The sequence below is a fragment of the Solenopsis invicta genome, chromosome 8 (genome assembly GCF_016802725.1).
Source record: "Solenopsis invicta isolate M01_SB chromosome 8, UNIL_Sinv_3.0, whole genome shotgun sequence".
Classification (NCBI taxonomy): Eukaryota; Metazoa; Arthropoda; class Insecta; order Hymenoptera; family Formicidae; genus Solenopsis; species Solenopsis invicta.
The window spans coordinates 2,451,137-2,672,628 of record NC_052671.1 but is presented as its reverse complement, the minus strand read 5'-3'; the positions used below and the strand labels follow the sequence as shown (position 1 = coordinate 2,672,628).

Below are 221,492 nucleotides of genomic sequence, written 5' to 3'. Positions count from 1 at the left end.
ATTAAGCTTACATGGATCTGCCATGTCCGATGCTATTTTTCTCGAAAAACCTGCTTTAATTTAAAATTTGTAGTTATCACATTTTTCAGATATACTTTTTTTTCACATGAAAGTTCAACATCTCAGAAATGTGACTGCATAATTAGCATTGCCGAAAAATAATTTATTGTTAAGTTATAAAAGAAAAACCATTAAGCAAAAATTAGAAATTGTTCAAAAATCCACTTTTCCTTTAAAAAATAATATCTTCGCAACAAAAAACTTTTAAGGACTTTCAAATAACATTCTAAAGCTAAAAAATCATACTTAAAAAAAAATTATAATATTGTCATTCCTTTTAAAAAGTATAATTATATAACAAAGAGAAGTGAGGTATTTTTAGTTGTCTAAAAATCCACTTTTTTTTTAAATCATATCTTTGCAACAAAAAACTTTTAAAGACTTTACAATACGGCGTTTTAAAGCTAAAGAGTCATACTTTCAAAAAAAATTATGTCACGGCTATTTCTAAAATGGCTAAAATCTAAAAAAATATACTTACGTAAGAAGACGAATATGAGGTATTTTTCATAAACTCAAGATGTCTAAAATTGAAAATTGATGTGTTTCATAATATATTTCTGCAATTACCTTTCGCAAAAATCCTCTCTTTCACGGCACTATAGCATTTTAACTTTAGACAGAGTAACATACGCTGTCGGACCTGTTTGAACGTGTTTTGTCCAGTCTTTTTTAAATACGATTACTCACAAGAAAGGTTCACTCATACACTATATGGGCCGTATTGACCCCAACAAAACTTTGCTGCCGTGCCGTTCGAATTCTAATATCCTAACCAAAAAAATTGATCAATCATATCTATCAAAAGGAGATTTCGAACATTTTTTACGTCCTGGTCCGAACCTCCTATCTCATTCCATCATCACACATCAAGCGTTCGAAACTTCATATGAGGTCTCTCAGACACACTTATGTGTTTAAGGATTAAATTTTTTTTTTATGTACCTGCTTGAAATTTGCTTCTGTTACATTAAACTTTGTTGCGTATTTTTAACAGTGCACATATATAACTATACACTTAATAAAACTGCACATTTTCTACATATTTATATTTTTACAATTACAAATAAAACTGATTATAAATTTCTGTCACATCATAAAAACACAGTAACAGAGTAATTCGTAGTGTAACGTTCAACGTCTCCGACAACAATGAGGGTGTTTCGCGAGAAAACCGTAACCACGCTTGCGTCGAAGTGACAAAAAAGTGGGGGATATTATTTCACCCTTGCCTTGGAAAAGAAATATCAAACAAATATAACGTGTAATTTGGATAATTCAACTTTCTGTCATTTTCTTCGTTATGAAAACGTAAACGCGAGCAAAATCGATAATCTCCTAGCTTGGCGGTCCCTATAACGCCAATTACATAATTTTATAAAATCATCAGGAGAAAAAAAAATGTCATAATTCTTAAATTGTTGCAATACATTTCCTTCACTATGTTATTCGCTGATCAAGCGTTACAAAGAGTTTAACAAAAATTGACTGATGTATTAAATAAATATTACGAGGGAAATTGTACATATAGGAAAAAAATACAAACATCTGCCCTTTTAAATTTACTTTTGCCGACCCGCTTTTTATTTGCTTCGCAGTTATTGCAAGAATATACACATGTTCGACAATCAATATTGTAAATTTAATAAAACTCTTTTGAGGCTTCTTGGTTTATGGCCTTATGGAAGTACCAAGTGTGATCGTTTTCGTTCAATATTCTTTTATATGTTACTCCTTTCTCGGATGATTGCAGAGGTAATTTTATATTTTTCCGTTTTCATTCTCTAATAAGTTTAATACTAATAACAAGGTGTAATGAGTTTTATAATGTATGTACATTGCGATACATGAAAAATCATTTTTTTAATCCTAAAAGAATTATTGTTGCAACTGCATATTTATATTATAATAAGCGTCTTCTCTTTTTCTCTATTATTATATACAGCACATATTTATGTATACTCAAATAGGTGTATATAAAAACTGTCCCATTTTCTATAGTTTAATAACGGTTCAAAATTATAAAAAAATCGTGAAATACATGTTTAATTATAAATGTGGCAATTGTATGAACATAGCTCTCATTTTTGATATGAGCTAAGTGTTACTGCCTGTCATAAGCCAACGAATCAGAAACATTCTTGATTTATAAGTTCCAGGAGAACAAGCGGAATTTCTAAAACAACTTCTCTAATCTGGTATGGTGTTTATTTAAAGATGGAAGCTGCGTCCCCACATAAATATAATTGTTATAGCCAAAGACGCAATGTCCAGACACGTCAACATATGGAATGACTGTAGTATCACGAAAAAGACAGAATTTTGTCTTGTCCAAGCAGTGACATTCCTCATACTTCTGTATAAAATAAAAACCTAAACCAAATCAAAGCAAGGAAAAGACAAATAATTAAAGCATTCGAGATGTGATATTACAAGGATTATTCCCTCTCTAATCCCCTTAAAATAGTAATTCCCCGAAATATGAAACACGTATTTCGCGATTTTTCATTATTGTGAACCGTTTCCAAATTGTAAGAAATTAGACTTTACATCTCTAGTGTTAGAAAAAGCATCGCCAACATTGATATACCACTTAACTTTTGGATTGTATTCCTATTAAATAAGAAGTAAAAATAAAACTTTGAAAACATAAATATAAACTAGAAAGTGTCATTATCAGATAATGTGGCAATGTTTGAATAATGTAATATTTTTTTAAAAAAATAAGCAAAAATAAGCGTCTGACAAAATAAGCCTTAAAACCTTAATTGTGCAACGTTTTTCGCTTATTTTTTCTTTAACGTGTATGAACAAAACGTTTATAAATTAAAATATTAGCTTTTTACTTTAATGTAAACGTTTTTTGTCGATTTAAACAAATACAAATGTTGTACGAAAGTCGTAATAAATGCGACTATAATACACCAATATATAAAGATCAGATTAAGTTACTAACTTAATAAATAAAGGACCCCGCAGAATCCTTATGGAAAATGGCTTTCGACGAAATTTTCTGAAACTGTGCTATATGATAGTTCTTGATGTGTAGATCAAAAGTGTCAATGGGCACAAGGTCTGAAAAATGATAGTTTTTGAGTTACAGTCGTTCAAAGTTGGCGATTTTGCAGTATAAGGCTGCAGTAGTGATCACATAAAGTGATATATAAAGCTTTGTACATATATAATATACAGAATAGACAAACAAACCAATAAGTGAACATTAATATAAGATTCATCAACATAACGAAATGTAAAAAGATGTAAAAATAAATATACATGTAACATATAAATAAACATATGTATATATTATATATTATACATATAATTGCAAAAGTTTATAAATATGTACGTATGTAAGTAGGAAAATATATACAAGCATAATTATGTATGTACAAAGATTTATATACCACTTTATGTGATCACTACTGCAGCCTTATACTGCAAAATCGCCAACTTTGAACGACTGTAACTCAAAAACTATAATTTTTCAGACCTTGTGCCCATTGACACTTTTGATCTACACATCAAGAACTATCATATAGCACAGTTTCAGAAAATTCCGTCAAAAGCCATTTTCCATAAGGATTCTGCGGGGTCCTTTTCTAATTCTCTGTCTTTAATTCTATTGTGTATAATTTTTAAAACCGCTTTATCACAAAGAAAAGAAATAAATAAAACAAATTTACAACGCTACAAACATGTAAAATAATGTAAAATATACATACATAATAATTATATATACTTTACGACATTATCCAATATCAAACTGATTAAAAAAATTTTATTTCATAAAAACATGTAATACATTTAAACAATAAGAAATGTTGATAGACATGACTATACGGATAAAAGTAGATCATAGTGCTCAAAAGTTTTCCAGATAAATTTACAACATTCTTCAAATTGGACGGACATAAAACACAGCTTTTAAGAACACAAAAATGTTAAATCACGAAAATGAAAGTACTAATTATTTAATTAATTTAAGGCATTTCTACAATTGTCCCCTTATCGCAAAAACTGCAAAGAACTTAATGAAAATATTACTTCGTTTGAACCTGGAACTTCCTGCATTCGGTGCGGATCTTAGCCAGTTTGACCACCGAGGCATTTGGCAATGTTTATCGCAATAACTGATAAAGTTAAATGAACGTCAATATCAGCCAATGCAATAATGATGCTTAGAAATACAAGAGCTATTTTTTTTTAATTCCGTACGTCGACAATAGTTATTCAGTGTCAATGATGACGGGCAAATGCGCAATAGTGTTTAGTAATCTATCTGCTAATCCCTCCTAATCCGTGCAGCCATTACGGGTCGTAGTTTTAATGTGAGCGTTATTTTATCATGGCTACTGCAATCGAAGCTCCTGCCAAATGCAAGATTCGCTCTGTAATTCGTTTTCTCCAAGCTGAAGGCAGCAATGCAGCAGAATAGAACTTGAAAAAAAAATAGCCCTTGTATGAAAATTTATAACAATTTATTTTGTACATAAAATAAATAAAATATTGAGTAATAAATAAACAATCAATAGTCATATTGTTAAATGCAATTAACGTGGAGGTTTATGTTTTTATAGTTCTCGCAACTTCTTATAGCTGACTTTAATGCAAATGTCATTATCAAGATTTTATTGAATGCTTCTACGGCTTTTTTGCAATTTCTTGTCTTTCACACGGTTTTCTTCAATACTAAAAAAGTAAGTACAACTGTGAGTGTAATCAATATAATTAATTTTCAAAGATTTTTACAGTTGAGACTACGCCTAATTTAAATTTGTTTTAATGTAGCTGAAACAAGCACTGAACGAAGTTAATGATAATCGCCGGACTTTGACAGACTCGGAAGAAATTAAAATACTATATTATTACGCTCATCAAGGAGAAAAATTTATATTTATTTTGTTATGTAATATTATCGTTTTGTTCATGTAAAAGATGATGGCATAGTAGAAGCATAGGGTAAAGTCGCCTGTTATAGGATTATACCTTGTTTAAAAGCTTGTAAATTATTTAATTTGTAACATTAACTTTTATTTTTATGTCAAAATTATAGAAAATATATTTAAGTTTTATCACCAAAATTTAGCAACCGGTAATAACTATATTATGTTGTGTGTGAAATTTTTTATCAAAATTGCCAATTTTACTAAATCAAAAAAAGTTTTCCTAATACGAGACACAATGGTTTTCACAAGATGGACCATATTGATCCAAATTAGGCTTTGAATCAAAATCTAGTTGACCAATCAGAAAGTTCTTTCATATTCAAAAAGTTGTATTTATTTAACATTATCCTTCAAAACTTATTCGCTTTGAAATATTTTTGAGACTCAAAGCTACTGCTGAAGATTGTAACGTTCAAGCCTCATACGAGGTCTGGCTATTAAATAACAAGACTGCTTATGAAAAAGAGTTTTATTTTAAAAATTATTCTACAATCGAATGCTCCCCTTCAATGTACTCTCCTCCCCTCGCCACACACCGTTTCATTGGTTTTTTTTCATTGGTCAAAGTAATGCTGAAAGTCTTCTTTTGTAAGCATTTAGAAGCTCCGCCGATTTTCACTTCACCTTTTCCATCGACTCGAACCGGGTTCCTTTTAAGGCAGACTTAATCTTCGGAAACAGGAAATAGTCACAGGGTGCTAAATCAGGCGAGTACGGCGCGCTTTAGAGCACTGGAGTGCCTCTAGCGGCTAAATAACGCTTCCCAGACAGCGCGTTATGGGCAGGTGCGTTGTCCTGGTTCACGACTTGTTTTTTTACAACTCCAGCCGTTTCTTACAAACTCGCTCTCGCAGTATTGCCAAAATTTTCAAATAGTAAATTTGGTTTACAGTTTGACCCTCTGGAACCCACTCAGTCATCACAATGCCGTTGATGTCAAGTTGAAACAGAGACAGGTCGACCTAGACATTGGTCATCTTCGGTGTTCTCTCGGCCTTCAGAAAACCGTTTATACCAATCAAAAACACAGGCACGAGATAGAGAATTCTCACCATAAGCCTCTTTCAATAATTTATAGCACTCAGTCGGAGTTTTTTTTAATTTAACGAGAAATTTCACATTGATCCGTTACTCATATTTTTCGTCACACATTGTTATCGGCACAAGAAAAAAACACGTTCGTTTCTAACCTCTATAGAAAAAATACTACTACAGCGACAAAAACGTGTTTTCGTACTGGAATAGTAGACACTTCCAGCTATCCAACGCTGCATTCGTTTCCCACCCTATCTCTCTACCTTCTGCGCGTGCAATCTCGTTATTTAATAGCCAGACCTCATAATTCGGATAGTCAAAATCCCTCAATAAAAAACTTTGTTATAGCGTTTTGAAAAACTCTCAACGTTAGAATATGCAATGATAAATGGAGATTCTTGATCAGAACTTCTATTTTCCTATAACACGATTATTTATTATATCACAGCATGCAAAATTACCAAATATTTATTTGTTATATAATAAACAACGTTTAAAGACTCATCTCGATAAATTTTTACACAACATTCAATTTTACAAATCGTTACGGACTGCACGCATGATCTAATAATGAATTTTCCACTAAATGGATTTCATCCTAAAAGTAATAAATTCATACTGGAATCAACCGCATGCGCTTATTTTAGAAATAATTTTGCTACACCATGTTAAGAATCTATTCCATAATAGTACGACTTTACCCTATATTATTGAGTTATTTGTAATATAATAGAAAAGATGGTATTATGAACGGCGTAGATGTAGTGAGCACCCGTATTATCGGCGTTATTAAATGATAAATTGCTAGTAATATTTATGGAGTTATTTGTTTAATAACCTGCTGTACTAACGCTAATATGCCAATGCAGAATACCTGACAATTGTTACAAGACATTTTTTTTAAGTTTTTCAAAACTTTTCAAGATACATTTAATTACACATACTTTCTTATTGTTTCTAAATTTAAATATATTATCACAAAAATATACTCCAGTGTTTTTTATTATGTAACTTTTCATTTATCTATACACATATCGAGTTATGCAAAATAATTCAACACCATAGTATTTTGTTAATGCGGGTATAGAAGTGTAACGATAGAAGTGTAACATAAGTATTATCGAGATTTTCTTATTAAAATATTTCTTTGATAAATCGATTGTCATTATAGAAACCTGCGTTTAAAAACATTAATTATAAATATCATTTTGGCAATTTGTTTGTGGTGTATCTTCTAATTAAGGTAAATCAGCAATTTATCTTTACCTATTTTAAAACTTCGCGGTTATATTGTTGCCCTTTCTAACAACTTATTTTTTTAAAAATATATAATTTTGTAACAAAATATTATGTTTTTTAAATAAAACCATTTTTTAATTTATGTTTTTGTAGTGGCTCGTTATGATCTTCTTCAAATATTATGCAGTGTCATTACATTTTTAAATGTACTAAGAAATAAATATTAATATAGCTTTAAGTATGTAAAATTTATTAAACAGTATCTCGATAAATATAATCATTAAGTTGCAATATAAAATATTGATTATTACCAAAGTTAGAATAAAACATAAACGGTGCCCATAACACCATCTTCTCTAATAATTTCCTTAATATTTTTCTCTGATCACATTTTTCTCTGAGCACATGTAATTGCCTTTTGCGTGAAATGGAATAAAAATTATAATGCGTGTGTATAGCATATATTGTATAATTTACTACAACAGGGCTGGTAGTATTCATATCATTTACACTCTTCATAAGTGGACTGCTACCGGATATTTTCGACTTTCTTCTGCCATTAAACGAATCACGTCCACATAATTTACTAATCATGGCTGAGTATCAAATAAACGTTGGAATACAATATTACATTTTTTACTTATATTCTATGATTAGTACTATTACTGCTCTTTTTACAACAACAATCATCTTGTCAGCAATGGTATTTTTATATTTACACTGCTGCGCAATACTCAAAATTTGCAGGTAAAAACACGTGAAAGGTTTAACAGTACTACTGGTGAAAATTTTTTTCGGAATTTTTATACAAATTTTGTTTGGCCCTTCGGAAATATTGAAATAAATCATCTTTTGAGATAGTAATTAGATAAGATTACGTTTTATATAAACAATTCAAATGGACAAAAAAGTTAAACGGGTACAGTAGAATCTTAATTAAGCTAAAATAATATTATTGCGCTCGTAATTTCCGGCAGTCCGGTATTGCAGCTGATATAGACTGACGAGAGGCGCGACCTCAAAAGATTGCGCCTCGACATCGGCCAACGAATTCTCTTAATTCTGTCAATTGTGTTACAATTATATTTTTTTGTGTTTTATTCTACGATTAAACCAAAATTCTTTACAAAAGAGTCTCCTGCATTTCCGCCACTACCGCGTGCGTGTTCCTATGTTGCGTGGGCGCAACAATATTTTGTAAGCGACTAAATAAAAAGAAAGCGGAATTTGAATTTGGCATCCTTCCTTCCAAAAACTAGCACTCTCGCTACTACGCCGCTATCACACCACTGCTTTCAAAGTAATTTTGCTCGCATTTAAACATCTAAGAGCTTTATAACAATACTAAATTTCCTACAATTTTTTATGATTATTAAATACATTTTCTGATTCTTCGAACTGTGCACCATTCAAAGTTTCAAACATTTAAGCTATTAAATTGAATCAGAAAAATAATATTTTTGATTTAAATTGACAATCAATATAATAATACTGATGCTAAATAACATTTATAAGATCACTCCTCTTTCTCGGAAAAATTGAAAATCTGTCACAATTACGGACCTAATTACTGTTCTTAAATACACATTGATCACAATAACGTTTTTATTATATACATAAATACTGGTTATTGCGAGAGACGTTATCTTAGGAAAACTGTTAAAGAAGTCCGCACGTCACAATACACAGGCACACAAAGAAACATAATTGTCATGTCCGAAAGATTACACCTATGTATCCCTATGTATTTTGACGCCCTGAAACAGAATGTCCTCAGAATTGTGCTATCAGATCAGGATTTTTTTTTACCGGGCTGAATAGTGTAATTTTAAGGAATGTTTGGCAATTTTTTGAGTGTAAAAAAAAATCCTGACTTAATAGAGCAATTCTGAGGTTTCAGAAAGAGGCAATATTCGGTTTCAGAGCAAAATATAGTACATAGCGATACATAGGTGTAGTCTCTCGGACATGACACATTTGTTTTTTGTGCCTGTGTAATTATATAGCGTGTAATTATTATTAAAATATGTATATTTATATACGGTTATATTATAATTATATATAAAACATTTTTTCTGAGTTATAAGAAATATTTTCTAAAAATTTAGAAAAAATTTTCTAAAAATATATAAAAGTATTCAGAACTTCTACAAAAAATTTTGAAATTTACATAATACTAAAAAAAATGTATAAAACAGTCTCAGAAAGAATTTCAGGAGAATTGTAACATCGTTCTCAGAATGTTTCATATAATTTTTCAGAATATTTACGTATATTTTAGAATTTTTTACAATTTCTGTATAATTTTAAAACTTTCCTATAAGTTTTGAAAAAAAAATATAGATTTTCTCAGCATTTTTGAGAAGTGTGCCAATTCGTATAAAAGTTAGAGAAAAATTTTCATCAGAAATCTTCATAGAATAAGACAAAGTAAGAAAACGAATAATCGCTTTAATGGCGTCACTAATAAAAATTTATTCTTATCAGTTATCGAATAAAACAAATTGTGGGTAAAAATGTATTAGCGTACTATAACAAGACAAACATAATCATCGAAAAGATAATTAAAGTAGTGGAACTTCATCGAAAAATGAAGAAGTAAGTATCTAAAACTAAAACCATGCACTGTGTAACAAGATTACTACTTCTTTGTTTAATAAAAAATTCCATTTTTTTATTGTTTTCAAGGTTTCTAAAATTGATTACAACAAATTTTTCAACGTGTTATCTTATTGTGTACATAGTAGGTATATGTACCGTTGCTATGAGTTTATATACAGTAAGTAATTCTTTTTTTCGTAATATTAGAATCTACAGACAAGCGCAAAGTGCACATTATTTAGTATTTTATTTTTTACTTTTTAAAAATAAATTGCACTAAGAATCTTCTTTTAATGAATATTTCTACAAATTGGCATTTGCTAACTGCGCAGCAACAGCCGCTCGCGAAGGTAAAGCAGCAATTGATTAGCATCGCGAAAAAACAACATTTGGCAATGTAAAAGTAAAAAAGATATAAACGATAGGCAAAAAAAAACATATTTCTCAAGGTTTGAATAAGCTTCTCAAAGTTTGTTTAAATTTTAAGAAATATGTGTTGACTTACATGCTTATTTTAGAAGGAATAAAATAAACATATACGCTTTTCATACTATTATAATAATTAAACATAGTTTCATACAATAATTATATTTAAATTACGTTAAATTAATTAATGAATTATATCCTTGGTAAAAAGAGATTTTAAGAGACGTCAAATCAGCGACTTTAACACGCCAAATTTAAAATAGGATGTATCTTAAAATTTATACGCAATTAATATTTCATGTAAATTAACAGTTTCTATCCAGTATAAAATATGTGTACGTACATACATAGAATAAACAAAATTATTATATCGATAAAATATCCTGAATACAAGACGTTTAAAATTCAAACAAATTGTCTGAAGAGAGATTGTTTAAAGAAACCAAAAAGCAACAATGCTATCTAATTATAACCGTGTGTCACTTTAACAACACACTCGCACGCACGCACGCACGCACGCACACACACACACACTCTCACTCTCTCACTGAGACACGTTCTTAACATTCGCTCTCATTTACGGCTTTATATATACAATAAAGTATAATCTCTTAATTTAATCCTGGAATACAGTTACTTCCTAACCTAAAGGTCCCCGCTAATAGAGACAAATAATGCTAAAATTGAGTTGTGAAATAATAAATTTTTCAAGAATACATAAATTTTGAAGGACATTGCCTTTTTTAAGAATAGACTGTAATTCTTTCATATAATATGACCTCTGATTATTATGCATATAAAAAGTAATAAGCTGGAGCTATCAAAAAATTAATACATCATGAGATACATTTTATACTTTATTTTAGCACATTTTGACATAAATTGTAAAATATCCCGTAAAAAACTGTAAAAGCATAAAAAAATATTGATTTTTTCGGTAACTCCACCTTAAAGCTTTCATATGCAGTATAAATTACAGGAATCATCCTTAAAAAAAAACGTTTTAATAAATTGATTATTTCTATCAGGAACTACATCTATAACTGATGAAACATCATCATTTATTGTTATATTAATCAGTTTATTGAAACACTTTATCTTTTTTTCTTCAATGGCACATATATTATGTAAAAAAATGTATATAAACTAACGTCTTGTTTTTGGAAGAGGTAATTTAGTCCCATTTTGCTTATCCTGTGTTTGTGCGTATTTATTAAAATATACATAACACTTGCATGTCCAATTAAATTTTCATATTTAATAAAAATTACAAAATCATTCCCTTATTAATGTGTTAATAGTTGCTGAACGTAATAAATTACATGCATAATTTTGCTGAAGCTGTAATACCGACAAGTTATATGATAACATATCAGCTTTGTTTCTTCATGTTATCTTTTATGGCGCAATTAGTAATAAACCATTCTGAAGAATTATTTAACGCATTGTGAGTAGCAGTTCAAAAATACAAAATCATTAAATAACTCAAATAAATTTATAAAATCTGTACCTATTTTTTTAACCCGTAATGGTCACACTTACAAATAATAACATAACGGTTACGTGAGGACAACTGTACTTTCTGCACAAAATCAGTTGCTGTTTGCAAGCTTTTTGATATTTTGTTGCAAAAATTTTACTGGGCATACTTTGAGGTCTGTTCTGTATCATCACACAAAAAAATAAATTCTTTAAAAAATGCATAAATGCTTTAATCTAATATTATTTTATGCTTAGAATAGCGTCAAGAATAAATAATCTTTGATTAAGAATAAATTATTCTTAAAACAAAGCAAAAAGATATTTTAAATTGAAAATAAATTTACTCTATTCAAAGAATAGACAATAATAAATTTGTGCTTGCGGGTAACAGATCCGCTGCGGCAGATCCGTCGCGGCATATCTGCCTATGTGTGCAGGCAACTGGCGTTTCTCTATCACTGTGACAAATTCGGCCGTCTGTAAATTATGAATATAGGTTAGGTATAACGAGCTGAACATCTTACATATCTTTGAAAGTATGAATCACATTTTGGAGATATACTCTGTGAATATAATGTTTCACTTACAAAACTATTCTCACTTATCTCATAATCATTGAATCATCTGATACTAGGATTCACAACAGTGTGCCATGCACACTGTTGCATCTGTTGCCCGTGAACGCGAAATAAGTGTGAGCTCCGAGTATAAGTCGAGCGCATTTTCAAATATGTAGTTCTTAATTCAAGAATAAATAGCTTTCAAATAACGTGATTGAGCTCGTCGTGAGAACAATATGAGAACAATACTAGAACAATATTAGAAACAAGAATACGATCTTAAGAATAAAATATACTTTGCACAAATCTATTTATTATTGATAAAAGTAAACAGTTGTAATTGAATAAAACATTTCATACTTAAATGAAAACAAATAGCATTCAAGAATAAAAATATTCGTGAATTAAGAATTCATTTTTTTGTGTGATACTTTCAGATAAAAATTAGTTTCATAAAAGGTTGTTCGACTTTGAATCGTCTGTGTACCCTTAAAGTTAGCGTAGAGTCCAAAAGACCCCGAGTGACCAAGAAAAATCCCAATTGCGCATAGACTGAATCGCACACAGCGAGTTGAATATATCGCGAATTTTTGACTTATACACTTAGATTCGGATTGGGTTAGGTTAGGAATTTACTGGGATGCGGGAGTGTTTTGGGCTGCGGGAGTGCGATGGGATGGGAGAGTGCGATGGGATGCGGGAATGCGTTGGGGTGCGAGAGTGCGATCTTGGGATGCGGGAGTGCGAACCTAGGGCCTTCTTCCACGGGGGCCCGTCGCACTCCTGGCATCCCGGTTCGGGCGGCTAGGGCTCGATCTCGGTCGAACTCCGGAGGGTTCCTGTCTTCGGGCGGAGACCCGTTTGGGCTAGAACGAATGCATGCTTAATTCGATCCCGTGATCCGTCCCGAGCCCAGACACCAGAAAAAGTTGGGTTTAGTGAGTATGCCGGCCAAATCTAGGTCGGAGTCTCACATACCCCGCGTCTTGTCCTCACAAGACCGGGGACCCATAAAGGCGTTTCCTAACTGAAAAAAAACAGGGCGAATTTATGAGGGACGGGGGGAAGGGCGAAGGCTCTCCCCCTTCCAAACATTTACTTTTTCAAGTCGCTGTCTTACGTAAATTACATCGGTGTGATCCTAATCTCAATAACCGTCAACTTTAGTGTTTAATATTGCGGTTCGCGGGGCAGTCCGACACTTTTTTTCTGCCAGATTCATTCGTTTTGTGCGGAAACGCGTTAAAGAAGTCTAATTTCATCAAAATCGGAAGTGTTTAACTTGCTGTGTCCGATTTACTCTGTGCGCAACTGAGACTCACTTGGTGACCATTAAAAATTAAAAATGTTACACTGAGAAAAAAAATTGGTTAAAAAACTAAAATATTTAGTCCGATACGCACAACTAAACATTGGGTTAATTCAACAATTATTTAGTTGCACAAAGAAAGATGTTTATTTATATTAATCATTCCAATTTTTTAACTAAGAATTAATTAAATCAACTCAATATTTAGTCGTGCGTATCGGACTAAACATTTTAGTTTTTCAACCAATTTTTTTTCTCAGTGTATAGTTAATGTTTTTAATAAACATTACCTGTCCATGCAATGTTTTTACGTCTATTAAACTGGCACAGCTATTGCAATATAACACAAAACGTGGACATAATTTAATTATTTTCTGGCTAATTTGTTGCTTCACAATTTTATTATTTCAGTCAATTCGATATAAATAATAATGGCAATTTAAATGTAAATTAGCACAGACATAGTAACAAAGTTGTAACATTACAAACAAAAATATGATTTTGTAATGTTATTTTATTGCTTTTTATTAAATTATATTACTATTAGTTTCTCTGTTGCCAATTTAAACATAAAAAAATAGAAAAGTTCGTTTTCCTAACAATCGAGCACTAGTACCATATACACTGTTAACCCGTAATAATCACAAGGGGTCCGTTGGACTCCATGCGTCATTCTTCTAAATGTAAGGATACACCATTCAAAATTGAACAATCTTCTATAAAACTAATTTTTATCTGAAAGCATATTATCTTAAAAATACAACCCTAAATTTTTGTTGAATCTCAAAACTTAAAAAGTTTATGAATATTTTTGTAAAATAAGTCAAATTTTGCAGTTTTTTTTTATTTGAATTTATTCATTACGTTAAATTTATCTGAAAGTATACTACCTTGAAAATACAGTCCTAAATTATTGTTAAATTATCTCAAAAATTAAAAATTTGTTAAATTATCTCAAAAATTAAAAATTTTACGAATATTATTGTAAAAAAAGTCAAATTTTGTATTTTCTTTTTATTTTAATTTTTTCATTATGTTAAATTCTAATTTTAAAAAAATTATTGGATGATAAAGAACAAACCTCAAGGTATGTCCAGTAAAATTTTGCAACAAAAGCTTGCAAATAGCAACTGATTTTGTGCACGAAAGTACAATCGACTCCATGTGAACATTATGTTATTATTTGGAAGTGTCACCATTACAGGTTACAAAAAATTTTGTAAGATACTGTATATATAAATGTTTCTTTTTTCCAAAAATTTTGAATTATATTTAAAATATATTTCAAATATATAATTCTTTAGCAAATTAAATAAAAATTTTTTTTAGATACATGTCGTTATGGTACGAAACACTTATAACAATACAAAAATCATTACTGTTTATAATGATTATCTCTTCGAAAAGCTTAATAGTGAACCTTGGCGGTGTATATGTTGTAACAATGGAAACCTTCACATCGGTAAGCAAATGCAACGTAAATAAAAGAAAAATATTGAAATGATATCTATTCAACATCATCAGTTTCGATGAATTATTTCTAGATTTCGAAAACGTCAATGTCCATTCTGACGGTATTTCTTGCCATACAATAATTTCATGATCTAAAGCAGAACAAGTAACCGTTCGTATTGGTATACACATGATAAAAATTTTCTACAGTAAAATAGAAAAGTAAGATATAATTTAATTAAATAAGATAATAGTTTATGTGATATTTACTCATGAATAAATAAAAGAAAAAAGTCACAATATAAGCATATTACATTGTTTTTAAACATCATTTCATACATAAAAGCAAAAAATAATACTTTAAAAACATAAATTCAAATTAGAAAGTGTCTTCTCTCAGATAGTAATATATAACAATATTTGTAATACTATTTTGTAAGAATTAATGTTTTTGCTACATATAAGTCAAAAAAAGCGACTGAGAAATTAAATCCTAAAACATGCAGTACTGATAGAATTCAAACGACTCTGTATAAAGAGTTATATATAAAATAAATTAAATATAATAATAACATATATTTTTATCTGTTAAACAACAAAGTTTAAAAAACTGACCCTTTTTCTTTATATTGAGTTTTTTTTTACATCTTATTAATGATTACATGGATCTGCCATGTCCGATGCTTTTTTCCCGAAAAACCTTTAATTTATAATTTGTGGTTATCACATTTTTCAGATATACTTTTTCATGAATATCACGCTGTTAAAAATGTTATGAAATTCAATATATTTTTAAGTTACACATATACATTAATTTAATGTATTTATTACTGAAAACTATATGCATAATTTTATTGCACTTTTAATAACATTAACTCTTAAACACAGCGACTCCGTAAAATACGTAAACATATTTTCGGGTCTGGGAGACTTTTTCAGCTTTAAAAATTTATAACTTTGATTCCAATCAACATTTTTCAACAATCTTTTTTTTTCACATGAAAGTTCAGCATCTCAGAAATGTGACTGCGGATAAGTAAGTTAGAAAGCGGTAGTTTAGATGAAAGGAAAGAGAAGGTGTTAGTTAAATTCTGGAGGGAAAAGGAAAAGTACAAAAGTAGGATGGCAGAAGAGGAAAGGGAGAAGTAAGGGGAGGGTATATTGGTCGAGGTATATTGGATGTGTGCTATGTTTGTGACATGTTCTATGTATTTTATGTAATTATTATGTTATGTGTTTGTTATTTATTTGTTAGTTCAATATGTATTCTATGTTACCTGTTATTTTTGTTTTTGTGTACAGTATTCGAATGGAGAGGCGCGTATATATATAAGAGAATTTATATAAAGTAAACACATGCGAATGAAGAGACTTAATGTCTCTAGAAAATATGGCGGAAGAAATGAATGAAGTAGGGTAGAGGGAGAGTAAGGAAAGTGTGGAAAGATGAATGGAATTAAGGAATTTATGTAAACCAAGTCCCGCTTCTTGGCGAAAGCCGAATGGTACAATAAATATATATATATATATATATATATATATATATATATATATATATATATACAGGGTGTCCGTCCATAAATGTCCGAGCAAATATCTCGTAACTGGTTGAAGTTAGAAGAAAGTTTAATAAGGAAAATTTACATGGTTTTTAGTCGGCTACAAAATGCACGTAAAGAAATTTTTTTTACTCGTCACCTTTTTGAGTTATGAAGGTCAATGTAGGTTTTTTAAATGGGTACCTATAATTTTTTTGCATATTTACATAGTAGAGGTAATTTTCAATCAAAATTATATTAGGAAAAAAATTGCTACGACGCATCGTTTACGAGATAATCGGCATGCAAAGTATTAAAGTAATAATTTGGATCGAGTATTGTTGAACAAATTTGGAATATCAAATAGGTTGAGAAAATAAACATTGTTTTTTCATGAAATATTTATTAACAAATTAATTAAGAAATGGTTCGAAATTGTTACCATCATGATCGATACAGCATTCAACGCGTTTTATAATGTTTCTTATTGTTAACTGCAGCATTTCTGTTGTAATACTTTCAACAGCTCTAGTGATTTTATGTCGTAAATCTTCTTCATTTTCAGGAATAGTTGCATAAACAATATCCTTAATATACCCCCAACTTCTGTTGTAATACATCTCGAGCATATCACACTTTTCCGTAATTGTAAACATTGTTTTCACGCGCTCGTATGAAGTCTGTTATATCGAACAGGATCGCTGACCTTCAACTTTTCAAAATACACGACTGTTTGATTTGTAAATAAAGTATTTGTATAGCACGTAATATGAATTACAGGGTAGTATGAGTCTGTTAGTCAATCGTCTACATACGAGCGCGTGAGAACAATGTTTACAATTACGGAAAAGTGTGATATGCTCGAGATCTGGTATTTAAGAATGCGTAATGAAAATGAAGCACGATTACTTTATCAACAAAAATATCCAGAACGAAGAATACCAAATAATCGTACATTTCGACGAATTCAAGATCAATTGCGTCAAACAGGATCGCTAACAAGACAACGACGTACAATCAAAACAGATGAAGAAAAAGAGACAAGTGTGCTATTAAGTTTTATTGAAAACAGACGTACATCCATAAGAACAGTAGCACGTAATTTAGAATTATCGAAAAGTTACGTACACGCTGTACTAAAAAAATTCAAATTCAAACCGTTTCGTGATAATTTAGTACAAGCTACATGAAGGAGATGCAGATCGCCGATTAATGTTCTGCCACTGGCTTCGAGTTAATTATCGCACTGACTTTGGTTTTCTTAATAAAATATTATGGTCTGATGAATCTTGTTTTTCCAATTGTGGTATGGAAAATCGACATAACGTGCATACTTGGTCCGATGTGAATCCACATGCGAAAAGAGATAAAGGTTTCCAACGCAGATTTTCGGTGAACGTATGGTGCGGAATCATCGGAACAAAAATTATTGGACCTTTCTTTTTCCATGGTCATCTTAATGGTGACAAATACTTGGAATTCTTGCAAACAACTTTCTCAGATTATTTACGCGATCTTCCATTATCAGTTTTTCGAAATATTATTTTTCAACAAGATGGTGCTCCAGCACACAATACACGTGCTGTAATTAACTTTTTAAATAATAGATTTCCTAATTGTTGGATGGGTACTAATGGTCCTGTACGATGGCCACCGAGATCTCAGGACTTGACACCTTGCGATTTTTTCCTTTGGGGGTATATTAAGGATATTGTTTATGCAACTATTCCTGAAAATGAAGAAGATTTACGACATAAAATCACTAGAGCTGTTGAAAGTATTACAACAGAAATGCTGCAGTTAACAATAAGAAACATTATAAAACGCGTTGAATGCTGTATCGATCATGATGGTAACAATTTCGAACCATTTCTTAATTAATTTGTTAATAAATATTTCATGAAAAAACAATGTTTACTTTCTCAACCTATTTGATATTCCAAATTTGTTCAACAATACTCGATCCAAATTATTACTTTAATACTTTGCATGCCGATTATCTCGTAAACGATGCGTCGTAGCAATTTTTTTCCTAATATAATTTTGATTGAAAATTACCTCTATTATGTAAATATGCAAAAAAAATTATAAGTACCCATTTAAAAAACCTACATTGACCTTCATAACTCAAAAAGGTGAGGAGTAAAAAAAATTTCTTTACATGCATTTTATAGCCGACTAAAATCCATGTAAATTTTCCTTATTAAACTTTCTTCTAACTTCAACCAGTTACGAGATATTTACTCGGACATTTATGGACGGACACCCTGTATATATAGAAATGTGACTGCATAATTAGCATTGCCAAAAAACAATTTATTATTAAGTTATAAAAGAAAAATCATTAAGCAAAAATTAGAAATTGTTCAAAAATCCACTTTTCCTTTAAAAAATAATATCTTTGCAACAAAAAACTTTTAAGGACTTTCAAATAAAGCGTTCTAAAGCTAAAGAGTCATACTTTCAAAAAAAAAAAAAAAATTATAATATTGTCATTCTTTTTAAAAAGTTTAATTGTATAACAAGGAGAATATGAGTTATTTTTATGTCTGTTAAGTTAGCACCCCCACCACAAAAAACCGAAACGCCACCTATGCCAAAATTAAGTGTTTTTTATGTGCTAATTATGTACCCAATTTGAAATTTTTGTGCTCGAGCGATTTAGCAGGAAAATGAGATTGAAGGTGGGGGTGCCAGCTTAACGTTAAGCCAGCACCCACTCATATAAATAATTAATAAAATAAAAAAATAAATACACTAGAATTAAGTGCTTTTTATGTGCTTTTCAACGATATATAAATAAATGTTCGTACTCAATCTCTTCGACCAGAAAATCGTTCAGAAACTACAAATACATACTAATGGAACGGGAGTAAAGTACCAGAAAAAAAACAATTCTAAAATCGATTATAGACTTAAAATATTCTCCTATTTATGTGCTTTTAAAATATGCAAGACAAGATTTTTGTGCTCAACCCCTTGATCGAAAAACCGACCCTGAAGTGAGCACCCCACCGTTCAGCTACAAGAGTAAACTACCAGAAAGAAAGCAATTCTGAAATTGGTTGTAGGCTTAAAATATTCTTCTATTTATGTGCTTTCGCAATATGCAAGACAGGATTTTTGTGCTCAACCCCTTGATCGAAGAACCGACCCTGAAGTGAGCACCCCACCATTCAGCTACAAGAGTAAACTACCAGAAAGAAAGCAATTCTGAAATTGGTTGTAGGCTTAAAATATTCTTCTATTTATGTGCTTTCGCAATATGCAAGACAAGATTTTTATGCTCAACCCCTTGAGAATATAGAATTCAGGTGAATGAATCTGAAACTGTTAACTAGTGATGAAATAAAGAACTTGTTGAAAATGTAATGCCTGTAGCTTGTTCAATTCATAATTATGAAATTGAAGAGAGCTTAGCGAGATTCGCTTTTTCTGAAATCTTAATAAAATGACATGTAATATTAATTATACAGTCATTATTTTAATTATATGTTACAGATCAATGTAATCCACTGTTGAGCATCAGTTGGTAAGTCTATTTTTATAACCATTATAATTATTGTAAGTATTATGTATCCTTCATTTTTATCAACAAAAAATTACAAGAAGTACAATTTCTCCATGTTTATCTGTTGACGGTGTCGTGAATTGTTGAATCAAGAGAACACTCTTGATTCTATTACTTGGAGAAGAACTTTAATTCAAAGCTACTTTAATTTAACTCCATAAAATTACAAAGATCATATACTTCTTTGGAACTCTGTTTTAGCCATCAGAAAAAACTTCTTTTTGAATTTATTTTATCATGTATTATTATAAATACCAATTATAAATATGAATTATTATAAATACGAATTATAGAAGGCATCTTTTATCAGATAATGTAACAATTTCTATAATATCTTTTTATATTTTGTAATAATTGTGTTTTTTTATAAAAGAAACAGAAATGGTAAAAACAGACATAGTAGACTGTAATATATTTTTCTTTGCTGTTCCTTTAATAAAAGTCATCTGTTTAAAATATAATACTTATTAGTTAATATATATGATAGTTTCTAGAAGCTTTTTATTTCAATGTAAAATGTTTTTTTGCCGATTTAAACAAATATCTTCTGTTTTTCTGCAAAGTGCAACATGTAACATATAAGGTGCAATGCTGTAATATGTAAAGATTAGGTTATGTTACTAATTTGATAAATAGATCTAATGCTGTATCTTTTACTGTATTCTGTTTGAATTTTACTATCTTATAATCGGTCGGTTAACAAGTATTTACGTGATACCTCGATGTTTAAAATCTTATTATGAGAAAAATAAAGAAGAGAAAAATTACATAAAACAGGACAAATATATAAAGTGACCTAATGTTATCAAAAATATAGTCATTATAATTTAACTATGTAATTTACAAAAAAAATTTTAATCCTGTTTTTGAAGAATTCATTTTTAGCGAATTTAAAAAAAATGAAATTATGATTTTATGAATTATGAATTTTAATTTTTTTTAATTATTTAAACATATTTTGTTTTTTCTGTATTAATAAAACGCAATGTTTAATTTTTGAGAAATAAGGAAGTCTTGTTTTAAGATATCAATATTGGCGACTTTTCTCTATAATTTATAATAATCCAACGACTAAACAATCAGAATTTCAATATATCTTGTTTATATCCAGAGTCGCGTTTATAAAATTTGTGCCCAGGATGTGATCTTCGAACTTCGATCTAGATTTCTTCCCTCTATCTCCTAATGAATAAACAGTAAATAATTAACTTAAGTAATAATTAAATAAATTAAGATATTAAATTTTAATATCTATTAATTATTAAAACATGTTTAGAAATAAAGATATCGTTATTTACACCATTTGCCATTGAAATACGAGAGAATAATTTAATATACCTGATTGATAATTTGACGGTGAATTATTTGTGATGGATATCTGTGATTATGCATTTGTCTTGCTAGTTTTAATAATAAATTCGGATAGAGACGTCGGATTGCTATTACTGGTCCTGAATATTGATCCTTTATAGTACCTGCTTAACAATAGGTTCCATCCTATTTTACGCGAACTTGAGCCTGCGGACGTAACGGATGTGTGTGTTATTAGAGACAAGAAACGAAATATGCGAAACTGTAGAAGATTATTATTTATGTAAAGCACTGACCTATTGAATTTGTAACAGATCTGACAAATACATAAATAATTTAAAATTATGGGACGCAATTCTGTGTACGATGGTTTCTAAAGGAGTTTAATTTTAGTAACTGATTGATTTTTACTATGTAATTGGTAAAATAGATTTTTCTTTTCTGTACTGCTAACAATGCATATATTTTGGAACATTATTAATTGTATGTAGTTTTCTATTAGTCTTTAATTTAGCATCTTAGACCCAGTAATAGAATTAGCAAACGTTGACAAGTAAATAACACAAAGACTGTACACGAGATAATGTCTGATAAATATAGTTAAATTTCCTCTAGCTTAGTTTATTTATTATTCATTTATTTCAAAGTGTACTTATAAAACTTTAAAATATTTTTTCTGTTTCTTTACCATCTAATTAAAAAATTAATTGCACGTTTTTGAATGTTTTAAATGCAACATAAAGCAATTGAAACTTATGATCTATATTCTACGCGAGATTCTACGTATACATCCAGCATATGTTCAATTTATATTTCTTTTTTGCACACGCTTTATAGTATTTTTATAAATACATAAATCAAATGTATATGTAACAAATTAAGCAAATGATTTACAATTTTTCTTATTGTGCCATATCTGGTTTTCTTAAATTTATTTGTTTTGTACATGGCAATATTTTTTTATGTAGTAATGTACTATTTACTAAAAAATATAAACAATTACCAAAAATGAATAAAATAATAATGATGATGAGGAATGTTCTGATTTTCATATCCATTATTACTCGTTGCACTTCTGCCGAATTGTATTGATCAGTTAAAAACACAATGAAATCTCTGACACACACTTTGCTCATGCAAGATTTTATTATTACTTCAGCCTTACGCCTTACGATCTAGACACGTATGACTACCCCTCGAGTAATATTGAGATCTATATTTCTCTAGTTGTCTTTCTGTTGACAATATCAATTGAAACTAATCTTGAAAAGTGAAGCAATTTAATAGATGACTCTTAAGAGTCAATTTAATATTCATAACGTCACATATGTAACTGCGATTCAAGTGAGGAGGCTCGACAATACATATTTTGTAAGTCTTCTTCCATTGATCCTTTTTGCTTGTTTACAGTAGAATCATACTAGAATAGATCAAGCTGTAAAACATACATTTTCAATTCGACAAGTTTAATATTACATATTAATATTTTATTAGTATTTTATATTATTTCTTTATAAATTTTTATAATTTTTTTTCAACAACTGTAAAAGCTTTATATAATATAATCTAGAGTATTAATCAAAGAACATTTGCGAATGTTATGTTATTTAGATTCCTTGTGTTTTATGTTTTTTTTTGGTCTTTTTTTTTTTATCAATTGGAATCCTCAACAAAAACATTAAAAAAATTTTTTTTATTTTTTATAACAAAATGTTTTAACTTGATTTTCAAAATAAGCTCCTAATAAAAAAATAATTGAATATATATTTATATTAACTTTTATATTTAATAAAAAGAAAAATAGTAAGCACAATTATAAAGAAAACAAGTTTAAATATATCTAAAGTAGCATCTAAAAGCAATTCTTTTTTTTTTACAATGTATAATAATTTTGAAAAATTAAATATGCAATGCCGATAATATTTCATTGTATTGACATGATTGATCAAATTATGCTGAATTAATTAAAACTTACAAAAAAATATATACATATATTATATAGTATATATATACAGGCTGTCTCAGAGTTAACAGAATCAGAGGTTTTTTATATGGGCGAATTCTTCAAAATATTCTAATAATAAGTCGAAAATCCTAATACGAAAATGTCGAGGCTATAATACTTTTTAAATTATTAAATTTAAATTTAAGTTATTAATATAAATTATTAAATTTATCCAATTGTAAAGTAATAGAATTTGCGCGCTCAGGGATGGCACTTAGCCGTAGTAAAATATCAAATGAAGTATGTCGATGTACTTTATTTGATAGTTTTGATAGTTCGATTTATGTATAGCTTGAAATTTTGTAACATTACTTTAACATTAATCTTTTTGTATTAGGATTTTCGACTTAGAATATTCCAAAGAATTTGCTTATAAAGAAAACTTTTGCTACTTTTGGGACATCCAGTATAAAACAAATTGTTTACAACTATTATGTGTAATAGTTGTACTTAAATGGGTTTTAGTAACATTATCTTCTTCAGCGTAAGAAAGACGTGAATGAATTTATTTTTACAATACAAATTTATGTTTGACTTATAACTTTTAACAAGAATATAATCAGGTGCTATTAAGTTCGATGATAAGTTAATTTTGGAACAGTGTACGAGTCTTATAAAAATATCGAAGCTTACAAAATTTACAACAAATGGATAATCGAATATAATACCTGTGATGGAATTTTTGGAATTAGGAAAAAGGAGCACCAGGATACCTGAGGTTTATAATTATAATTATATTCCTTCCAATTTTATTATAATAAAGACAAAAATTTATAGATTCATGAGAAAGACAGAGATCACGTATAGTTTCTTTTTCACTAATATAAATTTGTACATATTTGATATATAAATGAATAGAAGCACGAAATTTGTCTTGAAATATTATGCTAGATAAATATATATATGTTAAACTATAAGCAATATATAAATATATATAAAAATTTTGTTCTCAATTTATTTTGACATAAGATTTGTTCAAACGTTCTTCTTAGGTGAATTTCTAATCTCACAATTTTTTTATAGAGATTGCCAAAAAAGGATTTTAATCCGGATTTCATGCAATAAAACCGGCAATCAAAATATCTTTGCCAAAGTAATTGAATCTGGTAGAAACGAGGTTGACATCCTTTCCACCCAATGAAATCGGACAAACGTCATTCGGACGTAGGTAGAAGCATACTGTGTAAAGAGCCATTTCCAACTCTGGTGAAAGACCGACAAGAAGAGTCGTGACCGCATGTTTCGTGTCTGGTACGTTGAACGCCGTACGTATCTTGATAGCTTCTCCTTTCTGCAAAGATAAAGAAATTTGTAATAAATGCACACAAAATAAATTATCAAGTACGTAAGCGTTGCGTATGCTTACGTCCGCTAGTTTGACATCCTTTAGGTATCCGCGATAGTTGAGATTCTTCTGCGCCTCCTGTTTGGCGAAGTAAATCCAGCTCTGCGGCCCGATCATGTAGGAGTCGAGTTTTTCCGCGAGGAACACCGCCTCGAAACCAGAACTGGACGGCTCCCCTTCCACTCGCTGGAACTGCGAGAACCAGATACGTTTCAGGGTGTCCTTAAACTCGTACTCGTCGTTCGGAATGAATCCCTTGTCGACCAGGAACTTCATCGCCGTTTTAAATACGTCGGTCTCTAAGAACTTGTCGAGCAGCTCCGTTTCCTCCTTACGCTCGTCAGGCGTGACGTTCTCCTTCACTTTAACGTCCATCTCGTAGTTATCGTGCAACGCCAATACGCTTTTAATCGTCGGAATTTCATATGCTTCCGGTTTGACGTCCAGTAGGCTGAAATTATACCAAGACGAGGTCAATAGAACTCTTAACGCGCGAAATTATTTTATCCAATTATATCATTCAAGATAAACATAGTATGAATTAGTCAAATTGACGATTCTAACTACTTACGGCAGAGGAGCATCATCCGCAGTACTATCTTCTTTCGTCTCACCCTGCAGATTCACGGTGATGTACTTGTACGCGTTGTTCTTATCCGCCTCGAAGAGATTCTCCGACAGCTTCTTCACTTCATCGTTCGAAATCGGATAGTTCGGTTGACTCGGATTGCTCTCCGGTTGTGGGTTAGGCGAGTTGGCATTGCTAGGCGCGCTAGCTTCGGCCTTTTTATCCGCTTCTGGTGGCGGTTGAACCGGCGCTGCCGCTGCGGCGGGCGCATTAGAGTTGGCAGGCACACCATTATTATTCGCAGGCACCGCGGGCGCTTCCCCATTAGTTGGATTTGATTGATTGTAATAGTAATTGTTGTACGTAATCTCGGTGTGGCTACCGCCGGCGCCGGCGCCGGCGCCGGCGCCGCCGTGGCTATTATCGTATCCCGGGCTTCTGCCGTAGATACCACCCGGTAGCAATCTGTTCACGGCCGCGCTCACGCCCGCGCTCACGCTCGAGTATACCAGCGCTTCCTTGGCCAGCTGGCCGATGCCAGGTCGGCTCGGTTGCAGGACGGTGAGCGCCGGCGCTTGCGAGATAGCCGGTTGAACGTAGGACGGTTGAGCGTAGGACGGTTGGCCGAATGACTGTTGTCCGCCGTAACCGCCGTAGGAGTGCCCGCCATAGGGTGGACTGTAAGCCGGCGGCGCGTTATGGTGCATAGACGGATTGTAAGCCTGACCGTACGGCGAGTGGCCACCGTAACCAGGGTATGAAGGATTCGTGTTGGGAGACGGGTAGCCCTGGTTGTAACCCGTGTTGCCGTAAGGATTATTGGCGGGCTGCCGAGGATATCCACCTAAGAATCGTCATCGGAAAGATTAGGATTAGAAACTCCATGAAAATTACAATTATAAGCCCGTAAAAATTAGAATCTATACCATCCCCAGTTGCATGAAGAGATTGTGAGATCTTAAAGAGAGACAGGAAGATGAGATATTAAATTTTAATTAGAGATTTTAAAGGAAACACAAAGAATTTAAGACATTGTTAATTTTTGATTAAGATTCTACAAGGTGCACAATATTGCAACCTCAATTTTAAAAAAATATTTTACAAAAAAATATTTTAGACATAATTTTAATAACTTTTATATCTCACGTTGCAATTGAAAAGTAACGATCTCACTCTCTCAAACGTTTGCATTAGGTTTTAAACTTGTTGATGTTACGTGATTTTTTTTTTTTAACAGAAGAATGATTAATGTACCCGATGGACTATATGGTGGAGGATTATTATTCGCTGACGGATATCCTGATTGCACATTCGTTGCGCTAGTCTTGGAAGCATGTTCGGACACTGGAGCCGATGGCTTGACATTGGTATTGGTACTCGGTGTTTTACTGTTACTGTTCGGTGGTACGTTCCATCCTATTCTACCTGAGTTTGAGCCTGTGAACATAATGAGATTCATGATGTTACAAACAAGCGAAATAACGCTGCGAAGTCGTATAAGGCTATTGTCTATGTGAAGCAGTGACTCATTGAATTTGTAAGAGATCTAATGCGCAGATACATAAATATTTGCAAACTGCAACGCAATTCCGTGTAAGATGATTATGAAAAGGAGATTGATTCTGATGATGTTTTACGATGTAATGGGAGATATGAAATTTTCTTTTCTTTATCTCCGCCAATATATTGTGCAACTTGATGCAATATATTGAAAGAACAGACGAATGCAATATTTTAAAAATACATATATAAATCATAATAGGGATATGTAGGGATAATATTATAATAATAGTAAGAAAAGTAAAAATAATAGGTAATAGAGAGTAATAGAGTAAAAATATTTAGTGATAACACATTTGTAAGTATAATATTACATACCCGTCTGTGAGGACCGTGGAGTTGTTTTCGACATTGACCGTCGAGATGAGGAAGATCCTCCATATCCTCCGCTTCTTCGTCCGCTGGTTTTACGACCATTTGCGTCTGCTGTAAGCACAATTTATCATTTGCAATAGTTTTTCAACATTTAGCTAACAATTGAAATATCTTTTATTGTAAATTTGCATATGTCTCAGTTAATGCAGCTATGCTTAATCATTATTATACGTACTTACTGCACGTAATTAAAAATGCCAATTTATTTGTCTTTTATATTCGTATTTAAATATCACGGATTAAAATTAAATCAAGACAGCATTTATGCTATTTCGCGAGCATTGAAAAGAATTGTAACTTATAGTATTGTAACTTCAGATAAGTGACAAAGCATTAACTGTAGGTACAGTTTGAGTCTAAGATCTATGCATACAGATGTGCAAAATTAATTTTTACTGAGGATAAAAATTCAAAATATTACTAATTTTCTTTTTTTCCATTATATGAAAATTAGGAATGTCTCAAATTTTTTATCAAAGGTAGGATTATATTAAAATGAATCGAGTGGTAGATTTCTGCGTCATAAAAATACATTGATTAAGTGGCTATCAAACTATCTATGTAACCTGGTGTCCTCTTTTATTTCTTGCGATTCGACACCGGTGCAAATTGCTAGACCTATTGTGTTCTTCAACACATTATTGTATAATGTAGCGACAATTGCTCGTTGGTTCAATATTATGTATTACGCTGAATAAAATTGTTCGCACTTACATTTTGTACGGGATATATATAAATATAGTTAAAATCAAGTCTACAATCATATATTTTAAATTTTCTGCATAATGAAAAAAGCAATTATTATTAGTAATTTTATTTATAATAACTATATATATATAAATTTAACTCTACAATTGTATATAATTTTTAAGAGATCTTAAAATATTTCTAAAAAAGCTACGAAAGTTCATGCAAATTTCTTCAATTATTTTGCACAACTTAAAATTTGACGAGTGCATCTTGAAGCAATTTTCATACATAACTTTCGATGAGAATCTCTAGTTTAGTATCATGAACGCAGTAATACAATTATGGTAAATGCTTTAAGTGAATAATACCATATGAGAAACGTACATTGATGGGATGACGTATGAGAACATGGAAGAGCAATTTATCCTGCTGATTTCACTTATTACGCAGTCTATATTTGTCAGTCAATTTTGAACGTTCCACGTAAAAAAACTTACGTAGTAGAATGAGTTAAAAAAATCTCCATCATTTTCTTACGATTCAATTAAACAGTTCATTGTATCTTACTTTTATGCATATAAAGAAAGTTTTGAAAGATCTTTAAATACAGCATAACCAGATAAACATTGTAAATTTTATAGGTTATAGAGATTCATATATGTTCCATTACGTCACTTTTCCATATATATGTATATGCACACGTCATAGTTTTTTTTACGAATATCATACAAGTCAAACGTATTTATTAATGTTAAATATCCTTTATCGTTTTCTTTTTGTTGATGCAATAACTGGTTTCTTTAAACTCATATCTGTGTTAAATGTGATTTTCTGACTAATCTAGAAACAATTTTCCCTCAATTGCCAGTAATTCGTGAACTATGAATTAGCTACAGTAATTCGTGGATTATAGATAGTTAAAAGTGAATGAGTTTCCGCGAATTGTGCTTCCGCGTTAACACGTAACACAAACTGGATTCCAAGGAAAGTTTATTTCAACAGAATTTTAATTTAAAGTCTAATATACATAGTTAAAATATCGAATTTTTAAAAAATTTTATCAAAATTTTTTTACTAAAAATCTATTCTCGATTAATTAAAGTATTATTTTAGTATTGAAGTGTTTTGTAAGTTTAAAATTCTAAAATATGCTTAAACAGATTTTCAAGTATTGGTAAGATAATTAACTTCAAATCTTTCTTAAAATTTCAATAAAAATTCTACAAGTTTTTTAGCAAATTAAATAATACATTTCACCATTAACGCACTTCGCATAAATTTAAGAACATCTTATGTAAATGTAATATTTCTCACGTTCAAAACTTTACCCATTTACTTTACAATGCTTATTAATTATAATCTATAATAATATAATATCTGCTTAGAAATATAACGTATGCAATTACCGAAAATAAATAAAATCACAATCACAGTGATCAAATGTGTCCTGATTCTCATATTTGTTGCAGCCCTCTTCGTTTTTGCGAAATTGTTGTCTCGATCGGTTAAATTAAAAAACTTGAAGAAATCTCTGACACGCACTGTTTGCTCACGCAGTCGATGTGCTACTACACCGTGCGACCTTATGCTGGACGGCCTAGACGTCGGTGGCCATCATCCGTAACATTGAATGATTCATGCTTTGTAGGCTTTCTCTTTCCGTTGATTCTCTGCGCCTACCGAACCTCAATTGGTCGAGTTATTCGAATATATGTATATGTAATTCAAAATTTGAAACGTTAAAGTAACAGAGTTTTAACAAAATGTTTAAACTGTTAAAACTTTTTAAAATCTGGAATACTTATTAATTAAAAAACATTTGCACGTGCGATATTTTCTAGATTTCTCGCGCTTTCTCTACAGATTTATGTCTATGAGAGTTCTTTATCAATTTCAGATCGATCTCTCCTTAATAAAAACATGCAACTAAACATCTCTTTTGCTCGTTCTTTTTTAAGATTGATTTATTCAATCTCTTTTTGTAATTGTAATATAAAATATCAAAATAATTTGCTTTTGAAATAAAATCTATTACATTTAATGTACTTGGAAAATATAATTATGTTGTAATATAAATTATATATTTTACTAGTATTATACAGAGTATCTGAGACCACTCATACATCCCTTTTAAATTGAGAGGAAATGGAATCAAAGGGACGGAAGTTTTTATCAAAACTCCCAAAAATGTAGATAAGTAAATCCGATACGCTCCATCAAACATGATATTTTCAACTTTCGGTTCTGATCGAAAATGAATTATCTAAACCAGATGTGGAATTTTTTAAATGTAATATAATACTTTTTGTTGTAATTAGAATTACATGCAAAACAATAAGAAACTTTTGTCTTGTTCTGTACCTATTAATTTTTAAATAATTTTAAATGTAAAAAAAGTAACTTTAATTAAAAAATTAATAGAAGTATTTTCAGAAAAAAATTTTTTAAGACAAAATTTTTTACTTTCTGGCGTAATATGATTCTGCAATAAAATTATGTTCTCTTTATTTAAAAGAAGCGTACAACTGGTCTCAAATAACTTGTGTTATAAATTTTAGAAAAAAATTGAAAAATTAATTTTGCATTTTGAAGAAGACATCTCTAAGGCAAAGGAAATAATTATATATTTCAATATAAAATTACAATTCTCATTCTTAAATGTAATAATGATTTAATAATAAAAATATATTTTTGTTATGTAAAAATATTATAAAATCGCAAAAATTTTACAAATAAATTACAACACATGTTTCTTATTAGCAGTAACGTAGTAACGGGAGTGGGACATCCATGCCATAAATTATCTCAGCTAATTAGATAAAAGACAAAAGAGATAAACAAAAAAAGAAGGATGTTAAGAAAAGACTTGTTTTTGCCGTACTCGAAAAATAAAACGAGCATTTCTTATAATTTTTGAGTCAAAGAATTCAAAAAAATTTGCAGTATGAGAATAAGAGTCAAAAAAAATTAATTTGTATATTACAATCGTTCTTACATTAATGTTTTTTTTTCTCTTAAAATTAAACTTACTTTGTACAGAATTAAAAAATGGGAAGCGCAAGATCTATCAGATCTCTCCCGTAATATCTAAACGAATGCGTGAAAATGTTAAACTTGCTTCCGCCAAGAGAAATGGGACATAGGTCATTGGGCCTAGTGTAAAAACATATTGTGTATAAGGACATCTCGAGTTCGGGAAGCGTGCCCACGAATATCGTTGCGTTTGGTCTAATAATACCATCCATTTGGAAGTTCAATTTCACCAACGAAGCTCTCTGCGAACAAAATGAAGCAAATTATATCCAAATAATGTTATATGTATAATATATTATTTTTATTGTATTATACATATATAACGTTAAGATACCACGATATATTTTACATCTACAGAATGTTCGACAACAAGTGGCAGAAAATTTAAAGAGTGATTCTAGATGATAAAATAAGACGAAATTCAAGAATAACAAAATTTTGATTAAAACTTTGTTTTTTAATTATAAATGTAATTATAAAAATGTTTGAATATCACGTGCTTCAGACACTTCTTACGTGAATGTTTAAATATGCAAAATTACAAAATCAAGAATAATAAAATTAGGTTTTTCTAATTATGTCTAAATATTCATGTGCTTTAGGCACTTTTTATGTGAATATATTTAAATATTCATAATTATAATATTTAAATATTAAAAAACAAAGCCTAATTATGTTATTCTTGATTTTGTCTCAGTTAATTTATCACCTAGAACTGTAAGGAGCAGTTTTCTCATCTGTTACCGAACAAGCCTGTGTATATTACTTCATATTATATAATATGACTCACATTGCCAAGCTTCATAGTATCAACGTATCCCATGTAATCAATACGACTCTTCGATTCTTGATAATTAAAGTAGATCCAATCCTGCACGCCCAGAAGCTCCGTATCATATCTCTCGGATGTGAATACTCGCTCGAATCCTGAGGTAGCACCGTCGAACGTGTTAAACCAGATATGCCGCAAAGTGTCCTTCCTCTCGAAATCATCGGGATCGATGAAACCTCGATCCGACAACCATCGCATAGTTTTGGCCATCACGTTTGTGCTCAGGAATATATCTAACAAAAGGTCTTCTTTCTTTCGCTTTTCCAATGTACGATTCTCTTTCACGGTAGAATTATGTTCGTATTTATCATAGAGCGCTCGAATAGCTAAAATCGTTGGATAATCATACGCTTCTTCTTGCACGTAAATTAATCTAGAAACAAAAAAATGTATAAATAAATTGAGAATAATTATTTGAACTTAAATTTTATTTAAATGCAAAACTTACGGTCCCTTAGCTGCATCTTGCGTTGCGTTCTCAGATTTGCTCTGTAGATGTAACGTCAAATACTTGGATATATTGATTTCTTGTTGCACGAATAATTCTTCGGTTAACATCAACAGATCATTGTCCGATACTTTATACTGCGGGGAATATATACTTGTTTCTTGATTGAACGTTCCTTGAGTATTCATTGTATTATCAGCTGGAAATCCATTAACAGGCACAACTGGAGGAATTTCGTTATTGTTTGCCGTAGCCATTGTATTTGCAGAACCACCAATTGGAGATGCTATACTATTGTTGCTGACAATTGTAGGGATTGATACACCTGGAGTAATAACCGGATTGTTCACTGGGTTTGGATTCGCAGGACTTGGATTTACTGGATATGGATTCATCGGACTTGGATTCGCAGGATTTGGATTGGCAGGATACGTATTTCCCTGAGGTATATTTGGTGAAGCCGAAGAAACACTGCCCGAAGGATCAGTGTTAAAGTAATGATTATTGTAAGTTATATGCGTTTCACTGGTGCTGGTACCACTAGTTGCTGGTCTATTATAATCATACACGTGATGATGAGGGTACGGGTTTAACAGCCTATTCACTCCAGCATTGACCGTTGAAAACACGAGTGCCTCCTTCACCATTTCGCCAAGGCCTCTACCGCTGTTTTGTTGACCAGGAACCATTATGACCGTTTGTCCAGGTATGTACGGTTGTGCTGCTGGCTGTGCCAGGACGTGTTGTTGAGGGTAATAGCTGTGTCCAGCTGCGCCGTACGTTCCGCCAACGGGATGCGTAGAATAGGGATTCCCGAATGTACCTGGGACTGGTGGTGGAATGTGCGCTGGGTAACTGGATGGATGTCCAAATGTTTGACTGGGAGCAGAATAACTGGGATTGTACGGAGGTTGATTCGAATGACCGAAGGAATGACCGGGATAAAGAGGAGGATGTGGATTGGAACCAGAAATAGGATAAGATGCGGAAGGAACGGGCATCGAATTGGGACGCAGATGATCTTTAAAGCCAATGTTAGTAGAAGTCGGACCTGGTGGATAAGAGTGGCTCGGATTGAAATGCGGATTGCTCCATGAAGGTTGACTAGGTGAGTTTCCTTGTACCGGCGCGTTTTGTTGGCCAAAAGAAGTTGGAGCTACAAAAATATTATATCTATATAATTTTTAATTACCTTTAAAATTTGCTACAAAACATTTATTCCTTTTAATTTATGTTAATTTTCTTATTATACAGATTAAAATAAAAAATTATAATCGACAATTATTATTTCAAAAATTTTTAAAATTTGATCAAGAATTAAAATATTAAGAATGATATTTTATAAAATGATATTCATAAAATCTATTGCTGAAAATGATAAAAGTTTATAGGATCAATGGCTCAATAATTACTGATAGTATCTCAAATACTCAGAAAATTCAATCTTATGTTTCTTTCAATATAAACTACATAATTATATATTTGTATTTTATTTTATTTGAATTCTTAAGGAATCTACTTATTATTATAACATTTTATTAAAAGTAAAACTTTAATATTGTAATTAAAATAGTATTTAGAATATTGTTAGTAATTAAGCCATTTACTCTATACTTACATACTTATAACATAAACTTATATTCACCATGATTTTGCGAAGATATAGTTGATTTCGGTAAAACACTGGTCGATGGATTATACGGATTGTATGGTGCTGATGGGTTGTATGGTGCTGATGGATTGTACGGTGCAGATGGATTATGCGGTGCAGATGGATTATATGGAGCTGATGGTTTATGCGGCGCAGATGGAGAGTTTTGTTTATTCTCTGTTGTAAAACCTGGCGTGCCATGACTCCCAGGATAAGTTCCTGATAGAAAAATGATATAAAAGAATATATTATTTGTTTTACAATAAAAAAAGATAAAGATGTATAAAAAACAGATGTAAAAGATAATAAAAGCATAATATCTAAATTACGTAACATTTGAAAATAACTCGTTAACATAATAATTTAATGAACTCTCGAAATTTAACAATAAGATAATTTAACAAGGTTAATGAAAGTACGACGCAATTGTATTGTATGCGCAAATTATAATGCAAATTAATACTTTCATACTTTATTAAACATAAACGAATAAAATTTATGGATCTCTGCTATGCGCTGAAGATGATTCCAAAAAAAGTTGAAACATTCGTTTTATATGATTAAAGTATCAAAGTCTTTATATTTTAATTAGCACGTTTATAACTGCGTCGTATTCTTATTAGCCTTGTTCAATTACCATATCTCGAAATATATAATTCTTTTTTCTTATAATATATTTTAATTATAAATAAGATAATCAATATTAATAATAATAATACCTGTATTGCCATATGGTGGCCGGACAGATTGTGCGGAATTCGTTTGAGCTTTGCACGAACAAAAAGCATTAAATTCATTCCAAAATATTAAATTCATAAAAAGTAAACGCTTTACAGTTGCTATTTACTATCGTTATACTTACAGGGCCGAGTAGCACCTCCTCCTTCAGCACGTAAGAGAGTCGTGGATGCATCTTTATTTTGCTGATGCGAAGTTTGACCTACAACAAGAGCAATACTTATAATTCTGCTATATATATGTATATATATAGGTGTAGAAACAATGAAACAAATAATATTATTCTCTTTTATTATCACATAATCATATACTATACTGACTCGAAGTTCCAACCGGGTTTGATCCTGTTGGACGTCCTCCTGGTGGACTCCCGTGTCCAAAAGGACTCGATCCCGTCGAGTGTCCTCCTGAGCCAAAAGGATTCGATCCTGTTGTGTGTCCGCCTGATGAACTTCCGGGTTTAAAAGGATTCGATCCTGTCGTGTGTCCGCCTGATGAACTTCCATAATTAGTCGAGCTCGAGCCTGTCGTGCGCCCACCCCATGAACTTCCTTGACTAGTCGAGCTCGAGCCTGTCGTGCGTCCACCCCATGAACTTCCTCGACTAGTCGAGCTCGAGCCTGTCGTGCGTCCAGAGCCCCAAGAACCTCGTGATGACGAGCCTCGTGATGACGAGCCTCGTGATCCTCCAAATTTTCCTGCATTTACATCATCTGAAAATAAAGAATTATGTCTAATAAATTCACACAATATTATTTTTTCTTATCGATACCTTAAAAAATAAATGTAAGATAAAACAAAAAGAGAGTTGTTAGAACATCAAAAATTAATCAAGATAATATGTAAAATTTAATTGATACGATCAAATAATTTACTTATAAGTCTATTTAATTTAGGAAACGTCAACACATACAAAGAAATAATTTATATATAATAATACATGAGTTATTTTTTATACAAAATTTTATTATGTATGTTTATACTTACCGGTTATAAGAAGTGTTAGAAGAAAAAGGAATAGCAAAATTCGGACGTTCATCTTCATTGTATGGAAACAACGTTAAATCTTACACTGATTTAAGGAAACTAGCGTGCTTGAACTATGAGATGATAAATATATATATGTTTTTTTTATGTTTATCAGTCTTTCTTCTTGGTATATTGCGTCTTTCTCAGTATACTGATATAGAAACATTGAAAGATTACGTTATTGACCTATTGACCACTCATGCTGCGTTCGGGAATACGCACCGAGTGCCTTAAAGTATCGTTTTATCTTTGTTGTTCACTGAATGCTAAACAAGGATAAAATGATACTTGGAAGCACTCGATGTTCCCGAACGCAGCTTCACTAATACAATTAAATATTTTTAATATAATTACACAACTGATAAACGTAGTTAGTATCGCGAAAATTGCTATTTCATCTTTAAGCGTCAGCAGCTTCTATTTCTATGAAAAAATTACAAAAAATCGGGTTTTCTGCTCATAGAAATTTCCAAATGGAAAACTTTAATGTAAAATTTTTGCATAATAAGATTTAGTTCAATTTTACGTTAAATATGAATATAAATACACGCAAGTATATAATAATTAATCTCATAATTTGGTACAAAAAATAAAGTTTATTTTTACAAAACAATGAGAACATATTTTATTTGCATATTTACATATTTTAATTTAGATATTTTGCATCTTGTATATTAACCTTGACACAATTAGTATTCCAACACCGTAAATCCATACTAATATCATTAAATTTCAAATAATACTTAAATAGTAAAATAAGTAATTTTTCACAGGTTATTTGTCGCTTCCTTTTCAATATATCTATTTAGAATTGCTTCGCTCGGATAATCTGGTACTGAAAGTTGTCTAAATCCTTCATCATCCACAAAACAGATCTCATGGCCATCCTAAAAAAACGGCCATATCATTATAATGAAATTTATAAAATACTATTACACAATAAGTGTTTTAAGTATCTTTCGCAAGTACTTACTGGATCAGCAAGAATGATAACTCTTACAGAAGCTTTTCCTGGTGTATCTAGAGTTATTAGATCAGTCAAGATTTTATTTCCACTTTCTTTAATAGCTTTTTGGATCGCCGGCTGCTCCGAAAACGGTACTGAGAAAGCAATACGTCCATATGCTTTTGCATGATTAACTTCAATGCCTGACAATACAAAATTCGTTAACAGCAAATCATACTTAAACAATAATTCATATATATATATATATATATATATATATATATATACTCACCAATATCTTCAAACTCAAGTTTGGCTTGATTTTTACTGTAGCCCATCAACACACTTTTATCTTTCCTATCAAATATTTGTAATCCCAAAATATCTTTCCAGTAGGCAATGGTACGTTCGAGATTAGAGCTAGATAAGGTAACTTTCTCTACTGGATCTGTTAAAAAAAAAACCCAAACCCCATTACAAAAATAATTTTGCAAAATATATATTACAATTGTTATTTTCCTTTTTATGACTACATTTTATAGCTTTGTCCTGTAAGTTATTGTTCGAATTTCTATATATGAACTAATTTGTATTATTACAATTTCACAATAAAATTATTAAAAGTATAGACTAATTCATTTTGCATTTACCACTGTTAGCATGTTGCTCATTAACAATGTGATATTTATATCCACCAGGTGCCTGCATCACAAATTTTCCATTTTCCTCATGCATCGGCCAGCCATTAGCGCGTGCTCTTTCAATCACGTCTTTTGAATGTATGGTGATGGCTTTAAAATCGTTTCCAGTCTCATATTCTTTAATCCCATAATTATATGTTAATTCAATCACAAAATGTGTGTCTTCAGGTCCATAACCGATCATTGTTTTGCTCCAACGATTTGCATATGGTCTATAAAATGAAAGAAACACATTTACAATGCAGCTTGATAACTTCAAATGTTTTCTACTATATACACAAACAATGAGATGCACCTGATGTCAATTTGTCAAACAAAAGAGGATAAATATAAAGCAAAATAAATGATCAATTTAAGTAGAAATAAGCTTTTATTCATTTGGATCTTTGTGCTTAATAATTATACTTCTGTGTGAACTTATATATAGATTTTTCAATATAATAAACTATATACTGAATACTTTTGGTCTTAAAATATAGTTTCTTAAACAGAAACAAAGACTACATAGCAAACTAAATTATATTGCAGATAATGTTATAAATGATGTTAAGTATTAATGTATCAATACAAGATATCAACAGATGCAAGCAGCCATTCGATATGGATATGCATTGTATAAGGAAAAACTTATGGCAAAGATATAATAGTAAAAATATAAAAATACAATAAATATATTGTTACATTTTATATTATATCAATAATCAATAAGGGACACAGAAATTATCCATTTGTGATTGTTATTGGGCACATAAAAAATAAATGATCATCGCATTCGTCACGCGAAATTATTGTTGCACCACAGTGACAAGTCACGGGCTATTACTCACCCATTGCACGCGGCCTCGCATCCATCCGAGAATTCCTCGTGCCTCAGTACCTGGAAAGGCACACAATCAAATACTCAACAGACCGAGTAGTTTGTCAAAGAGGAAAGAAATAAAGGAACAATATTTACCTTCATCCCGAGAATCTCTCGATAAAACTTCGCCGTTAACCCACGATCCGGTATTTTGAATACAAAATGCAACGCGCGTCCAGTAACCATTTTTTTCCTCGAAAGCTGTATTTCTTCGATGCAACCAGGAGGCAGGAGGATTACTTCTTCTTCTTCTTCTTCACTCAATTGAATTGGCTCAGGAGGATTACGATTGACTACAATTGACTAAGCGAACCGGAGCAGAAAAATGTGATTCCGAAGGCTGGAAAAGGGAAGGGGAATACACTTTCAGGGCCGGCTGTTCCGAATTGAACCAAACCTATCTGATCTTTAATTAGTCAATTCCTTTTTCCTGTTTCGGATAAAACTGTAACATTAGAATAAGGCAACAAAATTAGATCAACCTCGATCAACAATGCTGTATGATACTGTTGATTCACTCGAGCCTTTCAGAAACAATTAAGAACTTTCTGATGAAAATTTTCCTTAGAATTTCTATACGCATTGGAACACTTTCAGAAATACTGAAAGATACGTCTTTTTTTGAAGAAATGCAAACAATAAAAAAAAATCAGATATTTAGGAATTGGAATTTTAAAAATAAATTGAATTAATAAAAAAGAAAATTAATTTAGTTACGTTAAAAATTACATACGTTATAAAATTAATTCAAGTTAAAAAAGTTAATTTTAGATTAAATTAAGTTAAATTAAAAGTTAATTTTAAAAAGTATTATCTATTAAATTGAATTTAATATTTTATTTGTAAATTAGTTTATATAAAATCGGGACGCATATCCAGCAATCCCAGCATTATGGGCATAAGGATGAAGGCGAATTTTCATGACAATTCAGCACTGCATGCTTGACGAGCAGCAGACGACAAGGAAGACTCGGAGCGGTTGGACAAAAGCGTCAGAAAGTGTCAAAAAAAGAGGGATATATTTTCCAATCGCTACTGAAACGTAGTGAACAATTGAAGGAACGTAATTTGGAAATTGTTGTCTCTCAAAGATATGATAGAAAATCTCGCAGCGAAATTATGTTTGCTTCTGTCGGAAAACGCCAATGCAGGTAACTGTCAGAAGACTGTTAATTTGACAAATGGAAAATCTGCTATTAAAGTGCAACAAAGCTTATCTGTTTTTTGAGGGAGGGGGGGAAGCTTATCTGTATAAAAATATTTTGTACATCAGCGCGCATAATAGCACAACACAATTACGTAAGATATTTGTAACACAACAGATACGTAATTTTAAGTGAATCAACGAATTGCGATATTCAGCATGTTTATTAAGTGGAAAGATAACTTTTCCTTTGTTTCCTCAGCAGAACAATGGAAACTACTTGGGCAAGAGAAAGACGGCTCGATACTTATCGGATGGGTGGAGGAATCGGAGAAAAACGATGCATGCACTATAGTCGGCCGTTACGACCAGATTGACAACAAATTACAAGTAAGGACAAATAAAAGAATCCTCTGCCACACGGATATTTTTAATGAATGTTGCTGATTGAATTCAGGTACTGCATCGTTTTTCGGAAGTACTGAACATTGTTCAAGCTACGATCAATCAAAGTCACACTCTACTGGGATATGTGACAAAACAGAAGAATCATCTGGAGATGTCGGATACCACAGAGGATCATTATTCAGATCACGAGCACGAGTCCCATGGAGAATTCTATAGAGTATTCATTGTGGAGTTAACTACCGATGATACCAAAGTGCATAATCTAAAGATAGACAGGTCTAAACAAGTGAGGATACAATTTCTATACAGAGAAAAGGAGCAGCCAAGTGTGGACAAGTTTCTGGTGCTGATACATCATGAATGTGAGCAGAGTCTAATTGTAATTTTACTATTATTATAATTTTTCTGTTCATTTGTAAAGATAAAATTTTGAAGCATGAAATTTAAAATGTATATAGTTGAAGTATCTATTTTATTTTTAGTTATCTTTATAACTTTTGTGTTACTTTCAGGTATTTTAACATACACTGTTCATTTCGATACATCTGTAAGCCACTTGCGACCGATAAAGGAACTGAAATCTGAAACACTTGTAAAAACGTTCATATGGGCTCAATGGGACATGATTAATCAAGTTCTTTACCACATACATCATCGACGAATTCCCGCGAGCGTGGTCACTGAAAATGACGATGAGAATAATTCTAGGTCTTCGAAACCAACTCTCAGTGGTCTTCAATTTCACGATGACTTGCCTCATGAAACTGTGGTGAGCATTCGTTAATAAGACAAAAATATGTATTGTCTATGGAAACTATGAACCTACGTAGCTGTGATCGTTACTAACAATCTGTATAGAGCAGAACTAATTAATATACTAAATAATATTAGCATTTCTCACACGTACTTGCTAATTATACTTTGTTTGCATGGTGTTGTATTAGCATAAAACGTACTGTATCTTTTTAGCTGAATATCCCACTAAACTTACCGCTACTGTCGCCGTCCTCTAGTTGTGGAACTTACGAAGATGACGTGATACCCCTACGAGTCCACGATTGTTCCCTAGATCTCATAGTAGTGTCAGACACCAAGGGAATGGTCTGCGTTTGTCACTATTATCTTTACCGACCCGTACAGCCGCCGCAGCATGTACTTAACTCCCTGAACGAGTCCAACACGGTACATTTTGCGTATTCTGTAACATTACTGCACCACAGTTGCGTGATCCACTGCGTTATACCGGGTATAACGTGGTCACGCGCCAAGTTGATGAGGCCAACTTTCGCGATCTACGAGAGCCATCACATGATCGTGTTCGTGCCGGGATTGTTCGCGCATCTTCTCGAAATCGGCGTGAACCACGAGCCCTGCTGCCACATACTGTGCAGCCCACCACCGTCGATTCCATCTCGCGTCTCCTATCTGGTACCGTTACTCGACTTAGATAATGTTAATAAAGGAGCGAGAAAAAATTCTCATCACAACATCTCAGACAGCAAAAGTAGTAATTCGGAAGGAAATAATCTACTCGCAAATTCTAACACGAGTATACTGACAATAGATTTACCTACTTTGGATCTTGTGCAGTTGACGATTCCTCCGGATTTTCTCATCGAAGTTTTTCGCAAGGAAACCTCGGTAGAAGTTCGCTTGGGGATACTTCATTATTTTCTTTGTTATAAAAATGACATAGAAGTTATCGCGGAGTTAATGTCCATAATCGCCGAGAAACCGCGCTCATTGGATATTCCGCGGTTTATGCAGGAAATTCTAATAGGCAACTCTTATGCTTTAGTGCAAAAAAATCTCCTCGCGGATACCATTCCCTTGCTGTCCCTGTTACCTGTTACTACCGTAGGGGATTATATGACTTTCGATATAAAGATGAATGATTTGGATATCACATTGAGTCACGAGAAACTCTGGAACACATCAGTAATGTTACTTTCGCCGCAGCAAAGACTCGTTCCTTATCGTAGCGATTTATGGACTAGACTGTGGGATCAATTGAGTAAAAATGGTGACAAACTGAGATTCAGACCTAGTCATATTACAGAGAAACTGTTAGTTTCTTTAGCTTGTTATCAACCAGAAGCGTTGTCAAGATGCAGTACTCCAATGTCTCCAAGTGGAGGGTAATAACATTTCTTATGCTAATTTCGTGCTCAACTAATTGCATGCTAACGTGAAAGTAATGCAAGTGTCCTATTGTTTATGTCTTTTTCGTAAACAAAGAATCAAAAATACATATCTATTATTTGTATGTAATTTATACAGAGTATTCGGCAGGTGGAAGAAAATTTGAAGAATGCTTTTAGATGAGAGATAAAATAAGATAAAAATTAAAATTAATAAAATTACAATTTAAGCTTTATTTTTTAATTATAATGTTTAAATATTTATGTAAAAAATGCCTAAGGCACGTGAATATTTATACATTATAATTAAAAATTAAAAGTAAACGTTCTTAATAGCAAATGTTATTCTCGAAATTTTCATTTTATTATCTAGAGTTTCTCCTTAAATTTTCTTCCATGTATTATCGAACACTTTATATATGTTTATTACTTTTATGATGTTGCTCATAAAACTAGCCCAAATTTTTACAGAAATGTTTTTTTACAATAACTAGATAAGTGTGTTCAAACAATAAATGATGACATGTTACAGATTTGTTGCAATGCCGCTTGGAGACTTTATGGGCAATCGGAATATCAAGTTGGACTCGGGCTTACCGTTTAACGAAACGGAAAGTTGCACTGCTTCGAAACAAGAGCACATTGTATCTGTTAATTTGCGAGAACTTTCAATGTATCTTCTAAAGAACGGCACGCACACGTCGACTATGCACACACGTGGTTCTTGTACTCCGTTGCATGTTCATGCCATGGCCACAAGATACGTTGCTGCGCAATTGGAATCTTCGCGTATATTATGCCAAATACTTTGCAGAGCAGCCGGTGTTGATCCGAGAATTGAGCAGGAACGTGGCTTTAATCTCGTGTAAGCTGATCTCTAACACAATTTTACATATCGCATATATTAATTATGACTTAATAAATGAACGTATATTCATATAATTTATTTATTAGATGCCATTTTACATTATTAGTATATCAAAGTTGTATTGTATCTGAAACGAAACTTGAGCATTTACCTGTTTCATAATTGCATAGAATATTTTCATATTTTTTGCAGAGACCAATTAGATGAAGCTAGACGATGGTTGCTGTTTATGCTCTTACAGCGATATAGATACGCTACAGAGAGCATCGCTTATCCAGTACCACAGGGATTTGCATCGTTTTTTACTTATCTTGGCTACCGTACTCTCAAATACTCCATGTTTCTGCAATACATTGAACGCTCAGTATTTGAACTTCAAGTTGATGTCACCAAAGTTATTTTAGCTGGTACATATACAACAAACAATTATTGTATTTCTGCATGCTACAATTCTTTAATAATCTAGATACGGATATTCTAACATAAGCTGATAAATCTTCCATTTAGATATCAGTGATACAAAAGAAAATGTCGTTCAGAAATTAAAATTGTTGTCCTTATTGCCAAGATCTCGTGCGAAAAGACTCTTGAATCAATGGCTGCATCCAGTTAGTTTAATGTTGCGAGCCAGAGAACACGCCGCTAATATTCTGTGCGGTGAAGTATCCCAGAGTCGAATTGGCAGTCGGACTTTACAACATCGTAATCATCATAACAGTAAATACAGAACATACGAATAACATTTGAATAAATACAATTTTTATAATGATAATAAATATAAATTATTTTCAGGTTTGGCAGCATTTCCTTCGGCAGATCGTTTGTCGCCATTAGATACCTTTTTGGATTTACTTACTGCAAAAGGTAAAATTTACTTGAATGATGCTCTCAATACAATTAATTATTGTCTTAACTTTTAAAGTGTAATTTTTGTTTTGCAGCTAGTCTTACAGAATTAGATTTCGGGCTATTGATAGAAGCGACAGTAACGTCTACCGAAGACTTTCTCTAATGTAAATTAAGTAATAATCGAAAAATTTAAGTAAAAATTTAGTAATAATGAAAAAATGTCTTTTAAATGTGTCGATTGATTCAATGATTACTGAATCAATTAGATGGCAAATTTACTTACGATTTCTGTATTTGAGATTGCATCTACCTAAAACTTTTATAATTCTAAAATCTGTTATATGAAATTAGTTTTTTAATTAAGGAAGGATAATTGCAAGTACTTAAAATTATAAATTAAATTTTTTTTTGGCTCGTATTTTTAATTATACAAAATAGGTTAATCAACGAGCGAAGTGAGATGTTATTTTCTTAATAACTTTCTAACTATATATATAATTGTATATTAAAAATTACAGACCCTTTCGACTAAGTTCTCTTCAGCTGTTATAAACACATATTTTCTTAATTAAATAATCTTTTTAATTAACAAATTGACATAAATTGATGAGATATCACGTTTACAACTATTCGTACCAGTAATTTTATAATACTCATATAATAGGTAAGGCTCTAATAAGTTTACAATTTATAGCGGAAGTGTGTAACAAGTTTAAAATTTGGTCACCTATGTAAAATTTCATGTTTAATTTGTCGTTGCATTACGAGAATTTATTGACTCCAGTGATACATAAAATTATTTGGAAGAGTTACCAAGAAGTCAGTGTCAATGACTCATGCTATTCGTTAATAATTGTAGGTTACTTATTTGGTACAATTCAACTTAATTGTCGGATAGACATCGACCTTTTATCTCAACGGTTTCCAATATGCAAGTCTTACAATTATTAATAATTTTTATATTCAGAAGAATCTCTAAAGTAGCAAGTGCCATTGAAATTTAGTTACCATTAGTGATTATGACACTTAACGTTAATAAGTGAAAGTAACAGGAATCCAGTTACTTTGTAAGCTTAAGTACTGCATATTGCAGATGTTTATAATTACGTTTTAGAAGTTTTCGCCTTTTATGCGAATAATTTTTGTCTTAGCATGGATCGCTAGTTAAAAAATAAGAAATAATTATTATAAATACAATTTATTAGAAAGCATTTATGCTGTTGTTACTCTATGTTTTTTATATTTTTATCAGCACGTTTCTGCGCAAGCATCACAAGTGTGTGGGAGAAACTTACATTAGATAATTAAGTGAATCGTAATATTAAGTTTTGTTGGTGCACATCTTTTATATATGTGATTTGATATTGTCGATTTTTAGTATGTAAAAAACATGTGATATAATGAATTATAAATATGCGCAACTAGCGTGATATATCTATTATTGGTGTACATGAGTATTATATTGACATCAATACATATTATTATATATATTCATTGTTAAATTTAAAATTAATTATGTAATATAATATACGATCCCCCTAATTTTATGTGTCCACAAAGATCGTAAAATAAAATTCAAAAATACATGCTGAATACAGAATTTATCAATAAAAAGAAAACAGATTATAATAAAAACTGTTGGCATGCGTTTGTTTTACATTTTACTTACAATTAGAAATGTTATACACAAAGAAGAGACAATTTATTATTAAAATTATTTAAATCTTAAATTATATAATTTACGTATAATTTGTTATAAAATTTATGAAATAAAAAATGTATTAATTCTTTTCCATATTTTTTCCGATTTATTTTAAATTTGCAACATGAATTAATGAAGGCTCAATGAGCAAAGTGAAATATTAAAAATGATAAATCAACAAAAATGATAAATTAAATGTTTCAACACGCATTTTACAGCTTAATGTTTCTGCATACACTTTTAATATCGACTTTGAAAACATATCCTGATTTTTTAAGGAGCTATACGGATAAAAATAAAGATGCGGCAAAATTTATTACGAACTTTGCGAGTTTATTTTACGTGAATTAAGAATCGCACACAAATGCAGTTTACAGCATTCGAAAGCGTGAATTTTTATCTTTAATTTGCGTTTTTGTTGAGCGTTGTACGATTTTTATTTACTGAATTATTCAACATTGAAGCAAAAAGGGCCATTTTTGCTTCAGTGTTGCCTAACTTAGTGAAAAAAAATTGTAGAACGCTCAACAAAAACGTAAATTAGGTAAAGGTAAAAATTCACGCTTTCGAATGCTGTAAACCGCATTTGCGTGCAATTTTTATTTTGCGTCGTGTAGTTTTGCAAAATTTGTAAAAAATTTTGATATTTGACGCATCCCCATTTAAATCCGCGTAACTTCGTAAACAATCTGTAAATCGTTTAATGACTTATCAATTTCAATACTAGAGATTTCAAGCTTTAAAATGCTTTTTTTTAAAGTTTTTTACGATAATTTTTGACAAAGTTACGCTCTCTTGAATTACGCCTATTTTTCGGAGTTAGAATAGGTAATCCCTTAATTTTGCTCCCGAGTGTATATATGCATGTAAAATATCCTAAAGCGCGAATATTTAAATATTTACAATTAAAAAATGATAAATTATAATTTTGTTACTCTTAATTTTCGCCTTATTTTATTATTCAGAATTCTTAAATTTTCTTCCACTTTATTGCCTTCATAGAACTTATAACTTGTCTATAATTTTTTCCCTACTCCATTTTGAGTGCAGAAAGTACAATTACAAAAAGTAGACTCAGCGTCTATCCTTCAATCCTTCTTGCTTAGTCTGGCTCTGGTTCAGTCTTGCTAATAGGTCTGTTCTTTTTAGCTGAACTGACTGCACTAATTCACAGTTTATCTTCTTCCCTTCACGATGAAAGAAGAAAGATAAACTCTGAACTAATGCAGCTAGTTCAGCTAAAAAGAACAGGCCCAATGAAAATGATAAGTTGCTTGAGAAACATAACCTCTATTTACTATTTACAGCTCGTGTGAGATATTAAGCGATTTTCAGCGAATAATAAGAAGCTAAATCGAGCGAAAGTGTGAAATGTTTCTAATTGTAAGTTTTATTTTTGTTATTACAATAATTTTCTCATTTACGTCAATTATAATATTTTAATTATTTTAATCATTAATATTTTATTATGTTCGTTGCGCAAACCGCAGATTGGATAACCATGGCAGATATCACTTTGACAAGCGAACAAGCGAAGTTTGTAGAGGAATGCGAGGAGGAGTTCAAGAATCGTTACACGGAGAACGACAGTGACTTTATGAAGATTAAGGCACAGGAACCGAAGAAGCCGCCAATCGTGGATCCTTGGTACAACAAGCCACGTAGAAACGATTGGTCGCATCAGAACCAAAATCAAAATCACAATAGGCGTAATCACCATTGGGATCGTCGTAACAATGAGAGAAATGAGAAGTTGGAACGGCACGCGGGTAGACACTTCATGCATCACCGACAAAGGATGTATTAATCTATAGTAATACGGATACAAGTACAAGAACTTGAATAAGAACTTGAATGGGAATTTTCTCCAATTTGTGTATATTGTTTCATTCTTAGGTGTTACATATAAAAGATTTGTATGTATATGTAGCACTTGTTTATACATTTTTATTATATATAGAGTAATCATAGTATTCGCTTGCAATTATCAAATAATCATATTTGCTTTTTTTCATTAATAAGTGACATACATAAAGTGCTTATTTAGTCTATCAATGTTTTAATAATAAATAATAATTTTGCATTCACAAATTCTAATATTATATCAATGGAATCAATTATAATTTATTTTGTTTCTTACTGAAATTGTAAAATCACAAGAGCATATTTTACACAATAAAATTATGACATTTGTTTGTATATAAATGTATAAGATCAATGGAAAAGTTTCAAATCGTGCAACACACATTGATCTCACAATATAATAGAAAAGATTTTATTTATATTTACAAAATTAATGAGTTGAAGGACATGACAAATATCTGTTAACATGAGACACGACTTATCATGACAAGAAATATTAATTAAAATATTCAGAATAAATATGCAATTTTTAACATTTTTTGAAGATATTTATACTAGGGTTGACGATTATCCGTTTATCCGGATATTCGGATATCCGAGATAGAGATAGATCCGAGATTAAATATCCGATTGAAGCGGATATCCGGATCTTTCGGATCCAAATTTGAAGCCGTTCGGATCCAAACCATTAAATTGTTTGTTATTCAGATGATTCTTATAGAAAAAAGATCTCATTATAAAGATAAATTTTTATTTCTTGACATAGAACGAAAACATAATATATAGAACAAAAACATAATATATAGAAGTTTTATAATAATAACTTCATAACTTAATAATATTTTTTTAATTGGTCAATTAAACAAGTTAATTAAACAGATTCCAATTTTGGAACAGAAAGACAAGAACATCGACATTGGCAGGATCAAGGCAACATCTTTTTATAGTTACAGTGTTTCCACACGTGGAAAACACTCTTTCAGATCCAGCTGATGATGCGGGTATACTGAGATATTCAAGCTTGTCTGCGGAAGCCGTGCAATATTGCCATACCCAACTTCTCTTCTTTGACATAGTACACTTCTCAAACACTGATAAGTAGATTTTCGTTTTCTAAATGCCAATAACGCTGCCAGACAATGATAATTCAAAGCCGCGTGTTAGCGAGCTCAACCTTCGAACGGCGAGTGTGAGTGTCAACATAAACAGACACTGGCAATGTCAAGCTGGTACTTTTCGTTCTCTTTGTAACACAATTTTCAAATCCGAATCCGGATTTTTATACCAATTGTAAACTTTTTAGATAAGATGAAAAAAAATAATCCGGATTGATTCGGATATCCGGATCTTCATATTCTATCCGAAATATTCGGATATAGAATCCGGATAATATCACTATCCGGATACTCGGATATCCGGATATCCATAGATTCGGATGAAATCGTCAACCCTAATTTATACCTTTTTTTAGATATTTATACCTTTTGCTTTTTATATTCAGAAATAAAATAAATGATAGCTTAAAAAATTTTGCTAAAAAGGAGCTTTGAACAAACAGTATTAAATTCTGGGTTGGATAATAAATGAGTTTGGTTAAAAAGTTTGTTGCAAGTTAAATAATAAACATAACTCAAACAAGAATGCCTTCTACAGTCGCAGCTAGGTCTCCATGCTTGTATTGTTTGTGTGATTTTATATACTTTCCTCAAATTCAATGATATTTTTCACAATAAATTTCTTTACAGTTTTTTAGAAGGAGGGGGAGGGGGAGGGTTAATATTAATTTCAATCTTAATAATACGTGATATTAATCTTGTTCAATGTAGAGCTGTGTTATGATTCAACTGAAAAAATAATTCGGCACGCAGTTCATTGAATTTGAGAAAAGTATATACAATCACACAATACAAGCACAGAGATCTAGCTGCGACCGTAGAAGGCATTCTTGTTTGAGTAATATTTGTTACAGTAATGGTCGAATATCTTTCTACTTTAAATAATAAAGTTACAAAGTTAATAATTTTTAACTTGTTTTCATTAATTTTAAATAATTTAATTTTTGACTTTAACTAGTTATTTTTAAAACATATAAACTTTAATTTGCTTTTTTCCTATAATAAAAATGTATTTTTGTAAAAGAAAAAAATTATGAAAAAAAAACATTTCTATAAAAAACAATATTTTTTATTATTTCATATAAACTTTGCAAATAAAATATTAAATTTGTTTTATGGTCCATATTATAATTGTTTTGAATAATCTAACTTTAAAAACTTGCGAATTTTTAATTTAATACAAATACTTTTCAAAATTAACTTTTGATTTTTCATAACATAACTTTTAACTAGTTAATTTTTGTTCATTCAATTTTGAATGTAACTTAATTTTATAAGCTATTAACTTAATTTGGTTTAAAAAATATATTAACTTACCCAACTCTGCTATTCATTATTGTCTTCATTGTCATAAAATATAAAATTAATTAAATCATCGGTGATAATTGCATCTTCAAAATATGAAACAATTGAATGAATGACTAGCCCAAAAGTACATATGTGCAAAAAAAGAAACCAAAGCCAAGCAGACCACGCGTGTTTGCTATCAAACTTGTCAAGGAGAGGTGCGCTGAATATCAAGAAGATGAATAACATTATAAACCAGATAATGTTGATAGTATTAATAATTAAGTAGTGTAGAACTTTTTAGTATCAATTATTTAATATATTTTCTATTGAGATATTTTCTAGTAAGAGACACAAAACACATCGCAATACAGTGAATCATCATATTTTTTTTGTTTTTATTGTCTTGTATTTTCTTGTATTCGGAATATTCGGGTGTCGTAAGAATTTATCTTGTCCTTGATCTTTTTGATGTTTTTGACTATGGGCCACTTTCACCAATCTTTATCAATGCAAATCAACCTGTTAGTTTATTGGAATTGACCAATCGTGTTTGTCATTTCATATAACAAGCAATGCAATTGGTCAATTCCAATGGACTAAACGGTCGGTTTGCTTTAACAAATAGAGAGCCTCTTTCACCAATCTCGATTAAAGCTAACCGAGAAGTTAGGCTATTGGAATTGATTAATCGCATTTGATATTTCACACAAGGCAATGTGATTGGTCGATTCCAATGGACTAACCGATCGGTTAAGGCCGCGACTCAGGGCCAGTTTCACAACCTTCAGTTAACTTAATTGGTTGATTTTTCTATCGGAATTGACCAATCGCATTTGTCGTTAAGTAAAATTGACCAAAAATAACCAATCACGGTTGACATTTAACCGGTCAGTTAATTTAACCGGAGATTGTGAAAGTGACCCACAGGCTTTTGCATAGCTGCATAATCGTATGCATATTAATTGGTCCATTTCTTTATGCATATGCTAACGGATCAATCAACTTCCTTATGCATACAGTTGTGCAAGTATGCAAAAGCCCAGAGAACTATACAAAGCGAGAAACGACATTGATGTCCGAAGATCTGATTGGTAATCTGATTGTTACTTTGATTGGGTAAGTGAGCAGCCATGTTGACCACAGCTATTTGCAGAGTGACACTTAATGATTAGGTTAGGTTAGGTTATCCAAAATTGAAACTGAATGAGAAGAGAAACATGGTTAAAATATGTCATTTATGATTGTGTAACAGTTTGAAGTGTCAGAATGTTTCAAGTGACGGAATATGTTTATATTAAAAATGGTGTTTGATGAACATTAGAGCGGTCACAATATGGCGATGCTGGAGTGTTGGGTACGGTTAGTAGGATACTGGAGACTGTGGTGGGGGTTCGATGTCGCTTCTCTCTTTATATAGGACTCTATTAAAGAAGATTGGTGAAAGAAGCCCCAAATGAATAAAAAAGATAAAATAATACGCGGGGTGATGTTTTCCTTTTTTTTCACCTGAATTTCTTGCGCTGATTCAACTTTCTTCTTTTTCCTTTTACGTTGGAGAAAAAAGAGTGAACTATGCAAGTTCAGCTACATAGAACGGATCTAATATCGATGCATTTTGGAACTCCTCAAACAGACCACGTTTCAACCTGCTGATGAATAATAACATAGATACACATATATACACTATATATTCATTCAATATGTCGTTGATCTTTTTCACGATGTCAACTATTTAATACGTTCACCTTCGTGTTTTTTCGTCGACTCCAATAACAAAAATACGGTTCATTGAGAGAGAGCTTCTCTGGTTGATTCTAAACTGGAATTTTTATTATGAAGAGTAATAGCATCGAACTGCACGAGCTGTAAATAAAAGTTTGATCTTGCAACCATGTGGGCAGATACTATCCTGATTTTATTTATCAGTATATGCACGGCATTACTGGGCGAAGGTAAGAGCACTAAAATATTAATAAATTTGGAGGAAAAGGCGAAAAGGTATTTATTCCAATTTTCATGTATTTACGTGTATTTATCATCTTAATGTATCAATGTATTGTTTAGGATTAACATGGTTGATGGTGTACCGAACTGAGAAGTATCAAAAACTGAAAGCCGAAGTCGAAAAGCAGAGCAAAAAGCGTGAGTATTGCAATTTCTTTACTATATTTGGGGAAAAAATATCTAGAGACCGTACAATCGGAGTTTGGTGATTATGGCGATTAAGTCTCTTGAGAGAGAGAGAGAGAGAGAGAGAGAGAGAGAGAGAGAGAGAGAGAGAGAGATATGTAGTCATTTAATTCTTTCTCATCTCATTTTTTTTATTTCTTTCTCTCTCTCTCTCTCTCTCTCTCAGGAATATGGAATATGGCAACCTAATTAAAGGTAGCTGCCTTATAATCAGACTCTTAGTGATGCATTCAGCCAAAAAAGCAATTTTGTGATTGAAATAAAATTTTTTTATGGTTTTTATGGACTAATTATTGATAATTGATTCTTAATTCCAGACAGTCTTGAATAATGTTTTAAAATGCTAATACAGCTTTGTAATTGATTGACGACATCTTAAGACAGTACTTAAAACAGTTTTAAATAAATATTTTAGTAAAGTGGCTGAAATTTATAATTTTAAGACAATTTTATTTAAAACCTATTTTACACTGTCTATAATTTGTAACAAATTCTATTTATAATTTTATACAGAAAACATATGAACAAACAAGACCCATGAAGTATGTGTATTACAGTTTATAAATACATGTGAATTGAAAATGATATACTACAACTTAATTTACTATCATCTCTAATTATTTACATCTATGACAATGTTTTGGTCCTGGAGCAAGTTATTTGTTATTAACTGAACATAAGAAATATCCTTATATGTACTAAAGTCTTTCAATTATAAAAATCAATATATTCTTACAACAGAAAAGATTCTTTCTGAATTTAAATATTACTTAAATAAATTTTCAAATTGTTTTTTATTTAATCTTAAAAAATGTTTATATGCTATTGAATCTTCAACTAAAAGTTTGTTGTTAAATATACTTTGCTCTCTTCTGATATACTATAACTTATACTAATATATAACTAAATATTTCTGTTACATTTACGAAGTTTATTTCTACAAGTGAATATTGTAGACATTGAAACTGATATTATTATTAAAGAATTCTTCATGATATACTTTTATTTTATGTATATGTATGTATGTATGTATTTCTTAATAACTATGTCAAAGACATAATCCTATACATAATTTGATATAAAATTATAAATAGAATTCTGTCTTGAATTCACAAATTATAGATTGTGTAAAATGAGTTGATTTCTATAATCGAATCTTATTTTAAAACTTAAGTAATTTCTTACAATGGTTCTGTAATTAATTGATCTTAAATATAAGATTACCTTTGACCGAAGTCTTTATCCTAGTAATGCACAATAACTGTCTTGTGTTTCAAGTCTTAAATCACTAACAGAATCGCTTTTTAATTTAAGACCTAAGACACAAAACAATTATTGTGCATTACTTAAATCATACAGCATTGTTAAAAGATTATAAATAAACCATTCTACTAAGGATCCAAGAATTGATTATAAATACTGACCTGTCTGCATTCTATTTTTCAGTGGAGAAAAGAAAAGAAGCTCATGGCGATTCCTTAGACAGGCAACAGAAGAAGAAAATCGAACGGGAAGAGGAGAGGTTGAAGAACAATAATAGAGACTTGTCTCTCGTGAAGATGAAGTCGATGTTTGCAATCGGGTTTGCATTTACGGCGCTGCTAAGTATGTTCAACAATATATTCGACGGGCGAGTAGTTGCCAGATTGCCATTTGTCCCAATCAGCTGGATACAAGGTCTATCGCACAGAAATCTCCCAGGCGATGATTACACGGAGTGCTCGTTCATATTTTTGTATATATTGTGTACTATGAGCATCAGACAGGTAAGTGAATCTCGCTTGTCTCGTCTGCATCTCGGCAAGTTGGGCAAAATTTCGTTCATATGTTTTGTTTTTAGAACATCCAGAAAATGCTTGGCTTTGCGCCATCCAGAACTGCAAGCAAGCAGAGCGGCAGTATCTTCGGACCTCCGCCTCAACAATTTAAGTAAAATTTAACGAACTATTATTGTTTACAGAGTGGTGATTTACAAAGATTTGTACATCTTACTGTGTATAAAATTATGTTAAAATTATGTTCCAATTTTGATAACTCCTCATGCTACTTGGTAGGTCATTGAATTATATTTAAATGTCTTCGAATTTTCCTATATATTTCCTGTATGTTTGAATTTAAAATAATGTAATTATTATTAAGCTTATTGAAATATATGTTACAATCTTGTTTGTTAAATGACGAATTTAATAGAGTAAGAGAAATAGATGCAATCGATTGCATCTATCAAAGATGCATATGGAAGAACGATTTTATATGTCGGAACCCATCTTGAAGTATCAAGATTCTTAGTATCCCAGCCATTAATAATATTAATTATTTAATTTTAATATTCATTAATGTGTGAATCGGTACATGTCACTGACATAGATATAATAGCACCAAGTGGTTGAGGTCTACTAAGAATCTCAGTATTGCAGCTCGTGATACCTTCTGATATACAGAATCGTGCTTCTATAACCCAACACTAGTACAAAATATCTTGAGTATCTTACTATTTTTAAGTAATTATACGTAATAAAGGATATTTTATAATTTACAAAATTAATGGACAATTTTAAAAAATAATTATGACTGATGTATTTTCATTAAGCAACGCTTATACAACATGTTATATACAAACATAACGATCAACCATATACAAAAAAGTGTACTTAATCATCTTACTCGGTAAAAAACTTGCAACTACCATGACAGTTCAGATTACAAAGTATTGTTACATGATTTTGTACATCAAACTCGAGGAAATCAGTTCAAATAATATCAGATCGTTATAACCTCTATTTCAAAAGACATGTACATATGATTCTCATTAAATATTACCATTCTGGTCTTTTCATCGTTACGCAACTAAATCTAACAGTCTATCATTATATAGAGAATAATTTGTTTATATATTATGCAAACATATTTACAAAGAATCTACACAAATATTATGATAAAAATTATGAACTTGTCCTGCTTATCCTTTTTTTTTGTTAGACTTTTTAGACGCAGTACCATGTTTCAAAATATGAGCTTGTTATATTAAGACTCTACCTGTTCCATCAGAAGAATCTTATTGATCGATCGAATATTATTAATATCGAATTTCATTATTTTATTATTGTAAGTATAAAAAGCAATGGAAATATAAAGCATAATTCTCAGGAATACTAACTGTTACATCATGTATAATTCGATTTTCTTTGCAATTTTTTAAATCGCATTCTTTAGAAATATGTATAGAACCATAATTTCGGCCGTAGTCTCGTATAAACATAAATGAAAAATAATGAAAAGGGGAAGAAAAAATGTCTTGTACTTAAATATCCATGGTACATATATATAAGAGCGTAATATGAAAGAATTTAAATGGAATTGAAAAGAGGCATTACATTTGCAGTCTCGACATTTTGAGTCATCTGGAAAAAATGCTCTGCTGTCCAGCAGCCGATGTAAACCTGGCATGGATACAATTCAATTTTATATAATACGCTTATAATCGATCATACTGAATGCTGCGACAATTATATATATATAAATTTATATCGCATTCATTAAAATGTCATTATATTTACATAACTTTTGAACACATCGAGTATTATCAGGTAAAAATTCTACTCATGTAGTCATGCAAAAAAACAAAAAAAAATTGCACATTAAGAGTAATCACTTTGCATGCCACGCATTGTTCGCGTGTACACTTAAATCTGCTTTTTTCGCCAAGCAAATTGTCATCAGCACGATAGTCCTAAGGGAGGTCTTCAATACTAGGTATACAACTAAAACGCTGCCAATCGTAATCCCACTCTTCTTTTCGTCATTTTTTGGGCGATTCCTTCTTCAGTTGAAGACATTCTTTCAATATCATTCAATTAGCATTCAATCCCACTAGCATCCAATATAATCGATATCACTGTTTCAGTCCCACTCAGTTCAACAACTAAAACGGCGGACAGTTTACACCGGGATGAAGGTACTGACATTTGTCACCGACACGACAATAACCATTTTTCGAAAACTGTCTACATACCGGAGGTTGTTTACCACTTCCTCGCCATCCACCACCGACGCCTCTCCAACCGCCTCTAACAGGTCCTCGATATCCCCAGCCAGGACCACCTCTACCTCTGTTGTGCATATGGGCGCCTCTCGGACCTGGAAAGTTAGGCCCAGGACCGTACATCGGTCCGGGTGGGCCTTGAAAATTATTGTATCCCATGTCATCTGGACACATCATGCCGTAGTTCTCCTGATTGTACATGGGTGGTGGTCCCATCATTCCCGGTGGAACCATGGGCCCGCCCTCCATTCCCTGATTAAAACCACCCGACATATTTGCCATCGGGTTCATAGCAACGTCCGGTACAAGGACTTTGCCGTCACCCGTTCTCCAACCGCCACCACCGGCGGTTGGTATTGGTGCCGCTATCTCCTGAGACATAGGAGCCATGTGCGTGGGAGCCATCATTTGTTGGGGTATCTGCGGCATGGGACCCATTGTCGATTGAGGCCCCATAGTTGTTAGCATATTTTGTTGATTGTGCGGATACGTTGTTGGATAGTGGAACGTTGTTACAGTTGATGGTTGCGGAGGTTGTGGCTTAGGTTCTGGCCACGGGACTGCTGTAAAGTCCTTTTCGCTCTCTTTATTGCCCGTAAGATCATCTAATGGTATGATTTTGGGATCAGTCATTACATGATGCCGTTCTTCATCAGGTTCAGCCGCAGAGTCTGGAATCCTATAATACAAAAAAATATCAGAATTGAAAACTTCCAACTGATTGACTATAATTTGAATATGACAGTGTATTTTGCACAATAAAACGTTTTTATATTTGCAATGGGTTTATAAAAATTTGTACAATAGATATAGAGAAAATGTTTTATCTCTTCCTCCTATCCCTCTCTTCTTTTTTCCATTTCTCTTATATAAAACTTATCAATCGACTTTTGTGCAATATTTTTATAAATATAAAATAAAAATATATTTTATCTTGTTTTTGTGGAACGTATAAATAAATGTAACTAAAGTATAAAAAAAATAATTATTAAGTCAAGATATACATACATGCTTCGATTAAAGTAAAGAGCTTGAAGAATGCCTTTCTCGCGGGCATACTGAACATCCTTTTCTTTGCTGTCCTTGCCAGGTTCCACTAAAGGAGGTGGTAGATCAACCGGAATTAAAGGTTTCCATCTCGTTTTTTCTTCCATTAAATCTTCAGTATCTAATAATAGAAAAAAAACGTTTTATATATTATATTCAATAACCGACCCATATAGAGAATATAAATAAAAGGAATATAATATAGAATATAAATAATTAAAATAAAATAGTGCAAAATAATCTGCAAGTATACATGTGTGTCTGTGTTTTTATATAAGTAGATATTTAATTCTTTTGCTACAGTAGAGTTGTACTATTGTACACATATCTCAGCCGCGAAACACGATCAAACGAGGCTCAAAATGACATTAGCAGCGCGATCAATGTTTCGCTGCTTCATACTATGTAATTTATCATATATGTATTAATATAAAATAATAATTGATTAAATTATGTTTTTATTTATGTAAAACAAAAAATTAGATATTAATTAAAACAAAATTATTATCTGATAGGCTCCATTTTGAAAATTTTAATTACAAAAACAAATAGGCTTTAAGAGCCAAGCTGATTGTTATGCCGTTAATTAATAACCTTTCAAACCAAAATGTTTACAATTTAAAATTAACAATACATAGACATTTGTGTGTGTACGAAGAAATATCAAAATATAGAAGAGAATCACTAGTGGCGCATAGAATAGTTAAAGAGTTAATAATGTAATTGTAATAAAAAAATTATATTGTTATTTCGTGTGTACGTACTTAATTTTCTAGCCATCTGGAATGCTTCTCTCTCGTTTTGCTTTTCCATCTGCTTCATGTCAGTAAACGTCTTTGTCACGTTAACCCTTTCCGTTTCGTCCAATTCGAAGTAGCGTATAGATTCTAGATCTGTCTTCCATTTCAAAACCTTTTTCGGCCCTTTACGCTTTTGAAGTAGCAGTACACTCTTTAGCCCGTCTACATATCGTATTTCGGGGTAGCTGTCCTTTTTCCCTGAATCCGAAACTACCGAAGATGCATCTTCTGGTGATTCTACGTCTTTTATTTCTTCCACATCTTCTTCGGGCGTCGGTGCTATAAAACAAATATATATTAATTACTTTCTAAACAAAATTAATTTTACTTTAATATAATGATACAAGAGAAATATTTGTGGTATTAAAATACATTAATAGTAACAAATTAATGTATAAAAAATATTAACGCCTTATGTAAACGAAATAAAACGAACTTAATCTTATGATTGTAGTGTAATTTTTTAATAAACATGTTTTTAAAAAATAAAACTTCTGCTTTGTCTTTTTTGTTTAATAAATTAGGATGGTAATAAAATACTTACTATTACTTCTACTATCATCATCATCTCTATTGTCTTTTTCTTCATCAAGCATTTGATCCTTATCCCTCTTTGATTCATCTTCGATTTCTTTTTCTCTTTGATCTTTGTCTTCTTCTATTTCCAGCGTGTCTTGATAGAACTGTAAAAAAATATAAATTTAAGGCAATTTATTTATAATTAATAACGTTATATTCAATTCTCGACGTATTTACCTTAAAATTAGGTTTGATAGCGACCGGCGATTTCTCCTCGGTATTCGAAGGCGAAGCAGGTGGCGGCGTGCTCTCGCGATTATCGGCATTAGTAACTTCTTGTTTCTTAGCTTCCGAGGACCCCTCCTTCGTAATAGAAGCCCTCCGCTTGCGCTTCCTCGGTTCTTTGCTTTTGGTAGACGCGGTGAGAGCATCCATGAACATGTCGCTTTCTTGTAGCATCATTGCTAAAAATAAACAAAATTTGATTATTTAAAAGTTTGTGAATTATATCGCGCAAATAACATCCGAATTTATTTTGTCCATACACCTGAAAAGTTTTTCAGCTAATAAAACTCCAGCAAATATTTTGCAAAATTTAATCTCGACTTGACTGTCTCGGTATGCATCTGAAATTGAGAGCAATTGAAAAAATATAAAAGCCTCTAAAAATTAGTACAAAGAATATTAGATGTTAAGAATAAGAATTCGAATTTTAGATTTAGTTTCCTCAATGAACATTAAACGTAACACACAATAGATACGAACGAGACATAAATATGTCCACCAGATATGCAACATAACTTATTTATCTATATTATCAATTGAGAATATTGATTTTAAAATTCCAATTCTTATTCCTAATATCTAATATACCTCTATTGTGCACAGGATCTAAAAGTCCCTTTAAGTAAAAAGTACAAAATTCCTACAGAATCCTTGACGTTACACAAGTCAACAAGTCAAGTAATATATCTTTAATGTTTCAAGATTTTCTAAAAGTAATAACAGAGCTGGAGCACGTCCTGAAAATTTTACAAAAAATGACAATTTATGCATAAAATTCTGAAATTGAAAATAATTGTAAAAATATAAATCTTTTAAGTATATTAGTATCTTAAACATATAAAAAAGGTTATTTTCTTCATTGGAGAGTTTACGACATTGGATACGTCGAGTAATACATCTTTAAGATTCGTAGGTTTTCCAAAAGAAATAATAGAGCTGGAACGTCCTGAAAATTCTGCATAAAACGCCAATTCTGAAAAGCAGCAATAGGTTTCGTCGTAGAAAAATTTATAAACAGCATTTTTCCTAATATGGCACAACTCCGCAAAGTAATTTTTTGCACAATATAAGAAATGATGTGTTCTGTCTTGTTTCAAATTTTAATTATCATTATTTTTCTCATAAATCTTGTATGTTTTTGTATTTCAATAATTTCATTACTAATATGTTTCAAAAATACATTTGTATTGTAACTATTTTCGTCTAAATTTTGCTTATCTGTATTATTTTTATCATACTTGCTAAATTTATATTTAAAATTATGCCTAAACAACAGAGAAAATTTGTATGTAGTTTTTTGAATATTTATTAAATGTATATTCAGATTGTAATTTTATTTCAATGTTTCTATAAATGAGGATGACTTGTAAAAACTATTATGTAAAAATATGCCGACAGTTGCAAAGTTACGATAATTTATTCGTTGATTTAACAGGTATTCGGCATTCGATATCTGAAAAAAATAAGAATCGCATTTTTTTCAGCAGCACAAGTAAAGTGTTAATTCTTAAAAAACGTCAAACTCTTTCCACAATGGAAATTAACAATAATTTGTCCGTTGAAATGAACTTGTCTTCAATTTTGCATAATCCTGTAATAAAAAAGATATAAGATTTAAAGTAGTATATTTCAAGCATCTTATTTTATCATACATATATTATTTATATAAATAATACAAAAAATGATTAAGAAACAGTAAATTAGATAATGATAATGGTGTTATTTCTAGTTTACAAGTGTTATATAAGCCGTAACAAAATAAAATGTCGGTACAACATAAACATAAATCAGAATATAAGAATTTAAAACAAAAAGTAATTATGTATAATTATTATGTAGTCAATAATTAATATTTACTGAAAGCTCTTATTATTATTATTTTTTTAATAAACTGTTAGACCTGTTCTTTTTAACTGAACTTCTTGTACAGTTAATCTTTTTTCTTTTTTTCCATGAAAAGAAAAAGAAGATAAACTGTGTTTTGAGAAGTTCAGCTTGAAAGAACAGGTTTATTGAGTCAATATTATCTCGATATTTTATTATCTATTCAATATCTCTTTTTGAGAAGAAATGAACAACTGTTTCTTTAAGTAACTAATTTTATTTTATTAAACTAAATAAAATATATTCAAGATTGTTTTTATGTTGCACATAATACAGTAATAAAAAAAAATATTGGAAGTAAGATTACTAATTATGTGAACAAATAACTTCAATCAAACACGAATTAGCGATTTTCTCTTGTAAACGTCTCATAAATATATTTAAATTTTATAATAAATTTCTGTTGTTTAATATCACTACATAAAAAATTTTTTTAATTTTTTAAAGATTAAATGATTTAAACAAAAAAAAGACTTCCTTAAATAACATTATAATTCTAGCTGAAAAGCGCAAATGAAATATTAGGTATTACTTAAAATAATTACATTCCTTTATGAAATAAATTAATTTTTATATTTATTCTATATTATTGCATAAATATTATACAAAATAGATATAATAATTGTAATTATGTGTATTCATAATAAAAAGTTCACAAAAAGATGAAAATAATTTATAATAATTGTATATAAATTATAATTGTCTTTACAACATTTATTACGAAACATTCTATTTATTAGTCTATTTATTATGAAAACACAAAATTAGTTTGAAACTTGATTTTTACAAATTGTAGAAATAAAACTTTTGTATATATAAAAAAATCATTGAACACATAAATATTAACAATTAAAAAAATTGCTTATTTATCATTCTTTTTGAAATCGTAATTTAAGAAATAAGAATCAGAAATTTATTTTATTACAATGTACATACAAATTTATCATCATATATAAATATCTTTTTTTTGTCATATAAAATTTCTGCATCCTATTCTGCAAAGTACAGTACAAAAGCTTTAATTTATATCAAAATGAACAAAATAGGATTCGTAATAAAACTAGCAATTCTTCACGATTTCAAAAGAATACGTTATAGAGTAATGCTGTCAATATTTTAATACTTTTATTCAAATTTAAATACAAATTTGAAAAATGTTATTCCAAATTCGAATGATAGATGGTTATATCCTGAATAGAAAAACCTATTCAATAAATACTGACAGCACCAACATAAAAAGCACAAAAATTAACAGAAAAATTAAGGAAGAATATACGGGTTGCGTTATGCAAATTACTTTTTTATTTTCACATAGGAAGTCTATGATAAAAAAAAAACATTTATGTGACATTTGTGTTTTTTCGCGACTTCGAATATTGCTGTGCATCAAGCTGCTCTTGACGCAATCTTCAGTCTTTAAATATCGCATCGCGCCACATTAATCAGAAATTGTGCGACAATGCAACACGCAAAGTATAAATCTTTTAAAGAATTGAAATTCTGGATATAAATTGGATCATTAAAACACATTTGAAGCAATATGTTGACTTGTATATACGTATAGATATATACATATAAATAACAAAAATGTATCATTCCCTAATCTGTGAAATCTTCATATATACATACGTTGGAAATTTATACGTTAGAAATAAATTACAATTCTTATTACTCGTGTCTCGTCAATTAATACAAAAACATTGCAAGCAAACTTGTGTATTTATCTCTTGTTTTATTGTTTATTTCAATATCTTAATATCGTTTATCTTTCGCATTTTCTACTATAAATATATCAGGGTTGGGCGCATTTACGCGTAAAGTATAAATAATCTACAAACTTAAAAGTCACACTTTCGAAATTGTTAAACACCGTAACAATAATACAGAACTAATGAGAATTTAGATACGATTAGTAGGGCGCAGATTATTTTAATTTAGGAACCTTTATTTAAGTTGATTCGTTGAATTTCGGCAAATTACATCGCACGTCTCAGGATGATTCAATGATTGAACATTCTTTCGGTCTCACATTTTCCAAAAAATTGTGTCGTTAGTTACATGGTTAGTAATTTACTGAAATTTTACTGAAAATGACTCAAAGTGAGTCAAAACGTTCAACGAATCAAATAAAGATTCTTAAATAATTTGTGCCTATACTCTCATTAGCATTGTATCATTATGTTGTCAAATAATCTACATTACGTATATAAAATATGTAAAGTACGTTTTACGTGTCATTTACGGATCATACGAGATTCAGAAAGAATGAAAAAATTAACCGTTCTTAATTGTTAATATTGTATATTTTTATCTTATCAAATATACTAGCAATCTTATAAATTACTTTTTTTATATTGTATTATAAAATTTATAATAATTTACATTGCTCGTATTGTTTCCATAAAAAAATGTATGTAAATATAAATAACAATAAATAATTCATGTAGTCGTAATCTTGAAATGTACCGCACAACCCTGATTTAATCCTTCTGTATTTGTAAATGTACATCTATAAGAATATATATTGACTTTACGTAGTATACGTTCAAAATTATAAACAGTTTAACAAATAACACAATTAATGTTATAAGTTAGCGGGTTAAATTTCGATTGAGACTTTGCTGTTATCTAAAAATAAATTATGAACGTATATTTGAATCGATATTATTTATACGAGAATAACAATTGCATTACAATAGCGAATGCGTTATCCGATGATACAAATCATTATTCTATTCACGCAATAGAAGTTTTCTCTATTGCCTGGCAGGCGATTTTGAAATTGTATCGTATTCAAAAAATAAATTTAGACTGCTGCGTTCAAAAGCGTAGCAAGGTCAGAGATTTCAACTCGTAATTCAATACATTACTAATTAAATTTACGCATACTAGTTAAAGCAACATATTTGAAATAAATTCAAGACACTGTTCTATTTATATATTCGATAGGGCACTTTGTTATTAATTTTAAACATTAGCCTAACAGTTTACAATGTGGGCAACGTGCCAATGTAGAAGAAAAAAAAAACGAAAAAGAAAATTATTCTATCTGATTGTATGCAATATTCTACAAAGATTTTGTTTGTAAGATTTAATACGCATTTGATGGAAAACGAGACTTAATGTACTATTAAGAAAGAAAATTAAATATCATTTGCTGAACGTCGTTTTAAATTTATCAAAGTTTTAAATGAGCCGAGAGAAAAATCGACAATTAAATATAATCGGAAAGCTCGTCTAGATATTTGATATAATACTGAATTAAAAACAAAATAATTATTCCACGTGCGCGTTTAAATATATCGCAAAGATACACGTGTAAGCACGCGCGAGGAGCGTAGAAAACAATTCCGCGCTCTCTCATGTGATCACCGACTGTAATAACCTTATTACGCCTAATAACAATGAATTATTAAATCATAGGATTAGTAATAAAGCCGAGTGCATTAAGCATATATTTGCATGCGATCGGATAGAATAATTTTCCGTCCTCCGCCAGTGTCATGGGTGGACATCGCGCGAGGTGGTACCAAGTCCACGAGTTCGGCGCACGAGTCGACGTGCGTCGAAAGGTTAGTATGCGTGGATCCCGTAGCGCGGCACACGTCGGCGGTGACGGCATACACACGGGTAAACGGGCCACGTGCGTCGGCGTGAAGACGGTTGCAAAAACATCGGTTTGCCGTGACGGTGTACCTCGCGAAAGCGCGACTCCGTTCGAACTCCCCGAACGTCGTGTGGAAGCCCGCTTCGACCGAACGGGCCTCTCGGGGCTAAAGTCGAACGTCGAAATTGTCGCGTTGCAAGGATAAAAAAAAAAAAATTTCGTCGCCGACACGCGGGGTGGGATCCGTCCTACGGATCATGTTGCACCCCACGTTGCAGTACTCGCGCCTCCCAGAGGATTTTCTTATATAATTTCGCGGAGCGCGCAACGAGATCGTCGTCGCACCAAAATTTGCGGGGAGCACGAAAATCGACAATTTCATCTTTCGACGCGACGTATCTCGGAGGAGAATATTGCGCGAGCTGCATTTTCTCATTGTATGACACATGCTACCGCGAGTTTCCTCATTGAATACGATTATTTTGCAAGGAGAATCGCGAATAATTTTAAAATACTTTCACTTTATAGGATTGTACTATTTTTTTTTTTTGCTTTATGTCCTTTTCCATCAAATGCAAATAAATTATTGCGAAAGAGAATCCCGGATACACGCTTGAGCAAATTTTGGGGCGCGATCTCGCTTTTCTAGCTTTTTTTCTCTACAATAATTACTTTTTTCTCTTTCTGTGATATTACACGAACAAAGTTGGTAAAAAAAAAGAGGATTCTCTTCGCCATGCCGACGATGTCGGATGTTGCAAAAGTGGGCCTGCCAGTCCGAGAGGCCTTCTTGCTCGAAGAACATGTAGCTTCGAAATTTGAGCTCTTTCAGTGCTAATCCCACATCCATTCGAGGGTCGACGACATAGAATTGAATCCATTATTCAACGTTGTTTCGATATTCTAATCTATAGATTCTCTCTCTCTTCCTCACAATCACTTTCATTCTTCCTTTCTCTCTCACTCTCTTTCGCTCTCGCTCTCTTCTATCTCTGTGCGTATTTATTAAAGGTTTTCACAAAGGGATTACTTGCCCCACGCAAATTTCAATTCTCTCTGATTCATAAATATCTCATTTTCGTTATGTACATATAAAGAAGCTTTGATGATGATGATCATGATGATTATGATGACCATGATGATTATGATGATTATGATGATGATGATGATAATGATGATAATAATAATGTATCATTCCTTAATATGAATAAGATACGATCATCTTATTTGGCAACGAATAAATATAAGATCTCGATGATTAATAAAGTTCTTTATGTACAAAAATAGACTTTTATTTAAACGCAATAATCTAATTCAAAGGACTTCAACATTTCCCCGCTCCCTCAAAGCAAAAATCCTTTGCTGAATTAATAATTTATATAGCAATGTTTACGTTAAATTCTGCGTGTTTACGTTAACAATCAGAGGAATGGAAATCTGGATGGGCTCACGATATAATTATTTTGTTTTAAAAGCATATAATGCAGTGATTGTAATGTATAACAGAAATCCAAGAGTTAAATTCCAGATTTCTGATAAATTTATTTAAATGTTTAAATAGTAATGTATACATTTACACAGAGGAAAATATATATGAATAAACAAAATTTTGTTGCCTTACCTAGTAAACGATTAGAATTAATCCTGCATGATGGCTTCGATCGTTGAGTCACTCAGATTAAAACACCGCTATCCGTAAATATATATATAGAACACTTTTGTGTTTGTTTTTAACGAAAAAATTGTGTTTTACTTCTCGAAATGATCAAACGTATATATAGTTCCTTAGTCGCGCGAATATCGATTAGCAAACGTTTGTGACGTAATGAATATTTTATCGAAGATTACCTGCTGAAGGATTCTCGAAGATTCTTAATTTACGAAAAAGTTCGTAGTCGAGTGTCGATGCTAATGGCTTCGTTCTTCTTAACAAGAGATGTTAATTTTCGTAGGTGTAATCCGCACAACAGCCGTTTAGTGCACTCCATGATATATTATAACGGCTTATTATAGACGCTTCAACGAGACACTAATAATAATAATTTTTTGGGAAAGGGTATTCTATTAAGAAATATTACGCTATAATATACCTGGAAGAAATAATAAGTTAAAGACACAATGCATAACAAATGTTCGATGTGATACCAAGCAAAGGAAAAAGAGAAAGTGTCGGTAATATTCGCGATATGTAAAAATACTGCATCTGATGTATCTTCTGAATGCTGGCCACCTGCAAACTCAATATTACAGAGTTAGTAAGTCATATATAACGCAGCCTGCCAATGTACAAAGCTTAAGCAGTCATTCATTTCGTCATCATTCCACCAAAATGGAAGTTAGATCCTGTATGATACACGTAGAAAAACAACGTTTTATTACAAAGGCAAATAATAATAATACACATCTGCTAAAAATATTAATAAAATAACGTTTCTGAATATAAAAATATTACAAGACAAATAGTTATATTTATATATTTATTTATTGCTTCAATTTCACTAGGAATGTATTTTGAAATATAAATAAAAGATAAAAAATAAATTTAATTAAAAATGATATTCTGAGAAACATATCAAGTAAAAAAAATATGTAAAAATATGAAATATATAAAATGTATAAAAATACATTAATACATTATAAGTTTGTAAAAATAAAATAAAATTTATAATATACCAATATTCAAATAGATTTTCCATCTAATAAATTATATGTACGCGTGCGTGCGTGTGCGTGTGTATGTGTCTATATATATATATATATATATATATATATATATATACATACATACATACACATACATACATACACATATACACACACACATATGCATATAAAGAAATTTTAAATTTTTGTATGTACTAATGTCTTTTTTCCTATGTCAGTATCTATTCCTACATCAGTGGTAAATTTTTTTACTAATAAAATATTAAGATATTTTTTAAAATATATTATTAAGATAATCTTTAAAATATGTTCTGTTTAGAAACACATGCTATATTTAATCTTCCTTTAAAATTAATAATTTAATATGTTTCTAATATAAGACTTTAATCACACTTCTGATATAAATATCAAATAAAATTTAAAATTTATTCTTATATAAAGTAATTTCTACATACTTAAAATTTTAATTTACTGACTGCTTTATCTAAGAACATTAGCAATATGTTTACATTTAAATTAAGATAAAAATATCAGTATTTTAAAAGAAAATTATGATAGAAATATTAATAAAAGAAATTTTATATGTAGTTTGTAACAAGATACCAGTATACTTACGTTTAGGTTTTGCCGGAATCAGCTTAATCCCTCCCTTCTTCTCATCGCTTGGTGGGGTTGTTGGTGAATCCAGTATCTTCGCACGTTTCTCCACCAATGGAACGTCCCTCAATGGTGATGGCCTCTTCACGGGCAATTTCGGAGGTAGAACCTTCTTATCGACAACAGGAACTGCTTTCTTCGATCTAGGTGGTGGCGGTTTTACTTCTTCCTCTAGGCCCGTGGATCTGAATTTCGAGTTAAACGTCTTCACCGTTTTCGGTCGTGTCCCCGAGTCCTGGCTATTTTTTCTATTCTCAATAGAAATGGATATATTCTTCTTTTCAGTAATGAGTTTCGTCGCAACGGTATCCTTCTTCGAATCCACTTTCTCCTTATTTTCTTTCGAACCGTCGCGCGACTCGATCGAAGACTTTCTTCCACTCGCATCGCCCGACTTCTCATCTTCTGTTTTCTTCTTCGGTATCTTGCCCAATTTGGAACTCAACGCTTGACCCTGTACCTTCTCCAGAGTTGCTTTGTCCTTTTCTGCTTGGTCCTTCTTCTGCTTCTCCCTTTCCTTCTCCCGTTCTTTGTCTCGCTCGGATTTACTCCTACTTGAGCTGTGTTTGCTAGATGAGCTGGAGTGATGTTTATCCTTATCCTTGGAAGACCTATCTTTGCTAGAATTTTTAGAACTACTACTAGAACTGGAACGGTGACTACTAGATTTATGAGATGTAGAGCCGCTACGATGTGCACTGGAACTTGTGCCATGCTTAGAGCTCTTAGATGACGATGACGAAGACGAGGATGAGCTATGATGACTACTTTTCTTGTCGGAACTGCTAGACTTTTTATCATCTTTTTTATGAGAGTCCCTATTTTCTTTGTCACTAGATTTACCGCTATCACTACTAATAATGTCCTTAGAGTCTTTAATGTCTTTACTTTTAACACCTTCGCTATCTTCCTGATTGTCTTTAGAACTAACTACAGTTTGTTTCACTTCACTAGGAACATGTCCTGAATCGTCTGATTGTATAACATCTACTACATCGTCCCGACCACTAGCTGCACTGCCGTTTTCTACCGTCTCGTCTAACTCCTCCACTCCTGTCTTCACTTGTTGCGTAGCGTCCGAGATGTGTTCACTATCCGTAATAGTTGCATTTAGGATGTTATTTATATTCGCGGCATCCGTCTCTACCTTCGCAAGGACCTGATTGCCATCGCGAATAGTAATTTTGTAAACCGGCAGTGTCGAGGACGTCGATACAACAACAAAAGATTGCTTTTTACATTGTTGTTGCGTTACTTGCTGTTGTCCTTGTCCTTTACCGATGACTTGCACCGTTTGTGGCTGTAACCTTTCCTGCAGTTGTTGCTGCCTCTCTTGATCTTGATTTATTGAAGTACTCGCGATAGATTGTTGCGCGAGCTTAAAGTCCTGCACATGAACGGTTGCATTTTCAGTAGTATCTATGGTTTGCTGAATAGTCGTAGAGTGCTGTTGCTGCGATGAAGGAATAATCGCAGACTGGCTAACAGTAGCATTTGACTGCGCTGGAACAGTCATGATTTGAGCTGGCACAGAGTTTGGCGCTGCTTCTCCCTTTACAATTTTTAGCCATTGCTCCACGAGACGGCTGGCCAATGTCCGAACACCTTGGTGACTACCTTCCTTTGACAAACCCTTGATCAACTTTGGACAATTATTACTTTTCAGTCTTTCGATATCTACTGGACAGAGCAGCAAAAGCTCGAGAAGTTCTTGAATGAGAGCCCAATTCTTAGCAAGGATGCCATCGGTGAGCCATGTGTGAATAAGATTCCATCCTCCAGCGCTCATAAATCTGCAAAAAAAATTATAAAATATAAAATAATATATCTTGTACTACTGTATAATTGTGTTATTCAAATTATATATTCCCATTTTCTTCATTTCAAATTCTAATTTCACAACATTGTTTAGAAGTGTAGCACATTTAAAAAACAGGTAAAATTAACTTCACAAAATATTAATATTTAAAAATTATTATATAATTAGTCTTTGATTATTATACAATTATAGCCTTGTTAGTCTTTTTTAAATCATGGTTCTTAAAAAAAATATATATATATATATATATATAAAAAAATATATATATATATATATATATAAATAGCAATCCCATATAGATTTGATGAAACAGACTATAAAGTTTTAATGAGTTTTAAAACAAAACTGAAATGTAAGGCTCGTATCAGTAAAAACGGCACACGATAAGCACCGCCTAATGGTTCTGAGCTTCATAATTTTCTCTTGCATGTTTACAATTTTTTACACAAACATACAAATTACATATACTTGTGTATCTCAACATGCTAAACAATTTGTTGAATTTTAATTACTAATTAGTTTAAGCAAGATAATAAAAAATAGAATAAAGTGTACAAAGTTAAATGGTGTTAATATTACACTATAAATTCCATTTGAGTACTTACTGACTAAGCAAATCCGTATTAGTGGTTTTCAATATTTGTATATAAATGCATTTAGAAACAAGCTTCTTAGAAAATTTTGTCATTAAATTAGCTAATCGATGAACTTCTTCTCTACTCTTAATACCTCCTGTTGGACCCAATAAAACGCTAAGGCATTTGAGTAACGATAGGGGATCTATGCGTGGCTGAAAATACAATTTAAGAAGAAAAACATTATTGATACAGTTGTCATATAAAAATATAAAATGCTTACAACTTCAAAATTCAAAATAATTAAAAAAAAAATTAAAAATTATTTAAAAAATAAAAAATATGTACAAGGTACCCACTTAAACTTTTGAGAAAAATTTCAGAAATTCTTAGCCATGAAGACTTTTGCTGTCCAACAATTTTCAAATAGAATTAAATAATTTTTAGATAAATTTAAAATAAATATAAATATTATAATATTACTTATTTATGAAATAAATTTTTTCATAAATTGGAGATAATTACAAAGTACAGATATTGTATACTATTTTGACAGTCTGATATAAATATCAGAACAATTAATCCTATAATGTAGTATTAAATTTATAATTTATTATTATAAAGATGCTTCATAAAAAAATACAGATATTTATAACACAATATCATATATACTATTGCAAAACTGTTTTGTTTTTTATGTGATGAAATAGTGGTAATAATGAAAATGTGCAATGTAAAAAAAAAAATTAAATATCAAGATAATAAATCATAAAGTTAATATAAGTTAATCTAAAATTTGATAATTATCCAAATTTTCACAAAAAAGTCACACTATGTATTATACATTATAAAAAATGAAGAGTTGCTTAAGCTTTAAAAACAAAATTTGAAAAATATTTACAAAAATAAAGATTATTATATAGAGAGAAAAAACATTCACATATTACATAAAATTTTTCTTTTTATTTTTAAAAAAATATAACAAAATGGCATTATATTTAGTATTTGCTGAAGCATCGAGCATAAAAAAATGTATATTCTGGGGAAATGTATTTTGAAATGTACTCAATCTCATATAAAAATGTTTTAAATAATCTTTTAAATAAAAACATGTCATTAATTTAATTGATACCGACTACTTGTGATATACCATTCTCAAAAGAAAAGAATTTCTTAAAAATTTCCTGCAGTTTCTTTAAATAGAAACATTCCAGGTTTTTCAAGTGAAATAGACACCTTGTATATTGAATTATTCACTAAAATAGAGCTATGTGCTCAATTTAAATTATGTAAATCTATCAAAAAGATATAAGTAGAAAAATAAGTTATATATAAATTTTACTCGATTAATATTAACATATAAATATTCAATATCAATATTAATATTGTTGTTAATGTAAAATATCTTTGTATTTTAATCTGCATATATACCAGCAAAATATTTGAACTATATTTCTGTATTTGAATATCCAAATATAAAAATTAAGATAAAATTTTAGATATGAAAATAATTTGATTCATAAGTATGTACCTGTAGATGAAACAAATATTTTTCAATAAATAAAATAATTATTTTGTTAACTTTATATATTTTTAAATATAAATTCAAATATAAATTTAAATCTTCAAAATTTTCTCTATTTGATTTAAAAATAATCTTTCTAAAATTTTTAAAAGTAAAAATAATTTTAGGGATCACTCCTTCGCATAAAATCAATCTTTTTATCATGTACTTTATTTAATATGATAAAAATAGGTAAATGTATTGTTGTCTATTTATATATCAACTATTATTTACTCAGATATAAAAATTTACATTATACACACACAGTAAATTGAATAATCTTATATGTCAATAATTGCATTGTAGTTTTGTAATGGCAAAAGTGGAGTATGAGATTGAGAGAGGGGCAAAGGTTATTGATCCTTCCAGTGATGCCAGACAGCAGCCGCTTGAAGCTTGTGGAGGGGGACAAGTCTGGTACAAACACTAAAGCAGGCATGCGTTTGAGAATTTTGCCTAACTCTAAGCTAATAGTTTACGTTGCATATACTATGGCCGGTATTCATAGTCGATTCTTATATTTAAGATCATCTTAAGCATCATCTTAAGATGCCATCAACCAATCAGGTAGCCGTATTAGCATCTTAAGACATTACTTAAGACAATCTTGAAATAAGAATTGACTATGAATACCGGTCTATAGCTTAGAATGCATTCCGCTTGACCCTCGCAACGCTCTTGAAAGACGTACAGCCGAACAAGCATCTTTGCACCCGGTTATAAGATTCTTTAATGATTTATTCTTGCTCTCAGTTTTTATCGGATTTAAATGTATAAACCAAATCTATTAAAGAATTTTACAATTGCAAAATTACTTTTTTTTGCCAAACAATCATTTCATTCTTATTATCACACACAAATGTTAAACAAGAGTAAATGACGATTGTATTTCGAGCGCCAAGCGAAACGCAGGACTCCTTAGGTGAACAGCTACATAGGTGTAAATCCTGAACGCGCCCCAGGAATCCACGTCATACGCCGTAGGCTGCGCACCCAGCCGTTGGTTCACGCCCCTCATTTAGCATGAATCATGCTTTAGTTTTGTGTCTAACCTATCCCCCTCCACATACCGCTAGCAGCTGCCGTTCGAGCATCACCGCCGCCTTCGAGTCCTCGCCTCACGTAGCGCCATCTCTCCCGAACTATGCGCTTGCCAGATCCGCCACGTTTATAACGGAATTGAAAAAAAATTTTTTACGTATGCCACTCACCATTTTGCTGATGCTCAGGAAGTTTTACCGCATTTCTGGACGTGGACCGGGACTCGGACACGAGATCGTCCACGTGCGCGTCTGCAACGAAACGTAAAATACTTGAATTGGATCGGTCGGCTCGATCGAGGACAGGCAACGCACTTATCACGCCATATTGTCGAGCACGCGTTCTCGCGAGTTAGCCCGTGACGTATATCGCGCAATGACCAAGAAAATAGCGGACGTTTCGCGAGATTTTAGTTCAATTCATCATCCCGATTGTCGTTTCCCGCGAAATTAATCGCCGATCGGTCTCGCCTGCGAAGGTACAACCGAGTACCGCGCGGTAATCATCGACGCCATTACGAGGCTGTCGGATATTCAATGTCGGGAACGACTTCCAGACTGTATTTTCGCGCCTGGCCTGCCTAACGTATATTACGTTTACGGTTACGCAATTACCATCAGGGTCATTCCCTATCGCTCTAGAATAGCTACGTTAGCTGCAAAGCGGAATACGCAACGGCCGCTCGTTAAAAATGCTCAAAGACGCAGACGAGAATACGGAGATACGCTCCTCCGCAACGGTATTTCTCACTCGACTAGTCCGGACGTCCAGTGCGCAACCGCCGCGGCGCATACCTTCGCCAGCCCATCCCGCGTGACCGATTCGTCCAACCAATCAGAACCGAGAGCGCCCCTCTCCTGTCAGCGTTATTATCACTCCGCCACTGGAATCCTCCCCCTGCTGCCGCGGCGCGCCCTGATTCTCGATGGTTCTATTTATGTAACACACCGAGAGACGTGAGCGTGTCCATTGGCGATTCTCGAATTTAAGGAAAAAAAAGGGACCTCCCTAAAATCACTGCATTTCTCGCTCTTTCACTCTTGATAGAAAAAAAAAACTATTTGACACTTTCGGACGTCCTTGTTTATTATCGCGTTTATACCCAATATATTCACGAATGCGCGATTACGTCACTATCAGCCGCGATTCACCTCGATAACGTTGTCTCTCTGTCGCATCACACCCTTCTGTGACGCAACGAGCAAGATGTCCGAGGCTAATCAGACCTCATAGAAAATTTCATAGAAAACGTGAAGACCAGATCTCCCGATGGGAAGTGTATTGAATGCTCATACCTGATTGCTCTTTTCTTTTTTTTTCCAAGAAATAAGTTATCACTCCCAATCGATCAAAATTACATCTCTTTTATGAAAAATAAGTCTGAAGGCAACGTACACTTTTACGTCACGATTACGCGAGACGCAATCGATCGGAACGTAGGGGAGCCGAGTAACGACGTAAGTCTCGGAATTGCTCCCGGTGGAAATTCTCTCGTCTCACGTATCATTTCCATTTCATGTCCCATATCGTCTCATCTTTCTGCTATCTAACCATTTTCTTTTACCGTCAGAAGAAGAAATAAGCCACTCACATTTGATTAAAATTAATTCCTTTTTATGGAAAATAAATGTTCACGGCGGGTATAGCTGCGCAAGAAACTGAACATTTCCTAATATATCGGTATGTCCAAATAACGAGAATGACTTGTAGGACTCTGTCGACGCTTTCGTAGTCCACCCAAGTCCACCTCTTGCCCGCTCGCAAACTGGTTCGTTTCTTGCTTTAATGTCGACGTTGTTCCGCTTGAGCATCCATGAATGTTCGTTCTTGGCTGCGTTGTCCGGCTTTATAATCCGTATACACTCCGTTGTCTATTTACCATCTGCAATTAAGCGTCGTCTAGAATCCGTCGTTATCATCATACGCATGTAGCCGTTCAATTATTTCTATCTCTTCCGCCTCTGAAACTTGTAATTACTAAACATTTTCATATGATGCTCACCTGATTCAATAAAACACGATGCTAACCAACGATGCAAGCCTGACCAAAGAATTCACAGAGGGCTGCGACGGAAATCAGTGAGGTTGAACAGACCAATCTATACGCGCATGCGCGTCAAATACAGTAAAGTGCTCGTTAATAGCAAAGGAAGGTTCATTAGTCGCCCGTTAAACGTCTATACTGCAAAAATTTTGAATATATATTTTTTATGTACTTAATTGCTTTTTTCTATATAAATTTATTATTAAAATCAATAATGTATTAACTGGTCTTAATCTATCCTTAAGCTTTGTACTCGCGACGCTAGAAATCGGTCCGAGATTTTGGACACAGGAAGAATGATTGACTAATCGCATTTGTATTGTACCAACTGACTAATGCGATTAGTTCATTTTCTCTCCATTTGAAATCTTGGACCAATTTTTAGCATGGACATAATTAAATTTAAGTACTGTTAAGGTAAAGCCAAAAACGACCATTTCTCCTACATTACTGTATTTGTTGCTCCACAGTCACGCATGCGTGAAAAAAGCAGCCCATCTAATACTGCCGGAAATGACAATGTTCAATAGCCATTACGATTGTATGGCGAGGTAGCCAATCATTTTAAGCTTTTATGGCCTTAGGCTCAATGCACACAGGACGCGTCAACGCGTTATGCGTGGCGAATAGCCAATCATTCTTTTGCTTTCTTATTTCTTGTCATAAAAACGAAAAAATGATTGGCTATTCGCCACGTGTAACGCGTTGACGCGTCCTGTGTGCATTGAGCCTTAGTGTACAATACATACACGTCATACACTGACAATTTTTTTTTGCATTCTGTTGAAACGTATATTTTCTACACTTTCTTAAGATCTTAATAATTAGATATTCTCTAAAGTCTATTCGCGTTACTTGTACTTTTTGCATTCAATTAGCATCTTTGCTTTTTTTTCAAACACTCAAATATATATTTAACTCGTTTTAAGTGCAATAATTTTTAGAACTTTCAAGTAATAGAAATAAATAAAAAAATTTAATGGTGGCGAGATCAACTTTGAGTAAGGGTTGGTTTATAATAGCCGTTGCCGTAAGAAATTGGTCAATCAGGGTCGATTTATAGAAGAATAATTTACTATGAATGGTGAATTTCTTACGCTAACGGCTATTAGAAACCAACCTTAAACACTCGCTGTTATCGGTGTATTCTTTTAGATCATCCAATCAGACCTTTAGATCTAGAAGAAAACACCAATGACAGTGAGTATTCACTGAAGGGTTAAGTCCGCCGCTGACACGTGCAGTGTACATCGTCAATATCGTCACTGATCGTCACTGGTCACTCTTCATGAAGTACGTAATTGTACAACAATTAATAGATACTTCATTTTTGCGGTTATCTTGTTGATTATGTCAATTCTGAATACATTATGTCGAGCAGGAGTATTGGCGCGAGCGAATTTAACTCATAAAGTGAGTTTTTCCAAACAATAACAGCGTATAAAACCATTTATCTTTCTTTAACTTTAACCTAACCTAACCGGTTAACTTAATCAGTGATTAACTGACGAGTAATATTTGTAGTATTATTTTATTAACATATAGAATTGATTTTTTATTTGATAATAAGATGATTAAAAGGGCAATAAATGATATAATCGAAAATTTTGCTTCAAGTAACTCCGTTTAATTGATCGCTGATACAATCAGTGATTGTTTGGTTAGAGATAAAAATAACTTTTTGTTGCTTAATATGTGGAAAAGATAATTGTCATAATTAGAATTTTGCTTCAAACCACGCTTTATTTAATTAATTTAATCTGTGACTGATTTAACCAACAGAATCGCTTGGTGCAAAATTTCTGTTATGTAATTTATATTTTTTTCTTCATGCTTTAAATAAATTATTCTATTTACATTAATAAAGCAATGTAGATATTTCTTAATAAGTTAATCGCCAATTAAGAAATCAAAGTTTAATTGAAGTTGTCTTTATAGTTTTAAATTGCTTACAGTTTGATCCGGTGAGAGCCATCACATTTTCGTTAACACGTTGTTCCGAGGAAGGAAATGCAACTGAAGGGGACAATGTAGCTGCAGATACTTCCAAGGTCGAATGTAAACCAATTATAACAGCAGAGACCAGCATCAAATACATGAATAGCGATGGTAAGAAATTGTTAAACTTCAAATGTGATATGATTATCCAACAAGCATGACAATGAGGTTTATTTTAAAATTATCGAGTAATTCCAAGTATTGTAAAATCTAGCTTACAAGCAAACATATGGAAATGATCCAATATGGAAAATGTATAAAAGAAATCACAAAGGAATGTTTCCACCTAGGAAAACTCGAAAAACTTGTATAGTATGTATGCACATTATTTTACATTGCATTACAATTAATGTATATAATGCTATATTATTAATATAATATACATAATGCTATATTATTAATTTAGAGAGGGGGCCAAATCACCACTGGAAATCCATGTCCCATATGTAGGGACGAATATCTCGTATTTGATTATAAAAACGTCAAGCTGCTTGAACAGTTTATTGACCAACATAACGGAGACGTCCTAAGTTATTCGTAAGTATAGCATTTACATTTTATTGTTAATATTTCTTTACATTATATTTTTCTGTTATATTACTGCTTACATTTTTTAATACATATGTATCTTATGAACTTACAGCAAGACAAATATTTGCCAAAAGAGGCACAAAGAACTCTTAGTTGCTTTAACCAAGGCCAAGGATTACGGGTTTATCAAATACGACGTTCCTATAAGACAGTACGATTATTCAGAGTGGAAACCATCAAACAATTAATTTTTATTAATTTATATTATCATATTACGACGTCTGTATTTCTTTATTAAATATGGATAAATCCAAGAAAAATATGGAAACAATGGAATCTACATTTGTCATAATAGGAGGTGGTATAGCTGGAGTATCTTGCGCTGAAGGATTGAGCTTTCTCGCTCCAGAGGAAAGCATAATTTTAATCACTGCTAGTCCCCTAGTTAAAGCTGTGACTAATGTAGTTCCTTTAGGCAGAACACTAATGCATTTTGACGTAGAAGAAAAAAATGCAGCAGTCTTAAGCGAGAAGTATGAAACGTTACAAGTTATTCATGATACTGCAGTTAAAATTGACCCGACCGAGAAGCTGGTAGAAACCAGCAGTGGGAAAGTTATAAGTTACAAAATATTGTGTCTTTGTACCGGCGCAAAACCTAAACTGTTAGCCGAAAACAATGATTTCGTTATAGGTATTCGTGACACGGAATCCGTATTACAATTTTCCCACAAACTTAAAGACGCTAGGAGAGTCATGATTGTTGGCAATGGGGGAATTGCCACCGAAATAGTGCACGAAGTTAAAGGCGTCGAGATGATCTGGGTAATCAAAGACAAGCACATTTCTGCAACCTTTGTCGATCCCGGAGCTGCAGAATTCTTTTTGGACAAGATTTCTTCCAAGTCGGATGTATCGGAAAACCTTGATAAAAATTCACCAACCAAGAGAATGCGATATGTTGTATCGGATAGTACACCGATTGAAAACGGAGCCGCTCTTGGCCCGGATTGGCACAACAGTTTCGACATGAGTGGTACACATTTTACACCTACGAATGTCCAGGTTGAATACCAGTGCGAAATATTAAAATTACTCACATCCGACGAACGAAAACAGTTTGACTGTACAGAAGAGTGGCCAATTTACGCGCAACTAACGAATGGTAAAATTATTGGATGCGATCTTATTATCTCGGCAACAGGTGTTACTCCAAATTCTGATATATGCGGATTAGAAGATCTCGAAAGAGGGGAGGATACCGGATTATTAGTGGATTGGAAACTGGAAACTTCGAAGAAGGATGTCTACGCTGCCGGAGACGTATGTACTGTTGGCTGGTCAAAAGCGAAACATTGGTTTCAAATGAGACTGTGGACGCAGGCTCATCAGATGGGCCGTTACGCCGCAAAGTCGATGATCTCGAATTTAAGAAGTGAAGAATTCCTGCAAGACTTTTGCTTCGAACTTTTCACTCATGTGACCAAATTCTTCTCTTACAAAGTCGTCTTACTCGGTTTGTACAATGGGCAGACATTAGGGAAGAATTACGAGATACTTTTGCGAATCACCAAGGATCAAGAGTACGTGAAAATTATTTTACAAGATGGCAAAATGCAGGGCGCGGTGCTCATTGGAGAAACGGACTTAGAAGAGATGTGCGAAAATTTGATACTTAATCAATTGGATTTAAGTATGTATGGTGAAGATTTGTTAAATCCTAATATCGATATTGAAGATTATTTTGATTGATATATATCAATTTTTTAATAAATACACCTATTAACATTGTCCTGTTAATCTGTTATAGAGTTAATATTAATAAAATAATTACTTCTGATTCTTTGATAAAAATTTATTGTCACTTATGGCACATAAATATTTACAAACTATTGGCAATCCTTTTTACATGTACAGTCTTTCAAGGTCGTGAATATTAATTTATTTCTGTGGAAAACAAATTATAGGTTTTAAATTAAATCCAGTTTTAAATTTAAATATAAAAATGTATTAAAAACTTTTTAAACATTGTTGTATGTTACAATGTTAGAATCTATAATTAACTCTTAGTTTACTCTTAGTCATAAGTAATATACAATTTATAATGTAATATTTTCAAGTCATACTACTTTCTTACAAGTTACTGAAAGCACTTTATAATTGACATGTTATAAATTCTACTTTCATTTTTATATCCTGTTAAAATGACAAACTTTATGCATACATTCTATCTTAGTAGTTTGCTACTAAGCCTCTTTCAAATCGATTACATAAAATAAGATCTTATTTAATACAAGTTAAATTAAAAAATTTTATAGAATAATAATCAAAATAATAAAACAATGAAAATTCATAAAGGTGCATTTCAATAAAAAAATTTATAAAACGTATTAAAATATATAAATTAAATATGTGTCGCATAAATCTAAATCGGATATATGTAGTAATAATATAATATATACGTTTTTTATATTTTTAAAATAATATAGTAGCAGTTTGTTAACAAATGAGTATTTTAAAAAGCTACTGCTTTTGTCAAACTCATTATTGTTCGGTTTTATTAGTAAATCTTACGTTTTTTTGAACATTTTCAGTTTTCATATCTAGTACGTTATTACGCATACTAGATTTTTTCGGCGACATGTGACTTGAGCAATTTTCAGTATCACCTCCTGTTGTTGACTTATCTACGTCATTATTACTGATACTATCTATTGAAAAAGCATCTTTATCTTTGCATTCATTAGTATCTTTATTTTTAAAGATGCTCTTTATATCACTCGACATGTCGATAACAGTGTTATTGGCACTGTTTATCGAATTTGCACTCACATCCTCGCTCTCACTTGAATCTTTATTTTGTAAAATACTTTTTAAAGACTCGATAATATCTTGCATCTTACCCAACGATTCGACGATCTGCTCAATGTTGTTGTTCTGATATCGTCGGCATAGCTTGTTTAATGTTTTCGCGGCGACTTCGATTTGAGTGAGACATGCATTCACATCCTTTTGTTGATCATGCATTATGGACGTATGATCATACATCGTCGTTTCCAACATCGATGCATCCATCGAGAAATGAATACTTTCGTTCAATTGTCTTTTCACAGGAGTCATATTTATCGAGATCTTGCTGTTGTTCAAAGAGTCTTCAAATATTTCCGTGCTCCCGTTTCCGTGAAACTCCCACTTGCCTTTACGCCGTAGTTCTTTTATCAAATCCTCTATGTCACAGTTTCTCAGACGATAAATCCAATCCAGAAAGTTTGTCGGCTGCCATAGCGTTTCCAACGAATTAATTTTATCACGAATGTGAATCACCGATTGCAAATTCTTGTCCACTACGGTTTGTTGCTGATGAAATTCCTAGAATTCGGACAAAATTTTTAAAGAATTGTGTATGAAATCAGTATATATACAATGAACAATATTACAGCCAATAATTTCTCGTGTTAAAAAAAAAGAAATATAGCATAAACCTTTATCTACAGAATTAATAAAAATAATTTATATATAAAAATAATGTACCTTTATTTGCTTATGACACTGAACTTACACGTTAAATAAAATACAGTTTTTTTTTGGATTTGCGTATTTAATGATTTATTGCAATTAACGTTATAAGCTAAAATCCAAAAACATCACATCCGAAAAAGTTAAACTAATAATGATATTATCTCATATCAGGAACTATGTCATAGTTAAGGAAAAAAAAAAACAAATTTTAATTTATGTGACGCATATCTAATAACAAGATTCATTATATGCACTACTTATATTTAAAATTATCTTCCAAGGTCTACACTCGAGCAATCAAAAAAACTTTATCTCTTACACATTTTTTGCATGAAAAATTGTGTTGTACGATAATACGTAATAATTCATACATTATTATTAATATATAATTGTTAAGAATAAATACTCACGTATTGAAATCCAGCGTCTTGACATCGCTGAGTTGCTTCCTTGACAAGTATTTGCATCTCGTGTAGACTGATTCCACCAGCGGTTATCGTTTCTCCATTGAGCTTTGTCTTTAACACATGCTCGATGTCCGCAGTTTTTTCATTCAAAATACTCTCGAGTTCTTGCAGGAAATTGGATTTATACGGTGATAGATTCGCGTGACTTTGCTCCATCCGTATCTTCTTAATTTTATTATTAACTTCTACCTCTTTGACGAGTAACTCCCTTTCCAATTCCAGCTCTTTTTTTCTACGATTGATTTGTTCGAGTGCGTGATTCTGTTCTTTCAGAGTAGAACCAAGAATCTCTATCTTCTGCTCGTATGTCGATTTTTGCGAACCGAGTTGCAATTCCATTTCGCGTTTGGCATTTTCGAGTTCTTTTATCGCTTTCTGTTTTGATTCCTCCAGTTCTGCTCTTAATCTATGTGAAAAAAATAACAATATTTAAAAAAGAATAAAAATCTATGATACTGCTGACTAAAACAAAATTACAGCTAAAACGTTAGCTTTAACTTTACATTTGTAGATATTTAACAATTATATCGATAGCGCTTATATGTACAAAACTGATAGCTTTAAATGAACTAGTAAAAATAATAAGTGCAAAAACAAAATATTTCAATTATATTCTCAATTGCAAATAAATTTGCTATCATTATTGTTATCGATTTAAAATATTTTTATTTTTATATAAACAACTTCGATTTTAAAAATTTAGTCCCTCTAAAGATTTTATATCAGAGAGTTTCTTTTGTGACTGTTCTAATAAGTGATACATACTTTTCTTCCTGTATTCGAAGAATTTCTTGGTGCGCAAATTCAAAATCTATCACTTGTGTGGAAAGCTTAGCATTATAGGATTCGTCAAATGGATTTAGGACTTTAAAGTAGTGATTGCCACCAATGACTAAACGATCACCATTTTTGAGTACCACTTTTCCAGTTACCATCTGAGAAAAAATAGAAATATTTTTATTTAATATCTCTATTTTTTATTTTTAACGATCACAATTATCATTACCTGTCCATTGACATAAGTGTCTCCATCCATCTCAGGTGTCAAGATTAACTTTCCCTTGCTGTTTTCAATAGAGCTAGGAAAAAAGAAAAGATATAATAAACGATCGTATACAATATTTCAATTTATAACATAAAACAGATTAATATTTAAAATAATATTTTAATTAATAACATATATCAGAAAAAGATTAATAAAGTTAATCATTTTTAAATAAAATAGGATTCGAGTATTTAGCAGAAAGTTAAAACGAGTGCTTCGGCGAATACTTAATTTTTACTAAGTAACACATAAGTACGTAAATGCATGCATTTTACGAACAAGCTGCAATTCATTGTATATTCATTAGCAACAACAAATAAAATTTAAATATTGCGTCATGGGTTCCCGACTTGTTCGAATTCCAATTTATTCAGTGCTTCAATGAATGAAGATGAGCATTATACCCTGTATAATGCAATATAACTGTTGATATGATATCAATATAAACATAAAGTTTAATTATAAATAAAATGTACAGAAAATTGATAGAATTATGAGAAACATTGAATCCATCTGCCAGAGTCCATCTAATAGATCAAATAATTTATATAGATCAATAATTGTGTTATTATCTGATTTGTTGGATAACATGCATTAAAAATGAGTTGGTCATAAGAAATAAACGATGCAAAGCATTATGATAAAGATAGAAATACATAGTAGCTTTGAAAAATTCCCGGAATTATTTATATACAATTTACAGACATTACAAGAAAATGAGAAAGCTTCTCATAAGTTCTAACAAATTAATAAAAGATATTTATTTTTTTAATCCGTGTGTGTAACATCGTATCAGAGTTAAAAGTGTATAATTTTAAAAATGTAATACATTAAATTTTGTATTCTGCTGTGAACATCGCTAATAAAGATATGAATCACAATAAGTGAAGAGGTAAAACGATAAAGAAATTTCTTTAGGGACGTGTGGTCTTCCTGCGAAGGGACATCATTTTTATGATGCTGCTGATATCGAAATTGTAAACACAAAACTTAAAAGATCTCACAAATATTTACTAGAAAGACATTCAATAGTTTTACAATTGTTAGCAGCATTGTATATAACTGAAAAATATTAAACATTAAAATGAGATAATCAATACCGGTCTTGCAGCGAATTTTGGTGCCTAATAATAATTTTTGTATAAATTTTTACAATCTCCAACTTACATAAATTGTGCCCCGCTTGTTTGTCGATAAAAACACAGTTTTTAATCGAAGCTGAAATATGTAATACTACAAATTAAATTAACGAGCAATTTAATAATACTGATGCTCATAAGCATCTTAAAAAACCCTAAAGAATTTATTGCGAAAAATAATACTTCAACCGAGATTTGAATCTATCCAAGGCAGTCATATTAGTAATTGACATCGCTGCACGGAATGTAGGGAGGTTGATATTGATATTGACCCTCTCTCTTTATATTGATGACATTTTTATTGGTTCTAATCTTTATTATTGTTTAAAAATATTAATTATTAAGAAAAATCATTAAAATGTTTTATATTTCTCTGAAATTCCGGGAAACTTTTAAAGCTGCTACGAGGTAAAGAATATATTCACGGCAAATATAAAATATATTTAACAGAGAAGAGCAAACTCTCAGCATCAATAGAAGAAAATCTCTCCTCTTCTCCAACACCAATCCACTCTCTCTCTTTTTCTTCCTCTTCCTCTTTTCTACTTTGCCTGAACACAAAAAATAAGCACACACATAATCCGTGACTAACCAGTGTAATTCCCTAACAAGAGGTCCATCCAATATGATATCCAACACGATATCCTCTTTGGGATTGGCTTCGAGCTTATTCTTCGGGGCATTTCTTCCGATACGAACCAAACCTGGAGGTAAGAGATACAAAAGTGTACCGGATAACATAGGATCGGCCGCGAGATTTACGAGACAAGGCTGCTTATCTCTCTCCTGGAAATCAATCTCGATGGCGATTCCGCAACGGCGCAAATATTTGAGCTCCGAGCTTTTTTTCTCTTCGGATCTCTCTAATTTTTCGCGCGAACTCCTGCAATTATACATGGCTAACAATTAAGTCTTACCGATTTAGCATAAGTCACAAAAATCGCTAGTTGAATTTGCGAAACTCTTAATGACACCGCACGTTCACAACAACTAGCTTCATTTGTGAGATATATTAATCCTGAAACTTCAATAATTTTTATTACAAAGATAAGATAAAATTACAATTTTTAGCCTTTAAACATAAGAAGAATAATGTAACGGCTGAGAATAAAATTATATCTTCACATTTAAAAATCATATTTTACAATTACAATATCTTGAGTGATGACAATATCTTCAATAATTTACCAAATTATCTTAAAATTGTTCTTTCCAAGGATGAAAAAGATAATTGATAATTTTTAATTAAAGATTAATATCTTATATATCATGCGATATTTAAATATTATCGTCCCGCTTAACTTTTTATCTTATATATCATATGAGGAGGGGGGAGGGGAATGAAATTATCTCACTTACATTTGAGTAACAGCCAAGTGTTCTTCCGTTTTTTTCAATTGATCTTTCAGTTCGTCAATTTCCTTTTGCTTTCGTATAGCTTTCCAATCGTACGGGGAGTATCTCGGCTCGAGCAATCGACGAGGTATAACTCCAAACTGCTTCTCATAGCCCTGGCGTACAGCGCGTAAACGCAGTACTTCGGCCTTTAATTCGCTACATTGAGACAAATTATTAAATTACATTTTTATTAAAATGTATTAGGATAACGAGATTTCAGTTCTTTTATATATTTGTCTCCGATATATTAATGGCAATTTTGTAGCATAATTTGATAAACGAGAACATGGAGCTTTTCGCTTATTCGCTACAATATTAACACAACTCAAAAGACAAAATTTTCCAGAAAATGTTTTAAATAATTAAAATTTATAAAATAAATTTGAAGTGCGATTTTTATGTAACGATTGATTGTAGAGGAATAAAAATATTATTAGGTCTTCATTCAGTGTATTGAATGAAGAGAGATGTATTAATCTTTTTTTTTTTTTTTGCAAATAAGTAAACAATGATAAATTTTGAGTTGTTACTGTAGCATGCGAGTGTTTACTGAATTAAAAATTAGATCTCGGGCTCAATAGCTTACCGAATTAATCGATCATGCGGATCTTCGTTGATGCGGATTCGATTGACGATAGCTCGCGCCTGGCATGCGTATCGAAGGGTCGCCAGGGTTTCGTCCACATGAATATTTGCTGGTGACACCGTTCCCAGCATCGCCGTTCGTGAATTTCCTCCCAGGCTCTCCTGCAAAAATGTTCGGTTATTTTTATAATATTTTGATTTGCTCTTCGTCACCATATAATTAGTATACGATGAAAGGTGCAGCTCCTACATATTACATGTAGTATCAAACGTCGAAAGTGATCGCAAATCTAATCGTCTGCGAATTCAATCAAATATTATTATCGACCTATGTTGTCATCAATGACGTTGTCTCCTTAAGTATTTGTAAATAAGGGATAAGATTTGAAACGATAGATTTCTCCTTACATACTCCTTTGTTTTTGTTTCTTGAAATAATTTTGCAATTTTTAAATCTTATCTTTCGGATTCCCATCTTTTCTACATCACAATTCGCAGTATGCATGTAATTATCAATTCTAATAACGTAAGCAATAAATCAATTAATATTTTGACGTAGTATACAAAGAATGAACAATTTCAAAGTAAAATTTTATAGTCAAAATTTTATATATCAAATATTTTATATAATAATTACGAATTGAGCGTGGAAATTATATAAATAAATGACTGTATGTTTATGACTGGAATTTTCCCGCTCGTATTATTAATAATAGTGTTGCAAAATTGTTATCTTAAAATACGCAAGAATTTACAATAGCAGTAAAAATTCCACTCTTGCATAGTACAATAAAAGTTTATTACTAAATTATGTAAGGAGAAACATGAAGAATATCGTTTTTAAGCTCACATAAACTTGAAAAAAAATTCTATATTAGGTTTTCATTATTGAGTTTGACAGGAAAAAGCAGTAAAAAATTAATAAACGAGCATTCTTTGAAAAAGAATGCGAAGAAATTGCAGAAAAAATAATGATACACCGAAGAAATAGCAGTATGCAGAGTAACTATCGTATAATTCTTTAAGTGAAAATTTTCTCCATTGACTTTAGCCGTAAAAAAGGTTTTTCTATTTTGAGAGCGCAGGGATTGAAAAACAATAAAGGTCAAAATAATATTTCAGTTTTCACATAGTTTTCGATTAACTTAATGTTTCGCTAATCTGGCCGAATCATGTGATATTTGATAAATATCTTGAAAACATCACGACAACAAGATTCGAGTGGTGAAGTCTATTAATCATGCTCGATCATTATTAAGATTCAATACCACCTGTCGCACAATTATCTGCATATCTACTTAAACTGTTTATATGCGACGCAATGAATAATTTTGTAACAATAAAAAAGAAATTCTCGACCGAATATTTCGTAGATATCGCGATATTATTATTTGCAATCGTAATTCTTATCTATGCGTAAAATACAAAGAAAGATATAATAAGATAACTCCGATATACATATGTATATGCTGCAACAATCGAAAACTCAATTTATCAAGTGTCATTTATTATGTTTAAGGAAAATGAATTATATCAATAAAAACTTTATACTGTCTACTATCAGAAAAAAAATATGAAATATTTCTTTCTTTTATATTTGAAAAAGAAATTTAAAAAAACTAGTATTTTTGCTGCATATAAATAGTGATGAGATTTACAACTACTTATGTAAGATATACGACGCATAGATAATTTTCAAACAATATTTACAAATGGGATGTAAAATAACATGGCATAATGACTTACAAAATGTATCTACAAAGTTTTTTGTGGTTTTCGCATAAAATATTTTGTGGTGTCCGCACAAAGTATTTTGTGATTTCAGCCGAAAAAAAAAACAATAAAAAATAAGAATTATCACATAATACTAACATAAAAGCAAATAACAGAATGACTGCGGGTTAATTACTCTTATGCCTTCTATTTTTTCTGACTGCGGCGTAAATGCCAGACTTACAAAATCAGAATGGAATGTTCTTTCTTCGTGTATTAAAAGATGAAGCGTCTATAAAAACGCATTAACCATCGTTTTGTCTTTTCTATGTTATCACTCACTTACATTTATATTTTGTTGGAAACAGAGACATAAACATAATAGTAGAAAAATAACGAAGATTGTCTTGAGTATTCAGACACAGCTAAGAACTAAATCATCTCAATGAAGGAATTTCTACAGAACAACGGAGTCTTCAAAAGAAACTGTGTTTTCATTAATTTTGAGCGAAGAGAATATATCATATAATGATATAATAATAAATATATAATACTGTTGATATTTTAAATAATTATATTTTGATAAAATATTAAACAACAGTCATTTTAATAAGAATATAATAAAAATAATAATATATACATATTATATTAATATAATAAATTATTATCATATATTGTTGTAATATATTATATTATTATATTAAATATATTAATTATATACATATATTAGTTATAATAATATATTAATACCATATATTATATAATGATAATAAAAAGTATATCGATTATAATTTTCATTGATACCTCTGAAAATACGAATAGTCTGCGATAATTAAACTAATGTGAATTTATACATGAGTAAATATTTCCAACGATCTCGAAAACTATATTATCTTATCGACTTACCGTGTAAAAAAAGCAATGGTTTTTAAAACAAGTAAAATGACAAAAACAGGAGCGAGGCGATACTTGAGCGCGAAAGCGCACGCGCTGATACGCACGTATGCACCGATGCAGACACGCGTGCGCGTGTACTCACGCACGCACGCACGCATGCGGCTTCCTACGACGCGCGTGTCGTTAGTCGTTACCTTTTGCGCGTCGGGCAAATTCACGCGAAACGTCGAAGGTGATTGGCGGAGCGGAAGGTGGGGCACCGAGAGCGTAAACGCGAGCGTACGCTTATCGAAGGCTGGAGCGGAAGAGAGGGAAGATGTATCGGACGGAAGAAGCGGTAAAAGGGAGGACGGACGAAGAACCGGTGAAGCGAGGTGGGAGGCAGGTCCGCAGATAAACATTACGCGCGTTAGCGTCCACGCTTCGTTAGTCCAAAGTGAAGAGAGCCACGAGACACGGCGAGAGAGTCTACCGCCAACAAAATTCTTCTTTTTCTTTCTTTCTTCCCCGCGGAAGAAGAAACTGCGTTTCTACGACCTGGACGTAACGGACGCGTGACACACACACACACACACACACACACATACGCACACGTTTATCAAGCAATCTTTGAACGGAAGCGGCAAGTCTCGTAGCAGCTTGAAAGCGTTATCGCGAGAGAAAGACACGCTCCGGCGCCAACGAGAATTCGCTGTCGTACACATAATTCCGCACACCCCGTTCAACGCCGTTAAAAACCAACGTCGTTCCAACTACGAGTAACTGCGAGAAGGAACATGGATCTCGTTTACATACCGGAGGTGTTTACTTACGGGTACTCGAGGAATCCGCAGTACCGCGACTACGAGCAGCCCTGGAACAGGGACTATTTTAAGTGCGGCACTAGCAGCAGTAAGTATAGAACTCTCTCTTTACTTCATTTTGAATTAACACGCTTCAATTAATAGATCAGTATCTAATTCGATATTGGAGGATATACCCTGATGATGGAACAAAATACTGTGAAAATCATTTAGAATCCTAATATAATTCTACATAAAGAGAAATGTTTCTTTAAATTTAATTTAATTTTTCTTAAACTCAAAGAAATTTGTGCATTGAAATAATCCAACTAAGAACTGCAATTGTTTAACTTTTCAAATAATATATACTTATCTACATCTTAAATATTTGAAAAAAAAAAAAAAAAAAAATGGAATTTCGTTTTTAAGTAAATGATTTTATTATAATATTCAAACAATTTCATTGACAAAATTATTTTAATAAAGCCACAGTTTTAGTTAATTTAATTCATTTATTGGTATGAAATATATTTACTTTTCAATACTTTGCTAACATTACTTATAAGATACATTTTATTTTAATAATCTTGTTTTAACAAAAACGTTATAAATACAAAAAATATTACAATATATTGGGTTGTTGGAAGTCGTGACGTGTGTGTATATATATATATATATATATATATATATTGGGTTGTTGGAAGTCGTGACGTGTGTGTATATATATATATATATATATATATAATATGTAAAAATACATCATGACTTCTGACAACCTAATAGAAGATAAATATTAAAATTACCAGTAAACGTTAACATCGACAATAAAGTAAATATTTGTTTGAAAAAAAGTTTCTTTTTTACTTAAAAAATTTTATTACAATGCTTAGTTTCATTGTATCAGTGAAAATTATTTCAATAAAGCGATTATTTTAATGAAAAAAATTTATTTTCACTTATCAGTACAAAATATATTTATTTTTCAGTACTTTATTAATCTCTTGCTTATAAAAAAACATTTTGTTTTAATAATCTTGTTTCAATAAAAAACATAAATAGAAAAAAAATGTTGCAATACAGAATATTTACTGGTAAACGTTGACATTAAATATGGAAAGTCTCATGCTTCTAAAAATGGAGCAATCATTCAAAGCATCATTCGAAGTGCTCATATTTAATCAAATAAACTTAAAGAAAGTCTATTTTTTGAAGAAGAACAAACTACTCAAACTAGTAGAACTTGAAAAGATTGAAGATGATCGGAGTCATATCCCGATTTGATACACAACAGTGGAGCTGAAGTTTCTGATTCTGAACATGACGTGTGTGCCTGTATTACTAATAACTAAACTAAAAGATTACTACGAAAGCTTACTGCGCATCAAAAAGCAAGATATGATTACAAGCAATAAATTAATCGTAAAAAGTACAAAAACTCATTTCGATCAAACGCGTTTCATATCATTTTCATGTATAATAATATAATCAAAGGAAATATGATTTCACCGAAAGATAGTTTAAAACAATTGTGTTTAGTTTGTTAAACAGTAGTATGACTCAATGTAATCAAATAAAAAAATGTATATTCAACAAAATTTCTATCTAAAGATATATTGTTTCTGTAAGCCAAACAAATAGGAAATAAACTTTACTGAATGCAAAGAAACGTTTTTCTCTGTGTGTAGAACGGGACATTTCCAAAATATTTCTGCTTGATTAAAGATACGTCCTTGACAAAGACTTGTAAATTGATAACAAACTGCGAACGCGTTCTAGTTTTTAAGTGGTATTTGTAGTAAGTGATAAGTATTTTTTAATAATTGCACACTGTGTATTCGTCTATCGCGATTGCGTTGAATGAATGTACAGGAGAATCACGACGGATTTGTTCTTCGACTTGAAATCTATTTCTTATTAATGAAAATGTTTTTCAATTTTGAAGAGACTGAAAAATGAATTTTTTTGTGAACCAGGATTCTCATCGTGTAACTTTATTCTTAAGAAAACATAAAAAGTGAAAATTTTCACCATCGAAGTTAATGAAGGAGCTGTTCACTTTTTTCATGTTTCCATCATAGAAAAAGTTACATGATTGGTATCCTGAGCACGATTATATTTTCTCTTAGATGAAAACGTGAAAATTTCTTCATTATCTTCAATGGCGACAATTTTCATTTTTTCGTCCTGAGAAAAAATAATCATGCGAGAGAATGTTCAGCGGTGCGTTTAGATTCCTTCCCAAGTGTATAATTTTATCCTCTAACATTTAGTAAACAATGAGGATGAAATGACATCTGGGGAAGAGAATCTCAACGCATTTCAGAAATTGTTAATAAATTAAAAATCTCCAAGTTTTAGATTTAAAATCCTTAAATTAAGGAAAAGAGCTGAAAAAAAAAATTATATAATTCGCGGCACAATTTCGATTTAAAACCAAATTGGATATTTATTGGAAACATCCAATAAAAATTAAAGAATCCATCAAAAACTGAGTACTCCTGATAATTTTTATCACGAAAATTGCGCGTTATTCAAAGCTTACAGAGTCATATCTCGCATACTGAATCCCTCTTTCTCAATATAATCTCGTGAAAATGCGGCAGATGTGCAGCAAGATTAATTAGCAACGTTTACTCGACGATCTTCGCATGTAAGCAGCATGCGAAATTATTTTCCAACTCTAAACGGAATTAATACAACATTGCTCTTACGAGCAATTAATATTAATTCAATCGACAAACAACTTTACGTTTCCAATTATGTTTCTCGCGTGTGCGCACCTTTAAGCACGAGATCGCGAAAATAAATCATGAGAGGTAAACACCGCACTTTCAGCCAGGAAAAATACGAAGACAGTTGGCATGTTATCTCAAGATAAATTTCTTCGCGTCTCTCTTCGCGGGAGGACGTATCTTATCTCTGATTCTGTCGGTCTGGACCGGTATTTAGGTCTTATTCGTTAACCGAATTTACATGCTTCGAGTGTGAACAATTTTTTTTTTTTTTTAATTTTTTTATTCACCCAAGTCTTCAAAATCGCGGATAAGTACGCGTACCACGGTACGCCAGATAGTTTAAGCATACGCAGACATTTCTCTATTACCCGGGATTTACTGTTACCGGCCACTCCATGTCCATCGAAGGAGTCTTCGAGTATTCTCCCATTAAGTCATTCCACGCAAATAGGGAAAGTATGCTTCGGATAACAGCATTATTTTACATGAGAAAAAAGAAGAGCGCCTTATTTTAAAATATTTTCCAAGTAGAAATCTGATAATTCCTCGATTTCTTAGGGTTTCTCTTTCCTTTGAAATATACGAAATACACAAAGGCAAAATAATGCGAATAATATCCGCATACTGATAGTAGCAATAATAAAACGAGATAATAAAGCAAGACAATAAAGTGACTAAGGCAAAATAGTCCAGGTAAGCTGAGGAAGAGACTGAGGAAACCGTAGGAAAATTTGTGGCCGCTGCAATCGGAAGTTCCGGACGGAAATTGCAAATACTTTCATCGGACATTGCGTGAAAATTGCAGGAATTGTCATTGTTTGTTGGTTCTTCGCGGTTGTTGGCCACGTAACTACGCAAACAAGTTATATTCATCTGTAATATAGCGGATGAGGAAGGAAGGGATCTATTTGTTGCTTGGACAGAAATTGACATAGACGCATCAATAGCTATAATAAAAAAAAAAAATATTGCAATATTGTGAAAGTAGCAAGTTTCCAAAGTTATTTATTATATATAGAAATGTTGCAATCATTTTATGATACGCTTTTACAATAGTTTCTTCCTATCTTTTCCCTTTCTATTGTAACGATAAAAAATTTTATCAGATAGTCATAAAAGTCAGAACCTAAAGAAATACATAAAACTACTTGGGCAAAGAAAAAGTACAATATTTTTCTGAAATAACGTACAAACAATGTTGGGAAACTATTGCAGCTGCGGATGCTGAAATTGCATTTGCAACACTTCTCGTTATCGAATTATTAGCAATATTCGCGCACAAAGTAGCAGTAATTATCGTGGAAAATTCGTGGACAATGCTGCTTTTGTGCAGTGCAGATCTGTGCGTCATATTTTACGCCGTAAAATATACCGGTAGTACGTATATATGTTTTGTTCTCTTTAGTCCCTAACTTCTATGACTGTCTGATAAAACTTTTTATCATTATACAATAGAAAAGAAAAAAGAAAAAAGCCATCGTAAGATATACGTAGTACATAGTACAAATATTATGTATAACATATTTCAGATAAAAGTAATAATCTCGTGAAAAAATATAAGTACGTAATGTAATTAAGATTTGTTATAACTTTAAAAGATGTTTTAAATTTACAAATATAGTATTAATAAACACATAATTTTATATATATATTTTAAAACAAAGGGAAAAGAAATTCTTATTAAATTATGCAAGGCAACAGATATATACATGCTAAAAGTAAATTGGCAAATAAAAAAAAACCAAACATATCTTCTTAAGTTTAAATTTACATAGTTTCGTTACGTTTTAAATATCACTGCATACGATCAGGCATTCCCGCTGGCCACATTTGTCAAGTAGATTAAAAGTGCTAATATATATCGCGCATCGTCCATTATGCGCGCACTTCTTCTGCCATATGCAATTTTAAGATGCTTTTTGCATCAATGTGTTTCTATTTCAGCATTATGTTAATGTATTTCTGTTCTAAAAAAAAAGCCAAATGTACGGCGTAGTAGCACGAATAATTGCGATGCAATTCTCTTTATCATACATCATCATATATTAAATCGCTATAATCTAAATATATTTTAAGCCGCTGCAAAAAAATAATTACGTTATCATGAATCCGTGCTCTTATTCAGTCAGTAATATTGATGATTACTTATAACTATAGAATTCTTTTTAATAATTTAAACAACTTCGAGATATAATTTATACTATTTATCGCTAACGGTTAAAAGAAAGAAGCACCTTTTTTGTATTGAAAGAGGCGCACGTGTATTGTATCTTTCTAATGCAAATCGAGCTCTGTTTACATCGTTGTAACGAGATAAGAGTTGCATAATTATACAAATCACTGGCGCGCAGAATGTTTATTTGCGAATTCGCATATCTCGATATTTTTCACGGTCGCATCTATCCCCTCGGTTTTACGCCGTCGAGCGACTTGTCACGGCAATAATATACTCTGATACGCGATATTTATTGCGCCTGGTATTACCGACCTCGATCTCACCCTGGATTAAAAAAAAAAAAATATTAATTCCACGTTATCGCATTTGTGAGATAAGTTGCAATATATCAGATAAAATCGGATATTTTATCGAAAGCCTTACACGATCCTTAGATCTAAAGAAAAAAAAAGTGCATCGAATAAAGATCAAGGAGCACGTTGTGTGAAGACGATAGGTGCACGCACGTTATCAGCGTAACCATTGATTACGTAAGATCTGACATCCAATGCTTTGCGAAATGACGGATTCTTCCGCGAAATTAAAATCTCTAGCTTCTCCTGCGAGAATTTAATTCCTTGTTATTTGGAGAAAACAATGCGTCCCGGGGTAGGATACAATCGAACAACCCGTGTTATCCTCCTATTTCAGTTATTCCAAGCGTCCGTCACGCGTATATTACGTTTCTGTGATACACACGTGTCTATTTTTAGCCAGTTCCTTTAGGCGGCCACGCGCCGACTCGAATCGCATTTCAAGCGCCGTAGCACTCTCCTTATCAATCCGCGAATTGTTTTCGACATTCGAAACGCGGCGCCTACTCTGATCGTCAATCGTGAGAAGCTTAAAAAAAAAAAAAAAAAAACTTCCAAAACGGAAGTCCTAAATAAACATAGAAATCCAATTCTGATTTACAACGCAATATCTGGATTAGAATAATATTTGGAACTATGCTCTAGGGCTGATTTGGAGCTCTATTAGAGAGCCTGAGGCCACATAATGACCCTATATAAGTGCTGCAATATTCCTAAAATATTATTTAATATTAATAAAAAGTGGTTATATGTCCACTCTCTTTATAACATTATATGAATATTATGTAAGAAATAAATAATATTATTTTCTTAAATATTTTAAATTGTCAGGAATATTATAACTTTTAAATGTAATAATTATAGGTAGTTTATCTTATGCATAATTTACATTAATTTTTGGCTACAGTAATATTTGTAGAATATTTTTATAATATTCCACAGATATTGCAGTAATATACTATGAATATTATGTAAAAACGGACATTAACGCAATATTCTCATAATATTAAAATAATATTAAAAATATTAAATATTCTTGGAATATTATTTTAATATTATTTTAATATTATTTTAATTTTTAATAATATTTGTGTAATTCTAGGAATATTGTAGCACTTATAAGGCAAGAAACAAGTAAGCGTGACGTTTCAATTTCAATTGTGCTAATCGGTCTTCTAATAGCTGCTTTTTCATAATAGACGAATTTCGAAAAGCATATTCCGATTCTTCCAGATGACTGAATCATTTCTGCCAGATTAATCATTCGTTTAAGTACAATTAGCGATCCGTCAGCGTATTTACGACGTATCTCAGAAATTATTGCGCATAATACGTTCCCGGGTATCTCAATAGTGACGAGGTAGAACGATAGATTTCCGTGACTCATGAGCAAAGGTATAATCATCTGGCGCTACAGGTGAATGCGTTCAAGATCGTCGGAGTTTTTTTCTTATTTTTTTTTTTTTTGAATCAACTTACTGAGTGCCGTGACGGTCACCGGCGCTACGTTTCGTTGAAGCAAAAATTAAATTAATTACGTTTAACGATATATGTAACGTAAACAAAGAAATATCAAACAGAATGATTAACGTATTAAAAAATTTCGCATTATTCAGTTCCATTCATTTGTTAGTCATGTTAAATGTATAGCGTATAATTAGACTTCGAAAGTTGTAAACGTACGCGCGTGCATGTCACGATTGAGTGAAGCGGAATGGCTTTCATTTCAAATAAACAACCAAGAATGACGCGAACACTTTGTAACAAATATATAAAAAATCAAATCCCGTTAGTCGCTATATTTTCAAATATAAGTCTCAACTACAAACGACTCATTCCATTTTTAAATTCATTAGCACATTTACATAATTAATTCAACGAGAGTATTTGGTATTTAAATATAACTGCCTGCATCGATTGCATTTGTGTTGCGAGGAAAATATTAAATGTCAGTTCTCAATATTTTTCTCGTTTTCTTTAATTTATGAATGTTAGATGGACCTTCTCCAAAAAATAATTTTAATTTTCATACAATTTCAAATAAGAAGGCCTATTCGGTCATAGCTAGATCTTAGTGCTTTATATATACGCGTGATTTTATATACTTTCTCAGACTCAACCAAACTACGCGCCGTTACTTTCGATCATATAAAACAGTTATGATCGAATAAGAGTTAGTAATATCACCTTTATTAAATAAAAATTAATTTAATAATACTTGATGCTTACTAGCATCTATATTAACCCTCCCCTCCCCCTGAAAAAACTGTAAAGAATTTAATTTTCATCACTCATAAGCTGCACCATATGTCTCGGTGCGCTTATCAAGAAAAGTGTCACGCTGTAGATATTCACATTATAGCAGACTTGGAACCGGTACACCAAAAGAATAAATAAACCGGTTTGACCAGCAAGATTTATATAACCCGTAAAATGCAACATAGAATTTCTATCAATAGACTGAAAACGTTTTCAATCCGTATTGAATATTTCACATAAAAGTATGAAATGATAATGGCAGAGATATGTATCCCAATCATTGAAGAAAACTGATATTCTACCTCCTCTCAGCAATCCATTTTGTTATTGTTTAGAAAAACCAACGGGGAATCAACGAAGCATGCAGTCACAATTCAAAGAAAATTGTCACTTGTGCAAAGAAATGAAAAGGAGAAACCTGGCGGTTTACATAAGAAGTAAATCACGAAGCGATTCTTGTCACGAAGGGATCGAGGAAGAAGAGGAGAACGACGCAATGCAGAATGAGAAAAAAGTCGCAGATGCCGACCGCGATAAGTCTGCAAAATCGTCGCGCGGTGCAGAGAAATCATAGCCTTTTAGTATTATACGTAATGGTAACGACAATAATATTAATTTTACGATAAACATAACTTGCAACATATGTAAATACGCGCACATAACGGAGCTATTTTCTAGGTAATATTAAGTTTACGATCACTTGTTTCTAAAAATACGTTATAGAACGACAAAATCCTTGAATCGAGTCTTGAAATTCTTTTATATATATTACAGCACATCACACGTTACTTTTTTAATTAATTAGACACATAAATTAGATACGTAAATTAGAATTAACTAGACATTAGACTCTCAAAAGCAGGTGTGAGTCAACTGAATTCCCACAATAACAAAAACTAGAAAACAGAACTTGGTTAAAATTTATATCGAAGCACATATGTAAATAATATTTTATCATTACTACTGTGAACATTCTTTCAATTAAACACTGTTGAGCACAAAATTTCGTCAGCATTGATTACACGCTATTCGTTTAACGAATGTCCATGTAAATATGAATGTAAATATGCTTCTACAAATGTCAATTCTCATTAAGACTGTTTATGACTGATTTTGAAAATTGTTCGACGTTTGCACGATAATTTGTTCAAACACGACAATTCGACAAGCTGATAATTTATACTACTATTAGACAAGTAAAAAACACCATTGCAATCGGTAATTTTTCGAATTAGTTGTTATATTGCTTGAGAAAATAAGGGAAAATACTTCTGGAGTCACGCATTTTAGTAATTTTGATACACAATTAATAAAATACAGCAAACTTGATTCGAAACTTTAATGAAGTTAATTTCCCCAACAAGGATTCACACATATCAACTGCTTGATACATAAGACTGAAAATAATTTTATTTAAGTGTAGCGAAATAAGTTAATTCAAGTATATAATTTTGTCATTATACTAACATGTAGCACGATAATGTACAATGTACTTAGTTTGGAGAAATAAGATTTTTTTTTATTATAAAGATGAAACACGATAAGTACTGTATTTTAATTGATGCTTTTACTAGTTCTTTTACTTTTATTTTGATGTAAGAATTATTTTTTAAGGTCTGTGTTTCAGTTATTATATCGTATAATAACAATTAGATATAATAAATAACACAACTATAAGCATTTTAACTTTATATAATTTGCATAACATTATAATTACTTATTAAATATTAAGTAAATATTAACTAAATATTAAGTAAAAAGTTATACGATAATAATAACAGTTTATATGTATAAATGTATATCTAGTTTTTTAAATTATTTTGCCTTTAACATAATTCTTATAAATCTCTCATTTTTTCCTCTTTTCAGTAAACAAATATTTGTTACATCCTAAAATTATTTAAATTTAACTGTGCTGGCAGTCATGCAGAGCAGATTGCCATTTTATGGTACCTACCACAAAATAACAAAATGCATGACATAGAAAAATATTGATACAATATTCTAAAACAGATCTGAATAGATCAGGTAAGAATTACAAGTAGTAAGTCTATATTTATTTGTTTATTCAGCCAGAGATATTTTTAGGCCCTCAATTTTGGAAAGAATGTGCTTATTGTATTTGTAATTTTCGCGCTACCGCTAATCTGAAACATTCACAGATAAAATATAATAGTACTTACCTTTAACAGCCATGTCAACACCGATTCACGATACGGCACAAAACCTTGTTTACGATTGTTTGTATTCTCCGTGAGTGATGCAATTACCTTCCCCAGGGTAAGTAAAGACTTATTAATAGATACACCTTCCTGTTGATCAAACAGACATTACTTACAATTATCAACATTATTCAATGCGTATTTGGGCTAAAATACACACTCATATATTATTCAGTATTATCAACATTATTCAATGTGTATTTGGGATAAAATTACTATTACAAACTAACCCTCAATCTATCACCAGTCGCAGAAGTTTGGCTTAGTCTCTCGCTACCGGCTAAATCGACCAAATTAATTTTACTGCGACGATTAGCGTCGAGTGGCTCACAATCCGTCTGGTTATTCAAATGTGCCTGAGTTAATATAATACTAAAAATACTGTGAGATCGTGAACTCTTCTCGTTCATACCAGTCGCAGCTGTGGCTCTTTGCGAATTTCCCACTTTAAGCCAAGTCTAGAAAGATTACATTGACAAAAAGATAAATATATTTAAAAAAAGCAATCATAATCGTATCCTATTATCATAAAGTTAGAAAAGTACCTGTAAGTCTTTGTAATTTTGTACACAATGCTGACTTAAATCTACGACATAGGGGCCGAAGACAGGATGCTCCCTCACTTTAAGGGGAGCCTTCTTCAATCCATTTGTATTCGCCAAAAGATCATGTATTTTTTCGTTATATATTTCAAAATAACTAATTTCTACGGTAGTCTCAATCTGTGGATTATCATGCGCTCGTGTAAATATCTCCTGACAAAATCTCGGAATGATACCAACTTTCTCGTCGAATGGCGTTGCGCTTAATTGTGCGGATTCTGTGCCCATTAAACTGTAACTTTTTCCAGATCCCGTCTGTCCATACGCGAACAAGCAGACGTTGTAACCCTCGAAAGCATTTTGCACCAAGGGTAATACCATATTGCGAAAAACGACCTCTTGGCTAGCATGACCAGGTGTAAGTGGGTCATCGTATGAAACAAAGCAATGATCATACATAAAAGTGTGATGCGCGGATTCACATTCCACGTTAACACTCTGACCACTCCCTTGTATGACTGTTGTAATCTTTGGATCATTTAATTCTCTGAAATTATACAAATATTTTAAGCATATATAATGTGAAATACAATTTGCTAATGTAACAGAAAAAATAGAACAGAAAAAAGGTAAATTAAAAATCATAAAGTAAAATAATTTTATTAATTTGAAGGGGGGAGAGGTCTTAAATGTATGTTAAAAAACAAAACGTATTTGTCTTTTAACAATTGTAAAACTTGATACATAAATATTTTAATCACAAATAAGAAGAAAAATATAAAAAAATTAAAATAAAAATTAAGGATGTAACAAATCTGAAAATTTCTTATTTATAATGATTAGATGTCTAATCTTACTTACTTGGCATTCAATGGTCTAATACGTATTCCAACTGTGAGATTACTACTCTCACCCTCATACATGGTCTGTTCTCCAACCACTATGTCATCAATTTTATGAGATGGAGTTTCCAAGTGAACTGCATTAAAACAATCTGGAGTGCTCTGTGACAGAGCATTATCGCTGAAGTAACGTTTCACAGGTGTTCGTGCATTAGATAAAACATTCGATTTGGCATTGGCACTGGGTGTATTAACTGCTTTCGAATGCTTGGGTGTATACAACTGTATGGCAGGAGGGTTGGACGATCCACTGACAAATTTTCTTCTGGCTGGAGTCTTCAGATTTTTGTCATTGGGAGTGATACCATTAGAGATTGTATTGTCCTGTTTCATTTGATTTGTAGGTTTCAGATATGGCTCTGCGTCAGACGAGCTCGGAGGCCCTAAAGTCTCTGTTATTTCAGGTTTTGATGATGCCTTTCTCAAAGGGCAGTGCATGGTCTTATTTTGAGTCTTTGTCAAAGTGGATGGCTCACTGGACAAGGGAGAAAACAATTTTTTCTTCCTACGAGAAAAAAGTTGTTATTTTATTTTGATCTTTTTTTTAATTTAATGAGTGTTAAAAAATGATAGAACACTGAGCTTCACCAGCTTGAAAATAAAATATTTTTAATTTTTATTTATATCGTTCTTTACTTATATCATATAAATAAGATTGAAGAAAGTCATTTTACTCAATATTCGGCAACGATAAGTGGTTTACGCATTTCCGATCTCGATGATAGTTAATAATTTTCAATCCTCAGGTAATGCGCGTAACGGTTAAACAATGGTTAAACGAACTCAGCCTTACGTTTTTATCGCGGGGACGGTATTCTCCTTTTTGGCACCCCTCGGCGAAGTCGAGAAGATAGCTTCGCAATATCCATGGCTGGTGGATTTTAGACTGTGGTGAGACATCCCGGTGAAAATCGCGAAAAAAGCCGACTTGACAAACGCGAGAGAAATTTGAATGGGTTTGAGTTTTGCGACCTAACTTTACGAAGCCCGGGGCTGACGGCCGTGGAGCACAAACAACGTATACACAACAGGACGTGGCAAGGCTTGCCGCGCGACGGAAGTTGGTGCAATAGCCAATCAAAGTGGATTAAAGTTTAAAGAGCTTCTGCAATGCAATCGTCTCGATGTTGCGACACTGTGATGGACCAATCAGAAAGGAAAAGATCATACATTTTCTTCTTTGATTGGTTCATTATACATCATAACGACAGCATTGTAAACACTCCTTAACCTCTTCCTCGCGGCGGAAGATTTGAAAACAAAAGTTATCGAGGTTTACTGGCATTTACTGGTTGAGAATCACTGGCAACGGTAAACGGCCAACGGGGTGAACGGGGAATATGGGGGAATATCGACGTCGGGTCGAGACAGGTGGAGAGTAGTGGAGAGCGGAGGGACCAGGAAGCGGTAGCGATAAGTGAGGTTAGTCACGTAGACAGTACGTGGTTTATATGACGTGTTCTGTTCACGGATCTTCCTCTAATTGTACCCACGCTTCCGTAGGCACGCATGTCCACGCCACATCTACGAGTGAACGTTTCTCGACCGTACCAGCGAAATCGCAAAGGGGACCATGATGACCGGAGATAACCGGCGAGCCACCGTGCACAGATGGATATCGAGGATCATCGTCGCCACTTTCCTCGCTCTCATCATTTTAAATCTGCCAACGATCTGCGAAAGCCATGACTCCCACGAGTTGCCGAGTTACAAATATTCCAAGGAAGCCAACGAGATCCACTCGAATGAACATCACGATCACCATATCACGATCACCATCATCATCATCATCATCATCACAGTCATGATCACGATGATCATCCACTTCATGAACACTCTCATTCGGCACAAGCAAACGTTCCGCGTAAGGAGCATAATGATATTATTTTAAGAGCCATTGGGTCGACCTTGGTCATTTCTGCCGCACCTTTCTTCATATTGTTTTTTGTGCCACTGGACAATACCAAGCAACGCGAGTCGCTACTCAAGATCTTGCTAAGCTTCGCATCTGGTGGCCTACTGGGTGACGCGTTCCTTCATTTGATTCCACATGCGATGACTCCTCATGCTCATGACTCTGATTCAGAAGTGCATTCACATTCCCATAGCCACCAGGATGAATCGGGACATCACAAACATGACATATCCATTGGTTTATGTGTATTGTTAGGGATAATAATGTTTCTAATGGTGGAGAAGGCAGTGCGCATTATTAAGGGTGATCACAGTCATTCACATATTCATCATGATTCTCAAGAGAAGAAAGATTTATCATCAGAGAAAAAAGAGAAGAAAGAGGAGAAGAAAAATAGTGGTAAAGCAATTTCCAAGGTACACAAAGCACCTAAGAGCGATATCAAGATTGCTGGCTATCTGAATCTGGTAGCAGACTTTCTGCACAACTTTACAGATGGTCTAGCTATAGGAGCCAGTTACATGGCTGGAAATAGCATTGGTTATGTAACAACAGTTACAATATTATTACACGAGATTCCACATGAAATTGGTGATTTTGCCATTCTAATACAAAGTGGATACAGCAAAAGAAAGGTATGATAAATGGACAAATATTATTTTAGTCTTTCTGCTTATTAAAAAAAAAATCAAGTAACTAAATTAAAGCAAAAAAATCAAATTGTGCAAAATGCAGTTGTAATCTATTTTATTAACTTTTTTGTTGTATTATAGAGTTTATTATACAAAAATTCTACAATTTTAAAAGTTTTATTATTTTGTTGGCAGGCAATGATGTTACAATTAATCACGGCTATAGGAGCTTTATTAGGAACTTTTGTTTCTTTGTTAGCAGAAGGAATGGGTAAGAAATATATAATTGCAATTTAAATAGACTTGTCATCGAATATAAATTTTATCTAATTTTGTTTTATGGATTCCAGGTGATTTTGCAACAAAATGGATTCTTCCCTTCACAGCAGGAGGCTTTATTTACATTGCAACTGTTTCTGTAATACCAGAACTTTTAACTGCCACTAAGCTTTGGCAATCAGTTATGGAGATAACTGCACTTCTTTTTGGAGTGTATATGATGGTTCTTATAGCAGATTTTGAATAAGGAATACATTTAGTATAAAATAAGCCGTTTTGTTATAAAATTTTCATTTGATTCATTTCATTCTTGCTCATTAAGTTCTAAGAAAATTGTAACAGCGCAGGGAAAGAAAAAAGAAATTGGTTTTTAAAACAATTAAGTTGGATTAAGTAGGAATTGTTGCATTTATATTCATCTTGGGAAAGAACAAGATCGTAAAATGAACTGGATTGTGAAGTGTATAAAAAAAAAATGATCTTTTATAATACTATTAATTTTATATTAAGAAAAAAAACTCAGTGATTTTGTAAAATATATATTTAGATATAAAAAGATCATACGATCTGTATACTGCAAAATAATGTTGCAACATAGATTTGTTGAATGCAACTGAACAGTATGTTTGGTATATTTTTATTACATAAAGTAATGACTTCATATACGTATATATTTGTTTCTATATATTTTTTGGATCATTAATTCAATTATTTTTTTAGTCCACATGTGTGCAACTATATTTAATAAATGGTTGATATATAGTTAGAAAAATTATATTTTATAATTTTATATAATTATTATCAAGATAAGTCTGAAGTGTATAATTAACATTTATCAAGATTATTATAAATTACATATAGAAGTACTTAATTTGCTTTTTATATTTGGAGTGCCTAAAATAAGAAAAGATATTGTCTGAGAATACAAATCCAAATATCTGAATACGTACATGTTAAAGGCCTGATTGCATCGACGTTATTTTGACTTAAATATGTGTTTGTATTTAGAAAGATTTAGACAAATACATGTTTTTAAATCTCGCTTAAAGCCAAAATAACATTGGTGCAACCAAGTCTAAATAAGAATGAACTTAACTCTCTTTATTGCTCATTATACAGTGCTACATCATTATGCTAGTTATACAATAAACCTTGTGAATTTTTATTTATAACAAAGCCTAAATATATTCTTTACGTAATTATTTTTTATAATAAAAAGAGAAAGAAAGAATGTCTTATTTCAAAGAAATATATAATTAATGTATTAAGTACTTCTTCAATTATTTATCAATATAATGTAATATATTTGCGAACAGACACAAATGACATATGATAAATGCTAAACAGTTGTACATCTGTTTACATAGCTTATAATTCAATACTTTTGAGTTTATAATCAGATATTAATGTACAAATTCATAAAAATGATATGAAATTGCTATAAAATATGTTTTTCCTAAAATAGATGCGTTAATGAATATACGTTGATGCTACCAGATTGATATTCTTTGTTATAAGATACTTTGTAAAGATAATAACTGTAAATACAGTCTACAATGTATCAAAATAACAATTATGTTGTTTAATAGATAATAAATTTTCCTTCGGAAAATTATTTTATACAAATTTGTATTACACAAATGTGGAGTTTATGTATGCATATATACATACTCTTATTTATATCATTTATATAAATATTTAATATTTTATATTACAACTTTCCATTTAATAATAAGAATAAATTACAAATGAAGTTTTAATGCGTGCTTATGACACAGAATACAATAAATCAAATGTAAGAAATAAAGATAAATAATATCAAAAAGGCTACATATAGAATGTTAGGTGTACAAATGAATAATTCAATTTTTTGGCTAAATTCGAGAGTTACAAGAAAATAAACTAATTTTTTAATCAAAGTATTCATTGTTGCTTTCAGTGGTTAAACATTTTAAGCTATCTTTCGGGTAGCTTATGAATTCCATCTTGGACAAATGCGATGTTTTTGGACGCAATAAAGTCGTCATTTTTGGATCTTATTCACTTGGATTGAAAATGCGTATCAAACAAGGGTGTTGCATCGATCGAAATAAGGATCATGACAAAAAAAAACTTATATATTAAGATGTAAGGAAATAAACAGTTTGGATTTGCTACCATCTACATTATGCCTTAAATTCTTAACTATCATTGGCTAATTCGCTTACTGCTCAAGTTTTATTGTTTAAATTTTTTTTGTTATGATTCTTAGTGCTATTTTTTGTTTAACTGTATGTCAACAATACTTGTAAAAAGAACACAAAAATTAATTTTAAATTTTAGTTTAAAAAAAAATTTGGATTATTTATTTATACACATAATATTAAATCATAATTACATGTCAGAGGTAAAACTTACATCAATGACTAGTCCGTTTTTATTAAAAAGTTTCTAAATTTGATCCTTTGTTGAAATCATTAAAATTCATTAAATTCTTTAAATAATTTTAAATATTTTTTACATATATTTACAAGTGACATTTTCACACAAATATACATATTTTTAACTAAGGTATGTCCAAGATAATCACAAGAATTTACAACGACAATAATCTCTTTACTTCCTTGAGGCATTCATTGGCTTCTAACAAAGAATCATTGTCGTCTCTACTTTTAGCTATTTTTCTTCCTCGTTGACAAGATTTTTTGGCTTCGTCATATAAACCTTTTTTCAAAAGCACATTTCCTAAATTCACGTGAATTGAGCCCAAGTCAATCATATCGGGCAAGTTATCCCCTATAAACATATTATATTTATATGCATATATTGCGATTACAATTACTCCTACTTAAATTATATCAATACCTATTTTTGCTGCAGCAGACAAGTATTTAATAGCTTCATCATATTCTCCTTGTATACAACAAATCGTTCCCAAATCGTTCAGCAAAACGACAGTCTGTTCGTGTTCTTCACCATTTAACTTTTTACATATATCATAAGCCTGAAGAAAATAGTTAAAAGCTTCGGTATGTCGAGACTGGGAAAGTAGCATTCGTGCATACCAATCAAAGACCATACCCTGTAGCAATGCAGCATCCTTATTATCAGGATCTTTTTCAATATGTGATTTTAAATTCTGCATACAAAATTTATAGCCTTGTTCTGCTTTCCTAGATGAATAAATATATATATTATATATAATGAATACATAATAAAAAGACATTAAAAATATAACAAGCTTATAAAATTTTTTAAATCTTATTTTTTTTATAAATAATATACGTAAGGCTTGATTTGAAATATTCAAATAATAAGTTAAATGGACTAAAAAACCTTGACAGTGTTGGTGGCAAACAAATGTGTAAAAATATTATTTTTTAATTGTTAAAGACGTAATTTTTAATCCTATGTTAAACTTTGTGTACTTTATAACAAAAATAAATAAAAATGAAGTTATGGCAGATCACATTGCTTACTTTGGTTCATTTAAATGTTCAAACACTTTAGCCATCTTAAGACTTATATGGATGACTTGCATGTCATCCTCCGTGGCTCCTTTTAACATTAGTCTTTGCAAAACTGATACAAACAAATTTTCCGCTTTACGATAGTTTCCAGTGTCAAAGGCAAGATTAGCCATTACGTCGTAAATGTATGTGACAGCATCGTAATGCTGTATGGTTTGTGCCTGACGCAACGCCAGATGCAACATTTGCTCTGCCCTCTCGTATTCTCCCTTCTATAAAGGGAAAGCAAACATTGCTGAAAATGTACGAGATTCAAATAAAGATTCAGCCTCTCCTAATGGCATTTTGTAGTGACAAAAATGTATATTTAAAAATATATATGTTATATAATGCTTATATATTTATGATAATTATTCAATTTAGTTCCAAAATGCATTTTGTTGAAAATCTATATGTAATGTAAACTATTTTCAATACTGACACCTAGTATATATATATCAAAACGCAGTCTTAGATAATACAATCATAAATATTGGAAAAATATTATGTCATCTAAATATACTGAACATGTATAATTATCATGTTTATTTATATATACTTATATAAACATATATACCTAAAATATTTACATAAATATTAAATACAAATATGACAATACAAATTTCAATATCTAACCTGTATCAACAATACAGATCGCTTGATTGTCATAATAACTTCCGGAACATCCTTGTCGGTATCCTCGATATCAAAAACATAGTTAAAAATTAAAGTAGTCAAGGATACAGCGAGGAGCATCTTGGATTTTCTCTCCTGAGGCTTGTGCCGATCATTGAAACGGTACCTTTCTAACCTTGTGCTAAGTCGCGGGGATTTAACAAGGACATTTTTATAGACGTGTACATTATGTCGAATATTCGCTGTCAAGCGAGTAAAATTAATATTTGATAAGACGCATCTCGATACGCGAGACACCGAATTTAAGCAATACATTTTGACAGTCAGATGCGCGTGTCAACACATCGTCAGCATAGGCATGAAGGCATGAAGTTTGCACTGGTCTGCACTTTTAATCTACACTTCAAACCTTTCTGTTCCTTTTCTTCTGTCATCGTTTTCTATCAGTGTCAATTAATATTAATCTCATTTAATTTACTCTTTTTTTCTAATTCTTAAAACTCTAGAAGAAAGTAAAAAATAAGTTGAATTAAGATTATTTAATCTAATTAGTAGATTGATGGTTAATATTTGATAGACAGTGATGCAAATTAAAAGTTTAGCTGTAGACAATAATATAATGGATAATTCATGAATTTAATCGGCCAATTAGGTTAATCAAAATATCTTATTATTAAGATGGTACTTATTAAATAAGAATAGGTTATATGAATATCGGCCAAAGAGCGAGATTCAGAGAGACGAGGTGCAATCAAAACGAACAGACTTGACGCACATGACATTCAATAGCTGTCAAGTATCGGCCGATAAATGCCCGCGCCATTTTTACGCCTGTCATTTTTATCAAATTCTTGTCTCGTACTAATCCCAATTAAATTATAATTTCAATGATAATTGAGAAATTAAATTAATAAAATTAGATTAATTAGCCCCACACCATTCGCTGATTCGTTCATTATTATTCATTGAAGAGCCACGCACGGTGTACGGATTTTTCGAAAGCGCAGGAACAGGTGCGGAGTGCCTAGAATTTCGACGAGGCGCATTAGAGAGCGCATAATCAGATGTAAATAATCCTGTTACGCGTTTTAGGTATACGCAACTTCGAGTGGGTGTACGTGCATAACGTCGCGAGCATAATCAGAATGCAAATAGTCGTCGCACACGAGAGCACGAGGACGATAAACAGGTGAACAATTCTCATCTCGAAGCTTCTCCTCCGCGCGACGGTGAACTCTGTCTCGATTGCGCACGGAGAGGTGCGAGGACGACAAAATTCGCTTAAATTCAACGAGAGATTCAAGGAGAGGGCCGCTCATGCGCGATGTGAATCGCGCGAACGCGACCGGCGACGGACGATCGCGCCAGATCGCGCACAGGTGTATATGTAGGATGTAGGTGCGCGCGCGCGCGTGCGCGCGCACACGCGATCGCGCACGCAGGTGTGCGTGCACGGTGTAGGCCGCGGCACACCACGCATGTAACGTACACAGGCGGTGCGCTACGTTTCGCGTGGTCGCGCCTACCTCCCCGCGACTCCCACCGGTTCCCTCTTCTCCCACGCCGTTCCCCGCCCCCGGCCCCTGCCATCGCCCCAGCCCCGTCGTCCCGTGCCCCGATGTCGTATACCTTGATTTCGTGATTCGTCGCGCACCTCTTCGGCTCGCGCGGGTATGAGACAGGTAGCAGCTGCATCGTAGCAGGTACGTTATCCGGTGCGTTTGCCGTGGCGCGCACGATCGTCCGCGTCTTCTCCCCTTTTCTTCCTGGCTCGCTTATGATTTTATCTCTCTCTGTCTCTCGATCTTTTCTCGTCGCGGTCCGCCCGCGAGAGATCCCGTTTAAGCGCGACTTGAACGACGGAGGTCCGTCGGTGGAACGTCGTCGGGCCGGACACGGCCGACCGAACGACAACCGACGGACCTGAAATTTCCCGCGAGCGCCGCGCCCGTCGTGCGCCGTCCGAAGACGATCGTCCTCCAGCCGCGATCGCGATCATGATCCAGCCGCTGGTCGGTACCGTCGTGACGGTACAATTCCACGTGAGAATGACAGTCCCACGTCGCGAGATTCCTTGTCCGGGGACACTCCCTTTTAGCCGAGCGAAATCAGCGGTTCGACGAGTGCCGACGAGTGCCGATTAAACGCGCCGCTATAAATGACCCAGCGAGCCCAAAAATTATAAGTACAAAAGAGCGGTCGGCCTTCGATCGGAATTTACCTTGAATCGTAGCTTATTATTGTTAAAAAGCAAAGCACTTTTTCTGTCAATTAATTAACGTTTTATCGTTTTATTTTTTACAATTATCTTTAACCCTGAAGTGCTACCGGTGAATTTTTTCATCTATTCAGTTTAGTTTTCAGTTTATTGTTAAAATTTTTATACATTAAAATTACTTGAAATTTAGCAACATTTTGTTTACATTAAAATAATGTTAATTTAATTATTCTAATACCTTGCAACAAAGTAAAAAAAAAATTCTTTCAAAAGTATACTTATAAAAAAATAAAAAATTTTATAGATGAATTTCCATCCAAGTACTAATTTAAGTTTAGTTTAATTTTTGTCATTAAAATTTTAATAACTTAAAATAACTTGAAATTTAGTAACATTTTATTTACATTAAAATTGTTTACATTTAAAGTATTAATTCTTTGGGATTCAATTTTTTTCTTTCTCCTTTGATAACTATTTTGGATAGTTACTATTTATTAACATAAAATAGGAATTGTATGACATATGTAGTATCTTGAACTACTTGTGGGAACATATATATATATTTCATTGGGGCCCAAAGAGTTAAATCTGTTATTCTACACTTAGAAATAAAATAGACAAAAAGTGAAATAAAATTTTTAACTTTCTTCGTGAATTTTCACCCAGAGTAGTGATAAGCTAAAAAAATATAAGCAACACCCCAGGGTTAAAATTTATATAAATTTACAATAAGCGGGTCATGCTCTAAAATTCATATGTATGTATTCTTTGTAGTCATGAGTTCTGAGGATACAACTGACAATGCGAAGGCAGCTGATTCCCCGGGTGTAGAAAATATGACTTCGTTTGCTGCGCAAACGACGAAATGGGTCCAATTTGATGAGGAGACAGACCATCCGAAGGAGACCACTGATGCCGAGAGGAAAGCCGCCAACAGCAGCGCACCTGCGGTGATAAAACCCGAATCGGTCACCGTGCAGGTCGACAAAATCAGCAAAAATATCGACCCACCTAACATTAATGATACCAATGAGTATAGAGGTGCTGTGATAGCAACCGAATCCGTCCAAATTAATTTAGATAGGTCAGGTTTAAATCGTTCGATCACGTCCGAAACGCCGGATCTTAAATTACCTTCTGACGTTCGTGCGTCAGAGGCGGCCAAGAGCGCCTCTTTGAAGACCATCGATCTACGGGACGTGTCCAACGGGAGAAATGCGCCAAGCAACGTTATCAGTACGTCGATCGGAAATATCAGACAGGGTTTCGCCAATGGTGATACTATCGTTACTCTCCTGCCAGTAAACACTAAGTGGCCATGGATTACTCCAGCCAGATTCAGACCGGAATTGGTGCCGGAGGAATTGATGGCACAAGGACTAACCGTACGTATATTGTCATATCTTCTTTTCTTCTTTGATGGTTGCTACAGCTCGAGTCAAGTTTTGGTCTTCTAACCATCGGTCGACCTCTATCTTTTAATTTCATTATAGTTTCAATAATTTTTATGAGAAGGGCTGTAAGCTATCCTTATTTATTCTGAAAGACCAAACTTTGTTTTTAGAATAATTTATATTTGAATAAATAGAATATAAAAACAAATGAGAATCAAATGTTGCAATTAATATGCATATATTAACAATATACGCTTATCAATTATAACATTTGGCTCTCATTTGCTTTTATATTCTATTTATACAACATTTAGCAATGTATTATTAGTAAAAGAGAGAAGAGGGTGCAGAAATATCATTTTGTTTTCTTAAAATAATTCAATAAATATTAACGCGACACAATTTATGAATACCAATTTGTTAGTCACAAAATTGTACCAATCATTTTATTTCAGTAGAAGCTAATTCAACTGGTATAACAAACGTACAGTTACAATTTACAATTTACTGAACAAGTAAAAAAGGATGCGTTTGTGAGATAGGAAAGGGGTCATGGCATACTGACTAATAAAAAATCATAAATTAATGATCCTTCGTAAATCTGACACACTAATGAGTATCACAAAACAAAATTTCATAAAATGTATTTTATCTGAAAAAATTTTTTAAAAATAATTTCTTTGACTTAAAAAATAATTTTTTTTGCTGCTAGTAAGCATTATGCAACGTCCACTATCGCAAGAGCGGTCATCATATCAGTAATGCAAATGGCTCACAGTTCTCTTCATGCATAATATAAACTTTATATACCGAATTTATATATACATTACGTCGCACATTAAATTGAATTACATTATTTGGAAGCCGCGTTGAAGGTCTTTAAGCTAGGCTAAAATTAAAAAATCAATATCTAACATACTACTTTTCAAAATGACGTAAAGAATATACATCTAAAAATTTCTACCTGCAAAACTGAAAGTCAACTTTTATAAAAATGCAGTGAATACTAATGATCAATAATCGTCCTGCAATGCTTAAAGAGACTGTAACGAAATAACTTTAACGATTGTTCTTCGAATTCAACGCGAATTATACGAGATATCATGATATTTCACCAGCTTACACCTATCTCACAATTCCTTTCTCTTCTCTAACAATTTTAAATAAGTGTCCATATAAGCGACTGCTTCAGCGTCAAGCTATTTAACACCGTAATTTAGTATGTTGTATTACTTTAATATATATGTATTATAATTTTTTATTTTCATTGAAATTCTCTTAGGATTATAATATTTGATAATATGTATAGCTCCTTTACATATATCTGTGAATTTTATAATAATTTTTCTACATTAAAAATGTTCTGTATGTGTTTAAATTATAAGATGTGATATAAAACATTAAAATATTTAATCATAAAATACTATTCATATTTTTTTTTAAGTTAACACTATTCTGAATAAAAATTCTCCCATATAATTAAGAATTTTTTTACATGTTTTTTTTACTGTCAAGTTGCAAGAAAGTAAAATAATTGAACGAATATTATTTTAATGTAAAAAAAATCTTATCAAATGTTATTTTAAGCTATCAAAAGTTTAATAACAAAAATTGTACTAAACTTGAATAAAAATTCACTCCAGAATTAACATAAAAATATCAGTTTACATACTTTCTTTTATGTACTTTAAATGAATTCAATGATCAGCAGTCTAATAAAATTAGATATATTACAGCTTACAGTAGAAGATTACGTTCACATAATGGAATTACTTGTGAACGATGTACGTTTCAACATGTATAACATATGCTACAAGAGGATTCTCGTCCTTTGGATATTCACCGCCTTTATTGTACTGCTCGGTCTATTGTTCTCTGGCGTGACTGGTCTTACATTGTTTGGACTTGGTGTTATGTGGTTAGTCCTGAACGCAGCTGCAATATTCTTCTGCATGTTCGTCAAGATAAAGCTCAATCACAATCTCGAGAAATGTATGGCTCAAGTTAACAAACATTTATTAAGGCATAAAATATTGCTTGGATTGGACGACAGAGGGAAGATCTCCTGCCATAAAGTCAACCTATGTTTTATATATTTTGATACTACGGATTGCGTTGTAAGTGAAGTTTTTATTGGAGTAGGGTCATTGCATTAGTTACTGAACAACCACCGGTAAATAACTGTTTAAGAAAAATGTTAAAATTTAAAAATAATAAATTGTAAATTAATTAATATTCTTTAGATTTAATTTTCATGAAGATTTGATTGATGAAAAATAAGAATATTATTTTGACTTGACAATAAAAATATATTAAGTTGTTTTTACTTCATATAATTGGTTCAATTTCTTATTTGTTCATTGACTAATGCAGTGACTATGATTAAATATTGTTTTTTAAATAATATAAAATTTTGACGCGAGATAATATCCTTTTTAGATGAACACAGAATGACGCTATCGTCCTTTGTTATAATTTTTAATTATTTATGTATATCTGCGAGACATGTATATCTAATATTCTAATATAACGATTTGATTTTTGTGTGGCAGAAAAAACTACAGGAAATAATAGAGAGGGAAGAACGCGAAGGCAGAGTAATTGGTGGCGATGATGCAAGCGATTTAAGTCGACAACGAGAATTGCAACAGCGTATGGACATTGATGATAGTGACATTGTTATACAAGGCAGCACCACCACGAGAATATCTCGTAAACAGGTAAAGCGCGTAATCTCACTAATCTTATTGACTTAATTTTTATATATTTTGTTCAAATTTTTTTTTTTATTTTATTTTACTTAAAAATTTTGTTTATTAGTTTTTTGTAATTTTTTCAATATTTTATTAATTTGGCTGGATATTGAGGAGCTAATAAAATAAATATAAAAATGTTATTTCTCCATTAGTAAACATAAAACAAGGCAAAAAGTGCAGTTTTATTTCTTTTTAATTTACATTTTCTACATTGGCGTTTTTCTGTCTTCTTTCATAGCGTGAACTTGTTTTGATTTAAGTATTATATAGGTATAAACAAAAAGAATTGGAGCATCTTTAGCTCTTCAATATATGAACTTTAATTGCTATATAAATCCGGCTTATACACGAAATTCAATTACTGATTGCAACAAGCTATATTAAACGTTTTGTTGTGTATTATATTAAACTACCAGGGTAAAAACGAACAAGTATTCTGCCGTTATGTGCAACGTTGGGCGAAGGATTACTTACGTCGACGTTTGGATTGGACAGTTGACGAGGAGGGTGGAAATCCTTCTTCGCCACGTCACTTAGCGTCCGCTCTGTGCCCTTGTCAATATATAGAGGAATGGTTACGTAATAAACCACGCGTTCAGGGCAGAGACTTTTGTCCTAGGTGGAGTAGCTTTCTCAGAGACAGAGGCATTTGAGAAATGCGATTGTTTCACATGCTGCTTATAAAAAGATACTTGCGATTTCATAATTACTCGTGGATAAAAAATGCAGAGGTTTTATGATTTATTGAATTTTCTCACAAATGCACATTACTGCATATATAAGTAGCTTCCAAAGAAAACCATTATTTACTTTTATCGAATAACTTACGTCATAATTGTCTTTATTTAAGACAATTTTATATTTAATATACATTTGTAAAAAGATGCCATGTTTTTATTGATACATAAACAGCTAAATGTACGGCACAATATACGAACGTGAATGCAGCTTCTTAATTTTATTCAAATATTTGTTGCGTGTTACAAGAATTTTAAAAGAAATTTATTCTTTTAAATTTTGTTGAAACTGTCTTTTATTAATATGCTTATGAGCATAGTGGTTACTCTGCAATATCCATTATTTGTAATTGCTGTTTGTTATATTATTTTGGGAATTATTGATTTTATATGCGTTTAATTTTAAAATATTTTGAATGTACTTAACATTTTATCTAGAGATATCAAAGCTAACTGGTACATAATAAGTGAGAATCAAGGATTGAAATTAATATAATTATAGAGCTATATATAAAATAGAGCTGGATCGTTTTCAGATCAAGACTCATATTTACATTCCACATTTAATGCTAAATGTGGCACTTATATATTATACACAAGATATTATATTTTTACATAAGATAAAGATTACATTCATTTGTACTATATTTTGAAGATCATATATTGCTACATTTAACGTTAAAATCAAATCGAAAGATCTGTGGCTTACTTAATCGATAGATATAGATAGCAATGAATATAATAATTTCTATTTTATTTCAGCATTCCAGTAAATTGTTTCCTTTGGGAAGCAAATGCAGTCACAAAAATTTTTAGGATTATATTTGTCAAGTCTTCTCTTTTATTCCGATAAGTAGTGGATCAGTATTTACTCTTTTATCAATAATTATTTCGTTTTCTAGTTATATTTTACAATCTTGATGAAATATATTGTTAAATACATAATGTTATGAAAAACAAATATACCTGTAAAATGGTGAACAAATAATTTTTAACTGATAATGAACATATATTTTTTATAACAACGAAAAAATTTATTCAGGTAATAAAAAGTTATTAGGGTCAGTCAAATGAAGGCGAGACAGACTGTATAACGAGCATAGCGCGGACATTGGTAACTCTTTTCTGTGTGTTTATGGACGTGCCCTCTATTGGGAATTAGGGGAGAAAGGTGCGAATGTTCACCGCTGTGTCATTTGTTTGTTAGATGTGCTCGAAGTGAGGTCAGCGCGTCATGTGTGCGTCCGACATCACTATGGAGGTCGGGAAAGAAAAACAGCGAGGTGTAGTTTTTGACTGCGGAAGGGGTGTCAGGAAGTGCAATTCATGCCCAAATGTCTGCTGTGTATGGCGAACACAGTATGTCACATGCGCGTGTGTTTGCGTGGAATAAACGATGTACTCAAATTAGTTCCCTCCTGACACTTTCCGCAGACAAAAACCGCACTACACCTCGCTGTTCTTCTTTCCCGACCTCCATAGTGATGTCGGACGCACACGCAACGTGTTGACCTCACTTCGAGCACATCTAACAAACAGAGCCGTGAACATTTGTGGCGTTCTCCCCTAATTCCCAACAGAGGTCACATCCATAAACACACAGAAAAGGATTACCAATGTCCGCGCCATGCTCGTTATACATACAATTTGTCTTGTTTTCATTTGACTGACCTTAATATTATCGAGCATAATGGCAGTCAGACATATCATTATTATATAGATTATTTATAAATTGTACTATATTGAAGGATATTATTGATAAAAATATCAAGTCTCAATAATTATATATATGTATATATATATATTAAAAATATATAACAATGAAACTGAACTTGTAAGCTTATGTTTCACCTTGGAACATAAATATGTGAATTTCTTAGCAGAAAAAAATGGGAAAGAAACACGTTACTATTTCGTGACTCAGGCGAAGGGTTCTATTGAATGATGATGGTGTGTGTTGACAGGAACGGGCGGAGTTGCTGTTGCTGAGGTATGCGTCTCGATGGGCACGTCACTTCGTGCGTCGCAGACTTGATCTGGTTATAGACTCGCAGGAACGTGATAGAGGCGTTATGGGTCTGTCTGTTCCACCGCGCCACTGTGTCTCCGCCCGTTGTCCTTGTCAATTCATTGAGGACCATCTCAAATACAAGCCGAAAGGCAAGTTGACGTTACGTAAATTCTTTCTAATGCCAGACTTCACTAGATGACTGCCAATGGAGACTGATATATCAGTTTTAAAAAAGACACTTTAGAGTCTTACAATAAAAATTCTCGAGAAACTACGTTAATGTGTACATGACACTTCAAATGATTTAATAATGTTGTATAATCAAGTTGTGTGTTACGCAATGATTCATTCAATCATGTTTAAAAAATTATGATGTTACTAGATTATAAGCGCAACGTAATGAAATTACACTATTGATATAATATTGCAGGATAATTATTCATGTTTTTTAGTATTTTTAAAAATTGTACTATGTTATTACATAGTAGTGGTGCAATTAACGATAAAAAATTCATGCTTCAGAAATTATATTCTAAAAATACAAGATAATCGTATTTATATATATTTTTTTAAAGTAAAATTTGTTGATTGTAATTTGTAAACGATCACAAGTCGAGACGGTCTATCTTGTTATCACATTCCATTTGTAGATAATTTGAAAAATTAATGCATTTAAAGGAAGATATTAATGAAGTATTATGAAAATTATTTCTTACAGTTCATCTGTTATTTAAAATTTCATCATATATGTGTGCTTTCTATATATTATATATATTTTCAAATCACGGCATTTATATCTGGCTTTGCTTTTATCTGCACTACAATCATTGAGAAATTTTTTATGGTATTGATATATGTCAATATCAATTTTTTTTTAATTTTATCTGCAATTAGTAGTGATTATGCTTTATTGCACCATTAAATAACATATCAAAAAATGACAAAACCATTATATATATCATATCATGTCTGTTATATGATAATACATATCATGTCACAGCTTCCAAAATATAATTTGAAAAAATACTAGAAATAAAGAAGAAACTTTATTACGATCATACTTTTAAGACCTTAGATTGTTTAACATCGAATTGAGCAAAATATGTTATATTAACTAAACAAATTGTTCACCATTTTAAAAGGTAAAATTGGTTTTCTTTAATTTAAAAGTATCAGCCTACATACAACGTTACTTATTATTGGTCTTTTCTTTAAAATGCGCACAACTTGCATTTATTTGTGACTAATATAATTTTATCAAATGTGTTGTCGTTACTTAAGATTGAGAATTCCTTCTTTGTCGAGAGTAATAGTACTAGTATAATAAGGACTAAACACCGAACGGCACTATCGTATTCGATATACTGTTCATCTCATTTATTTTGTTTTTACTTCCGGATTAAATTTTTTCGAGCCTGAATTATTAATTATTACATTTGCCATACGTCTGAGGTGAGGCACTACTCTTTTAAAAATATGAGATTTATACTAAAGACAGGGTATATCGTGCACATACAGTTATTATCGGAGCAGAATCGTCAAATGTGTATTGTTTAATTATAAAAATAATGAATTCCACAAATTGAATCTTCAAATAATAATCTGGTGATTATTTGATGTTAATATTTTAAAGAATTATATTGGAATTTCTTTAGACTAAGCATTATATGTAGTCGCTCTATCTCTCTTAGTGCAATCGTTCATGTACAATCGTAAAGAGCGACTGACTATGATAAAATTATTATTCAATGATAATAGTCAACGCTACGGAGATGATTCACTCTTAGTTATATTATAAATAGTGCTACAAATTAGTGATATATTGTAAACATAAAACTATCGTGCATGTGCGCGATTTAAATGTATTATGCCTGTTTCCATCAATGCAGATTAACTTTGATTTCAGTTTAACTTACTCTTTATCTTTCTTTAGTTCTAAGAATTAGAAAAAGAGTAAGTTAAACTGCGATCAAAATTAATCTACATTGGTGGAAATGTATATACGAGAAGATATATACGAGATATCAAGTTTGCATATTTGTTACATCCGTCCTGAAAATCTGCATAGATGTAAGTCATAGACATAATATTAAGATGTAATATACTTTTATATCATTTACAGAGTACTTATTTTGCAGAATCCACTACAAAATTGTAATTGTACAGAACCGCCGATTCCTATATACAATATAAATTGTAAAGCACTTTTATATGATTGTTAAAAATGTTGTGGAATAAAAATATATGCATATGTCTATTCTTTACCTTGCCGTGTATTTTTATGTGAAACATAGATCAACATCGTAAAACGACGGTTAAATATTAATTTTTATCTCCGTAGCTTTGGAGCTTGTATTAACTTTTGTGTAATACGTATTAATATGTAACTAACATACTAATCTTGAGGGATTACTTGCATGCAGCCGGACGGAAGATGATGAATCTCAGTATATTACCTCATCCGCATATCATCAGCACGTAATAATAATATCTCTAATATTATGTAAGTATTATATCAAGCATGTTTTTACTATGATAATTTTAAAATACATTGAATAAGACACGTAAGTTATTTTACGTTAATATAAAACAGGATTTTGAATGTAATGTGCTCAGATTCTAGCACAATTAAATTGAAAAGAACAATGAAAATTAAAAAGGAGACGTTGGCACAATTAAATTAGTTACTAAATCTTGATTGCGCTTAATGTACCAAAGCGAAAATTGAATTCTAAATTTAGACGTACTTTGAATAGATGGATGATTTTTTTTTCATACGTATCCAATTTGCTAAAAGATTTTTGCGTGTCATGTGTTTTGATATAAGAAATTTTATTACTATTATTATTTCACTAATTTTATGTCCAATTATTTTCTGCTTTACATGCATGATTATTTGGGAGTTTGCACATCTAACATTCACTTTCACATAATAAAAAAGGGAAAATATTTTAAATAACTACATACATTTCTGTTTGATTGCCTTTTACATTGTATTATCTTAACATTTTCCGAGTTAACATTTTCCGACTTAACATTTAACGAGTTCTACCTTTTTATTTACATATTTTTTTCAAAATTGAGTAGATAAAGGATGCTACTAATATATAAAAAATGATTTGAAAAAAAATAACATGTCTTTTGTCAAACGTGCTAATATTTAAAAAAATATACAATGGTATATTTTAAACTTTAAATGTGCGTATCCTGATGTCATGAAAATAAAATTTAAATATTGTAAGATGTTAGATTGATAATTTTAAAGTTTCATTAATATATTTTGTTATATAATCCTATATGATTTTATATTTATGATACATTTTTTAAACATGTAAAAAAAATATGAACCACATGTCAGGATATGCATTACGTTTATATCATTTATATTAATCTCTCATTATATTCACCTCATTATATTAATCTCCGACTCTTTTCCAGGGTACCCACCAGGATTTACATGGTGTGCCTACCTTAATGAACCTGCGAGTCGATTTGATATGGTACCAAGTTATCATTTAGGCGGTGCCATAGACTAAGGGCGGTGCCGTGCTCGATGCTCGCGATTCATTTGGCACGAGACACTACAGTTAGTTCTGTCTTTACAAATCGTATTGACGCAGTATCGTTTTGTTTAGGTTGAATTTACATATACAGATGAGCTGTATATCAAAAACAAGAAATACTATTATAAAGAGATTCATTACATATATAGAGAAAAATATTTGCGCGTTAATTATAATTGTATCTTTCTTTCGCGCATTTTTTAGAGTAGCTACTTATGCGAAAGGTTATATTGTTATCAGATTTTATAAGCCTATATATTTTTTATAACTATATTCTTTGACATTAGCAATAATTAATCTGTTCTCGAGCTTTTGATCATTTTTTTTTTATATTTAATATATTGCTCAGTGGCACACAGTTATTTAGTAATTAAAACCGTTTAGAATTGTTTTTGATTTCTTATTTAGAAGCTAATCATAGAAATAAGTTTCTGAAATAGTTGTGCACAATACAGTATTACGAGATATAAATATTATTAATTGTAACAATATATTTTTATTGTATAAGATATAAATTACACATATGAAAAGATAGCCACACGCTTAACAGGCAACATTCGATAATCTCTCTTATTCAAAGAGTTATAAAAAAATTCAAATAAAGAGCGAGTTTTCATAAGAAAATTAAAATACGAGCTGTTTGTTACAAAAAAATATTTAACAAAATATAATTCTCTACTTTTTTTTTACCATATTCGATCAAATATATAACGTAGTGCAACTTTTAATAACTCTTTGAATGACCAAAGCTATCGTATGGTTCCTCTTAATAATGAGCCACTTCACATATCTTTAATACATGTATACAAGATACAATATAAGAGAGTAATATGTAAGTTTTTACATACAACAAGTGAAGGGAAATCATAAATCTTTATAAATGTTGATCAATATGATGAATGTGATAGATTATAAATTATCGTAACTACTACTATTAGTAGTGCTAGACATTAAGTTGTTATTGTGCCTTGTCATATAAGTTTCGTTGGGATTGTTCTATGAAATATTACATATCATTAATGTACCAATGAAATGTGTAATCGTGTACTATTCAGCGTACCAGTACACATGAGCATGTATACGCAAATGTATGTATTCAATGTTAAGAACATAAAAAGATTATCGACCGAGATTTTATCATTAAATATTATACACGATATTATGATACAATTATTTGATGGATAAGTAAATGTTTTTTACACATAAATACGAGTTAAATTTATTTGCGATGAATTATCAATTTAAAAATTATTTTTATACAAAAAGATAAATTCGTCTATTTAAGAAACTTTAGAAAAAGGTATAAATAGAATTTATGCTAGCTGAAGATTGACAATGGATTAAAAGTTTGCAGAATAAATTATACAAGCGTAACATAATTTCTATTTGATATGATAAATCAATTATTAAAACAACATCATAATGACTAGTATACTCTCGCAAGTGTGAATTTATTTTCTCTAATGTGTTACCAGAGCTGCTTCTGCCTGCTTCCTAATGTCATCCGCGAGCCTCTTTATTTCTTCGTTATCTGTGTGCATTTGTTGTTCTTCTTTCTTCAAGGTGCTTTCCAGCTGCTTCAATTGCTGTTTGGTATTTAAGTAGGTTTTCACTTTTTTGTATATATCAGAGCTATTACTATCCATCGAACCATCTTTCACACACAAATCATCTGAAATTACATTCATAGAAATGAAATCAAATAATGTTAAACAAAATTAAGTAAATAAGTGGTTCGACGATCAAACCATGAATACAACATAAATTAAGCACGAGTCTTTCCGCAGGTTTTAATTGTGTTTTGCAAGAGAACCCTGGTCAAAATTTTTCTCATAATTTTTATATGAATTGGAACATTTTTCAGAAATACTCAGAAAGTCTATTTCTCTTAGAATTTTTCATACACGTGCAGTCTAAAATATTCTAAGATTTCTTGTCTCATAATTTCAAAAATATAATTTTTACTGTTTTAGATTTTATGACATTTCATCAGAAATTATAGAGAACAAATATCTTAGAAATCTTTGGATATTTCATAATTAAAACATACATGAAAAATTCTGAAAAAAAAGATGCAGACTTTGAGTATTTCTGAAGTGTTCCAATTTGTATAAAAAATCTGAGAAAGTTATAAAATTATACAGAAATTCTAAAAAATTATATGAAAAATTTTTAGAAAAATTTTCACCAGAAAAGATTTTAAAATCAACATCATATATTCTTTTAATTCAACATAAATGTCGCAAATGTTTACTTATGATCTTGAACGCTACGTCGTCCACCCCAGCCTTCTCGAGGTCTTCCAGTATGTGTTCATGGTTTGGCACTTGAGGCCTGGGTGGCAAGCTGTTTTTTTTGTTAACAAACATCGTTGCGTCAATGATGCAAGAATCAAGATGCCAGTTTTATTTTTCACCTTCAATTGCCAATAGGTCAGGTCCTGTCTTATTAAAAAATGAATATCGTAGCTTATTTCTTGCAACAAAATCTGCATACACCTTGATCCATGTCCACCTACATTAGTACGGAAGCTGCGAAAAATACACACTGTCACACTAACCAACGATGACATGTATTGAAGTGAAATCGACGTTATTATTCTTCGCTGTTGAACTTTTTGCACTTTTACCCTTTTTTTCCTTTTCTCACCAACGTTTATTGTATACCTGTTTCGTTTTAAGTGCGGAAAGTGCAACTACAAATAACCTTGAACTTGCTAGCATTTGCTAGTTAAGGAAAGAGAATTTGTCAAATAATTAATCGACGTTTTTGAAAGTTAAAAGCAGAAAATAAAAAAAGAAAAAAAAAGAACCAATATAGAACATAGTTATTGAAATTTATTTTTTAAAACTGTAAGCGGAAGAAAACTCTGTCAGTTTATTTACGTCAGTTGATAGAGTGCCAGCCGAACTCTGATAGAATTTCGTATTTGGCAAATATTAGCGAACGAAATACGAAAATCTACATAAAAACGTACGTAATCGGTTTAATAACTCGATTTTTTTCAATTATCAGAATTATTGATGAAAATAAAACAGAACGTTAATTCAGAATTTTATTTGCATCTCACTGCATCTCACCCACGTGGTGTGTCTTTGTCATTTTTGCATGCTGGTTGTTTTATTAAATTAAATTTTTTCCCAGATGCCGTCCGTAACGTTAAAAGACGTAGATCAGCAGAAATTCGTGAAGGCCTTTGCAGCTTTCCTCAAAAAGTGAGTAAGGAGCATGATTAGAATGATGAGAATCTAACCTATAAGCGATTTAACTTTCATAATCTTTGCTTTAATTTTTGTTATTTAAAATTATTTTTAAATAATCAATATAATGGTTTTTAAAATTATTTATCTTTTATCATTTACCTCTTTCTTCATAAAATTTATGAAAAATTGCTCTTCTATATTGAATATTATTTCTACTAAAAAATTAGGACACTTTATTGTACCAAGATGTTGAAGATATTTATACTTACCACTGTGATTCATAAAATTAGAACCGGCAAAATGCGCGTGCCTGAGTGGGTGGACATCGTGAAGACAGCCAAATTCAAGGAGCTGGCGCCCTATGACCCTGACTGGTATTACATCAGATGTGCTGCCCTGGTACGTCACATTTACATCCGTAGTCCCATCGGAGTCGGCGCGGTCACCAAGATTTTCGGTGGACGCAAACGCAACGGTACCCATCCTAGTCACTTCTGTCGATCGGCGAGTGGTGTTGCACGTAAGGCACTCCAGAGCTTGGAGCAGCTGAAGCTCATCGAGAAGGCACCTCTCGGTGGACGTAAACTGACTAGTCAGGGACGCAGGGACCTGGATCGTATAGCCGCACAAGTTAAAGCAAAGAGCAAAAAGCAGCTTAAACTTCAAGAAACAATTGGAATTTAAACTTCTTATAATAAAATTACAAATGTAAAATTTCTCTTTTTATTAGATAAACCTAATTGCATATAATTTTATGCTTTGACAAAACTGACAAGACTTATTTAATAACATCCAAGGATTGGAAGTTAAAAATTTGTTAGAATGTTTTATCTAGATAAAAAAAGGATCGTGAGGACAAATGGATTTAGAAGTCATATATTAGTACAAATAAGATGGACATACTTTTTTTTAAATAAAATAATATAATTGATCATTCATGTTTGCATTCACACGCATAATAAGTTTTGCTCCGATATTTTCATACAACACACACAAAATGTTTATTATTGATACAAATTACAAATTGATGTAAAGTATTACAGGACAATGATCGCTGCCGTAAACCTGCTTCCTTATAACATTATCGCACACTTTATTCTTAATCCGTTCAGATGTTAAGAAATAGTCTAGTCGCCTATATGTATAAAAGGTTTGAAATTAATTTTTCAGGTGAGTACGTGCAGATTCAATTATAATAAATTATGCAAGATATAAATTCATATATTTAAATATTGTTAAAAAGAGAAAACAGCTTTAATAAACCACTTACCATCCAATATTCTTACTACGCGCATTAGCAAAATACGACCAGAATGTATATGCACCCTCTGTCTCAGGATATAATGCTCTGAAGGTATCTACAAATCCAGCGGCTAAAAAGTCGGTCATATCATCTCGTTCTTCTTTAGTAAATCCAGCATTTTTCGTGTTTGTTTTAGGATTCTTTAAATCTAGAAATTAAGTAGATTAATGTTAACGTTTCTCATGGTTTTATTTACATACTAATTACCAATACTGCATATTTAAAAAATTAAAGTTAAATGAATCTAATATTAATACTATACCAATTTCTTGGTGAGCTACATTCATGTCACCACATATGATGACTGGTTTTTTTTTATCCAATTCCTCAACACATTTTTTGAATGCTTTATTCCACTCCAATCTTTTTGGCAATGTCACCAACTTCTGACCAGCATTTGGCACATCTGTTACATTATATTCCATTATTAAATATCTAAGCAGTATTTTTGGCAGAATTGCGTGGAAATTAAATAAAATTTTTTTACACAAAGCATATTAATGTTTATATAATATATATTGAGTTTTATATGCAAGGTGTATTACAATTTTTTGTTCGATTTATATAATTTTTATAAAATGTTAAATATGTGTAATCTGAGTTTATCTTAAGACTTAGGTTGCAACTTACAAGTATTGACCACGAAAAATTTAGGGAACTCTGCCGTGATCATTCTACCCTCACTATCAAAGTTAGAATCATTTAAGCCATATTTCACAGAAATTGGCTTTTCCTTGCTCAACAAAGCAACTCCGCAATAACCTGGTTTCTTACCTATTGAAGCACATTTAAATTAATTGCAATCATTTTTATCATAAAGTGTTTCTTGGAATATATCTTACTGTCAACAAAATAATGATGATATCCTGGCAATTTGACTTCATCTGGCATCTTATCTTTGTCACACTTTGTTTCTTGCAAAGCAATTATATCTGCATCTTCTTTGGTGATATAGTCGATTCCATTTTTCTGATTAAATATATACAAAATTATATACATTAAGAAAACTTTGACTATAGTAAATATACCTTGATGACAGCTCTGATTCCAGAAACATTCCAAGTGCAGATCTTCAAATTATACTCCTTTCCATCCTCATTTGTCTTAACACATCCAAAATCTATCTCGTCCAAGTTTGTATCAATTTTATTTAACATTTGCTTGGGTTCATTCTTCGCCTTCTTTGGCGAAGATGGCTCGCTTTTATCAGCACTTTTTGATGCCTTTAAATTGACTCTTGTCCTCTTTGAAGCAGGTTCATCGTTTGCATCATTTACACGCTTTTTATTCAAAGTTCCATTTTCATCTAATTTTTCTGTTTTCTTACTAGGTTTAGCTTTGGAAGAATCAGCCTAATTGTAAGGAAAAATTAAAATATAAACATTTCATACTATTTAATACAAAAAGTTATGAATATAAGTGTCATAATTTAATCAATGGACAATTAAATATAAAATTTTTATAGATAATATCGCAATTGTATCACAATTTATATGCAGGAGAATATTTGTAAAAAATTCATGATTAGATTGTAAAATAATTACATTGCATATTATTACAGATAAAATAAATAATAATAAATATAACATTTTTATTTGTTTGTTAAGAGTATAAGTTAATTTTGCATATATTTAATATTAATTTACCTTCGCTTTTGAAGCACGCTGTGATGTACGTGGCATTGCTGTTTGTAAAGAGAATACTGAAAACGATATAAACAGTGTTAACGTTCAATAATGGCTGTCGAATTGTACGAACGCTTGCAAATAATCCGATAAAATCGATATCCGAAGTGGAATATGTTGATAATATGTATATTCCTCAATTATTCATATTTATAAAACTAAACACGTTGGCACGATTTGCCTTTGTTTGTACGACCGAACCTTTCAAGACTCAGCCTTGTCGATGAGAATAACAAACGTGAAATCGTTACTGCGTTACAGGTAATATTATAGATATTAAAGAGATTTCAGTATCCGCTTTCAATCGATATATTATACGATGATGTTCGCCTTTGAGCGAAACACACTGGAACTAGATGAACTACTGTTCAACAGTCGTCCAGAATAGTGCTTTATCGCCAATCGCTTGAATTTTTGTAAGCACTGTTGTCGAGTCGGCCTGTCTTTAAAATCGTAGAAAACCGTAGCTCGAAAATATTCGCGCGTTAATTTTTCACAAAATTGACTTCATTTGGAAAATCTCAAAAATTCAAAGCGATCTATGTACATACATAGCCTAACTGCCGGCGTCTAACCGCGTCTTAACTGACTTTCCCGGCTTTTTTCGCCTTGCAAAAACCAGAACAAAACAACGATGTCAGCTCACTATTAATTTAGGTAATATTGCAGGAGACGGTCTTCCTCACCAATTTTGATGAAATTAGGCTCATTCGACGGGTTTTTACACGAAACCAACGAATCTGGCAGAAAAAAGTGTCGCTCTGTCACGCGAACCGAAATATCAATCATTAAAGTTAGCGATTGTACAGTCGCCTGCATTATAGTTGCGACACTTTTTCTTCGATGGTTTTTGGAATGTAGCCTTTCTCATCGAGCGGTGAACGTAATTGGTTAGATCCACAAGTAAGAACCAATCACGTTCTCAACTCTCGTTATAGTTGCGCGTTCAGAAACGCATCGAAAGAAAAGTGTCGCAACTATAATGCAGGCGACTGTACAGGTTAGAATACCAGTCATCTCGGCGTAATGTAACAAACTGAGCATGCGCTGTGATAGAAATGTGCACAAAATTTGAAACGTTTCTTTATTAATAATTACGTCACTGTATATTTTATTCCCCCCCCCCGTTAATTATAAAATATATTATAAAAATGTTTAATAAAAAGTAAATATTGTGTTGGATTAAAAAAATTATTAGTTTTTGTTAGAATTAATAATTTAATCTAGTAAATATAAAAGAGTGTTGGTGCTGTATGAAATAAGCTAACGATACATGTTCAATATGATTTCTACATCGTTGCTATGTATTACATATGTGTCACTTGTCTTATGTCTGTCATCAAGATCGTGCGTGTTCTGTATACGTTCTTTTATATTCTCTATAGTGTAATTCGTTAATTAAATAAATCAAGAATTCCAACAGGTTATGGGCCCAGAAGCTCCCATATAGTTTAATTGAGACGAATATAAGAAACGGATAGAAAACCAGACACAAAAACGGATAGACAGAAGTTCAAGCAGGATCTAAGTTTCTATCAGGTTTAATCTTGCCGTATTTAATCAATTAAATAGTTTCACGTCTGCCGAGTATTAAAATGAGTGAATCGGCAATTCATCTTGCTTTTGAAAAGCTAGAAGGACGCGAAAGTTACAATAACTGGAAATTCGGCATGAAGATGGCCCTGATTCATGAAAATTTGTGGGCTGCGATAGAGGGTTATCCTGAAGAAGACACAACTTCAGAAGTCGAGAAGAAACGAAGAGATCAGAAAGCTTTAGCGAAAATATGCTTAATGATAAAACCTTCTGCGTATGCGTATGTGAGATCTGCTGAAAATGCAAAAGAAGCTTGGTCAAATTTACAAAAAGCATATGAAGACAAAGGACTATCAAGAAGATTGACGTTGCTACGCACATTGTCAGGAATGAAGTTGCAGAATTTCAAAAATATGGAACTTTATGTAAGTGAGATAATGTCTATTTCACAGAAGTTAGCTGATATGGATGCTGCGTTAGACGACGAATTTGTTGCTGTCATTATGTTAAGTGGACTTACAGAAGATTATAATCCTATGGTAATGGCCTTAGAAAGTGCTAACATCAGATTGACCAGTGATTTTGTTAAAGCTAAACTATTGCAGGATATTAAACATTCTAATAGCTCAAGCGAAAAGGCGCTTTATTCAAAAAATAATAAAGTGTACAACAAAAGAAAGGTGGTTTGTTATAATTGTTTAAAAGAAGGTCATTTAAAATATAATTGTCCTAATAAAAGGGAAAATAAAGATAATGTGAAGGATAAGCAAGAAAAAACAACAAGCAAGAAGGATAAAGCTGATAAAGCTTTACTTGTGTCAGTGAAGAATTCAGATTCGGAAGATTGGTACATCGATTCAGGAGCGACTACACATCTTTCAAACAAGAAGGACTGGTTTGAAAATTTTAATTCAAATACTTCTCATAATATTGCTGTTGCTAGTGGACATAAGTTAAAGGCTTATGGTACAGGAGATGTACTGGTTTCTACAAGAAATGGTCCGAAGAGAATTTCTGAAGTAGTCTATGTACCAGATTTAAAAACCAATCTGCTTTCTGTAAGTAAAATGATTAAAAATAATTACATTGTTATTTTTAATTCCGAAGGTTGTCAAGTTTATGATACTGAAGACTGTTCAATCGAAGGTGAAGTAGTTGTAACAGCTTCAATTCATAATGGTTTATATAAATTGGATACAGAAGAATTGGATACAGAAGTCGGAAATCTGGCGAAGCATCTGGATGGTGAAGATATCTGGCATAGAAGACTTGGACATCTCAATCGTATAAGTATGAATTTATTGAAACAAGGTTTGGCAACAGGAGTTAGTTTCGCTGATGAAAAAGGTGAGCAATGTATTGCATGCTTACAAGGTAAACAAACAAGGAAACCATTCAAAAGAATTCAATCAAGTAGAGCTAGAAATTTACTTGAGATTATTCATTCTGATTTGTGTGGCCCTATGCCTGATTATTCTTGGAGTGGAAAAAGGTACATTCTTACTTTCATAGATGATTTCTCAAGAAAAGTTCATGCTTATTTTCTTGCTTCGAAAAATGAAGTATATTCAATATTCAAGGAATATCAAGTTATGGTGGAGAATGAAACAGGTCATACAATAAAGGTTCTTCGCACTGATAATGGACGAGAATATCTTAGTCAGGAATTTAAGGCTTATCTGAAATCAAAGGGCATCAGACATCAATTTACAATTCCTTATACTCCGGAACAGAATGGAGTGGCGGAAAGATTTAATAGGACAATCGTAGAAAAAGCACGTTGTATGATGCATGTTGCTAATTGTGATCACAAGATGTGGGCAGAAGCAGTTAATACTGCTGTCTATTTAAAAAATCGTTTTCCACATAAAATAATTAAAGGAGCAACTCCTCAAGAGATATGGACAGGTAAAAAAATAGATCTCAGTCATTTAAAAGTCTTTGGTTGTCTAGCATATGTACATGTTCCAAAGAATCTAAGAAATAAATGGGATGCAAAAGGAAAACCCTATATATTTGTTGGCTATTGTGAAGATTCCAAAGGCTACCGATTATTTGATATAGAAGATAAAGGAAAGATTATCAGAGCAAGAGATGTTGTTTTCTTGGAAAATAAATTTTCAATAGAAGAAAGAAGTGAAGCAGATAATAATTTAAATTCTTATATTCATTTGAGTAATGAAGATAAAGAAGTTCTTTCTTCTGAAGAAGACATACAACAAAATGATATTAGATCAGAAAGAAGATCTGAAGAAGATGAAGAAGAATTTCAAAGTTTAACAGATCAAGAACAACAAGATGCTGAAGAAGACAATAGAGAAACAGAGAATAGACATCAAGATCATAAAGATCAAGATCAAGAGGATCAAGATAATGATAAAAATCAAGATCAAGAGGATCAAGATAATGTAGGAGAAGACATTAGAGAAACAGAGAGAAGATATCCTAAAAGAAATAGAAGTAGCAAGAAGTTTTCCGATTATTTCCTGTTTCAAGCAACCTGTGAGCCAAGTGATCCTAAGAATCTTACTGAAGTTTTGAAGCGAGATGACCATGATAAATGGAAAGAAGCAATGAGAGCAGAACTTCATTCAATGGCGAAAAATAAGGTTTGGACTTTGGTAGATCCTCCAGAGAATCAAAAAATAGTTAAAAATAAGTGGGTATTTCGTACTAAAAGAAATACAATGGGTGAAATAGTCAAATATAAAGCTCGTTTAGTAGCTAAAGGTTTTACCCAAGAATACGGTGTAGATTACTATGAAACTTTCTCGCCAGTAGTAAGACATTCAAGTATAAGATTATTAATTGCACTTTCAGCTGAATTAAATTTAAATATAGATCATTTGGATGTCGATACTGCCTTTCTAAATGGTGAATTATCAGAAAAAATCTATATGTATCAGCCAAAAGGTTTCATAGATTCAAATAATAAAGAAAAAGTATGTTTATTGAAAAGAGCGATCTATGGTCTCAAACAATCTTCCAGAGTTTGGAACAAAAAGGTTGAAAATGTTTTGGAAAAATTAGGTTTCAAAAAATCAAATTATGAAGCCTGTATATACTTTAAAGTTTTAGACAAATCTATTATAATTATTGCATTATATGTGGATGATTTTTTGATTTTCTCTAATGATGAGAAAGATTGTTTAAAACTTAAAGATCAATTAATGAAGTGTTTTAAAATTAAAGATTTAGGAAAAGCTAAACGATGTTTAGGTTTAAATATACATAAAGATAATTTCATGAATACAATTAGTATCAATCAAAAAGATTTTATTCAGGAATTACTTGTTAGATTTAATTTAACTGAAGCGAAAGATGTTGTTACTCCTATGGAAGTTGGTTCTAAGTTAAATTATAATGAAAAAGAAAATATTGATGTACCCTACCAACAATTAATTGGAGCTTTAATGTTTTTAGCAGTTAATACTAGACCTGATATTGCTTTTGTAACTAGCTATTTAAGTCAATTCAATTTAAATCATGATGCCCAGCATTGGAAAGCTGCAAAAAGAATTCTAAGATATTTAAAAGGGACAATCGATTATTCTTTAACTTATCAAAAAACTAATTCTTTGAATGTGGTTGGTTTCTGTGATGCAGACTGGGCAAATGATTTAAATGATCGAAAGTCTTATACTGGTTTTGTATTTATTCTAGGAAATGGTGCAATATCTTGGGAGGCTCGAAAACAGCGTTTAGTGGCATTATCGAGTACAGAAGCAGAATATATTGCTCTTTCCGAGTCTGCCAAGGAAGCTATACATTTAAAAGGCTTATTAAATGAATTAATTAGTTATGATGAGAAAATTATCTTATGTAATGATAATCAGAGTGCACAAAAGTTGGCATGTAATCCTGTGTTTCATAACAAGACAAAACACATTGAAATCAAATATCATTTTGTCAGACAAACTGTTGACAGAAATTTAATTACACTTAAATATGTTTCAACTGACAAGATGATAGCTGATATATTTACTAAGTCTTTAAATGGTCCAAAGCATAAATTTTGTACAAAAGGACTAGGTTTAAAAAGGTTTTAAACTTTAATAACTGAAATTGTTTATACTCACTAGATTAAGAGGGGGTGTTAGAATTAATAATTTAATCTAGTAAATATAAAAGAGTGTTGGTGCTGTATGAAATAAGCTAACGATACATGTTCAATATGATTTCTATATCGTTGCTATGTATTACATATGTGTCACTTGTCTTATGTCTGTCATCAAGATCGTGCGTGTTCTGTATACGTTCTTTTATATTCTCTATAGTGTAATTCGTTAATTAAATAAATCAAGAATTCCAACAGTTTTTGTACAATGTAGATTTTTTTTTATTAAGGCATAAAAACAATTTATTTTATAAAATTAATTAAATTAATAGACACATCCCACTTACAAATAAAAACCCCGCGCGCGCGTAAGATGGGATGGGAGAGGGTGGAGATGAGATGGACCTCTCTTCTCGTGGAAAGTCGCAAACTCATGTGGAGGGAGCAGTACATCTGTAGACCTCGTTTCAAGATTTCTATTTGTAAGTGGGATGTGTCTATTAATTTAATTAATTAATTTTATAAAATAAGTTGTTTTCATGCCTCAATAAAAAAAATCTACATTGCACAAAAACTAATAACTTTTTTAATCCAACATAATGTTCTGGCAAATACAAGGAAGTGTAGTAAATGTGGCAGTGATATAATTATTAATAAGCATTTTAAATTTTGTGCACATTTCTATCACAGCGCATGCTCAGTTCGTTACATTACGCCGAAATGACTGGTGTTCTAACCTGTACAATCGCTAACTTTAACGATTAATATCTCGGTTCGCGTGGCAGAGCGACACTTTTTTCTGCCAGATTCGTTAGTTTGATGTAAAAACGCGTCGAATGGGCCTAATTTCATCAAAATCGGTGAGGAAGACCGTCTCCTGCAGTATTACCTTAATTTATATTTACAATTTTTTTTCTACAAACCTGAATAATTTCCGTACGCGTCACTGGAATGGATGCAACGACGCGACTCAGCCGGCTGAGCGATTCGCTGCTCCCGATGAACAGGAGTCAGCGGAATTTTGTACGCTAGACGGTAACAGTGATATCCAGCTTCGTTAAGACGACGCCGGATTGTCCTCTCAGATACATTCACGTCAGCTGCGTTGCTGAACTCCCGAACGCTACCGAACGGTCGATCAGCAGCCGCAGCGATGATCGCCTTTACTTTGTCGGCACCGATTTTACGGGGACGACGATTATGCAGACGATGATCAGTCAAAGCGTCATCACCGCCTTCTGCGAAACGTCGTATCCATCGTCGGACAGTTTTTTTAGAACACGGAATATCAGCAGCAATTTCTGCTACTGATTTTCCGCCCTGAGCCAGTCCGACGATGCGACCTCGCTTCTGGCAGGACAAGTTTTCAGGCATTTTAATCGCGAATACACCGCACTGTGCAAGAACACGGAAAACGAGCTGCAGAACACATATTTCGCGATGTCTCTTGTTAGATGCGTTATTGTCTTTAGACGCACGAGCGAAAGAGATAAAGAGAAAACAAAATACGTCCTCCCGAGGTCTGACGCCGCGTCGCGAGAGATGGTATTATGCTTTCTCTCGCGGCTCTCGTCAAGCGAGAAGGATGTGGGACATTCGGAGAAGTGACAGACTTCATATTTTGACGTTACAAATTACTGTACGAAATTTAAGAAAAATTAGACGTTCATTCGGGTCCTCTCTCAGAGTATTGTTTTACGCCAATTACAAAGTAAACTGGCTTGCCAGATAATATTAACATATCTATAAATTAATCGACTTAAAATTATTTTCTAATACAGATTATTTTAATAAGTAATTAAAGAGATTTACATTAATTAATTAATTAAAATTATGTTTCTATGTAAAGTAATAGTCCCACAAATTGAAGCTAAAATATATTGCCGTGATGACATAATTTTAATTTATTACTGTACAGAAAAAAATAAAATGTCAACTCAACAATTCATTGTTTCATATATAAGCAATAATATAAAATCTTGGAAGAATTTATGATCTTAAACAGACATAATTTGCTTAGATAAAGAAAATTTTTCTCTTCGTGTAAATACTGTATTGCCGTAATGACATAATTTTAATTTATTATTAAAAATCGTAATTCTATTTACATTATTTTTCAAACGAATATTCGTATCCGAGTAAATTTCTTTATGCAATTAAAAATTACAACAGCGCGCGACGAACCGCGGTATCCCGTAGACATTAAAACAAAATTATACCACTTTTACTAAAGTTTGTATCTTGTGTGTACGTATATAATCAATAAATGACATTGTTAAGCAAAAATGTGAATACAGATGTAGTTCTAAATAAATAACATTATTTTCTTATGTTCCCAATACATAAATTTCTTTTTATAGGTGTATCGTTTTAATTTCTATTTTTCGTTTTACATTGTTTTTATATTCTTTTTTTATATACCAATTACATTTAACAAAATAATTTAACTATAATTAACTTGCGTATGTGAATTTGCAGTGGCAAGATGCAAATATCACTTCGATTGCTGGCAAAACTATAGATCAATTTTCCTACAATTTCATTTAAAATTATAAGATAGATTAAGCTATTAAAAGTAGAATTTCTTTAGAATTAAGCAAATACAGAATGAATGACATAAGTACTTACAAATTTTCTTTTAAATATAATAGCATATATTTTATAAGAAATTCACAAAAAGGAAGATATTATTGTCAAATTGTTCTTTTAAGAAAACCATTTGGATAATTATTTTATAACAATTGCGGCAATAGCAATGATTACTAGTTCATAATTATAGCCAAAAGTTATTTTGAATTAGATGTTTCTTATAGATTTTTGAATACTGAAAATGCAAACCGTAAATTTCACCAGATTTTTGAAACAATTGTTTAATATGTAAAAAACTTTTTACGAATTAAACATTTTTTATAAATAATGTTAACGTTATCTTGAAATTTGGATCAGAAGTCATAGAAGTATATTGTTTATCCTTTATAAAATGCATTTTGTTTACTTCAATTTCTTTTTAGTTATGTTGTGAAGAATTTAAATATAAAGTTTTAAGTAATTAACAATAAGTAAATTTTCGATTATGATTAAGTCACATATAATTAGTAATTTGTGGATAATAATATACATACTGTGTAATTTATCACAAATTCTTCTAAATGTATATATGACTTTATTGCATTTTAAAGGGAATAAACAATAAAATTTATGATTTCTAAATCAGAATTTCAAGGTAATGTTAATCTTTTTTACAAAAAATTCCAAAAATTTTTAAAAGTCATTGTACATTAAATCTTAATTATTTCGTACTTAACATACTGAAGAAAATTGGTTTAAGGTATCATTTTCAGCATCCAAAAATCTATAACACTATATTCAGTTCAATAATTAAAAAGCATATTTTTTGTAAACTAGTGTTAACTAGCACATTATTAAATTATTATAGATACCTTCCATTGGCTAATATAGCAATGAAATGTGTCCTATTCATTTAAAACCTGTGTTAGCAATATAATTATTTAGAAAGATGAAGAAAAGCCATGGCAATTTGATTTATAAATTATGACATACTTTTAAAGTGAGATAAGGTATCGTATATACCGTATGCACTGAGAATCGATTGTCAGTATATTGAATATGAATAATTGAGCATGCTCAGTAAGTATCAGTAAATTCGCTTTGATCAATAATGCCGAGATATTTTTGAATATACAGAATAATCGCAAGAATACCTTCCGGGCCTGGATCTGTAATATTTTCAGTAATAGTTTATTGTAAATCAGATATATATAAAATAAACTTATAAAGTTCGTGTACATTTAAATTATGCGACATCGCTATCGGTTAGGAACGCCTGACTCGTCGCTCATTGCGACGACGACGCTAGTTGGTATTCTTCGAAGAGAAACTTTGGCGTTGCATCGCAAGGCAATCACAACGGTGAAACCGTAACACGAAATGGGCATCATCATGGATGCACAAAAACGTTTAAAAGGGAATGTATCTCTTAACGCGAATTAAACATCCTAGAATTCTTGATACCTCCCCCATCCCCCCCTCCGTATCGGAGTATCGTGCCGTTGGAGGTATCAAAGAGTCATAAAAAAACACAAGATAACTTACAACATTGGCATTGTAAAATTGAATAACATCATTCGTGGTGAAACAGTCCGGAGAATATTCCTACAGTGATAATCAAGATTTTAGAACTCCTGAGAGATATATTTACCGAACTACATTTAACACGCGTCACGGGTGAAATGTACACAATTAAATCTAAAGTATAAATCATATGGTACAAATTGTATAATTAAATTTCTATCGCCGCTAATCATCACTAAAATTTATGTGACAATCCGTGAATGTTCCGATTTTCACGCTCGAGATCTGTCTGATCGTCGCTCTGGGGCTGCTTTTTCCCAAGCAAACTCTCATGATTAAAATCTGTTGGGAATTATTCATACAATAATTGTAAAACAAAGCACTTATACAGGCACGTTCAGTGTAAGTACTAATTTCAATAGCCTCGTGTAACAAACACTTCAACGTTGTATGTCTGCAGTTATGCAATAAAAAAGTTCTCAAGGCCAGTTAACAGCTCTGATAATCGACACACTGTACAGAGTATATGCATATATATACGCTTCACTAGTTTCTGGACAATATAAACAGAAGTCTCTCTCTCTCTTTCTCTCACGCACAAATACATACGCACATATACATACATACATACATACATAATACGAGGCACATGCTGTGATATAGTTTTGACCTGTCCGCTTTTTTCAGCGTGATCCAAACGTTTTTCATTTTTCGGGCTCGTTGGGATGCTCTGTCTTGATATGATGGGTAAACATATACTGTGTCGTGAAGCGTTTTTTACAATAAGGGCACTGATATGGCATCACGGGATGTGCGGATCTCAAATGCGCTACGGCTAACTCCCTCGACACAAATGGTGATTGGCACACCCCGCACCGATATCTAAAAAAATAAAAAAATAAAAAATAAGTCGCACAGAGAATTAGATTATTTAGAATAAAACACAAAATTTCAACACTTGAAACATATCTCTTTACCCGCTAGAACTTTTAATGAGAGTTCGTTTGAGAGGTGGAGGTGTACTCTGCTCGTTAATTTCGACCTTTGGTTCGATAGGAGACACGTCGTATTCCAGTAGCGCTTCCGGACGTAATTTTGGCATCGGTTCGTCATCCGCTTCGACTTTAATCTCACGTGTCTGCGCCTAAAACGTAAATATTACCACGTAATGTATGCTGTTATTAGATATGCGGTTTGAGTCGTATGTGATATCATCTATTACGTACCTTACTACCGCGCATGTATTCGGTGTGCATTTTCATGTGAGCATTTCGTGACTGCGGGCTTGCGAAAGTCGCGTCACATTTGGAGCATTTATACGTCTTGTTGTCGACATGAGGCGATGCTTTCTGAGGTTTCACGGCGACTTTCTTTGCAACCAACGCTCCGCCCGTACATTGATGAGAGAGTAATGATACTTCTTTGAAAAAGATTTTATTACACTTCGCACAGTGATAGGTTTTATCCACCGTGTGCGTTTTTTGATGCGCCTTGTCCACGAATGATTTGTTGTAAACAGCGGATGTGTGTAGTGAGGCATTATCGAGCGTAAGGCGTTTATGACAAGCCTAACGATCAGGAGGTAGCCCGTGTTTAAAAAATGCAATGACAATGAATGGATAATATGTAACAAAACAATTTTGCTGGAAGTCTTACCTCATGCTTTAACAGCTGTGAATGCTCCTTAAATGATTTTTTACATACATGACACATATAATTTTTGTGAGAATTGTCCGAGTGCGTCTCAAGATGCATTAACATTGTTGTGTGGTCATTGAACCATTTTAAGCAAATGCCGCATCTCGCTACGTTTTTATGTCCACTAGAAGTACGTTTTAGGGATTCCTCATCTATCGGAACATCGTTCTTCTCCATCTGTGGGTAAAAAAGTTATCATAAACTGAAATCAGGAATTAAGATCTTTATAGAGAGAAATTTAGTCTTTGATATTATAAGTAATATGAGAATGCGATCAATTTCCGTAATTTTATCGCGATAGATAAGTATTTTTATCCTTTTTTGTACGTTTGTTGCATCGAAATCTGTCCCTTTCATAATGAAAGCATATTGCAGAGATTTCCAGACTATGAATTATAAAATATTTTTCAGCAATGATAGAAATCAAAACCAAATTTCGAAATTATCTACAAATTGTCAAATTCCTTAGGCATGAAGACGATTCCGATCGCGGTTGTCAAAGCATCAACAGAAATAAGCGCATTTTTCATATCTCATTATGCATTAGAAAAATAAATTTATATTCAATAAAAAATTGAAAAGTGAAAAGAGTAAAGTGGTATAAATAAATCATCAATTTATACCTTCACCCCTCTTTCACGGTTGTTTTACCAAAGCTAGATGGGTCGCTAGATGAGTATTGCTGTTTCAAAAAATGTGTCGTGATAACAGCAATTTTCAAGATTATGATGTTACAATATAATTACGATGCTGAATTAAACGATTAACTTTAGAATCAAAAGTTTAAATGTAGGATTGACAAAGCAGTAGCTTTGGCAAAAAAATTTCCGATTCTATCACTTCAAAAGTGCTTAGAAATAAATACAAGATGATAAGATATAAACAAATTCACTTGGTACTGTGGTATTGCGTACTCAAGTAAATGATAATTCATAATTAAGAAGAGATATTAAACAAACCTCGGGAAAAGATCTTTTGGCACTGCGAGCTTTAGCTTCCCTTGCTTCTCTCTCAGCATTTAAGGCTTCCTCCTGCTCGACTGCCGACAAGACTGGTGGCATCATTGGCTGTTCATTATGTTCCGATATTTTGTGTGCAGCCAAGCGTATAAAAAGTCCGAACGATCGGCCGCAAATGTCGCATTTGTGCTTTTTTGGTTCGTGAGTGCGCATGTGATTTGATAATGCGCTCTGCTGAGTACAAATCTGTAATAATAAATAATATAAAGTTCATAGAAATGAAGCATCAAACTAAGCACTGAATTTCGATATAAAAACAATTGTGACTTTATACCTTCCCGCAAGTGGGACACTCGAGAAATTTGGTATTTTCATAAAATTGCTCATCTCGTCTAATCTCTCTCGGTCGATCCGTTATTTTTGTTACTATGGATTCCGAAGATGGCAATTTTGGCAACATTGTCAAGCTTGTTTGATGTAACTGGATATGTCGTTGATAAGATTCTACTGTAGGGAAAAATCTAAAAACGAATACATATACATGTTTAAAATATCAAGAGAAAAGCAGTCTATGAAGCGAACGTATCTCCTACCTATTGCACAATGAACACCACGTGTTAGTTCCAATCTCGGTCAATTTGGCCAGATGATCGCGCAATCTGTGTTGTTTCAGCATTTCCCAGCTTATAAATTGCCGGTCACATTGATCACAGCCATTCAAGTTTTCCGTGAAATCCAGTTTGACCTTCAAATGGTTACTGGCTTCATGTCTTGCTAGAATTTCAACGGATTCAAAGGATTCAGAGCATTTTCTACAAGTATATACACGCGGGCAGTGCAACTGCATGTGCTTCATGAGAATGTCCTTTGTTCTGAAAATTACAAATTTTTGTTATCAAGCAAATTTACATGACAACCTTAAAAAATATTAGTGTTGCAGCGAGTACACACTTATAATAACTGTTGCAGGGTGCGCACCACCATTCGGAAGTTAACTTTGTTCTAGATTGTAACTTCTGATGATTATTCATTGTCAGATGGCCAGTCAGTACTTGTTCCAGAATACTAGTTCGTTTCTCCTCTTTCTTGGCTTGATAGTCCATTTTAGGTGCTCTTGCTTCTTCCATATCAGATATGGAAAAGAGGTCCGTTTTTATTTGCATATCCATGCCAAAATACATGTCTGACAATTTGCGCTTTTTATTCAGTGGTTCACAATCAGCAGTTTCAGCACTTAAAATAGGGTCCATATTCATCTCCTTGATTTCCACCTCGCATGGCAATTCGGACAAAGTTTCCATGCAGGCATTTTGAAGATGATCTTGATTACCTTGATTGATCGGTGTTGCTGAGTCATCAAAAGGCAGGGCAGTTGATAAGGGAACTAATGGAGGTGGAGCTCTACACTTCTCCTTGCAGAGTTGGACCTGATGTTAAAAATAAGAATGGTTAGAGGAAATTTGCTCTGTAAATTGATTCTCTTCAGATTTACAATGATAAGCATACAATTGTGGTTCCCTAAAGTTGGGTATACACTTAGCAAATAAACACAGAATGCAAAAGTTCATTTATTGTTATTTATTGCACAAATGAAGCATAAATTCTATTACTATATGCAGCAAATACATCTGATTGAATGTTGATGTTCGATTTGTAATTAAGTAAAGAAAATAATGTACATTATAGATTTAAGGATGACGTATCATCCGTTCGACAAACCTGGCACGGGTCCGACGAGTTCCTCATTGCGTCGAGGAATATCTGGGCAGACTCGTTCTGCTTGTACCTCAGCAAGACGGCGTGCATACTCCTGTAGACGTTCAAACAGAAGTCTCTGAATTCATAGGCGTCGTCGAGTCTGGCCGCGCAAAATTGACAAATCTGCTTCGGCAAGGGGTCAGTCTTGTAGACGAGCACGGGTAGGCAGGCGCGCAGCTTCTGTACGACTCTGCGCTGCAAGCCTTCGTCGCCGAAGATGGGCAGCATCTCGTTTCTTTCCTCCGAGCACAGTCGACAGATCTTGTCCCAGTTACTGCTCGCGGCCATCGTGTGCGAAGATTCGCGTTCGTATCGCCGAGATCCGAGCAGATTCCGAGCGAATTAGGTTAGCCGACGAACCGCGCGCCGTGCGCGACACTGGCACGGCCGGGATGCGTTGACACGGGCATGCCCTGCCGACGATGTTCGCGCGAAACGTGGGGGGGTGGTCGAGACGCGCACCTGCTTCGGGGGAATCTAGTTGACACGACTTCGCTTTCACCTTCCTCTTCTTCCCTCCACGCGAACGCCGGAGCAGAGCTTCAGAGAGAATCTCGAGTTCACTCTTTCGGTGAACACACGGATCGTTGCGAACCGGTTCCCCGCGCGGAACTACGCTCGCTCGCCGTTCACCGTCGTCCACCAGCGGACATCCTGCCGCAAAGGTAGACAAAATGCAGGCGTTGTCGTAGCACTCGCGGGACTCTCGTGGCCGTTCACATCAGGGGCATTCAGGCCTCGCCATGCGCCATGCGGACGCCACTCTTCAGCAACTCTCCTTGTCTCCCTCCCACCCGATCCTTTCTCTCTTCTCTCTCGCACCACTCGCGGGCTCGGCGGGCTTCGAGCCTACTCGAATCGAAAGGGTTTCCGATGATGGTCGGAGCAGCGGACCACGCTGACGCTGCTAAATGGGACGCCTTCGCTCTCGCGACAGCCGTTTTGGGATTGTGACGTCAACGATCGAGACACGGCAGAATGTCCTCTTATGCCGGCGACTCGTTGGGAGGTCAGCAGTCGCCAGCAATCTAAGATCTTCACTAGGTTACGTTCAGAAACACTACCCGAGTGCCCTCATGTATCGTTTTACTTTTGTTGTCACTGAATACTGATATTTCTGAACGTAGTCCTAATGTTTTCTTTTGGAGTTCCGGTCTGGCGGACTTCTTCCTGTCTATTTAGCTTCTTCATCAAGTCTCGAGATCTCATTGTCATTTTATCATTAAAATTTCTTCAGCGTGCGTAATTTGTCGTATTTTTCTGGGAAACTTTTTCGCTTCTGGCGACAGAATTCAAGATGCGGTTGTTAAAGATCTTTCAACTTCATATATAGCTTCATGCTTCCTGGTAGCTTCATTCGCGGTTTCTTTATGTACTTTCATCCCAGTTTTCGAAAGCAAATGTTAAGATTCCAAGTTATCATTGATCAGTTATCATTTAAGGGACACAATAAATGAAAATACTAAAAAAATTTTACATTATTACTTCTTACAATCGTTTGTTTTTTAATAAAACTTTGTACTGTTGATTGATCAAGCTTCCTTTAAAGTGTAATCTTTATTTCTTTCAACATAACAGATTAATGGTAAAAGCGGATGCACTGCTTAAAATTGCAGTGATTTACAGTATCTGTTAAATATTTGTTACATAAAACGACATAACTTCGATAAAGGTACATAATACTTCTGACATATTTCACTATCTGTTAGTCTGTGAGCCAAGAAAATATTTTCATAGTCTATTCTAATGCTCACAAACCATGCAGATGTTATATAAAAAAAGATTAATTGTAGAAAAATTTAAGAAATAAACATACTGAAATTGTATCAACAGGATGTTTATAACTAACGTGTATAATATAAATATAAATATACATAACTGAATTATAAACATTTTCTTGCATGTTTAATAAACAACAGATTCTTGCACAAACCCTTGCTAAAACAGTAGAATGAACTTATCATACTACCAGCAATTTAGTGCCAAGTAGTAACTTCAGTAATACTGCTTACATAAATGTTATTTTTTAATAACTTAATTTTATTTTTGTTATAATAATAGCAATGCAAAACACGACAAAATTAATCGATTTATTGACCTAGTTGTGTCTAATTAATTGGATGTTACGTCACTACATATTGTATATCAATGATTTATTTACAAAACGTCACAAGTTTGAAATTTCTGAAATCGAATTTTTGGTATTGTATTCAGTAGATTGTCCCGGGCTCCCTTGGACTCTTTAACGATGTTATAAGGCAATCGCTTTAGCGGCGATTATAATAAATGTAATGTTATTTAAAAACTTTGTTTTTGTTCCTCCTACAATGTGTGTATGTAAAGTTATTAATTTTATACATAAGACGTTTTGCAAGTAGACCATCGATGTACAACTTGCACGCTTTCTCGAAATACTACGTATGCATATAAAAAAATAAATCCGCTGTGTAAGCCGTCGATTTTTTGTTTTATATTAAATACATACAAGTCGCAATGTATATAGAATTTATAATATAAATTTATAATGTTGATGTTGTATATACGGGGTATCTATAAAGCTGTTCCTACTTCGTATATTTCAGAAATAGTTCAAAATTATGAAAAATTGCGAATTTTAATCCCAATCCCCTTAAAAGAGTAGCTCCTCGAAATGATCGAACATATATTTTGCGGTTTTTCATAACTTTGAGATGTTTTCGAAATATAGGGAGTGGGAAGACTTTATAGACACCCTATCGACATGATTATACAATATATAGTAAATTTATAATGTAAATTCTACACATCACTAAGCACTTATTGACACGAGCGTTTATTATTGACGAAGAATATCTACCAAATGTGTAAACATAATTCTCTCTCATTGTTCATTTATTAGCGAAAAAAATCGAAGAAAAAAAAATTATTTTGACTTTGTAAAAAATCATTTTAATCAAAAAGTAAAGATTTTTATCAACACAATTGATTTGTAAAAGACAATAACAATGTGTGTCCTAACAGACGTCTGGTATAATTTTAAAATTTTTATTGAGCAAAATAGACAATGTACATTTTTTTTCTTTATATATCCCAATATTATCTTCAAGTTTTTATTTATTTCCTAATTGTGTGCAGAAGCTTATACGCCGTACGATGGATTACGTAGATATTCTTGGTATTAGATTCTTTTCAGCACATATTATTAAACTAATTTCTCGTGAAAATATAACATCTTATTTCAAGTACGTTTATACGGCGGTATATATTGTGCATTACGTATGGATTTATCGGTTCACATAGAAAGTCCGTTTGTTAAAATAAAAAGCATTCGACAATAATAATATAAGTTTATATCAGATAATTAAGATAGAAGTTCATAAGTGTTCACGGTGTGTTTTCCAGCTAGTTCGAAACGTACAAAAGCGAACGCGTTTCGACGCGCTTGTGGCCGAAAGCATATTTGTATTGAGCGATAGCAAGCATGCAAGAACAACCACAGGACAACATAATTGGACCGTATCAACAAATCTTCACTTCGTCCACCTGGAATTTTATTCCGTGAAACCTTATGAAACCTTATGAACTTCCACATTCAATGATCAATATTTGCAAACTTCGTAATATAAGGGGGAGAATTAAATTTTTATCTCCGATTATTTATTTTTCATTCCCTGTATTTTGGCATTTGTTGTTCAGATCTGTGGAGAAACTTCTTGTGGCTTGCCACTTTAAAATCGCACGATGCGGAGTTAAAGAGAAATGAAACTATCGACGAGGAAACTATGACGGGTGTCAGAAAATAACGGGAAGACCTTGTTCCGTATAAATATTATGTTACACTGTACACGCTCTATACAATTTTACAATAGCAGGCCAAAGAGCGAATTTAGCTTGCCATATTATACATGCTGACAACTATTCACAACCGAATGAGGAGACAGGTCGAAAGCTTAATCAATAAAAACCAGTAACGGAAAACGTCGAATGTTATTTTATACACCCCAGATCTATAATCCTGGTTCTAACTCCCGGTTCTAAACTATAAAAAAAATTTACATTTTCATTCACGAGTGATTTGTTCGAAGAAATCTAATCAGTAGTTCTCGATATATCAATCGTTTTTCATCTTGTACGATAAAATTCGTCCATCCTCGTTTTTCTCTTTTCTTCCTCCAATTTTATTGTTAAATACTTTTTATTGATACGGGATGAATTCTTCTTTTCATTCTTTTTTTTGTTAAAAGAATATTTTGAGATTTTTAACGGCAAAATACAGGAGCGTATTTCCTGGATTGCTGTATTCTAATTGTGCTATTTATATAATGTAATATTTACGTATAGACTTAGGTGCGGCGCGATTATCTTCGTGTATATATTTTTTATAAATATATCAAAGGATAAAGCGTCTTGACATATCTCTTCCCGATTGACAAACGAATTATACATGTTACTTATACAACTTCGCTAACATCCTTCTTACTATCTCGCTGGCACGGTCGGCATTTTCTCGAGGAAGTCCTGTTCGATTACAGTCTCCAGTTGCGTGCTATTTATCGGCGCGTATGTGTCGCATGTGGCGCGACTAAGGCTCGAAAAGAAATGATGCAGATCTTGCAGAGAGCGAACGTTATTCGATGTTAATAAAAGCTCTCCCGGATTCCTTTTGGGCGGTGGACCTTCTGACTTGAACTGTAAAAAGAAATTGGTATAAATTAAGATAGAATAAAGAAGGAAAAAATTTTTGTTTGACATATGGTAAATGAACAGCACGAAAGAATATACAGCAAACAATACAATAAAGAAACAAAAAGTATTTGTAGTGCTGAATATTGCACAACACTGCTTGTGACCGCGCATTGGCTTAGCTACAAAACAGATGCATATGTATATGTAATTTCGCACAGTACTAAAATAAAATAAGTATTTCAGTGTTGCTGACAGCACGCGTATGTACACCGAATGTTCCTGTGATTTTTATTTTTGTAACGTATATCAATTGTAGCGAACACGCGATCTGAATAACTGTTATCTAATCAAAATTTTCATTTCTCGGAAAAAAATGAGAAAATCAAAAGGATTAAGTGGATTTTTTTGCGTAACACAGCAACAGCGTCTTTAAGTGGAGCGATATAAGAGTAGGGTCGCAGTGATAATTAAGATTACTTGTATAGTTTAATTCTAACAGTGCACATCAAGTTTGAAGACGGTCTGAAGCGATCGAAGCGATGCTCTGGTTGGAAATTTTATCTTATTACATTCTGTGTACTGTAATGATTGTTACTACACGTAAGTACTAAAGCAGCATGATTATTTAAAAAGCATGATTTTTTCATATTTTTCTACCCTTAAAAAAAACTACAGGCTTTTTCTCAATTCTCTCGTCGATCTTTGTACTTTCTTTCATTTGTATGGGATGTATAAATTTAATTTAAAAGTTACGTTGTGTCTCAACAATTTTATGAAAAAAATCGACAGAATTAAATAAAGAACATGAAATTAAAAAATTAAGTATTTTTTGGGGGATAATTCGTCTATTTATTTATAAAAATAATCTATAAATATTTATAAATGTATATGTTCACTTTTACATGTTTTATGTTTATCATAATCATATTGTGATTGGTCTAAATAGTTTTAACGTAACTTAATTGATGCTAATTAGAGAGCGGATATTAATGAAGAGAGGGGCTGTAAATTGAATGGCCTTTCCTATTAAATTAATTTAATTAGTTTAATTTATTCCTAATCATATAGTGTAATTGAATAAAAAGTAATTAATTTTATTTATATTTTACTAATGTGCTTATTCCATTAATGAATATTGTTATAATTTAATCATTGTATTTATTACAGAGTACACAGGCGACTTCGAGTACAACAATTTTGATTTTTATGAAGATTTATCAACAGACCGCTCAAAAAGTTTCAATAAAAAATACAACAGTGCTGCGCAAGATGATTTTTACATTGTGAACGATTTTGACACAGAAAATCAGGATAATGCATATCTTGACTCAAACGACTACGTAGCTTTTGGAAATGGTATAGGTTCTTTTGAGAAAAAGACTCCGCTTGACAAAGAGTTTGACTGGTACAAATTGTCTGAGAAAGTTTACAGATACACCAAGCATCGAATTCCTGGGTACGATTACGACGAATTCGATTACATCTATTCAAAGAGTGTTCAAAAGTGCGACGACAAATCAGTCTGGACGCATTGTCTTTGCCAATTCACGTGCTTGAAGCCGGATGAAGTAGATTGTTACACACCATGCAGAAGTGGATGCGAATGCAAGGAGGAATATGTTTTTGACGAGAAAGCGCAAAGATGCTTGCTACCCGAGGAATGCTCGACGGAAGATTACAATTACAATTATTAAATTTTATATCGATATATTTATATTTACGCTCTCATTCTCAATGACTTATTGAGCTATTCTTCCGCGATCGTAGAAAATAAAATCGAATATGTAGCCGACAACTACGCTGAATAATTTATCGTACTGCGAAAGCAATATATTAATTATGATAGCTCACCTTACTGTCCATCAGTTTTGCTATTCTTGTAATATGTGGCACAAAGTCCGAGGATAAATTATTGTTATCCATGCAACCTGCCGCTGCGTCTCCGACGAACGCCCATTTATACCTGTAAATGAACGGGGTAATATAGATTATTTTGTAACAAAATATGCGCTGCTTTTCTAAAAATCTTTCTCTCTCCGCTTACATCTGAAACTGTGGTAACCTATGCGCGGGCAACAACAACGCGAGGTCTAGTAGCTTGGCGGCAGCCAGTTGCAATTGCAACCAGTGAGGATGTCCGTGTGCTTGAAGTCCATTGCTGGCGTTAACAGCCCATGATGAGTCTAGAGCTGACAACAGTTTGATGTGCGAGCTGCGTGCAAAAAAATACAAATAGTATGTCATTTATGTCGCTGATGGATGACAGAGTGCAAAAATTCCTTGGGAATCGTAATTCAAGGTATGAAAATACGCAATTTCCCCGCAGAGCTCGACAAGATACAAGATTGTTATTAGTAATACCCTTTGACATTCGACATTCGACACTCGGCACAGTGACGTAAAGTTTTTCTTATGTTTCCAGTTATTATTTTGAATATTAAATTAAAATATGTTTATTTAATGTAAAGTACCTTTCGCAGCAATTACTTGTATCTAATCTTTTACTTGTTTCTAAGATATATTTTATCACATTTTTTCTATTCTCGAAACCGGAAATTTATAGTATAAAATGTAAAAATAATTTTAATGATATGAAAATAAATTTTGTGTGTGTGACTTTATCGTTATAAAGATTTTTTTCCATTTTAAACGTTGTACTCTCAAGTGTTGAAACTATTGTCTTTTACGTTACTGTACTCGAGTGTTCTTACGACATTAACAATATGCGTACGCGTGCGGTATGTATGTCGAATATGCATTGAACCATCGAGTTACCTGCTATGACGACTGCAGTCCCAACACCATTCAAGTTACGGAGGCACCACAAATCCCATCAAATCGCGAAGATGCCGAAACAGAGTCAAAAAACAGTACGATATTAGATAGTATCCATGTGTTAGTAGGGGGACATATACAGACAAATATTCTGCTATTTAATATCCTCAATCTCTACGCATATGTAAGACCCTGAGAAATAAATAAGTAATTCGCATACTTATGTCTCGCATTTCTATTCTACGTATCGTAAGATTGCGATTTTCGTCGTTTACATTTCGAGCATTTTAAAAATATTAATGATCATCGGATATGACCGATTTAAAATTGACGCGGAACATTACCGATCATGCTGTATAGAGATTTTCATTATAGCTTTCTTTTTCGATGTTAAGTCTTTAGAAACCGTACACATAAGAAAATAAAAGAAAATAAAAAAAAAGTAATCTCGAATAAGATAAACAACCGCGAATTATAAGTAAACATCATGCACATATGAAGCCATAGCGTCCCATAAGCGAGTTTGCTCAATAAGCACATGGAAGAATTCCTGTACCTGAACTCTTCGCTGTCTGTACTCAATTCCTGCTCAATGTAAAGGAATACTTGAACGAGTTCACTAACTATGACCGGCCATAAGGACGTTGCATGTTGTGGTGACATTCTCAATAGCAGTACGCGAAAACAGAGAAACACTTGCGCCTGAATAGACGGGATTACTTGAGGTAGGCGTAAACTATCTGCTAAACGTTCTGAAAGCAAAATAACCAGTAATATTAAATTATAGTTAATGTTGGAGTTAGTTTTTATTAAAGATGTTTAAAAATAATTATATGTAATACATTCTATAAATACATTCAGCGTAAATATTTACCTTGTATTTCCGGCATATATTTGTGATACTGATCCATTTCGCTGCAAAGGATAACGAATGCCAAACGCTTCAATAGCTGTGCTTTCTGCTCATACTCTTGCTCTTTCGAAGAAAATATACTGATCCCGCTACCTTGAGCCATGGAGACGCGATCTGTTTGACGAAACAGTCGTGATGTTAATTTCTATGGTTACAGTAGATACATGTATTGCATAGATGTAACAGAATATGCATTACTCATTAAATCTCTGAAGGTAGTGTTGTCGTGTGTCATTAAATTGTCTATTATAGTTCTCCAATACGGTAGACAAGCTGGTATCATTTGGAAAAAGGCCGAATCGAGTAACAAGTCTAAAACATCCTTGCGCCATGCCTTTCTCGTATACTGATATCCCGATAAGGAAGCCAATAGTTGAGAACAGGCGGTAAATGAGGCGATATTTTTTATCCTGTAAAATTAGATGAAGTAGGTTCAGATGTCTCTCGTTCAAATCTCAGAAAAATCTAAATAAAATTTCTACAATTGAAAGCAACCAATTCTTAAACTTACGTATGATTCTTTAGGTAAGGTGTAACATTGTACATGAGGTTTGTCAGGAGCGTTACCACGCGCTCCTTTTCTTGCGAACCATAACTAACGTCCAACAGCGGCGCAAGTATTTCCGCTAATACTGCTTGCGCTTGAACGCTGTACGCAGCATTAGGTGGAGTTCCGGGTGTTACTGTAACGCAAAGTTTTTAATAATAATCACGAATATTGCATAAGAAATATAAAGCTATTTGTAATATGAGATTACATAAGAAAAAAGAAAGATAAAGTGTGGTAACAAAAACAGACTTTGTTAGAATTTATATTAAAGATTTTTTGAATATATGTACAAAATAAATTGCACGTTACGTACCAGCACCATTTTTTCCCTCTTTACCTTCCGAAGACCCTTCCACGACTTCGAAAACGTCCTCTCGGACGGCCAAATTCCTTCTTAGCCACGTTGTTTGCTCTAAACAAGCGCCTGCTATTTGCGAACACGATTCGATCAACTGAAATGTTTATTAATAATAATAATTAAATGCAATAAATATTAATTATTATACAATAAGCCAGTAAGATAATAACCTTCGCAGACACGTCTTGCAAGTCTTTGATATCTTTCTTCTCTTGCATAGGTGGGCACTTTTGTACATATTCGTTCAGTATAGCCAGTAAGAGAAATTGGGCAGGCGCTGTTAGCGACAGACCATCCTTCAATAAACTAAGCAAGGATGCCCAAGACTCGATGAGCGATTGCGACGTGTTACTCTGCATGTAGACATAAAGCAATTCCAGTACCGAGACTTCTAATGAGAAATCTTGCTTGATTCCGTGTATTGGTGGTGGGGTTTTTACTACTTGATGCACGGTGTGCACCAAAGTATCAATGGGCATAACACGAATCGCACTAACAAGATGAACCATTACTTGCTGATTGGGGCAGGCTTCTGGAAGTATCTGTATCAAAATAAATTATAATAAAAAAAAAATATGTTTTTTTTATAAACTGGTCATATTATTATAGCTATTTCTTATTTTTATTTTTAAATTAGATACACAACTCAACTTACCTTCTTTGATGCGGCAGATGGTTGGCGCCTTTCGTGCCAGGCAACAGCGACTGCAGCCAAAAAATTAGCTCCGTGATGGAAAGAGATTGGAGATAGAAGTTCCAACAATTGATATTTGACTATTCTTGGACTACCCACCACACAACTGGCTTGTTCACTGTACAATATTATTAAAAAAATTGCATTGATACACACAATAAACAATTTTCAACATATTTGATTAAAAAATATAAATAAGATATACTTGTCTTTTGTTGCCAGAACCGCTTGCCATAAAGCAGATAATGATGCTATTATTCTTGGCAAATGGCTTAGTGCTGTTCTTCTAGCGTGTTGTTGCAATTCGTTCACGCCAGTTTTATCTTTTGCTGTAGCTAAATCCTATAAAAAACAAAAATTTTGCTATGTATTTCGTATATTCAAAAAAATTAAAAATATCGATTAATTGTATCCTATTTTAAAATTGGCATGTTATCTAATTTAAAGTCTGTTTTCCGCGTTTTTCGATTGGTTGCAAATGTGTTAATTTAATAATTGTTTAATATAAATACAATAATTGCATAATTGGTTAATTATTATAAATATTTACTAAATTTGTAAAAGAATCGTAATAAAAAAAAAAGAAAGCGCGCATTGTTACGTTTAGTCATAATTAAAATATTTATTTATTTTGTCCAACTAACCGGAGAAAGTGGGCTGGGCATAAAGACATGTATAAGATTGTTGAATATCTGTCCGGGATTGGCACCAGGAATCCCCGTTTGTATCGTGCCACTTAAAGGTTGATTAAATGAGAATCCAATTTGCTGGGAGGTATCCAATAGACAGTAATGCAGTAAATATGTCAGAGCTTCCAAATGTGTCACAGTATAATCTGCGGGCAAGCAACACTCTACTGTGCTTATATCTTGTAATTTAGATGTTAGCGCCGCTTCTTCATTGATGTAATACGATGCTAAGTGCTCGATATTATTACATAATTGATGAATAACCGACGTTACAACGGATGTTAAAGAAGGTCCCATAAAAGGCAAGCTGGACGTAACAAGGGTGGTCCAATGTTGATGAAGATGTCTCATATGATCCTATGAAATTTATTGAATTACTTTATTGATGGCTAATTATCTTAACTTCTCGCTTAATCAGTTTATAATTAAATATAAATATTTTTTATAATGTAAAAATATTGTATATAATTTAGTAAAGTATATTGTGATTTGATTATTGTTAAAAATGTGCATAAATTTTTGAATTGATTTAAAATATATATTAAAATAAACATACAAGTTGCAGGGCACTAAGAATACTAGCAAGAAACATCGGTTGCTGTGGTATTGCTGCTCCAGAGACATATTTCAAACTGTTCCCGATTAAGTTTGATGCTCGTGTCGGCGAACTTGGTATGGGCGATACTGTCGAATTAATTTCCTCTCCTTTTTGACTACTACATTGATGCTCCAACATAATTAATGCTAACAACAATCTTGAAAAATAATAAATAGATTGTTAAAAATTGCAAAAAATTGCAAAAAATTTATTGCAAATGTAAATAAATGCTAATTTTTTATGGCATTATCAATCGTCGATTAGTAAACTATTTTTGCGTATTTATATAATTTGCATATTTACCGTAATAACTGTATCTGGAAAGCTTCTGTATGATCGCTCGCTCTATATTTACATTTGTTAACATCATTGTCGATAAACGGATCATTAAACAATACAATTTCTTCAGTAAATGTAAAAACATCCTCGTTCTCCTTATGGGCATTCTTCATGCTCATAACGCTGGACACAAGACAGTGCAGAGCAACTTTTTGTACTTTACATTTAGTCAGTAGATCAACTATGTAACAGCTAAAGCCTTTCCCAGAATCGCGGACGATCGGTATTAATTCGGAAAATATTAGTGTTAGTAACTCGGCACTCGCAAGTTGTACCTGGAAAATATTTTTATCAATGCTAACAAGATTAATAATATCTATTACAAGTAAAAAAAGTTAATAAGTTTAATAAAAAAGTATTTAATTAAACATTTTATAACATTTTTTAATTTGCATCTTTCTAAATATGATTTTATAAGAAGAATGGAAGGGTTAAAATTTCAAAAAATTCGATTTCTGATTGTTCATATAATGTGATTCTGAAGAATATTTCCTGCTTGTATTTTTTAAGAAATTCGCAAAATTGAACTCAGGAGATTAAAAAATGTGAGACCCTGTACCGGCAAAGTGCCCACGAGAAGCAGCTTGTTTTTATACCGCAATTACTTTTTCCTTGTGTTAGATTTCTCGTGTTTCTATTGCATAAAAAACTGCGATGTTCTACAATTACTACTACAGTGGAAGCTGACCTGGAAACGTCATTTTATAGCGCAGGCAACTTTTAAGTTTTGTAAGTATTAATTTTCTAGCAAAAACTTTCTTTTCAAACTTTAACCGCGCTTTCTTCAAAACAGCATTTTTTGCGCTAGTTTTGTCCCAATAACTCAAGAAATGGTTGCAGATATCGACTTCATTCTTATGTTAAGATAATGAATTTTTCCGTAAACTGTACAAATTTTTATATAAAAATTTTAAATAAAAAATAAATTTTTTAATAATAACTTTTTCACAAACAATTTGAATTTTATCCAATTTTCGGTCATTCAAATTTTTCCATTCCCCCTTTTTTTAAATCAGACATACCTGGCGATTACCCGCGATCTCTTCGTACGTGAGTCTCATTTGTCCTAGATTTGGATAGTAGCTTCTCGCGAAATATAGACATACGCTTATTAACACTTCTAAATACATGCTACTCCTGTAAGCCGCGACAAATTCCGTGTTAGCTATATCACCATGAAAGTTTCTGCCAAAAACACTTTTCCTATGCCTTGCTAACAAATTTAACAACACTGTGTTCTTCGTCGCGTTTGCTACACCGGTCGTCGCCGCGCAGCATAGAAACATTCGCATGTTCGTCAAAAGTTCGTTCCTAAGAGTGCGCAAAGCATAAAGAGTCCTGGTCGAATCGTACACTCCGCAGTAGAGCAACATATGGGAATGAAGATTGTGAACACCCAGGCCAACATTTCGATTAGTTTTCGCATTAGTTTGTGGAACTTCTTCCTGTAGAGCAGAAAATATTGAAAGAATTTCTCGCGATGTTTATTAGTTTGTTCGTAAAGTAAACTAAATATTATAACAAGATACTTACGCTTTTAGGTGGTTCGGCGATGTCGCACAATTGCATCGCGCGATCAAGAACTTCGTTAAGAATCTCTTCGACTATACTGCTGCTGGAATTGCTGAAATATTCTTCCGCGGTGGTGCTGACATCCAGCTCGCCGTCATCGTCGTCCATCGTCCAGCTAGGCACCTCCGCGCTCGCTTCGAAACTGCCGATATCGTGATCGTAATTCGTGTTGAACTCGTTCGTGCTGTAATATCTACCCTTTATGATAGTGCCCGCCACTTCCCTGGAACCGCCTGACATCAAGACAGTTTCCTTCTTTTGTTTGGACTGTTTGTTAGTTACTTCGGGGCTGCTCGAGTCCAAACTGTTCGTTATGGAATCCGATGATGAGTCAACATCATCGCTCAGTTTCTTGTAGCTACTTTTATCTTTCACCTTCGAGCTGTTATTCGCTGATTCAAAGAGACTTTCGTCTAAACTGGCAGTAGAACCTTTGTCGAAATCAATTTTCTTGAAACGAGTGGCATTTCTTAGTAACTCTGTCGTCAAGTTTGTCTTGCGCATAATGGGCAGCGAGTCGTCCTCCGTTAAAGAGTCATTCGAATTTTCGTTACAGTTGATGGAGAGAGGATTTACGAACACGGAAATTTTCCTGTTACCGGATATACTGGGTGGCACTTCAAGTTCCTTCATAAACTGATTCCTCTCCGTGACATAGTGATTACAATTATCACCTGTTGCTAGTGTTGTCACCGCAAAGATTCGTTTTATCTTCACAGGATTAATTGCCTGCTTTTTCTTCTTACCCTTTTTCCACTTCTTATCCTCGTCCACGTTATCGCTCACGTGATATATCACGTTACCATCGACCGAACTGATCGCGTAAATTTTCGCGGCGCCCTCGGTGTCATCCTGCATCTCCGACTTCTCTTCCACGGGATCATTCTTCGTTAGGACGGTATTACTGTGCTGTATACTCACATGAAGGACGCTCATACGACATGTGGAGGGATCCAATAGTATTGTCAGTAAGGGATCTATTACGCGTGATATATCTCCGCGCATCAAGGAATGTAACAGCCACGATTGGGCCTGTAGCTTTAACGGAGAATTGTCCGCAAGCTGAAGATTATCCAACATTTTCAACAAGGACCTATGCAACATAACAGAAGACAAAATAAAAAAATCATACTATTATATACAATTAACTATTATAGATAGATACTAAGAAAATTTTTTATACTTACTGATCAAAAATTCTAAGACAGCCATGTAATCTTGGATTTGTTTCAATTTCTCGTCCTAAATGCCACAATGTAGCGAATCTACCGAAGGCTTCGATCCTCTTTTCGGGATTCTCGTTGGTGAGTGCGGATCCTATTAGATCTTCGACCGCGTTATAGGAACCGTATAAAGCATGATGCAATTCGTGTAATAGCTCTACGCAACGTATCCTAAACTTATGGGCGGGAAGCTCGCCCAAATGATGCCACAAGGAATTTGCCAGTACCTTTATATTAAAAATAATTAAATATTTTATTTATAATCACAGATACAGAATGCAGAAATAAATACTACTGAGACTTACCTGAAACACATTAGTATACTGCATCAAGTATGTTACGTGCCATTGCTTCAACAGAGGCACGATAATAACTGTCGTCACGCCCTCTCCACTTTTCGGATGTGTCTCGACGACATTATGCGCCTTCAATAATGCTACCAGGTCCAGTAACGTGGCAACGCTCGTTAATTGTAACGCGGGTTGCTTCTGCAACCAGCAGCAGCAGACTATTAAAACTTTTAACCAATCCGGAAGAACGTGCTCGAACTTTGGTTCCTCTTCCACGAGTACGTCGTCGCCGGGCAAAAAGTATTTCGGAAATGTGGACAGTTCGACAAATAAGCTGGACGCTATTTTCATGGCTTCGATCCATTCCGAATGCGCCGCCATGTCGAGGAATAAGTGAAAAATATCCAGGCACTTGTTATCTTCAGTTACGGATGTGTCTTGACTAAAGAATCCGGAGTCATCTACGTTTAATTTAGAATTCAGTAAATATTCCAAGTAACGCATTCTTTCATCGAAACTTTTTCTCGGACAAGATACCACTAAATGATCGAACATATCCTGCACTGTTCTTTCTCTGCTAAGTATTCGGTTGCTAATTAATTTAACGTAAAATATCTCGTATTGCCGGAGGCACTTTTCCAACATGGAGTGCTGTGCCTGAAACGCTGGAGATGGTCCCCTAGACAAGGATCCCGTCGATCCCATTGGAGTAACATTCTTGAAGTGCTTCGACGTGGACAGATGGCTGTCTGAAGATTGATTCCTCAAGGAAGAGATTCCATCGGTCTCAATGCAGCTCACTTTAATATCATCCATGCTTTTATTTCTAGGTAAAGACCTTGTATCTTCGCTCACTACGACAGATATGCTACTGCCATCGGCCTGTATTGTGTAGGTATCGCTCAGCTTGGAAGTGCTTTTGCTCGCCTTCTTCTTCGACTTCTTCTCGTTTCTTTTAGTGGCACCGCCAGAATTGGCTCTTCTCCTTGTACTTGGACTTTTCTCCGCGAAAGGGATACCGGTTGTATCAGGCTTATTCAATTTACTATCCGACTGACTCTTCTCTAAAGGGATCGCCGTCAGGGAATTATCATTGGGCACTGTAATGTTATTCAGAGACGTATCCAACTTGGTGTCCATTTCACACTTGTCCGCGTGAGCCGTTACCATCGTCGGTTGTACTTTGGATAAGATCTTGGCACACAAGGTGAGACTTTTTGAAATCTCCGTGGGGGACAGAATATTACTATGATACAAAAGCTTGCTGGTTATCTCGTAAAATAAGCCAGGAAGATGTTCAGACGGCGTGTCTATAAATGCGTCCAGCGACACAGTTTCGAGTAAGAATTCCGTTAGTACGCATACTTCTACGAGATTCGGCATACCACTGCCAACCGGTCTTACAGCAATATCCTCGATCGCCACTTGCGTCTTCGCTCTGGTGTTACAAGCTTTCTCAAACAAATGCCCGCAATGTATCCAAATATACGACGGTTCTAAGGTCGAGAATAACAGATTCGCAGATTTCACAACTTCATTCGCTTTCGGCGCGTGACTTGATACAGATTGTTTGCAAGCATTATAAAATGTCCTAAAATGTAATACGCGGTTATTAGTAAACACGTTGAAGAATTGTGTTAATTACAAGAATATAGTTTTTATTTTATAATTTTACCTAAACACTTCAAACAGAATATCATCCAAAATTATTGGTCCAATGTCCACCTTATCAAGTAATGAGACAAGTATCCTATATGGCTTCAGATCTTGCGAATTTTCTTCACATACTTCTTTAAGTAAATATTTTATCGCTTCGACTAGCATCTCCTTTGAATACATATCAAAGTACGTTACATCCTCTTTAGTGTTTGCAGTTGTAGGGTTCTTTTTCTTTAAAATCGATGTGCTTACTTCGGTACCCAAAAGCCAAGCAAACAAACGTCTGTGATAGAAAAAAATGTGTGTAAATAAAACAAAGATTCGAGGAGAACTGTAATATGTTGAGTCTCCTTTTACCTGTTTAAGCTCATGTCTCTTCGCAATATAGTAACTAAAGCAGCTTTTATTAATAATATCATATCTTGATGCGCCAATTGACTGCTGTGCATAGGGAAGCCTATCAACAGAAAATCCAATGCACTTCTCTGCACCAGCACCGAGGTGTCTTGCACTCCAGCACATAAAGCTGAAATCTTTTATAAATCAAATCGTTAAAAGATCAAATTTAAAAAAATATATATTCAGTATTTAAACGCAAAATTTTTCTTACCATAATTTTAGTATTAGTACCCATAATGTATTTTTGCTCCTCCATCGACAATTTCTTGTTGAAATGCGCTAGCACAAATGATATTGCAGGCAGTCGAATGCCAGAGTTTGAAGCCAAGCAGTCCCAGAGGCATGCATAAAAGTGTTCTGCACCCACACCCTCGCACACTTTTTCCAGTAAGGAATTAGTTCTGATAAAATAACACCCCATAAATTTCCATATTACCGATGCACACATATCTGTCTAATATTTACAAATATACATAAGGAATGGCACCTGTCAAAATGATCAGATCCATCTTCTAGGCCCAAGAGGACGCCACTTAAAAAACCGCTTAATCCTGGTCTCAACCTTTCGCCGAGTGGCACAAAGTGTGTTTCATATACCGTTAATAACGACGGTCTGACATTCATGGCTGCATGACCCAGTAATGGAAATAATCCTAATAAAGGACAAAACAAATATACAAAATGTATAGAAATCGCAATTATTTGTCTGCAATTATTTTTCTTATTTGAAGTGTGTGTGTGTACTCACCTGCACTATAGATAAAGAGCTCATGGCTGAGCCTATTAGTACCCATACACTTAAAAATAATGTCGTACGTTTCTAAAGCTTTCAAGTGAACACCAGAGGGTAACGCTGGATGCATGCATTGGGCTAGTCTCTTTGATATTTTGATTCGCCTTGGAATAACGGGAAATTTCATATGGCTCAGCAACACCTTGTTGAGTTTTCCCAAGGCAGAAATTAAATCTGCCCATTCGCTCGTGTACTCAAAGCTCTTCAGGGCCTTGTCGACAGCAGACACATAGCTGTGATAAATATGACACATCGTAACAAGTTTCTTAACCAGAACCAGAGTTGAAATGTAAATGAATGTAACGTTTGCCGAGCCGCATACGTCAATGGTGCTAAACGTGTTAATCTAGTCACAGTAATCCTCTACTTACACCCGATACTTCGAGTCCTTCATCAATTCGTACTCCTCTAGAGCGATGGAACCCATTGTTGCGTCTTTATTGCGACTGAACAAACTATGCTGCGACAATGCTGTTCCTCCACGTCACTTTACATGATTCCAGATCTATCTCACGGTAAAATGAGTCACGACGAGGTTCCCAGTTACGCTGCGGATCTTATCGTGCGGTACATCGTGTTTAGATAAGGCGGATACCGCGGCACCTAGAAATCAATCCTTCGAATTATCAAAGAAGCCCGTGCACGAGTCACTGCAAATTGCGCGGTCGCGTCTGCGACCGTCCCGCTCGGAGGCTCCGAGAGAAATAGACAATTTACCCTCTCTCGCTCTCTCACCGTCCGCAGCTGAGCCCGACTGGGTCGCTCATGGTCGCGTCTACGCGGCTGTGTTTACACGAGCCGAACCTATCGACGGCTCGCAATCGGCTTGGTTATCTCGTCGTGCGGCCGTCGATCCCCCGTCGTCTCTTCTCTTCCTCCAACGGAACTCAGCGGCGGTCCACCGTCGACATACCTGGGCTCAATCTCAATGCCCCCCCGGCTTTTCTCGGAATCTCCCTTCGTGAAGGTCCCCGTCGAGAAATGTCCTCTCAACGTCTCGATCACAGGCACGTAACGACCAGTCGTAAGCAGCTCCAGCCAGCTCCAGCTGTCTCCGGTAAGACTGTGTGGCGCGACGCGCGCTTCCGCGATCCGGATTTTTCCGATTTCCTCCTGGAGCAATCGGAGATGACGACTCAACACCACCACCACCACCGCCGCCGCCGCCGCCGCGCCACTGACCACGGTCGGTTCACCTCTCGACATTGACGTTTGTTGACGTTGACGTTGACGTTTCGTTGCTGGCGCGCGTGACGAGTATCGGATCGACGTGAATCAGAAACGCGAACATATTGAGATACAAACTCTTGTCCATTTGCAGACTTTCTCTTTCGAGGAGCTCGAGTGATCGAAGAAGACCTCGGCTAATTTAATTGATGATTAATTCAATTGACAGAATTGCTTAAAATAAAATTTCTAACATATTTTGTTGTCCCAGTAAACAAAAATAAATTTAAATAAATTGCAAATTGTAATTTGTTAAATTTCATTTTAATTTATCAGAGTTCGCGCTTTAAAGTCCCGGATTATTTTTCGACTCAACTGCACTGAAATACGAAATGTGCTATTTATCATTTTGAAATAGGTTTTGAACTGCGTTTGATTCGAATGGATTTATGTCTCCATTATATTATTTTTGGATTTAAAGAAATTAAAACATGAAATGAGCTATTCGTCATGTTGAATTCGAATATATTCATGTTCGTATTATATTATTTTTTGATTCAAATGGATTTCAAAAATCTGAAGCGCGAATTCGAAAATGTCACAATGAATTTATGTCTATCTTAGAACATATAATATATGTTATAAGATGTATAACATAATGCAGGCATTGCTTAATAAATTAATTGAAATTTAAGATTATTAATGGTCTCGATTTCATTTGAATTAAATGTAAATGATAGATTTCAAATTTTTTACCCAAAACATCTATAATCAAATGTTTGATATCATGTTTTTCATAAATATAAATCGTCAGATGTTTTCTTCTTTAGCTACTCAAGGTTGGCTTCATCATCTCCGATTGGCTTGATTGACCAATTAAAATTCAGAATAGTCAATTGCAAAACTTAAAACTGATTATATTATTTTGTTTTTCTTGTCCATTTTCTGTAAATTATAATTTTTGTAAAATATACTTTTAATTAATAATTAATTTTTTAATTAAAATAATTATAAAATTAGACTAAAAATGGTCGATTTTAAATTTTAAATTGCAAATTCATAAATTTAATCATACGATTAGGTTAATCAGAGTTGGTCCTTGATAATTGATTTTTTCTGTAATGAAAACGTTATTTTTTTGCATCATGCACGTTACGCAATAACTACGTTTCATTAATTGAGTAAATACTCTTAAATACTCGATAATCACGTTTCTCGATCAAATGTTTAAAAATTGGGTATTTCGAAATTTAAACGTAAATGTAAACGAATTTTTTTTTTATTACGAAACACTTTAAAATCCATGCTTCATGCCGTTTTCTCGGCATTCGTGTAACGAATAACAGAAAAGAATGTAACAAATCGAAGCGTCATACCAACGTCTCTCTCGTATCAACGTCTTTCCTAGCCTGCAAAATTCCAGCTTCCAATAAAATTCGCGAAGATTACAGATTCGTAAACGTAACAAAAAAATATTTATGAAATGGCAGATTCCACCTGATTAATGTACATCGACTTATTATAAACTTACAAAACGATTATTTCACTTACATAGAAGCTCAGACGCATCACATTCGAGATTGTACAAAATTCATATGGAATGTTTACAAACACTACTATTTTTAAGAGAGATAGTCATATCGACGCTGTTTACACGTTAATTCTTTCATTTTAAGAAATATCAAGAGAAATCGATGTATTTTTACTAACTGCGAGTTCGATTGGACGCACTAGTGAACGCATATTAAAGTCGTCATACATAAATCAACGCGAAGATAAGTAATGCGATATGTCATTTTTACTTCAGTTAGATCAGTGTACAGCAGTTTTAATGTATACCAGTGCGCACAGTGTAATCCAATCAAATTTGCTATGAGAAAAATATTCGCAAGCATATTTACATGCTCCGATAAGGTATCAAAACAAAAACAAGTTCAATCTTCTAAGATAATAGAAATATTATGCATTAATGCAACTTTCACTCTGAAGTCAATGTATTGCATTTTTTTCATGATTAAACCTCTAGTGCCTTTTTGGAAGATTAAAAATATTTAATATATACAAGTATAGGATAAAAATAATACATTGCGCGTCATTTTTTTTTTTTTTTTTTGAAGATGCAAGATCTGGAGGAATTTTCGCGTCATATTTTTAAACTCGCAATGAACAGTCATAAAGAAGCGAGAGAATAATGAAATTGATACAAGACATTAAAAATTGTTGAATAATAGAGAATTAATATAAACATGCCAATTTCTATATTAAAAATATCCGGCATGTGACCCATTAAGTTGTACATTATTGTGTATTTTGATATTAATCCCCACATGTTTGTAGTCTCGCATCAGGAACATAGTTTTGCACCTAGGGGTTGCAAAGGTTTTGCTGTACGTTCCAGTCTTTTCTGCTGTTGTTCTATTAAGCGCTGTTCTCGTTCTCTCCTTCTTTGCTCTCGTAACACTTTGGTAGAGTCGTCCATAGCGTCCACTTCCCAACTGGCGGTGTTTTCTTCCCATTCTCCCAATTCATTCTGGACACAGGACAGAAAGTATGTCTTTCTGAAGTGTTACAGGCTTACTTTAAAATATAGTACTTACAGTTGGAACATGATCCATGGCCGCGAAGTTTGCAGCATTGCGAAAGCTGTCTGCATGCTTATCCTTTAGTAGAATCTTCGTCTGTTTAGTGATTTTTGGAGTCATATTCTATGAAAGATGCAAAGTAAAATCTTTAGTATTTTCACTGAATCAACTGTTTCCAGGATTAGTTTTAGTTACCTCAAAAAAGTTAAGCTGTTCTTCAGTGGGAGTTTCAGGAGGCTTGATCACTTGTTGTCGATATTGTTCTATCTTTGCTTGTACGGTGTTAATTGGTTTGTCTGGTATAACAACAACTGGATTTTCTTCCCACTTATCCCATTGCTCCAATTCCTTAAATAAGCATACCCAATAAGCATTTATTATAAAATTCAAACAAGAAGCAATGATGTGTCTTCTTTTTTAGTATAATCTATGAAGACATCATTATATTTTCTCTAACATTCTAGATATTAAAATATTTCTATCAATATCAACAATAGATCAATAATAAAGAATATATTTATATAACTACATAGAAAGTAGATTTTTACAACATTATGGGTGTTTTCCAACATAATGTACACAGGCAACACTGTAATGCAATGTATGATTCAGTAATTTCCAACTATGACAAAAGTCAACACAACTAAAATGCTATGATTGACTGTGTCGTCATTTGTAATAACGTGAGAACATCATGATTTTACTTGTCACATACAAGTACTTCTTATACAAGATTTTTTATGACATTATTGTGATATTGAATAACAAATGATACAGCTTTTGATATTGTTACAACTTCTGTGTTCTACCTATGTTTATAGATATCAACGTTACATTTTTGGTGATAAATAATGAAATAAAAAAGCTAAGTAGCATTTCAGCTAGAAGTCGACACTGTATAATACAGTGTACAGCATTATTCTGTTGCTGGAAAGCACTTCATTATTCTTATATAATTTTATTGAAAGATTTTAATTGACAAGTACCGTTGAGTTAGTCAGGGCGTTCGGTACTACGCCGACGGTGGACAGGGGCACAGAGTCGCAGGACGATCGTCTTCGACGTCGAAGGCAGCACATCGCGCGCTTAAATACTCCGACAAGCAGCACGAATAGGGCCTTCAGCCGATTTATCAAAAATTCCACAGCCATTTTTCCGGTCTTTGTCGGCTGAGGGACGGAGAACTAACCTCTCCCCTCCGGTTAACCGAGGAAGACGAATGTTTACCAGTCAATTACCGAGTGCAAACGCACCATTGGCAGTCCATTTTGCGAGTCGCAACGATGTTGTCGATCCACCCTCACATCATCTTGCGCCTCTCTCTCACACAATACAATTTTATTAGTAAACTGGAAAAGACTACGGCCTGCCTGGACGTACATAACCTATATCCCTGTACAAATGATGCGTTGTCACATCGATCGCTCGATATCGACTCTCGGACGACTCTTCGACATCGAACGACACGATTGTCGAGATGGGGTTAAAGTGGAGGTTCAATTTGACTCATTTCAATCATATTATTTATTTTTATTTAAAAATTATAATTATAATTTGAAACATATAAGTTTTAAAATATAATAATTTCTATCGTAATGCAACAAATACATGTATGCGAAGTTGAAAGCAGGATATATTGAGTGTCGATCAGTCGATCTTGACGCGTGAAGTTGTACGCGCGAGAGACAAGGCCGTTCCTCGCAAACTTTAGTTGTATTCACGTTTCACTTGCGGAACGCGGCGGCCGCGGGGCAGAACGGGTGTCATTGCGACGCATTTAACAGGTGCAGAGTGAAACTTGGCAGTAAATATTAACTTTGCATTGATATTTACTGTCAATTTAACCATTGAGTAATACAGATGCTTGTATATAGCCGCGGGCACGGCGTCGATCTCAGCACGTAAAATTGACCGCGCGGGAAACGAAGCCGGCTCGCCATTTTGATCCCTCGGCCTTTTCGTTTGATTGCAGAACACGGCGGTCGCGATGCAGATCGGGGCGAGAGCAAGTGGCCTTGCAAATTCCTTAAATGAGTAAGCAAAATCTGCACTAATCCCGCAACAATATTTTCTGCCAAGCTAATCGTAACGTAATAAAGATTCGGTGCTTACATAATTGATGATCCGTGAAAACGCGCATTCTGTAATAATTAACATCGAAGAAATATATCGCGCGCGAATATAGTTGATAATACGACGAGCATTGTACATCGCAAGTAACGCGGATATCTCTTAATAATATTAATATGCTTGCTCTAACAAATGCAAAATAATCATAAAGACAACGTATTTGTTATTTGTTGCTTGATAACGTTGGGAAAACTGCATGAACGCGAAGTTAACAGCGGGACATGTAGTGTCATTGCCGCGATCGATGGCGTGGATGCGCGGCGCGACGTCGATCCTGTCGCGTGAAGTTAACCGCACGCGGGTGACGAAGCCGCTTCTCGCCATTTTAAGTTGTATTCACGTTTTACTTGGAGAACTCGGCGGATTCGGGGCAGACCGGTTCCAACTGCAACGGGTATCATTGCCGTCATTGCGCGCCGCGTTAACAGGTGAGCGAAACTTATATTAACTTCTCATTAATATTTACTGCCAATTTAATCATTGCGTAATATAGATTTGATGCTCGTATGTAACGCGGCTGTGGCGCGACCGCAGCGCGATCGATCTCGGCGCGTAAGGTTAACGATTAACCACGCGTTGGAAACGAAGCCGCCCAAGCAGAACAACAAGTCAAAATGACATCAAAGTGATTCACAATTGTGTCAAAATGACATTGAAATAAATCGTAATTGATTGAAAAGTGACTTTTAATGATCATTTTGCAGTCACTTTGACATTATTTTGACGTCTTGATGACTGCCTGTCCTGCTTGGGCCGCTCGCTATCTTGATTCGCACTTATATCTGATTGCAGAAGGTGGCAAACGCGTGAGACGGATCGGAACCGGAGCAGCGAGGAGCGTCGCAGCTTGTTCAACAGGTGTAAGCAAAACAAATAATGCATAATAAATTGGTGCTATATATCAATAATCCGTAAAAAACGCGCGCGTATAATAATTAATCGACTGAAGATGTATTGCGCGAATTGATAATGTGACAGTTATAGCATTATTAAATCGCGAAAATGTATGGATATTTAATATGTAGCGTCGCCGTCACGCGCGTCGCAAAACGCTCGTGACGTCAAGTTGATCGCGCGTGGAAGATGAAAAGCCGCTTCGCCATTGGTAATTCCATTTGATACTTTTTTTTGCAGAATGCGATGGACACTTATACAGAATGCGAAACGTAGTGGCTTCGCGTGGAAATGAATGGCATCGCGATTTAATTGGTAAGCGACATTTATACTAATAATGCATTTACGATCTATGCATACTTGACAAGTTTATTTGAACATGTGTGACCGACCTAAAATGTCGTTTACATTGCCGATGAGGCATTAAATGTTAATCACGCTTCCTTGGAATGCTACTATGTGTGAATTTTCACTCAAGTATAAATTTAAGTTTAACCATACAATGATATACAGTATTGTTATAATAACACTGTATAAAAAAATGTGAAAAAAGTGTGGAAAAAATAAAAGTGTGTTTCGATTTGGATCAATACGTAAATAGGAATTAAAGTTGGAGAAATATACAGAGCATATAATTCACATTATAGTGACTCTGATAAAACTCCCTGTAAAAGTTTTCAAACCTTTAAATTTTTCGTTTATAATTTTGGAATAAGTTTTACGGTACAATTTTTGCGCTACAATTTTCTGATTTGTGCAATTTATTTTTATTTTTAAAAACAATTCACTTGTTGTGTTAAATAATAACTTGAAAGTTAAAGATGAGGACAATTCTCGTTGTTGAAATTAACTTAGATAATTTAAAAAAGATAATATTTTTTTATTTAAAATAAATGTAGAGATAATATACATGAATTTTAATAATATAGATAAAGATAATATAAATTTATTTCTTTATCTAGATAATTATTTAATTTTATATAAAATATGGCAAATATTGTTATAAAGCATTTGCGACTAAACCAGCGCAGTAAAATATGTTTAAAAACTAATAATCTGCATATTAAATTCGTGATTTTTATATAATTTTTCAGAAAATCGCGGATTTAACACAGATTTAATGTGAACATGCTAACTGTATTGTTAATCGATAAAAATAAAAGAATATTAAGTAGATCCGGTAGATTCGCCGTGTCCAAAATTAGAAAAAAGCTGCCGATAGTCTGCGTTTTTTTTTTTTTTGTAAACTATATCTGATCTGTTCTTCTGTAAATTGCTTGTTTAACATATAATAAAATTTTAAAAATTTCTTATTCGCCAATAATTGAGAAATTCGATCGCAGATTGTCCTAGACACGTGTGCACTTCTCGCGCCGAGTGTTGCGGTCATATTGGCACTTCTCATACGCGGCACACTTCACTCCATTGCAGTAAACGGCCTGATCTGTAAAAACACACAACAAAACGTTCCGGTAATTTAATACGCTTAGGAAGTAAAATGCGTTTCTTTTCTTTAGGTACTTCTGTACTTGAATCTACTTTAAACTTTTATAATGAAAATTCTCGAAAATAAGCGAAGGGTATTTCATCTTCGATTTCATTCGTTTTATGGATCTAACGTAAATCGAGGAATTTTTATTGTCTGAAGGAACATGTGGATTCTAAAAATACTGTTTGCCTATTATAATCGTGATAGGTTATCGCGAATCCAACATGATGCGGAACAGCGAAGAGTTAATTCTACCGTGAAACAAGATATCGAATTAGTTCTCGTATGTACGTACTGCTCGAGCCCTTGTACCCGCCATCGCCGCCGGTGTTGACGGGGCTCGTGTCGGCACACGACGTGTAGCCACATTTGTTCGGGCAGCATTTCTGATTGAATGGACACTGTCCATCGCCTATGCACCTGGAGCCGCAATTGGTCACGGTGTTCCTCATCGGGCAGTTACCGCTTTTGTCTGAAAAACGATTGACGATAACATTAGCTTACAACAAAAAAAAACTTATTTTTAATAGATAAGTTGTTATAAATTTTTGGATATTGAAAACGACATTGCAAGTCAAATTTTATCAGCACGTTAGGTTTCCGAAATGATTAAGATTTAATGTGTTTTTGCTAATATACATGATATAATTTATCGTAATAGGTTTCGCTAAGATACTTAAGTCGAATAAACACTAAATAAGGCCTATTTTTAAATTTTCCATTTAAAAATATGCTTTACGCCAATATTATATGCTTAAAAGCTGTCGTAGGAAGCAGATAAAGAGAGGTTGGAAAATTAGATTCGGCAACAACGCGACTGTTTTGTGGAATAAAAACTTGTAATGAAGTAGATTTATGAATCATTTTTATAAAAATTTGCTACAACGTTTATTAAGTGTACATTGGTTTATGGTTGTAACATTGGGATGTCGTATGACTCCGTGTGAGAGCGACGAATTCGTAAGAAACGTATGTATATAGGGATTTTTAAATTCTTTAACGAGAGTTCCTCACAGATGAAAGTTTTAGATTTGGATGACATATAGAGACTGATAATCCCACTCGCTAGGTGATGTACAGAAACTCATAATCCCATTAGTTTTATTACTAAAAATACAGTTATGACAAATACACATGATAACAAGTAAGAAAAAAACCAGTAAATAGGAATCAGCGCGGAAAACAGTGCTCATTTGAATTGATTGATTTTACTCACAAAAACTTTAATCAAACATTTTGAGATTTACACATTCATTTGACAAAAATAATACAGACCTTTCGGCTTATTATTAAGCCATTTTCAGTGTTTGATATACTAATGTGATGTTTATAACAACAACAGCTGAGCTATATTCCATCACCTCCGTTCAAAGGCGAAACTGCAAAAGTTTTGTGTCTCAGCCGGATTTATTGCAGGAGGAACAGGCTGTGTGAAAAAAAACCAAACGTATGACACATAAATTCAAATGTCTGCAGAAAAGATAAAATTTAGATTTGCACTGTATTTATAGCTTCCATGAACAAACGTGAGGAGTCAAATTGTGAAATTTATTTTGTCAATTTTTCTTAAAATTGTAATTAATCTTGGAAAAGTGTTCATTACTCTTTCATATCTTTACCTCGACGCAGTTTATACAATGTCAAGATTAAAATGAGAACGAGTGTTGAGCCAACAACTTTAAAATGCTAAGTAAAGTCAACCAAATAATGTTCAACATGATAAATTCATATGAAATAAACACTTTGAAGTTACCATTTATTGTCGTTACGCTTACCGAGTTGAGTAGTAACTTTTTCTTTCTTTTTTGTGGATGCATCATCATTTTGCTGAAACGACGTTTGACCTGTAACTAGAGCAATACATGTAATCTGCTGTATATGTATAACTGCAGCAAATATTATTCTTTTTTTCATTATTACATAATAATATGCTATACTGACTCGAAGTTCCAGCCAGGTTTGATTTCGTCGTGTGTTCGTCTGGTGGACTTTCGGCTCCCGAAGATTTTGATCTCGTTTTGTTTCTGCCTGGTGAACTTTCGACTTTAGAAGGTTTCGATTCCGTCGTGTGTCCTGATGGACTTTTGTCGTCATAGCTTGGTGGATTTCCTTCCCTAGTATCTAGTGAACTTCCGACTCCGTTGCCTGGTAGACTTCCGGCCCCACTGCGTGGTGAATTTCTATTTCCCCTGCTTGGTGGATTTCCAGCCCCATCGAATGGTGAATTTCTGCTCTCACTGCTTGGTGGATTTCCGGCCCCATCAAGTGGTGAATTTTTGCTCCCACTGCCTGGTTGATTTCCGGCTCTACCAAATGGTGAATTTTTGCTTCCACTACCTGATTGATTTCCGGGTCCACCGTTTAGTGGATTTTTTCTTCCTTTACCTGGTGGATTTCCGGCCCCACCAAATGGTGAATTTCTGCTCCCACTGCCTAATGGATTTCCGGTCCTATTGCCTGGTGAATTTCCGACTCCAAAAGGATTCGATCCGTAACGAGCTGTAAGTACAGTGCAAATTGAATTTTACCTTTCCTGTAGGCATTTGAATTTATGTGCCATCCGTTTGGTTTTTTTTCACACAGCCTGTTTCTCCGGCTATGGATCTGGCTGAGACACAAAAGTTTTGCAGCTTCGTCTTTAGATGAAGTGATGGAATATAGTTCAGCTGTTGTTGTTACAAGCCGCCACATTAATGTATTATACACTGAAGATGGCTTAAGAATAAGTCTAATCATCTGTACTATTTTCGTGAAATTAATGTATAAATCTCAAGGAGTTTGATTAAAGTTTTTTGTAATTAAAATCATTCAATTTAAATGCTTACTGTTTACCGCGCTGATTTCTAAATGTCCGTTTTTACTTACTTGTTATAATGCGTATTTGTCATAGCTGTATTTTTAATAATAAAGCTAAGGGACTATCAGTTCCTGTACGTACATCACCTATAGCAGGTGAAATTATCAATCCCAATATGTAATCTAAACTTAAAGATTTCCTCTGTGAGGAACTCTCGCTAAAGATTACAAATTAAAAAATCTGTATATGCGCTTGTTTGGGATTGTAGGGGACTGAAATTAGCGCGATTGTAATTGCACGTTTTTGCTGCGCGTGAGCGGTGATGAACGCGACGGTCATTACCGTCAGCGTATCGACGCCTCAGGCGCCCAAACACGGGCTGCCACTCAGCGGTCAAATTGACGAAGATATAAATATAAACTTTCACTTGGCCGAGTATAGAAACAAGTAAAAAATCCTTTTAGAAGGATCCTGATGAGATAAATAATATCGGAAAATTGTTTATTGATTACCTCTGTTTCCGGATCTTTCTAGAAAGGCTACTGTCGTTAAAAGGAGCGAGCACAGAGAACCCGTCGCAGTTGATCTCACGAATTCGAAGTAAATTAGTGTCGAACGGTACATGCAAATTCTCTGCGCTCAGCCGATTAATGATAGTCGTTAAGAAGACGGACTCTTTCCAGCGTGTTGAGATTATGTCTGTTTAATTAGAATTTTATTTAATTAGAATTTTTGCTCGCTTTATCTTACGGGTGTTATATTAATTACATATTATTGTATAGTAATCGCTTTAGAGATAAATTAACGCTGGGTTTTTTTTTTTTTTTTTTTAATAGAACTGAGAATCCAATCGAATTCGTTTATTGCCGTTTTATTCTTCGTTCTGTCGCTCCTTCCGTTACTTCTTTTTTTCAATCTTTTCACACCTCTCGCGAACAACGTTCCTTATAAATTCGTCGCTTTCACACGGAGCCATACGACATTCCAAACGTTATAACCACAAAATAATGTATATTTAACAAATGTTGTAACAAGTTTTTATAAAAATGACTCATACATCCATTTCGTTACAAACTTTTATTCCACGAAACGGATGCGTTGCTTATTTTCCCACTTCTCTTTACCTACTTTCTATGACACACTTTTTCTATGACACACATATAATCTAAGTATAACGTATGTTATTATAGTAAATTTAAAAATGGAACTTAGTGTTTATTCGGCTAAGGTATTTTAGCAAAACCTATTACGATAAATTATATCGTCTAGGTTAGCAAAACGTCATTTATTGCACATTAAACCTTAATTATTTCGGAAATGTGCTGGTAAAATTTGTCTTGCAATGTCGTTTTCAACATCTAAAAATTTATAATAACTTTTCTGTTAAAAATAATAAAAACAACCACAACAAATACTAATACAAGGATCCAATTGATCAAATAAGATCTGTCTTTAATTAGTTGTAGTTTTATTTACATATCGGTCTATGTTTGCTTAATACAAATCTTTTTATAAACTATTGTAATTAACAAAAACTTTTCCGCGATTTTCGTAAGATTTATTTGTAGATTATTGTTTTTCTCTAGCTCTTACAATTTCTCGTAGTAGATTTTTTGGTACTGTTAGCAATTAGCTTCTGCGCGTTAATTAATTATTATTAGCCTTATGAATATCTCTAATAACTTATTACATTGTCTTTACTTTATTAGTACATTATTAAGAAATAATTGCGCTGTCTTTGCACATCAAACAGTTTGAATAGATGATAGTATCGTATAAGCTAATTACTAATGGCGTTGCAAATTGACCGCGAGTTGTGGAATCATAATCGACACATTCATTACGATGACGTGTATACACGTGATACTATAATTGAATATTACGTAGCTCTAAGTGTCCATTAAAATTTTCTTTATAATGCATCGTCACTCTTTTTCTGATATTCAAACACCTTTTGCAGGAAAAATAAATCTAAATTATAAAATATATGCGTAATAAAACGTTTTAGAGCAGAGGAAGAATAGATAATCTTCCTCATAAAAAGTTTGAGGTGTTAATAATTTTTGAATTGTAAACTATTAGAACTGAAAAGAATTCTAAGAGATAAATGATACATTCAATTTGTGCATGGAAAAGAAATTTCTATTTTAGAATTTTTATTTTTTATTAATATATAAAATAAAACAAGATGTATTTATTTCACTTTTGGCCAATTTTAGGGGTATAAAAAAAACAAAAAGAGATAGAAAAACAGAGAAATTATGCACTAAAAATAAAATATGGTAGAAGTTTCCAAGATTCGTATGCAAAAGTTTCAAAAACGCAATTCCGTACATTTACACTCGGTGTTTCCGCGCGTAAGTGATAGTGTTTACTCACAAAACGTCTGAGAGAACGTGCCGGCGACTAGCAAAATCAGCACGACCACGAACGGTAATAAGCTTCCTGGAAAGTAAATATTATACAAACTTTATATTGATTCTAGAGAACCATAATTTATACGAGCGACTCTTTGAAAGAAAGATTCGTCACAAATGTATCATTTACAGGAATAATTATATAATGATACACAACTATTTATTTCACATAATTTTCTTCAACAGTGCGGCGGTGAATGTATAATTAATGAAATAAATATTTAATTTACGTAAGAGCCTATAATAATATTTAAATATTTAATACATAGAATTGTTCTGGTACTTTCGCAGCATAAACTGTCATCAAATCTCTTCCAAGCGTCGCATACAACAATTGAGATTTATGCTAACGATGTTACGTGGAAGTCACGTAATTGCGTTCACGAGAAGTGCGTAGCATCGTCTTTAACTTTCAAGGTTGCGCAGTTTAAATACTTACGGTTCATTTTATGGGCCGTTCTTGGATTGGTACTGGGCTAAAACACCGCGATGAGGTTTCGATGAGACTTCTAGACGCTGATAAAATCATCGGCTTTTATAACGTTTTCCACCTCTACTCTGGCATTGAGTGTGTTCACGTCGAAAGGAGAATGAGATACATAATAAATCGCGATTCGTGCTCGTTTACGTAGCGTAGACTGATCTAGGAAAATTTCTCTCCTCTTAATACCATTTACTCGAGCAATATCGTTTTTTCACATATTGCATCGTGACGTAAATGATAGGGACATAAGCACGGATATTGTGTGCAGATAAATGTCTCAATCACGTTTATGTTGCAATAACATAACAAAGAGCATTTGTGCGCTTCTTAAAATACTTTGAACAACATCATTGATTATTGTTGAAGGTTACGTCGAAGGATATCTTTTAATCTACATTTATCTTAATTAAGCAAAAAAAATATCTTTTTTCTTACACCTTAATTAATTTGAATAATTATAATTTATGTCTATTTTTAAAGAATAATTTAAATTTAGGAAAAATCCGGATGCTTGTAGATAAGATAAACTTAAATTTAGAAAAAAATCCCAGTTTTGGATAAGATAAATGATATCTCATTTAATCACGGATTATTTTTAACCGCTGGATCGAAAAAGTGTAATTAATTATAAAATGTCTTTACATATTTCATTGTTGAACTTTTCAGATTTGCGTTTTAAGAATAGCTGTTTGAGAAGTCTGTATTCTTACTTAGTATTCACAGTTGTTCAATCTTTGTTTATTGCCTCGAATAGATATCAATGACAATTAGTCAATAAATTTAAGGCTGCAATTACGTGGAGTTTGGAATTCACTTTGATATTCATTGAATTATCTATTAACGCAATTATTTAAAAAAATAAAGATTAATGCGCGAGGGTATTTCTACGCCGAGGGCACATTTCACAATTCTGAATCGTAAATCCATCGTTAGATAACAAACACGTTTAATCCTGGTTATCACGTAACCTTGACCTTTACTTTTATCAGTTTATTAGAATTATCGATTAATATGGAGATTCATTAAATGTTTCTTTACCTCAATAGCTTCTTTTCGTAATTTTATTCATATAAATTTTATTAATCTAATTTGTTATTCTTTGATATAAATTTCTCTTGAAATACAACGGATAAATTAAGAAATATAAATTTAAATATAATTATTTTATTAATTATATGTATGATAGTTTAAAGATGTTTTAGCTTTATAATAGCAGCTAAAACTTATCAAAATTAGAAAACTGCAAACTTCTTTGGTTTTTTTCTTAATCAATGATCAAAAATTTTGGTTTTAAATACCGCATTTTCATCACGAAACCAGCCGCAAAAAAATAAAAAATAAAAAATTTTGCTTATAAGGCCGCGAGAATGATTATATTTTGCAGCAGTTTGAAATAAATAACTTTTAGATGAGTAAAATTTAAATGAATTTTTGCAAGAATATTTATTTGAGTTTTATTAGTACATAAAAAAAGTTAGATTTAGTTTGTAATGCTATTTCGTCATTAAATTTTCAAATGAGTACGAAACACGATTTTACATAGAAATCAAGAGTAAACAAAAAATTAAATACTTTTTAAATTAATAAAAGAATTACTTTTAAGTTTCAAACACTCAATAATAACACGTAATAATAGAATAATCTAAGAAATTAAAAAATTTTTGGTAACACTTTGACAATGACACGTCCTTAATAGTCTCTGCTAATTTTTTTCGTAGTAACAGTATAATTGCAAGAATTATAACACAGATATACTATTTTATTAGTTTTCTTACCGTGTCGTATTAAATTGTAGACGAGAAAATTATTAATGGAACGCATATAAGATTGTAAACGTTAAAATCGCAAAAAATTGATTATTACTATAATTATTTTATTATGCAATAACATAATAATTATGAACTCAGTGCTGGATATATTAATTATTACAAATGTAATAGGCATATATAAAATCGAGATTAGGAATAGTAATCGGTGTAATCGTTTCCGAAGCGCAGACCAATCGGTTGAATTGGAGCTTCGTCGGATCTAACTGCTTCAATCTCTGGCTTCTGACAAGCTAGAGCTCCACATCTGTTTTTGCAGCATTTTAAGGTCCCTTTGCAATCGTTGTCGCCATTACAAGTTGATGAGCATACCCATCTTCCCGTCGGTATTGATGGGCAAGCTCCTGGTTTCTCTGCACAATAGATTATTCATTTTTACAGGCTTGTATGTTTCATCATTAATTTATCGTGTTTCTCCATAAAAATTATTACAATATTTATAGAAATGCTACACAATCTTTATATAATGTATAACACAATAATTATGAGGTAAGAGTAAAAAATTGTCAAAATTCTAACTTTTTAGAAAAATTATTAATGAAACAGTTTTTTTTTCTAAAAAATATTTTTTAATGGGTTATAATATAAAAAAAAAATTGAAACTTACATAGGTCAAAGCCAAATATTTCTTTTTTAAATGTGTTGACGTAAATTGCATAAATTTCACTTCACTGTAATGTTTAATATTACAGTATATTTTATATTGCTTTAAAATGTTCCTATTTATTTAAATTGACAAATCAGACGTAATTAATGCAACCAGGAAATTACTCACCTGTCTGGGTAGGTTGCGTCATCGTGACAGGCATGGAGCAAATGGAACCGCCGCATCGGGTCGGGCAACATTTGCCGATTCCTGTGCAGTGTGCGTCAACGTAGCAGGATCGACCGCAGAACTGCACAGGTAAGGCAGGTGGACACGAACCTGGTTTGGCCGTGTATCTTTGTGTTCTCGCAACAGCGATCGTCGTCACAAAGACTAGAGACACGACTAGCAACTTCATTGTTTTAGCGGACACTATTAGGCACGGTATTAGGAGCTACGCATGACAAAGATTTCACTTTTAATAGGAATAAATAAAAAAAAAATTGATTTACTATAAGTATATTAAGTAATAAATTTACGTAAATTTATTAAATTTTAGTTTAAGAATTCGAGATATTTATTTAAAAGGACATATTAAATTTTAATAACGGCTTTATGACACAGTCTTAACAATGAATTTAACTAGTGATAGAAAAGATAATACAAACGAATACTTAAAAAAAAAAATGCATTAAAAATTTTTTATGTTACAATGTCCTCGGGAGTAATTATAATTAGCAATAAGCACACAGAATTCCATATAAGCTTCTACGTTTTTTTCAAGATGTAAATATTTTAAACGCATTTTTCAGAATAACGTTTTTTGTTATATTTTTTCTTCTCGACTTTTAAAGAACGTAGTAATTTATCTCATTAGCAAAACTTTTATTGTCATCTCTTCTTCACAATTTTATTTCAAAAAAATGGCATAAAACAACAATATTAAATTATTCACTTTAATAAATTAGTCTGGAGTTTATATACAACGTAACACTAATCAATCGTTTGCTCTATACCGGTTTCTTTTTTTTTATTTATTTTAATATCGACATTCGCGTTTAGTTGCTTTATTGATAATACGCAACACACTATTCGTGCGAGAAACGTGCGAATCACATAAAACACTTGACATATATATGCGATTTGTTTATGTCATACTTTTACTTAAAGAGTGTAGTCGGTAGCAAAGGTGATCAATGTTTCCTCGTTTTTGCCACTCAACAGAATGATACTTCTGGTATATATGCCTGTGTCGTCAGCTTCGTTGTTCCCCTTCCCATTAAACATCTCACCACTCCTTTCTGCGCGCAATATATATGGCAACGCTATATATGTATAATTATCACAATTATATAATATAATTATCACAATTTATAATAATTATTATTTTGGAAAAATGTTATTTTTTGTTTTTCTCTTCCAATAGTATTTATCCAAAATTAGATGCAATTGTGCTATAAAGTTGCTTCTGTTTTAAAGGTTGTTATTTCTTCATAATGCGTATCAAACACGCCTTTGAGTGTGGCCTTTATAATCGGAAAGCGTCAGTGGTAAACCACAACCGCAACTGTATAGTTCAAGCTCTAATTAATGAGGGTCCCAATTTAGTTGGACGGAAAGACGTGGTTTTGATCGAGACCGTTTCCTTCACGATGAAATTTCCTTTCTGATAAAAGGTATTTTGTTTGAGAGAGCAAAATTACCTTTGTTTTGATTTATTATTATACGCTATGTTAGAACACGATTTTTAGTTAAAAATTTTGAAATAAAAAAGTTCTCCTCTTTCTTCTTTTTTAAATACATATCAAGATATAAATAGTATTGAATCGATTACAAAAAGAAGAAATTGTAACAGTGGCAAATTACTTTGCAAGTATACTACAAAATAGTATTCGTTTAATTTTAATTGGGCAAACTTTAATAATAATAATAATAATAATAATAAAAGGAAGTAGTTTTCTGGAAGAAGATCCACTTGTGTCGAGGAAGTAATATGATATTCAAAGAGCAAATTCTTTTTAACCGTAACGTTTGCAGTGAATATCAAAGGTAACGTTGTACATTAGCCTGATTATTACCAGACATTATATCAGCGGAGTTGATTATATTACGCATAAAGAGAGGTACTTGCATTAACGAGTGTCGTCATTCTAGCCTCGTATTTATTATTGCATCTTTTGAAGTGCAACAAAAGTACATGTGAATTAATGAAGACTAAGTCTCAGGCATGTTCTTGTATTTTTTATCAATTTACTAATACACACATAAATATAAAATAAAAATTATCGGCGGGCATAATAAAAAATACATATAGTATCAAATATATTTACGGTTACGCACTTAAAAATTAATAATAAATGCATTCTTGGTACTCAAGCCTCTCCGTACCTGAGAAGTCGAGACAATATAAAAAGATATATAAATCAATTTAATCCTAATTATTGCTAATTAATTTAATAATATTGTTTTTGTGCTATATAAAAATAGTACGCCATTTTTGGAAATTGAATTCGATGTTTGCACGGACATATCATAAATTTTTACGTTTGATTCACGTATTAACGCTCAACATCTTTGCATTATAAAATAAAAATTTTATTTACACTTCTGGTTGCTGAAATTATTCTTTTCTTATATTATGTTTCTTATACGAAATTCAAGAAAATATACGATATACAACAGCCTTGGTTAAAATTATTAAGTATCTATATTTTTTTGTTTATCTAGAATCTTTTAACTGTATTGCTTCATATTAAATACTGGTATTATACATAAGTTTAAAAGATTCTTGAAACAGAGAATAATTTACATTTTAATTTCTGTTAAACTTCTTTCAGTTATAAATATTAAAAGAAAATGCCTAATATTTTTGACCAAGGCTGTACATCCGCTTTATTGTATACTTTACGATCTCGGTTTGAGTCATGCGTCCCTTAATAAGTATATTATATAATTGATTTTGATATTTTAATCAGCGCAAAGGAAGTAATCGAATTAACTTTGAATTATCACTCTGCATAAATATTATTCAAAGAATATTATGCAAAGGAGAGGAATTCAGATATATTCTTTCAATCTGCGAATTCTCACAGCATTTTTATGAAAATGAGATTGTTCAATGGTAATAGCGATAACCATTGTCTCGCACTTAACACAATTGTACTTTTATATAGATATAAGATATATTATGCCACATATAATTATCGAGCACTTAGAAATTTTACTGATTAAATTAATATTATTAATATTAATTTCAGTCGTGATTTTTATACACAAAAGACACAATATATAATTTGCATAAAAACTTATCAACGAATACGTGTATACTCTTCAATTTTTTTAGTTTTTTACTTCTTAGTCACAACAGTAACAAGCAATAAAATTTTATTGAAAACAGATTTGATAAAGTAGTTTACAATTATAAACTTGAGTAGATTTATGTTTATTTTTTTATGTTTATTCTCTATTTTGATTATAATATTTTTTTATGTTATAAGATTATACATGTGTATACGTTTATACATTATAATAATAATTTGCAATTTTTTAATTTGTTGTTTCTTAAAATTACAAAATTGTGTTATATATTATAGCACTGAGGAAATTGAGAGAATCGTATTCTAACAAGTGATTTGATTAGTTTATATGTCGATGTGTGACATAAATAGCTCAGCTTTCCAAATGCTTTAAGGATTACTAAATAAGGACGTTTTTCTTGTAGTTACATTTGTATGAATCACTGACATCTTTCTCAATCATGATTCTTCGGAAATTCCCGTAATCTCTTGTTTAATCTTTGATTTGAGAAAAAATAACCGAAACTGGTTTCAGTAAGTTAGTGATTTATTTTATGGATCGAGATTTAGTGCTTATCTGAATATGCGAATCTTAAATCAAATATGTCCGGTTTAGAAAAAGAGTCTTAAATAATTTTAATCATTCGCGATAACTGTGTTTAAATTAAATTAAATTAAATTGAGTTTTATTATAAATTTAATTTAATTTAAAATTTACGATTTTTTTTTATTTCAGGAATAAAAACGAGTGAGAAATATATTCGAGAGAAAAAACGAAAATAGACTGTCGCTGCAGGTTTAATATCTTCATACATATTTTTATTGATTTATTCTTCTGCCTTTGTATTACAAAAGTCGCGCGTTTATCGTTCGCGTTCGTTATCGTGAAATTATACAGTATGAAAGGTTGTACCTCGCGGTGGCACGGGCGGTGCAGGTAGTTTCTTTGGTATGGCGCCGAGAACCTTGGCAGCATCGTGACCCATTTTAACAGCAAGGTTCATGTATTCCGGCATTCTAGTCTCGGTGGCCTCATTTGTGTTTTTCGAAATGTTCGCCGAGTCCGCCGACGATACGTGCTCCTCATTGCGCATTGTCCCGGTGGTCTCTTGACCTCGAACAACGAGCGCAGAATCGACCTCGTCAACGTCAGGCTGAGCGAGCGGTGTCGGCTTTACCTTCACGGTGTCGGCACACGTCTCGGTAGTATCGTCAAAGTATTCTTCCGCGACTTCCCGATTCTCGTGAACGGAATCGATGGATGTCGATTCGTTGCTCGTGCAATCTGGGATGCACATTCCTGGCGGCGCGACTGGAGTGAAGTTCGACGCCGCCGGTTCGATGTTCGTGTAGCTGTTGCCAGCGTGTTTCGTCGCTTCGGTTTCTTCTTGACGTTTGTCTAACGAGACGGCGGAGTTCTGAACAAAGTCGTGATATCTTGAATGCTCGCACGGCGAACTCGGCGTATCCAATTCTCTTGGTGAGCCGTTCGCTTTAAACGCTGCGAAAGTTGAATTGGAAATTTATTTATTTTTGAGATCTTAAGCATTTATTAAGTGATTAAATTGTGATTAGGTGATCTTTAGTGGCTAAAAGACATCTATAAGATACATTGAGACGTTTGAATTCGACGGTACAATATTTCTCTAACGTTTTAAATATTCTTTAAATAACTTTTGATTCGAAACGCTTTTGATTCACGCAGTTTGAAATATAATAATTCGAGGCGTTGCACGTTGTCTGATATAAATAGGAATGAGAATGTTCTATTTACCGTGAACGGGTAATCCCGATGGTGGGAACGCAATGTAATATTCGCTTTCGTTGGCCCTGGACGGTGACTGCGTCTGTCGGAGATCAAGATCACGCGTGATTGAGAGACTCGGTGATGGGGAATACCCGGGCGCCGGCGAATACCTGTTTGTGAATGGTTTGGGCGCGGGTGGTATTTCGTAGGACGTCATGCCAGTTTTTTCATCTCTGACATTCTGGAGCTAAACATAATTTTTAGATCTAATTTAATACACCGAGAGAAAAAGTTGTTATCTCGACTAAATTTTTCGACTTGATTAAATCTATCGATTTCAAGTATCCATGTGTTGAGTTAAATATTTAAATGATTAAACTAAAGTTTAAGTATTTTATATATTTAAGTTAAATACATAAATACTTGAATACTTAAACTGAAGAAATTTATTCAAGTTTAAAAAATTAGTGGAGTTAACAACTTCTTTTCTTTCAGTGCAAGAAACAGAACAGTATTAATACTTTATATTTTTTTCAATACGTGATTTTTTCAAAAAATTATATATTTTTTTTAATAAAATTCTATAAAATTGATACTTTAGCTTGTACGATATATTCAATATTATTTTATAGTTTTTATGTTGATTTAAAAACTAACAAACATGCCACTTAGTGATTGCTCTTTAATTTATTCTGTTGATTGATAATCATTTAATTAGATTGATTATTTGTGACATCACACTTACCTTTCTATCTTCGGAATCAGAATGAGTTCCACTGTCACCTAAACTTGCACCGCTGCAACCGCTGACAGTGCTCATTCTACCAGACGAAGATGAACCTAGGATATTTTGTAGAATTATACAAATGCACAAATAGAGTATTCAATTTTTTTACATAATAATATTATAAAGATTGTAAAATATATCTCAAAGATCTTTAAAATATATTATATCCAATTGGATATACATATCCAATTTTTAATTATCGTTTGCTTTTAAAGATATTTTTTTAATTTTTATGCGTGCCATAAAAGAAAACGAATTTTTTTAAAAAAACATTAAAAATTATTACGTGTATATTATGCTGTATTAACTATTAACTTACTAGAAGAGACGCTACGAAGGCTTAAACTACTGACAGGCCGGCGATCAGCTAATCCGCCATTAATGCTTTCGGATTTGCTCGTAGAGGAATCGGTGGCACCGGATTCCTTCGTATCTGTAACAAATATCGGGAAATTTCTTTAGTTCTCTTATTTCGACAATCAACCAGATAAAAAGGATTCTGAATGTATTCTGAAAATAGCACTTGCCTTTCTTCCCTTTGGAGAAGAACTTTCTTATCTTGTCGAAGGGTGTCGGAGTCTTCATTTCGTCTTTCATCTTTTTTTGTATTCTTTCGTATTCTTCTCGCATTGCCATAAGCTGCCGTTGCTTATCTTTGAAACTTTGCTGAACGTCGTTTCGTTTTTGCCAATTTTCAACGAGCCTCTCCACTTCGGATATCGTGAAGACGTTGTTTTTGAAATCGTTTATGATCTCCAAGAGCTCGTCTTGAGGACCTGACGGTTCTCTGGACTTGGTACTGCTATTGGACGACGTTCTGCCGTAGAGAAGATTTTGACTCGTTTTCTGACCGTAATTATCTTCTCGTGATCCCGAGGAACTTTGATGATTTTCCTGACGAGTAGGCGTGCCCGTTCGGGACGGCGGTAGATTCGTCATACTTATAGTTGTTTTTGGACCTTTGATTATAATTTGCATTTTATATATACAAAGTATAATTTGAAAATGTTCGTCACTCGTACATACGCTTTTAAAAGTGATCGGACAAAAATTGAGAAATTGAAATAATTGTTACGATTTTAAGTCTTATTAAATTTATCAGTTACACAAAATTATAACACCGATGAATAAAATACGTACAGTAAATTTAAATATAACATTTAAATACTTGCCAGTTATGTTATGATGAAGAGAATTCGGGGTAAAGGAATAATCTGTAAATTATATGTAGCGGTTATTGTTATTAATTATTATTAATTGTCTGTGAATTATGCGTATAATTTAGGATATTTACCAGTGGCATGCATTTTCATGTAACCCTGAAAAGATGTGTCCAGTTCATTTGACGTGACCGAGTTTGTGGGTGTGGACGGCAGCTGGTTATTAATTACTGGCGTAGGCGTCGGTACGATCGAATAATTTGCGACTAAGGGGTTTGTGGTCGTACTAGAGGTGCTTGTCGTTTGTGGATTCGGCATTAGCATCGTTATCGGTCTTGCGACCGGTGGCACTGAATAAGCCTCGCTTAAGGGCCTTGGTCGACAATAATCCTCCTTTTCGTTGTTGGTTTCATTTGTGACTGTCGATGGGACGTCCGTGGTTGAATTCGTTCCTAAATGCACACTCGCATTATTCTCAAGTTCTTTTCAAGATTAAATTCCTTTTTATTTATAGGTTTTTAGATACAGGGCAATTCTTTATTTTTCTTATGCAAGAAAAAATTTGTATACAAACAGATACATCAAATGGACATTGAACAAGTTTTTTAAATTAATAAAGCACACATATGCACATATAGTACTAAAAATTATATGAATTTAAAGTAATAAGATTATACTAATTTTTCAATTTGCTAACTTGGAAATAGAGTCTTGTAAAACATTTTGAAACAAACTCCGTTTATTTCATTGAAACGAGAAAAGGCTCTGAACGGCATTAATTTATATTTCAATTTTATTTCATGTTTTCAACTTTATTTTTAAATGTAGAATTATCTTTTATTGAATAATCTGTATTACACATTAAATTTTAATGCAAAATTTAATTATCCTAAAAGAAAAAAAATTTAAACTTCTTAGAGAATTTGTGTTTTTATATAATATTGTTACATTATTTAATACCTGTTGATCGGTTCGTTGTCTGGCTTATAACCTTGAGGTAGCTGTACATGTTGGTGAACTCGTTCATTTGCTGAAGTTTCGCCATCGGAATTCAAAAGCACAACCAAAACATACGGAATTAATTCATTAGTTAATTAATCGACTATTCATAGTTCTGAGAGTATTAAATTGAATGATAATTTGTGTGATTTTTTTCTTGGGATGTTTCTACTTTGAGATAAACGCAGAAAATTTGTATTATATAAGAATTTAATAAGAATTTTTTTATACTAAAAAATGGACAGAAAGTAATTTTTTTATACGCGTTTTAATTAAATAAAATTTTTATTTTTTTTTAAAAACTCACGTTTTATTTTCATAAATTTTATAAAACAAACACGTGTATAATAAGCGTCAAGCTTTGAGAAAGGAATAAAATATCGCGGTACCGATTATATTCAATTAATTGCGACGTTGGTCTAAAGGCGAGATTTCTGTACCATGTAGCCTCGTAGTTGATGGGCCAGTCTCGCGTGTCCGGCTTGCTCAGCAAGATCGGCCGGTGTCAGATCGGAAATGTTTTTCAAGTCACACGCAAGATCGGCACCAGGGCATTCCAATAATTGCCACGCTAATTTCTCCAGGCCAAATCGCGCGGCGAAATGCAGTAATGTCGGATTCTCTTCTGAACCTGAAATAAACCCGAAGATTTAATCGCGAACTCTCAAAGAGCTATCTTAAAAAAAATTGCATGCTATTTGTCTTACGTTTTCGTTTACTTTATGTAATATCTTAACTAAACTTGTTGTCATATATGTATATTGATATAAATTAAATATATAACTTTTATTTAATTGTTAAGCTAGAGGCTACTTACTTGTGCAATTTTTATAAGTAGGCACTACACCGTTTGGGGTAGACAAAAGATTGAAATAAGGAGGTATATTTTTCTGAAATGCATGGACCATCCAATTGTCCAACTGTTCTCGGTCAGTAGAACTAAAGCCAAAAGTCTGCAATAAATTCAAGAAAATGCAATAATGTGCTGAATATTTAAAGGTTTATAATGTCGATTGTTTCACGCCGTTGAAGTGATCAAATTGAAAGTGAATTGTCTATTACATTTTTTGTTGTAAAATATAAATTCAGATTATCATAAAAATTCAGTGTTAAATTAAATTTTAGTGAAATCTTCAAATCAACTTACCTGGCACATAAACTCGAGAGGATTATCGTTTGCCCTGAGAATCTGATCTAATTCCCTGAGTCTGCTTTCACATTTGACTTGTCTAACACCGAGCGAGCAACCATTCTTAGTTATCCTCACACCAACCAACATAGAAACCTCGAGACATCTCTCTGGTATCGAAAATTGCAGCGTGTAAGGATTTCTTTTTTTTACGTTGCTTATGTCGATCGCGTCGCCACAACGATCAACGACCACAGAGACATTGTCCGAAGGAACCAATGGCTCGTTCAGCAAAACAATTATTCTGTTCTGCCCCTGTAAACATGGCGTATATATCTTTTTTATTTTGTATTTTGGCAATATTTCCAATCAAATATTATTTTAGATTCGTTAAAGTTTTTCGAATTTACTAATTTATTATAGTTTTAAAGTTTTTCGTACAAATTTTATCAAAAAGATAAAAATAAACAAGTATATGGAATGCCCCATTATTCCAGCGTTATTTTTTAAGTTTAGGTTTTTTGGCTACTACGAAGTTAATATATCTCAAAAAGGCTGATTGTCATTTCCTTCTTGTATGTATGTTCTCTGCAATTCCTGAAGTTTACTTTAAAATATTTTAGAATTTTATTCTATAAACATATGATAATTAAACCTACCAGTTTGACTTTTTTTGGATGCACGGAGAATGCAGTTTTGTCGCTTTTGAGGGCTGACGGCGGCGTTGTGCCCAGAATGGCGACCGCCGCGCCCAGCAATTCGCCCACAAACGTCTCGTCCTGGTCCTTCACGAAAAATTTCTTCCACTGGTCATAGAAAACCAGGCTGGACCTGTGTGTGTCATTGATGTGACTGTCCTGAACGCCCAGCATCATCGCCAGTACTCTTTCGGCTACCAGATGACTGGTTAGACGGATAGCATGCTCCGGGTTGGTCCGAACGCGTTCCAGCAATACCGGACACACGACGACTATGTGAAGACGAGAAGATCGAATCCTCTCTTCTGTTTTCGGTGCTATCGGTTCCTCAATCGCGATATGTCGTATTCTGAAGTCAGAAATGTTGTTGGTTTTATTCACAAGTAGCACAATCTAGTGATAATTATAAAAATCTTTATAAAATTTTCCTTAAAACTTTGTAACTTTTCTTACAACCGCACTGCAACTCAAAAGTGTAGGTAGTAACGTCGTTGAAAAATTTATACAAGACGGCTATTAATGAGACGTGCAGATATTACAAAATCTTAAAATGAATATAACGACTTACGATTAATTTTTACACAGTCTTACGGACGTTATAAAAACTATAAATCGTATAATCGACATTAACTTCTAGTCGTATAATTTTTTTCGTATAATGCACAAACGTTTCACAAAGTAGTAAAAAACTTTCTTATAACCTTGTGCTCCTTGAGTTTAAAGTTACGGCACAAAGACATTTCACCGTTTATCATACTTACTTGAACGGTGGTCGCCCTTGCTGACGGCTGATTTGCTCGAAACATGCGGTGAGGTAGTTAACCCAAAGATTAGAAGCCTCGCTTTCCTTGCTGAAGACGAAGACAACATCGTCCTCTGCGTTGTGCCCGTCCCTTGATAACACTACAGCTGTGTGCGACCCTGAAACAAGCAATTGAAACATCAAATTAATGGACTCAAGTATATGTAAGATTGCTTCTCATATAAGGACGTACAAAAAAAGTAGCACAAATAATATTAAATAAAGACGCAGCTCAGCTCACAAACTATATTTTTTAGAACTATATTTTTAGGAATAACTAGACTGTGGACAGTTTTATTGATAAACGTATTGATATTGGAGTTTATTTACGCGGTCTATTTCATTAACTTGATTTATTTGTAGGAAATCGATTGATGATTTATCCATTTTTTTTTTCCAGCGCGTTAATTTGCTGCCCTACTTGTGACCGCCCTTTAATTTACAAAATGTATCCTTTATGTGTGTCACAGGCAACCTTGATTTAGCTTTGTCGTGACGCACGGGGAATGCATTTAATTTCGCATGACGTACATCACAGCACACGCGAGGCGGTTGTAATATGTTTGATGAAATAATGCCGCGAATAACGCGGCTACCTCGTACTACAAGCGAAAACAATGACCATAGAATCATGAAACGGTCCTGTAAAATTCTACCGCAGAATCAGCACGCCGCCCGCGCCGTGCGGCCGGTGACTCGAATCAATTGAACGAATTTAACGTGATATTGCTGATACATAATGCGGACACAGAGAATACGCTTGACAATTGAATGCTGGTAACGGCAAATAATTATTCATTGATATTTATATGGCGTTCTTGTATTTAACGTTAACATTTAACAAAAAAATATTTTTAAGTTTCTTTGAAACATTTTGAAAAATTTTAAGAAGATAGGCTAAGGAAGGCTATTTTAAAGAAAGATTGACTCTATATCGAATACAAAGAGGAAAATGTTTTCAGTCTTTTGTTCATCTCTTGCACATTTTTATAAAATATTTATGAAGAATAAGTGTAAGTTAATAAAACGTAACAGTGGTAAAAAAAAGAAAAGTTATACCAAGTCTTTATACCATTAATGGTCGCGACAACTTTTACTTCCAGTACGTGAGGCGCGTGGCTTTCATTTTCGGTGTTTCCGGTTTTAAATTGGATTCATTACTCGTAAAGCTGAAGTTAAACCTCTAGACTGAAAGTAAATTTCATGTATATCACACAACCCCTGCACAAAGTTTTAATTACTTAACTGACGGCGTTAATGTTACTTGTGCCATCCTTCGCACGCGACTCCCGGTGCCTTTTGCCCTATTAACTGACATTCGTGACACTGCTTGTTTGTTTTCTTTCTAGAAATTCCAAAGTTCTGTAATATTTTATCATCCTGGTTGTAATACAAAAGTACTCTTATGCTCGTCTCAGGTTTATATTTCAATTTTGTTATACTACTCGAAATGTTATATTACACACTGAGAAAGAAGACGTTGTTAACTTGACAAAATTTGTTCAGTTCAAGTATTTATGCATTTGACTTAAATACGTAAAATACTTAAACTTTAATTTAATCATTTATATATTAAACTTAACTACATATACGTTTAACTTAAATATATAAATACTTGGACTAAAGAAATTCAGTCGAGGTGAAGAATTTAGTCAAATTAACAACTTTTTCTCAGTGCATATATTATTTGCATATATTATTATGCTACACGTACTATGCTTTATATTATAATTATTTTATGTTAGTTTTAACTGTCGGCTGCGCTCGACAACCACGGCGAGAAACTGCGACGATATAGTAGTATCGCGAGAAGTACAGTCGGTCTGGTGGCAACGCACGTGGGTCGCGGGTCGTTCCTGAATGATGATAATTGTTGCAAAAAGACGCACTGCACTTGAAGAGGCGCACGTCAGATTACGCCGAGACGCAATGATTCGCTCCTTCGCGTATGTGCGTTCGCGCGATAATTCTCGCATTCTCGCGAGAGTTCGCGTTCTCTCGCTTTGACTTACGTGTTATCGCGAGATCTAAAAAATTTGGCCGGTCTCGTCTTCGCGGTCGAGGGCTGGCGCAGATATCGACCATCGTCTCTCCTGTGAACGCTCCCGATTGTATTTCAAAAGACGAATCGTTGAAGAACGCGCGCACCACCCCTTGTTTCTTGTCACTCTCTTCGTTTAACTGACAGAGTCTGAAAATCTTTTACTTATTTACGATCGCGGTTGAGTGTCGCTGGCGGTCGGCTCTCGTGCACTTCGATAACATTTTTTTTTGACTAAAATAAGATCTTTGCTTCTCCTAATCGGGAACGATTTTCTAACGTGCTTCGAGCCCGCGGATGTCGAAGTATGACTGTTCGAAGCCATTCTCGAGAGGAAATCGTACCGTTTATTTCGAGACCCCACCCCGCACGTATTGTTTTCACGCTCGGCTTCGGTAAGACGAATTAGGAGATGGCCATAATTTTTTCCTGTACGCACGATGCATGTTAAGTTCCGAGTTCTCCATCCGAATCATCCGTTTCTGCAATGACTACGTCAAACAATGACGGTATTATACAACTGTGGACCCAAATATGTGACGCTAGACTGAATTAAATCTTCATTATGTTTCGCCAATGTGATCCGTTTGCGCTATTTGTGTTCGTTCAAAATATAATTTTGCGGTCACGTCCAGAATCTTTTATACCATGATCCGTTCAGGAAACATTTTGAATCGTTTGAAACTAAACATTTTCTAATAAACTTTATAAATATCTCTTTGTGAAAAGAATTTTAAAGTTAGTTATTACATAATTGGAAATTAAAGATATTTATTATATATCATTATTTATATATAATTAGTTCTAAATTAAATAAAATTAGAGTAATAAATATCTTTGGAATTCTTTTTTACTTTTTTTTAATTAAAAAGCATAAATTACATAATTATGTATATATAATATTTATCATATATATACAATCGGTAAAAACTCAATTTTTAAATTTAATTTACAAAATTTTACCATACATACACAAATTTTATGTTGGGAGGAAAAAAAGCAATAAATGCTTAAGTTATTTTAATTTTAAAAGTGTCTACGATATCCAGGGGTAATTTTTGAACAAAGAATTGATAAATAATCTGTAAATCTGACGCTACCTCAGTCTCATTTGTATTCAACTCACACGCAGTTGGTTTTGCATTTCATTAACATATCACGTATCCCGCATTGGATACATTTGGGACGCAATGTTGACGCCTTCATAAAGAATCTGTGAAAGATGCAAGCACGCGCATGTCACGTCGAAACAACATTTTACGTTTTTATTGTTATGAATATTTAATTAATTAACCAATATGTAGGATATTTTGCAAAATTTGTAAATAACAATGCTAAATTGATTTTTTATTGGAAAAAAGTTACTGTAAAGGATCGGTCTTTTTCTTACTTAAGCATAATTTTATCATAAAAAAGATGAGATAATGTTGGAAGTTAATTACCGAAGTATTCGGCGCTCCGTTTAGCATAATAATCTTCCGCTTTTATCCTCATTTTCACTTCGCTATTACGGTCTATGCACTCATTGAGGCCATCCATTCATCTCGATCCACTAAAAAAAAGTATTAACCGTAGTTGAAGTAAACGACCACTCAATACATGATTAATGAGACACTGTCACGTTAAGAATGTAAGTTAAATACAGCGTAATTTCGATGATTTTTAATTTTAATATATAAATAACACTTTTTAAAAGTACATGAAATATTGACGCGAGAGAGGTTGTTATTCCTTTGCATTTAAGGTTGAATTCGTCGATATTAAGCCGATATTTCACAGAGAAATTTAAAAAGAAAAGAATACACGGGAGTTGACGAGTGTAAAACCGATCTCTAGCGTGAGGCTCGACGGAACTGAGCGGACATTCGAATATTTCTCTCGGATGGCACCGACCATCGCGATCATCGTCCCCGGCGCAGGCGCGTCGCTAAGACTACATCGCTCGTAGCGAGAGATTTTCTGGATTCACGTGGCGATCCGTTGATCATTATCATGTCGACGGAACAAGAAACTTTTTGTAATTGCAAAATCATAATTTTGTAATTATCGTGCAGATAAGAAGAATGTTTCAGTCGAAGCGTGTCTCGTGACTGAATGTAAATCATATTTTTTGCCTTTAATTCGTTCAGTTTTGCTTAAATTATACAAATGATTATATTATCCACATTTCTTAACAGATTAAAATTAAAATCTCTCATTAATAATTTGTATAAATTTAAAACAACGATTAATTAATTAAATAAAAAGAAATAAAATTAAATAAAAATAATTTTATCTGATTAGAAGTAATATTCGCCGTTGAAAAATTTTTACGTTTTTATCATCTGTTTATCCTGGATCTCATAATTTCCTAAAAGAGAAGATGTAAAACACAGGGGCTCCATTCACAGACGAATCGAAATTCCACTGGCGCTACGCGGCTTTTGAAGAACGTTAAATTATTTATCGGATCTTTTATTTCCCTCCACCTTTTATCCTAAATAATTTATCATTTTAATTAATAATTAAAAAAAAACTACGTATAATTGACAAATATTTTTATGGGAAAAAGAACGGGGAAGTATTTTATTTTGGTGCACTCATTGTTCCGATTATCATTAACCCATTACTTCCGTCCTTTCGTTTGCAGCTGAGCGCTCACCCTTGCAAATATCTATTGATTTTTACCTATAAATTACATATACGGAATATTTCTATATAATGTGCGTCTTTTAATATAATGTTTAAAGAAAAAATACAACTATATTTATATATATAGAATCGCACAATACTTTACATTAATTCGTTTATTTTTAGTAATATAATATGTATGCCGCATATCTAGCCACGTATTTGATAGAGAGAAATTAGGCTGCTTCAATTAATCAGATCAGTAGAGGAGACTGAGTCACTCGGCCCCTCGAACGAGGGAATAATAATCGTCTTGAGGTTCACGAGAGCAGTTCCCCGTATCTTGTACTCGAGGCTATCTCTATCGCACTTGCGTATCGCGCTGGCTGCGGTCCATTGATATGTCTAAAAACGGACAATGTTTCATCCTAAATTTGATAAAACCTAGGGAAATGAACTCTCTCTTATCCAATAGCTATGGTAATTAGGTTAAACGTTTGTAAAGAAAAAGATTCAGATTAATTAGTAACTACGATAGTACAGTGTGTGAAAAAAGGGTACCGAGTTATCTAACAATATTTTTTAACTAGCTATTTATGTGAGTGCACTTGTTTCGCCGATCCTAGAAATAACAATGTGAAATAACGAAATGCTCAGGATATTTCTGTCACGGGAAACGCGACGGATATTGCAGGAATGCAAAGCGGGTAAGAAATCATCGCTTATGTACGCCAACGCAACGCGGTGCATATAACGGCTGCATATGTGCTGTTTATAAATTTCTCGGAGGGACAGAGAAGATAAGTTGGCGGCGTTTATAAGTTCTCCGCTTTCTCGGAAATCTTCACTGACAAGAGAATCATTAGTCGTACGGGGAATAATGACCGATAAATTTTTTTCGTTCGAGTACAATTTGCGACTTATACAGGGTGTTTCAAACCCGTCGAGTCATCTTTTATATTATATTTACGATTTTCTTTTTATTGATTCGAAGTAAATTTTTCTTAAAAGTCAAGAAACAGATGATTTTTAAATTAGAAGTAATGAAAATTGAAAACTTGGATTTCACAAAAAAAATCACTAATGAACACGTACACTATACATGTACACGTACGAGCACCAAGGTGATAAAGACATTGATAGAAGTCGAAGGGAGAAGAGTAAAGTTTGTATAGTCAGGAACAATAAGCTTCTTCTCGGATTTTGCTGCATCATTGTTTTGGACTATGGCCCACTCTATTGAAAGATTAAATCTCTGTAAGCTTATTATAACTTCTAACTAGATATCCTCTCTCAAAAATCCTATAAGCTAGTACATCTGGCGCCAGAATGATTCAGACGTATCTTGTTTGTATAGATAATCTCTTTAGATTTATCTCTATAAAGGAAAAAAAATTATATAATTCTATAATCGTAAAAGTATAAATAATGCACACTTGAAGGATTTAAGAAATATTATTTTTGTCATTGAAGAAATCTTTTAGTTTCTTCTAATTTAAAAATTATACATCTCTTTCGATATTTTTATTGAAAACGTGTTGGCGTTAAATTAGTTAAAGTATCTATGCGCGCTCGGATACAGAGTATCTTTAAAGAAAAAATCTGTGAAAAAATCTTGGAAATAATTATAAAGTCTTGTTTTCTCTTACTTTTTGGCTTGGAACATAAGAAACTTCTGATAAGAGTTTGGTTAGTATAAATTATAAATGTCATGCCACAAGATATGCTATGATATATTTTTTAAGCAAATAGTGTCTTTCTCTCCAGCGAAACGCGAATTTTATTTCAAGTTACAAAGACTAAATATTATCTTTTAATCTCTGCCATACTGTCGACGGCGAAAAATTAACGCATATGATTAATCTTGAACATTCGAGATAAAGCATTTCTAATTTGCTCGAGTCTATTTAAATGTTATGTCTTTATCAAGATATAAAAGTACAGAAAAAATTTTAAATAAAATTTTATTTTAATTATTGTTGAATGCAGAGAAAATTAATTAAAAAAGAAAGGAACGTGATATTTTATCGTCGAATTCTGTGAAAACCAAAGAACAAAGAGAAGTAAGAATATTTTAAATTTTGCGATGAAATGTAACGACAATATATCTTCTTTAATCTTTTATATATTTAATGTTTAATGAGACGAAGAGACATTTCTTTTCGATTTTTTTCAGTTTAACCTAATATATTTTTGTGTATTTCGAACGGATTACAAATCTGTGAGAAATATCGCTAACTATTTACTATTATTGGATTATCATCAAGCACTCGCACACAAGTATGTGTTACTTATCGATACATCTTGTAAACAACTTTATTTACGAAGCAGTAGCTGAGATTTATAGATCTTGTTACATGGGAGATACGGTACGCAGAAATGTTCCGTAAATTTTTACCTCACAACGTTTTAAAATAAAAAATTTTTTTATAAAACTGAAGTTAATTAGATTATAAAACTGAAATTGGTTTTTAAATTAGAAATAATTAAGAAATTATATTTTTTTAAATTATAAACTGGATTATCTTTTTATTTTACAAACATATAAAATTATAATACGTCTCATGCAAGATATCACTAATAAACCTATAATAATAATAATGATAATAATAATAATAATAATAATTGTAGCCCATAATTCTTGCTTGAATTAATAAGAATTAAAAATTTATAAAATATGCACAATAAATCTGAGAGAAGACTTATTTTGCAAATACCAGTATGTGTCTAGTTCGACGACAAATACAGTTCAGTCGATTCGCGGACGATTCGCGGGATCGATAAGCGGGTGGGAATTATCGAAGAGAAACGGACGCGACTTTTGGTTCGCTGGATAAATCGTAGTTATACCGGACATCGCGTATTGACCAATCAAAGCTCGTTTATGTACTTGATGGTCGTTCCAACTCCGATCGCGCCTCTCGAATCCCTTTTCGAGCACGAATCTAAATTGACATTTCGAATCAAGCAAACCGATGTGTATTTTCGTGAGAAAAATTTTCATTGTTTTTCCGCACTAAGCACGTTACACTGATCGGTCTCGAACCCTTTCAATCTCCGTAGGTATTATCGTGATAGTCCTATTTCTGAAAGTTATAAAAATATTTTTATATTGATTAAATGAAATTTATAACGTGTTATTTTTTTTGCGTTTTAATTGAATGCTGATGCAATTAAAATATTTACATTAAATGTTATTTTTTGTCGATGATAAAAATATACGTAATAACTTTTTGGTTGATATCACATAAAGAAAATTTAGTGGTCTAACTCACATGAATACTAATTTTTCATTAAAACAATTCTTCATTAATACAAGAATTTTGGTGATTTCTTTTGTCATAATATTTAAAAAGTCTTAAAATATTCCATATCATCATACATCAGAACTGAAAGATATAAATAATTAATAGTCGCAAGCTTTCTCGCAGTTTACAGAAGCTTCGTTTTACTCTGGTTTCTGGACAAAATCTCAAAGCCTAAACATTTATAGTACGGGTAAATATCGAAGCAGAAGGATATATCCCCCTTCCTTTCTTCCGGATGTTTTTGTCGTTACTCGAACGGCGACGTATGTTACATACATATATGATCGTCTCTATGGTAATCTGTAGTAAATTCCAACAAAGCAGAAGCACGCGTGGATGCAAGTGGAACCTGACTTAAATATGTATAGGCTTGGATATTAATTGCACTAATTACGTTATTGCGATTCGTAACGCCACTTAATCAACATAATTTGCAGCTGGAGAAGAGAATAATTGGTGATAATTAATTCTACAAAGTATTCGCGAATTTTATTATTTATTACGCGTGAATATTAAAAATCGAAACAAAAGATATGGAAAATTTTCGAGATATTGTCCTTTAAAATGTGCATTATGTACCTTTAATATTTTATATTGTGAAAAAGAACGAAGGATTTGGTTTAATTATTATATATATTATAATTTTTTGATCGATTAATTAAGCTTAACTGTATTTGAATTAATTTCTTCTGACGCTTTTCGATTTATTATTGCGTCGACGAGATCGACGCAGGACGCCTCACGGAAACTAACTGTCAGCGCCGGAAGCATTAGATCTGTGCTGGGGTAGCACCAGGAAGTACGACCGGTAAATAATATGAGGATAGAATCGAATATGCAGACAGAATGCTTAATCCCGCGGTTAGTGACCTGTGTCTTTCAGTAGATTTGTGTGAGCTTGGTTTATCGCTCGGCGCACCAGTTTGTTGATATCGCCCTGCAAGTTGATCTTTTTAACGCATTTCCGTAGATCCATGCAAATCGATGTCAAATATATTGCGTAACTGATTCTCGTTTTTTTTTTTTATACGACGGTTTGCGTTACTATAATAATTACAAAAATAAAAAAAATATTTAAAATTTGCGTGAAGCTTTGTATAAAAAAAAAACATTGATTTGGACGATTAAATAATTGATGGAATATTTTTGCAATGATATTGAATAACGTTTCCAATGTCCATTTAAAAGTGGCTGCGAAGCAAGATGAGATTTTCCTTTTGGAACGGTCTTTCTTCTCCAAACGGGAGGGAACAATTTATGGCATAGGGGAGCGTATTCTTTCGATGAGGCCGTAGGATGTGCGCCAATACAACCGTCTGCAACCTCGTGTCAACATATGGACGGATATTTCCGTTTCGTGTTGGCAGCGACACGCTGCGCGACGCTTGCAACGGAAGACACGTGAAAATACATTCCAGAAACGCATCTAAGCTTCACAAACACATTCCGTTATCTAGCCTCTGCACCTTCGGCGACACATCGTAAACGACAGATTTATTGAAAGAGCAAATTAACGCTTCGTCGTTTATAGACGCGTTGCTCCTCTAAAATGGACATTCAACTGCATGCAATATGCTGTTTCTCGAAATTGCACAATATAACTTTGAAAGTAATCGTAAAAAGCAATTTTACGAGAGTGGATTTTTTAAATTATTTCCCTTGCGATGAAAAAGTTCCTTTATATTAAATCAGAATTTTTTTCATATTATCTTTATCTCGTTTCACAATAGTTTGAAAATTCTATTTGATTTGCAGAACGTAAATGGACACATAAAAATATTCTCGAGCGGATGTATGAAATGTCAATATGGTCTAGTTATGAAGTCAATTAGCGAAGATAACAAAAATTATTTACTGATGTACAGCTTTTTGTTTTTTATTTTTATTCTCGGTATCGCAGATGGAATTGTTAATTTTTTGACTGTTGCGTGAATATCTACGATTCATTTCCGGTTGTAATTAAGCACCGGATGCTGTCTGAGTTCATATTTTCGCTGTTAAATGCACATGTGCTACAATCTTGTGCGTTTGACTTTCTTAATTAAGAGACTACTCAGTATAGCTTATGCTTTTATTTATAGATATTCTGTTATACAATGCTAATCAAAATATTATTTTTTAATAATCATAAATTTAAGCTTTTCGTATTGTATAATACGATTTGTTAATAAATTATTAATAACATTACTAATAGTAAATAAATAAATAATAATAAACTATTAAAAAATTTATGATGAAGTAATATGGATTGTATTGTTTTACTTAAAATTTGTTTAATACATTAATGATTAATACATTTAGATTTCTCATTTAATCATATTTTACCATTTTAAACTAAATGAGTCAAGTTTAATAAATTTTAAATGAACAATGAGATTTGTTATTTAATTGCCGTCTAGAAACTTAATTTGTAAATTTATTCGTGTTTATAATGGTTTATTTATTATGAATTTACATATATTATTTTTTATTATATATATTAGCTAAGATCAGATTTTTATTAAGAAAAAAATGAGTCTTACGTATATCAGAAAATTCTTCACTATAATTACTTAGATGTATCATAAATTTTGGAGTCTCATGATCGCGTGTATAGCACCCTCGACTATTGGAAAACGACGAAATCGTTCGCCGAATACTAAAGGCTGTGAACTTCCGGGGCGGACTTCATTCGACTAATAACGTGTACGTTCATCCACGGATGAAGCGGTCTCGGATTTTATCCGTTACGTGATCGTGAGATTGCCGGATATCCTTTATAGGCTATTTAATGTTAACTTCAATTTAAATTTTAGAGGCAAGCTGAGTTAACTAATAAAGTAATTTGAAGTAACGTCGCGTGTACGCAATAATTGCTTTTAGATCAAGTATATATGATTATTAATAACATTCTCGTCAATAATACATACTTCTTTAGACTCTCCGAACATAATAATTTGAGAGTTTCATATAAAAATGTAAATAGATTTATAGTTCTTTAAATTGCAAATTATTTTTATGACAGGGACTGTCTCTTTTTTTATAAAGATAATTTTTCATGAGTTAATTTCATAGAGAACATACAGAGTTTTTCTTTAAATTTCTTAATATCATAAATTAATTTTATTAATTACTTTTATTTAACATTACGCGTATTATTGATTCTTGACTAAAATAATATTTTTTTGTAATATTAATTGTTTCGTCAACATAGAAGATTCGATGTGTTTAATCTTAATTTAAAGTTAAAATTAAGTTAAATCAATTTAAAAGCAATAAAGATGATTTTACGCTTTTCGTATAAAAGAAATTGTCCGTTAAAAGTACAGTACTGTCTTTAATTGCCACTTTGTGTTGCCGTAATTAAAATCGGAGCAATTTGAAAGTGTCATATGAATAGAAATTGCAGAACAATCGATGCAATGGAGCGATCGAAATTGTGTCGCAGTGCTCCGACTTTTACAACACAGCAGGCGTGATTCGCGCTTCATGCGGGCGTGCGACAAACGGGACGTGGGAATGCGAGAACTCTTCAATCGAGTGCGCTATCCTCACAGAAATGTCAATCAATGTTCATAGATAGAGAAAGAATTCGTGCGTAACTCGGTAACTCTCTCAACGATTCTATGCCAGTTCAAGATTTAAATAGGGCGGGTCTTCAATCGGAGCAAAACGCTAAAAGGAGAAAACCTAATTGCGGGATGGAAGATTGCTAATCAAAAAATTAGAATTGCGACACAGTATTATTAGAATCAAAGATAGAATCGAATATCTCACAAGTAGATTGAAGTTAACGTTCATTCATCATAAATGCAATACTGTCATTGGACTATTTTGGAAAGCGGAAACATTTCTATGATTCAAACTTTTACGAAAACTGTCTGCAAACTTTTTTTATGAGCTTTTGTGAAAACAAAAGCAGTATTTCCAAGTCAAATCTGGATTAGAATTAAAATTAATTCGCATCCGTATTAAATTTGATAACATTTCTAATTATGATCCTGACATTAAATAAACAATTATTAACACGTATCCCGTTAACGGTGAGATTTAACGATAGCTCGATAGGCACTTGAAGAAGAGTCGAGATCTCTGTACTCACCCTTATGAGACGAGCTCTTGTGTCTTCTTCGCTTCGTTCTGCTGCAAGACGATCGTTTGGTACAATGCACGCCGTCGATATCGTCGAGCGGTACTGGAGCTGTATCTGCTTCCAACAGATTTCTGGCTCCTCCCGTTTGACGGCCAGGGGCCACGATATTACCGGACGCGCCTGTTTCTTTGCCGAGAAAAGTGCCGATCGAGTGCCTCCTTCGGCTGGCGGTTGTGGGAAGAGTGGAGGAAACGTTGTAGTATCTGGAAAGGATTATCCATTATGTCATAGCTTTCTTCCTTTAAACATTTTTTCCTCGCTATTAAAGAATTGAATTTAAATCAAATAAGATTGTTATTTTTTTTTAAGTTTTATACGTGTTGAAAGTTATTTTAAAACAAAACATGTAGTTAAAACGACAATTTCATCTTAATCAATTTAGTTTTGTGATTGAACTGCTTAGCAGTAAGCAATGTTATTAACGAATGCATCTAGCAAATAATAAGCTAGAGAGTCTTTAACATTTCTTGATTTAAATTGTTTAACTCCATTGTTTTAGTTAAATTACGATGATATATTGCATGAGAGAAATAGTGACGTAGGAATAATTAAGAATAATTTAAATTGCATATAATTTGACACTAGGAATTTAACAGCGTGTGTTTAGAATGCAAGATGTTGAAATTGAAGATGCAAACAGAATTTGGAGCTCAATTACAGGAATATGCAGCTTAAAATGATATAAATGACAACTTTTTTCAAGAAGATGAAAGATTAAAGATTAAAAAGAAAACGATAATTTTCTTATTAACCTGGCATCGTTTACACCGAAGAAGACCTCTGTGTCATCATCGTTGTTGTTGTCATCATCGCCGTTATGCGTGTGATCCTTGGAATTACCCGCTACACCGCAAAAGATCATATCATTGGACAGAAGTTCGCTGGCAGATTTCAGGCCTCTTCTGGTCTGACCAGGATGACGATGATCCTTCTCGGAGTGCGAATGCGACCTGTGTTGACAAGACAATCCTTAATTTTTCTAATAACGAGTAACTGAATTAAAACGCAAGGAGCTGAATGAATTAAGTTCGTTCCGATTGTGCGTTTCGATATTCCTGGAAAAAGGAAGGATTTTTTTTACCTTTTGGATTTGAATAACGGCGACGGTGGCGCAATGTCGCACGGCCTCGGGTTGCCTTTGAAGAACATCTTTTCCTGTTCCGAATTCGCGCTCATGGACCGGAAGAGATTGCCGAAGTTTCTTCTTCTGCTGCATCCGTGATGGGTCGCGTTGTTCCGCGATAGCATCGGGAAGCGCTCCTCCGTCGGCGTCGACGCGCCTGACGCGTTATCGCGACCCTTGTGATGCACGTTGAATGTGGAACCCGAAACGCCACCCTGGGACGAAGCTGCCGTTCCCATTTTGCAGGCCTTCCGACGAAATAGGGCGGAGAAGCCCCTGGGTGACGTCGGGGATGCCGACGTCGTCGTCGTCGTCGTTTTCGACAACTCTGTCTCGTTGGATAACGAGAAGTACGACGGATTATCTGTAAACATATGTATCGAACGGGTCCGGATCACGAGCGGATTATCTGTAAACATATGTATCGAACGGACGAGCTTAATTCACTCTCTTCGACAAGTTATTGGATTGTCGTCGTGATGCGATCTTCATACGTGTCATCGCTGTGCGAAGCGGCGTTGTAAAAGACGCGTTATTGCGCGAATTTCCACGGCACGTTCATCGTTAACTCGTACAATTAACAGGATGTACGTACGTCCTGATGTGTACGTCGCGTTACGTTGCTGTTGTATTATATTAATCGGGGAGCATCCTTGTGATCACTTTTACCGCGTTCAGAACACCAATAGGAAGGGATAACTAATCAGTCAAAATAATTATTTAGTCTAACGTAGCACTCTAAAGTCTCATCGAACTGTCGAGTTTAATGTTCGATCCACTCGCACCGCGAATCAGGATGTAGACGTTAAATGTCGTTCGCGTATTTTTTTTTTTTTTTTCAGTACGATCTGTGCATCTCCTATTATAATCAGCATCGCGCATGTAAATGCGGAAGAGGCGCTCGTCTTCCTCTATTTGAGATTAAAACGTCATTCGTAGTGACATTTGCTTTTATCACGGTTCGAGTTGGTGTTGTAGCCGCGACTGGGCTAATAGCGAGTCCACCTGTGACTGCGAGAGCCGTGTTATGTTCATAGGACACCATGGACGAGCCTTCGGCTACGACCATTGCGTCCGACCACAGTGGGGGGATACATCGGACCGGACGTAGCATTGTTCCCCCACTCGGTGAACCGGCAGGAATACGCGGTAGCTGCGCCGGAAATGCACCACCTCGATTCGTGAGCCGTTTCACCGAGCTCCGAGCCCGACAAGAATGGGCATTACCCGGTTGAATTTTTATCTAGTTTGCTATTCGGATAAAATTTTTTTATTCACATTAGCTTTTTGCTTGAAAAGTATCCGGAATTGTTAAATAAAACACAAATTGATGTTTAATTGGATAAATTTATTTTATTCTCTTCGAAATAGTTTCCATTCTTTGCAATGCACATGTGCCAGCGTTTTACCCTTTATTCTTCAAACTTCTTCACTATTTATAAACCGATAAGAATGAGTCTTTCATTCCGTCAGTAAATTTTCTTTTATAGCCTCTGTCGACTTAAAACGCTTTTCACACAGTGGTAATTTAAATTTTAGGAACAGGAAAAGTCACAGGAGAGTCTGACGAATACGATGAATGATTTGTTGAGTTTTTGGTCAAAAAGTTGCGCACTTGCATCAATGTGTGACACGGTGTAAAATCCATGAATTGTTTTCACAAATCCGACCGTTGCGGATTATCTCGCATAAACGCTTCATAAAGCTAATATTTTTTATTGGTTGTTTGATCGAGCGGAAAAATTTCGATTTTGGTTTATCCGCTTTATTTAAATATCTAGACAATTGCAAGTGCTTTTTGAGCAGAAAGTATTAATTACTCGCGCCATTCATTACCTAAGGGTCATTCAAAAATTTGCTAAGCTAACAAATTTTTTTTGTGCATGTGAGCGAAGTTTCAAGCTTTAGGAGTAAAACTTTAAGAAAAAATATGCCTGCAGATATATATTGTTATAGAACTTTTCTTATATTGGACAAATATTCGAGTTATGTTTCGCAAATTTAAATTCGGTAAAGGATGACACAAATTGCATTGCGGATTACAATTTCGATTTCGATAAATGTCGGCGAGCGGGCTACTGCTTGCCTGTGAATGAAAATAAGATATGTGATTGGATGCGCGATTATGCGTCTCGTGAACGACGTGTATCGCATGCCGAACGCGTCTTTGAAATCTGTATGCGATCTCTGTGATCTCCGCTGCGATTGCATTGGGAAAGAATAAAACTTACCGACTGCCATGATGACTTTCTCCGTAAAAGGGCTCAGTCGAATGCCAAGGATACCTGTAATATAAAATGTACAGCATGGTTTGTGTCGTATTATTATTACATAAATATTTCTGTACTTGATAAGCAGAAAAATTGAAAATTTTTTACATTGAGAATTTATATATTAGATTTATAAAATTATTTGACAAATAATTATAAAACTAGTCCGCAAAGATGTTCACTCTTCATTGCTTTAGTTAAAAATGTAATTACTGTTTCATTTAAGGTACAAAGATTTGAAAGGGAAAGATTTGGAAAACTCGGTAAAACCTTGAAAAAAAAGAACTGATAAAGTGTTTCAATAAACTGATTACTATATCAATAACTGATAATATTTCACCAGTTAACTGAATAGTAATCGACAGTTACTGATAGATATAGTAATCAGTATATTGAAACATTTATTAGTTTTTTAAAAGAAAATTTTGATTTATCAACACAGGAATAAATTGAATATGAAATTTTCTTGTGCTCTCTAAATCTGAATCAATGAAACCTTACCGATTTACACTTGTATCTGTGATCATCGGTGGCTGTTCAGTAATTTTGATTAAGAAAGGATAGTCTCACTGTACAATTTCTTTCTTTAACTTTCTAAAAATAGCAAATTTTTGGATTCTGTTCTTAGCGGTACAGAGTTTACTCGTATATTTTTCGTGCGTCTGATTCTGCATGCTACCAAAAACTCCGTGCTAAAATTTTGATCGAAGAACTCGTTATCGCGGTCGCAAACGCACTTTCTCCCGATTCAGAAAATCGCACGCGGGAAAGTGCAAATGTCCGTCGGACACTTTCATTCATCGCTGAAAATACTCGCGAATATTATATTTAGCACGGTGAGAGGCGCGCATTGTGCGTGCACACGGGGGGGCATGACCCGTTTACATTTGCGCGCAGAAGGGGTGGAGAACGAAGAAATGGGGGTCGAGTGCAAATACTATTCATTCACGTGTTATAGGCACCGCTACATTATCACGTTGTTCATCCGCGTATCTCGCATCCGCCGCTATTATCCGTACAAAAGTTATTATCCGTACAAAAGTACCTATCAAGTTGCTTTAAGTTATTCGTAATTCTCTCAGAATTTTATATCCGTCTGATTATAGATATCGAAGACGGCGAATACAAAAAAAATAGTCGCTATGGTTACAGTATTTTCATTTGTATGTGCGTGCGTGCGTGCGCGTGTGTGTGTGTGTGAGCACATATTATAATTTAAATTCTATTCAATATAAGATCTGAGACTCACGAAAATGTTAATAAAAGCAAAAAGTAAAGCGGTGCGCAATAAAATAACGCAAGACAAAGTTGGATAATTATAAAGTTGGATAACATCCTATTATTTATCAAATCATTATGTATCTTTTTTATCCAACATAATTATTTTATCCAGATTTTGCGAAATTCGCGACATAATTTCGATTTAGGATATGTCTAACGCGCGTGTCTACGGAACTTACTTTTATGCAAAATTATAGTTTATTTTTCTCTGCGTTGTGTTAGAGATTTACGTAACAATTATTTTTGTCAATCCACGTGACCAGTTAGTTGACAGTACTAGCCGGGAATCTCTGTAGTTCCTCGAATTTAGTTCAGCAAATACAGCAATGTAGCGACAATTTTCTGCCCTCATAGTTGCCGTAGCGGTTACTATTTTCGTACTACCAAGAGAGGCAGAACATGTGCCTGAGGTAGAGATAAATAGAAAGGGAGAAGAGAAAGAGAGCGAGAAAGGGAGAAAGAAGGTAATGTGAGATTGAAAGAGAAGGAAATAAGGTGATTGTACTCATGAAAAGGCGAAGAGTTTCAATGTATTTTTTTTTTGCCTAAAGAAACATAATATGCAATATTTTTTAGTATATATACACGATCCTGGACTATGTATTTTTTTAAGTTAAAAACAATTTTTTTACCTATACAATTAAAAAAACATTTGTTCTCGAAATATTTGTTCTCAATAGTATCAAGTATTAATTTGTAATGTAGTGAAATGATATCAAGAATAACTTATTAATTACTCTCAAAAATACACCCTTTTAAATTTAATATTGGGATAAAAGTAATACGAAAATTGTTTGTTAACCTGTTAAAAATTTGTTTATTTAATTTCGGGAAGGCAATCGTAAAATAGTTTATAAAAATTATAATCTGAATGCCATTAGAAAATTAAATTGCATCTTACGGCTTATTTATTTTGAAAGAGATAATTGAAATGGAAGTAACGTATTGCATTTTAATGACTGCTACGTGTGTGGGTGATGACACATGTTACAAATAAGTAATCTATTACGCACAACAATGAGTCTTATTTCGAGTGTTCTTTATCGATCATCTGGCATAGATACCACGGATGATTTCGCATCTTCGAAACTACGTGTTTACACCGCGTTCGCTTTACCCGCAAAGTTCTTGAAAATGTTGAAAATTCATCATAATTTGTAGTAGTTTAAGCACCGCTTTCAAAGTTAAACGCGGTTTCCCTGAACAAATCACGCACATTCGTTGCTATTAATAGAGGACTGTTCCTGCGACCGTCGCGGAGCACACCGCGCTGCATCGCGCCCTGCATCTGCACCTGCAGCGACGCACGATAAAAAGAAGCCTGTATCCTGCGTTGTACGTACACGTGCCCCTGTAAACGCGCACATGTGTGGCACACGCTATATCCAGAATGTAGCGCGTTGTTCGAGACCATAAAGACGTAGCTTAGCGCGAGCACAGTCTCGCTTGGAAAAACGGCTCGGCTCGTCCGATTATTTTTTTTTTTTTTACACTTCTGATTCATCCCGTTTTTGCCGGTATTTTTTTTTGAATTTGTACTTTTAGAAAAAGAAAAACAACCTAACTATCGCAAGATTATTTCTAATCGTTGTATCTATAAGATAGAAAAGAAGACGAGATAAAGGAAGGAATTAGAGATAAATCAGAGATTTTTTTATAAATTTAAAAAGAAAATTTACTTTTAGATTATAAATTTTAGAAGAGAATTTTAATTTTTAAAGTAATTTAAAATGCATGTGTTTTTAATTTTAATTCACGTTATTTATCGTTCATTAATATTTTTAATTTTATGAAACTACATTGATACATCAAACAAATTGATCTAAAATATCTTGTTAATTAAAATACAGCGTTAAATTAATGTTAAATGAGAGATTAGAAAAAGATGGAAGATGGGCATATTTTAATATACGCTATATCTATCGCTATATCTACGCGTATCGATTTATCAAATATGCTATATGCAGATTGCTTTATATATCGCTAATGGAATATCCGTTTATATATAAGTTCGGTACGAGTGTCCTAAAAATATTCATTGCAGAAACGTAAAGTGGAAGTGGTCGGTACAAAAGTGAAACGGATTTACTCCTCCGACGTAAGTTAATTTTGCATAGTAAGCCAGAGAGTACGAATATACAAATATAAGTCTAATCGATTTATCACGCGGCCTGCGAACTCACCTTCAATGTTTCACCGTTAGCACAGCCTTTCATTATTCAATTTCTGTTCGTTCTATAATTCGCTTGGTATGATCCTTGAGAGACGATATTTGAGAGAGAAAATATTTGCATTGAACTGCAAGCCACGTCATTTTGACACTACCGAACAAACGATGTAAACGTATGTTTCGTGAAAGATTGCTAATTCCCATTTGCTTCTTGGTTTTCTTCTTCTTCTCCCGAATTGCACGTAACCCATATCTTCTTCGCGCAGCTCATTTGCATTTTATAATCCATAATTCCTTCATGCATCTTTGTACTTATTCAGGATTTTGATTATCATATATTTGAAAAAAACATTTCTCTGCCAAGACTACAGATTCAAGCTATTGAATCTTGTTTATTCAGCGAGCTATGACAGCCCAATTACAAATTAAATCCAAATCATTTCATGCGCCGAGTTAATCGGTGATTGCCTCCGGATAGTTTCAATTGTCTTTTATCGCATAAAAACGCACGATCTCGATTCCATTCGATCGCGCAACAATTAAGATAAAAAAAACCATTAAGATAACAGCTCTTTTTTTTCCTTCACGCCTCGGGCACCGTTATCACCTTTGCCGTATCCATGTTGCAAAGAGGAGTACCCTGGAAAGAGATCGCGCGGTCTTTTCCGGGACTTCTCAGTTATCACTTAGGGATCCGAAGGTTTCGACTCCGTCAGGGTCGTGCTCGGTCAGGGATCGTGCACGAGTACGGCGCAACACTTCATGAAGCACTGACAAGTCAGACCAGGAGGGAGCCCCGTCGTCGGTGCTACCATATGATTGCTCGCTCGCTCGTTCGTTCGCTCGCTCGCCTCACGTTCTCCTTCTCTTCAGTTCACTACCACCACCCACGCATCTGGCAGTGGAGCGAAGGAACGCCTATGCTCCGTACGAAATGTTATTTCGGGATGAACAAGGACGGAGAAGCTCCGAGACGTTGAAGGACGGCTCATCGACGATAAAGAAAAACTGGCTCACGTGCGTTTTTCTTCATCTTCGCGGGATTCTAGAGGATTCTTTTTCCTTTGTATTTTAAATGAAAATCTACACACATTTGTACAGTCCGTGCACAGACTGTTTATGCGAGATGTAGATCTGTTTTTATTATATAAATTTATCAATTGGACTTGCAGAAAGTGAAACTTAGAGCGCTCTCTTACTGACGCGTATAGAAAATTAATGAAACTTGTAAAAATTAATCATTTATTCTATTAAAAATATTAAAACAAATTAAGGTGAGATTCAGAGCAAAGGAAGATCGATCCACGTGCGTTTTTCTTAAAACTCGTACATAAGATTTCGTTTTTTCCTTCCGATAAGAATTTTGTAACGTTTCTTCTAAAATATACCATCGCTCAACAATCAAGTTGCAAGGGAACATGAATATCTCCGTGATAACTAAAATGCATGTACACCGAGTGTATCTCGGTGCTCACCTCAATTTCTGTTGTGGTAAGAATAGCGCCACGCGCGCACGCTTGCGTGTCTGTCACGCATATGCGTGCGGAAGCCGAGCGGAGCATGTATTTCCTGCCCTCGGAAAGCGTATACGCATCTCCTTGAGCGGCGAAAGGGTTCGACCCTTTTGACACGTTTCTCCCAGCCGTGTCTCGTAAAACCCTTTGAGTGATTACCGTACACCGTAATTCACCGACGGTCAGTGATTGCTCGATTTAACCGCGACGGAGGAAACACATGCTGCAACACATTCTGATTGGATCTGATCAAATTAACGATATTCATAAGGCCGGAAATTAATTCCGCAATTACCGCGACCGTCTGCTAGCAAGAATCAAACATACCATCGATCTGTAGATTTAATAGATGCTCGTCGAAAAAAATCTTAAACGCTTGAGAAAAAGTTACATTTTTTTTTTTTTAATTAACGTGCAATTCTTTATTAGCGATATTATGCTAGATTGTTGGGAAATATTTTCATTCCGTCACGGAGACATTGAAAGTTGAGAGAACGTTAGGTTGACAAAAAAGAAAAACATTTTCCCCAAATTTGACCGTTTTACTTGAGAGAAACTTTAGGTGTGTAACGGACTTCATAATAAATGTAAGCGCCTGACACGTGTCGACCAAATGGTCATATGTTTCTTCATGATAAACCACATTGAATACTGCTGTTACACCGGTACCCATATATTTCTTTTTCGCCTGTTCACGGCGCAGTGAATTTTCAGGGCATGACTTATTTCTACTCGCAATAGAATTCAGAATAAATTATAAAAATATATGTGCCTTTTCAACGATTGAACTATTGATTATTTTAGAAATTTATTTGTTGTTCTTAGATTAAATAATAATTTAATACATATTATTTTACAAATTTTACTACTAATTAAGTATAAAAAAATATTTTTTAGTATAAACACACATACATGTCTGCACCTTAATTTACATGCAAATAAATATTTACTTGATGCAAGGAAGTACAGTCTTGACTAAAATTATTAGGCATATATTTTTTCGTTTATTTGGAATTCTTTTATTTGTATTATTTTATACTGATTATTGGCATTATGCATAAGTTTAAAAGCTTTCTCGAAACAAAGGGTAATTTCATACTTTAACTTTTTTAAAAATCCTTACAGTTAAAAATATTTAAAAATATATAAAGTACTAATATTTTTGACCATGACCGTATATAATCGTAAATAAAATCGAAATAAAATTATATATAGAATTACGTTTTATTCGTGCGTGTGTAAAATTGTTCAACTTTATTTATATCGTTGACTGTAGAGAATTGTGCGCGAGAGAGTTAAAACAGTGGCACCAGCGGTTGCAAACAAAAGTGTCGATGATCACTGTCGTCTCCACGCAGAAGCAAGAGGAATACATAATTGATCCGTACATTCATTCACGTTTCGACGTGTCTCTCTCCCGTTCATCTCTTCTCGCGATTCTTCAGTGAATTTGAATTTCCAATTAAGATTCCGCGTCCCTCCGGGCACGGCAAACATTCGTGTTTTAGCCTCGTCTTGCAAATCGAATCTCTTTGGATGAAAAATCTATCGAACAGTAGAAATACATCGTGCTCTATCGAACACAGCAGCGTTTAACATTTTTATTTTTTTTTTCTGAAAAACTGAAATCAGCTCGTTGACGAGACGAAACGGAACGTGTCTCTGCGCTCGAAAAAATTCAATAAACAATTTATTTTTAATAAATAAAACAAATTCTTAGAGAATGAACAAGCCGCACTAAACTCGCTCCCTGTCGGTAAAGTCGCGATATATAAAAGAGGTTCAAGGTTGTTTAACCGCGAGTGAAAGTCGCGAGTCTCCGGAGTCTTGCGGCGGACGCGGAGCTCAATGTGCTCTCATGGTGTTCCTTGCAACACGTACGACCGCGTATTCTGAAGCGAAGCGTCGCTGCAGTGGAACTCGCTGTCGAGAATCGTCAGAGTTGGCCTTCGTGTTCGTAAGTGCTCTTCCACGACTTCTACACGCGGTTTCTCGAAAGAAGAAGCGACTCCGCAGAGTGGCAGCCGTTAGACCTCAAAAGCGACTTCAACGCCAAGAATCTCGGAGATAACGGCGCTTACGTAAGAGCAAATGCACGATCGTTATGCTGTCAGCATCATTCACCAACAAACGTTGATAAATATGTTTTGTGTCGAGTCGATTTGATATTTAAAAATATGCTCATATAAATATGCGCGCATGAATGTAAGGCTCTGTGAGTAATGAAGGAATATTAGATATTAGGAATAGGAGTTAGAGTCTTGGGTCGGTATTCATAATCGAATCTTTTATTTCAGGACCGTCTTGAGTAATATCTTAAGACGCTGACACGGCTCTGTAATTGGTTGATGACATTTTAAGATGATACTTGAGACGATCTTAATTTTTAGAATCGATATGAATTGGCCTTAGAATTGGCTGCCTTAATAAACACTATAGATAAATAATAAATTATGTTTGGTGTGACATATTTATATATTACATTCTATTAATTCTTTGTGGTCTAACTGGGAATTTAAAGACCCAGAATTTTAAATTTTAAATTATCCTGCTTTAAATTTGGGCACGTACAAAAAAAGTGAAAACCGTATGCTAAAAATGTTGGAAGAATGTACCAGATTTTTTTTCAGATCTTTTAGATGCCTTTCAAACATCAGGCATCAGGTTAAACTAGGAAAGCAGCGAGAAAAACGTTGGCCCACGGAAGGTTAACATCCATTATGTGCTACATTCAATATTCATTGAAGCAACTGATTTATATTTCTAAAATTTTAATTTTTACTCCTAATGCTTACTAGCCTTCCTCCATTGTGTGTCTCATTTTTTGTTTCGATATAGCTTGAACTTTCTCCGTTTCACTTTCTTTTTCTCTTTCAAGAAAACAGAAACAAAAAAAATATTAATTAAATTTTTCATATTATACATTTTTCTGTTGTCATATTAAATTGATTTAGACCCTAAGCACAGTGGAAGATTAGATATTAGAAATAAGAAATTTTAATATCAGTTTTTTGTATAAATATTGAATTAAACGCACAGTGGATATTGATAAGATATAACACATAAATGTAGGTAACAAAAGATATAACACAAAACGCAACATATCTTATTATTTACCTATAGTGTTTATTGAGGAAATTGAATCTAAAACTCCAATTCTTATTTTTAATCTCTAATTCTTCTATTGTGCACGAGGCCTTAAACATTCTCCAATTCTATACCTGAATATCAATATCAATGTTACGATCACTTTTACGACACAGTGGCTGTGATATTGCGGTCGACGATAAATCGTTAAAGCTCAATCCTTCGGATAATTTATGTAGTGAAAAATTCCTATTAAAGTTTCAAACATTCTTGACGAAGAATGATGCAATGGACAGCTGCGATTGTATATCCGTAGCACAGTCATAATTACTTTTACAGATTTATGCATTTGTGCTCGTAAAGTAACCTTCGCGAACGGCTAAGTGCGTGACGCAAGGCGCAGAATTATATCGCACTTTTAACTCAATATCGAGAGAAAAATGAGTTTTGCTTTGTATCCTTCCGGTCTGGTCTAGTCCAGTTCGAAGAAACGAGTAACGTCATTCATTTCAATGTACATCGGAAAGGAGATTTAGTGCAATTTCTCACGATAATCTTGCTTTCCCGACATCACAACTCCGTATAAATCCTTGCGAGCCTTGGAGCCTCAGTCTCGAAAAAGATCGCTTTAAATTCAATTCGATAGTATTTTTGGCTCAAAGAATGGGTCGTGAGAGTTTCAGAGAGAACGATGAATTATATTGAAACCCTAAGAAGGATACGTACGATTTTAGCCCTTTTACGAGACGAGGCGGAACGGGAGGCGCAAGGGTGAATCTCGCTGAATCTCGCGAGCCGCAACTGCGCAATGGTGCGAATTGCGCGTTTTACGAAGAGGGTGCCGGCTCGGAACGGCGAGTACGCAGTCGCACGGAATTCCCCGGGAATCGGGTCTTTCCGGGTCTGCGACACGGTTTTCCCCTTACTCGGTTCACTTTGGCGCCCGTAGTAGTCGACGACGCGACGGTGACGCTCACGGACCACAGCTCACTCGCTCTCGCAACAGGTGACGGAATCTCGATCGACCGGGTTTAAAAAGCGACCGAGAGATCTCCGAGACGAGAGAAGTACGGACAGCGGTAACGACCTTTTTTTCCGTGCGTAGACATCCTCGTGAGATCCCTAAAGGAATAGAGTGGGAAGGGAGCGTCAAAGAGAGAGTCCTTTTGGAAGGAGAGTTGCAGAATGAGTGTCGAGGACGCCATCAATTACTCGCCCAGTGAGGAGGAGGACTATTACGCTCTGTTGTCCTGCGACGAATCTTCCACGGTGAGGCCCGTAGCACGTTGAGGAGAATTTTTATTCCGCCTTATAAATCTGTGTGTGTTAAATTCCGTTGTGGACTGATCGCTGAATGGCTAATTGCTGCGATAGTGTAGCATTTGAATTTCACGCCGTGTTGACACGATATATATTCATAAGTTAAAAAAGTAAAACTTAATGAACACGCAGAATCACTCGGTATGTGGCAGAAAGGCGAAATCGAAAAACGAAAAAGTTGAAGATTTTTTTTATCTTCCTGTTGGGGCTCTGTTAGATCAATCTTGAATTAAATCTGTGTATTTTGTGTGTAGAACGATTTGTTGTCTCACGAGAAATATTAGCTTCTGAATCTTTCAGGCCACGCTGTAGCGTGGATTTTTGGATAATTAGGTCGAGTTAATTATTTCTGTTTGCTTTCTTACGTATAAACAGAAAATTTACTTTAAATTAATTAACGCGTGACAATATTGATGCTGATCTAGCTGTTATTTGAAAAGTCTATCATTTTAAATGAAATACCTTTTCAAATAGGGAGCGAAGATAATTTTCATTTCTTAATTCATTATGAAATAAACGCAATATTACTTCTGTCTATCAAATCGCACATCGTGATGTAGGCGTCGCCCGATCGAGCTTTTATGCTCGAAATATTCGTATCGTGAAACGAGTCCATCGCGAAAATTGAATTTACAACGTATTATTATTAAAAGTGATAACTTAGTTGACATTATTTAATTAATAAGTTAATAGTATTAATTATTTAATTAAAGTTGAAATATAATGTAAGAAAAGGCCAAGATCTGACATTTAGAAGTTAAATTTTCAATAATTAAATGCTCTTAATTAACAATGCAGATTTTAGTAGTCAATAAAATAATTAATTTTAATATAAAATATTGTTAAAAAATTTTATTTAAAAATTTTATTTAAAATATTGTTAAATATGCAACAGTTGTTTAATACTTATTTATTTATAGGAATTCAATTATAATTATATTAATATAATTATAATAATAATTATTACATTTTATCTATTTATTATGTCATAAATTATCATTACAGCTTTATTTACCGAGTTTTAATGTAAAATATAAAATTTATAAATAATAATCTGTGACAATTTTAACTGTCCTAACGCATTTACCGCGGTAGCGCATTTAGAGATATACATATACGAAACTAATTTTCTACATCTGTACTGAAATAATTAAATTAAACGTTGAGTTGCCTCCGTAATAATTAGATCCCAGAAGAGGCAACTGCAATTTAAACTCTCCATTAATTGAATTCTCGATCGACACAATTAGGTGTAGTCTCATCTGCTTCTAGTTTACGGTATGCTGAAGTTGTACACAACAATATTCGTACTAAAATCAAATCACATCTTCTCAAGTCACGTCAAGCGTGAGAGTCTCTGGATAAGTTTAAACACCTTCGTTATTTCATACGTCGTTTCTTCCAACAAATTACGACGAAACATGATGATGTACAAGAAAATCGTACTTATTGCGATTATTACTAATAATATTATTCAAGACTATTGAAAACAATTGAAAATTTTAAGACGCGCGCGCGCGTGATACTTGTGTGCACTCTTGATCAACAATAAGCAAGTAAATCGTACAGTTCAATAGAAAATATACGGAGATGAAAGGGGTCGTTTGCCTTTCGACTCTTTAGTTTACATTTTGTTATCTCGGTGGAGAATTTTCGATAAGAATTCCATTCCCGTTCGATGTATTGCGTTAGCGCGTGTTCGTGACATGTCGTTTTTATCGGCGGAATATACCATAGACGTGACTCAGACAGCTGAGATATATTCAATCAGTGTTTACAAATTAATATAGTGCCATGAAAATGGTTAGATTTCAAAATGTCGAGATTGCGGCCCGTTTTTTCCTCATAACAAGTTTTTATTTGTCAAAACTTGAAGCTTATTCTGTAAAATCATTGTAAATAGTAAATCGAACAATTCTGTTTTAGTTCAATAATACATTTTGCATCTCTCTGGTTTAAAATTTAACTGTATAACGCATTTAAATCGAAAAGTAACAGAGAATAGGAAAAAAATATAATCCCGCAATGAAAATAGATTAATTTCCATTTTCACATTCAAATGGTGTAGATAGCATTTTATTTCATTTTAAAAATCAGGTCGAGCAGATTACGGCGGAATATAAGGTGTTAGCTCTTCAATATCATCCGGATAAGAACGATGGTGACAAGGAGGCCGAAAAGAAATTTCAACAACTAAAGGTACGCTTCTTACACTGGCAAAAGTTAATTAATTTTAATTGATTGGTAGTTCAGTTAATTTCGCTTTGAGCGTGCAAGCAAAGAGAGAGAGAGAAAGAGAGAGAGAGAGGGAGAGAAGACTTTGACGTTTTTGTTTGTATCGTAGTACGCAAAAGAGGTTCTATGCGATCCCGAAAAGAGGAGCAATTACGATAAATGGCGGAATAGTGGTATCAAGATCAGTTACAAACAATGGGTTGGTATGAAGGAGCATGTGCAGCAGGTAAGTCGCAATAATTGATGCGATTATTATCTATTTTGGGCGATAAACTGAAGTTTATTACAATAATTTCTTTCCTTTCGACACACGTTGGAAGAAGTTCATTTTTTGGCATATGCCAAATTTCTGTCGCGTAACATTTTTTTAAAATAAATTTATAACTTTAAATTACTGTTATAAGATTTTCGTTCGCGATGCAGAAAAATCATAAATTATATTAAATAACTGTTTATATTAATAAACGTGCGTCAAGAAGAGAATTTTTCGACATATTTTCATCCTTTTACATCGATCGCAGTAATTTACCTCGATGAATAAAGCTATAGAAGCGAGATACGAATCTCCAATTTCTTCTCGAACGCTTCGTCTTCGAACTGTAGATTGTTCCATCGATTCCGAACAGATTCCATTCAACTGAAAATTAAGAGCACTTTAGGAGCAGCGATAAGGTCCAAAGTCCTTTAATTTCCATATTACGTTCTATGAAGTAAAGCGGGTCTTCTTTTGTTCGCAGACTATGCATTGGAGCACGCCAAAGACAAAGGACAGAATGTTGCCGGACACGAGCGAAGAGGCAGGTGGTTCACCAGCTCACCTCAAAGGTCACCCTACAAATGCGCACAGGAGGGCTTCGGAGGGTGGTGCCACGAATCTCTACTACCGTTCGGGCCACGGCGTCCCGTTCTACCAGGAGTCCAACGAGGTCGTCAGTAAGTTTCGCAATTACGAGATTTAAAAGGTTCCCCAGCGTAATTCTCATCAGAACCGACTCCATTGTACCGGATGCCCTTATGACAACAGGAACATGTTGCATTAGACAAATATCTACCTGTATATGAGTGTACCGAGCGTTGGTTGGATCGCGTTGGCATGCACATTTAAGCACGTACTTGATAAAATGGCAAGTCGAGAGAGACACGTGTGAGCTTCATCGCTCGCCATCGAGCAACTCATTATGTTTCTGTCCCGTTTACATGCGATTTTGTAATTGAGAGACTTTTATCATTGTTGCGTCACTTCATATGAAGCTGCGAGCTTGACTGTCTATCATCGACGTAACTTTGACGAAATGAACGATTGTAGATATTTCTCTGAAAAGACTTTGCGGAAATAATGAACGTTTGTATTGTACACTTTTCTATGGCGGGTGCTCTTCGCGGATTATTTTTTTGTCACTTGAGATGCATGTCAACTCGATCCAACAAATCGCCCTTGTGCACGTGTACGTGCTCGCAATTGTGCGTACGTATCGCCTTCAGATTTATATTTTGTTATACTATACTAAGCATGACGAGAGTAAAGGGTCGAGAAACGCGAGAGGAGGACGTTCGGTATATCATTTGAATTCCCTTTCTGAGGTCTCCCGATTAAAAACGTCCGACTGTGACCGGTTGCGAATGTTACAAGTCGAGTCTCTCTCGATCGCGCATTCTGTGTGTGTCTCCTTGATCTTACGAGATGTTTAGCGACAAAAGTTAAACGATTTAGTGTCAAGGACAGTATAGTTTTATCTGTGATCCCGCGAATGAATTTTCCGCTAGTGGTTAACTGATCGTTTCAATCGTAAACACACTGGGAGGAAATACTTAAGCGTCTGCTAAAAGGAAACTTTTGCAAATCCATTACTCACGAGAACGTGAGTTTCATCGTTACTATTATCAGCAATTCAAATATCAATTAACGTGTAATCGGTTTCCATCGTCCAAAGTCAGATTCCTGACCGTCACTTTCGATGTGAGTAACTCGTCTTCGTCAAAAGATGAATTCGACTTTGAATGTCCTGTATTTACAATGCGGTTGCAAAATTGGACGACGGAATTGCAAAACGGATTGAACTGGAAATCAATCGGACCACAAATGTTGCAAACGTCGAGTTTACTAGATGCGATGATGTTTTAAATGAAAAGAGGTAGGTATATAGTTCTCTATCAAAATGTAAAAATAAAAATATAAGAGTAGAGTAGTTTATATCAAATTGTTATATCTAAAGTGTATAATGTCTATATTATTATATATTTTATCGAGTAAGTGTTGCTACCGATTCTGTGAAGCTATCCTAGATATTGACGTTTTCAACGTTTCTTTCCGAGGACTTCTCTCTCTCTCTCTCTCTCTCACACTCTCACTCTCACTTCACTTGCATTCAATCGACCAGCATCGCTATACGAGATTAATTCAGCGGTTCAATTCTACGAAACGTTGGGTTAACCTTTTGTGGAATGAAGCTTAAGTATTTCTTTCCATAATGGAACAGATCGACGATGGCGCACTTGTACCTGTGTCCGATGTCAAACGCAAGATACATCATTCTCCTCCGACGACAATTGTGACGGCTCTTCCCCGTTATATGTTAAATAACGCGTGTGGATTAACCGCGTGTTATTTTCCTAAAAATCGACGTGGTCGATTTCGGGTGGCTCATGCTTCGACGCTGTAAGGACACAAAGAAATCTTACGTCACGAGAGAATAGAAAGAAAATTATTTTTTTGCGTTCGTAGCGGTGAGGCGTGAACCTGTCTGAAATTATTTTGATTTGAACCGCGCGCCGGGAAAAACAAATAACGTTCTCGGTGGATCTTCACGAAAATTGTGCATCGCACTTTTGCATTCCGACGCATTTGCGTCTTCTCTCTACGTTCGATGCAGCAGTCGTGACAATTCGTCGGTGAATTGCGTTTGGCATATAATTGAGAATGCCTATTTATAACCGATAATTAATAATAACTTAGTGACAGTTTAATCCTGGATGTGTCGATGTGTATAATCTTTACAATAATGCGATAAGCGTTTCTCTTCGGGAGCTCGTCCCTCGTTTAAATACATTAATAACGGCGTCGTTCATGCCCTCCAATTTTGCGTTAGGTATTTTCTTGTCGAACGCGTTGTATCTAGATAGCCGCGCATCATGAATCAGTGCCATGTTTCACAGTTCGATGTTATTAAATTTTAGACACGTGCGAAAGAAGATGAAATAAAGTTAAAAATAAATACAACTTTAAATTAACCGATAAAATACAGTTTGGCGGGAGTGTCTAAATATAATGTGTTCGATCTGGAAACGATTAAATGGAGCTGCATGACGTTAATGACGTCTTGCCTGAATTGATCGATCTTCCACCTCACGAAAATAAAATGTGATCTTCCCGCACTCTTCGTCAATGTCCAAAACATATCACGACAGGTCCATTTCGTTTTCCAATTTTATTTTCGAATTTCGGAGAAAGGTACACTATTCGTGCGAAGTGAGATAGGAGGATATAAGCGGGGTAATAATTGAAGTCGTTGGATAGAACGAGGGCCAATCTTGGCGCTTACACAGGCACAGTAAAAATGGCTACTAAACGGTTAGTAAATGCCAATGGAGAGAGGCAAAATCAATATTACCAACTCCGATGAGTCCAATGACATTTTTCCATCTTAATTTTAGACTATTAGGTTATCTCTGTTTTTTTTTTAGGGATAAATTCTTTTGACGGAAAGAACATACACGCTGCTTTGATGTGATATAATTATATACTTTTTTTTCCTGTATAAATCCTACGCGAGTGTGTGAAATAATGTGGTGATTTCTTGATGATAAAATTAAGTTCTCGAAAAGTCATTTATATCTGCCTCAAGGATCTCAGTTTCCCTACTTGATCTGAAGTGTTACGATCTGCGGAAAGATCCGATGATTTTCTGTATAAATCCTTCTTGAGTGAGTGAAATAACGTGGTAATTTCTTGATGATAAAATTAAATTCTCGAAAAGTCATTTATACCTGTCTCGAGGATTTCCCGACTTGATCCTAAATGTTACGATCTCCGATGTCTTTCAGTATAAATCCTTCTTGAGTGAGTGAAATAACGTAGTGATTTCTCGTTGATAAAATTAAGTTTCAAAAAGTCATTTATACCTGCTCCAAGGATTTCAATTTCCCTACTTGTTCCTAAACGTTACGATCCGCGGAAGGACCCGATGTTGATTGCAGTCAATTCTTAATGCCACGCAGAGCCTGTAGGGAAGCAGGTCAAGTTGTCACTTGTTTACCTTGCCGTAGTGTCGAATCGACATTCTAATCGAACGTTTCTGAAAAGGGTATTTTACAATCGAGCCATAGAAAATGAAATACAATAACGAAAAAGTAAAAATAAAAGTGAATAAAAGTATCTATAAAAGTGACGGAGAGAAGAGAATTATAGTACACTGAGAGAAAAAACTCCTAAATTTTAATAAATATTTATTCGAATAGTATAAGGGGCAGTCAAATGAAATATTTATTTACGGTGCATAAATATTTACTCTGTAAGAAAAAAATGATTCTTGAATTAAAATAGTGGTTCCAATACTAAATATATATTTACATTTGTTAAATATTTTATTAGTACTGTTTGAATAAATATTTATTAAAATTTAAAAACTTGTTTTCTCAGTGGAAGAAAAATATGAAATGTAGCAACTTACACATGCGACGGACGCTTTTGATAACGTGGGTTCGAAAGCTCTTTCTTTTTTCCTATCGCTTCCACTCTCCTTTCAGTTTTCTTAGATCCTTTGTTGGAAGACCTAAGAAAATATCTTGCTGCTCGACTTGCCTCCCTATCGGCTCTGTGCAAGCTCGACGTTAGTGCGCGGTCAATCGAATTAGTCGAATGTACCTATATAAGCGTCCGCTCGCGCTTCGTGCGATTCGCCGCGCGCGATCGATCCTTCTGTAGACGTACGAGACGGCGGCGGACGCACAACTACGCCTAAAGGCATATCTCTGACAAGTGAATCGCGTCTGATTACGCTACAAACCGACGCTGTCGAATTTATCGTATCATCTGAAATCAAATAGCTAAAAGGTGTTACCAATGTCTCAATTTTCACACGTTCGACCATCTCGAAAACGAAACATTACAAAGAAGATTCTGTGTTACGTAGTTTGGACCTATTTTTTAAAATACTGCATGCCGTTTCTACGAAATATGTGAATTTAAATTTAGCAGTTTATCGGCACAATTTTGTCACAATGGCTGACTATGTAACGGAAATACCTACGATGAGGATTTTTAATATCTCCAACCTTTCATATTTTTTACACGTATTGAACGGTGTTTTCCAGGAGATTCTCTCGCGAAGAAAGATTGAAGCTTTATCTGGATAAAAATTGGGTAGAAGTCAGACGAGCGAAGACGCAAAAAGTTTTTAATCTCGTCGCGACAGTGACCAAGTTTAGATTAGGTAAAACGGCACCGGGCAACGGCGTTCATAAAATTCCTCCAGTCTAGTTCGACTTCTTTCCGAAGCTCCGAAGAATGTAGCAACTAGGCTAGAAAGTCGTAAAGATAAATGAGGAATTTGAAGAGAAAAAAAAAATTATAGTGATCGAATATTTTGCCTTTGGCTCTGGAAATGTCTTTGTGCATATGTGTTAGAGGAAAGTAGGAAATGTTACTATTTATTGGAAAATATTAGCATAATTTTGCGCGTATGAGCATGGAAGAGAGTAATATCCGAGTCCGAAACTTGACTCGTTATTCTCTCATTTACTGAGCAGACGACATTAACTCATGAACTGTGTTAGAATTGAATTAAATTAATGTTGATCTAAACGAATGAAAAGATCATTCTTACCCAATCGTAGCGATTGTTTAATATTATTTTGTAAGGAAAGGGTACTCTCTAAATCTTGTGAAACGTCACTCTAGAAGAATGAAAATCGAGCCTGTGCAATTTTTCGAGTGATTTGTCATTTTAATGGGAATAAAAATTCACTCTTACGGATTAAGAATTGAGCCTATGCAATTTTTTAAGTGATTTTTCACTCTTACGAGATTTAGAGAGTAGAGACGTAATGGAGAGATTGCAGGAGCTTTTGCTCCTTGAAGAGTTTTCCATTTTCTAACACGACGAATTTCTAAGACAAGAGAATAGTGCGGCCGACCGTGCTCGTTGCTGTCGAAAGTCTATTGGACCACCCTGTACATGTATCTATACCTATATTTTTCTAGACGGGCCCGTGGATTTTGGCCTGTGAAACGTTGTTCACACGACTATATCATACGTACATACCTATTTGTTGTTTACAATTGACCTGTCGCAAGCGCCTGAGGGAAAGGTCGAAGTCTGTTCAAACACCTATCAGTACGATGCTCACGATCGAAGAGAATCTGATACAGCCTTTTTACGTTTCTACACGCGCGTTTACGATACCGTCATTGGATAAAACAAAACTCGCGCGAAACTTCCCTTGAGAGGAAAATAAGAGGGAAAGTTCATCTCCCCTTTCTGCGGAGAGTCTAGAGGACTTTGCGATCAATTGAAGACTTGAATTCTAAACCATGCCAATTTCAGATGACTAACAATATTACTGAGCATATCTTTATCTAGATATATACCAGTATTTTATATTGTATTAAAGAACACCAATCCCCCCAGTGTTCTATGTTACATAAAATAGATTTATATAAAAGAAACGTCTGCATATTCGAAATCTTTATATCACGCATGCGTTTATTATAATCTTTTTAAAGAATTCTGAAAATTTTATTATATTAGCGTGATTTAGAATTAAAACATTTTTTTTGAGTTTTATATTAGGTGTCGTTTTTTTATAGCTCTTTATACTTTTTAACAAGTTTGAGATATAGTTCAAAGCATCAAGTTATTGAAAAATGTCCTTACTTGTAAATGGCAGGTTACCAGTGTTTGTTTATTAATAGCCCTTTTTAAACTGATTATGTAACGTAATTATGTTATCCAACATTTGTAGGGAAATCGATAGCTATCTTCCGCTCTAATATCTGCGGTTACTGATTATAGTCCAAATGCTTTTAACAATTAATAAGTATAAGATGCAAAAGCATAAGATGCAAATTGTTTACGAGTTGTGTAACAGTTTGTATTAACAAAAATAGCAAATTTCTTTTTTCTGTATACCGATAAACTGATAATATAAAATCTTACAGGGATATTTAATTGTTATTAACAAATTTTCAAGATTGCTCAAGTTTCACGTTGATCAATTAAAAATTAGCAATTAAAAATTAGCATTTGTAATGTAATTTTATTTACATATCAGTCGATTGGTAATTGCTACTGTAATTACATATAAATATATAATATGCAGATACACAAAAATTGGAGTACATGCTATTGATTAACCTTGGAAAAAATCCAAGTTTGTTAAAAATGACGATTATTTACAGAAATATGATACTATTATTCTTAACATATAAGTGAAATAGTTTAGTCAATCATGTTAATCATTGCAAACTGCGCAACTTACTGATTGGTGTACAGTATTTTCGGCTGTCCTCACGAGTCGTGTAAAATTTTTGGGTGCATGACAAAGTATGGATGAAATTATAGATTGTGTGTACATGTCTATGTGCAGTTAAATGCGTAACCAAATACATATGTTGTATTCGTCTCGCGCTGGTCGACGCGGCGATGTATTACTCAGTAAAAAAAAATCAATAAATGTGTTTAATTATGAAATACGTTTCGCACTTTATTAATTTTATTTACAATACGCGCTAACATTATTTATAGTAATATTCTGCTAATTATTATTATTAACAAACAATTATTAATTATATTTAGATAAATAGCAAATAAAATAGATGTAGATTAAAAATCATTTTTTTACAATCAAATTTAATAATTTCTTTTTTTTGTAATTGAAATATTTTTTAAAGCATTTTTGTACGTTTTTACAATTTTCACAATTTTTAATCATATTTTTGATGCTTTTTTATAGTCTAAAATGAAAATATATCGCTTTATGTAACGTAGGTTTGTAATTGTATTTGAAATAATAATTCATTTATCTCATTTTATAACGTGATTTGTTAAGGAAATTAGCCGTTTTCAGGTTAATCGGGTGATGATATTGCAGCAGTAATGCCGATAATTGCTGCAGGTAACAATGTGATTATTGTTTCAATCTTGTTATTGCATCGCACGTCCCCCAGCGGAATGAAAGGTAATGTATTTCAATGTATATAAATATAGTTTCGGCGATCAAAGGAAAAATTAATTTGAAATTGTAATCAATCGATTTACATCTAATTGATGGAATCTACTTTTAATTAGCTGAAGCAATTTAACAAGTCATTTAATTATCATTTTCAGTAATACATAAAATAAAATGTTAAATAATATGAAATAAAATTTTTTATAAAGACTCTGTTTTTTAACCTTTTTTTTTAATCAAGCGTAGAAACTTTGAATAATGCAAAAACGTTCTACAAAAACGTACAAATAAATTTGCAGGCCGTTATCGATTTGAATAATTTGCGTTTCTCTTTCAGCTTACTGGCCCGTTTTTTGTTTCTAGCCACTGTGTTCGATTTGGCGTGTACTGTTTTCGTATGTCCTACGACGAACTCTCTATTTTCCATATAGAATACGTGAGGCCCGGCGCGCCGCGCCGGATGATTGGGAACTGGAGCGAAACATTTGCTTTTCGCTTCGAAGGCTTCTCCGTAATTTCGGTCGTTTATCTGATAGTTGCTTTTAGCTTGATTTTTGTACATGTACTATCCGAATGATATTTCAGAGATGTGTCAAATTTAAACGTGGTCATTCTTCTTATCTAATTCATAGAATACATAGAAAGTGTATTCGTAGAATATATAGAAAGTGTGAGCAGTACCTCCAAAAATTTAACTAAAAGCATCGATAAACAACCGAAAGGTGATGGAGTTAAAAAAATTCGTTTCTTCGCATCATGTTCCAAACTTTTAGATAGGAAATTATTTGTTCACAATACGAGTGAACGCGTGATATGAGTGAATTATTAACTATCTTGAATATATTTAATGATTAATTATCGCCCTCTTATGCGAATAAAATTTGAAATATCGAGAAACGTCCTTCGCAGCTGTCCAGGTACAATTGGAATCGTATTTTGTCGTGCACCAGTTTCCGCATAAATCTATTCTTTCATTCGCCTTGAGAGACGCGTATAAATACCACTGTCCACGTAACTGCATAGAGCGCACCATCCCTTCATTGAACTGCAAACAGCCCTTTGAATGCCATTATCCTGCCTACGTAACGTTGTTACTACTTAACGTCGCGTCCACAAGTGTGGCTGCGTTAGATAACGAGAGCTAGCCGTTGTTCCCGATCGGTTTTGCCCGACAACGGCTGTCTGTTGGGACGCCGAGTCTGTGTCAATTTAAACTTTGACCTACCAGCATCATTCCGCGCCGTTTGCCATAGACCCACCTACGCCTCTCTCTTTAACCTTCCTGCACTATCGCCAAACTATTTTGCTCGAATAGAATTTAATTTACCTTTCTTTTTTTTATGACTTTTGGACATAATTATCTTAGGGGAGAGAAGGAAGGAAATATGTGGTTAAGGTTCAAGTGATTTTATCAATCGATTATTTATATTAGAGATTTTTTTAAATATACTAAATAGACATGGATTAGCGCAAATTATATTAGCAAATGAATTGTATTTGAGCCGGATTTCCCATTTGTTTCAACAATATTTGTTTATACTTGTGGATTAAATAATAGTGCTGTAATTAGATTTTTTTCCTAATTTTGCGAAAAGTTGCTTCCGCGAGAAAAACGAGGTACTGTGATGTGCTTTGGAGCTACGTTAATCTGTATCGACACAAGCGGAAGGGAAATACGCAACTAGGAAGGAGGGCAAATCGATATCACCGCTTTCCCGTGAGTCTGTATACACATGGAGAGGTGTATATGTTATATATATATGCTTGTGGTACTCTATGAGAAGTTGTGTTTTCCGAGCCTCACAGTAAACGTTCACGCGTTTCGATAACGTTGCGGAAAAAATGCGATATGGTCTTCAACTTCTTGTTCATTATTATATCTTCATCATATGCATTGTATCATTATCATCATTATCATCTTTTTTTCCCCTCTTTAATTCATATATTTTGTTGAAAAATCAATATGATATTTTCTGATATTGTTTTTTCTCTGCATTTTTTTTAAATAAAATATTTTAGAAATATTTTCAGGTATGTGTGTATGTGTGCATGTATGTGTGAGATAGCACACGGCAACGCGTTTGTCTGTAACGTCATCTAGATTGACTTCTCTT

The 221,492-nt window shown here is 33.2% G+C and overlaps 27 protein-coding genes and 1 long non-coding RNA gene across 58 annotated transcripts; 13 read left to right on the top strand and 15 right to left on the bottom strand.

Annotated features, from left to right (window-relative positions):
- The first annotated feature begins 1,256 nt into the window (after positions 1–1,256).
- LOC113003711 (odorant receptor 49a-like) lies at positions 1,257–15,418 on the top strand. The gene is made up of 9 exons (XM_026134270.2): positions 1,257–1,815; positions 4,641–4,760; positions 4,852–4,969; positions 7,769–8,030; positions 9,771–9,881; positions 9,972–10,062; positions 11,612–11,757; positions 14,991–15,123; positions 15,206–15,418. Exons 1-9 carry the CDS (start codon positions 1,678–1,680, stop codon positions 15,254–15,256), a joined length of 1,170 nt encoding a protein of 389 aa, XP_025990055.2. The 5' UTR covers positions 1,257–1,677; the 3' UTR covers positions 15,257–15,418.
- An 8,846-nt stretch (positions 15,419–24,264) lies between these two features.
- LOC105193684 (poly(U)-specific endoribonuclease homolog) lies at positions 24,265–29,690 on the bottom strand. The gene is made up of 6 exons (XM_011158228.3): positions 29,483–29,690; positions 27,330–27,437; positions 26,706–26,888; positions 25,455–26,295; positions 24,905–25,334; positions 24,265–24,829 (listed from the first exon to the last, which is right to left on the bottom strand). Exons 1-6 carry the CDS (start codon positions 29,532–29,534, stop codon positions 24,593–24,595), a joined length of 1,851 nt encoding a protein of 616 aa, XP_011156530.2. The 5' UTR covers positions 29,535–29,690; the 3' UTR covers positions 24,265–24,592.
- A 1,040-nt stretch (positions 29,691–30,730) lies between these two features.
- Positions 30,731–35,924, bottom strand: LOC105193685 (extensin). Its single transcript, XM_011158229.3, has 8 exons — positions 35,766–35,924; positions 35,099–35,491; positions 34,903–34,980; positions 34,760–34,807; positions 34,035–34,259; positions 32,390–33,545; positions 31,900–32,314; positions 30,731–31,351 (listed from the first exon to the last, which is right to left on the bottom strand). The coding sequence occupies exons 1-8, from the start codon at positions 35,821–35,823 to the stop codon at positions 31,118–31,120; spliced, it is 2,607 nt and encodes an 868-aa protein (XP_011156531.2). The 5' UTR covers positions 35,824–35,924; the 3' UTR covers positions 30,731–31,117.
- A 459-nt stretch (positions 35,925–36,383) lies between these two features.
- On the bottom strand, positions 36,384–38,682 carry LOC105193687 (glyoxalase domain-containing protein 4). The gene is made up of 6 exons (XM_011158230.3): positions 38,410–38,682; positions 38,282–38,331; positions 37,404–37,666; positions 37,046–37,201; positions 36,781–36,956; positions 36,384–36,694 (listed from the first exon to the last, which is right to left on the bottom strand). Exons 1-6 carry the CDS (start codon positions 38,497–38,499, stop codon positions 36,575–36,577), a joined length of 855 nt encoding a protein of 284 aa, XP_011156532.1. The 5' UTR covers positions 38,500–38,682; the 3' UTR covers positions 36,384–36,574.
- Positions 38,683–39,194: 512 nt separating this feature from the next.
- Positions 39,195–45,358, top strand: LOC105193689 (protein pigeon). Of its 2 annotated transcripts, none has more exons than XM_011158232.3 (10): positions 39,195–39,464; positions 39,723–39,847; positions 39,915–40,227; positions 40,378–40,634; positions 40,835–42,003; positions 42,539–42,871; positions 43,067–43,281; positions 43,382–43,591; positions 43,667–43,738; positions 43,816–45,358. In XM_011158232.3, exons 1-10 carry the CDS (start codon positions 39,407–39,409, stop codon positions 43,884–43,886), a joined length of 2,823 nt encoding a protein of 940 aa, XP_011156534.1. In that variant the 5' UTR covers positions 39,195–39,406; the 3' UTR covers positions 43,887–45,358. The 2 variants fall into 2 exon arrangements, with proteins under 2 accessions (XP_011156534.1, XP_011156533.1); XM_011158231.3 differs by having other exon boundaries at positions 39,197–39,464; positions 39,720–39,847.
- LOC105193688 lies at positions 42,126–43,259 on the bottom strand. Its single transcript, XR_003268635.2, has 2 exons — positions 43,026–43,259; positions 42,126–42,883 (listed from the first exon to the last, which is right to left on the bottom strand). It is a non-coding gene; the product is annotated as an uncharacterized LOC105193688 (long non-coding RNA).
- Positions 45,359–46,477: 1,119 nt separating the features above from the next.
- Positions 46,478–47,823, top strand: LOC105193690 (RNA guanine-N7 methyltransferase activating subunit). Of its 2 annotated transcripts, XM_011158234.3 has the most exons (3): positions 46,523–46,559; positions 46,733–46,808; positions 46,916–47,823. In XM_011158234.3, exon 3 carries the CDS (start codon positions 46,927–46,929, stop codon positions 47,230–47,232), a length of 306 nt encoding a protein of 101 aa, XP_011156536.1. In that variant the 5' UTR covers positions 46,523–46,559; positions 46,733–46,808; positions 46,916–46,926; the 3' UTR covers positions 47,233–47,823. The 2 variants fall into 2 exon arrangements, with proteins under 2 accessions (XP_011156535.1, XP_011156536.1); XM_011158233.3 differs by having other exon boundaries at positions 46,478–46,808.
- Positions 47,824–51,215: 3,392 nt separating this feature from the next.
- On the top strand, positions 51,216–54,058 carry LOC105193721 (calcium load-activated calcium channel). The gene is made up of 4 exons (XM_026134298.2): positions 51,216–51,645; positions 51,758–51,835; positions 53,330–53,649; positions 53,724–54,058. The coding sequence occupies exons 1-4, from the start codon at positions 51,585–51,587 to the stop codon at positions 53,814–53,816; spliced, it is 552 nt and encodes a 183-aa protein (XP_025990083.1). The 5' UTR covers positions 51,216–51,584; the 3' UTR covers positions 53,817–54,058.
- Positions 54,059–54,441: 383 nt separating this feature from the next.
- Positions 54,442–74,504, bottom strand: LOC105193692 (serine/threonine-protein phosphatase 1 regulatory subunit 10). 8 transcript variants are annotated; one of them, XM_026134291.2, is made up of 10 exons: positions 74,390–74,504; positions 73,979–74,269; positions 72,558–72,638; positions 69,813–69,997; positions 67,347–69,181; positions 58,529–58,755; positions 58,317–58,455; positions 57,737–58,051; positions 56,934–57,093; positions 54,442–56,604 (listed from the first exon to the last, which is right to left on the bottom strand). In XM_026134291.2, exons 3-10 carry the CDS (start codon positions 72,558–72,560, stop codon positions 55,806–55,808), a joined length of 3,663 nt encoding a protein of 1,220 aa, XP_025990076.1. In that variant the 5' UTR covers positions 72,561–72,638; positions 73,979–74,269; positions 74,390–74,504; the 3' UTR covers positions 54,442–55,805. The 8 variants fall into 8 exon arrangements, with proteins under 8 accessions (XP_025990076.1, XP_039308922.1, XP_025990081.1 ...); XM_026134292.2 differs by having other exon boundaries at positions 55,806–56,604; positions 73,182–74,269; XM_039452988.1 differs by lacking the exon at positions 69,813–69,997 and having other exon boundaries at positions 73,182–74,269.
- A 1,202-nt stretch (positions 74,505–75,706) lies between these two features.
- LOC105193693 (pyridine nucleotide-disulfide oxidoreductase domain-containing protein 1) lies at positions 75,707–78,814 on the top strand. The gene is made up of 5 exons (XM_011158236.3): positions 75,707–75,844; positions 76,387–76,540; positions 76,644–76,741; positions 76,836–76,966; positions 77,073–78,814. The coding sequence occupies exon 5, from the start codon at positions 77,261–77,263 to the stop codon at positions 78,710–78,712; it is 1,452 nt and encodes a 483-aa protein (XP_011156538.1). The 5' UTR covers positions 75,707–75,844; positions 76,387–76,540; positions 76,644–76,741; positions 76,836–76,966; positions 77,073–77,260; the 3' UTR covers positions 78,713–78,814.
- LOC105193722 (28S ribosomal protein S18b, mitochondrial) lies at positions 75,782–77,208 on the top strand. The gene is made up of 5 exons (XM_011158281.1): positions 75,782–75,844; positions 76,387–76,540; positions 76,644–76,741; positions 76,836–76,966; positions 77,073–77,208. The coding sequence occupies exons 1-5, from the start codon at positions 75,782–75,784 to the stop codon at positions 77,206–77,208; spliced, it is 582 nt and encodes a 193-aa protein (XP_011156583.1).
- Positions 78,801–100,764, bottom strand: LOC105193695 (kinesin-like protein KIF14). 2 transcript variants are annotated; one of them, XM_011158238.3, is made up of 12 exons: positions 100,488–100,764; positions 99,654–100,199; positions 98,796–99,339; positions 98,481–98,708; positions 98,212–98,340; positions 85,115–85,275; positions 84,490–84,684; positions 83,723–84,013; positions 81,953–82,025; positions 81,712–81,881; positions 80,890–81,352; positions 78,801–80,329 (listed from the first exon to the last, which is right to left on the bottom strand). In XM_011158238.3, the coding sequence occupies exons 1-12, from the start codon at positions 100,592–100,594 to the stop codon at positions 79,505–79,507; spliced, it is 3,732 nt and encodes a 1,243-aa protein (XP_011156540.2). In that variant the 5' UTR covers positions 100,595–100,764; the 3' UTR covers positions 78,801–79,504. The 2 variants fall into 2 exon arrangements, with proteins under 2 accessions (XP_011156540.2, XP_011156541.2); XM_011158239.3 differs by lacking the exon at positions 83,723–84,013 and having other exon boundaries at positions 100,488–100,763.
- LOC105193694 lies at positions 88,149–97,364 on the top strand. Its single transcript, XM_011158237.3, has 2 exons — positions 88,149–88,614; positions 96,364–97,364. Exons 1-2 carry the CDS (start codon positions 88,500–88,502, stop codon positions 96,600–96,602), a joined length of 354 nt encoding a protein of 117 aa, XP_011156539.1. The 5' UTR covers positions 88,149–88,499; the 3' UTR covers positions 96,603–97,364.
- Positions 100,765–101,122: 358 nt separating the features above from the next.
- LOC105193697 (protein catecholamines up) lies at positions 101,123–104,093 on the top strand. The gene is given in 4 exon segments (XM_026134253.2): positions 101,123–101,457; positions 101,460–102,244; positions 102,437–102,512; positions 102,592–104,093. Coding segments are annotated over 4 exon segments (1,227 nt in total). The 5' UTR covers positions 101,123–101,267; the 3' UTR covers positions 102,768–104,093.
- Positions 104,094–104,426: 333 nt separating this feature from the next.
- On the bottom strand, positions 104,427–108,084 carry LOC105193700 (tetratricopeptide repeat protein 19 homolog, mitochondrial). Its single transcript, XM_039452633.1, has 4 exons — positions 106,645–108,084; positions 105,979–106,241; positions 105,365–105,672; positions 104,427–105,295 (listed from the first exon to the last, which is right to left on the bottom strand). The coding sequence occupies exons 1-4, from the start codon at positions 106,957–106,959 to the stop codon at positions 105,096–105,098; spliced, it is 1,086 nt and encodes a 361-aa protein (XP_039308567.1). The 5' UTR covers positions 106,960–108,084; the 3' UTR covers positions 104,427–105,095.
- A 68-nt stretch (positions 108,085–108,152) lies between these two features.
- Positions 108,153–120,526, top strand: LOC105193699 (transmembrane protein 268). Of its 5 annotated transcripts, XM_026134250.2 has the most exons (7): positions 108,154–108,347; positions 109,637–110,247; positions 111,993–112,373; positions 112,809–112,976; positions 115,714–115,909; positions 118,184–118,263; positions 119,199–120,526. In XM_026134250.2, the coding sequence occupies exons 2-6, from the start codon at positions 109,639–109,641 to the stop codon at positions 118,240–118,242; spliced, it is 1,413 nt and encodes a 470-aa protein (XP_025990035.2). In that variant the 5' UTR covers positions 108,154–108,347; positions 109,637–109,638; the 3' UTR covers positions 118,243–118,263; positions 119,199–120,526. The 5 variants fall into 5 exon arrangements, 4 of the variants coding, with proteins under 4 accessions (XP_025990036.2, XP_025990035.2, XP_025990033.2 ...); XR_005575376.1 differs by lacking the exon at positions 115,714–115,909; XM_026134248.2 differs by lacking the exon at positions 118,184–118,263.
- Positions 119,800–121,980, bottom strand: LOC105193698. Of its 2 annotated transcripts, XM_011158242.3 has the most exons (3): positions 121,842–121,980; positions 121,578–121,763; positions 119,800–120,995 (listed from the first exon to the last, which is right to left on the bottom strand). In XM_011158242.3, exons 2-3 carry the CDS (start codon positions 121,690–121,692, stop codon positions 120,784–120,786), a joined length of 327 nt encoding a protein of 108 aa, XP_011156544.1. In that variant the 5' UTR covers positions 121,693–121,763; positions 121,842–121,980; the 3' UTR covers positions 119,800–120,783. The 2 variants fall into 2 exon arrangements, with proteins under 2 accessions (XP_011156544.1, XP_011156543.1); XM_011158241.3 differs by having other exon boundaries at positions 121,578–121,900.
- Positions 121,981–122,012: 32 nt separating this feature from the next.
- Positions 122,013–123,240, top strand: LOC105193702 (40S ribosomal protein S19a). The gene is made up of 3 exons (XM_011158253.3): positions 122,013–122,296; positions 122,468–122,538; positions 122,817–123,240. Exons 2-3 carry the CDS (start codon positions 122,468–122,470, stop codon positions 123,208–123,210), a joined length of 465 nt encoding a protein of 154 aa, XP_011156555.1. The 5' UTR covers positions 122,013–122,296; the 3' UTR covers positions 123,211–123,240.
- Positions 123,241–123,502: 262 nt separating this feature from the next.
- LOC105193701 (exodeoxyribonuclease) lies at positions 123,503–132,736 on the bottom strand. Of its 5 annotated transcripts, none has more exons than XM_026134247.2 (8): positions 132,031–132,736; positions 125,476–125,531; positions 124,858–125,181; positions 124,672–124,798; positions 124,460–124,603; positions 124,092–124,235; positions 123,797–123,977; positions 123,503–123,661 (listed from the first exon to the last, which is right to left on the bottom strand). In XM_026134247.2, exons 1-8 carry the CDS (start codon positions 132,479–132,481, stop codon positions 123,544–123,546), a joined length of 1,545 nt encoding a protein of 514 aa, XP_025990032.2. In that variant the 5' UTR covers positions 132,482–132,736; the 3' UTR covers positions 123,503–123,543. The 5 variants fall into 5 exon arrangements, with proteins under 5 accessions (XP_025990032.2, XP_011156550.3, XP_011156553.2 ...); XM_011158248.3 differs by lacking the exon at positions 132,031–132,736 and adding an exon at positions 126,201–126,383; XM_011158251.3 differs by lacking the exon at positions 132,031–132,736 and adding an exon at positions 126,161–126,212.
- Positions 132,737–134,845: 2,109 nt separating this feature from the next.
- Positions 134,846–141,010, bottom strand: LOC105193704 (zinc finger protein 605). Its single transcript, XM_011158254.3, has 9 exons — positions 139,576–141,010; positions 138,808–139,283; positions 138,450–138,728; positions 138,191–138,377; positions 137,857–138,102; positions 136,856–137,074; positions 136,426–136,767; positions 136,177–136,343; positions 134,846–136,081 (listed from the first exon to the last, which is right to left on the bottom strand). Exons 1-9 carry the CDS (start codon positions 139,900–139,902, stop codon positions 135,904–135,906), a joined length of 2,421 nt encoding a protein of 806 aa, XP_011156556.1. The 5' UTR covers positions 139,903–141,010; the 3' UTR covers positions 134,846–135,903.
- Positions 141,011–141,178: 168 nt separating this feature from the next.
- LOC105193708 (protein dopey-1 homolog) lies at positions 141,179–158,268 on the bottom strand. 3 transcript variants are annotated; one of them, XM_011158263.3, is made up of 26 exons: positions 157,849–158,268; positions 157,503–157,734; positions 157,087–157,364; positions 156,826–156,991; positions 156,550–156,739; positions 156,297–156,472; positions 155,956–156,222; positions 154,296–155,871; positions 153,955–154,217; positions 152,729–153,860; positions 152,218–152,640; positions 151,160–151,470; positions 150,815–151,013; positions 150,214–150,615; positions 149,775–149,911; positions 149,531–149,687; positions 149,046–149,417; positions 148,831–148,969; positions 148,479–148,650; positions 148,166–148,377; positions 147,929–148,081; positions 147,611–147,806; positions 147,055–147,066; positions 146,324–146,491; positions 146,131–146,242; positions 141,179–144,282 (listed from the first exon to the last, which is right to left on the bottom strand). In XM_011158263.3, the coding sequence occupies exons 2-26, from the start codon at positions 157,556–157,558 to the stop codon at positions 144,073–144,075; spliced, it is 7,479 nt and encodes a 2,492-aa protein (XP_011156565.1). In that variant the 5' UTR covers positions 157,559–157,734; positions 157,849–158,268; the 3' UTR covers positions 141,179–144,072. The 3 variants fall into 3 exon arrangements, with proteins under 3 accessions (XP_011156565.1, XP_025990058.1, XP_025990059.1); XM_026134273.2 differs by having other exon boundaries at positions 157,867–158,221; XM_026134274.2 differs by lacking the exon at positions 147,055–147,066.
- On the top strand, positions 144,537–147,486 carry LOC105193707. The gene is made up of 2 exons (XM_011158262.3): positions 144,537–144,879; positions 145,447–147,486. The coding sequence occupies exons 1-2, from the start codon at positions 144,819–144,821 to the stop codon at positions 145,971–145,973; spliced, it is 588 nt and encodes a 195-aa protein (XP_011156564.1). The 5' UTR covers positions 144,537–144,818; the 3' UTR covers positions 145,974–147,486.
- A 1,291-nt stretch (positions 158,269–159,559) lies between the features above and the next one.
- Positions 159,560–162,330, bottom strand: LOC105193706 (receptor-binding cancer antigen expressed on SiSo cells). Its single transcript, XM_011158261.3, has 4 exons — positions 161,867–162,330; positions 161,076–161,228; positions 160,896–161,003; positions 159,560–160,828 (listed from the first exon to the last, which is right to left on the bottom strand). Exons 1-4 carry the CDS (start codon positions 162,029–162,031, stop codon positions 160,643–160,645), a joined length of 612 nt encoding a protein of 203 aa, XP_011156563.1. The 5' UTR covers positions 162,032–162,330; the 3' UTR covers positions 159,560–160,642.
- A 37-nt stretch (positions 162,331–162,367) lies between these two features.
- Positions 162,368–164,496, top strand: LOC105193705. The gene is made up of 3 exons (XM_039452629.1): positions 162,368–163,438; positions 163,803–163,870; positions 164,145–164,496. The coding sequence occupies exons 1-3, from the start codon at positions 163,207–163,209 to the stop codon at positions 164,178–164,180; spliced, it is 336 nt and encodes a 111-aa protein (XP_039308563.1). The 5' UTR covers positions 162,368–163,206; the 3' UTR covers positions 164,181–164,496.
- Positions 164,497–165,098: 602 nt separating this feature from the next.
- LOC105193709 (waprin-Thr1) lies at positions 165,099–171,265 on the bottom strand. Its single transcript, XM_011158264.3, has 4 exons — positions 171,047–171,265; positions 170,570–170,635; positions 165,689–165,865; positions 165,099–165,348 (listed from the first exon to the last, which is right to left on the bottom strand). The coding sequence occupies exons 1-4, from the start codon at positions 171,051–171,053 to the stop codon at positions 165,254–165,256; spliced, it is 345 nt and encodes a 114-aa protein (XP_011156566.1). The 5' UTR covers positions 171,054–171,265; the 3' UTR covers positions 165,099–165,253.
- Positions 171,266–172,943: 1,678 nt separating this feature from the next.
- On the bottom strand, positions 172,944–174,912 carry LOC105193710 (waprin-Phi1). Of its 2 annotated transcripts, none has more exons than XM_011158265.3 (3): positions 174,662–174,912; positions 173,693–173,957; positions 172,944–173,270 (listed from the first exon to the last, which is right to left on the bottom strand). In XM_011158265.3, exons 2-3 carry the CDS (start codon positions 173,919–173,921, stop codon positions 173,050–173,052), a joined length of 450 nt encoding a protein of 149 aa, XP_011156567.2. In that variant the 5' UTR covers positions 173,922–173,957; positions 174,662–174,912; the 3' UTR covers positions 172,944–173,049. The 2 variants fall into 2 exon arrangements, with proteins under 2 accessions (XP_011156567.2, XP_039308562.1); XM_039452628.1 differs by lacking the exon at positions 174,662–174,912 and adding an exon at positions 174,459–174,607.
- Positions 174,913–175,648: 736 nt separating this feature from the next.
- On the bottom strand, positions 175,649–203,955 carry LOC105193712 (phosphoinositide 3-kinase adapter protein 1). 6 transcript variants are annotated; one of them, XM_039452624.1, is made up of 18 exons: positions 203,070–203,955; positions 199,567–199,620; positions 197,294–197,744; positions 196,965–197,162; positions 196,162–196,415; positions 184,081–184,240; positions 183,281–183,668; positions 182,640–182,936; positions 182,310–182,445; positions 181,933–182,123; positions 181,454–181,523; positions 180,628–180,945; positions 180,506–180,547; positions 179,861–180,292; positions 179,653–179,766; positions 179,292–179,386; positions 178,574–178,793; positions 175,649–178,300 (listed from the first exon to the last, which is right to left on the bottom strand). In XM_039452624.1, exons 2-18 carry the CDS (start codon positions 199,574–199,576, stop codon positions 177,690–177,692), a joined length of 3,987 nt encoding a protein of 1,328 aa, XP_039308558.1. In that variant the 5' UTR covers positions 199,577–199,620; positions 203,070–203,955; the 3' UTR covers positions 175,649–177,689. The 6 variants fall into 6 exon arrangements, with proteins under 6 accessions (XP_039308558.1, XP_039308560.1, XP_011156569.2 ...); XM_011158266.3 differs by having other exon boundaries at positions 177,690–178,300; positions 197,294–197,699; positions 203,070–203,954; XM_039452626.1 differs by lacking the exons at positions 196,965–197,162; positions 197,294–197,744; positions 199,567–199,620; positions 203,070–203,955 and adding an exon at positions 187,605–187,714 and having other exon boundaries at positions 196,162–196,278.
- Positions 203,956–206,384: 2,429 nt separating this feature from the next.
- On the top strand, positions 206,385–218,900 carry LOC105193713 (J domain-containing protein). Of its 4 annotated transcripts, none has more exons than XM_039452627.1 (5): positions 206,385–206,527; positions 208,763–208,926; positions 211,075–211,176; positions 211,322–211,438; positions 211,950–218,900. In XM_039452627.1, exons 2-5 carry the CDS (start codon positions 208,843–208,845, stop codon positions 212,169–212,171), a joined length of 525 nt encoding a protein of 174 aa, XP_039308561.1. In that variant the 5' UTR covers positions 206,385–206,527; positions 208,763–208,842; the 3' UTR covers positions 212,172–218,900. The 4 variants fall into 4 exon arrangements, with proteins under 4 accessions (XP_039308561.1, XP_011156574.1, XP_025990011.1 ...); XM_011158272.3 differs by having other exon boundaries at positions 206,513–206,651; XM_011158271.3 differs by lacking the exon at positions 206,385–206,527 and adding an exon at positions 208,473–208,663.
- Positions 218,901–221,492: the final 2,592 nt, after the last annotated feature.

Bases quoted from the DNA above. Each gene is read 5' to 3' on its own strand.
- LOC113003711 (XM_026134270.2), top strand. From the start codon at position 1,678: ATGTTCGACAATCAATATTGTAAATTTAATAAAACTCTTTTGAGGCTT. The intron at 4,761-4,851 runs GTAAGTACAACT...GTTTTAATGTAG, and splicing joins TTTTCTTCAATACTAAAAAA to CTGAAACAAGCACTGAACGA. The intron at 8,031-9,770 runs GTAAAAACACGT...TATTCTTATCAG, and splicing joins GCAATACTCAAAATTTGCAG to TTATCGAATAAAACAAATTG.
- LOC105193684 (XM_011158228.3), bottom strand. From the start codon at position 29,534: ATGAGAATCAGGACACATTTGATCACTGTGATTGTGATTTTATTTATT. The intron at 26,296-26,705 runs GTACATTAATCA...GACGATTCTTAG, and splicing joins TCCACCATATAGTCCATCGG to GTGGATATCCTCGGCAGCCC. The intron at 24,830-24,904 runs GTAAGCATACGC...TTATCTTTGCAG, and splicing joins AGGATGTCAAACTAGCGGAC to AAAGGAGAAGCTATCAAGAT.
- LOC105193685 (XM_011158229.3), bottom strand. From the start codon at position 35,823: ATGAAGATGAACGTCCGAATTTTGCTATTCCTTTTTCTTCTAACACTT. The intron at 35,492-35,765 runs GTAAGTATAAAC...CTTTATTTTCAG, and splicing joins TCTAACACTTCTTATAACCG to ATGATGTAAATGCAGGAAAA. The intron at 34,260-34,759 runs GTATTATTATTA...TTTTTCTATCAG, and splicing joins GCCACCATATGGCAATACAG to GAACTTATCCTGGGAGTCAT.
- LOC105193687 (XM_011158230.3), bottom strand. From the start codon at position 38,499: ATGGTTACTGGACGCGCGTTGCATTTTGTATTCAAAATACCGGATCGT. The intron at 38,332-38,409 runs GTAAATATTGTT...GTGCCTTTCCAG, and splicing joins GAGAGATTCTCGGGATGAAG to GTACTGAGGCACGAGGAATT. The intron at 37,202-37,403 runs GTAAATGCAAAA...TTTTTTTAACAG, and splicing joins TGAGCAACATGCTAACAGTG to ATCCAGTAGAGAAAGTTACC.
- LOC105193689 (XM_011158231.3), top strand. From the start codon at position 39,407: ATGATAGAAAATCTCGCAGCGAAATTATGTTTGCTTCTGTCGGAAAAC. The intron at 39,848-39,914 runs GTAAGGACAAAT...GATTGAATTCAG, and splicing joins AGATTGACAACAAATTACAA to GTACTGCATCGTTTTTCGGA. The intron at 40,635-40,834 runs GTGAGCATTCGT...GTATCTTTTTAG, and splicing joins ACTTGCCTCATGAAACTGTG to CTGAATATCCCACTAAACTT.
- LOC105193690 (XM_011158233.3), top strand. From the start codon at position 46,927: ATGGCAGATATCACTTTGACAAGCGAACAAGCGAAGTTTGTAGAGGAA.
- LOC105193721 (XM_026134298.2), top strand. From the start codon at position 51,585: ATGTGGGCAGATACTATCCTGATTTTATTTATCAGTATATGCACGGCA. The intron at 51,836-53,329 runs GTGAGTATTGCA...TCTATTTTTCAG, and splicing joins CGAAAAGCAGAGCAAAAAGC to TGGAGAAAAGAAAAGAAGCT. The intron at 53,650-53,723 runs GTAAGTGAATCT...TTTTGTTTTTAG, and splicing joins GTACTATGAGCATCAGACAG to AACATCCAGAAAATGCTTGG.
- LOC105193692 (XM_026134291.2), bottom strand. The intron at 58,756-67,346 runs GTAAGTATACTG...GTTTATTTTTAG, and splicing joins GATTCCGGCAAAACCTAAAC to CAATGATGCTACAAGAAAGC. The intron at 57,094-57,736 runs GTACGTACACAC...TTCTATTATTAG, and splicing joins CCAGATGGCTAGAAAATTAA to ATACTGAAGATTTAATGGAA.
- LOC105193722 (XM_011158281.1), top strand. From the start codon at position 75,782: ATGTCAATTCTGAATACATTATGTCGAGCAGGAGTATTGGCGCGAGCG. The intron at 75,845-76,386 runs GTGAGTTTTTCC...AATTGCTTACAG, and splicing joins GAGCGAATTTAACTCATAAA to TTTGATCCGGTGAGAGCCAT. The intron at 76,742-76,835 runs GTATGTATGCAC...TTATTAATTTAG, and splicing joins AAACTCGAAAAACTTGTATA to AGAGGGGGCCAAATCACCAC.
- LOC105193693 (XM_011158236.3), top strand. From the start codon at position 77,261: ATGGATAAATCCAAGAAAAATATGGAAACAATGGAATCTACATTTGTC.
- LOC105193694 (XM_011158237.3), top strand. From the start codon at position 88,500: ATGGATCTCGTTTACATACCGGAGGTGTTTACTTACGGGTACTCGAGG. The intron at 88,615-96,363 runs GTAAGTATAGAA...GTTATTGTTTAG, and splicing joins TAAGTGCGGCACTAGCAGCA to AAAAACCAACGGGGAATCAA.
- LOC105193695 (XM_011158238.3), bottom strand. From the start codon at position 100,594: ATGTCTCACCACAGTCTAAAATCCACCAGCCATGGATATTGCGAAGCT. The intron at 98,709-98,795 runs GTACTTTTCTAA...TAATCTTTCTAG, and splicing joins AAAATTACAAAGACTTACAG to ACTTGGCTTAAAGTGGGAAA. The intron at 85,276-98,211 runs GTAAGTACTATT...ACATTTTTGCAG, and splicing joins TGTTGACATGGCTGTTAAAG to GAGAGCCTGGGAGGAAATTC.
- LOC105193700 (XM_039452633.1), bottom strand. From the start codon at position 106,959: ATGTATTGCTTAAATTCGGTGTCTCGCGTATCGAGATGCGTCTTATCA. The intron at 105,673-105,978 runs GTAAGCAATGTG...TTATTCATCTAG, and splicing joins GAACATTTAAATGAACCAAA to GAAAGCAGAACAAGGCTATA. The intron at 105,296-105,364 runs GTATTGATATAA...ATATGTTTATAG, and splicing joins GTCTGCTGCAGCAAAAATAG to GGGATAACTTGCCCGATATG.
- LOC105193699 (XM_026134248.2), top strand. From the start codon at position 109,639: ATGAGTTCTGAGGATACAACTGACAATGCGAAGGCAGCTGATTCCCCG. The intron at 112,374-112,808 runs GTAAGTGAAGTT...TTTGTGTGGCAG, and splicing joins TTGATACTACGGATTGCGTT to AAAAAACTACAGGAAATAAT. The intron at 112,977-115,713 runs GTAAAGCGCGTA...GTGTGTTGACAG, and splicing joins CGAGAATATCTCGTAAACAG to GAACGGGCGGAGTTGCTGTT.
- LOC105193698 (XM_011158242.3), bottom strand. From the start codon at position 121,692: ATGTTTGTTAACAAAAAAAACAGCTTGCCACCCAGGCCTCAAGTGCCA. The intron at 120,996-121,577 runs GTAAACATTTGC...ATGTAATTTCAG, and splicing joins CGTAGCGTTCAAGATCATAA to ATGATTTGTGTGTGAAAGAT.
- LOC105193702 (XM_011158253.3), top strand. From the start codon at position 122,468: ATGCCGTCCGTAACGTTAAAAGACGTAGATCAGCAGAAATTCGTGAAG. The intron at 122,539-122,816 runs GTGAGTAAGGAG...TCATAAAATTAG, and splicing joins TTTGCAGCTTTCCTCAAAAA to AACCGGCAAAATGCGCGTGC.
- LOC105193701 (XM_026134247.2), bottom strand. From the start codon at position 132,481: ATGCCTGAAAACTTGTCCTGCCAGAAGCGAGGTCGCATCGTCGGACTG. The intron at 125,532-132,030 runs GTTTGTAGAAAA...TATCGTTTTCAG, and splicing joins CGCGTACGGAAATTATTCAG to TATTCTCTTTACAAACAGCA. The intron at 125,182-125,475 runs GTAAATTAATAT...CCTTACAATTAG, and splicing joins AGCGTGCTTCAAAAGCGAAG to GCTGATTCTTCCAAAGCTAA.
- LOC105193704 (XM_011158254.3), bottom strand. From the start codon at position 139,902: ATGGCCGCGAGCAGTAACTGGGACAAGATCTGTCGACTGTGCTCGGAG. The intron at 138,378-138,449 runs GTAGGAGATACG...ATTCGTTTTTAG, and splicing joins TGGTGTTCATTGTGCAATAG to ATTTTTCCCTACAGTAGAAT. The intron at 136,344-136,425 runs GTACGTAATAGA...TTTACGTTTTAG, and splicing joins AATACATGCGCGGTAGTAAG to GCGCAGACACGTGAGATTAA.
- LOC105193707 (XM_011158262.3), top strand. From the start codon at position 144,819: ATGCTCTGGTTGGAAATTTTATCTTATTACATTCTGTGTACTGTAATG. The intron at 144,880-145,446 runs GTAAGTACTAAA...TATTTATTACAG, and splicing joins TGTAATGATTGTTACTACAC to AGTACACAGGCGACTTCGAG.
- LOC105193708 (XM_011158263.3), bottom strand. From the start codon at position 157,558: ATGGGTTCCATCGCTCTAGAGGAGTACGAATTGATGAAGGACTCGAAG. The intron at 157,365-157,502 runs GTAAGTAGAGGA...TATTTATCACAG, and splicing joins AAGGACTCGAAGTATCGGGT to CTATGTGTCTGCTGTCGACA. The intron at 153,861-153,954 runs GTAAGTATAAAA...TATGTTGCATAG, and splicing joins TGTCTTAGAATTTTTGATCA to GTCCTTGTTGAAAATGTTGG.
- LOC105193706 (XM_011158261.3), bottom strand. From the start codon at position 162,031: ATGGCTGTGGAATTTTTGATAAATCGGCTGAAGGCCCTATTCGTGCTG. The intron at 161,229-161,866 runs GTACTTGTCAAT...TGCTTATTTAAG, and splicing joins ACGCCCTGACTAACTCAACG to GAATTGGAGCAATGGGATAA. The intron at 160,829-160,895 runs GTAAGTACTATA...TCCTGTGTCCAG, and splicing joins CCATGGATCATGTTCCAACT to AATGAATTGGGAGAATGGGA.
- LOC105193705 (XM_039452629.1), top strand. From the start codon at position 163,207: ATGAACGCGAAGTTAACAGCGGGACATGTAGTGTCATTGCCGCGATCG. The intron at 163,439-163,802 runs GTGAGCGAAACT...ATCTGATTGCAG, and splicing joins ATTGCGCGCCGCGTTAACAG to AAGGTGGCAAACGCGTGAGA. The intron at 163,871-164,144 runs GTAAGCAAAACA...TTTTTTTTGCAG, and splicing joins TCGCAGCTTGTTCAACAGGT to AATGCGATGGACACTTATAC.
- LOC105193709 (XM_011158264.3), bottom strand. The intron at 165,866-170,569 runs GTGAGTAAACAC...ATCGTTTTTCAG, and splicing joins CACGTTCTCTCAGACGTTTT to ACAAAAGCGGTAACTGCCCG. The intron at 165,349-165,688 runs GTACGTACATAC...GTGTTTTTACAG, and splicing joins CGGGTACAAGGGCTCGAGCA to ATCAGGCCGTTTACTGCAAT.
- LOC105193710 (XM_011158265.3), bottom strand. From the start codon at position 173,921: ATGAAGTTGCTAGTCGTGTCTCTAGTCTTTGTGACGACGATCGCTGTT. The intron at 173,271-173,692 runs GTGAGTAATTTC...TCTATTGTGCAG, and splicing joins GACGCAACCTACCCAGACAG to AGAAACCAGGAGCTTGCCCA.
- LOC105193712 (XM_039452624.1), bottom strand. The intron at 181,524-181,932 runs GTACAGAAATCT...GCGAAACTTCAG, and splicing joins ATCAACTACGAGGCTACATG to CAAATGAACGAGTTCACCAA. The intron at 179,387-179,652 runs GTAAGTTAATAG...AAAATATCCTAG, and splicing joins CCTTCGTAGCGTCTCTTCTA to GTTCATCTTCGTCTGGTAGA.
- LOC105193713 (XM_039452627.1), top strand. From the start codon at position 208,843: ATGAGTGTCGAGGACGCCATCAATTACTCGCCCAGTGAGGAGGAGGAC. The intron at 208,927-211,074 runs GTGAGGCCCGTA...TTTAAAAATCAG, and splicing joins CCTGCGACGAATCTTCCACG to GTCGAGCAGATTACGGCGGA. The intron at 211,177-211,321 runs GTACGCTTCTTA...TTTGTATCGTAG, and splicing joins AGAAATTTCAACAACTAAAG to TACGCAAAAGAGGTTCTATG.